The 228,791-nt window shown below is 38.6% G+C and overlaps 2 protein-coding genes across 3 annotated transcripts; both read left to right on the top strand.

The window, feature by feature from the left end:
• The first annotated feature begins 52,852 nt into the window (after positions 1–52,852).
• On the top strand, positions 52,853–157,754 carry CCDC172 (coiled-coil domain containing 172). Its single transcript, XM_027960411.3, has 11 exons — positions 52,853–52,914; positions 53,361–53,505; positions 53,677–53,762; positions 84,482–84,598; positions 85,838–86,003; positions 89,230–89,331; positions 90,044–90,146; positions 106,926–107,013; positions 107,834–115,151; positions 115,249–115,390; positions 156,694–157,754. The coding sequence occupies exons 2-9, from the start codon at positions 53,427–53,429 to the stop codon at positions 107,873–107,875; spliced, it is 783 nt and encodes a 260-aa protein (XP_027816212.2). The 5' UTR covers positions 52,853–52,914; positions 53,361–53,426; the 3' UTR covers positions 107,876–115,151; positions 115,249–115,390; positions 156,694–157,754.
• An 11,358-nt stretch (positions 157,755–169,112) lies between these two features.
• Positions 169,113–210,444, top strand: PNLIPRP3 (pancreatic lipase related protein 3). 2 transcript variants are annotated; one of them, XM_012102992.4, is made up of 12 exons: positions 169,113–169,339; positions 181,470–181,630; positions 186,655–186,774; positions 187,427–187,558; positions 189,351–189,459; positions 194,584–194,703; positions 194,787–194,909; positions 198,268–198,386; positions 201,381–201,513; positions 205,523–205,634; positions 209,054–209,221; positions 209,507–210,444. In XM_012102992.4, the coding sequence occupies exons 1-12, from the start codon at positions 169,267–169,269 to the stop codon at positions 209,568–209,570; spliced, it is 1,434 nt and encodes a 477-aa protein (XP_011958382.1). In that variant the 5' UTR covers positions 169,113–169,266; the 3' UTR covers positions 209,571–210,444. The 2 variants fall into 2 exon arrangements, with proteins under 2 accessions (XP_011958382.1, XP_042094457.1); XM_042238523.2 differs by lacking the exons at positions 209,054–209,221; positions 209,507–210,444 and adding an exon at positions 208,877–209,043.
• The last annotated feature ends 18,347 nt before the right edge of the window (positions 210,445–228,791 follow it).

Raw genomic sequence — 228,791 nt, forward strand, 5'->3', positions numbered from 1 at the left:
ATGGGCTGTAGCCGGCCAGGCTCTCTGTCCAGGGAATTCTCCAGGCAAGAATAGTAGAGTGGGTAGCCATTCCCTTCTCCAGGGAATCTTCCTGACCCAAAGATCGAACCCGGTCTCCCGCATTGCAGGTAGATTTTTTACTATTCAGTAGCACTAACTATATTTCAGGTACCCAATATCCCTCTGTGGCTAGTGGCCACATTGTCGGACAGCATAGACGTGGAACATGTCCATCGTCACAGAAAGTTCTGTTGAACAGTCCTACTCTATAATGTTGGTATGAAATTATTTAACGTGGTGTGTATATAAAGTTCTCAGAACGTAGAACAAAGCAGGCCTAAAGTGGGTGTTTCACAAGCCTCAACAGTAGTCACCATTATTGTAATGATGATGATGATGTTAATCGTTTGAAGGAAGTTGGAGAATCCATGAGAACATAGCCCACTGTTGATTCTCAGAAGGAGATCAACAGGGAAAGAAACTAAGGAAAGGGAAGTGATCTCCCCAGGATAGCTGTGTGCAGAAAGATGTGGCCCTTACACCACCCGAAAACTTATTTAAGCTCAAAAAAACTTCTGCTTTACAACTATATCCACTACTTTCTAAAAGCCAGAAAAATACATGGCTGAAAAGCCCTTGGAATATAAAAGATAGAAATGCAGTGTGAATTACTGTATTAGTATTATCTCTGTTCCTTTGGAGCTTATCTGTTCCCATGTGTACAGGACTGATCTCAGGATGAAAGGTGACATTGAAATATCAAATATTATTAATAATTATAAAGGTTCATGCCATCCTCTGTGACATGTTTTCTCAGTGGGAAATTGGTTTAATGCTACAAAATTAGGTTCAATCCACCCATAAGCACGTGAAGTGAGCAATTTTCTTGCATTTCTTGAGGTAAGTGTATTTTCATAAGTTAAAATGAGTTTTAAGGTGAGTCATGGTGAGTATGACAGTTTTATTTCATGTAGTATTTTGTCTCCTACTTTTACTGCCTTGGTCCTATAGAGTACAATGCAAAATACATTCATTTTGTCAAATTATACTGCTCACAAATCACTCAAGGGTTGTTTTTTTGTTTTTTTTTAACTCAGACTAGTCTATCAAAGTATTTGACATTAGGCAGTTTGACAGGCTTACCTCTGTAACTACTCGAAACCACTCATTATTACCTAAATGTGCCATGTTTTGTGTTTTTTTTTTTCCTGCTACAAGCTTGCCCATGCTGTTCTATCTTCATCATATGCACTTTTCATCCTGCTATGTGAAGATGCAGCTAAGCTTTAACAGGTCATTAAGGATAGTGAGGACTTCGGTTAGGAAGAATCGTTGTTTATAATGTGTACTCTCATGGACCAGTTGGAGTCTTTATCACAACTACCGTGACACTGCATTGTAGTTGGTTGCTATATCTGCAGGTTCAACTGGAATGTGAGCTCCTTGAAGGCAGGAACACTTTCTGTTCATTTTATTTTTGCATCCCCACCATCTAGAGTGATAATGGACAAACCATCACCTCCAAGAAATGTACTGATGGCATGCATAATAAGTGATGCTGTTTCTCATTTTCCTCTGACACAATAATTCTACTGAAAGATTTACATAAAATCCCTTTACTATAGGAAAAATACTAACTATAAGTACCTCATGGAATTGCTGGTATTGCTGTTTCAATAATAGTATCACATATGTATTATTCCTTTGGGGATTTGACATTTACTTTATTTATTTTAAAAACCCATTATTGTAATAGAATGCTGTTTTTCTGGTTCACTTTAATAGTAACATATGACATATTTCATTTCTGGGAAATGATAGTTTGCCTTAGGTCATATTTTAAGGCATAAAGCCAGAGGCAGAGTAACAGTCCCACCTGAAGTTCTCTAATCATCTAGAAATGTGTCTCTGGGAGACAAGAATTTAGAAGAGCCAGATTACAGTTAACCTGGAGGCTTCATCCTCGAAAGCAAATTTTTAGAAGCCAAATTAATCCAGAAGTGTTAGCAGTTCTTTAATAAACATGCAAGACCTCGTGTGGTCTTTCAGGAAAATGAGAAACTAGAAATCATCCAAATCTAGGAGGCTGGCATAGGGTCAATATGGCAGCACCAATTTCACCCTTTAGGGCTGTACATCAACATTTGCCCTTCGAGGGTACAGGAAGAGCCCGTTGCTCTCAGATTTCAGAGCCCTTTTCCTGCCTGACTATATTAAGGTATGTCTTTTGAACATCATTTGCAAATGGAAGCTTCTTATTGGCTGTCAAGGTGCCTGACCCTTAGGAGCCTCTGGTAGGAAACCTCACTTCCTCCTTAGTTTTCAAGCACTTTTCATTGCTTAGTAGTAATAAGCCAATGCAAGGGTTTTAATGCATTTGTGAAAGAATATTGCATTTTGTGAGAGTTGGAAGTCATTTGTACTTTGGCCTTATGCCACAAAATGCATTCAAGGTGTACAGCTCTGATGCAATAAAGTGCCTGTCATGTCTTATCGCTTGGCTAGATGGCAAGAGATACCCCATCTGCGGGGGACTTGCGAGGTTTTCTTAGCGATTGCCAAAGGTGGTAGATGAAACGCCCTGTACATTTCATTCCTGTTTATCCAGAAAGCATGGGGAAGGGCTGCACTGAGGAAGCACCTTTTCTCTCCACCGCTCTCCTAATAAGCCCTAAACCCTGTTCCAGAGGGACTGTTCCATCATGAGGGCAAGAGGGAAGCTTAATCCCCAGCTTTGTCCAGTAATTAGCCTCTCACTCTCCCGAGGCAGCAAACACAGATGCCGATCCGGATGAGCTTTGGGACGTGGAATGAAAACAAGCCTGAAAACACTGACTCATTTCTTCAGAAGCCTTTTAGCAGCCTTGAAGGCAGTAAAAACTTCTGACTTCTTTTGCTACTCATTAGGTCTAAAGTGGTAGGATGGGGCCTCTCCCAGCAGTGATGAAACAGAGAAGCAGGAAAGACGATCAAAAACTTGGGAGTGAGTGGTTCGGAGGCCCTGCCTGCAACAATGAAAAGCTCTGTAGCAAAGCACACCCTTGTCCTGCCACTTACCCAGGCGTCCTTCAATGAATGCCATGGAAATGCACTGTTTACCAAAACCAAAACCTCTGGCAGCGCTGCAGTAGGAGCCCACTAACACAATTAGCCGGCAGTTAATGATGTGGCCCCCACCAGAACTAATTAAGCCAACAGTGCTTGCAGCACAAAGGATTTGGGCCTGTTTTAAAGCATCGATTGTGACATCATTTAAAAGTCATTTCAAACTCATCCAAAACTGTTGCTCAGAAAACAAATGCAGTGTAATGTTCTTCGCGTTGTTGGTTTTATTTTCCCCTGTCAAAAATCTGACAAAAGTCAGTTGAAACTGTCAAGAAAGAAAACATCACACGGTATGAGGTTTTCCCCAGACTTGAAATGTATCGAAGGAATGACAAATCTGTTATATAGATTATTCTAGCACAAAAGTAAATTAGGATAGTCTAGGAGATACACTAGTGCAATGAAAATATGAGACTGCCCTTGACGCAGTTCATAAATTTGAGGCCGTGACAAAGAATTAACACTAGATCAATTTGGTTTTGATCTGAATTATCTGTTAAGCTTAAAATACAGAAGAATCAATAGGATGGATATTTGTGTGAGTGTTTTATCTGCACAATACCCATAATAAGAGACAAAAATAATTCTTCTTTTCCCATCCCTAGAGGATCTCTTGGTGGAAAGGCCCCTCTAGCCTTCAATACTCTGTCTCAAGCGTCAGTGGAGATTCACCTTTATTCTCTCTAAGATTTCATTGATTGCCCAATTGATTCATGGTCTGATTACTTTGGTTGACTTATTTATTTTCTTGTATGTATCCAGTACTGTGGATAGTACTGTGATGTACACTAGAAAGGATGCAGGTACTTGATCTTGCCTAAGGTCAGACCCAAATACTTCCTTCCCAATAGAGACTCCTAACTACCCACTAGGATTCTTCTCTCATCCTTTCAGAGTAGTACCTTTCAAATTGCAGGCCATGCTCCATTCATTGGTCACAAAGAACATTTATGAAATATAAAAATGCATTATCCAGAGAAGGGGTAAAAATAGTTTCAAAAAACTTTTAATTTCTGAATGTGTTGATGCCTGTATTGGATTGTCATGTAGAATGTGTTTCTTATGGTGAATCATGGTTAAAAACCTTGAAAATCACTGCTCGAAATTAATTAATGCTCTGATTTTTATTTGGACATCTGGCCCCCACAGAATAAAGACTATACTTCTGAGCCTTCATTACAGCCAGTTGTGGTCCTGCGGCCTGGATCTGATGAATCAGAGGTAACAGAGAGGATGTGAAGAATCTCTGAGGGCCATCCTTACTCTACATTTTTCTGTTGTTCTCCATCCTGCTGCTCGGTTCGTTACATTTGACCAGGCGGGTGAGAAGAGCATCTAGAGAAACAGAGCGGCAATCAGAAGGGACTTGAGTCCCCAGGATGACCTCCTGAAACAGAGTTGCCTGCCTACCCTGGGCCTTCCATCTCCATAGCATTATGTGAGAGACAAATAAATGTGTCCTATTAAGCCACTGCTATATTGGGTCTCCAATGCCGTGCTGTGTTATGTCATTGCAGTCATGTCCAACTCTTTGTGACCTTATGGACTATAGCCCACCAGTCTCCTCTGTCCATGGGATTCTCCAGGCAAGAATACTGGAGGGGATTGCCCTGCCCTCCTCCAGGGGATCTTCCTGGCTGAGGGATCAAACCTGTGTCTCCTCCAGCTCCTGCATTGTAGGTGGATTCTTTACCACTGAGCCACCGGAGAAGCCCTTGGGTCTCCAATACAAGCAGCCAATCTGGTTGGAACTAGTACATCCAATTTCTAATAAAAGAAAAGAAAGAAAGAAAAAGAAATCCAGCAATTATTTCCTGAGACTCTATCGTGGACCAGCCCCCTGCTTGACTGCTTTGGGAAATAACAGAAGAACGTCATCGCTGAAGGAAAATGTAATCTCATTGATGAGCTGTGTGCCTGGAATAATCAATATGGTAAAGGAGTGTAGGGTGAATTGTCAACATGAAAGGAAATAAAAAATAAAGCACTTCAGAGTCACAGGAGATAGGTAGAAAGATAGAAAATGAGTGGATCCATGGAATTGAGAAAAGGGGGAAAGAGAGGGTCATGGAGTAGAGGAATATTCTTGAGAGCTTTTCAGCTACTCTGAAGGACTAGAATGAAACTAAAGACCCCCAAAGAGAAGTGTTATGCCCTGTATCCGAGGTCTCCCTAAACTATTCCTCTAGAGCCTTCAGTCAAGACTATCAGCAGGGCTCCATGCTACAGCAAAGTGGCCAATCCTCAGACTTGTTCCTTATCTAGGCACAGACTCACTCTCATTTATCAAAGCCCTTGATGCCATCATGATGGGCGGAAAGCTATTTTGTTTATACCTCATGCAGGGCTTCCCTGATAGCTCAATTGGTAAAGAAACTGCCTACAATGCCGGAGACTCCAGTTCAATCCCTAGGTCGGGAAGATCCTCTAGCAAAGGGATAGGCTACCCACTCCAGTATTCTTGGGCTTCCCTTGTGGCTCAGCTCAGCTGGTAAATAATCTGCCTGCAATGTGGGAGACCCGGGTTCGATCTCTGGGTTGGGAAGATCCCCTGGAGAAGGGAAAGACTACCCACTCCAATATTCTGGTCTAGAGAATTCCACGGACTGTATAGTCTATGGGGTCGCAAAGAGTTGGACACGACTAAGCAACTTTCACTTTCACATGCAAGGATAGGCTGCTATCTCTGTGGGGAGTTCTTCCGGCATTGGTGGGGATGACTTCCTTAGGGGGTCACAACCATCCCATACCTGCACTTTAGGATGCACTGGGGTCTGCCTTTGTTGTTGTTGCTGTTCAGCCGCTCAGTTGTGTCTGACTCTGCAACACCATGGACTGCAGCAGCCAAGCTTCCCTGTCCTTCACCATCTCCCAGAGTTTGCTCAAATTCATGTCCATTGAGTCAGTGATGCTCTCTAACCATCTCATTCTCTACTGCCCTCTTCTCCTTTTGCCTTCCATCTTTTCAATAAGGTGTCTGCCTTATTCTTTAAATTTTCAATGAGGTTTCTAATATTTCTCTAGGTAATTCGAGCTAGGAGTTCTGGAATTCTGTTTTCTGCATACCGACTCAAGACCATTTAACATTCTGGCTTCCCAACTTGGAAGATGCATGAGTCAGAGACGCCTTACTGGCAAGGCTGGGCCATGTGAAGAGGCAAAGTCTTATTTCAGCAGACTCACCGCAGAGGTATGTGTTAATTAAGTTAATTGCACTATCATTGATGCAAAGGATGGCAGTAACTGCTCCCCATAATGGGGCTGGGTTATTGCCATCATTTATTAAATGTGTTGGTTTTCTTAAATGCAATCACTTTCTCCTGTTCTTTAAGTGCATATGCACACACGCACACACACCCATATACACAAGCATATACAATTTATAGTTTACCAACCACTTCTAGATGAATTCAACCACACTATTTGATCCTGATACCTACTTGATCATGGAGAGAAGATATTTTTTTGATTGAGCAGATGAGGAAACTGGAGCTCAGGACTGTTTAATGACTTACCAAAGAGTGACTAGCCCAAGGCCACCCAGCTTCTTAGTCAAGGAGCCAAGTTCCAAGTCCTGTGTCCTTCCCCTTATGCTGCAGTATTTATCCAAGATTCATGATGTTCTGAAGGGCAAAACCCATGTTTTTATATTCTACACTCCCTAGTGCACTGAATTGATAGGTGTGGAATACAAACATGTCTTTGACAATGATTGGTGAATTGTCTAATCTCTCCTTTCATGAAATGCTAAAGAATGATCAAGACCAAACACATGTGGACAAATAGAAATATGGATAATTTGAATTATTACCCTAGATCCCTTCACCTATATGCCTCTGCAAAATATTAGGAGACAGTTGGCTTAACCTGAGTCATTCTCACTGTAATCACTGTGAAGACTAAGAAATGAAGAATAAGAAATAAGAAATGGTGAAGAACATCAAGTCAGTGCAGCCTTTCAGTGAACTAACTGAGGCTGCTGTTGAACGCTTCCAATTTTGAGTGCGTAGAAGGTTCACCAGAGGGTTCAGGACAGCTTCCTATCCTACCGAAATCAGTCCCGGCTTTGTCGGCTGAGGATCCATCTTTAAGGCTTTGCTATACTTAGTGCCCCCTGTCAAACACCGACATCCTTGGGAGAATTAGCTTGAAAGTGTTTTCAGCCAATTTTATTTTCATGTAACTGAGTTTGTGATCACTTGGTTGGAAGGAGAAAGGGCTGCAGATTACACCGTTTTCTGGAGCAGAGAAGAATGTCCTAGAGCAGATGAGCATCAAGCTCACCAAAAAGAGACTTATTTCTGGAAACTTGTGGTCAGCTTGGAGTTGATTTGTAATAGCACCCAAATGCTTGAGGGTAATACTTCTAAAAAAGGTATGATGAACTCCCACTTTTACCTCACGGCCAAGTGAGTTGTAGGAACAGAGACAGAAAGGTTGCTTTGCCAGATAGCTGAGACTCACTCTGTCATCTTTTGCAGGCTCTTTAGAGGCGTCATCTTAATTACTAAATAGAAAAAATCTGAATTCATTGATAAGTATATCAGCCCAGCATGAGTTGGAAAGAGTGTTCCGAGAAGCTGAGTAATGTCTGAATTCACTATTCCGTGTTAGCATAAACACTTATTAGCAAAACCTAATGAATTGTGGAAAACATGTCTTTGGAACTGTGCAGGAAAAAAAGGCAACACAGCAGACCTTAAAGTGCTATCCTGGGAATGCCCTGTTTTAAAGGTTGGCCCTTAACTGGCATCAGGGAACTTAGATTTCAGGAGGGTTCCCAGCATTTCCTGACAAGAATGACTCACTGTGCCTAAATGGTTTGTGGAAACAATATGCTTTATCCTAAATACTCCCTTTTTTTCTGGGAGTCTAGAATTTTGGTTCATGCTGGAAAGAGTGTGACTATATGGTCAACCCCAATAGAAACCTTGGCCACCAAGTCTCTAGTGAACTTCCCCATTACTCAGTAGTTCACATGTTGTCACAATGCCTTGTTGGGAGAATTAAATGGATCTTGTGTGACTCGTCTGGGAGAAAACTGAAATTTTTGCCTCATTTCTTCAGACTTTGTCCTGTATACCTTTTCCCTTTCTGATCTTGCATCGTCTTCTTTCACTGTAATAAACCACAGCCACGAGTATAACAGGACTTCCCACGTGGCTCTTTGGTAAAGAATCCACCTGCCAGTGCAGGAGACCCAGGAGATGTGGGATTGATCCCTAGGTCAGGAAAATCTCCTAGAGAAGGAAATGGCAACCCCCTCCAATATTCTTTCCTGGAAAATCCCATGGACAGAGGAGCCTCGTGGGCTACCGACCATAAGGTTGCAAGGAGTCGGACACAGCTTAGCAACCAAGCATGTGAGTACAACTAGAGGCTGAAATTTTATGCATCTTTTTTAGAAAATCATTGAACCTGGGGTTAGTTTGGGGGACTTCCAACACTGAAATATTCTACATGTAATACAAGAAATGAATAGACAAGCAGTGTAAGAACTAAAGGATTAGGTTAGACTCATTGAACAAGAAGTGGTTTCATGAGCATGAGATGGGATCCGTGTTTACAAGGATCCTGAGCTTGGCTTAATGCTCTGCTGTTGCTATTTTGAAATTCTTAATAATTCATGAACAAGGAATCCTGCATTTTCATTTTGCATTGGGCCCCACAAATTACAAAACTGGACCTTGATCAAGTGATAGTGAAGAAATAAAAGAATGGAATATCTTACCACCCCCAAATGCTTACCCTCTCACCCCTGGCAGTTTTTCACTGAGTCTTCCACAGAGCCTCAACCTCTAGCCGTCAGAGATGCACTTTGAGGAGGAGAACATTCAGGAATATTAAATGGCTATTAGTTATTCATAACATAGGGAGAACTTGTTTGCTCATACGCTCACTGCATATTTGCCTTCCCTTGTGTGTGTGCATGCTAAGTCCCTTCTCTTGTGTCTTACTCTTTGTGACCCTATGGACCATAACCTTCTAGGCTCCTCTGTCCATCAGATTTTCCAGGCAAGAATACTGGAGGGGGTTGCATTTCCTTTTCCAGGGGATCTTCCTGACCCAGGGATTGAACCTGTGTCTCTTATGTCTCCTGCATTGGCAGGTGGGTTCTTTACCACTAGCGCCACCTGGGAGGCCCACGTTTGGGGTAGCAGGGACATCATTCAATGCCTAACAAACTGTCATCATTTCCCAACATGTTTAACTATTTGAAGGCCTAACTCCCATGAACACCCCTTGGAAACAATATTTCCCAGCATAGACTGAGAGATGAAGAGGAGAAGACGTGTGTGACTGCCTGGCTACAGTGCAGAGTGCCCAGAGGTGAAGGGGAGGGCGTGGGCGAGGGCAAACGGCGGGAGGCCTGGGGGCTGAAACTTCTCTGGATTCTGCCCCCCCGGGTAAAGCAAATGTATCAGAGATGCATCTAGAACTTCTCAGGAATTTCTCACCAGGGAAGTGACAGCATTAAAGATGGCAGTGGAGACTGGAAAGGGAAGAGGCTGGAGACAAGGAGACTGAATAACACAGCCTGGGGTGCATGGCGGAAAAGTGAAGTGAACAAAGGCAGCAGCAGTGGTGAGGGAGACGGACTCCACTTAAAAGGTAGTAAAATATAAAAGATATACTTCCATTCATATATATGTGTATAGATTAAAATATATGAATATATTTGAATATATATTCATGCCTATTACATATATTATGCATATACATTTATTACATATGTATGAATATATTATTTTATATATAGGATCTTTAGAAAAAGATTTCAGAGGAAGTGTCTTTGCCCTTGGAGCCTTTGCTTAGCCTGGCTGGTGGCCCTCAGGTGAAAGCTCACGGAAGGCTGGTCTGGGAGGTCTGTCAGGCTGGGAGGATCCTGCTTTGTCCCTATGAGTTTGCATGAATTCTGAGAGGCATATGGAGTGACAGGGTCTTCCATGATCAGCCCAGCTTCACCTTGCACCCTTCCCTCTCCCATTCCTAAGCTCCAGCTGTATTGACCTTCTTTCTGTTCCACCTCAGAGCTTTACAACTTGTTGCTCCCTTAGCCTGGCTGTTGACTTGACCCCTCTATTGTTTGGCTGAAGATCTTGTCTTCTAAGACCCTTCCTCTGGGAAGCCTTGTCTGCTGCTATCCCTTGGCAATGTCTCATCAGACTTAGAATCCCTTGTTCAGCATCTTTTTCCTCTAGACTCTAAGCTCCATGAGGGCAGACACATCAACCATACTCTGTTTGGGTCTCCAACATCCAGCAAGGGCCTGGCTCAAGTCCACACTCTAAATATAAGTTGGCTGAATGAATGACTTACTATACACAAAGAATTTGAAACAATGTAATGGAAATAATAAAAACAGTGAAGGGACTAGATGGTGTGATAGATTAGAAGTGAGTGTAGAACCCACCCTTACAAAATGACTTTTAAATTTGAAGCCAAAGCAAGTCTTAAAGAGTTTCTATTAATTTACTCTTATCCAAAGAAACTTCTTCTTTCTTAGAAAAATTAAAAGTACCCAGATTTATTTTCAAAGCTTCATAGACATCAGATTATTTTCACAAAGGAAAAAAAAAAAGAACCCTTTAGATAAATGTGTGTGACTAGAAATAGCCAGAAACATGTGGATTGCATTTCCCTTAAACTCTCTTGGGTTTGCAAATGAGAAAGAGTGGTTTGGAAGAAAATGTATTTTCTATTTTCCTGAAGTCAGTATATTTGGGAAACAGAGATGTTTGAGATGTTCAGGAAACTGAAAATATATGTGGGTACTTGTTTAAGTACTGTTATTTCCAGTAGTAACTAAAGTGGCTGATAAGAAAGAGGAAGTGGGCATTTTGCATCTGAAAAGAACCAATTCAAAAAAAAAATTTTTTTTTCTGTGAGGCTTTCACACAAGAGAAATTTCCCTCTGCCTCCCCCCTTGACCACAATCAATATTTTTAGGGGATGAAGGCAGAAAGAGGAAAGAGTTTATTCAGGCTTTTGTATGTGACTGAGCTGTGGAAACCGGATGAAGATTTTGCTAAATCTGTCCATTAAGTGCCTCTAAGTGCTTTTAAAACATGTCCTAGAGCAAAATGGAGGGCACAAGAAAGAGAAACTGGGAATTAAGGCTAAATTATAACATTTATGTGTCTCGATAGTAGAAATGTCAGAAAAAATAGCAGGAGTGACAAGCAGATAAAACTTCAGATGCTCCACTTAAATCTTTTGTTGAGCACCCCTAAAAGCTGAAGAGTTGTTTTGGTTCTAAAACGGTCAAATTGTCTAAATTTTGTGGAGTGAGAGTTTCTTTTTCTTGATTTTTATCAGTATCATTCTATAGATTTCCCCCAGATGTGCTAGGCAAGAATTGAATTAAAACATACCAACCTAAATGCTTAAATAGGATTATCAGACATTTTAATAATTTACCACATCAATAGAAATTTACTTTCTAGTTTAGATTTTTAGATGAATACTTTCAGCATAAAATCAAGAAGCTCAATTACACATAGACCAAAAAAAAAAAAAAAAAAAAACAAATTAATGGAAAGGAGAAAAAAGTAAAAAAAAAAAAAAGGAAAGAATTTTTGACGTATTCCTACTGACAATTTTGTATATGGATTAAATAAAATTTAGATAAGATTAATCTATTGATATTTAGAGATGATGATTAAGAATCATCCATTTTTAGACCTGAAACTGTTAGAGCAAATCCATTTGAGTCTGAAAGGTGGACTGCTAGAGCCCCCTAGCTGCTGGAAATAATTCTGTCCTTCTGGGTGTAGATAAATAACCTAACTGCAAAGGCAGTAAATAGTTCACCAAGGAACCTATTGGAAAACAATGAAATAAAAGCATCCGGCATGATCCCTCACTATCATTTTGCCATTCAGGTTGGTAGTGATGGTCCACACTGCAGTAAGCGTCCATGAACATGCATCTTGGCCTGCCATAGCCCTGACCTTCCTAACAGGTCAGTATAAAGACAATGCCCACACCCTTTCCCCTATTGTTCTGATTGCTTTGAACTAGATGGTCTCCAATACCCAGAAGTACAGTGAGCCCTAACAAGATGGGTGCTTCCAGTTCTGTTTTCATACAAGGAGGGTCTGTCCTGCAGACCTACGGTGTTCTGGGCCTTGGGATGAATCTGGGGATACAAACTCATGGCCCATGAACAAAAGTGTTTTATTTGGTTTACACAGAACTTTCAAAAACTCTAAATAACCAGGTGTCTTTTATAAACTGTGAAAGTTCAGGAGGAAATTCATGTTACCAGCTTTTCTTAAAAAAAATAAAAGATCTGCTGGGTCTGGACTTGAGTACTCTTATAGCACCAACAGACAAAAGCTAGGTAGTGGTAACCTCTTTAGATGAACTATAGACAGTCTGACTTCCACAGTACCCACCACTTTCTACTGGATATTATAAACCCAGCATGCTGAAAGCAATTTCATTACCTACTTGGAGGCTATAGGAATCTAAGCCTGTAACTCATGGTCTAAACCTTGAATAGTTATACTCCTCCCCCTTCTAGTTATAATAAAAACAGTAATTGAGCTCTTACTATGAGTCAGGCACAATGGGAAGTCCTTTATGTGTAGTATCTCAAATTTTCTTATCAATCCCTTAAGATAATTATTATATTTATTTTCAAATAAAGTATATGAAGCTCATGTTCAGACAAAGCAATTCAATCAATATACGAGTGCCACTCTGAGCCAGGTACTGTACTAAATACTGGAAATGCAATGCTGAACAAGACATCGATAGTCCCTGCCCATGTGGAGCATACGGTCAAATTACAGGCATGATGACTAGAGTGTAAATTGCTGTGGGAGGTATAAAGCAGGGGCTATTTAATGTGGTTTGTATCTGTGTTCTGACATTTTTATATCAGCATCACCTGGAAGACTTGCAGGTTCCTGCTGCATTCCTGTTCCTTCCATTCAATTTTCTGATTTAATAAGCCAGAGAGGAAGCCAGGAATATACCCTTTCTTTTAAATTGTGGTGAAGGATAGATAGCAAAATATTTACCATTTTATTAGTATTTAACATATTTAAGGCTACAGTTTAATAGCATTAATACATTCACATTGTTGTGCAACCATTTGTACTATCTTCAGAACTTTTTTCATCTTCTTACTCTGAAATTCCATCTAATAACTCTCCATTCTGCTCTCCCTCCAGCAATAAAATGTCCTTATGTTTCTTCCTTGTGATAGCATGTATTAGAATTTCCTTCTTTTTCAAGGATGTATAATATTTTATTGTGTGTGTATACACAGATAATATTTTGTTTATCTATTCATCTGTTGATAGACACTTGCATTTCGTCTACCTTTTGGCTATTGTGCATAATGCTGATATGAACATGATTGCATCAGTATCTGATACTGATAAGAATCTGTACTTTGATTAAAAACCCAGGCGGATCTGATACAGGTGGGTCATGAGGCAGACTAGTCCATGTGGTCGCAAAGAGTCAGACTGCTACAGCAGCAGCAGTCTAGGACTTGGAGAAGGCAATGGCAACCCACTCCAATACTCTTGCCTGGAAAATCCCATGGGCGGAAGAGCCTGGTAGGCTGCAGTCCATGGGATCCCTAAGAGTCAGACACAACTGAGCGACTTCACTTTCACTTTTCACTTTCCTGCATTGGAGAAGGAAATGGCAACCCACTCCAATGTTCTTGCCTGGAGAATCCCAGGGACGGGGGAGCCTGGTGGGCTGCCGTCTATGGGGTTGCACAGAGTTGGACACTACTGAAGCAATTTAGTAGCAGCAGCAGCAGCAGTCTAGGAGTTAGGGTAGCCTCCCAGAGAAACTGACATTCAAACCAGGTCTCAGAGCATGAGTAAGAGTTGATCAAGTCAAAGGGAGGTAATAACATTGACCCTGGATGCTTGGAAGTGAGCAAGCATCCTTTACCTTTGACCTTTACCCGAAATACTGAGATTTTGGAATCAATACAGAACATTCATCAGTCCTGAGGACTGTAAATCACTGTCAAAACTTAGTTTTTAGTACCTAGAAAAAGAGTATGAGTCAATCCTTCTTTTAACAAATATGTGTTAAGTGCCCTCCGTGTGGCAGGCACCTTGCTAGGTATAAGAAATAACACGTGCTCCTTCATCCATTCACTTAGAACAAGCCAGGCACCATGCTATATGCTGGAAAATTATAGGAAATTGTTGCTGTATATAATTTTGATAATTGTTTCACAAAATCCACAAAAATCACTTAACATTATTAATAATTTCCCTCCATGCTGATTGCAGGAAATGTCAAAGGATGATTTAGTACTTAAATACCTATCTGTAGAAACCCAAGCTGATGACATTAAATTTTTTTTTCCTTAGGCATGAGAGAATTATCACTGATGATAATATCTGTGTTTTGGGGGCATTCTTTATTTCAATCACTAGTCCATCCCTTTGTTACTGATCAAATATTGGCATTGATTTCTTGGTTTCCTCCTTTGGGAGTGGCTCTCACACATTTACCAGGGTTCACCAACACTATATGAGATTATCAGGACACAAAAAGTTGACTGGAAAGCTTTTGTTCTTGGAGAGAGAAAATAGAGGAAGTCTTTCATGGCTAAGTTACTTTGAAAAGATCTGATATTATGAAAAAAGATGCCTGGTGGGACATGGTTTTTTAAATGTCTGACTCAAGAAATAAAAGTTTAGGCTGAGGGAGACTTGAAATTCAGGAGAATGCTTTTCTGAATACTTAATCCATTTAGAAGTGAAGTCACTCAGTCATGTCCAACTCTTTGTGACCCCTTGAACTGTAGCCTGCCAGGCTCCTCTGTCCATGGGATTTTCCAGGCAAGAATTCTGGAGTGGGTTGCCATTTCCTTCTCCAGGGGATCTTTCCAACCCAGGGATTGAACCCAGGTCTCTTTCATTGCAGGCAGACTCCTTACCAGCTGAGCTACAAGGGAAGTCCTTAATCCATTTAACTTGGATGATGTTTATTATGATAAACCTTGTATTATAGGTCACGGTGTATAGTTCTTATTTTACTTTACTAGGTTGCAAGTTTCTCTGCTAGGGTTCAGCCCCAGTGGATCCAGGGAATTTGAAGCGGGGACGGCGTTGGCGAGGAAAGACTTATTTAATTAGAAATATAAAAGAAATTAAGAAGAAATAGTGTAGTAGGAAAATTAAGTGGAGAAAAGATGCTGAATAACTTGGTTTATGTGGAAAGCCAATAAAGTTCCAGACAAGGAGCTTGCACCATCTACGTTAGGCCACCGGTGTCCTCTTGAATAGCGGGGGGTGTCCCACCTTGGGCTCCCCCTCTCGTGGATCTTAGAAGCCGGGGCAAGTAAGTAGACATGGCGAGCCTCCACGCCCCACATGAGAATTCAGCCAGAAAAGGAGTAAAAAGGAGACACGGGGGAACCAGTCTTTCCCAGGACTTGCCCGGCCTCTATTGTCTAGGAAGGCCTTTTATATCTTTTTGATTGTACATAGAGATCAATGGGTAATACAAAATTATGCAGCATCAGCAGCCCTGATTCTTATCAAAACCAGGCTTTTCTCTCTGCATACCTAGTTGTATACACAAGCCTTAGGTGGTTTACATCATCTTCCGGCCAAAAGGGCCAATTAACATTTTACAGCCTTTTTTCTGATAAGGGTTTGTCAACCAGAAGACTTATATGTGTTGATCTTCCCAAAGTCTGGTGCCACTCTCAGCACTAAATAAAGTTACATTCTTACATAGCAAGGACACAAGAGGAGTGCAGTGATATATAACAAATAAAAGTAATTAACTCAGAAGTTGCTAGTGTTGCTAACATCAAAACTACTATATACCTTTTTCTACATCCTGATTACATTCATTAACATCCTCCCAGGTGCCTAAAAGATAAAGAATATGGAGGTCTGGCAGCAATCATTGAGTCAACAGTGAAACCCATCACCAATATGATTTTTAGCTCTTTAGAAAGAGACTCTGTATCTTTAAGATGCTTTAAGCTTAGTGCCTCTCGTGGTTGGGGGGCTGTAAGCAATTCACAAGCTGTAAGAGGTCTAGGGGAACCTGTTAGGCAAGCTAGAGAGTTATCAGAGGGGGTTTGAGCTGAAACACTCCTTTCAAATGCAGAAGATGGAAGCCCTGAGTTAACTTTTTCCAGAGAATGTCAGAAGAGTGGAAAAGCAGGCAGATTCTGGTTTTTGGGGTACATGCTCAGGAAATACTAGGGGGAAAACCTGAGGCTTGACTCGCCTTGCCCATCAGGCCTCTGCCACATGACCTTGTCACGGGTGGGATTCCTCACGCTGCCTCCCGGCATTTCTTGAAGGTAGGAATGATTTCTTAATCATCTTTGAATACCTCTCAACAGCAGTACTGAGTAACAGCACTGAAATATCTCACAGTGTATTGTGATGGATACTTTTTTTTATAAAAAGAGATCAAATAAAAATTCAGTGAATGAAAAAAGAAATGAACATGATTCGCAGAATGTGTTATTGTTCGGTCACTAAGTTATGTCCGACTCTTTACAACTCCGTGAACTGTAGCAGGCCAGGCTTCCCTGTCCTTCACCATCTCCTGGAGTTTGCTCAAATTCATGTCCATTGAGTTGGTGATGCTATCTAACAATCTCTGCTTCCTCTGAAGGAAGCAATTTGGAAAGCGGCAAAAATGGGTTACCATTTGCTTAAAATTAATCTATTTATTATATGTTAGAGAAGGAAGGCAGCAAAACAATTATGAAAAAAAATGTTGCAAATCAAACTTTTTTTTAAAGAAAAGCAGTACCTTAAGAAGCTTGTGACTTAGCCATCAAAAAATGCCCTTCACAGAAGTGGGAAGGAATACTCCTGTCTGAAGGATAAATTGGACCAAATGCCAGGCTAGGAGAAGTTCAGGAACCCGTACTACCTGGAATAAAGAGGTTGTTCCAAAGTCAGTTATAGAACATGAGAGAACAGACAGACATATTCTGTAGTCTGTACATTGAGGCTTCAGGGGCTCAGACTGACACGTGATCAGTGCTTTAGTCAGGGACAGAGTAAGCAGAGAAAAATGGATGGAAGACAAGACATGCAGAGGGAAAGGAAAGAGGAAGTTTTAACTTGAAGTTTGAAAGATTCTTTCCCCTCTCTTCCAGGGAGAGAGAAAGAATTAAATAAAGCATTCATACAATAGAATATTATTCAGCCTTTAAAAAAAAAAAGAGAGAAATCCTGCAATTTGCAATCAGGTGGATGGACCTGGAAGACATTATGTTAAGTGAAATAAGCTGAGTGCAGAAGGACCAATGTGTACTACACGATTTCACTTATCTATGGATTCTAAAAAAAGTCAAATTCACAGAAGCAGAGAGTGAAATGGTGGTTACTGGGGGCTGGAGGGTGGGGGATATGGAGAGACATTGGTCAGGTGGAATAGTTTTAGTTATGCAGGATGAATAAGTTCTTGAAATCTAATATATAACTTGGTGACTATAGTTAATAACACTGTATTGTATACTTGAAATTTGCTAAAAGCAGATCTTAAATGTTTTTACACACAAAGAAGAATTATAGCTAATAAATAATAAATAAGTCAGCAAAACAAAGATGGAGCCTCACAAGATTGTTTTAAGTACTTTGATACATTTTCTTCAGAAAGAATTGTTTCTAAAAACTATTTGCATATTTGGTCATTTTCAGGGGCGAAATCGCAATTGAAGTTGTTTATGCTGAAGTTCACGTAGGCCTGCTTATCTACCATCCTCTATTTCTGAGAGTTAATCATGTCATATCCCAGTTACTGCTTCACTGGTTTTAATGGGAGTTCGAGAAAAATCTTGAATCTGTTTATTTCTATAGATTCTCGGTAACAGACTTCCTAAGCATTTTATAAGACTTCCAGTGATTCCCAGAACCTTTTTTTACCCCTATTTAATAAGAACACTTTTAGATAAACTTCATTTGAGGCCAAATTCTATGTGAACTAGGGGAGGCTGAATGAGCACACTATAGGAAGAATCTAAGTCAGTTGAGAAGACTTGGAAAGACAGAGGGAAGAGTTTGCAAATCCCTCCAGTTCACTCCAAATACAAAAACACAAAGGTCAAGCTGGCTGACATGCTGTAACCCAAACCACATTGTTTCCAGAGAGTATAATGCTTATACATTTTTAAATCCTGTCTTCTCACGGGGATAACTTAGGGAGTCTAGACACAAGGGGTTCACAGTGTATGTCAGCAAATCAAAATCACGTGTGTAGGCTTCCTTTCAGCTTGTTCTGGGCTGTATCTTACAGAACTGGGAATAAAGCCGGAAACACCCCCATCCGACACCATCTCATATATCATTTCTGATAACTGCACTGGCTCTGCTAAAAGAGTGATTTTTTGAAAAAAAAAAAAAAGAAAGAAAAACTTGGGAATTATAAACATAGGAAAATGACCATGAGGAGTGTTCACTTACAGTAATATGTACCGTCTAAAAGGACACAATCTGAAGTACAACCTCAGTCTCCAGAACTCTGAGCACTGGAGAAAATCTACACTAGGCAGCTAGTCTTTTCAGTCATCTCCCAAAACCCGACCCACTGGGAAAGCTTCACAATGTTTGTGGAAGGCAGTGGAATGTATGCAATGATACTCTATAGATAATTGTACAGCATGTAATTAGGAAGAGCTTGCTAAATCAAAAACCAAGCAGTTGTCCATGGGAAGTGATTATGCACTATAGCAATCGTCAATTACTCAGCCCTTTGGATTAACTCAGTCTTGCCAACAATAGACTGTTTTTATTAGGGTGAACCATATGAAATTGCCAACATCTGACCATTTTTTGATCCCCCCAAGTGACATTTTAATAGAATTTCATCTAGTCTAATTAATATAGTATAGTTTTAGTAGGTGGTTGAACCATGTGAGATTGCTATATTTGCAGATCAAACACTGTTGGCTACCAAGAACTTCAATCAGTCCAACCATAGTGATAAATATGTAATCATTTGTTATTAGTGGAATAGCAATAACAGCTCCTATCACCTACTGAGTATTCACCATGTCTGCACATTTTGCTAAGTAGTTTATACAGACATTATTTCATTTAATTGTATGAGATAGGTTCTAATAATATTCCTCAAATTATGCAAATACTCCAGGAAATAGTAAGACACTAAGCTTTTAGTCATTTTCATTCCTGAGACAGGCTTATCATTGGCTCTAGTGGCATGTTTTCAGAGACATAAGAATTGAAAGCTGAAGGGACTTCCCTGGTGGTCATGTGGTTAAGACTCTGTGCTTCTAATGCAGGGGTCACTGGTTCCATCCCTGGTTGGGAAACTAAGATCACTCATACTGTGAAGTCCAAAAAATAAAAAGAAAGCCAAAGCCACAAACTTACAAGGAAACAACTTCAGTGAGGCAGGGGCTTGGGCCAGTTTTCAATTCTAGGCGGTGTTTTGTGGGACAAACTCGAATTTCATACATGGTTCCCAATTGGTCTTGAGGTCACAGCTATGCCCTGGGAAGGGCAGCGTGTCCCCTAGTGACAGAAAAGACACACACACACACGCACACACTCACACACAGAGGAGCTCTACAGATCATGCAGTGAAAGCTGCTAGGGGGAGCTGTATATCTCACTGGGCCCAGGGAGTGTACTGATATATGTCTGCTGTTCCTGCATAATTATTAAAAGTCCCATAAATCATCCTTAACAGCAGACTTAGAAGTAAGGGAATGAGGTGAGTAAGACATTTGCTAGGGTGCAAAATTTAAGTGATGCCAAACCCTCAGCAATCAAGATATATCATGTGTGTGCTCAGTCACTCAGTCATGTCCAAGTCTTTGTGGCCTCATGGACTGTATTCCTCCAGGCTCCTCTGTCCATAGAATTCTCCAGGCAAGAATACTGAATGGGTTGCCATGCCCTACTCTGAAGGATCTTTCCCACCTAGGGATAGGATCAAACCCACATCTCTAGCATCTCATACCTTGGCAGACAGATTCTTTACCCCTAGCGCCACCTGGGAAGCCTAGATACATCATACTTTACAGCAATTAAAAAAGAAACTTAAAAATGCAAAAAAAAAATCCATGACTAACAAAATACCAAAAATTTAAATAAAAGAAAGATCAGTATTGCTGATTTTTCCTTTTGCCTCAGGCTCCCATATGGCTCCGCCTGGCACTGCTCAAAAGCCTACCAGTTTGAACAATAAATTATACGCTTTCCTAATTTAGAGTACTTCATAAAATAACAGCTAATGCTTACACAGCAATTCCACAACTCCAAGTACTATTCTAAGTGTTCTACATATATTAAGTATGAGGCAAATACTGTTATTACCCCATTTACAGCTGAGGACACTGAGGCTTGGAAAGATTAAGTAGTCTGTGTAGAGTCATACAACCAGGAAGGAGAGAGGTGAACTTTAAAATCCAGGCAATTTTGTCTCCATAGTCCATAGCCATGACCCTTTACATGGTTCCAAGAAAGAACTTAGTGAATGTTGCAAATCTGAATATTATTATAAGTGATAGAGGAGGAGAGAATCACTGGGGAAAGGGAGGTAGGAAGACAAGGAAACAAGTTTTACCTACTTCTCAATCTGGATTCAGTACAGCTCAGAATACAGCTGTTTGCCGACTGTAACTTGGCCTTTCTGAGCCTCTGCTTCCTGTCAAATGAAAAGATTGGACCAACTGAGCTCTAAGGCCTCTTTCATCTCCAAATGATAGCCTTTTCTTCTACGAATCCTCATTATTATAGAGCATTTCTCTGGCACTCTTTGGTCTTCCAAAGTACTTTTCCCCCATCCATTTTCAGTTTCCTCTCTGCTCATCCCCATCCTCCCTCCATATGGTTTCCCCTTGGTGATCTAATCCATTCTCGCAGTGTCCACTCTCACCTCTCTGTGGCTGACTCCCAAATCCTTATCTTAGCGGCATCCTCTCTCCCAACCACATTTCCAGCTGTCAGCTGGACTCTTCTCCTAAGTCTCCCATCGGAAACTTTAAGTCAACATGTCCAGGATCAAATTCATCACCTCCCACCATCCTCTCCTTACCTAGACTCAGCCATCCACTGGTTTCTTGCACCCCCCACTCATGCAGCTGCTGGAACCTGACTGTTTGACTTCTGCCAAATCTCCTGATTGCTCCCCTTCTTTTCATTCCAGCTGGTGTCACCCCCATCAGCCTCTCACTGCCTTCCTCCTGGTTGTCTCCCTCCAGATGCCCCAATTTTCACGAAAAAGAAGAATAGGATGAGTTTTCCTAGATTCTGATAGGATCCTGGCTCTCCTACCCAAGAACATTTAGTGGCCTCCCAGTGTCTGCAGAGGAAAGTCCAAACACTGCTTTTGTTATTTAAGGCCTGCCTTGCCACATTCTGGCTCCAGTCTGCTTTTCTAGTCTTCTCTTTCCCTTCTCTACTTTCTGTATTTTATATGCCATGTATATTGGATAATGTTTCCTGAACTATTCTATATAATATGTATACTGTGGAGATCAAACCATGGAGATCAATCCTAAAGGAAATCAACCCTGGGTGTTCATTGGAAGGACTGATGCTAAAGCTGAAGCTCCGATACTTTGGCCACCTGATGAGAAGAGCTGACTCATTGGAAAAGACTCTGATGCTGAGAAGATTGAGGGCAGGAGAAGAAGGGGGCAACAGAGGATGAGATGGTTGGGTGGCATCACTGACCCAGTGGACATGAATTTGAGCAAACTCCAGGAGATAGTGAAGGACAGGGAGCCTGAGGTACTGCAGGGTATGGGGTCACAAAGAATCAGACACAATTTAGCAACTAAAGGACAACAACAACAAAAATACATATATAGTATATCAATATAGCATATATTGATATACACACATATATTGCCCTTCGTCATGGGTTCCCTTTGTTTCATATTCTTCTGTCTCTTCTTACCCACCCTTCAAGATTCAACTCAAATGCCCCCTCCTTTATGAAGTCTTCTCAATTTCCTCAGGGCAGAAACAGTCTTTTCCCCTTGTAAATATTTATGGCACTTTATCTATACATCTCTGCAGGCACTTATCTCCTTCTGCATTGTCTTAGAGTTCTATACATTTGCTTTTTATTCCACCACATTAGAGGCCTCTCAGCTGCAAGGTCAAGGCTTTAATGTCCCCCACCACATTCCCTCCGTGGTGCCTATCACATCATCGCACAGGAGGTGCTTAATAAATATGCAAGCACTAAATCGCTTGATGTAATTTTTTAAATTACGAGTCTGTAAAATAAAGTAACTGACCTATTCTTCTGAGTGAAAGGACAGAATCCAGATTATCACTCTCTCCCAGAGGGAAGTTATCCTGTCTCAAGAGTGTTCCTGTCTTGCTGGCAACATTCCTTCGGTGCCTGCCCAGCAGCCTACAACTCATAATCTTTTCAACAGCTCGAGAGCATCTCATACCTAGTGAGGAGTCTGAAATTTTCTTCTTTGTGAAGATACTCCCAGGATTCTTGAGCAGTAGCTCTCTGATTTTTCTCCCCTGGTGTGCTGAACTCAAATGTTCCTTGGGTGATGACTCAGCAACTTCCAAATCCTAATCTACCCCTGTGTGTTTGTGTGGGTGCTGGTACATTCAGAGAAGGCAAAGAAAGATTTTGAGATAGGCTGCTCTTATGATTAACTGAAAACACTGGGGACACTTAGAAATGGCTAAAGATAACATTTCCACACTGCATTTATATTTGGGCTTAAGAACAAACACAAGAAATATGTAAATAAGAGCTAATGATTGCAAAAGGTTGTTTGTTCTTAACCTAACAGTTAAAAGACAACATTTAAAAAAATGCATTTCCTGTTCAAGTGTGTCCTTGGAGTAACAACCGATCATGAAATTTTAATTTAATATTACAACATATGTTGTCTTTCTGAATTTAAAAATCCATGACTTGACTCCAAAATGTTTTCAAGTTCTCCAGAAGAACATTCTCACCAAAATAAGGTCATCAGCAGTAGTATTTATAATAAATTTACAATTTCTGAAAAAATGGAATCAATATACACAATTAATATTGCAAATAAATGTCAAAATGATATACTTTTCACTGTATAAATGAACCTTGTTTCACACATAAATGTGCTCTGTGGCAATGGTTCAAAATCCTTTTTCTTCAACAGTAAGCAGATTGAATGAAATAAAAAAATGATGTGCCAGAACTTAAAGGTACAAATGGTACAAATTTCAAATTATTGATTGCTGACTGCGCTTACAGACATCAAACAATACTTTTTCAGGCAGCTATAATTGTCTACTTCAATGGAAACATGATATATTACAGGAAAATTGAAAATGTGAGGACTATTTGACTGGTATGGTCATTTTAAATTATTAAGGTTTGGAATTTTGTTTTATTTCTAGGTTATAGAAAAAACAATGCAAATTAAGAGGAATCTCATTAACCTCAAGCTTTTCTTACCAAGCACATTTATAAAAATTTCCAAGATATTCAGTTAGACTATAAACTCACTTTGTGTTCGTATAAATGCACAATTGCAGAATCCAAAGACAGTGACATCTTTAATGGAGGCCCTAGCAGGCCAAAGCAATCACTCTTGAAGAGCCAGAATGTATTTATATAGGCAAGAAATTTTATCAGAAGATAAATTCTGATGGATCAGTAAGACAAGTGTTCTAATAAAGTCTGAATCTGAACTCTCTCAACCTGCTCACTCCTTTAAGTTCACTCTTAGGTAACATCTTCCCAAAAGTAACAGCCAAGTATAGCTCCAAGTATAGCATCCTTTGGGCAGCAAGATCAAACCAGTCAATCCTAAAGGAAATCAACCCTGAATAGTCATTCGAAGGACTGACACCAAAGCTCCAGGACTTTGGCTACCTGATGTGAAGAGCTGATGTATTGGAAAAGACCCTGATGCTGGGAAAGATTAAAGGCAGGAGGAGCAGGGGGCAACGGAGGATGAGATGGTTGGATGGCATCATCGACTCAATGGACATGAATTTGAGCAAACTCTGGGGGAGATAGTGAAGGACAAGGAAGCCTGCTGTGCTGCCGTCCATGGGGTCCCAAAGAGCTGGACATGACTGAGCGACTGAACAACCCAGCATCAAAAATAAGTCAATGGCCCTGCATCATTGCACTTGGAATATCCTTCCCATAACCTGGAAAAGGGAAGTAGATTTATGTATTAGAAAAATATATTGGTCAGATCACTTTCAGTTGCAAGTGACAGAAACCAAACTCCCGCTAGCTTCAGCCAAAAGATAATTTATTGCCACATGTTATTGGAGAGTGGAAGTAAGGCTGGATTCAGGGGTTCATATGATGTCATCAAAAGTATGTTTTTTTCCCTCCGTCTCCCAACTGTGATTCCTCTGTAATGGCCTCATCCCGAGACTGGCTGCAAACATGTGAAAGACCCCTGCAGAAAGCTGCCGTGGCCAGGAGGACATTTTTTTTTTTCCTATGCTCCACCAAGGGCTAAATTCTTTTAAAGTCCTCACATTTGTTTTGTATTGATCGGCACTTGAGGCCCAGAGCGCTCTTCTGGATCTCATACCCTGTAATGTGTACTCTTTTCCCCACCCAACACACATACTCCCAACTCTTTTCTCTCTCATGGGTCCACTCAAGGGCTTCTGTGATTTCACAAGGTAAGAGTCTCTATCTGTCTTGCTCTGTACTTGTTTCTCATTTCTGTTCCTCCTCTCCACATCCCTCCCAATCCATATCAGATTTTGAAACAGGACACTAATTGGTCCTGCTAAGATAACCAACTCCCCCAAACCTGACCAATCACTGTGCCCAGTGGGATGGAGTATTCTGGTGGGCCTAAGGTATCCCATCTCCATGGGAAATTGAACCATATCTTAATGGACAGCCCCACCAAATAATATGTGCAGCTGGGGTAAGGGAAGGAGTCCTTAGAAGTAAGTGTTCTACCAAACATAAGTAAGAAACCACTGAAACCCCTGTGAACAATCAAGATTTGCTGTTTTGTGTGATTTTCTCTGATCTATAAAGCCAATTGAAATAATTCCAATATGGAGGTCTGTCACTGGGAGGTAAATGAGGAAAGGAAGGTTTGTTTCTATTCTACCTCCTCCTGGACCCACCCTGACCAAAAATGTGTTGCTCAAAACTTGTGCACATGTACCCAGGCTTCCAAATGTGAACAAGGGACCAGGCCATGGAGTAAGCTGGTGTTTCTTGCAAGAAATGTGAGGAAGCACTGACAATGGGAAGTTTCTCTTCCCTTGGAATTTGACTAGGGAGGCTATTTCTGGTACAAATCTGGTTAAATAAAGATGGTCTGCATACCTTTTACATATCAAACATTATGTGGACTTATTGGTGAATTTTTTTTTTAATTCCCTGCCTTCAGAAAATGCACAGCTTTTAGGGAAGCACAGCAAAGTGTGAGAATGGCATAACTAAGTGTTATAGGAACAAAGAGGAAGAGGTGGTGCATTTTGCTGAAGATGGAAGGAACAAACAGGAGTCAAGGAAGTGGGGAGAGAGGAATGTCAGTAGAGGTTTCCCAGGAGAGATGACATCTGACCTGCAGAACAAGAGGGAGTGTGATAACTTAGAAGGAGAGCAGCATTTTAGGCAGAGGAAACAGTAACAAGAGGGAGGGAAAATCAATCAGCATCTCTCTAATAGTCACTGGCCAAGTGTCTACAGCCAGCACAAGGGGGAGGATTGAAGCAATTATTGAGAAAACTGTCTCAACCTTTCCTTTCCTCCTGGCTGTGGAAATTTGGCCATTGCTGCATTTTTGTTAAGAGCACAGAGTCTTGGTTCCAGAGACCACACAATGTTAAATGATGGAAAAATTATTTTTTAGACAGAACAGAGAAAAACAAGAACACCTGATTTCAATTGGGGAAAACTAGACTTTATGAAACAAGGAAACAAAAGCCTTTCTTCTCTCACTCTCCACTTTTTCCTCCACCTTTTTTTTCCACCCCCCTGGAAGTGGGAGTGAGGAGGAAGGTTTCACCTCAGAAAGCAATGTGTCTACATGCAGTGAGTGTCTTGTGAAAGCTTCATAAATAGTTGTAGTAGGATGACGGTAATTATTCAAATAATTTTTCAAGAATTTACTAACATCAAAACCAAGTTAAAGGTGAACTCCAGGAATTGACTTCCAGGCCTTCTTCTGTATTATCCCATCTCCCCAAATGTCTGGGTGGCTTGTCAGCATTCAACATATCCTTTGAAGATTAAATAGCATTAAACTTTTGCCTTGCAAGGAAAGAGATTATGAATTTATGTGAAAAACAAGTCTTTGGTAGAAATGCATGCAGGAATCTGAAGAGGGAAGAAATGCTGACTTAAAGTCTACGAAATGCATCACAAAGGAACAGAAACTAAATGGACGTCAGTTTGAGTTTTAGCACCATCATAAAGGGGACAACCGAGGATTCGATGGCTGGATGGCATCACGGACTCGATGGACGCGAGTCTGAGTGAACTCCGGGAGTTGGTGATGGACAGGAAGGCCTGGTGTGCTGCGATTCATGGGGTTGCAAAGAGTCAGACACGACTGAGCGACTGAACTGAACTGAACTGAATTAACTGTGTCACTTGGGACAAGTTTTTTAACTTCTCGAGACCTTGGTTTTAAAATAGAAATCTAGAGTATTGAGTTATTTTGGGTATTACAAGGAACAATCCATGAAAAGATGTTTTACAGCATGCCTGGCACACAGTATTATCTTGAAATTAATAGAGCAATGAAATTATGGAAAATTGCCCTAAAATTGGTACTAACTGGACTTCCCTGGTGGCTCAGATGGTAAAGAATCCATCTGTAATGCAAGAGACCATAGTTTGATCCCTGGGTTGGGCAGATCCCCTGGAGATCGCAATGGTCACCCACTCCAATATTCTTGCCTAGAGAATCCCATGGACAGAGGAGCCTGGTTCACAGGGTTGCAAAGAGTCAGACATGACTGAGTGACTAATTTTTGTTTGTTTGTTTGTTTGGTACTAACCACAGAAGCAGACAGGCTTCCCTGGTGATACTAGTGGTAAAGAACCCACCTGACGATGCAGGAGACATAAGACATGTGGGTTCGATCCCTGAGTGGGAAAGATCACCTAGAGGACAGCATGGCAACCCAGTCCAGTATTCTTGCCTAGAGAATCCCATGGACAGAAGAGTCTGGTGGGCTACAGTCCATAGGGTTGCAAAGAGTCGGACACAACTGAAGCAATTTAGCAGGCATGCACAGAAGCAGACTTTACATCAAGATTTTAATCTGGTACCATCAATCTCATCTGTTGGTCCCTTCATTAAGGTGTTACAGTAACAAGATTAGGGAACTGTCACTATGACATTGATCCATGTTGAATATCATCAGGAGGCCAAGCAATGACCTTTAGTGCTCTTTACCCTTCTGTTATTTGCAAAGAGGAAAGACAAGGACATTGGGCTCCTTTTGCTGGAAACCTTGGCCATTTGGCAACACAAGAGCTTGGTTGAAGAGAGAGAAGGAGGGGGTGCCAGTGTGATGTTAATACTGGCCCCAAAAGGCCATAACACAAAGCTTTTTACATCCTCAAAGCAGAAATTCTTCTTGTTGTCTGAATACACACTTCCAAAACATGTCAAGCCTCAGAATTTACTTATGTTTAATCTTTGGCTTGAGCTGTACATTCTCTTCATAAGACAGAAGGAAGCATAACCTTCTAAGTGAAGTGTAGTGTGGGTTAACAGTGGAGTTGTCTATGATTCAAAAATGATGATGAATTTTGTGTTTATGTTACCCATAAAAAGTAGGTATATAATTCAGGGCTGAATGTCTTTAAAATGTATTTGCTTGTTGGGCTCTTGACTTGGAATAGATTGCTTAGAAAGGAGCTGAAATATGAATTTGTGTGAAAACAGAAGTCATGGCAAACTTTTCAGTGGGTTGTATTGTAAATAGATCTTTGTGTAACTGCTTCTAAACATTATAATTCATCTCATTTAACATAAAAGGAATAACATATGACCGACTGCAGATATCAAATTGAGAAGAAGCTCCTGGAAGAGAATACTTAGGGCTGCACAGTTTTGGGCAGAATTCCCCATGACTTTATTCACATAGCTGCCATTTAAATTCACTTTTAGCTGGATATGTACACCAAAGGGAAATGTCGACTGTTTGTGATTTATTGAAATAGCTGAACAGTTGTAAGACATGGCTCCTTGTGGTCATCCATCATTGTGAATGATGATTAAGTACAAAAGGAGATACAATTTAGAAAAAGTATAACATGTATTTGGAATAACAGGAGTGGGCCACACCATGGTTTGTATTCATAATGAAATTTAAGAAAAATAATTAATGGAAAAATCATAATAGATATGTTAGATTTTTCAAAATTAAATGAACATAACTTTGCAGGATGGGTAATTAACATAATTCCTATTCATAATTAAATGCTAGTTTCTTACGTCAATTTCTCAAGAGACACTGTGATGGTCTTCAGCTGTGTCTACACTGATTTCTGGCGTTTCTTTAAAAGAGTGTGAAGTTAAGAAAAAAAGTTTTAATTGGACAGAGAATCTATAGACTTTAAGGCTTCTCAGTTTAGAAAAACTAAGCAAAAGTGGTGGCTTTTGTGTCTAGAAACAACTCTTATCGCTTGCACATTTGAACGAATCAGAACCTTCAGTATCTTGATCTATAAAACAGAGACCATGATCATAATTGTTCTGCTTCCTCACAGAATTGTGAGCATCAAATGGGATAACAGATGTGAGCTACCATTATTAATAGCTGAAAACCAATCAATTAAGAGAATTGCAGTTATTATTTCCTCTTAGATAGCTTAGATGTAGCCTTGTGTGGAGGCAGGGTGATGATACACTATTTTCAAAGTTAGCAATTGTCTTAAAACTGAGATATCATTGTGCTATTTATTTTGCAATCTCATTTTTATTCCCAGCCTGAGGGGACATAAGGAAATATTGGTCATACTTACATATCATGAGAAATAATGTATATGGAGAAGTCCTCCTATTCATTTGCAAAATTGATGCTGGGAGGGATTGGGGGGTGGAGGAGAAGGGGACAACAGAGGATGAGATGGCTGGATGGCATCACCGACTCGATGGATGTGAGTTTGAGTGAACTCCGGGAGTTGGTGACAGACAGGGAGGCCTGGCATGCTGCGATTCATGGGGTCGCAAAGAGTCGGACACGACTGAGCGACTGAACTGAACTGAACTGATGTGTATGCGTGTGTGTGTACACATGTGTGATCACCAGGAATTCTGGAACCAGATGGCTCAAATCTGAATCCTACTTACTTGTTGGTAATCCCAGCTCTCAATCTTGCTGTGTCTGTTTCCCTATCTGGAAAAGAAAAAAGTCAGGTATGTTAATGTGGGTTTAAAGAATTTATAGCCAAAGTAGTGAGGATGGCATTTCTATATGCTACAAGTGCTGAATAAACATTCATTATTTTTAAAAAATATTTATTTTTGGCCACACTGGGTCTTCATAGCTGCATGCAGGCTTTCTCTATTTTTGCAGAGAGCTGGGGCTATTCTCTAGTTGCAGTGTGCAGGCTTCTCCGTGCAGAGGCTTCTTTTGTGGAGCACAGGCTCTGTGGCGCAGGCTTCAGTAATTGAGGCTCATGGGCTTCAGAGCACAGGCTCAGCAGTAGTTGTGGTGCACAGGCTTAATTGCCCCTTGGCATGTGAGATCTTCCTGAACCAGGGATCTAACCCATGTCCTCTGCATTGGCAGGCAGATTCTTAACCACTGGACCACCGGAAAGCCCAAATGTTCATTATTTTTGTCATCAAGAAAACATGTTTTAGCAGCAAAATTATCAGCTGTGATTTGCTCTGTTCAAAATATACAGTCATGTCTTGTTCCCCTGGTGAAGACCAGTCTACTGGAATGCAAGTCTATATCAGGAATATAACTTTCAGAATGCCTGACCGGAAAGAAGCTGAGTAGCCTATAACCAAGGCCTTGGTAGCTGCCTAGGACAGAACTCCGTACCAGGCTTGGAACCATATTATAGATTGCAAGACATCCTCGGCCCTAATACAGTTAAGTAAGTTACAGGAAACAAGGGTCATGGCCAGATTTGTTTGGGATCATTTCTTTAAACTCTACAAATTAGGTTTTTTTTTTTAATTTCAGGATGTCTCAGAAACTTAATAAACTAATGTGCATTGTGAGTCTCCAGGGGACTGTAGAATGCCGTTACCGAACTTTTTTCATATAGAATAATTGCTCTTATTTTCTAGTGGGTCCAGCATTCTCCTATAGATGGAGGTTCAACAGGTTGTTGTGATTTCAGTGCTCTCACAGGAGGAAATGAGCACTTCTACTCCACCATCTCGAACCAATATCTGTTATTTTTTAAAGAAAGCCTATGAATACCTTGAGAAATATTGCACGCTAAGTAGCTGTAGTCATGTCCGATTTTTGGTAACCCAATGGACTGTAGCCCACCAAGCTCCTTTGTCAGTGGGATTCTCCAGGCAAGAATACTGGAGTGAGTTGCCATGCCCTCCTTCAGGGGATCTTCCCGACCCGTGGATGGAACCCGCATCTCCTACACTGGCAGGTGGATTCTTTATCACGAGCGCCACCTAGGAAGCACAAGGGTTCCTTAAGGCGCAGCTTGGAAAATACTTTTGTATGTTTTCTTAAGCTCAGATATTTTAGGCTGGTAGGTTTTGAATAGCAGGAGAAAGAACCAAAAGCATCCAAATCAAAAATGCTCTTTTGGGTGGGGTGGTTTCAGGGAGTCCTCTGCTGAAGGTCTTAGGGTTGTCTTTGTAGGTAATGAATTAACTGTGGCTTTTCAGTCATTTTAAAGGGAACCTAGAAATTGCTGTAGAACATAGAACCATAGACACCAGGAAAACTAGACTTTAGGGTGATCACTTGCCCAATTTAAAGGTGAGGAGGATTTCTTTTTTTACAGATTAAAACAAAATTGTTAAGTGCAGAGCACAAGTTGGGTCAGACAGATATATTGCTCCTGAGAATGTGCTGCTGATGAGTTGTATTTTATGATATGTGAAGAATTTGAGCTGCTTGTTAATGAGACCAAAGCACCATTACATTTATTATGGGCATCCCTAGAAGCTGCAGATCTATTTTGAAATATCTTTATGCTACATTTGTTCAAAGCATTGTCTTTCTGTTAAAAGAATTCACCTGCACATTGAATGCTCTCTATAATACACTACTGATAGTTTAGAGATTTATTTCTGTGTATCTCTGTCTGAATCTGGAAGCTGTGTATTTTCTCTGAGTTCCATTTCTTCTGAAAACTAGTTGTTGACAAATACAACTGTCACAGTGATTGTAAGACTGAATCACCCTGTTGATTTCCTAATTCGTTGCCTGAATTGTAATGACTCAAAAGAAGAGCAGTGTTTCTAAAATATTTTGTCATCTTACACGGTTTAAAAGATAAATGGTCTTAAACAGAATAGTTGCCGAAATTCTTTGTTAGAATTGAAGTTTTAACATCAAGGTCTATATCAGAGAGAATGTAGGTGGCAGGAGTGTTCTTTTGGGGGTTGGTTTTTCTACTCCAAGCAGGGGAATTCTGTAGGGTCAAGTTTAACTTAAAAAGGAGAAGATGAAGCAGATGGATTTCTAAATCAAAAAGAGAGTTAGAATGGGTATTAAAAAGAGTACAGGGTTCAGGTCTAGATCTGTCATGAAACCTTAGATAAATCAGACAGTTGTCTAGATGTCAATTTCCAAATTTACGAAATGAAGGGAATAGACATCAGTAACCTTGAAGATATATTTTTTATTAGAAAGATGATATGGAAGAGGGGGCGGAAAGAGGGAAAATATGGAGGCTTTCAACTGATTCTAGGTTTGTTTGTTTTTTTTCCATGTGCTAAATGTGGCAAAGAAAGTCATACCATTAGGACTCCTAATTCTGTATCCTTTGGTTACCATTTCACATGTGGATTAGCAATGGCTATTGCTTTGAGGGTTTCAGCATTTCCAAACTTGATTCATTTTTCCTGCCTAGGATTTTGTATGTTTTTTTATGCCTAGAATGTTTTTTTTTTTTTTTTCCCCACTTCTCATTTGAAAGGCTTTCACTTACTATGCCTATAAGCTATGATATTAAGGCTCACTGCCAGTAAAGTTTCAGGGGAAAGAGTGAGAAAATTATTTAAAAGGACTACTTTTTGATAATGGCAGTGTTTTGACAGTTTTTGACAGGCAATTTGGAATAATGCAACCTCCTGGATTACAGCCAACCTCTGAAATGGGCTGTAATTTAGAACGATGGCAGCTCCTATGACCTCTATATTGGAGAGTCACTGGAATTAAAAAAAAAAAAATTCTCCAAACAGTTTAAGTTTATATTTGAAAATCTGGCTTAAATGTCTAACATGGAGCCATTTTACTTCATGAAAGGATTTTCTTGTCCTAGCCACAGCTCCAAATACTTATCCTAAAGCTGGAGAAGATTTTCTGCCTTTTTTTGTGTGTGGTAGAATTCTTCTCCTCAGATTCCACTCCTAACCAGATTGGGAACATTCTAATGAGCTGGGTGTGGGCATGTTTGCTCTCTTTGTTTCACTAGATGAAATCCGACCCACTCTAGTTTGTAACTATATCTCCTTCCTATCCTGCAAGGAAGGGAAGTCTAAAGTTGTTACAGTTTCCAACTTTCTCTTTTTACACACAGGTCTTGTCTCAGGTTCTGAGGTTGATCCTCAAGGCTCCCCTTTTGAAAAATAGATTCTATTACTCCCTTAATTGTGAGAGTTAAATGCCTTTTAAAGAGTTGTGTAAGTTAAATATGAGCTGGGTATGCAGTGTAGGGTATTTTTTTTTTAACCAAAGTGCAATTCTCCAAACATATCAATACATTCCAAAATTGCTAGTTGCAGGCCATAAAATATTTACATTACAGAGTTAATAATGTATGTTTAGTAAGAAATGATGAAATATTTACAGTTTTTCTAAAGATACTATACAGGTTTTTTCCTCTACCACAGCCGTTCTTCTTGAAGCAGGCAAAATAGGCAACTTTAAGAGCTCTGAGAACAGCATGGAACCATCTTTGAAGGAAGGGAATATTCTTGGGCAGTAGATGGAGATGTTTCTATAAAGGAAAGAAACAACAGCTGATCCCAGATATCAGGATATATATTTCACATGGTAAAGGTCTAGGGATGCATTAGCACACAGTTTTGGTATTTTTACCATTAAATGGAAGAGTCACTGGGTCCAGGTCATGTCATGCAGTCATTTGCCAAAGCCAATCAGTTGGAGTCGTGAACTCAGAAGACAGTCTGGCCATCTAAGCTTCCAAACACATACCTTTTTAAAACCTCTCCCACATGTCATGAAATCTCCATTGTGTGTGTTTAGAAAAGACCCTGAAGAAGCTCTAACGAATTTCCCACAAAATCAACAGAGTCTTTCAAAGACCTTTTCAGGCCCCACCCAACCTAAGAAATTCTGGTAGGATCACTCTAGCATAGGGTCTAAACATCTCTGTCACTTTTTATTGAGTATAGATTTACAATGCTGTGTTAATTACAGCTATACATACAGTTTACATACACACACACACACACACACACACACACGTATATATATATATATATAAAAGCAGTCTTCCCTGATGGCTCAGTGGTAAAGAATCCATCTGCAATACAGGAGTCGCAGGAAACATGAGTTCGATCCCTGGGTCAGGAAGATCCCCTTGAGGAGGGTATGGCAACCCACTCCAGCATTCTTGCCTGGAGAATCCCATGGACAGAGGAGCCTGGCAGGCTGCAGTCCATGGGGTCACAAAGAGTCAGATACTGCTGAAATGACTGAGCACATGCACACACATTCACATATACATTCTTTTTCTAAATATTATTTTCTGTTGTTTTATCCTAAGATATTGAATATTATTCTCTGTACTATAATGTAAATTCTTATTGCTTATTCGTTCTGTATGTAAAAGCTTATATCTGCTAACCCCAAACTCCCAGTCCATCCCTCTCTTAACCTCTTCCTCTTTGCAACCATCAGTCTGTTCTCTATGTCTATGATTCCTTTTCTGTTTCACACATAGTTTCCCTGGTGTCATATTTTAGATTCCACATATAAGTGATATCCCATGGTTTTTGCCTTTCTCTTTCTGACTGACTTTCTTTCAGTCAGTTCAGTCACTCAGCCGTGTCCAACTCTTTGTGACCCCATGGACTGCAGCACGCCAGGCTTCCCTGTCCATCACCAACTCCTGGATCTTGCTTGAACTCATGTCCATCAGGTCGGTGATGCCATCCAGACATCTCATCCTCTGTCGTCCCCTTCTCTTCCTGCCTTCAATCTTTCCCAGCATCAGGGTCTTTCCTAATGAATCAATTCTTCACATCAGGTGGCCAAAATAGTGGAGTTTCAGCTTCATCATCAGTCCTTCCAATGAATATTCAGGACTGACTTCCTTTAGGATGGACTGGTTTGATCTTGCAGCCCAAGGGACTCTCAATAAGTCTTCTTCAACATCACAATTCTAAAGCATCAATTCTTTGATGCTCAGCTTTCTTTATGGTCCAACTCTCACATCCATACATGACTACTGGAAAAATCATAGTTTACTTTACTTAGTATGATAATCTTTAGTTGCATCAAGAATCTCTATATTTGAAAAGTTTCCCAGATAATTCTGATGACCATCTGGGTTTGAAAAATGTGGTAGACTGAATAATGGACCCAAAGATATCCATATTCTACTCCTTGGAACCTGCAAGTTTTACCTTAAGTAGTAAAGGGGAGGTTACAGGTGTGATTAACCTAAGATTTTTGAAAAGGGGAGATTAGCCTGGATTACATGGATGAGCTGTGAACATAATCAAGAGGGAGACAGTGAGCTTTGACTATAGAAGGAGGCAAAATGATGATAGAAGCAAGATGCCAAGCCTCTGGCTTTGAAGATGGAGAAAGAGGCCAAGAGCCAATGCATGTAGGGGAAACTAGAAGTGGGAGAGAGCAAGGAAAGAGATTCTCTCCTACAGCCCCCAGAAGGAGCAAGCCTTGCTGGCATCTTGACTTTAACCCAGTGAAACGGATTTTGAACTTTTGACCTTAAGAACTGTAAAATAAATCTGTGTCGCTTAAAGTCACTGTGTGTGGTAATTTGGTACAGTGCAATAGGAAATGAATACAGGAAATTACTGCCCTAAACTGTATCAATTTTAGTAGTCCCTGTTGCTAAACACAATTCCTTGAGCCAGGGCTTTCAACGCCCTAGGATTTAACCTGTTTCCAAGGATTGCTACTGCTAACTCACTTCAGTCGTGTCCGACTCTGTGCGACCCCATAGATGGCAGCCCACCAGAAGGACCCAAAAGCAGCCTTGTCTCTAGAAAATATTGCTGTCCCCTCCCCGCTACCACCACACACACACCTGTGTTGAATACTTTGCTCACAGTCACATTCCCCTGAGGAAGTCACCAGTGCCCAAGAGAAAAGGCAGCCGTGTGGGACCCTGGCCAATAAGTGCCTCCTTCAAGCTTAGACATCATACCCCTCCTGTGTGCTCAGCATTCTGCTGGCCGCTGTGGGGAATGCAGAGAATTACGAGAGGTTACTCCCCATTCTCTTGCTGAGCACAGACATTGCAGAATGATTCCGAACAGTTTAGGCTGCATTTTCCAGAAATGTCAAAGCTGAGCTCCCCTAGTTACAAAGGATATTGTCTGATTTGGGGTTAGGGCAAATGCATCACATTTAGAGGAAAGAAGATGATGTCAAAGCATGGGCTTCCCAGTCGTACTCTGATTAGAAGACCTGGAAATTAAGTCATTTCTCCATAGTTTCAGGTTCTCAATCCACTGAGGGATGTATTAATGAATTATCGGTGCAACATTTGAAATGTAGTTTTATTTTCTGAGGTAGGTGAGCATAGCGGGGGAGGGGGGTCTCTATATTTTATCAGTTCTTGCTCCTATCAGAACTCCTCACAGAGAAAGGGTGGGTGGGGGGTGGGGGAGAAGATGGCAGCTGCGTAGAGCTGGGATAGCATCTCGTTTCTATGACAACAGTGCCTGCTCTGCTCCCCAGTTCCATCTGGTATTTTCAGGCCTAACAGCCAGGTAGCATCTAAATGCCTAGTGTGGAAAAAAAAAAGGTTTCAATAGAGATTGTTCAGATCAGGCACAAATGAACATAGCAACACCATGTCCTTCCTGAGAAACACAGTGAATTACTTCACCAGCAACAGGGCGTTATAAAAGCAGGCCACTTAGTACATAGGGCATGCTCAACTCTAGCTCATAAGCTAAGCAAGCACAACACAACCGTAAAATTAAAGTAGGCTGTGGGGGCTGATGTGGGCTTTTTCCTAAAGGCAATCTAACAAAACTCACACAGGCTGATTCTATGTTTTCCTCTTGCCCTTTCTAGGTCCTGCTTGGTCCTGCTTAGTGGAGCTGTGTTTGCTTTAGGTAATATGGAGGCACCAGTTCTTACCTGCCTCACTGACCTTCCCTCCAGATTTTATCCTTGTTGATTACTGTTCCCCGGTAGCACTGCAGAATTTATGAGAAGCTGAGTTTCAGTCCCCCCTCCATGGGCACTGGCTCACAGTGAAGCATACTTTTAAAACAGCACAATGCAACACAGCCAGTTTCCACCGTCTACTCCCATTTGTGAACACAGTCTACTGACGGCACTTCCTTTTCTTCCTGCCTAATACCATCATTAAGGCAGTAACATCTTCACAAAGTTACAATTTGTCTAAAATATGATACAATATGGCTTTATAGCTAGATTACCATACAATATTTGGAAAACACTTATATGAAAAATTATTCATCATCTATCTGATGTTCACATTTAACTGGGCACCTTGTATTTTTATTTGATAAATCTGGCAACTGTATTTATAGACAGGAGTATAGGGCTCTCATTCATTTGATCATTTAGGTTCTGATATGATGCATCAAAATGCAGTACATTGAATTGAGTATTGGTTTCTAGCATTTTCCTGTTCTTGAAAGGAACATTTACATGTTCATTGCCTATACAAAAAGACTTTGTTCATACCAAATATTTTCATATATTTATTTTTCTTCCTTTCATTTAACACAGTTACTGGGCCCCTGCTCTTTGCCTGGCACCAGATCTGGGAATTGGTGGTGACAAAACTAACAAGCACTTTCTCGTGGAGGTGACTGTTGCGGCTCCTGGATTTTATTTCAGGACACTTGTTTTCCCTCCATATGAGGCATTTTTTTTTTCCTTTCTTTCTTCACTGGGTCTCAGTTGAGGCATGCAGGATCTTTTGTTGCAGTGGAAGGGCCTCTCTCTGGTTGTGACATGTGCTCACTAGTTGCAGTGTGCAGGCTTAATTGCCCTGTGGCATGTGAGAATCTTAGTTCCTCAGCTAGGGATCAAACCCACATCCCCGACATCAGAAGGTGGATTCTTAACCACTGGACCACCAGGGAAGTCCCCAAGGCATTCTGATGTACAAAGACCCACCAGATATGGCCCAGCCCTCTAAAATTAGCTGTGTCTTACCCATCTTTAAATTTCCCCAAACCTCATCAAACCAATCCCATGTAGTTCCAGGGACATTAGGTCACAGAGGAAATTCAAATTGCCATTTTTCACTTCCTTTGTGCCTTAGTATACCAGATTGAGAGACAACTGATCCTGGAAGAGCTGGACACTATCTGGTGAATCCCACCATCAGTTTCTGGGGTCTCCTCTAGCCTTTCTGGGATCCATTCACTTGAAGGTCTTTGCTCTTCCCCTTCTCAGTACTTACAGGAGATTTGGACACACAAGTGATATTTCTATTCTTTCTCTCTCTTCCTTACTCCATCTTTTTATATTTCTCCCAACTTTTTTTCGCTTTTAACTGTTTCATCTATTTGATACTGAGAACTACTAAATCAGATGGGAAATTAAAAGTCTGTAGTATTTAAAATAGTTCCTGAGATGTGGACCTATATTAAGTTTTTACTGTATGACAGATTCTTTCATGTGTCAGCTTTTGACTATGACAATCAGATTTATTTTATGCAAATTTTAAAGTAACTTATTATATACATTAAAAGATGATATTTAAATATATAACCACTGTGAAATCAGAATAATGTCCCCCAAAGATATCTGCCTCTAATCCCTCTATGTCAGTTTATGTAGCAAAAGGGACTCTCAAAATGTGATTGAAGTTAAAGATCTTGAGACAGTGAGGTCACGACTTACCCAGGCAGTCTCAAGGGAGCCACAGGGTCCTTTAAAAGAACATCAGGAAGGTTAGACAAGGAGAGAGATTTGAGGATGCTATGTTGCTGGCTTAAAGATGGAGAAAGGGGCCAGGAGCCAAAGGATGCAAGCAGCTTCTGTAGGCTGGAAAAGGCAAGGCAACAAATTTTCTTCTGAGCCTCCAGAATGATGACTTTTTAAAAAAAATTTAAGGTTTTTTTTTGTTTGTTTGTTTTACTGTAGGACCATTTTTAAGTCTTTTTTGAATTTGTTACAATATTGTTTCTGTTTTACATTTTGGTTGTAAGGCATGTAGGATCCTAGCTCCCTAACCAGGGATCAAACCATTTCACACCAGTCAGAATGGCAGCGATCCAAAAGTCTACAAGCAATAAATGCTGGAGAGGGTGTGGAGAAAAGGGAACCCTCTTATACTGTTGGTGGGAATGCAAACTAGTACAGCCACTATGGAGAACAGTGTGGAGATTCCTTAAAAAATTGCAAATAGAACTGCCTTATGACCCAGCAATCCCACTGCTGGGCATACACACTGAGGAAACCAGAACTGAAAGACACATGTACCCCAATGTTCATTGCAGCACTGTTTATAATAGCCAGGACAGGGAAGCAACCTAGATGTCCATCAGCAGATGAATGGATAAGAAAGCTGTGGTACATATACACAATGGAGTATTACTCAGCCATTAAAAAGAATACATTTGAATCAGTTCTAATGAGGTGGATGAAACTGGAGCCTATTATACAGAGTGAAGTAAGCCAGAAAGAAAAACACCAATACAGTATACTAACACATATATATGGAATTTAGAAAGATGGTAATGATAACCCTCTATGCGAGGCAGCAAAAGAGACACAAATGTATAGAATGGACTTTTAAACTCTGTGGGAGAGGGAGAGGGTGGGATGATTTGGGAGAATGGCTTTGAAACATGTATACTATCAGGTAAGAAATGAATCGCCAGTCTATGTTCGAATCAGGATACAGGATCCTTGGGGCTGGTGCACGGGGATGATCCAGAGAGATGATATGGGGTGAGAGGTGGGAGAGGGGTCAGGATTGGGAACTCATATACACCCGTGGCTGATTCACGTCAATGTATGGCAAAACCAATACCGTATTGTAAAGCAAAATAAAGTAAAAATAAAAATTAAAAAAAAAATTTAGTCTATTAAGACTGGCTTTGGGCCTCTGATCTCCAGAACTGCAAGATAACAAATATTTTACACCCTTGAGTTTGTGGCAATTTGTTATAACAACAATAAGACAATATTCGATAGGTCTCAGTAGCTATCAGAACTGACCCTGATCAGGTTCCTTGAGACACTTTACTAGGCCAAGCCAAGTATCAACCCTTAGTTGCCAGATAGTGGAGACCTGCATTGTCACGGAGCTGGGCAGTCTGGCAGTGGGAGTTGGCACTAGAGGGCTAGGGGCATGGTTATTTACCAGCCAGCATGAGAGTATTTCAATATTTTTGCAGTCAGAATGTGTGTGTTAGGGAATTTTGCTGTGCATACACTTATGAACAACTAAATCTAAAGGATATAGAGTAGATTCTAGCATCATTCTTGAATTTTTCTTCCTTAGGACCCTGATATAAACTTTAACCAAAGGAACAAAGGCAATGACTCTTAACAATTCTTAGCTTCTTTTCTATATATCCTGTGCTATGGTGTTGCTTGTCATGTCCAGCTCATTCCCCTGTTCATGGGATTCTCTAGGCAAAAATCTGAAGTGAGTTGCCATGTCCTCCTCCAGGGAATCTTCCCTGCCCTTGGATCAAATCCAGGTCTCTTTCTGTCTCCAGCATTGGCACGCAGGTTCTTTACCACTAGTGCCACCTGGGAAGCCCTCTATGTATCCTACGTTTGGCTTTTCCAGAATGGGGACTGAGATGACTCCTTCTTGCTTAAAGGCTTTTATTAGTATTATTGACACTAAATTCTTGGTTGTTTGCTTTTTCAGTTTACCATCTGAAATTTCCATCTGCCAACTATTGAGATTACCATTATCATCTCTTTTGTTTCCTTCCCTCTTATACTCTTCCTCTCTATCCCCATTTGAAAACAAATGAAATAAGGAGGATAGAGAGTCAGTGACATGTTCAAGGTCACATAACCAGTGATCAGCCAAATTAAGCTCTGGACCCAGGTCAACACTCTGCGTTTCCATCCAGTGATGTTTAGTCACTCCTCCTCCAAGGGAACAGCGCTTAGTGGTCACCGTTTTTTCTCAAAATGCAATCATTCCCTGACAGAGTCCTTTCATGACCATCCACTGCATTTTGAACTCCTTCCACTGCCTTCAAGACTCAGCATGATTGTGCCCTGACCATTTCACCAACCCCGTGTGCTTTGATCCTACTAGCTTTCTCTCTGTTCTCCAGACATGAGCTCTGTCCAGCCTGAGAGACTTGATGAGACATAATGTACCAGCCACAGCCTGCAGTGGGTCTCTGCCTCAGGCGAATAGGTTTTTACCCTATCACTTACTCAGTGTGTATTGAGCTGATGAACGTGTGTCTGTTATTTCCTGTGGCCCCTGTGGGCTCCATGCGGGCATCGAGCTTATTCATCCTGCGTATTATTGAGCCTGGTACACAGCCTGGTACACACATGATGTTTGTGGTCATTCCTCCTGGCCTCACCCTAAATTCCTGCCACCACTCTATTCCTAGTCCACCTCATATACCACCAAGATGGGCTGCCAATCAGAAGCTGGGACTGAATAAGGGGAAGACAAGATGCCTGGTCAGTTATAGAAAATATCATATTAAATAGATGGTACCAAAAGAAAATGGAAAGTAGCTTTCTGACCTCTCTGGTAATCAGCTTACACAGTGAAGCAGGAGATTTGGATCCCCTTATCTAGTTGTTGATGAGAATATTATGTTTCATTCACAGCTACAGCCTTCTGGACTGACATATCATATTTGATGAGTAATAGCATCTTTAAATAAGATAAAGACATCAAAAAAGAAAATGAAAACATTTAAAATACAACAGTTGCTGGAATAAAATCATCTTTAGGACATGCTTCTGACAAGTTCTCTTAGGCTTTATTAATTTCTTTTGAGACTATCATCATGAATCATTTTTATGAGTGTTTGGGTCTTGTGGTCACAACCCTTGTGTTTTTTCACTTGAATAAACAGAGTGCAGGATCTCGGCTGTTTTCTGCTTTTCTCTGTTTTCTCACCTTAGAAAAGGAAATGGTAAAGGTACATTATCAACCGGTTTAGGAGACCTGTGCATGTACACATTTTATAAGCAGAATAATGAGATATAACAAGTGCAGAATTACAAGACTGTCAAATTTCAAATGATGATGTATACACAGCTGCAGTAAGTCTAATATATTGCAATATTTCTTCATTTATTTTCACATATTTAAATTCCTTTTACTCTCTTTATTCATTCCCTTCAATTCTATCCCAGAACTGCTTCGTATTACCTGTTAAATAATCAGTTTATTCTCTGTTTAAACTGTTTCTTAGGGAGCTCTTTTATTTAAATGCTAATTAATTGTTTCCTTTAACCATCTTATAGAGTTTCCATATCCTATTATCAACACATCTGCAATGTCAAATGAAAGGTAAGGTTTATGAGCCATGTAAACTACGATAGAACATTTTGAGCTATCTATGGCATCATGAAGAAAAAATAATGGCAGTGTTTAACTTTTATAGTGTAATACTATTGTACTAAGGCCACTAAATTCATTTTAAATATTGGAAACAGAAAGTAATTTTACCCGGATAAATGAGCAATTTTTCAAATTATTTTAAGAATATATAGGATTTATGGTTCACTTTATCTACACATGTATATATGTACATTTTCCTTCAAACTTTCTAAAGAGTCACTGTGACTAATTCATAGAAAGTAACAAAAATATCGAAATTTACCTCACCTTTCCAAATAGTCACCATGATTAATTCACTGAATTAGATAGAAATTTTCATAAAAATTGCAAAAAGAGATTAGAGTATAATGTATTGATTGTTGGTTTAAATTTAGACTTAATAACTAAGGAGTCAATTATTTACTAAATCGTCATGAACTTATTAGGTAGGCAAAGAATACATTAATGACTAAAATAAATAACTGGTAAGAAAACAAACAAGTAGCATATTCCATGCTCCTGGGTAGGAAGGATCAATAATGTGAAAATGACTATACTGCCAAATTCAATCTACAGAATCAATGTTATCCCTACCAAATTACCAATGGCATTTTTCACAGAACTAGAATAAAAAATGTCACAATTCATATGGAAACATGAAAGACCCTGAATAGCTGAAGCAGTCTTGAGAAAGAATAGAGCTGGAGGAATGAACCTTCTTGACTTCAGACTATACTACAAAGCTGCAGTAATCAAGACAGTAGGGTACCAGTACAGAAACAGAAATATAGGCCACTGGAACCAGATAGAGAGCCTGGAGATAAACCCATGCACTTATGGGCATCTTATTTTTGACAAAGGAGGCAAGAATATACAATGGGGCAATGTTATCCTCTTTAATAAGTGGTGCTGAGAAAACTGGACAGCTACATATAAAAGAATGAAGTTAGAACACTTCTGAAATACACTTCCTAAACACAATACACTTCCTAAAAATACACTTCTTAAACACAAAGATAAATTCAAAATGGATTAAAGACCTAAATGTAAGACCAGAAACTATAAAACTCTTAGAGGAAAACATAGGTAGAATACTCTATGATATAAATCAAAGCAAGACTCCCTGTGACCCACCTTATAGAGTAATGGAAATAAAAACAAAAATAAACAAATGAGACCTGATTAAACTTAAAGGCTTTTGCATAGTAAAGCAAACTATAAACAAGGTGAAAAGACAACCCTCAGAATGGGGGGAAATAAAAGCAAAGGAAACAATTGACAAAGAACTGATTTCCAAAATATACAAACAGCTCATACAACTCAATACCAGAAAAACAAATGATCCAATCAAAAAGTGGGGAAAAGACCTAAACAGTCATTTCTCCAAAGAAGACTTACAGATGGCTAACAAACACTTGAAAAGATCCTCAACATCGCTCATTATTAGAGAAATGCAAATCAAAACTACAATGAGATAGTCAGTCAGAATGGCCATCATCAAAAAGTCTACAAACAGTAAATGCCAGAGAGGGTGTAGAGAAATGGGAACCCTCCTGCATTGCTGGTGGGAATGTAAATTGATACAGCCACTATGGAAGATGGTACGCTGCTGCTGCTGCTAAGTTGCCTCAGTCGTGTCCAACTCTGTGCGACCCAAGAGATGGCAGCCCACCAGGCTCCGCTGTCCCTGGGATTCTCCAGGCAAGAACACTGGAGTGGGCTGCCATTTCCTTCTCCAGTGCATGAAAGTGAAAAGTGAAAGTGAAGTTGCTCAGTCGTGTCCAACTCTTAGCGATCCCATGGACTGCAGCCCACCAGGCTCCTCCATCCATGGGATTTTCCAGGCAAGAGTACTGGAGTGGGTTGCCATTGCCTTCTCCAGAAGATGGTGTGAGGGCTCCTGAAAAACTAGGAATAAAACCACCATATGACCCAGCAATCCCACTCCTAGGCATATACCTTGAGGAAACCAAAAGTGAAAAGGACACATGTACCCCAATGTTCATTGCAGCACTATTTACAATAGCTAGAGCACCCCACTCCAATACTCTTGCCTGGAAAATCCCTTGGACAGAGGAGCCTGGTGGGCTGCAGTCCATGGGGTTGCTGAGAGTTGGACACGACTCAGTGACTTCACTTTCACTTTTCACTTTCATACATTGGAGAAGGAAATGGCAACCCACTCCAGTGTTCTTCCCTGGAGAATCCCAGGGATGGCGGAGCCTGGTGGGCTGTCGTCTATGGGGTCGCACAGAGTCGGACACAACTGAAGCGACTTAGCAGCAGCAGCAGCAGCAGCAGCACAGCATGAAAGCAACCTAGGTGTCCATTGACAGATAAATGGATAAAGAAGCTGTGGTACATACATACGATGGAATATTACCCAGCCATGAAAAGGAACACATTTGAGTCAGATCTAATGAGGTGGACAAACCTAGAGCTTATTATACAGAGTGAAGTAACTCAGAAAGACAATTATAAATATTGTATACTAACGTGTATGTATGGAATTTAGAAAGATGATACTGATGAACTTATTTGCAGGGCATCAGTGGAGAAACAGACATAGAGAACAGACTTATGGACATGGGGAGAGGGGAGGAAAGGGTGAGATGTATGGAGAGAGTAACATGGAAAATTACAATACCATATGTAAAATAGATAGCCAATGGGAATTTGCTGTATGACTCAGCGAACTCAAACAGGGGCTCTGTAATAATCTAGAAGGGTGGAATGAGGAGGGAGATAGGAGGGGAGGGAGGGTTCATGGGTGTACCAGTGGCTGATTCATGTTGATGCTTGACAGAAAGCAACAAAATTCTTTAGAGCAATTATCCTTCAGTTAAAAGTCTTTTATTTGTCTTTTACTTCTTCCTGTGTAATCCCCAACCACTTAAATTTATTGTCATGGAAACTATAACTTCATATAACAGATTTCAATTTCCTTGTTTATTCTTCTTTGTAATCCCAGATTATTATTTGCCTTACATATAGAATATACATAGTAAATATTTACGAAGTAAAAGAATTTTACAAGGTGGATAACAGTGGTTTCAAAGTTCTGTTTTATTTTTGTTTCCTGGGCCTAATAGTCTAATCTCATGTGGAGTAGCCTTCCTGGATCCTGTGCTGGGTACTGGGATCTGACAGTGTAAAAATCAAGTTCAATAGTTTTTTTCTTTCAAAAACCTTGGTATTTAATGACTCCTATATGCAGAGTATATCATGAGAAATGCTGGGCTGGAAGAAGCACAAGCTGGAATCAAGATTGCTGGGAGAAATATCAATAACCTCAGATATGCAGATGACACCACCCTTATGGCAGAAAGTGAAGAGGAACTAAAAAGCTTCTTGATGAAAGTGAAAGAGAAGAGTGAAAAAGTTGGCTTAAAGCTCAGCCTTCAGAAAATGAAGATCATGGCATCTGGTCCCATCACTTCATGGGAAATAGATGGGGAAACAGTGTCAGACTTTATCTTTTTGTGCTCCAAGATCACTGCAGATGGTGATTGCAGCCGTGAAATTAAAAGATGCTTACTCTTTGGTAGGAAAATTATGACCAACCTAGACAGCATATTAAAAAGCAGAGATATTACTTTGCCAACAAAGTTCTGTCTAGTCAAGGCTATGGTTTTTCCAATGGTCATGTATGGATGTGAGAGTTGGACTATAAAGAAAGCTGAGCACCAAAGAATTGATGTTTTTGAACTGTGGTGTTGGAGAAGACTCTTGAGAGTCCCTTAGACTGCAAGGAGATCCAACCAGTCCATTCTAAAGGAGATCAGTCCTGGGTGTTCACTGGAAGGACTGGTACTGAAGCTGAAACTCCAGTACTTTGGCCACCTCTTGCGAAGAGTTGACTCATTGGAAAAGACCCTGATGCTGGGAGGGATTGGGGGCAGGAGAAGGGGACGACAGAGGATGAGATGGCTGGATGGCATCACCGACTCGATGGATATGAGTCTGAGTGAACTCCGTGAGTTGGTGATGGACAGGGAGGCCTGGCGTGCTGTGATTCATGGGGTCGCAAAGAGTCGGACATGACTGAGTGACTGAACTGAAGTGAATGTGTTAATTGGGCTTCCCGGGTGGCGCCAGTGGTAAAGAACTCATCTGCCAGTGCAGGAGATGGGAGAGACTCAGATTCGATCCCTGGGTCAGGAAGATCCTCTGGAGAAGGGCATGGCAACCCACTCCAGTATACTTGCTTGGAGAATTCCATGGACAGAGGAGTCTGGCGGACCAAGGTCCATGGGATCACAGAGTCGGACACAACTAAAGCAACTGAGCACACACACAGATGTTAATGGAATTTCTTCATGCAATATATTTGACAACCAAAAAAAAAACCAGTTTGTTTTTCTTAATCAGTAATCCCAAAGAAAGGCAATGCCAAAGAATGCTCAAACTACCGCACAATCGCACTCATCTCACATGCTAGTAAAGTAATGTTCAAAATTCTCCAAGCCAGGCTTCAGCAATACATGAACCGTGAACTTCCAGATATTCAAGCTGGTTTTAGAAAAGGCAGAGGAACCAGAGATCAAATTGCCAACATCCACTGGATCATCGAAAAAGCAAGAGAGTTCCAGAAAAACCCATTTCTCCTTTATTGACTATGCCAAAGCCTTTGACTGTGTGGATCACAAGAAACTGTGGAAAATTCTGAAAGAGATGGGCATACCAGACCACCTGACCTGCCTCTTGAGAAACCTGTATGCAGGCCAGGAAGCAAGAGTTAGAACTGGACATGGAACAACAGATTGGTTCCAAATAGGAAAAGGAGTACATCAAGGCTGTATGTTGTCACCCTGCTTATTTAACTTATATGCAGAGTACATCATGAGAAATGCTGGGCTGAAAGAAGCACAAGCTGGAATCAAGATTGCTGGGAGAAATCTCAATAACCTCAGATATGTAGATGACACCACCCTTATGGCAGAAAGTGAAGAGGAACTCAAAAGCCTCTTGATGAAAGTGAAAGAGAAGAGTGAAAAAGTTGGCTTAAAGCTCAACATTCAGAAAACAAAGATCATGGCATCTGGTCCCATCATTTCATGGGAAATAGATGGGGAAACAGTGGAAACAGTGTCAGACTTTATTTTTCTCGGCTCCAAAATCACTGTAGATGGTGATTGCAGCCATGAAATTAAAAGACGCTTACTCCTTGGAAGAAAAGTTATGACCAACCTAGATAGCATATTCAAAAGCAGAGACATTACTTTGCCAACAAAGGTCCGTTTAGTCAAGGCTATGGTTTTTCCAGTGGTCATGTATGGATGTGAGAGTTGGACTGTGAAGAAAGCTGAGTGCCGAAGAATTGATGCTTTTGAACTGTGGTGTTGGAGAAGACTCTTGAGAGTCCCTTGGACTGCAAGGAGATCCAACCAGTCCATCCTAAAGGAGATCAGCCCTGGGTGTTTTTTGGAAGGACTGATGCTAAAGCTGAAACTCCAGTACTTTGGCTACCTCATGTGAAGAGTGGACTCATTGGAAAAGACTCTGATGCTGGGAGGGATTGGGGGCAGGAGGAGAAGGGGGCGACAGAGGATGAGATGGCTGGATGGCATCACCGACTTGATGGACGTGAGTTTGAGTGAACTCTAGGAGATGGTGATGGACAGGGAGGCCTGACGTGCTGTGATTCATGGGGTTGCAAAGAGTTGTACAAGACTTAGCGACCGAACTGAATTGAACTGAACTGAACTAAGAATTGACAGTTTACTTTCATTTCTACTTTCTGACTAAAAATAAAATGAAACCCTTAAAGCATTTATATTATATATATGATTTCATCATGTTTATGTGAGTGTATATATATATGTTTGTATATACTCACATATATATTCATATGTTTGTATATACTCATATATATTCATATATTCATATATATTCATTTGTTTGCATATACTCACATATGTATGTATGTATCTGTGTTTTCTCTACGTCTGTCTACCTGTCTCTGTGTGTGTCTCTCTCTGTCTCTCTTTTCATATATCTATCTACCTGATTTCCTTAAGGAGGATGGACTCCTGCAGTAGATAATTGCCCGAGGCCTGCTCTGTACCCTACTTGTGATACCCTTTCTTCAAACTCTTACTAGAAAGTTCAATATAGGAAAAAGATAAAAGAAGATTTGCTTTAACTGAAGTAGTTGAAAGCCACTGGTGAACAAAAAAGATCTTTTATTGGAGCAGAAGGAATTAGGAGGGAGTTCTAGACGTAGCTCTGACATTAATTGCCTGTGCAATGTTGGGAAAATCCATCATCCTCCAGGCTTCAGTGTTAACATCTAAAAAAATAAGAGGATTGTGCAAGATCTTTACTAAAGTCAATTAAACCACTAAAAAATGCTTTGCTTGTAATAGAAATAAATCTTAAAAATTAAAAGAATCATAACTCTTTCCCACAACTGAACTTTTAAAGTTTGTTATGGTTTTACTTGCAGTCCCCAATAAGAAACGTGAAGTCCTAACCCCCAATAACTCAGAATGTGACCTTATTTGGAAATAGGGTTGTTACAGATGGAATTAGCTAAGATAAGGTCATACTGAAGTAGGGTAGGCTCTTTATCAAATATGACTGGTGTCCTTATAAGGAGAGAAGAACAGATAAAGAGGCAGAGACTCACAGGGAGACCGCCAAGGAACAATAGAGGCAGCGATAGAAGTGATGTATCTGCCAAAGAATTTGGAAGGCCAGAGATTACCAGTGAGGACAGTAAGCTAACAAGAAGCACAGAAAAGATGCTCCCTCAGAGGGCCTAAAGGAACCAACTCTGTTGACACTTCGATTTCAGACTTCTAGTCTCCAGGACCGTGACAAGATAAATTTCTGTGTTTTTTTAAACCACCCAGTTGTGTCACTCTGTTATAGCAGCTGTAGTAATCTAATAAAAATATTAAGAAACTAATATAGTAATTAGTATATTAGTATTTTTTTAGACCACCCAGCTGTGGTACTCTGTTATAGCAGCTGTAGGAATCTAATAAAAATATTAAGAAACTAATATACTAATATGTGCTATGTTATGCTCAGTCTCTTCAGTCATGTCTGACTCTGTGACTCCATGGACTGTAGCGTGCCAGGCTCCTCTGTCCATGGGATTCTCCAGACAAGAATACTAGAGTGGGCTGCCATGCACCACCCTCCACAAGGGGATCTTCCCCATTCAGGGACTGAAACTACATCTGCATCTCTTGCATTGCAGGTAGATTCTTCACCAATAGTTTGTATACTAATTTCATTTCTTAGTTTTACATATTAATATGTAGCTGGTTAAATAAACATTTATAACAAATATGATACATCTTCAATTATTTTGCTTTATATCACATTTAATTTTAACTTGTTATAGATGCATTGTGTTACTAATCCAAATTCTAGAAATCTGCAAGGTGTCTTAAAAATATGACATTAATTGGTTGATGGTAAGTATTTTTTAGAAAATGTATCTGTCTTGAAATATTAACAGAGCTGCTGAAATTGTCTCATTTTCTCCAGCCTTTTATTTTTGGAGGCAGTAGATGAAGTGATTAAGTATTTGCCTTAAGAGATTATCAGGGTTCAAATCCTGACTCTGTTACTTCTTAGCTAGTATTATGTGTGACCTTGGACAAGATACTTGTGCTCTCTCTGCCTTGCTTCTCTGATTGTTAACTCGGAAATAATAAAAGCATTGATCTCATCTGACTGTTGGATTGATTATACTAATGAAAGCATGACAAGGTCTCAAACAGTGGTTGGAACATAGTTATTAATACATGTTAGCTGTTAGCCTTTCCTTTCTAGTGCTTCTAACCCATTGCCAGATTGACTGTGTAAAGCAATTCTGATGTGCCACTCACCAGCTAGCGAACATTATGAGAATCTCCATCACATACATAAAAATGTTAAACACTGTCCAAAAATTGGCATCATCTAAGTTTCTGCTTTTTTTCTCCCTTTCATGCTATCTACTGAAGTCTCATCCTCCTTTAAAATCCAGCTCATATTTTATTTCCTTCTGAAAAGTCTTCCCAGATCACCTACATCAGACATTCTTTTCCTCCCTGCCATATTTCCATCACATCAGCGTGAAGCTCTCATACACAGTCTACCAGGAATCATGCCTGTTATGTCCCATTTGATAGATTATGACCTCCAGGAGGGCAGGGCCTGTATCTTATAATTTTGTGTCTCCCATAGTACCTACCAGAGATTTTACGCTTAGTAGATACTCAATAAATGGTTGTTAAACTTGGTTGAACCTACATTTTTTTTTTTTCTTTTTGGCAGATGCCCTAAGAAAATCATAAAACAAATGAATTACTTTTCTTCTTTTCGTTGCAATATATATGCCCTGGGCTAGTGGATATTTGCAAGCCTGGTTTAGAACTTAGGGAAGTCATCAATCTAAGAAAGGAAAGGAAATGCATTTTAAATCACAAGAGCAATATAGCCTTATATAAGGCCTTCTAGCAAAGCAATTATCGATGGCTCAATAACCCAGGTGCTAGTGTTATTATGAACAAAAATATGAGGTTGAGAGACAGTGAGTGATCTCAACTTTTATATTCCATAGGTACGCAATTCAGTGAAACATGTACAGATGGAAAGTTTAGATCTGAGAATCATATGTGGGTATCATAACACAAATAATTGGCTTTCTTTCTAAAGAACATCTGTTTAAACATCTGAAAGCAGTTGTTTATATTGCTGCCAAGATGCTGAAAAATATAATAATTCTCCAATGAGGTTAGAATATCTGGGGGAAGAAAAATACTTTTTATGTAGTTCTATTTTTATGAAATCCTGTTGTTTCTCTAATATGGCACATAGGATATGCTCAGTAATATTTGTTGAATGAATAGCAGAGACTCATTAAACAGTTGTTGAATGAATCATCTTTCTTTTTAGGCTTATAATATATATGTTTTCAGAAAATAGAATGCCCTAGTTTTGCCATGTCATATATAATTTTTATTTGGCATAAATTTAAGTAATGCTACTCTTGCTCTAAACATTATAGAATGTACTCAGCATGTATATCTATAAGAAAAAATATGTTAACACTATGGAAAATGTTTGAATAAAGCTTGATACAGGACAGCAATATCTTAATATGTTACTTTTACTCATTATTATGAAACACTTTTAAGAATTGTGACCTTGCATAATTGTGTTTGTGCCTATAAATAAAATTAAAAATCCTGCTAAAGCCTATAGGTGTGATACCTCTAAGAAAACCCAAACTCGGGATTTAAAAGCACAAAAATATTCTGAGAGGTGAAGACTACAAAGGATGAAAAAGCCATATTTCCCATGCCCCTTCCCCAGAATTTCCAGCGGTGTTCTCTTCCATACTTCTGTGTGACTGAAGCGACACTCCCTAAAGTCTGCCCAAATTTTTCTCTGCCAAGTTTTAGCACAGAAAGAGCATGTTAAATAATAAATGTGAGTTTGAGTGTAACTAATAAAATTAGAATGTTAAAGAGCAGCATGCTTTCGAAAACCAGCCTCCTTGTGAGGATGTTCCCACTGCAAGTCCACAGGAAATCATTCTGAAGGGAGTGATATTAATTAGTAATATAATTTATCTTATGGAAGCCCTTTCTTTTGATGGCTGCTGTGGCACAGTTCATAAGCCTCCAAACGAGTACTCAAAGAAAAATGGTTCACACCACAATTTCAGCTTTGTTTTCCATCGCTGAACAGATAAAAGTCAAATTTATTTCAATATATGTAAATTTTACATATGCATCCATATGATGGAGGATTATGAAGTTCTAAAAAATGTATTAATAAAAAGAGTTTTCAATGAAATGGTAAAATGCTTGTGCTGTAATAAGAAGGAAAAAGAGCAGAATCCAAAATTAAATTCATGGCTTCTGATCTCAGATCTTGCTCTCCTACGTACTAGATGTGCAGTCTTGGCGAAATACTTAACTTCTGTGCCTCAGTTTCCTCAACTATGCTCTGAAGGTAATAGTAAAAGTTAGCTCAAAAGGGCTTATAGTGTTCAGAATAGTACCTGGCAAGTATCAACAGATAATAACTATTATTGTTACTTATTCACCACGCATTTGTAAAGAAAAAATGCAAATGCACGGTGAGGGGAATTACCTGAAGGGCAATAACCAAAACGTTATTAACATTTGCTTCTGAATGATATATTTATGGGAAATTATTTTCTACTTCATTATACTTTTTAATATGTATTTTTTATAATAAAGTTTAAAAATTAAGTTTTTGCATACAAGTCTTGAAAAAAGGTTAACATTTATAACCGATTATGCTATAGCATTATTGAAATTTTAATTAAGTTTATTATACAAATGATGTGACAGAACTTACATTTACCATTTTTTTACTTAATATTAAATACATTTCTTTAAAGTTTAGCCGCTTTGAATTTAACATTTAGACAGAAAGTCAAATGTTTATTATAATCTTAATATTCTGACCTACTGAAACTAAAAATATTTTATTTTTTAATATAAAAATCCCATACCAAAGTCCCAAAGGTGCCTTTCATGTTTAAGCTTTAATTAGCAACCACTTTGGTCTCTGACACATATTACGCAGATATTGAAGTGTTAATATTACCGCAGCTTGATTACAAAAGGCAGTGATTAATTTAAAAGCAGACAAAAAAGATATGCCCTGATTACAAAGGAATGATTAAGGCGAATGTCAGACACTGCACATTTATAGCAGTCTTTCCCATCGTCAAATGATAAGACTTTGCAAAAGTTTATATTTAGAATCACAGGTACTTTGTACTTTATTATAAGACTGGGTTTGTGCCTTGGAGACAGATCACTGCAACTCCCAGGACGACCTAAAGACTGTTGGGGGCCACGTTGCCAGAACGGAACCAAGCAAAACAACTGAATGACGCATAGTGGGCCCAAAGAGACACCGTAGGCTCAGTTCCCAGAGAACCCCGCGAGGTGAGGCCTGCCAGGTCTCCAGCCCACCGTATTGTTGCAAGTACGTATTTTGCTGAGAGATTGCTTTGAGGACTTTTATTTGAGACTGGGCTTTGGGGGGCGGGGGAATGAGAGGAAAAGCCCGAGCCCAGAAAGGGCTGCTGTTCCAACTGCTCCAAAGCTCAGGCCTCGGTGACTCCATTTTTTTTCCCCTCACCCCCCACAAGAACGGAAAAGAACCTCGCACAGGGGCCAAGGCCTTGTCTGAGGGGAGCTGCGCTCAGCCAGGGGAACAAGGCAGTTTGAGACAGGTCACAGGAAAAACGAAGGCGCACAGAAGGGAAAAAAAGCAAGTCTGTCCAACTTAACGGAGGCCCGGAGTGTGGTTGAGGCCCCGGAGCCTTGGGCCTCACCTCATCCCGTAGGGGCCCCGTTCTTGCGGGGGTACAGGCCTCTGGAGGCCGAACCAGAAATGACCCTGGAATCAGGCTTCTTTCTGCTTTCCAGGATCCTCAGACTCGGTTATAAAATATTTTAAGGACGAAGACGGGAGCGGCAGGAGCGCGGCCTGAAATGAGTCTGGAGTCTTTGTTCCAGCACATCGTATTCTCCGAGCACCAGGCAGAGGAGAGTCGCCGCTTGATGCGGGAAGGTCAGGGACTCTGCTGTTTGAGTTGGGGGCTTGGAGCCGGAGGGAAGGCCCGGGGCAGTGGGCAGAGGAGTGAGGGGTAGGGGAAAGACAGCCGAAAGATGTCTTATCACAGGCCCCAGAAGAGGGACTCCGGAGAGATGGACGTGTTTAAGCATTTAATTTTTATTACAGTAAGGTCGGAAATAAACAGATGTCGTGAGAAAATTAAGAAAGCAGCAGAGCAGCTGAATGAAGAGAAAATCCAGTTGGAATCTAAGGTATTGACATGCAGAGCTTGCTCATTATCACTTGAAAAGGTGTTTTTTTATTTGACTTTTTGAGGATTTGATACTATTTAACTAGTTGTCCTTCCATGTGGTGGTTATGATAATGAATCCTCCTGCCAGTGCAGGAGACCCATGAGATGCAGGTTGGATCCCTTGGTGGGGAAGATCCCTTCCAGGAGGAAATGGCAACCTATTCCAGTATTCTTGCCTGGAGAATCCCATGGACAGAGGAGCCTGGCAGTCTACAGTCCATGGGATCACAAAGAGTCAGACATGTATGAGCATGCACAAAGACACACAGACTCACACACACGCACCCACCCACCATCATGAAGCATGCTACTATGTTAGTGAGTGTTGTTCCATGCTGTCTGGTAATATTTAAAGTTCTGAATTGGGAGACACCTTCCACCCTAACATGAATTTGTCCTATAGAAACCAATTTAAGTCATGAAGAATTCATTGTCCGTGTTGTGGAATGGTTAACGTTTCAAAAGAGCATAATGACATTGGAAAAAGAATGATTCAATTAAGTAGTTGGTGTGGGAAATAAGTTCAGAAGAATAAATAATTTAAGAAGTGTGCTGTGTTGATGAAACAATTGAATGTAACTTTCAAAGGAGTCTCTACCATTTTTTATTATGACTTTCTTTTTTTCACATTTTATTTTAATTGGAAGATAATTGCTTTACAATATTGTATTGGCCTCTGCCATACATTAACATGATTCAGCGACGGGTACAAATATGTCCCCTCCCTCTGGAACCCTCCTTGCATCTTACTGTTTATTTTTCAGTTTTCTGCTAGATTTTGGACATGTCTTTCATCCAGAGGAATCATTTTTTTTCCCCACTAGCATTTCAGTCTTTTCTGCAGCATTTGTAAAGTTCTGTTGTTTTACACAGAAACAGAGGAATCTGATGATATCTTGAAGGTGGATTTTGAAATGTGGATAGAATTTTGGAGAGACAGAGTGAAATATAATAGTAAGAGAAAAGTATTTGGAGCAGGGGGAGAATATGAACAAAAGGGAGGCATAAGCAAGGCATTTGTGGAGAGAAATCTCTCAAAGCAGGGGTTGATGCCTGGGAATAGGAAGAAACCATTGTAGGATTTTGATTAGGGAATGGTGTGATAAGAGTGGGTTTTGGAAGATCTCTCTGAGCTCTGGGAGGAGGGGAACTAAGCACAGCATCCAAATAGGTCACCCATAGCCTTGTTATGAGTGGAGGGTAGACAGCCATACAAAAATATTTATCCAGCTCCTAAAGATAAATTATGTGAGCAGTGTGCAATGGGAAATCTGTTTGAGGAAGTCTGTTTGCTAAAATAAGTCAAATAGGCTTAACACTGTGAGAAATTTCCAGTTCTCTTTTTGGATAAAATAATCATAGATTCTTTCTCTACCTCTCAAGCTTCTTCAGTTATTCCTTTCAATTCTTGTTCAAACACCATCTGAGAGCCCTCCCTTGTACATCTTGGAAAGATTTTTTTTATCATAGCATTTCGGATATCACCTTACCATTAAACAACAGAGCATACTTGTGTTTGTATCCCTCATTCTTTTGTGGACAATGTATTGGATTTTTTTTCTTAACCACCTTTTATTCCCACAGCCTGTATTCCATAACACACAGTATACTTTAGTGTTTTGAATGAATGAGTACTAAAAGGGAGATAATAGGGAGAGTTCAGTTCAGTCGCCCAGTCATGTCTGACTCTTTGCAACCCCATAGACTGCAGCACGCCAGGTTTCCCCATCCATCACCAACTCTCGGAGCTTGCTCAAACTCATGTCCATCGAGTTGGCGGTGCCATCCAACCATCTCATACTCTGTCATCCCTTTCTCCTCCTGCCTTCGATCTTTCCCAGCATCAGGGTCTTTTCCAGTGAGTCAGTTCTTCGTATCAAATGGCCGAAGTATTGAAGTTTCAGCTTCAGCATCAGTCCTTCTAATGAATATTCAGGATGTACTGTCTTTTAAAATTGAATTTGGAAATATGGTTCAGTGAGACCTTAGGTCCTATTTTGCCTGTGAATAGTAGATAAACTAACTGCTAAAAATAATTCTAAAAGCTGATGCACGGGCAAAGTTTTAAGAATGTCATGATGTAGCTTAATTTCCTCTTTAAAAAGAATTAAGATACTTTCAGAATTGTTAACTAGAAGCTAATACAGGTAATAGGCAAAATATATGCAATTAAGTAATGCATAGCTAACACTTATTGTGCACTTACTGTATGTTGGGCACTGTTCTAGATGCTTCCCTTGTATTAACTCTTTTAATCCTGCCGGGAATCCTGTGATGAGGCACCATCATTAATTCCCTTTCTGGGGGGAGGAAAAAGAGAGGTTAAATGACTTGTTCATGGTATATAATTTAAAAACAAATGACAACAATGAAAGTAGTAATTGAGTAATGACAGTGTATTTTATTAAAACATTTTTTAAAGCTCATCTTAGACTTTTTTCATCATGAAATTCACATATAATAGTGTCTGAAGCTTTTGCATCTAGTCTAAGGCAGTATTTTAAAAAGTATAGTAGTGTAAGTTTTTGTGCAAATGTATATTTCCTGGGTTGGTGAAAATATTGACCTGGCAGATAACAAATGTTGAGGAAAAAAGGGTTTATTCTTGAATATCTTTAGAAAATAGTAGATTTACTCTTTGTAATATTTTCTCAGTTAAAAGCCTAGTTTGCTGAAAATGGAAATGTAGTTTGTTGATATATATGCATACATAAAAAGCTGATTCAAATTGTTTTATTTGAGAGAAGAAAGAGCAAATCCCTAGCATTGCTTGGAAACATTTGCTGAAATTACTAATTAATATACACTCATGAATGCACATTGCTTTTTAATCAGCTCATATATGTGGGGAGTAATACAATTGCTTTTACTAATACAATTAACATATGTGGTTCACAGTTCATACAGTACTAATTTATAACTGAAATAATTTGATTTATTATATAGTCAACATGGGGGGGGTGTGTGTATAAAGATCTTTAAAGTAGAACCACAATTACAATGTAAATGACTAATGAGAAGAACTGAAGAAGTAATCATAAATTGATTTCTTGTTTCTTTTATTCTCAGAGTTAATTATATGTCTGCCAATAACAATGAAAATATATTTACTTGCATATTTGACTTGGCATTTATTGACCAATTCATCAAGTAGAAGCAGCATAAGGAGAAACTAGAACATAATTTGAATAGGCCAGTGCTTGAGCTATTTGCACAGTGATACATTCAGAAAGTATTTTGGGCATTTATTTTGGAAGTTGCTTGTGGTCAAAAAATGAATTCAGGAAGTATAGTATTTATATTTTTCTGTTCTGTAAAACCCAAGTAGCATGTAATTAGAACTTGAATGATAGCATTTGCCTTTCAGGGCTCAATGAATACTTTAAAATATATGGTTGCAAAAGTCTCAGATTATGTAGTATGAGTACTTTGTGAATTGGAGAACTGTGATATGCCCGGTTAGGTTTGGTAATGTGAAAACAGAAAGACAAGAACATGCTGTTGATTTGTGTTAATGCTTACCAGTACCTATAGCTTCTGATCATCAAGGAAAGGTTTTATAATATTGATGACAGGAAAAATCAAAATTAGGGACTTGCAGGACATTTGTTGTTTTTTTTAAAGCATCTGAGTTTTTTTTTTTCTTTTAAAAATAGTAATATATGGTTAAAATTGGGACATTTTAATGTTTAGAAACATATTACAAAAAACCTAACATAAATCTATCCTCCTTCAAGAAGAAGTAAATGGAGGAAAATCTGAGGCAGTTTTACTTTTTGCTTCTTCCAGTTTTAACCTATTACGTAAACATAACACTGATGAAATAATATTTCATGAATTTTTAAAGGAAAGTGGTATTGAAATAAACAAGTAGCTTAAGGTGGCTTCATTTACTTCTTTACTTCAGAATATATGCTTTCATTTTTTTCAATTGATAAAAATTATGAACCTTCCTAGAACAGCAGGCAGAGTCTTAATGTGTTAGGACTGATGCTGAAGCTGAAACTTCAATACTTTGGCCACCTGATGTGAAGAACTGACTCATTGGAAAAAACCCTGATGCTGGGAAAGATTGAAGGCAGAAGAAGAAGGGGATGACAGAGGATGAGATGGTTGGATGGCATCACTGACTCGATGGACATGAGTTTGAGCAAGCTCTGGGAGTTGGTGATAGACAAGGAAGCCTGGCATGCTGCAGTCCATGGGATCACAAAAAGTCCAACACAACTGAGTGACTGAACTGAACTCTATTACCTAATTAGGGAAAGAACACATCACAAATTATTATTATTTATAATATTGAAGCTGTGTAATTAAGATTTTTCCCCTTTTAAGAAGTTTAATCAAAGAAAAATTTGTCTACTACTTATGTTTCATTTCATTGTTGACGAAAAGTTGCTTAAAACATAGGTAAAAGAAAGGCATTTCTTCTTTTCCAATTAACATTTGTTAAATAACAATACATGTGAATTATTTAATCTTAATTTTGAAAAATAAAGTTCAAATTCTCCTTATCATAATTTAATATATACCTGTAGCTCTGTTAGTTGTGACCAAGACGCTTTTGAGGGTTCAGTTGAGTTGAGTCACTCAGTAGTGTATGACTCTGCGACCTCAGCATGCCAGGCCTCCCTGTCTGTCACCAACTCCCGGAGTTTACCCAAACCCATGTCCATCGAGTTGGTGATGCCATCCAGCCATCTCATCCTCTATTGTCCCCTTCTCCTCCTGCCCTCAATCTTTCCCAGCATCAGGGTCTTTCCCGATGAGTCAACTCCTCGCATGAGGTGGCCAAAGTATTGGAGCTTCAGCTTCAGCATCAGTCCTTCCAATGAACACCCAGGACTGATCTCCTTTAGGATGGACTGATTGGATCTCCTTGCAGTCCAAGGGACTCTCAAGAGTCTTCTCCAACACCACAGTTCAAAAGCATCAATTCTTCAGTGCTTTTGAGGGTAGTTATACTTAATTGTTTTTAATCTCTGACCTTTCCACGTGGAATTATGAAGTTATCTTGTCTTAAACATGTATAGCTGATTTTTTAAAGTTGTCATAGAAGTTTAGGTGTATTTCCCCTTTTTTATTCGCCTTAGTCAGTTGTACAAGTCCATGTCCTCCTTGGAGGAGGGTATGGCAACTCACTCCAGTATTCTTGCCTGGAGAATCCCATGGACAGAGGAGCCTGGTGGGCTACAGTCCATGGGGGTCACTGAATCTGGAGTCTCTTGTATGAAAAATAGTTTTTCTTTCACATCCAAGGTACCTCATAATTGATGGTTTGATCGATGTCCTCTTCACTCCCCAGTGCTGCTTCTAGGACATGATTTCTCTACTTGCTTATGGTGGTTTATCCTGTATTCTAGACTCCGCCAACTTTCCTCCCTGCTCTTTTCTGTCATTTTACTCACTCACTGGGTAATCTCCCTTGTTCTTTAGAATTTGGCACCTGGCTCTCAGGCTTCCACTCTATCTCAACTCTTGCTAGCATCTTGTATGATGTCATTGTCTATATGTACTATTCAGCTACCTTCCTGACCTGTTGGTTCTTTGGTCTCCACATGTTCAGTGCCCTTATTCTCCATTCTACCTCAGCTACCTATTTCCAGAATTACATTCTGGGTGAGTCAATTATTTACTACTATGCCAACACTCAGGAAATTCCAGGAGAGATTTGATCCAATATATATATACATGGATGTTGGCTTTAGTCTCAGCTGAGACTGCCACACTGCCTGGAAAACTGCTGCATTTCTCTTTCTCACTCTATGCAGTGACTGTTGTAAACCTTTTACTCTCATGTATTTTGTCCTTCTTCTGAACTACTTAACTGTCATGATAACTTTGCTTTGTGATAAAAAAAAAAGCAACCTATAAAACTTACATAAGCATAATACCATTTAAAAACACACAGAACAAATAACGCATCTTGTAGGGGGTTTATATGTGTATAGTGAAATTATAATGGCATACATAGGAATGAAAATAACACATCAACTTAGTGATTATCTCTGATGAGAGTGGAAGATAAATGTAATCAGAGAAGGATATACAGGGTATTTCAGCTGTATCTGTAATGTTTTATTTCTTAAACTGGGGCACATAGCTATGAGATTACTTTAAAAAATAAAGATATATCTTAAAAGTTACAGAGCTGTGGCTTTTAGTCCATTCAAAAGGTTTTGCAACCATCATTATCTGAGCCCAGAATATTTTCATCACTTCAAAAAGAAACTCTACCCACATTAGTCACTCCTTCCCATATTAGTCACTCCTCCATCTCCCTCAAACTGCATGAGTTCTCGGTCACCACTAGTCTACTTTCTGTGTCTGGACATTTCATGTAAGTGTAATCATAGAATAATGGCCTTTTATGGCTGTCTTCTTTCACTTAGTATGTTTTCAGGATGCATCCATGTTATAGCACGTGTCTGTACTTGATTCCTTTTCATGGCTGAATAATATTCCGTTGTATGGATACACTTTGTTTATCCATTCATCGGTTGATGGACATTGGGTTATTTCCACATTTTAGCTATTGTGTATAATGGTGCTGTGAACATTTGGGTACAAGTTTTTGTATGAACATTGTATTTCAGTTCTCTTGGGTATTCCACCTAGGAGTAGAATTTCTTGGTCATATGGTTAATTATAGGTTTAACTTATGGAGGAAATACCAAGTTTTCTGTAGTGGCAATTTTACATTGCCACCAGGAATATATGAAGGTTCTAGTTTTTCTATATACCAACCATAACTTGCTTTCTTGGGATTTTTGGTTTGTTTGATAGCCATCTTAGGGGTTGGGAGATGGTGGTTCATTGTGGTTTGTATTTCCAGTTTCTTAATGAGATTAATATTGAACATTTTTTTGGGTGCTTATTGGCCATTTTGCAAATCTATTTTCCAGATGGCCTACTTAATTAATGGTCATATAATTGGTTGCAGTTCTTTTATGGGAGGGTCTTGTCTCTGAGAAGTAGTAATCTTTCTGTATATTAATACAACTGAAATGATTTTATTTCTAAATGAAGTAAAATATTATTGCATATAACATTTGTTGGACTCCTTTTTCTCAGCTTTGTTTTCATGATCTTAAGAAAATCTGAGTAATATTTCATGGTAATAGCAGTATAGAGCAAACCATATAACAGTATGCCAGATAGCCTTTCTATTTGCAAATGCGTATAAATCACAAAGGTTGCACATTTCCTGGCTTGGATCCATGAAATGGAGAATCTGCTGCATTGTTTCTAATTGTTAAATCTACTAGTGTGCTTCTGTTCCTTTTTTAAAAAGAGCTGCTGCTGCTGCCGCCGCTGGTAAGGTCACTTCAGTCACGTCCAACTCTGTGTGACCCCATAGACGGCAGCCCACCAGGCTCCCCCGTCCCTGGGATTCTCCAGGCAAGAACACTGGAGTGGGTTGCCATCTCCTTCTCCAATGCATGAAAGTGAAAAGGGAAAGGGAAGTCGCCCAGTCGTGTCCAACTCTTGGCGACCCCATGGACTGAAGCCTACCAAGCTCCTCCGTCCATGGAATTTTTCCAGGCAAGAGTACTGGAGTTGGGTGCCATCACCTTCTCCCATTAAAAAGAGCTACTCTAAATAAATTGTTTACCCTGAAATGTTAGAAGTGTTTTAAACAGGAAAGAAAAGAAGTACTTCCTTTCCAGGAACTGAGACAATGATCTTCTAATTAAAGACAGTAAGTTTGTGGCTCAGTATGTAGAAAGCATGAGATTAACAAGTTTGCTAGCCTCCTAGGAATATACAGCACAAAAGAATACCTTTTAAAAAGTTTACCTTTTGATTTGTGATTTCCTGGAAAATCAATTAGCTATGCTCTTCACTTCTGTTATTCATTCACTCAACAGACATTCATTGAACAACTCTTAAATGATACCAAGAGTAATTGGCAAATAAATTATGTAACAAGCTTCTACCTTAATTAGAGGGTTGACATTAAACAACTTCAACTATAGAAACCTAACTGTAAATTCAAAATTCTTGATGTTCTCACTTTTTAAAAATTCTGTAATTACTTTAAATTTTCTCTAATTCTCTAAAGAAAGCCTTATAATGTTTGTCATGAATTCTTTTCTAAAATGGGGAGCTACAATAGTTCACCAGATATTTTAATGTAGCACTGGCATTTTCTAGTAGCTCACCACTAGGGATAATCTGATTTTCTAGGGTGTGTACCTTTGCTGTGGGTTTTTAAATTCTTGACTAAAAGAATATTCTTGAATGTACCAGCCATTCTTTGACCTCAGGGCCTTTGCACTTGGTGTCTTCTCTGCTTGAAATGCTTCTCTCAGCTATTGGTGTTTTATACACACTTCTTTTAGCTCTCTCTCGGTAGGGAGGCCAACCATTCTATGAGAATGTGAGACTTTCAGTTCTCACGTTGGAACAGCCACATATAAATCTTGATGATTGGTTACCTTACCTCTCAGCCTAGTTGGCACTTTAGAGCCGTGGGTCTCAAAGTGTGATCTATGATCCATTGTTGTTCTGTCGCTCAGTTGTGTCCAGCTCTTTGTGACCCCATGGACTATAGTACAGTACTCCAGGCTTCCCTGTCTTTCACTATCTCTTGATGTTTGCTCAGACTAATGTCCATTGAGTTAGTGGTGCCATCCAATCATCTCATCCTCTGTTGCCCCCTTCTCCTCCTGCCCTCTATCTTTCTTAGCAGCAGAGTCTTTTCCAGTGAGTCGGCTCTTCGAATCAGGTGGCCAGAATATTGGAGCTTCAGCTTCAGCATCAGTCCTTCGAAAGAGTATTCAGGGTTGATTTCCTTTAGGATTGACTAGTTTGATCTCTTTGCTGTCCAAGGGACTCTATGCCATACCACAGTTTGAAAGCATCAATTCTGTGATCTATAGGAAGAGTTTTGTGATGTCAAACTATTTTCCTAATAATATAAAGCTATTATTTGTCATTTGCACTGTTCTGATATGTACATTGATAGTGCAAAGGCAAATATTGGCACCTCAGAACAAATTAAGGCAGTGGCAACAAACTTTTAGTAGTCATTATATTATTCACTGCCACACGCTTACAGTGAGAAAGCAGACCCCACCAATTTCACTGTATGCCCTTGATTAAAGTGTAAAAAATATTGTTTTGAAACTAACCATTTTGTGTATGTGTTTTTAATATTGTGTGTGATGAAATGGGAAGTTTACATAAAGTACTTCTATATTCTGAAGTACAGTGATTGTCTCACAGGATAGTATTTATATGATTGAGTTTCAGTATGAACTAGCTATTCTTTTTCTGGAGCATCCTTTTAACTTGAATAATTGACAGATAAGTGTAGTTATTTAAACTTGAGTATTTGGCAAAATTTTCTCAAAAATGAGTGAAATGACCCTGACATGTCAAGGCAGATATTATTTTTGCCAATGATAATGTTCAGCCTTTCACACAAAGATTACAATGTTGAAAGACTCAGATCTGTCACTGTATGTGCAGTTCATGTGTCACTCTGTGTGCACTGTATGTGTCACTATTTGTCACTATATGTGCAGTTTCCCAGTACATATTTTTCTGAGTTTGTAGGTGGTATTAATAAATGTTAGTTTTTAATATTGCATTATGGAGTGTATCAACATTTGGAGGACCTGAATGATTCAGTGAAGGAATATTTTTGAAATGACCAGCACATAGTTTTAATTTTACATGGATAGAAGATCCACTCAAAGCACAAAATAGACCAATGGTTTTTATTGTAACAGGATGAAAAATTTATTGAAATGGTTTCAGATCCTACATTGCAACTAACCTTTAAGGAACTACTACTCATTAAGTTCCTGAAGAATATGGCATAATTATTCAGTTAGGGTAGTAAAATACTCCTCTCATTTCCAGCTCTACATCTGTGTGAGGCTAGATTTTCTTCATATACTTCAACCAAGAAACATAGTGTAAGAGATTGGATACAGAAGCAGATATAAGAATTCAGCTGTCTTCTGTTAAGCCAGACTTAGAAGAGATTTGCAAAAATGTAAATGCAATGCTTCTTACTTCATTTTGCTTTGGAAAATGTTATTTTTATAAAAATATATTTAATATACAACAAATTTATTGTCATTATTTCTAAGTGAATTAAATAGTTTCAAAGTTTCTCAGTTTTACTCTTTGATACTGAAAATATTTATAGATACAGCTCACAAATAATTAAATAAAAATCCTCAATAATTTTTTAAGGCTATAAAATCTTAAAGACCAGAAATCATAAGATCAAGAAGTTTGACCCTCCCCCAAGTCCATATATAAAATTACATATAAAATAACATATAAACCATATGGAAACCTCATGCTGTCTCTCTCTCTTTCCTGGCTTCTGCTTTATTTTTCTTTGTAGCTCTTAATTTCTCTTGATATATTTTTATATTGGTCTGTTTATCGTTTATCTTTCCTTGTGCTGCATGTGTGCTAAGTCGCTTCAGTCCTGTCCACCTCTGTGTGACCTTATGAACTGTAGCCTGCCAGGATCCTCCGTCCATGGGATTCTCCAAGCAAAAATATTGGAGTGTGTTGCCGTGCCCTCATCCAGGGGATCATCCTGACCCAGGAATCAAACCTTGCGATTGTTATGTCTCCTGCTTTGGCAGGTGGGTTCTTTACAACTAGCACCACTTGCAAAGCCCTTGTTAATGTAATGTGAAGCCCTTGTGGATGTAAACTCCATACGGAATACATATTCATTTGTTTTGTTTACTACTGTTATTCTTTCTTACTATCTAGAACAGTGCCTGAATTACAGTAAGTGTTACATATTATTGAGTGAATAAATTAATTTTTTTTCTCTTAGAATTCACTCTCTTTCCTCTTCTATGAATTCTGCTTGTGACATCTGTTGACCTTTTCACATGGTGGTACGTTTTTTTATGAGCCTTAAAATTTTTTATTGTGAACCTATCTTTAGCAGAACTTTCCTTTCTTGGGAGTCCTATCTAGTCTTGGTAAAAAAGAGTTCCTAAGGAGCAGTTTCAACCCTGCTGCCAGAACCGTGCAGAGTTCATTTGTTCAGGATGAATTTTCATGTAAATTTTTGGGCTCAGTGTTTCTGCCCTGTCTGGCTAAGAGACATTTGAATCTCACATCCATGAACTATTCAAGTGTGGCTTTGGTGGTTCTAGGGTATGATTCCTTTTCTATTCATGGATCAACAGAGGCAGCTCACTTCTCTGCTGCATCTCTAAACCAGTGGTAGAGTTTTCTTACTCCACGTGCATAGCCAGCATAGGCACTTTTTTTTTTTTTTTTTTTTTGGCAAAGAACAAAAGCAGCATTTTAGTTGAAAAGTCTGATAGTGTTGAAGTTGTTATACTTGTTCCCTTGCCTTATTTCCAGACTGAGAGGTAGTCTCTGTCAGCAGTTTCCTGTAGGTATTTTTAAAAATTGACATATGGTTAATTTATGATGTTTTGTTAGTTTCAAGTGTATAGCAAAGTGATTCTATTACATATATATAATACATATATGTATATAACACATTATCCATGTATGTATCAGTTTGGTTCAGTTGTTCAGTTGTGTCTGACTCTTTGCTACCCCATGAACTGCAGCACACCAGGCCTCCCCTGTCCATCACCAACTCCTGGAATTTGCTCAGACTCATGTCCATCGAGTTGGTAATGCCATCCAGGCATCTCATCCTCTGTCATTGTCCCCTTCTCCTCCTGCATTCAGTTTTTCCCAGCATCAGGGTCTTTTCCACTGAGTCAGTTCTTCACATCAGGTGGCCAAAGTAGTGGAGCTTCAGCATCAGCCCTTCCAATAAATATTCAGGACTAATCTCCTTTAGGATGGACTGGTTGGACCTCCTTGCAGTTCAAGGGACCCTCAAAAGTCTTCTCCAACACCACAGTTCAAAAACATCAATTCTTCCATGCACAGCTTTCTTTATGGTACAATTCTCACATCCAATGACTACTGGAAAATCCATAGCTTTTACTAGATAGACTTTTGTTGATAAAGTAATCTCTCTGCTTTTTAATATGCTGTCTAGGTTGGTCTAGGGCTTCCCTTATAGTTCCGTCAGTAAAGAATCTGCCTGCAATGCAGGAGACCCGGGTTCACTTCCTGGGTCGGGAAGATCCTGTGGAGAAGGAAATGGCAACCCACTCCAGTATTCTTGCTTGGAGAATCCCTATGGACATAGGAGCCTGGCAGGCTGCAGTTCTTGGGGTTGCAAAAGTTGGACATGACTTAAAGACTAAAGAGAGAGAGGATGGTCATAGCTTTTCTTTGAAGGAGCAAGTGTCTTTTAATTTCATGGTTACAGTCACCATCTGCAGTGATTTTGGAGCCCCAAAAGATAAAGTCTGTCACTGTTTCTGTTGTTTCTCCATCTGTTTGCCTTGAAGTGACGGGACCAGATGCCATGATCTTAGTTTTCTGAATGTTGAGCTTTAAACCAGGTTTTTCATTCTTCTCTTCCACTTTCATCAAGAGGCTCTTTAGTTCCTCTTTGCTTTCTGCCATAAGGGTAGTGTCATCTGCATATCTGAGGTTATTGATATTTCTCCCGGCAATCTTGATTCCAGCTTGTGCTTCATTCAGCCTGGCATTTCGCATGATGTACTCTGCATATAAGTTCAATAAGCAGGGTGACCTTATACAGCCTTGACATACTCCTTTCCCAATTTGGAACCAGTCCATTGTTCCATGTCTGGTTCTAACTGTTGCTTCTTGATTGCATATAGATTTCTCAGGAGGCAGGTCAGGTGGTCTGGTATTCCCATCTCTTTCAGAATTTTCCACAGCTTTTGTTGTGATCCACACAGTCGAAGGCTTTGGCATAGTCAATAAAGCAGAAGTAGATGTTTTTCTGGAACTCCTTTGCTTTTTCTGTGATCCAACGGATTTTGGCAATTTGATCTCTGGTTCCTCTGTCTTTTCTAAATCCATCTTGAACATCTAGAAGTTCTCGGTTTACATACTGTTGAAGCCTGGCTTGGAGACTTTTGAACATTACTTTGCTAGTGTGAGATGAGTACAACTGTGTGGTAGTTTGAACATTCTTTGGCATTGCCCTTCTTTGGGATTGGAATGAAAACTGATCTTTTCCAGTCCTATGGTCACTGTTGGGTTTTCAAAATTTGCTGGCATATTCAGTGCAGCACTTTAACAGCGTCATCTTTTAGACTTAAAATAGCTCAGCTGGAATTCCATCACCTCTACCTGCTTTGTTTTTAGTGATGCTTCCTAAGGCACACTTGACTTCGCACTCTAGGATGTCTGGCTCTAGGTGAGTGATCACACCATTGTGTTTATCTGGGTCATTAAGATCTTTTCTGTATAATTCTTCTGTGTATTCTTGCCACCTCTTCTTAATATCCGAGAAGGCAATGGCAACCCACTCCAGTACTCTTGCCTGGAACATCCCATGGACGGAGGAGCCTGGTAGGCTGCAGTCCATGGGGTCGTGAAGAGTTGGACACGACTGAGCAACTTCACTTTCATGCATTGGAGAAGGAAATGGCAACCCACTCCAGTGTTCTTGCCTGGAGAATCCCAGGGATGGGGAAGCTTGGTGGGCTGCCGTCTATGGGGTCTCACAGAGTCAGACATGACTGAAGCGACTTAGCAGCAGCAGCAACAGCAGCTTCTTAATATCTTCTGCTTCTGCTAGGTCCATACCATTTCTGTCCTTTACTGAGCCCATCTTTGCATGAAATGTTCCCGCGGTATCTCTAGTTTTCTTGAAGAGATCTCTAGTCTTTCCTGTTCTATTGTTTTCCTCTATTTCTTTTCATTGATCACTGAGGAAGGCTTTCTTTTCTCTCCTTGCTATTCTTTGGAACTCTGCATTCAGATGTGTATATCTTTCCTTTTCTCCTTTGCCTTTAGCTTCTCTCCTTTTCTCAGCTATAACATATATGTGTGTGTGTGTGTGTGTGTGTGTGTATTCTATTTCAGATTCTTTTCCATTACTGGTTCTTATAAGATGATGATATTCTCTGTGCTAGACAGTAGGTCATTGTTATATCTGTTGTATTTATAGTAGTATATATATGGTAATCCCAAACTCCTAATTTATCTCTCTGCTCTGTCCTACTCTCCTCTTTAGTAACCATGTTTTTTTTGTCTGTGCATCTGTTTCATAAATAAGTTCATTTGCATCACAGATTCCACAGATAAGTGTTATCGTATGATATTTTTCTCATCTGACATACGTCGCTTAATATGATAATCTCTAGGTCTATACATGTTTCTGTAGATGATATTATTTAATTCTTTTTTATGGCTGAGTATTATTCCTATGTATTATATATGTATACCACATCTTCTTTATCCATTCATCTATCATTCTTGACGTGCTTCCATGTCTTGGCTATTGCAGATAGTGCTGCTATGAAGATTGAGGTGCATGTATCTTTTCAAATTATAGTTTTCTCCAGGGATATGCCCAGGAATGGGATTGTAGGATCATATGGTAATTCTATTTTTAGTTTTTTAAGGCATCTCCAAACTGTTTTTCATAGTGGCTGTACCAATCTTCCTTCTCACCATCAGTGTAGGAGAGTTCCTTTTTCTCCACAGCCTCTCCAGTATTTATTATTTGTAGACTTTTTAATGAAGGCCACTTTGACTGGTGTGAAGTGATACCTCATTGTAGTTTTAATTTGCATTTCTCAAGTTGGACTATGAAGAAGGCTGAGTGCCGAAGAATTGATGCTTTTGAACTGCGGTGTTGGAGAAGACTCTTGAGAGTCCCTTGGACTGCAAGGAGATTCAACCAGTCCATTCTGAAGGAGATCAACCCTGGGATTTCTTTGGAAGGAATGATGCTAAAGCTGAAACTCCAGTACTTTGGCCACCTCATGGGAAGAGTTGACTCATTGGAAAAGACTTTGATACTGGGAGGGATTGGGGGCAGGAGGAGAAGGGGACGATAGAAGATGAGATGGCTGGATGGCATCACGGACTCGATGGACATGAGTCTGAGTGAACTCCGGGAGTTGGTGATGGACAGGGAGGCCTGGCGTGCTGCGATTCATGGGGTCACAAAGAGTTGGGCAAGACTGATCGACTGAACTGAACTGAATAATTAATGATATTGAGCATCTTTTCATATGCCTCTTCGGCATCTGTATGTCTTCTTTGGAGAAATGTCTGTTTAGGTCTTCTGCCCAATTTTTTATTGTGTTCTCTTCTGATATTAAGCTGTATGAGCTCTTTGTGTGTTTTAAAAATTAATCCCTTGTTGGTAGCATCATTTGCAAGTATTTTCACTCAGTCCATTGGTTGTTTTTTGTTTTGTTTATGGTTTCTTTTGCTGTGTAAAAGCTTATAACAACCTATTTGTTTGTTTTATTCCAGACTTTATCCAGTTTCATCTCCCTTTGGCTTTGACTTTGAGTCGTATTTGAGCATTTTAAAAATCTTAGCCCCTGTTGCCTGTATCCAGTCTCAAAGATACCCTTTGGACTTGAATTCTAGCATGATGACTTCTGGCATGATATTTCTCTCTTGTTTTTTGACTTCCCTATGTTAATGATATTTTAAATTATTTATATTTTATCCAGCATTTCCCTGTCTTTGAATAGAAAATGAGTCGTTTCTCGCTCTTATGTTTTTGTGGACATATTTTTGTTTGTACTTCGTGAGGACATCAAGTAGTTGATTAGCAAAAAAATTTGTACTTTATAGTAAAATTATTATAGATATATACAGTATTTTCTCTCTGTAATTCTTCAGGCAGTTCTTTTATTCTCTTCTGTTATGGTATTTTTATAGGGTTTACATTGTTATTCTGTGAGAACTGTTCAGACTTATGTTTTGCCAACAGTTAGCACATATAAATTGTTCTTTACTGCATTCTTGTTTTCTTGAGTTCTTGAAGAATGAACTGTCTTCTTGGAACTAAAGCTGCTGTTTGACAAGTTGATGTGAATATCTCCAACCTGTTTCTAGCATTATTGTGGAATACTTGACTGAGGTCTGATCTTCTCTTGCTTGTGTGCCAAGTTTTCTTATTATGAACAGGAAAATGTATGTTTTAAAGAAGCTGTGACATTTTATAGATTGTCCGTTAAAAGCAGTACATGAAAATTCACTACCCTCAGCATTCCATTGTTTTATATCCTGACAGAACAGGAAGATGTAGTGATAGGTAAGGTAAGGTTCTGCTTCCTAAGTTGTCAAATTGCACAGAAGTCACCTTATTTCAAAGTAGCTCCCCAGGGAGAGTCTTTCAGATTAAGAAGTATCATTACAGACTGTTCCTGGCCTACCACTATTTGTATTTTACTATTCTTTCCCTAGTCAGATTAATGCCTAGCTGAATCAGCAATTCTCTGGAAATGGGAGTTTTATTTGAGGAAAAGGAGAAGAATAATTTTGAAGATGGAGGGTTATTTTGAGACGGTTGTCTATGGACTTTGGAACCCCAGATGGGTTCAGAAAAGGTGAATGAAAATGGTCAAAGGTAAACTGGCTATGCATAGCTGTGCCTGTCATCTCAGTGCTGGTGGGAAGAATTTCTTATAGCCTTTGGTGCTTGTGTGTTCTTATGAATTGTTATAGCCTGAATTAATATTTCAAGATTAGTTGAAAGACTGCCTACCTCAGCTTCTTTGGTTCAAGCTAGTGCCATGGTTATAAATATAGTCCAGTTTTTCTTGGTTAAAATTCTAATCAATTCTTCCCAAGAGAAGACAGAAAAGTGGAAGGAATGGGAGGTATGTGACCACCACAATAGAAAAATAGATCAGGCTATTACTCTAAAATGATCAACTCCTGCTCCTCTCAGTCTTTTTTTTTTCTTGATATATATATATTTTATTGAAGTATAGTACACAGCAAGGTGATTCAGTTATACATATATACACATATTATTTTTGAGATTATTTTCCATTATTGGTTATTACAAGACACTAACTAGAGTTCCTGTGCCATACAGTAAACCTTTGTTGCTTATTGCAAATGTGTCTTTTAAAATTAGAAATCTAGTATTCTATCCTTATAAGTCAAACAAGTGAAATCAAAATGTCATAAATTTTTTAGCTAGGCAAAAATTCTTAAGTTTTCTAAAATACATGTACATACTATTTATGTACATATATACAAAAGCTTTTCTGCTACACTTGATAAAGGCTTGAGAAAGAACACAAAAAAGGAGATGGGAAAATTGGAAAACATAAACTAAATGAAATGGGAGCACTGAACATGAAATATAAAAAATGAAACAACCTAGATAAAGTAAAAGATCCTCATATAGTCCAATTGCTTTTAATCATGGCTACTCATTAGAAACATATCTGGAGCTTTGGAGAAAAAAAGCAATACCAGGGCATTTGTATTTTTCAAAAAACATCAAGATAATTCTGATATGCATCTGGATTTTTAAAACGTGATTATAGGTTTTTCTATTAAATTATATAGATTTGGTGATATAGAATTCTATTATTTTTCTGTTGACCAATCATGATACAATGGCATTAAGTGAGCAATAGTTACATAATCACAGTAGTAAAATATGTTTATCAGTTTTCACAATCAATAGCCAGAGAAAAAATAAAATAATTACAGTTGTAAGCCATAATGGGAACATTAACCTAACAGTATAAAATAATTACATACAATTTGTGGGGTCAAGCAAAGTGATGTGGTAAGTGGAAATGCATACATGCACATGTTTTCATCCACCCAGCCAGTCTATGTCTTTTGGTTAGTGCATTTTAATCCATCTACATTTAAGGTAATTGTCAATATGTATGATCCTATTGCCATTGTCTTAATTGTTTTGGGTTTATTTTTTTGTAGGTCTTCCCCTTCTATAGTGTTTCCTGAGTAGAGATGTTTCTTTAGCATTTGTTGTAAAGCTGGTTTGCGTGCGTGCTAAGAGTCGTGTCCAACTCTTTGCTATCCTATGGACCGAAGCCACCAGGTTCCTCTCTCTGTCCATGGGATTCTCCAGTCAGGAATACTGGAGTGGGTTGCCATGCCCTCCTCCAGGGGATCTTCCCAACCCAGGGATTGAACTCACATCTCTTAGGTCTCCTGCATTGGTGGGTGGGGTTTGTTTGTTTTTTTTTTTTTTTAGCCACTAGCACAACCTAGGAAGGCCAAACCTGGTTTGGTGCTGCTGAATTCTCTTGACTTTTGCTTGTCTGGAAAGCCTTTGATTTTTCCATCAAATATGAATGAGAGTCTTGCTGGGTAGAGTATTCTTGGTTGTATGTTCTTTCCTTTCATCACTTTAAATATATCATGCTGTTCCCTTTCGGCTTCCCTTTTAGTTTCTGTTGAAAACCAGCTGATAACCTGACTGGAGTTCCCTTGTGTGTTATTTGTTGCTTTTCCCTTGCTGATTTAAATATTTTATCTTTGTCTTTAGTTTTTGAAAAAGCAAGAGTTCCAGAAAAACATCTATTTCTCCTTTATTGACTATGCCAAAGCCTTTGACTGTGTGGATCACAAGAAACTGTGGAAAATTCTGAAAAAGACGGGCATACCAGACCACCTGACCTGCCTCTTGAGAAGCCTGTATGCAGGTCAGGAAGCAACAGTGAGAACTGGACATGGAACAACAGAGTGGTTCCAAATAGGAAAAGGAGTACGTCAAGGCTGTATATTGTCATCCTGCTTATTTAACTTATCTGCAGAGTAAATCATGAGAAATGCTGAGCTGGAGGAAGCACAAGCTGGAATCAAGATTGCTGGGAAAAATATCAATAACCTCAGATATGTAAATGACACCATCCTTATGGCAGAAAGTGAAGAAAAAATAAAGAGCCTCTTGATGAAAGTGAAAGAGGAGAGTGAAAAAGTTGGCTTAAAGCTCAACATTTGGAAAACAAAGATCATGGCATCTGGTCCCATCACTTCATGGCAAATAGATGGAGAAACAGTGGCTGACTTTATTTTTCTAGGCTCCAAAATCACTGTAGATGGTGATTGCAGTTATGAAATTAAAAGATCCTTACTCCTTGGAAGGAAATTTATGACCAACCTAGATAGCATATTAAAAAGCAGAGACATTTACTTTGTCAACAAAGGTCCACCTAGTCAACACTACGGTTTTTCCAGTAGTCATGTATGGATATGAGAGTTGGACTATAAAGAAAGCTGAGCGCCGAAGAATTGATGCTTTTCAACTGTGGTGGAGAAGACTCTTGAGAGTCCGTTGGACAGCAAGGGTATCCAACCAGTCCATCCTAAAGGAGATCAGTCCTGGGTGTTCATTGGAAAGACTGATGTTGAGGCTGAAACTCCAGTACTTTCGCCACCTGATGTGAAGAGCTGAGTCGTTTGAAAAGACTCTGATGCTGGGAAAGATTGAGGGGGAGGAGGAGAAGGGAACAACAGAGGATGAGATGGTTGGATGGCATCACTGACTCTATGGACATGGGTTTGGCAGGACTCCAGGAGTTGGTGATGGACAGGGAGGCCTGGCTTGCTGCGGTTCATGGGGTCACAAAGAGTCACGACTGAACGACTGAACTGAACCCAACTTAGTTTTTGTCAGTTTGCTACTATGTGTCTTGGGGTTTTCCTCCCTGAGTTTATCCTGCCTGGGACTCTCTCTGCTTCCCAAACTTGGCTGACTATTTCCTTTCCCACGTTTGGGAAGTTTTCAGCTATTATAGCTTCAGATATTTTCTCAGGTCCTTTCTCTCTCTGTCCTCTCCTTCTGGGACCCCTATAAAGCAGATGTTCGTACATTTAATATTGTCCCAGAGGTCTTTTAGGCTGTCTTCAGTTTTTTGTTTTTGTTTTCCATTCTTTTTTCTATATTCTGGTCTGGGGCAGTGATTTCCACCATTCTGCCCTCCAGGTCACTTGTCTGTTCTTCTGCCTCAGTTACTCTGTTATTGATTCCTTCTGGTGTATTTTTCATCTCTGTTTGTTTGTGTTCTTTAGTTCTTCAAGGGTCTTTGGTAAACATTTCTTGCATCTTCTCCATTCTGTTTCCAAGATCCTGGGTTATCTTCACTATTACTATTCTGAATTCTTTTTCTGAAAGATTGCTATCTCCAGATCATTTAGTTGTTTTTCTAGGGTTTTATATTGTCCCTTCATCTGGGACATAACTCTCTGCGTTTTCATCCTGATTAGCTTTCTGTAATGTGGTTTTTGTTTTAGCTGCTGTGGAATTGTGGTTCTTCGTGGTTCTTCTGTCTCCCTCTGGTGGATGAGGCTAAGAGGCTTCTGTAAGCTTTTTGATGGGAGGGACAGGGTGGAAAAAACTAGGTCTTGATCTAGTGGGCAGCATGTTGCTCAGTAAAGCTTTGATCTAATTATCTGCTAATGAGTGGGGTTTTGCTCCCTCCATGTTAGTTGTCTGGCCTGAGGTGACCCAGCCTTGGGGTCTGTGGCCTCTCTGGTAGGGTTAATGCTGACCTCCAAGAGGGTTTATGCCAAGGGGGACCTTCTAGGACTGCTGCTGCCAGTACCCCTGTCCTGTGTTGAGCTGCTGCCAACCCACACTTCCGCAGGAGACCCTCCAACGCTAGCAGGTAGTTTTGGTTCAGTCTCCTGTGCGGTCACTGCTCCCTTCCTGTGGTGTGGGTGTGTGTAGGATTTTTTTGTGCGCTGCAAGACTGGAGTCTCTGTTTCCCCCAGTCTAGTGGAAGTCCTATAATCAAATCCCACTGGCCTTCAAGGTCAGATTCCTTGGGATTTCCCAGTCCCTGTCAGATCCCCAGGCTGGGAAACCTAACATGGGGCTCAGAACCTTCACAACAGTGGGAAAACTTCTTTGGTATTATTGTTCTCCAGTTTGTGGAACACCCACCTGGCAATTTGATTTTATCATGATTGTTCACGTCTTACCGTCTCACTGAGGTTTGTTCTTTGTCTTTAGACATGGGACATCTCTTTTTGGTGTGCTCCAAACCAGGTGGTCTGATATTCCCATCTTTTTAAGAATTTTTCACAGTTTGTTGTGATCCATACAAAGGCTTTAGCATAGTCAATGAAGCAGATGTTTCTTTCTTTTTCTGTGACTCAATGAATGTTGGCAATTTGATCTCTGGTTCCTCTGCCTTTACTAAATCCAGTTTATACATCTGGAAGTTCTCAATTCAGGTACTATTGAAGCCTAGGTTGAAGAATTTTGAGCATTACCTTGATAGCATGTGAAATGAGCACAGTTGTGTGCTGGTTTGAACATTCTTTGGCATTGCCTTTCTTTGGAATTGGAATGAAAACTGACCTTTCCTAGTCCTGTGGCCACTGCTGAGTTTTCCAAATTTGCTGGCATATTGAGTGCAGCACTTAAACAGCATCATCTTTTCAGATTTGAAATAGGTCAGTTGGAATTCCATCACCTCCTCTAGCTTTGTTCGTAACAATGCTTCCTAAGGCCCACTTGATTGTGGACTCCAGGATGTCTGGCTCTAGGTGAGTGATCACACCATCATGGTTTTCTGGGTCATAAAGATCTTTTTTGTATAATTCTTCTGTGTATTCTTGCCACCTCTTCTTAATCTCTTCTGCTTATGTTAGGTCCTTATCATTTCTGTCCTTTATTGTGCCCATCTTTCCATGAAGTATTCCCTTGGTATCTCTTATTTTCTTGAAGAGCTTGCTAGTCTTTCTCATTCTGTTGTTTTCCTCTTTTTTTTTTGCATTTTCCACTTAAGATGGCTTTCTTATCTCTCCTTGCTATTCTCTGAAACTCTGCATGCAATTGGGTATATCATTCCCTTTATTCTTTGCCTTTTTCTCCATTTACTATACTTTGGATATATCAGTAAATGTATATCTAAGTAAACAATTTTTAATGGTAGCATAGTTTCCCATTAAATGGCTATGATATATTTTATGTAACGGATTTTCTATTTATAATATTATTAATATCACTGTGATGATACTTTTATACATACATCCTTGTGCACTTGCGTTTTTTTGGGTAAAGTCCTAGAAATCAAATTGGTAGATACAGTTGATCCTTGAACAACATAGGTTTGAACTGCATGGGTACGCTTACGTGAAGATTTCTTTTAAACAAATCCTGCAGTACTGCATGATCTGATTGATTGAATGTGAGGATTAGAACTGTGGTTATGGAGATCTAACTATGAATTATATGGTAGATTTTTTACCATACCAAGGATCAGTCCCCCAACCCTTGTGTTGTCCAAGGGAGGGTCAACTGTATTCATAAGGCTTTTGATAATTTCCAAATTGTCCTCAGAAAAGTTCCAGATTGTATTTCCACAATTTCACTATTTGTACAATAGAAATGATTGATTTTCTTTACAAATGTGTCAACAGTGATGGCTTTTATGGTTTTAATTTGAACATTTTAGGTTACTTATATTTTCATTTGTTAGGATTGTTCATAGTTACTTTGTGTATTGCTTAATAATATCCTTTTTTTTTGTCTTTTTCTCACTGAATTCTGGCTTTTTATATGCAATAGATATGAACTCTTTCTTTGTCATTTGTTGCAAATTTTATTATTTGTAACTTTTTAAAATCAAAATTTAGAATCTTGTGTTACTAGAAATTTTAAGCCTTTTGTTTGTTTCTGAAGTTCATTGTTTAAGCAATGTCTTTTTCCAGTACTTTTACAAGTCTTTTTCTTACTCATAAATAAAAATGATTGTCTATTTTTCTTCTGGGTAAATGTCACATGTTTCTCATTGACTGGAAACATCTTTATGATGTAGTTATATATAAAACACCAGCTTGTGTTTTTGTGTGAAACTGTGTATTTGTGTCTGTTCTAATATATGCTGTATAATTCTGTTAATCTATTTGTTTGTCACCAGTATCACATTCACTTAAATTAGCTTTATAATACCTTTGATGCTCTGGAAGAACAATTTCTTTTTTAGAATTTTCCTGATTCTCTTTGTTTGTTTGTTTGTTTTACAAAATGAATTTGAGATCGTTTTATCAAGATCCAACAAATGTATTGCAGTTTTAATTAAGATTATACTCAGTTTATATGGGGAGAACTGATATGTTTACAACTATGAATTTTCACATTCACGAATACAGTGTATCTTTCTATTTATTTATACTTTCTTTTATATTCCTCAGTATAGGCTTTTTCATATAGGTCTCAGATGCTTCTTGTTAAGTTTACGTGTAGTTTTATTTATTTTGTTTTTCTGTTATAAATGGGATCTTTTCCTTTTTTTTTTTCTACTTGTTGGTAAATAGAAAAAATACTATTACTAGCCTTTTTACTGAACTCTTCATTATTTCTAACAGTGTCTTGGATTTACTAAGTATACAATAATCATATTTACTCAAAGAAATGAAAAAGAGAGAGAACTCTGTGCCAGGCTTTTGAATCATCATATCTCTTGCAGAACAAACCTACATAGCAGTGGTCTTATCAGGCATCCTTATAATCTCTAGTGAAAAGAGAAGAGATGAGCCAAGACTTGATTGAAATGAAGGAATGAACCATGAGGAATCTGGAGAAAGGGATTTCTAGGCAGAGAATAGCCAGTTCAAAGGCCTTGAGGAGAGAGTGTGGCTGGATGTATCGGGAATAACAAGGAGACCAGTGTGGCTAGAGAGGAGTGATTGAAGAAGAGACTGGTAGAAGATAAGATTATAGAGGGAATCAGCTCAGTTCAGTCGCTCAGTCGTGTCTGACTCTTTGCAACCCCATGAACTGCAGCATGCCAGGCCTCCCTGTCCATTACGAACTCCTGGAGTTCACCCAAACTCAAGTCCATTGAGTCAGTGATGCCATCCAGCCATCTCATCCTCTGTCATCCCCTTCTCCTCCTGCCCCCAATCCCTCCCAGCATCAGAGTCTTTTCCAATGAGTCAACTCTTCACATGAGGTGGCCAAAGTATTGGAGTTTCAGCTTTAGCGTCAGTCCTTCCAAAGAATACCTAGGACTGATCTCCTTTAGAATGGCCTGGTTGGATCTCCGTGCAGTCCAAGGTCAAAAGCATCAATTCTTTGGCACTCAGCTTTCTTCACAGTCCAACTTTCACATCCATACATGACCACTGGAAAAACCATAGCCTTGACTAGATGGACCTTTGTTGGCAAAATAATGTCTCTGCTTTTGAATATGCTATCTAGGTTGGTCATAACTTTTCTTCCAAGGAGTAAGCGTCTTTTAATTTCATAACTGCAATCACCATCTGCAGTGATTTTGGAGCCCCCCAAAATAAAGTCTGACACTGTATCCACTGTTTCCCCATCTATTTGCCATGAAGTGATGGGACCAGATGCCATGATCTTCATTTTCTGAATGTTGAGATTTAAGCCAACTTTTTCACTCTCCTCTTTCACTTTCATCAAAGGCTCTTTAGTTCCTCTTCACTTTCTGCCATAAGGGTGGTGTCATCAGCATATCTGAGGTTATTGATATTTCTCCTGGCACTCTTGATTCCAGCTTGTGCTTCATCCAGCCCAACGTTTCTCATGATGTACTCTGCATGTAAGTTAAATAAGCAGGGTGACAATATACTTGACATACTCCTTTTCCTGTTTCCAAAATCAGATTGATTATATTCTTTGCAGCCAAAGATGGAGAAGCTCTATACAGTCAGCAAAAACAAGACCGGGAGCTGACTGTGGCTCAGATCATGAACTCCTTATTGCCAAATTCAGACTTAAATTGAAGAAAGTAGGGAAAACCACTAGACCATTCAGGTATAACCTAAATCAAATCCCTTATGATTATACAGTGGAAGTGAGAAATAGATTTAAGGGATTAGATCTGATAGATAGAGTGCCTGATGAACTATGGACAGAGGTTCGTGACATTGTACAGGAGATGGGGATCAAGACCATCCCCATGGAAAAGAAATGCAAAAAAGCAAAATGGCTGTCTAGGGAGGCCTTACAAATAGCTGTGAAAAGAAGAGAGGCGAAAAGCAAAGGAGGAAAGGAAAGATATAAGCATCGGAATGCAGAGTTCCAAAGAATAGCAAGAAGAGATAAGAAACTCTTCCTCAGCGATCAATGCAAAGAAATAGAGGAAAACAACAGAATGGGAAAGACTAGAGATCTCTTCAAGAAAATTAGAGATACAAAGGGAACATTTCATGCAAAGATGGGCTTGATAAAGGACAGAAATGGTATGGACCTAACAGAAGCAGAAGATAATAAGAAGAGGTGGCCAGAATACAGAGAAGAACTGTACAAAAAAGATCTTCATGACCAAGATAATCACGATGGTGTGATCACTCACCTAGAGCTAGACATCCTGGAATGTGAAGTCAGATGGGCCTTAGAAAGCATCACTGTGAACAAAGCTAGTGGAGGTGATGGCATTCCAGTTGAGCTATTTCAAATAGATGCAATAAGGGAGTGTATCATGTAAAGCCTTATGAGCAATTGTAAGGACTAATATTTACTAACACTGAATCTTCTTTGCTTACCTATATTAGGATTACTGTGTCATAGTGAGTTATTCTTTAATCATTCCATCTGTGGTTAAGAATTGTATTTATTAAAAAAATGTGCTGTGTACTCAGTCGCTTCAGTTGTGTCTAACTCTGCAACCCTATGGACTGTAGCCTACCAGGTTCCTTTGTCCATGGAATTCTGTAGATAAAAATACTGGAATTGGTTGCCGTTTCCTTCTCCTATTAAAAAAACAATAGATCTACTTTTTAAGTTAATATCTGCAACTGATAGAGTATTCATTGATGTACTCTAGTGGGTAAATAGTTAAGTAACTTTTTTCATAGTCAGTACAAACACATTCTTACCCCAGGTACCATCATTATGAATATGGAAGCTTCTACCTAACTTTCATGATGTTTTCTTATGTAATGTCTATTTTACTATTGGGCAGAGCATTTAATCAGCAAAATATCAGATCCTAAAAGTTGAAATTATTTTAAGCAACAGCATCCACAGCAAAGTGTAGATTATACTTTGTGCTTTGTTTCAGTTCAGTTCAGTTCAGTCACTCAGTTGTGTCCAACTCTTTGCGACTCCAGGGATGGCAGCACGCCAGGCCTCCCTGTCCATCACCAACTTCCAGAGTTTTCTCAAACTCATGTCCATTGAGTCAGTGATGCCATCCAACCATCTCATCCTCTGTCGTCCTCTTCTCCTCCTACCCTCAATCTTTCCCAGCATCAGTGTCTTTTCAAATGACTCAGCTCTTTGCATCAGGTGGCCAAAGTACTGGAGTTTCAGCCTCAACATCAGTCCTTCCAATGAATACCCAGGACTGATCTCCTTTAGGATGGACTGGTTGGATACCCTTGCTGTCCAACGGACTCTCAAGAGTCTTCTCCAACACCACAGTTCAAAAGCATCAATTCTTTGGTGCTCAGCGTTTCTTTTCAGAGTCCAACTCTCACATCCATACATGACTACTGGAAAAACCATAGCCTTGACTAGATGGACCTTTGTTGGCAAAGTGATGTCTCTGCTTTTGAATGTGCTATCTAGGTTGGTCATAATTTTTCTTCCAATGAGTAAGTGTCTTTTAATTTCATGGCTGCAGTCACCATCTGTAGTGATTCTGGAGCCCAAAAAAATAGTCTCTCATTGTTTCCTCATCTATTTGCCATGAAATGATGGGACCAGATGCCATGATCTTTGTTTTCTGAATGTTGAGCTTTAAGCCAACTTTTTCACCCTCCTCTTTCACTTTCATCAAGAGGCTCTTTAGTTCTTCTTCACTTTCTGCCGTAAGGGTGGTGTTATCTGCATATATGAGGTTATTGATATTTTTCCCGGCAGTCTTGATTCTAGCTTGTGCTTCCTCCAGCTCAGCGTTTCTCATGATGTACTCTACATATAAGTTAAATAAGCAGGGTGACAATATACAGCCTTGACATACTCCTTTTCCTATTTGGAACCAGTCTGTTGTTCCATGTCCAGTTCTCACTGTTGCTTTGTGACCTACATACAGATTTCTCAAGAGACACGTCAGGTGGTCTGGTATTCCCATCTCTTGAAGAATTTTCCAGTTTGTTGTGATCCACACAGTTGAAGGCTTTGGCATAGTCAATAAAGCAGAAGTAGATGTTTTTCTGGAACTCTCTTGCTTTTCCCATGATCCCATGGATGTTGGCAATTTGATCTCTGGTTCCTCTGCCTTTTCTGAGACCAGCTTGAACATCTGAAAGTTCGTGGTTCACGTATTGTTGAAGCCTGACTTGGAGAATTTTGAGCATTACTCAAAATTCTTTATTTACTGGAACCCAAACAGTAATTTCACATCCTTGGTCATTCTCAATTTTCAAGTTATTTTGGTGGAAAAATACCTAAGGGTGTCCAAGTGGCAAGAGTAGTGAAGAGTCCCAAATAATGCCTATGCTGAAAACTGACCTAGCTGACCAGATAAGTCAACTCATTGGGAAAGCTACAAGCTCTATTGACAGCTCAAATATCCCAGGAGAAATAAGACAGGGGAAGAAATAAGCAAAATCTTTATTGCTGAAAAAGAGTGTTGGCATTGTTAGAAATTAAAATTTTTCAAAACAGTAATATTTTCTGACAAAGCTTGGCTGTTTGATTCTAGAATATAATTTTACAGCTACACACAGATATTTTCATTTCATTTGTAGTCAGAGAAAGGAACAAGATGAGAAAGAGAAATTTGAACCTTCCACCCCTTTGTTTTTATTGTTTGTAGCCCCTTGAGATCCCTGGGTAATGTAGCAGATATAGCCAGTAGTTTCTTTTTGTAAGTAACTCTTTGTTTGTTTGTTTCTTTGCTTTTATCATGGATGTCCAGGCTACTGTGAGTATAAGATAGTGCCTCAATTCAAACCTGACCCAGAGATAAGTTCAGAATATCTTTTTAAATTACAGTTTTGCATCTCTTTTAGTATCTTTCCAATTCTGATTTCTACCCATACTTTTGGAACAAAAGATAGATGAGAGAAATCTCTAATGATGATTTATTCTGTGAAATGACCTCATCTTGTGACCCTATCAGTATCTTCAGGGTTATATTTGGAATATTATATAGAGGTAGATATGGTTTTAAAAAGTCAGAATGTGAAAAATAATTTAAGAAATGAGTTTTGATAACAGGAAGAACAAAGGGAACAGTGAGAAACAATGCCACAAATAGGTGGTCTTGAAAAGCTTTTTTAGTAGTAAAATTAATAACTTATACTTGGTAGATGGAACTGGATGGATCCTAAAGCATTTGACCCCTTAGTTACGATAAAATATAAGGCCTGATAACATTAGACCCCATATAGTTCCCACAGCCATAACTTATTGCCGCCCTCAGCTTGTGAGTCAGCATATCATAGGCATCTGTTCTTTCTTAACCTTCCTAACTTGAGCTTCTCCAAAGTCCTGCTTCTTTCTTCTATTGCTCTCTTTTCCCTACTTGCCAATTCTATTATGCATTAAATGTTTTCATCACAGATCCTAAGTAAATTTAAAAATTAATGTTACTATAATCTTTCTGTAGTAATTGATTCTCTGGGACTTTTTAGGTCTTGATTAAAAGAGGAAAATGTATGAGAAGATAGAGTGTAAAACAGAAAGTAAGAATGAAGAGTACACCAATAATGAGTTAAAGCAAAGAAGTAAAAAGACCTCAGAGTGGATAATTTACATAGAATTTTAGGGAAGAGAAAATTTTCAGCTGTACCTTTCTTACAGATCTTTTAAATAGTTGTCTAATTTTCATTTGGTATATTTAGATTTCATTTTTTTCAGGTTATGGTAAAACATTCCAATTAAATGACAGTATGTCTAATATCTTTCTTTAATTATTATTTTCCCTGTTAAGAAAGAAGATGAGTTCAGTGATAATTTTAGGTCTTAGTGATAGCTGTAATAGCACACCTTAATTTCTGAGCCCTTAACATAAGGCTTTTCTGAATCTGAGTAATAAATTTGTTTGTCTTACTGTAAACTTCCTTAGTTTAATTAGTAATATTTTCTCCATTTTTGGTTTTCATTGCAGATTTGACTACAGATAGTGGTAGAAGCAGAATCAGAATTTAGGAATTTTGATTCTGAAAGGCATATTACGTAAAATACCTAATTGGATTAACCCAAGATTAATCCAGCCTGATGTTTGGTCTCAAAGCATTTTTGTTAGCATTGATGGTTCTTGTTCATAATTGCAACTCTGAGAGTTAAGAGTATACTGCAAGCAACCTTTTCTCAATGAGTTCTGATAGACCTAGTATTTAGTAATTTTTCTGTCTCTTATCCTGTATACTTTCAACTTATACTGTTGTCAGAGATTGAAGTCCTGTTTTAGTTCCAAAAGTATCTTTATGTTACTGTGAAATAGTTCTAGTATTTCCATAATAGGACAATGGTTTAGAAGCAGTAAAGTCAGAAGAACTGAATTTTAGTCCTGGGTTTCCCCCTAATTAATTATATAACTTTTATTAAGGTATTAACGTCTTTGGAACTCATTTTACTCTCATTTATATAATATATATTAAATAGCTTAGAAGTATTTTCTTATTTGAAATAAATGTCATAGAATTCATGATCATAGCTTTGCTCACCATTGTTACCAGTTTGTAAATGATTTTATAGATCAAGACATATGTTTTCTAATTTCTGTCTTCTCAGACAGTAAAATTCTGTCCCATTCACCCCTCCCCCAATTTTGAAAGTATTTTCTGAATCGCTTTGGTCATGTAAGTTGCACCTTTCTAATCTTTCTTTATTGATGATAGAGTTGATGAAATCAGCACTAAGTGCTGAAGGTATGGGCAGATGTGCTATGATATTATATAAATGTAAGATCATATTTTCTGTTTTATTTCAGCTGCTTTTTTTAATGCCAGTATTTGTAGGGCTTTTTAGCCATATCATTTCAAAATGTCTTTTAGGCCAGCCCTTTGGGTCTGGACCAGACTATTCCTAAGCTCTTTACTATTCAATATCTTCTGGGACAGAGATTTCACAACCTGTCTCTCACCTTGAAGAAGCTCTTATAGCTAACATAAATCTTGCTTTTTGCAATTTAAGTTCAGATTTATTTCCTTTTTCTTTTCTCTTTGCAAATGGGAACAGACCAAACTTGAAGCGATGCTTTCTTATGAGGGCCAGTACTGAATGTAGTGGAAGGATTGTTTCCAGTCTGGCATCATTTTTAGCTTTTACATATTAAAGCTTCCTGACTTTCATTTCAATATTCGTGGTCTCAAGAGATGCTAGTCTTTATAGCCCAAATGAAATAACAGTTACATATCTAATATTAATGTTTATTATATCTTTTGCTAGTTAGACCCAAATGAGGTACTAAAATAAAAAATGAGTTCTCAAAACCCATTTGAGAACTTTAACAGATTTGTGTTTTATTGGGTATAACTATAGTCATGGGAGTGGATTTTTGCCTGTGGTTTGTAGATTTGATCTCATTATTTTATTAGTCATATTGTATACATGATTTCTCCATCATATTTTCTAGTAATAAGACTAAAAACTTGTTCTTTAAAACAAGCTGTCTTGAAGCACATTTCAGTGTGTGTCATCAAAAAGCTTTAGTACCTAAGCTACCAAATGTACTAGATCTCAGGAAAAAGCAAATGCATTCTCTGCCCTTCATGTGCCTATAGTTTTATTAGAGGAAGATATTATAAAAATTGTAAAGCACTTATAAAATAATTTAAAATAGAGCATGTAAAGTAAGATGTTAAATGTGAATTTTATTTTTCATTTTAAAGGTTGATATAAAAATTTTTATACTATATAGATCTATTCTATTAACTAAGATACCCTGAAATGTCTAATTGTTTCATTCTGATTCTTTTTTTTTTTTTTTCGCTTTAAAGGTTCAGCAGTTTTCTGAAAAAGCCTTCCTCTTACAGCTTTTGAAAACGCATGAAAATGCCTTAGAAAGACAGTGCAATGAAATTACAAGCCAAAGGAATATGCTTCTCCAAACCTTTGTACGTCTCCAGCAACTTGGAAAAGTTTATTTTACTAATTGTATCAAAAATTTGTGTAAAAATATGCTTTAGATATATGTTTAGAAAAATCCTCCATACACATATTGACAGGTAGTCCTCTTGAGATATGGAAAATTATTAAGTGCTATTTTAAACCAATTGGTAGAGTAATACAGTTTGAAAGAATTAAATTGTCAGGATGCACTATAGAAATTATTTGCTATTGTAATAAGCATAAAAGAAACATTGAAACTGAGTTGAATTGCTCAGGCTTCAAGATCTTGGTTTTAATGCTTTTGAAAGGCACAGAGATTTAGACTTCCGGCAAATTAATGGATGTGGGTGCAAAGATAAATTTTGTTTATTTTTAAAATCATAAATCATAGCAAACAGACTCAGTATCTTTAAATGACAAGAACAGCTTAGGAATATAATCTATAACTAATTGACTTTTTGAAAAAATACATTTTAAACTGTTAAAAATATATATCCAGAGTCAGAATCAACCACCAAATGGTTACGAATGGCATGGCAAGTTTCCAGCTGTAGCTCTTAATTAGTTATGTTTCTTGGGAAAAAATTGGAAAACACAGTAATGTTTAGGTTCTACCATTGTCAAAAAGTTTAGGTTCTAGCATTGTTTAAAGTTTCTGGAAATTCTTATTTCTTTCTACTTCATATTGACATTTTATGAAATTTAAACTGTTATTTAGAACTGTATTTGAAATGACCATGTAATTTTACCTTGTCTACATTTTAAAAGATTTTCTTGGAATTTACACTCAAAGGACAGTAATTCCTTTGAGTGTAGATCTGCATTTTCAACTTTGGTCATTTAATTCTTTTACCATCCAGTTGCAATGTAATTCCTTTGAGTATAGATTTTCAACTTTGATCATTTAGTTATTTTACCACCAATTTTGCAATGACAAAATGGCGTATATGCCTGTAAGTTTAATACACAAACAGACACATACATAATGATGAGTGGTAAAATTTCTACCTCAATAATTCTCCTAAAATATTAAGGATAAATCTTTCACATGAAAATAGTTGGTTGTTATCATGTAATAACCTCAGTTTTTAAATTAATATTGCTGGAGGAATATAACATTTTAGTACCAGGAATATAATTTTCTGTGTTATTCTCAGTATTTCCAAATGATTAAATTTTAATCATTAAAGAAGAATATTGTTGCAATTAACACCTATATTTGGTCCTTTGTTTCCATTTTTCAGGAGGCTACAAAAAGAAGAGCTACAGAGGAGGAAGAAAAATTTATTAAGGAAATTACAGACTTCAATAATGAATATGAATTAACAAAGAAACGAGAGCTTTCGATAAAAGAAAATGTCGAGATTCAAATATCTGACTTAGAAAACCAGGCAAACATTCTTAAAATGGGTATGAAAACATAGTGCCACCTCATTTATCTGGCATTAATGAAGATAACTTATTTTGACTTAATGAATTTTCCAGAAACTTTACATTTTTATAAGTAAATTGGGTTATTGCATTGCTATTCTTTTACTTTTATCTTAATTGTATGTCTCTTTTACTGTGAGCTGTCTCAAGCTCTTTAGAAGTAGGTGTGATACGATCATTGGTCTTTTATTTAATAACCAAATTCTGTTTACTGTCTGTTATATATTAGGCACCCTTCTAGGTCCTGGAGGTATAAAACTAAAATGTAAGGGGATGAAATATATAGGCAGATATTTATAGTACATTGTGATAGAAACTATATAGGTGATATTGTTGCTGTGATCTTTGTTCTACCATCAATACAGTTTAGGAAACACTGTTAAACAATGAGGTAGGGAGAATTCCATTTCAGAAACATTAGTATGCAGGTAATAGCAGTCTGTAATAAGATCCTGAACTAAAGAAATCATCGAAGAGAGGCTAGTGGTGAAGAATCCATCTGTCAATGCAAGAGACAGGGGTTTGATCGCTGGCCAGGGAAAATCCCATATGCAGTAGAGCAGCTAAGCCCTTGTTCTGCAGCTGTTGAGCCCAACAACTACTGAACTACCTCAACTACTGAAGCCCACATGACCTAGAGCTTGTACTGTGCAGAAAGAGAAGCCACCACAATGAGAAACCTGCCCACAGCCACTAAGAGTAGCACCCACTCACTGTAACTAGAGAAAACTCAGTATAGCCATAAATAAATAAAATTATTAAAAAAATAGTTACCAAAGAGAGGAGAAGACAAAGAGATTTTTAGGAAGAATGACAGATATTTCACTGACTAAACAGATATAAAGAAAGTCAAGCATGAACCACAGTTTTCACACTTCAGAGATTGGGTAGAATGTGGTACCAAGAGGAAGAGCAGAGATGGAGGTGAACTATAGCCTTTTCTGGACAAAAAATTAAGTTTTGTTTCAATGTTTTTAGTTAGAGGTGTCTATGGGATAAACAGGTAGAAGTGCCCAAGTAGCAGGTTGAAATTGGTTGTGAAACTGATACAAAAGATCAAGCTAGAACATTAGGTGTGGGATTTCGGAGAAGTTGCTAACATAATTCAAAGGGAACATGTAGAGGGAACATAGAGGGGTAGCAAAGACCAAAGGCAGAAAATGGAAAAGCATAGCATTTAAGGAAAGGAAGAGAATAATGAGACAGAGATGTCGAAGAGGGCAAGAGAACCAGCAGAGAGTAATATGTGATTTGGGACAAGATGTTTAAGTTTTATTTGCTTCAGTTTCTTCATCTATGAAGATGGAGGATAATGATAATGACCTTAACAAGATTGTTGTAAGTACTCATGAAATAATATTTAATTACATAGAATGCTACCTGGATAATAATTAAACCCTTAAAATATAAGGATTATACTTTTTAATTAGCTTAATTTCATAGATGAAGGAAATGAGGCTCTCAGAGATAAGTTGCTTTGGGTAGAGAGTGTAGGACAGAGGTTCTTCAGGCATACATATAAGCATACATCTTATAGGCAAACATCTGGGACGTTCATATATATATATATTCATATATATATATATAAATGATCAGGAAGGAGCACAATACAAAAACTAGAACTAGAATAAATGTATTAAAAACTGTTTTTAGATATTAAGGACAAGAAACTGTCCAAGGCTATGATTCCTAAGAGAAGGAAAACACATGAGGCATGATTACCTAAGCTTATACCTGGTTACAGTTTTTTGACAACAGGAGTGAGAGAGGGAACTTAAACAAAACACAGTGGCATGAATGAGTCGAGGATACAAAGACTGGAGTTCAGGGAGGCTGAGTTAGTTGAAATTTTCAGGACAACGTACTGAGAGGAAAGAACTGCACAGACAAAACCTCCAGAAATCTTCATAGAGGTTGCTTTGAGTCTTTGGCTATATATTATTCTTTGCATACATAGGGGAAAGTCCTCTAGACTGAATAAAGAAAAACTGCTGGGGAATCATAAGGTCAACAATTCTGTGAGCTCACACAAGACTGAGAGACATTCATGTTCCATCCTTTAAGAATAGAAAGAGCTCATTAAACAGAAGAATCCTGCCTTAATAGTAGGATTCAATTAGCCTTCGACCTAAGGCTACTCTGGATACACTCTAAATCTTAAAAGCACGGTTTGAACCTAATTATGTTACCTAACTGCATGCTAAATAAGCAGGTATCAACATGCTTGAGGGGAAGAGAGCAAAATTCAAACATCAACAAAATAGTAAACAAAATGTCTGGTATCCAACCAAAAATCACTGTATCTGTGAAAAAGAAATTGTATCTCATACCAAAAAGGAAATTAGGTCAATAGAAACATCTCCAGAAATCACAGAGATAATGAAATTCACAGAGAAAGACTTTTAAAATTGATATTATAAAAATATTCAGGACCATGAGTATAATAGAGATAAATAAAAGATATAAAATAGTAAAAAATTCAGAAAATCATTTGGCAAGATCCAACACCCTTTCATGATAAACACAGTCAATAACGTAGACATAAAAGGGACCATTCTCAACCTGATGAAGAGTATCTTTGAAAAACCATGGTGAATCTTATTTATGATGAAGGAATGAGAATTTCTCATCTAAAATCGGGAAAAGATGAAGATATTCATCCACTCCTAGTATTTGTATCCAGCATTTTACTAGAGATTTTAGCCTGGGCAATCAGGCAAGAAAAAGAAATACGAGACATCTAGATTGAAAATGAAGTAGTAAAACTATCTCTATTTGAACATAGCATGATCTTGTGTATGGAAATCCTAAGGAATCCATAGGAGAACTATTTGAGCTAATAAACAAGTTCAGGGAAGGTGGCAGGTTATTAGATCAATATATACAAGCCAAATGGACAATTTGAAAATTAACATTCAGTTTGCAATCAAAAAAGAGTAAAACACATTTAACAAAAGTTTAAGACTTGTATACAAAAACCACAAAAAACATTGTTGAAAGAAGTTAAAGGAGACCTAAATAAATGGAAAGTCATCTCAAGCTGATGGATTGAAATATCGAATATTGTTAAGCAGTACTCCCAAAAGTATATTGACCCTACATTGCTTACATTTTTACTACACAAGAAAGAGTTAATCATTCTTGACAGACATAAGGCAAAGCCAAAAATAGTTAAAATGTGTTTTTTTTGCATATTTATTTCTAGAAATGAAGTCAATGGAACATGATAGTGACCTGTTAAATGAACTTCAGAGACAAAAGAGTGAATTAATACAAGAATTATTTACTTTGCAGAGAAAGCTTAAAGGTATTACATATATGAGTCTTTGCTGATGAATATAGTTATATATCTATCATTTGTTGTTCAGTTGCTAAGTTGTTGTGTCCGACTCTTTGTGACTCCATGGACTGTGGCACACTAGGCCCTCCTACCCTTCACCATCTCCTGGAGTCCGCTCAATTCATGTTCTTTGAGCCAGTGATGCTATCTATCTATCTCATCCTCTGCTGCCCCCTTCTGCTTTTGCCTTCAGTCTTTCCTAGCATCAAGGTCTTTTCCAGTGAGTCAGTTCATATCAGGTGGCCAAAGTATTAAAGTTTCATCTTCAGCATCAGTCATTCCAGTGAATATTCAGGGTTGATTTCATTTAGGATTGACTGGTTTGATCTTGCAGTCCAAGGGGCTCACAAGAGTCTTCTCTATTATAGGTTAATATTATTCTTTCAAAATGTATTTACTCATTGAGATATAGGTGATGTAAAAAGGGGATTTTTTTTGATGTGAAAAAGGAATAGGTAAAGCACTAAATTGATGTGTTGAATCTGGTATTTTTAATTTCATAAATTTTAAGATCTTTTTTTGTGCCTTTAAATGCTACATTAAAGTAGAAAAATAAAAATCATTAGTACATGTATTTTACACAAAACACCGAAATTTAGAGCATTGTTCTTATGAATGAAGAAAGATAACCTTTATATTTAATTTTTTAAAGAGTATAAGAATTGTCTTAATTGTTTAGGTTTTGAAGATAAAAAAAATGGAGCCATTTGTACTACTAAATATCTAGAGGCAGAAAAAATAAAAATCAATGAAAAACCTCAAAATGATGCTGAATGCTTAAGGTAAGAATTGCCTATTATACTTTGATATAAATCTGGTAATTTTTAAAGTTGTCAAGTAGATTTCAACATAAAGCCAAATGCATAATTATTTCAAGATCATTCTGAAATATGTTAATAAGCAAATGCGTTACTGGTTAAAAACACATAAGTTTTAAATTGTATCAGGTTGATAATACTGAAATCAGTCTTATCGTTTCCTATTCCTCAAGAACTCTTGAGTTATTCACATCCTAAAAGATAAAATGTAGAATCATTTCCACAACTCTTTTTTCTATTATCCCTAAGTTTTTGGAGTGAAATGACTGAAATTATCTTTTTTGGTCCTTCTAGATTTCAGGGGGAAAAAAATTACAGTCTACTTTACTTAAAATCTGTGCTTCTGGTTTTGTACCTAAAGATTTGAAAATATATTTTCTTTATGGAATATTTAGATGTTTTCTGTGTATTTAGATAATGAAAGAATGGCTGAGGTCTGAAATGACATAGTTATATACCAAAGGAGTACATCTCCCCCAGTTTATTAATTTCATTGTTATTTCTTAATAATTCAGTGTTAACATTTGCTGGCTTAATTTTAAAGAGCTTCCTATACTTTCTAGGTTTCATGTAAGAAACAGAAACCTCATTACTGAATCTATGAAGAGGCAAATGAAGCCTTCTTTCACATAAATCATATAGGAAATATGTCCACTAGAGCTGAACAAATGCTTCATATTAGCAGTGTATTGCCTTAGGCCATAATTTTAGTAGATTGTGAGAAAATATTTGCAATTTAATTTTATGTTAAGTTTTATAAGCATGAAATATCAATCTCTTGGGTGATATGTTTGATATAGAATGAGTTTCTGTAATGACAGTCTGCTCATTGATTTTTTTTACACTTTTAAAAATGGTCATGCCCACTGGTATCATCATAGTTCATAGTGAAAGGCTTCCAGTATGAACTCCAGTTTTGTGGGTTTATCCGTCAGTCATAAAAGTTTTCCCTGGTTTAAAATTAAACACTCAAAGTCTATTAAGAGGGCCTTCTCCTTCAGAGATGGTGACAGGAAATTTGGGTAGAAAGAAACACCAGTTAATATGCCTAGTCCATTCTTTGCATTTTAGCAGTTACTGAATGAAATGCCAGTATTTATCAGTTCCCACTTTAAATTCTTTAAAATGTGTAGCTTAGTTTCCCTTCTGGTATGTTCCATAAAAATGATTTCAAGTATGAAGAGCAGAGTCAAAGTACTAAGTATAGAGATTTTGAAAAAGAGCGCCATCAGTCTTATAAATAGCAAAATAACAAGGAGCTAATACTGGTAGCAAGAAATGATATGACATTTATTGAACATCATTAAGACTAATATTAAGTAGATTTTACCCCTAAATTTTAGAATAGAATCTTTTTCATTTCTGTGTTCAAATGTATACTGAATTCTATAGTAATGACCTTTATCTTAAATTTTCTGATTTAACTGCTATCGGTATAGATACTGTTTTTGTAACAGGGTTTCTCAGACTTGGCACTGTTGAGATTTTGGGCCAGGATGTTCTGTTGTGGGAGAGCTGTCCCATGCAGTGTAAGATGTTTATTAGCATTCCTGGTCTCTACCAACTAGATGCCAGTAGCACTACTCACCCCCAGTTGTTACAAACCAAAAATGTCTCCAGATATTACCGAATGTCCCCTGGGCAGAGACAGGTGGGCGCAATTGTCCCCAGTTCAGAATCAGTCTTCTTTTTAAGGTTTTTATCATTGTACTTCTAATTTTATTAAACTTTAGGCAGTAAGAAAGCAATTGCAAAAAATTAATACTTCATTTCTATGAGCTTATTGTTTCTGCTTTTTAGAATTAGAAAAATTTTGATACCTATTTTATTGTCTACATTATTGAAATTCTTTTATAATGATTATAAAGTTTAAGTTTTTTAAAGTTAATCTGCCACGTTCAGGTTGTTTATTGGACTTAATGCCATTCATTAATGAAGAGAACCAGAACTTTATATTCATAATATTTTAATGATCTCTGCTTTAGTTAATCTTTCACTATTTATAAATTGTATTCGTTTATTTAAAAGATTCTGTTGTGAAGAGTATGGGATCATTAATTAACACGTTAACGCAACTAACTTACAGAATATTGCTATGCTTAACACCTAAACTAGAGGTTGGGTTAATTTCTAAGAAGCATTCCTGAGAACTTTATAACTGATCAAGCTAGTGTTTTTCACATAGTCTGGGGAGGACAGAAGTGATAAACCTCAGGGTCTCAAGAGGCAGTAGCATAGAGATTAAGGTTACAAACCCTTTGAATCCCAGCTTTGCTATTTACTAGGTTGGTGACCCCAGACAAGCAATTTGACATGTCTGTGACTCATTCTCTACATCTATCAAATGAAGTTAATAATGGTAACCACCTCACAAGATTATAATAAAAATTAAATGACTTAATATGTGTGTGTGTATATATATATATATATATATATAAAGCCCTTAAAGCAGTGCTTAGTACACAGTAAATACTCTAAATTATTATACATAATTATAATTGTATAATTACTTATGATTTCATTTGTACTTATTATCCATATGGATTTCATGCCTTTCAAGCTTCTTTCTCATTTTTTTTCTGTCCTTTTAATGAAGAGACTTCCTGAAAGCTAGTTATTGATTAGATTTTTATTTTGTACTCTGCATGGCTTGTCCCATCTGGTCTAAAGTTTTAGTTATCATCTATAGATAATTTTTAAATCCCTGTCACTAATCCCTCCTTCCTAAGATCCAGCTGAATTCTCAACAATTTAATTATTGTTATTTTGTTCAGTTGCCAAGTCATGTCTGACTCTTTGCAAACCCATGGACTGTAGCAAGCCAGGCTCCTCTGTCCTCCACTGTCTCCCAGAGTTTGCTCAAATTCATTTCCATTAAGTCGGTGATGCCTTCCAACCATCTCATCCTGTGTTACCCTCTTCTCCTCCTGCCCTCCATCTTTCCCATCATCAGGGTCTTTTACACTGAGTCGACTCTTCACATCAAGTGGCCGAAGTATGGGAGCTTCCGCTTTAACAACAGTTCTTCCAATCAATATTCAGGGTTGATTTCCTGTAGGATTGACTGGCTTGATCTCCTTGCAGTCCAAGAGACTCTCAAGAGTCTTCTCCAATACCACAATTCAAAAGCAACAATTCTTTGGTGCTCAGCCTTCTTAATGGACCAACTTTCACATCCGTGCATGACTACTAGAAAAACCATAGCTTTGACTGTATGGACCTTTGTCAGCAAAGTGATGTCTCTGCTTCTTAATCCTGTGTCTAGGTTTGTCATAGCTTTCCTTCCAAGGAATAAGTGTCTTTTAATTTCATGGCTGCAGTTACTGTCCACAGTAATTTTGGAGCCCAAGAAAATAAAGTCTGTCACTGCTTCTACTTTTTTCCCTTCTATTTGCCACGACATGATGGAATTGGATTCCATGATCTTAGATTTTTGATGGAGTTTTAAGCCAGCTTTTTCACTCTTCTCTTTGACCTCTTTCAATAATGTAATATAATCAAAGAAAAACAAAAGTATAACTTATGTTATCTCCCTGCATTTCTGTCACATACTCTATTCTACTAGCTCGTCAGAATACTATTTGTGCATTTCCAAATATGCCAGAGGACTTCACACCTCTGTATCTTTCTTTTTCTTTTCCATTAGCTAAAATCTGATTTAGTCCTCAAGGCATAGCTCACATGGCATTTTTCCTGGGAATGGCTCAAACCCAAAATGTGAAACCAAGAAGGACCCTGTGGGGCACCTGGGCACAGAAGTCTTTTTGTCTCCCTCTTGTTATAGGCTTCCCTGGTATCTCAGATGGTAAAGCATCTGCCTGCAATGCGGGAGACCCGGGTTCGATTCGTGGGTCGGGAAGTTCCCCTGGAGAAGGAAATGGCAATCCACTCCAGCACTCTTGCCTGGAAAATCCCATGGACGGAGGAGCCTGATAGGCGACAGTCCATGGGGTTGCAAAGAGTCAGACACGACTGAGTGACTTCATTTTCACTTTCCTTTCACTTTCTTATAGGCAAGGCTCCAACCTCCATGGCCTTCCCTGAGTTCCAAATGACAGGTTTGAACAGTTGCTAATCAAGAGAGGAGTAGCCAAGAAACCACCTGAGGCAAGATTAAAGGGACTAGAGAAGCTCCTCAAGATTAGGAGATTCTAAATGAGTAAAAGAGTGCAAGCCCTGCATATACCCTAATTTTGTCAGCAAGCCTACCCTTGAACTCCTGCCATAAAACTCCTCATCAAACCCCCCCAGACTGGGATACATAGTTTTCAAGAGCAGGAGTCTGCTGCGTCCCCCTTTACTTGGCAAAACAATAAATTTATTCTTTTCTACTTTACCCCAAACTCTTGTCTTCATGATTCGATTTGGCACTGGTGCAGAGAGGCTGAGCTTTTGGCATGAAATGTAGCAGGTGTGTTTGATGTGTTCACAAATCATTTCCACCCTATCCCAGCCCATCACCAAGTTTTGTTGCTTTTGCCTCCAAAACATTTCTTGAATCCTTCCACTTCTCTCTCCACGGCTAACATCCGATTTCTAGCCACTTGTCTCTCTTCCCTGGATCCCAGTAACAATCTCTCTTCTGCTTTTCCCTCATCCACTCTTGCTACCATTGCATTGTAAATTGAGTTGCATAATTTCCCTTATTAAAATCATTTGTGCTTTCATAATGAACATAATACAACCTAAAGCTCATGCCTTGTCACCATATGGTATATGACCACCTCCCAGATGTTTTTCCCAACTACGGTTACCAACAGAGGTCCATCTAGTCAAAGCTATGGTTTTTTCAGTAGTCATGTGTGGATGTGAGAGCTGGACTATAAAGAAAGCTGAGCGCTAGAGAATTGATGCTTTTGAACTGTGGTGTTGAAGAAGACTCTTGAGAGTCCCTTGGACTGCAAGAAGATCCAACCAGTCAATCCTAAAGGAAATCCTAAAGTCCTGAATGTTCATTGGAAGGACTGGTGGTGAAGCTGAAACTCCAATACTTTGGCCACCTGATGCAAAGAACCGACTCATTGGAAAAGATTAAAGGCAGGAGAAGAAGGGGATGACAGAGGATGAGATGGTTGGATGGCATCACCAATGCGCTGAACATGAGTTTGAGTAGGCTTAGGGAGTTGGTGATGGACAGGGAAGCCTGGCATGCTGCAGTCCATGGGGTCACAAAGAGTTGGACATGACTGAGTGACTGAACTGACTGACTGATGGTTCCCTGCTCACTCTGCTCCCTCAAGCAATCCAGGCTTTCTTCCACCTAAGACCTTTATCTATGCCTTTCTTTCTCCTCAGGTTATCAGATTGCCCCTTGCTTTATGTCTCCTACCTGATGGGACATACCTTATCCTTTAGAGCTCCATTGAACTATTTCCTCAGGGAAGGTTCCCTGTGATCATATTATAACCTGTTATTTTTCCTAATAACACACTGTATTTTTTTCCTTTCTAACACAGAATCCATTTTGTAATTACACATTTATGTGCTTTACTTTATTCATGTTTGTCTCATCACTCACCATATGCTCAATAAGGGGAAAGATCTTACCTACTTTGTTTACTATTGTATGCTGAGTTTAGCCAGTCAGTTGTGTCCGACTCTTTGCGACCCCATGGACTGTAGCCGACCAGGCTCCTCTGTCCATGGGATTCTCCAGGCAAGAATACTGGAGGGCATTGCCATTTCCTTCTCCAGGGGAATACCTACTCTAGGCCAAGCTCTGTACAAAGTATCAGTCTCTCCCACTGAACTGGGAACTCCCTCTACTTCTTGTTAATTTTTCTGTCAGTGTCTGCATCTAACATAGTCAAGGGCACATAGTGTTTAATAAATATTTGTTCCAGTGAGTACATCTACATTTTTAAAAACTTTTACTACAAAGAAGATAGAAGTTCCTCATGTATTTTCAATATTCTTTGCAAACACATGGTATATATTAACCACTGGGATAGCCACATGGAATTCTTCTTCCCGCTCCTGATTGTTTTCTTCTATGTAGAAAAAACTTTGCTGGTTTAGCTCTCCTAGCCATTCCCCCAAAACTCCTTCTTTCTTATTCTAAGGTAGAGAGGAGTGATTCAGTCTGATTGTTGAGTTTGGAAGGATAAACTGAAGACCAGCTCCTTTCTTTGCCTTATCTCTTTAGAGTCTGGCCTGCCTCACAGTGTGTGTTCTACTCTGCTCCTCTATCCCTTGAGTTTCACAGTGGTAGGACTTCATGGGAGAGAGCTTTTGGCATCTGCCTTTAATGGTGTGAGTTAGGTTAGTCTAATTCTGGATTCAGTATTAGTAGTAAACCCTTTGCGTGTAGATACAAGCCACATTCTTTAGTGTCTGCTGTATTAGTAGCAAACATGACATCTTGGCATCCCTTCTGCTTTCCTCATTTCTCAGATGCACAGAATTCAGGTAGCAAAGAATAGACCCCTTCAAACTTCCAACACCTATTATTTGTTATTGTTAATCAACACCAGGATAACCAAAATACAATTCATCATCATGAGCTTTTATTTACTCCAAATAGTAACATACCAGACGACTTGAAACATTTCTGGCTTTTTCGTACCCACAATACTTAGAATGGTTTTACATTTTTATAATCAGTGTTTGTACTGGTTTAATGCAACAGGAAGTTTGTTTCAGAAGTGAAGCTGTAGAGTCAGCAGCCTGGATTTTCTTTCATAGCATTTGAAGATAGTGTGGTTTTGTGAAGAGCATATTTGCAATGGAAACTGCACAAAAGTTAATATATACCTGCTACTGAGATACTCTAAATGCATTTGTATGAAGTAATAAATCAGTGCTGTTGCCTCTTCAATGAAAAAGTCATCCAGTTAAGTTAGTCATAGAGGTCACATTGATGGTCCTTAGATTTATAGGAAAGTATAAGCACATGATGATGTTAGAATACTTCTAACCTCTCTGAAAGATACACAGATAAATATGTATATTTACATATGTATATATTTTTTATTTTACCAAATATGAATAGATAGTTTTAAATTATGAGAGTAGACTATGTTGATTAAATAAAACAGTTTAGACATTACAAAAATGTAAAACATCAGTCTCCTCTCTCATGTCTTGTGAAAAGTTTGACACGCATCCTGTCAGAGGTTATAGTCTGTGTGTGTGTGTGTGTATGTGTGTGTGCACACATGTGCATTTAACATTGGTCTGTAGTTTGCTTTATTACTTAGAAAACATATTTCTCATTAATACATACTGATCAATTTGATTCTTTTTAATGCTGATGTAAAAGATGCCATATTTTGTAAGCTTCCTCCCATTGATGGATGGGAGGAAGTTCTTAAATATTCATAATTAGAAGCATTTTTATAAATGTATCCTTAAATACTTGTGGAAGTGTTTCTGTAACATCATTTAGCAGAGTAATAAGAATTGTTGTCTATATTGAGGAAATAATACACATTTACATTGCAGTACTCTTGATTATCAACAGTAATAAACTCCAAGTAGACAGGTGTAACAAAATCTCAGTTCTAAAGTTTCTAGAAAATACGAGTCAAAAATTAGATATCTGTAGCCAACCCCTATCATCTCTTTAGTTTTTAATATTTATAAAATATGAAAGTCCTCATTTAATTCCAGGATCATTCTTAGCTATGTATTTTGTTGAATATTTCTGTTGACTCTGCATTTTTCTGGTAAAACTTCATCATTTATTCACTAAGAGAAGTGCCTTTACAGCATTGATTATGTAGCCTTCAAGCTAATAGAAATCCCCTGTTTCGTGAATTCCTGGCACACACTGTAGTTATTAAAACTTCGAGTAAATACAAAGGAAATTTTTATGGTAGAAGTCAGTTGATTATTTTAAATGTTATATTCTGATATAAATGTGCCTGTTTGTAAATGTCCTAAACTTTGAAATAATTTTTCTTGTTATATGAGCCATATATAATATCATTTCCAAAGTTCATTTGTCCCTTTGATATCATAGTACACTTTGTTTTTTTCACTTTCACATGTTTGCCTTTAGAAACAACCCCTTTTGGTTGTGGGATGGGGAAGGTGATAGAAAATACCTGGTGAAAAGGAGATGCCTAATCCACCTAAACCAGGATTTGAAGTAATGGAGATGCTGGTAGCACTCCTCTCTCTTTTACTTCCTTCTCAGTAGATCTTATCAGTTCAGCCTTACCCATCTGTGAAGGTTCCTATCTGTCTGCTGATGGCCTGGACTGAAGGAATGCATAATTAGAAAACTGAAATTCTACTTTCCTAGAATGAACTTTGAAACCCATGCTCATAAATAAATTGTGTATGAAAGAGCATGACATATATATCTTTAAAATGGAGTATTTTGTGTTTAAATGGCACTTAAATAATTTTTGTATGAATTACTATAGAGAAATGATATTAAGAATGTCACACCGTAAAAAACTAGTGGAAAGTAGTAAGGATTGCTTATTAAACCTCTAGTGTGATTAAGTTAACCAAAAAGGATAAGATTCATAGACTTAACATGTTAGGTCTAAAATTCCATGTGTCAGAAATGGCATCAACATGGAATGATAATCTGGGAGAAATTTGTAGTACTTATGATGAACAAAGGGTAATAGTTTATAAAAAATTAACAGATAAAAAGTCAGCAAGAAAACACTAAAAATCAGTAGTTTTTAATTTATGTATTTATCCAACAAGCATGTATTAAACACTTGCTTTTACCATACACTTTGCAAGCTATAGGGATACCAAAGTGAATAAGACAAGGTAATTCAGTTATGCATCTTATTATTTAAGTGCAGATTAAAACTACTGAATATCAATTTTTAAATCAAATTTTGAAAGATATACTTAGATGACCATACTGAAAATTGGCCACAGTGTGGTACAGAGATAATTTACTCATTGCTGTGGCAGTATACATTGGTCGTATTTGGAATGCAATTTGATGTATATTGCTTGTATTTGGAATGCAGTTTGATGTATACAAGTTATTGTAAGCATCTTTAAAATGTTTATGCCATTTAAAGCAGTAATTTCACTTAGCTGTATCCCAAGGGAAATAATCCAAAGCACAGAGGAAGCTTTATGAACAAAGGTGTTCATAGAAATTTTTTTATGGTAGAAAAAAATAAGAACTTAAATGCTGTACTATAAATGAATGATTAAGTTAACTGTGTTATAGCCACTTAAACTACTATATATTTATCTTAAATGGTATTAATTGGCAAATGTAATTAACGGGGAAATATATATGATAGTATAAGGCAAAAGAAAGAACTAGAAGGCAAGATTACATAATCAATATCATACAGAAGCAAAAGACCTGAGATGAAACATACCTACATTTTAATCTCATTGAATCTGTGTACTAGGACTTTGGGTGAAAATTGTCCTTCTTTCTAATTAAATAGTACTTGTTTATATTTCTGTAACTAAAAAGAGTGTTCTTTTAGTTAAGGCTTCTCCATGGCACTTAGAGGTAACTGATAAAAAATGGAATGGTGCAAGAAATTATAAAAATACATAGACCATACATTTTGCTAAACTAGCAATGTTGGCCCATCCTCATCAATATCTGATGATTTAGAGAAAGAAGACAGTAACCAATGCAAACTACCCTTAGTTGCTGTGCAGTAGGGAAAGGAAGCTCTTCTTGACTCCTATAGGCAATCAGTCTATGCACTGAAGCATGAGATCTGCTTACCATTATACAGCTCCAGCCTAGCTGCAAATACATAAATATTCATACCGTTAGCATCCAGTCTCCTTTAAAGCTAGCAACAGTAATCTTTCCTTTAAGTGAGATCTAAATTCTACAACTTGGTTATATGCTGAATTGTGAAATGCTTCCTATAATTCATCTTAAATGCCATCCTTAATTTCAGTAGTCTCTCCTCCTTCTTGTTAGCTAACTAAAATGGAAACCAATCACCACCCAATTCTGATGGGCATGAGAGCTCTTATCAAACCATTTGAACTGAAAGGTGAGAACGGGCAGGTATTGATGGCACAGTGGGAAGAACAATCCCTACCATTGTATGTATTTATAAAGATATATATATTAAAATGAACATTGTATAGCAGCATATCTGGTATATTGTTCCTCTCCATTTAATTTTACACTTACTTTTAAAAAATATTTACTGCAAGGGATTTTATGCTTGTGTAGACATCTAATGCTCCAAATCATTAACTTTTTCTCTCTTTCCAACTTGAGCATTCCTTCAGAATTTTTATTCACTATTAAATTCCTACAAGTTCAGAACACAGTGAACTTCATATATATTAGGTATTGTTTCTCAATCCGTTCTTATAACTATTATGTTTTTTTCCCTAGCTAGGTGTTAGTTCTCAAGTACAATAATACAGTGAGGACCTGTGAACTAGGCTAAAACATTACCAGTATCTTGCTATGGGGTCCTCCGTTAACCCACACTCCCTTCTTTACCTCAGATGTAATTGCTGTCCTAGAGTGTTTCATTTGTGTGTGTGTGTGTGTGTGTGTGTGTGTGTGTGGTATGACTTATTAATTCATTCCTTGCTTATATATAATTTTCTTTGTTACTTTACGATTTACTAACTTTATGTCATGTATTCATATATGTAATCAACCTGTCATTTATATGCCTGCCAAAACAAAATATTGGTTATTTTTGCTTATTTTTGAGTTATGTAAAAAGGGTATCATTCTGTCCGGGACTTGCTTTTTATCCACTTGTTTCTAAAATTCATCCACGTTGTTGAGTATAGATATGTGAATATGCTTTTTCTCTTTTTAATGCACATTTGAGTTTTCAGTTTTTGTTGTTGCAAACAGTGCTGTTTTGATCATCCTGGTGCACACTGCAAGAGTTTCTGTAGGATATATGCCTGATGGAATTGCTGAGTATAAGGCATGTAAATGTTGAACTTCACAAGGTAGCAACAAGCTTTCTATCAAAGTGATTAAACCAGTTTATACTTCCATTGGCACATTACCAAATTCCCCAGTGATCTATATTCTCTTAAATGCTCTATTTTCAGACTTCTTATGCATTAAAAATCTCTTTCCCAGCTTATGAAGTTTCTCGTTTGTTTTTGGTGTTCTTCACACTGTTGTGCTTGGGTACATTTCTTACTTTTACGGTGGCTGAAGTTATCAGTCATTTCTTTTTGTGGCTGTCATTTTTGTGTCTTGTTTAAGAACTCTTTCCCTACCTTAGATCAGAAGGTTATTCTCCAGTATTTTCTTTAATAATTTTTAAGGTTTGTGTTTCACATTTAGGTCTTTAGTTTATTTGGAACTAATTTTTGCTTACATTCCACAGTAAGATATAGCTTCATTTTTCTCCACATGATAACCAGTTGTCTGAGCAGCATTTATTGAGTAGTTTCTCCTTTCTCTAGTGATCTGCAAAACCATGTCTTTTATTTAAAAATAATAATCAGAATAACATTTGTGAATCTATTTTAAGATTATGTTTTCTATTCTGCTAAATTGGTCAACATTCATTTCTTTCACAACTGTCTTAATTATTGTTAAATGCAGGCTATTAACTTTTAACTACTTAATTACTGTTACTTTATAATGAATCTTAATCTAATGCAGAACACTTCCCTTTATCCTTCTTTGTCTTTATCAAGAATATCTTGGCTGTGCTTGACCCTTTGCTTTTTTATGTACATTTCCAAATCAGCTTAAATCCATGAAAATCTTTTGATTCCACTCATCCTACAGTCTCTTTTGAGAGATTTTAATCTTTATTAAGCTGAGATTTCTCGTCTGGAAACAGAATATACTGATTTTTTGGTCTTAATTTTTTAAATAAAAATCTTTTGTGAGTTTTATTTTTAGATACCTTGTAGTTTTAAATGTAAATTTTTAAATGACATCAGTATTCTCTTTATTGCTGGTGCATGGCAATATAACAGATTTTTGTATGTTGATTTTTTGGCCACTATCTTTGTTAAACTCTATTTTTTTAAGTTTTATTATAGAAGACTTAGAGCACAAACAAAAGTAAAAAAGTAAGATATAGTGAATCCTAGGTACTTACCACTTAACTTTCAGTTCAGTTCAGTTGCTCATTCATGTCTGAATTTTTGTGACCCCATGAACTGCAGCACGCCAGGCCTCCCTGTCCAACACCAACTCCAGAGTATACTCAAACTCATGTCCATTGAGTTGGTGATGCCATCCAACCATCTCATCCTCTGTAGTTGTCCCTTTCTCCTCCTGCCTTCAGTCTTTCCCAGCATCAGAGTCTTTTCAAATGAATCAGTTCTTTGCATCAGGTGGCCAAACTATTGGATTTTCAGCTTTAACATCAATCCTTCCAATGAACATCAAGGACTGATCTCCTTTGGGATGGACTGGTTGGATTTCCTTGCGTCCAAGGGACTCTCAAAAGTCTTCTGCAACACCACACTTCAAAAGCATCAATTCTTCAGCGCTCAGCTTTCTTCATGGTCCAGCTCTCTCATCCATACATGACTACTGGAAAAATCGTAGCCTTGACGGACCTTTGTTGGCAAAGTAATGTCTCTGCTTTTTAATATGCTGGCTAGGTTGGTCATAGCTTTTCTTCGAAGGAGCAAGATTTTTTTAATTTCATGGCTGCAGTCACCATCTGCAGTGATTTTGGAGCCCCCAAAGATAAAGTCTGTCACTGTTTCCCCATCTACTTGCCATGAAGTGATGGGACTGGATGCCATGATCTTAGTTTTCTGAATGTTGAGCTTTAAGCCAACTTTTCACTCTCCTCTTTCACTTTCATCAAGAGGCTCTTTAGTTGTTCACTTTCTGCCATGAGGGTGGTATCATCTGCATATCTGAGGTTATTGATATTTCTCCCAGCAATCTTGATTCCAGCTTATGCTTCATCCATCCCAGCATTTCTCATGATGTACTCATGTAAGTTAAACAAGCAGGGTGACAATATACAGGCTTGACATACTCGTTTCCCGATTTGGAACCAGTCAGTTGTTCCATGTCCAGTTCTAACTGTTGCTTTTTGACCTGGATACATATTTCTCAGGAGACAGGTCAGGAGGTCTTAACAGGTGGTCACTTTAAGAGTTATCAATTTATGGCCAGTATTGTTTAATCTATGTCTCTTCTCGTTTTTCTCTTGTATTACTTGAAACATATCATACATATTATTATCTTATTATGTCTCTGTAAAAAAGTACTTTAAAAATATAACTAAAATCCATTATTACACATAAGGTAATTGACAACAAATAGCGATTCATCAAATATTGTCAATGTTCAAATTTCCAATTATTTATAAATGTCATTATTTTATTTGTGTGAATTAAGTTCCAGATAAGGTCCACACATGACAAGCAGCTGATATTTTAAATCTCTTTTAATCTAAAAGCTTCCTCTACTTAAAAAAATTTTTTTGACATATAATTGATTAGTGATATTGTGCATCACTAATGCACAACATTAGCCATTCATATGTCTTCTTTGGAAAAAAAAAGTCTGTTCAAATCCTCTGCCCATTTTTTAATCAAGTTGTTTAAGAGTATAAGCCACTGTAGAATGTCTCTCAAATTAGACTCATTTGTTCCTTAGAGATTAGATTCAGGTTAAGTAATTTGGGACAAGAATAATATATAAGTAAGATTGTATCCTCAGAACATTGCGTCAGAAGGCATATAATGCCAGTTTTGTTTCATTTTCAGTTATGTTAGGTTTGATCGCTTAGGTAAGATTGTGTCTGCCAGGTTACTCCAATGAGAAAATAGTCTTTTCCATGGATATTTACTAAATGATATAGGGGATGACTCAGACCCTGTGCATAGTCTTTTTCCCAGTAACTTTTCATGCAGTCATTTTAGCGTCCACTAATGATGCTTCCCGGAGTCAGTTATTACATAGGTGGTTAGAAAGTGGCAACTTTCTAATACTGGAATTCCTGTTCATTTGTTAGTTAGTAAAATTCTGGGGGAAAAAAGAAGTTCCTCTTCCTGTTACCCCATTCTTTTAATTTCTCCTTTTTAAGATTTTCTGTGGACTCATGAATTTCTTTTTATGTCATGTTATAAATACATGATTGTCATTGTTTTTGATGCTCAGATTGTCCCAGATTTGTATATAGGCAGCCCCTTGAACTAAATTTCTGTGTCTTTTGACATGTTTCCATTAGTTTTTGGTCGATTTCCTTCCTTCTTGTGCAACAAACTATCCTAGGCTCACCTTGAATATTACCTACCTCAGCCCTGGGATAAATTATTTCAAGGAGTCCTGGTATCTTTTGTTGGTACTGATTTTAAAAACTAAGATTAGCATGCTAGAAATGCTCATTACTACTGGGTGTTGCTTCCGAGTACTTTAAATGGACAGAAATAAAAATACCATTTTTTTTAAATCATAAATTTTTATACTGATTTCTTCCATTCAAATCCAAAATGACAGTTTTTTTTCCTCCATCCATTTTCTATGTACATCTTCCTTTTCCTAGTGAAAACTCTTGTTTGTAACAATATCAATGTAATTATCCATTTCTTATAACTGTCTAAAATCATTTTAGAATAACTAGCTGTGTACCCTCACTAACAACAAAAGTAGTAAAATTTAAGATTCCTTTGTAATTCTTACTGCCTTACAACATATCTCACTGAAGGTATATAGACTACTACTTTTGAAAATTACTTGAGTTCTTTTTAATTTTTATCTGTGATTATTAGTTTGAAAAACAGATTTATTTTGTTCTGTTTGTGTTTAATTCAGCTGTCATTTTGTGTTATGGTTCTTTTTCTCAATTTTATTTAATTTTATTTGTCAAGTATATAAATAATCATCATGGTTCAAAAATATATAAAAAAAGATACATGCAGATGAGTTTCATTTTATTCCTTATTTATTCCACCCCATTTTCACTCACTGTTATAGGTGATCAACTTTGTTAGTTTCTGGTTCATCTTTCTGTGTTTCTTTTTATCTTCATTTTTTATACTATATAATACTCCATTATATGGATGTGCCATAGTTTATTCAACCCATCTCTTAAGAATGGACACAGGTTGTTTACAATATTTGGTGATTACAAATAATAATGCAGTAATAACTTTGTGCATATATTGTTTTGTACTTTACAGGGTGTATTACTGGTGGGGAATGGTGAAGTCAAAGGAAAAATTTAAATGTAGTTTTGTTAGATACTACCAAATTCTCCTTTGAAATTTAACCATTTTAAATTACCCTATCAATGTTTGAGGACACCTGTTTACCCAAAGCTCATGAAAAAAATGTGTCATCAAGTTTTTGGAGTTTTACCAATCTGATAGATGAGACATGATATTCCTGTGTAGTAAATTTTCAAGTATTTATTGTGAGTAATACTGAGCACTTTTCATATGTTTAGGGATGATTTTTATACTTTTTCTGTGAACTCACTTTTTATGACTTCCCCATTTTTTAATCAGCCTTTTGGTCTTTTTTCCCCTTGATTATAAATTCCTTTACATATTAGAGAGATTAGACTTTTATTAGTGATACATGTGGCAAGTATTTTCTTGAAGATTGTCATTCATCTTTCTACTCTACTCATGTGTTTTGCTGTGCAGTTTTTAAAATTAAATTGAATACTCTTATATTTCATTTATATTTTGAACCACAGTGAGAAAGTTCTTGAACACTATCAACTTATAAAGGAATTTCCCTATTCTTTCAGTTTCACTTTGTCCTTACATAGTTTTATTATTTTTGCACTTAAATTTTTGATCCAGTTAGAGTGTATTTTGATATGTGCTGTGAGATAAAGAGGCGGTTTTAGCTTTGACAGTCCATTTATTGTCATATAGCAGATAGCTCTCTAGTTATTCTAACACAGCTTATAAAAAAGTCCATCTTCTTTTCTTTTTACAGTGATTTTAGGTGGCTCTTTTAGCATATCCTAGCATGTCCATTTGTTTCTTAAGCTGTTTCTATCTTCTCTGTCCCACTGCTCTATTTATATGTCAGTACTGTACTTTTTTAATTATGAAGGATTAATGGTATGATCTAGTATCTCATAGAGCTAGTTATCCTTCTTTGTTTTCTCTTTTTTTTTGAACTTTATTGAAAAAAAAATTCAAGACTTTTTCTAGACTGTTCTCTTCTCTTAATATGTGAACTTTAGAATCAATGCACCCAGCACCAGGGGAAAAAGTATTAGTATTTTTTCTTAGGATCAAGTAAAATTTTATTTAACTGGGGATAGTAACCATTTTTCTGATATCCTACTCATGAAAAACCCTGAAGGAGAAAATGGCAACCCACTCCAGGATTCTTATCTGAAAAAAATCCCATGGACAGAGGGGCCTGGTAGGCTACAGTCCAAAGGGTTACAAAGTCAGATGCAACTGAGCAACTAAGCAACTAAACAAGCCATCCATAAGAAATTCAAGTTAGTTATTTGACAAGTTAGTTGGTGACAGTGAAGGCTACTTATTTTTGTTTGCTAATTTTATATCTTGTCACCCTACTGAGTTGTTTTATTATTTGAGTTGGTTTTATCACTGATTCTTGAGTTTTCAAAGTATGTTTTTAAATCACCTGAAAATTAGGTAGCTTTATTTCTTCTTTCATCTTTCAAATTCTTATTCCTTTAATTAATTTTGCTAGACTAATTTTAATGGCTAGAATTATAGAAAATTAAAATCTCTTTCCAAATTCTTTAATCTTAACTTTAAATTGTGATGATAGAAGCTACATATCTGCCACTATTCATTTAATAAAGAATTATTATAAAATGTATTGCTGAACAATAATTACTTAAGTGAATTTTTCCTTTAAAACAGACTTAAAAAAGAATTAGAACTTTATAAGGAAGATGACATGCAGAGTGTTTATGATGCTCTCCAAGCAGAAATAGAATTTTTGGAGTTGGTAAGCCATCACTGATTGTTTGACTTTTGTTTAGCATTTTTTTAACCTACTGATAAGAATGTTTTTACTGGAATAAATTTCATTAAATTAATATTCTGCCCTTCACATGGCTTTGCACTAGATACAAAAAACAAAACAGCAGCAAGCAAAACTAAAGTAAAAATATGAACCTGTGAAATGTTTTCAGTCTTGGAGAATTGATGCTGCATAAGGCAAGTTATATTTAAAGAGACTATAAATTAAAAAAAATTTAAACCTGACCTCACAACATCCCCTTGACTGAAACTGTTATTAGAGGATTAATGCACTAAAGAAGTTTAACTATCATAATGCTTAAAAGCTTTTTGTTTTTGTTAAGAATAAATTATATTTCTATTATATTTGACCCTAAAACTTTCTTATTACAGATTTTTATGATTTCAAGAATTTTGGATTAAATTATTGGAAACCTATTTTCAGATTGTGTGGGAATGCTTCGAATTGCTTTTAACCTCTTTGGTTGTTTATAAAATGAACAAGTATTTGTCATGCTCTGTTTTAATAGAGGACATATATAGCTAGCTTTAAAGCATGTTAAAATATAGTTTTAATTTAGTACACTTTGTTTTCTTTCATATTTATTTTCCAAAAACATTTTCTTGTTCAAAATTTTCCAATAGATTGTGTTAGGAGTTATATTTTATAGGATTTATATCTTTATTAAAACTCACAGTAGTAAAATTTAGAAATGCCCAGTTGTGCTAAATTTATATGAATTTTACATAATTCTTTTGTTGAGAATTTTATTTGTCTCATGAAAAATTGTATGTTTTTGTTTCAGACATTGGCACAGAAAGATCATAAGGAAACAAATAACTTGTAAAGAATTGATCAACTACCTAAGATTTGGTCAAAGCATCTTAGTATTAGATCTTTGTGGTAGATACATGAATGATACCCATTACAACAGATTCTTGTGGAAAACTTGAGGTTAAAAATATTTAGAGTTGTTTGATATCTAGAATTGTATATTAGAACTCTAAAATATAAGTTTGGGTCTTGTTACCTACTGAAACTTAAGGGTTTTTATGTGGTTTGATTGTGTTTCTAAAAGAATTAAAAAGGAGAAACAGATACTGTGTTCTCAGATTTTTTATTCACCCTGACCTTTAAGCTCATTTGTGCTTTCTGATGTTATTCATCCTTTGTTTGCAGCTTACCTTGGATCAAATCAAACACGTATAGGTGGAAAAACTCAGATTATAGACCCAGTTTTTGTCAGTACCATTTGCACCAGCGAAGATGTTTACTTTGATTTTAATCCTTTGTAATCACAAGGTGATGTCTTTCGACAGAGGCCTTCTGAGGCCTTTCATCTTGAGTAGCCAGCTTTCTCCACTTTTCTCTAAATATATCTGTAGATTCGAGTCTGGGGCACCTGCAGCCACTTTCCAGCACTTTGTCCTGCCAGTTTTATTCCTAGTGCCAGTGTTGGTTAGAATGAAATAAATCGTCTACTTGGGGAGGTACATAGTCTTCTTTTGGCCGTCAGGATTCACTTTTGCTGGTGTCCTAAAATATTGAAACTGAAAACAGGGTACTTATGTTTGGATCAACCTTGGTACTGTCACTAAATTTATAACATCAGATATCTTTCTGCTGTTGGAAGTCCTAACTAGGAAGAAAGGTATGTTTTCATCAGTTTCTTTAAAATTTTTAAATTATTTAAAAAAAAAAAACACTTTGGCGTATAGTTGATTTACAACATTGTGTTAGTTTCAGGTGCACAATAAAGTGACTCAGTTAAACATATACACATTTTCATTATATCGGATTCTTTGCTTGTATAGGCTGTCGCAGAATACTGAGTAGCATTCCATGTGCTATACAGTAGGTCCTTGATGGTTATCTCTTTTATATATAGCAGTGTGTGTTTGTTAATCCCAAGCTCCTGATTTATCCCTTCCCTCCATGTTTCCCATTATGTAACCATAGTTTGTTTTTGATATTTGTATGTATTTTCATGTATAACTCAAGACTATATATTTGTGGTGGGAAGAAAGAAGGAAGCAAGAATAAACAAAGAGGAAGAAATAAAAGGGTATTTATTACATTCTCTGTATTTACCTAGTTGGAACTATCAGAATTAGAAGTCATATGTCATAAGTACAAATTACAAATATTATGTAGGCTTCTACAGTTCTGCCTGTGGTTATCATTCACTGTATCGATCTACATACAGGAATGTAATCATGGCACAAAAAAGAAAGTATATTGAAACTGTTCAACAAGGCCCTAAATTGTGGTCGGTGGCGAGGGGGACAAAATCTATTTAAAGATATATCTCAAAGTACTGAATGCAAATGTTTTGTGATTGTAGTTGAATTAGTTTGATATCAAATATGAGATGTTTACAAATGTCTTAGATATATTGATATTAAGGTAGTCTTGTTTCAAATCACGCTTATTTGGGCATAACTTTTTGTATAGGTTACTTTATATCCTTATTTTTTTTAAGTAGCAAAGTTAAAACTCTCCTCTGAGATGTGTAGCAGTTGCCATCTGTTTAAGTAATTTGCATATTAGAAGTTATTTTTATTTTGATTCTTTAAATATTTAATAGTAAATTACTTTTACTTAAGAAGAAAAAAAAGTAATGGTACCAGGGAATTGAAGTCTATTTTATATGCAAATATAGAGTGGGAAGTGGTTACTGGGATAAGTCATAATTTCAGTTCTGTCTTATTTTAGTCCATTTATCTAACCACATTCTAAGTTCTGAGTCTTGTGAATATTTATTATTAAATGTGTATCATATCATTAATATGCAGGGTAAGTTTACATGTAAAGCCTTTTTTGCAGTGATTTTTGTTCATTATTGATTTTGTAGCTAAAATATTAATGTGAAGTAGAGATCTGCATATTATTTATATAGCTTACACAGAATGTCATATATGCAGAATAAACTTACTGATGTAAAAATCTTTTCATGAATGTGTATATAGACTACCTAGATTGAATATTCAGTAATGGAGTCAGAATTCACATGAACTGAATTTGAGAAAAATGGAAGGCTCAGAACATATTTTCATTATTTCAGAATGTTTAAAATGAATATTTTAAGACTTAAACTAATTTTCAAGCAGTCAAATAATTGTTTTAAGATTGCATGGTAGACTACACTGCTCAATACCAACCAGAATAACTGGGACTGTTAGAATCAGGTAGTCAAAGGAAGAAGTTCACTGAAAAAAGGAAATACAACAATCAGTAGAAATTGCAGTGTACAAAACTACAATATGTTAGATGGCTGTTCTTAATTTTTTTTTTAAGAATTAGTAATTCATTAAACTCTTAAGTAGGAAAAAGTAACTGAAATTACCTAAGTAAAAATATGTCTCAGACTGACTTTAATTACTCTAGAAGATGACATTGGCTATTCAAAAAGGCAGTTTTCAAATGAATGCTCATTCATTAAATGAATTCACTAAATTTTCCCTATACTTAGTTATAACTAAAGCCTAACTAACCCAGAGTAACTGCTACAGCGCTAAGGTTCCTGACTTGCTACCATAGTTCTTTCCTATAACGGAAGTTATTTTAGAAGCAACTTACTAATTCTCAGCCCTCCACTTGCTATAATACTAGGATGTATAGATAGTTTCGGAGAAGGCAATGGCACCCCACTCTAATACTCTGGCCTGGAAAATCCCATGGACGGAGGAGCCTGGTAGGCTGCAGTCCATGGGGTCGCTAAGAGTCGGACACAACTGAGCAACTTCACTTTCACTTTTCACTTTCAAGCACTGGAGAAGGAAATGGCAACCCACTCCAGTGTTCTTGCCTGGAGAATCCCAGGGACGGGGGAGCCTGGTGAGCTGACGTCTGTGGGGTCACACAGGGTCGGACACGACTGAAGCGACTTAGCAGCAGCAGCAGGATAGATAGTTTGCTGCATGTTTTTCCTGCTGATTAATGGAGCTATTTGGCTAGGGGAAAAACAGCAACAAAATTACAGGATGTAGAGCATAACCACTGGACTAAAAATTCCTCTCTATTCCCTGGCCTAATTATTGAAATGGGAGGAAAAAGCAAAGAAAGGGAAAAGCTTTAAGGCCTGTACAGTCAGAAAGATTTCTAAACTACTCATCGTTTTATCAATAGTTTTCTTCTGTAAAATAAAAATTGAGGATTGTCTGCCTATCCTTTTTCTCTTAAAACTTGATAAATCATGATGAGATTCTTAAAAGTCCAAGATAAGGGTGAAGTCACTGTATCATAGTGAATTGGAATCTAGAAATGACTCTAAAACAGAGTCAATTGAGATTTGATAATTTATTATAGAGTAGATATTATGCTGAGAAAAGTCTGTTGAGTCTTTTACCAGAAGGGCAGTCAGTAATTCAGCTGGCTAACTGCAGCTGGACAGACAGCATGCACTGGACAGGCCCTATTCTAATCTCTGATGAGGACAAAGTCCCTTTCTATTTTGTACCAATCAATCATACATAACTGTGTCACATTATTATGAATAAGTCATTTATTTGAAGTCCAGAAAACAGTAGCAGTTCAGTGACATGATTAGAAATAAATTTGATATGCTTTTAAATCCTGGCTGTAGAAGGCTAAGGTGTTCTGTCATTCAAATATTTATTTATAGTATAAAATTTGCTACTTAAAGTTGTTGAGTATACTGAAAAATATTTTAATGTATCTGAAGCAGATATATTTTAATTCAACTTTTATGTTTCTTCCTGACTTCTCTCCTTTGTCATCCTGAAAAACTTAGATGAAGCAAATATACTTGCCTTTCAGAGTCTTGTTCAGAGCATTTTCTGTCAAGGGAATTTTTTCCAAGACATGAACTAAAAATGAAAAATATTTTCTGTCATTAGCCTAAAGCAGGGATTAGGTCTCAGAGTTTTGTGGCCCTTTTATCTTAAGACACCAGACTTTTTTTTTGTTTTGTTTTTAATGAAAGAACGGGAAGAATGAAGTTATCTTTGAAAACGTTTGAGGTAGGAATGCTTTCTAAAGTTGCATTTATGCATAAAGTTGCATTTATGCAATTATGCTTTCTAAAGGGCTTCCCTTGTGGCTTAGCTGGTAAAGAATCTGCCTACCGTGTGGGAGACCTGGGTTTGATCCCTGGGTTGGGAAGATCCCCTGGAGAAGGGAAAGGCTACCCACTCCAGGATTCTGGCCTGGAGAATTCCATGAACTATACAGTCCATGGGGTCCCAAAGAGTCGGACACAACTGAGCGACTTTCAGTTTCACATGCTTTCTAAACATTGTGTTTCAAATTTAACTAAACTTTTGCTTGGTCTGGTAATGATTAAATCATCCTACCAGAGAAGAACCTTTATTTTTGTCACACAAGTGTATGTTCCTCGGTTCTTTGTCTGGTCACAACAAAGATTTGGAGTGATGGACATTAAAGCCCCCTCGCGTGTCACAGCTCTCGGGTCTTGGACAGACCGTGTTGTAGCTCTCAGGTCTCAAATGAACCATGTTATAGCTCTTAGACAAATCAGTGTAACAGCTCAGTGTTACAGCTCTATTTTATTTAGAATATAGCAGGAAAACCCATCTTCGAGGTGTGAGGGCACGAGGATCTAAAGACGCCAGGAGGAGAGCGCCCTAGCACGGTGGGGGGAGAGAGAGAGAGAGAGAGCTAGCTTTGGCTCCTCTTTTTATATGTTTATCTCTCCCTGGGCCTGTCCTGTGTAAATTGGGCCAGCCAGGAGTGTTGTTTGTTTTACCTGAGGTCCTCATTCTGGTCTTCGGGACCTTCTTTTGTTCTATTTTCATGGGCTTTTCCCTTCTTTGTCTTTTAGCCACCACCATTTTGGACTCCTTTTCCCTATTCTACCTACCTAACATTTTCTTACTAACTTTACTGACATTTGACAAAGGAATGATACTGAGACAGCATCAACTAATATATGAATGAAATAATACAATAACTCTGTATCTGAGGGAAAATTCGGATATCATTGGTTCGTTGTTAGAATGAACTAAGGGTCACATTCATTAAACATCAGGAAAATTTTGCAGGGTAATGCTGGTTGTAAAAGCATATTTACTTTGATTGGGAAGAAAGAAAGTATAATGAGGAAAGCCATGACTGATGGTAAAACACTGTCCTAGCTGCTTCTATGGAAAGTATCAAGAGCAAAGCTGACAGTACCGAATGCTTATTTAAACAGCTGCTTTTGATACATAGCAAATTCATCTTAAAAAGACCTGTGTGAAATTGACAGCAGCAGAATTCAAATGTCTGGGAAAATAAAGAGTAAGTAAAAATGTGAAATTAATAACAGTGACTAATATTAGTAGTTGTGGGAAATGAGGCCCATAGAGTGAGAGAAAAATGATTTTCTTTTTTTCTTGCAACCAGAAAAGCTGTACTGTTCTGTTAATTCTAAGTTAATTGTTGTCATACTGGTAATAAATTGTCATTCTAATTAGTTGGTAAATAAAATCTTGTTAAAATAAAATCCTCTTAATCTACATTTAATAGATGCAAATACAATTACTAATGAATATTTCTGGGTAGGGCTTTGTGATTGCTGAAAGTGTTTGTAAATTCAAACCACCAAAGTACATGATGTTGATGGCTTTTGTAGCATTTAGACAAAGAAACTCCTGGTTGGAAATGGGTGACATGAATGCAATCATAGCAATCAGTGTAATGTCAGCTCTAAAATATGGTGCCAATTAAAATCTATAAAATAAAGGTTATATTTATAAAAATATTTTTATCCAGTAAAAGCAAAGCTTTTTATTGAGATTCTAGTTGGAGGTCTAACATATATTGCAGTTTTTGCAGGAAAAGCTGAGATTTTGATTGATGTCTGATTCATGTGAGATTGGAGAAGGCAATGGGTCTCTTTATTTACTGTTTAATTTCTTAGACTTCAACAGTCTTAAAAATACATTGTTTTTGAAAATGTGCTTATAATAAAGTCTTAACACAACAGGTAAATATTAGAAGATAACAGAAATTTGAGGATCATTTAAACCACCCTTTTGCTTCCAGAAAGCATTGACTAATCAGAATCAGTTAATGTGAATCTTTAATAACCAAGAATATCCTTTAGACTCCGTGAGAAGTACAAAACAGACTCAAATCAAGTATTATTGAAAATTCACCTTATGGGTATCTCTTGAAATTAATACCTATTCATCCCACTTTTTTACATTTTCTGCAGATTTTTTTCAGTGCTACCCTGTAGTTACTGATAATTTAAGGTGATAACCTGAGGGATGGCATCTTCTTAAACTCATACATAACGAGTTGTATTCCTTTCTTCAGTACCCGCTAAGGCAAGAATATGGACTAATGGAGAACTTCCAGAAAGATCAGCATGTAAAAGAATCTCTGCTTAACCTGAAATTAGTGCTCTTCATATTTCTTTCTTTTTCCCTTTCTGTTGTTCTTCTGTCCATTCTTTCATCCATTCGTCCTGGCTCCTAGCTACCTCTTAGAACTCAGGTCATACCCTCTCCTCCTTGCACATTCCTCTCCAGCCACACTGCCTGTTCTTTCTGTTCTTTCTGCTCCCCAAAGAGGCCTGACTCACTCTGGCCTTGGGTTCATTTCGAAGCTGTGTTCCCTCTGCCTGGGATGCTCCTCCTCCTGGTCTTTGTATGGCCATCTGTTCTGTAGTCCAGATGTCAGCTGAAATGTCACCTCCTGGGAGAAACCTTCCTTTAAATAGTCAGTCTAAAGTAGTCATATGATCACATCACACCGTCTAGTTTAATTCTCTTCATACTATTGAGATTTCTGAAATCGTTCTTGTCTGTTTTTGCTTATAAAACCACAAGTTCCATGAGCAGGGGTATTATGTGTCTTATGCACCACTCTTTTCTCAGAGCCTAGAGCAGTGTCAGCATATAGGAAGTGTTCAATAAAGGTGTGTTGAAGTATGGCTTGAATAAACTTGTTCATTAAACCCATATTTATTAATTGAGGATTTCTTGGTTATCCAGTTCTTAAACTGGATTCATTTATTGTTTATTTTCTTTCTTAGTTGAATTACCATATCCAAAATGGCAACCCACTCCAGTACTCTTGCCCAGAAAATTCCATGGATGGAGGAGCCTGGTGAGCTACAGTCCGTGGGGTCGCAAAGAGTTGGACACGACTGGGTGACTTCACTTTCTTTCTTTCTTTCTAATTTTCTTACTGTTTCTGAGCCTCTGTTTACTTAGTTGAAATGGTAGTAATAATGTTTCCTAATTTCAGAACCCATCTATATAGAACAACCAATAAAAGCATGGAAGAGAAAGTGGAAGAAAGTAATGATCCCATATGCCATCATGAGAAATGTTTGTGAGTCTCTCCGTGGTCACTTACAGCCTTCTATTATCAAGCTGTTGATTGGCAGGTAATGATTATGAATGCTTACTTTCTATCAGCTGCTAGAATAGGAAGTGAAAATTGTAAGTTGCTTGCAAGCTACGAATGTGCGTTAAAGCAGCTTAAAAGCATAATTTCTCCACAGTAATAGAAAATTTTCAAATGTGTTTGCTTCCAGCTATGATTTATTTGGTCTTTCTGGCCTGAAATACAAAATTTAAACAATTCTGTTTTTAATTCAGCATCCCATTTAGAAAAATGTATGAGTGCCACCTGCTGGATTTCTCTGGTACAGCCTTGGATAAGATCATGTCATGATACTGGAGGAAGTTTGGGAATAGCAAATGCTTGCAAAAGAGTGATGCTTCTTCCTTCCCTCCCTTCTTTCCTTGTCTTCTTTCTTCCTTCCTTCTGTCTCCGTTTATATAGATATAAATTTAAAATTTCTCTCTATATACATTTTCCAGTTGTTCCATATATACTTTTCAATACTATGTATTTGATACTTATTTTCAAATTAGTTTCACATGTTCCTTTGAGAAACTATAAAGTTTAAGAAACATAAAAGTGAAATTTCAGTAGCATTACCGTACTGTTTTTACTTTTGCTAAACTGAAAAGAGCCTTATTGGTTTAATCAGTACATTTTATTTTTGAATTTAAAAATATAAGTAAAAGCCTTTCACCCTGAGACCACATGAAAAGTTGATGTTAAGTTGTTGATTATTGAAATAACTTCCCTGTGTGTTTAATCTTGATTATATAGTATTTTTCTTTAGTCTTCAAAGATTCATCATGAATTATTGGTCCATCAAATAAAGTGAAGGCATTCTATTTAGGATCTTTGGTAATTGACTTGTCAATCAGCTTTATCACCAGAGATGTGTTTCCTTTAAAGCCTTACTTTCAAATTCCTATCTCCTTGTCATTTAACATATAGGGAATTCATGATATCAGAATTTTTGTTGTTTCATGAGTTAAGAGATTGAGTATCTCCTAGTGCGGTGTTGTTGATGAAGGAAATTGGTCGAAATGTCTATTGACTCCAACAATATCTCAATAGTTGAATATTTGACAATACTTCATGTGTCAAATCCATCAGTAAATTCTGTTTGTACCTTCAAAACAGAGACAGAGTCTGGAACTTCTCCTCCCCATACCAGGACCACTGCTGTGGTGCAGGCTCCTTGGTACTTGCTGTCTTTTCTGCTTTGTCTCTTAACACTTATCTGATATATTTTACTTTTTTATGAACTCTGTCATATTCACTGCCTGTCATTTAGACTAGTATGTAGGCGATTTTTGTTTCTTGTTTGCTGCTGTCTCCCCAGTGCATTAAGCAGTACCTGACACATAGTATGTACTCATATACCTTATTTTGTATACAAATGGATTTGCTTTATTTTCTTCTTTCTCAAAGTATTTTTAAAAAGCATATCAGTAAGGACATATTCTTGGTGCTTTTTTCAATTAAGATGTCCAAATAAGTATAACCTCCTTATTATTCACATACACTCAGTACAACCAATTCCCATCTGTCATTCACGGTAGCACCTTGATAGTGTTTAAAGGGAAATAGGGAATAGTCCCTGGTAGGGGAGCATTTTTAAAGGAATGGAGGAAGCATCTTGAAAGAACATCTGATGACAGACTGATGTAGTTAAAAATCTAAAGTGTACATACAGACCAGTGGGAGTTCTTCTCAGGAAAGGATGTTTTGGTTAACTCCATCCTGCATTGGAGAAGGCAATGGTAACCCACTCCAGTGTTCTTGCCTGGAGAATCCCAGGGATGGAGGGGCCTGGTAGGCTGCCATCTATGGGGTCGCACAGAGTCGGACGCGACTGAAGTGACTTAGCAGCAGCAGCAGCATCCTGCAAGTGTGGAAAGAAGCAGACTTGGCCGAACTGAATGAGTATTATGCAGTGACGATGTTGTGTTAAACAGGCTACATGTACTTGTTTAATTCAGTTCCATTTTCTGTTTTAATAAAACTTCATTGCTGCTGCTGCTGCTAAGTCGCTTCAGTCGTGTCTGACTCTGTGACCCCATAGATGGCAGCCCACCAGGCTCCCCCATCCCTGGGATTCTCCAGGCAAGAACACTGGAGTGGGTTGCCATGAAAAGGGTTGTCAGGGCTGCGCTTTGGCAGGAAGCTCAGCTGATCAGCAGACTTAATTCTTTTTGCAACCTGAGTTCCTCTTTGCCCGGTAACTGAACATATTCATAGGTTTTGGAGATTAGGGTGTGGACATCTTTGGAGGGGGCATTAATGTACAGACCAATAAAATATTTGTCTTTTCCAGATGGGTTAAGCTGTCTTCTAAATTGGGCAACACATTTTGTATTAGTTTTCCTAACAAGTCCTTTTAAATGGAGTGAACAACTCAGTATTTTAGTTAATGACATTTTACTTTGTATGACTGTATGACATATCTCTTGGCCTGACATAACATAAAATGTAGCTGAGTAATTTTTTTCCCCTTCCCAGGAAACAGAATCCTGTGGTCTTGTAACAAAGACATTTATTTCATGGGCAGTTGTAAGCACATTTTTTTCCTTTCCATCTCCTCCTCCTCCTCCTAATTGTTAACATCTCTGCATTTCCTTTTAGAGCTTCTCCCAAACAAGCTTAAAAAATATTTTTTTCTTTTATTTTTCACCTCTCCTCCTGTTGCCCACACTCTTTTATCTGTCTACCGGATTGCTTCCGCTCTAGGGTAGTAAGTGAAGCTGTGTTCCTTTATTTTTTAGATTTTAAAACTTGATTACTCTCTAGCTGAATCTCCCTTTTCTGATTAAATTCTTCATTTAGAAGTCTCCCTAGAGAACATAAAACTTCAGAATGACCTATATAAACTAAAGCAAGAATACCCACCCTGAGAATATCCTTTGGGAAAACCACCTTGTTGGTTCAAATGCTTAGACTCTGTTTTTGTTTAAAAAACAAAAACAAAAACAAAACAAAACAGAAGATAGTGCAAAGTAATGTTAACAAGCTCTGTGTCTCTCTGAAGGCTTTTCTGTCCTGTTGAGTCTTTTGGCAGAAATCCATCTCATAACATACCATTTATATTTATAATAATCATAAATGAACTGGTTCTTATATATTACTTATAGAGCTATTAAATTATGTCTTTAATTTAATGATATTTTGCTCTGTTGGGTGCTGTATGGGTCCCACACCTACACAAAATAAGATGTGGTCCAAATCTGTAAAAACTTGAATTCAAATGTGCTGTGTTACATTACAAAATCAGCTTGGTTTATTACAAAAACAAAATTTATTTTATGTTCAAAATAAATGTTTTTATTTGCTTTTAACTCATGTTGTATCAAAATGGTTATGTTGGGGCTTTAGAATAAGATAAGCCTACAGTTCTATTCTGCTCTGCCCTTCCTGTATAGCCTTCAACTGGTTTCTTACCTCTTCTAGATATCAGTTTCCTAATTGGTATTAAAAGATTAAAATACATAATGCCCATCTTAGCAGACTGTGTAAATGAGACAGAGTACATAATGGAACCACCATAATTCTGACATTGGATATTTGTTCAGTGAATTATAATTTTAATTGTTGTTGGGCAGAAGATAGTATGAAAAAGATAAAAATATCTTAGCATGGCATTAATGATTTTATTGTTGCTCTTTATATGCAAAGATAAACTATCTTGTTCACATCCTTTGGTTTCTTGCTTTGAGTCACCAGTATTTCATATATGTAGCTTATATTACAGACCTGTGGCACACTGGCTTTGGGAGAGTTGCAGTCTAAAGCTGTGAAACAGATTTTTCCCTATATAAACATAGTTGATTTCTTCTGCCAAGTCTGAAATGAATAAAACTGACCAGCCTAGTGTAACTTTTGAGGATGGTTCAATTTGCTTTGAGTACGTCCTGTTTGTTTTATATTCTGAGATACAATCAGAGTCTGGGAACATGGTTCCCATGTTCACTCTTCTAAATTCCAAATGAAGTTAGCAGACTGAACACAAACCTTTACCTCTGTTTCTCTCCCAAACTCCACTGATAAGATAGTAAAATGATTTTCTTTCAAAGTCCTAATGGATAAAGAGAAGATGATGTAGAGAGTTGATAGCAATATGATTTTGGAAGTTGGGAAATAGATGGATGAATGGGAAATGACTCATAAAATTTGATCAAGAAGAGCCCAAAGTGGCAAAAAGATGAAAACCACCTTGACTTGCCCCAAAAGAATCCTCAGAACACTTGAAAACTGGCAGTGCTATGTACTTCTGGAAATGTAAGTGAAAGTGGGATTAAAAACAAAGGGATTGATTGAATATATGCTTAAGAGACACTGAGAAGCTCAGTCCTATTTCCCATTCCAGTTAGGGAACATCCCTTACTCTGACAGAATATTTAAGCCTTATTTTCTGGAGACCATTAAACAGAGGGTCTCTGGACAGAGCGCTGTAGGCGCTGTTGAGGACAGTATAGTTATTGGAAACAGAGGGATTTTTAAACCTTACATTCTGAAGATTGTAATCCCAATACTTTAACTGAGGTCTTGTTTTGGGCAATCCAGGCCAGCCAGTGTTCTCAAAGTATGTTCCTAGGACCTGCAGCATTAGTATTATCTAGGAACTTGTTAGAAATGCAAATTCTAGGTCCCTATCCCAGACCTATGAATCAGAATCTCTATAGGCAGGGCCCAGTGTTTTAACAAATCCTCACAGCTGATTCTGGGCTTCCTAGGTGGCACAGTGGTAAAGGATGTGCTATTCTGTGCTTAGTTGGTCAGTTGTGTCCGACTCTTTGTGACCACATGGACTGCAACCCTCCAGGCTCCTCTGTCCATGCGGATTCTCCAGGCAAGAATATTGGAGTGGGTTGCCATTTCCTCCTCCAGGAGATCTTCCCATCCCAGGGATCAAACCTGCATCTCCTGAGTCTCCTGCATTGGCAGGTAGATTCTTAACCATTGGGTTTCCCTGGTGGCTCAGATGATAAAGAATCCACTTGCAAAAATAATAAAAAAAGAATCCACCTGCATTGCAGGAGATCCGGGTTCGATCCCTGGGTTGGGAAGATCCCCTGGTGGAAGGCATGGCAACCCACTCCAGTATTGGATAATGGATAATCCCCGGACAGAGGAGCCTGGCGGGCTGTGGTCCCTGGGATCACAAAGAGTTGGATGTGACTGAGCACACACAAGCACTAGCTGATTCTGATGCACACTCACATTAGAACCGTACTGCTCTAAGCAAAAGATTGAAATATTTTAATCTGAGGAATTTTACGAGCTCAAAAGGAAAGACTTAAGGAAAGAAATTTTTCAATGAAGCAGTTCAGCCAGATAATCCCAGAGTTAAACTCATAGTTGACAAGTACCACCTGTGCATCTAGAGCTTCAATTAACCTTTTACAGTTTCATTCTTGAATAGAGACAGTCCATATTCACACAACATGCCTTTCACATAAAGAGGACCTGTCCAAACAATTAGAGAAGAAAGTAAATTGCATTGATATTCTCAGAGAGATGAGAAAATATCTGCCATTACAGGATACAAATAAATGAAATTTAAAATGTGTTAGCAGATGTTTTCAAAAAGTAATGAAAGAGTTAAAAGACCTATAGAAAGTTTAGGAAATCTTTCAGAAAGTACTGCAAAAAGACAAGAAAAAATGGAAACTATTAGAGAAGCTCATTTTGCTCAACATCTGAATAACAGAAGTTTAGAAGGGGCGGAAAAAAAACAGAAGAGAACATTTTCAAGAATTAAAGGATAAGAGTTTTTAGATTGAAAGACTCTTAAAGGCCCAGTGGAATCAATGCAAAACCTGCTCCAAGTGACATCATTACAAAATTTCAGAATATAAAGTGAAAAATGAGTCATCTCTTAGGGATCAAGAGTCAGAATGCTTTGGACTTCTCAACAGCAATACTTAAGGAACAGTCCAACAATTGATTTAACAATTCACACGGGAGGTGATGAGAATCTCACAGATAGGGAAGGTAAATTCCAGAATCATAACTGTGTACCACCCTGGGGCAGTCAATCCAGATGACAGCAGCCTCCAGAGACATGTTTCCCAGAAGAGTAAATTGCTGAAATATCTGATATGTTGGCACTATTGAGAGAAATTTTAGATAATTGGGATAGAATTTTTGGTATAAATCAGTGATAAGTACGTAGAAAACAAGGCAAATTAAAAAGGCATAGAAATACCAGTAGCTCCAGAGAAAACAAAAAGTTGTGCGAGGAAGGAAAAATAATACTAATCTTAACACTAGACAGCTCAGCTGTGAATATTTTCATAACCATATTAGTGTAAACACTGAATATTGATCTAATTAAAAGTGTAACACAATGTTGGAAGGATAGGAGTGGTGTGAAATGTGGTTTTGATGGTGGCAGGTGTTCTGTGGGAAAGAAGACTGAATTCATATCTTCCATAGTGGGAAACAGTCAATAATGTCAAAACCGAAAAAATAAGTAGCAGCATGAGCATGTCATGAGTGACATGAAGGCACATCCAAAATTCAACAGACAAAAGATCTGAATTCATTGTTTGCAAGAAGTGGTAATAGGATTAAAAGGGGAGCGGGGAAGGAGATATTGATAGTCTCCATTAATACAAATAATCTGTGTAGAACTATATCTTGGAAAGTTTATTGACCACAACTCTAGACATGACGTGTGATGCAGATCTTTATTTTAATATAAATAAATCATAAATCCAGTTGTGTGCTGATAAACTAGCCCTTGGGTGGGAGCTGGTTTGGGGAGATCTGACTTCTAATGTGTTGTAAAGACTTCTGCCATGGGTGATTTTGAGCTAACAATAGTTTTAACAGCTGGCTTGCAAAGTTCTTAAAATTTTAGCAGTCAGCTCTTGCAAGGCAGTATAAATCAACTTACAAAGACTTCAATAAATGTACATGTGTTTTCTGAGTAAGAAAATCCTCTCTGACATGCATAAAAAGCTGTGTTGCCATGCAAAACATCATTCTATATTTTTCTTTGCTTTTTTTTTCTTTAAATTTTAGTCAATTTTTGAAATGTAAAAGTAAAGTAAAGTAAGTGAAGTCGCTCAGTTGTGTCCAACTCTTAGCAACCCCATGGACTGTAGCCCACCAGGCTCCTCAGTCCATGGAATTTTCTAGGCAAGAGTACTGGAGTGGGTTACCATTTCCTTCTCCAGGGGATCTTCCCAACCCAGGGATTGAACCAGGGTCTCTGGCATTGCAGGCAGACGATTTACCATCTGAGCCACCAGGGAATCAACCTGAAATGTAATTCACATGCAATAAAATGCACAGATTTTAAGTGGACAGTTTGATGAGTTTTGACTCATCAAAGGTGGTTACCCTGTGTAACCACCACCAAAACTGAGGGATAAAACAATTTCATCACTCCTGAGAGTTTCCTATGTCTCCTTGCAGTCAATTCTTATTCCCACCCCTCAGGTAACCACTGTTTTTTGTGTTTTTTAAAATATTTATTTATTTGGCTGCACTGGGTCTTAGTTGTGGCATATAGATCTAGTTCCCTAACCAGGGATTGAGCCCAGGCCTCCTGCATTGGGAGTGTGGAGTCGTAGCCACTGGACCACCAAGAAGTCCCCGTAACCACTGTTTCGATTACTATTATTATTATTTTTTTTTACTATAGATTAGTTTTTCCTGTACTTGAACTTATATATAATGAATTATACAGTGTGATGGCAACCCACTCCAGTACTCTTGCCTGGAAAATCCCATGGACGGAGGAGCCTGGTAGGCAGTAACCCATGGGGTCGCTAAGTCAGACACGACTGAGTGACTTCACTTTCACTTTTAGCTTTCATGTATTGGAGAAGGAAATGGCAGCCCACTCCAGTGTTCTTGCCTGGAGAGTCCCAGGGATGGAGGAGCCTGGTGGGCTGCCATATGTGGGGTCACACAGAGTCGGACACGACTGAAGCGACTTAGCAGCAGTAGCATGCACTTAAATCTAGCTTCATACGGTGTCTATTAGATTCACCTGTGTTGTTGCATAAACCAACATTTCAATCATTCAGTTTACCAAGTATTTCATTATATGTATACACCTCAGTGTTTATGATTTTGTGCTGGATACTGTGGGTGATAAACCCTGTAATGAATTTTGATGATGACATCCTCCTTTAAAGAGTGTTTCATTTTTATCCCAGCATTTATTAGATTGCCTGGAAAATCTTTGGATCCTGTTAGTCTTGTTTTTAGTGTTTGGGCAGCTCTGTTTTCATTATGAACTTAGTTTTAGGGTGGGGCCCTTGCTCTAGGGTGTGCCCTCTATACTGTGTGCCTTTCCTGAAGTCTTAACCCCACCCCTACTTCTTACCCTACACCCCCTACTCAGGCCTCTTTACTCCCACTTTGTTGGGTAACAGCCTCCTTTTTAGTAGCCTGCCCCCCAAATTAGAGGCTGCTTCAGCTGCCTGGAACTTGGGTGGGTCTGTGCCTTCTCACTCAGGAGAGTGAGTGCCTGTCTCACCTGTCTTGCTAGGCTTACCTTTCTGTGCAACAGAAGCAAAATTGCCCCAGGTTTACCACTACTTGTCATTCCTATCCCAAAGGCTGTGATTCTGATCTCCCTGTTCTCAGTGCCTGAAAAAGTTGTCTCATATATTTTGTCCCATTTTCTCCTTGTTTTCAGTGGGATTGCAAGTCCAGGGAGAGTCCCTTGGACTGCAAAGAGATCAAACCAGTCAGTCCTAAAGGAAATCAACACTGAATATTCATTGGAAGGACTGTTGCTGAAGCTCCAATAGTTTGGCCACATGATGCAAAGAGCCAACTCACTAGAAAATACCCTGATGCTGGGAAAGATTGAAGGCAAAAGGAGAAGGGGACGCCAGAGGATGAGATGGTTAGATAGCATCACTGACTCAATGGACATAAATTTGAGCAAACTCTGGGAGACAGTGAAGGACAGAGGAGACTGGCATGCTGCAGTCCATAGGGTTCCAAAGAGCTGAACATGAGTTAATGACTGACAGTAACAATAATTCTGTCATGACTAGAAGCAAAGATGTATAGAGGAATTTGACTTAAGTTATAACTTGGATAAAACTAAAAACTGAGCAAACCAACTGACTTTTCATTCCCTCTTTTGAGAAGAATCTTCTAGAGCTTCTGAACTCCTAGTGAGAGAGATGGTCCCTTATCCATTGTTTCCACTGTTCATATTCCAAGGTGGAGCACTGAACCCAGCACTGTCAACTGTCAGTGCCAATTACATAAGTGAATAATGTACAAATCACTCAGGGACTAAATATGCAGCTATGCTAAAAACCTTGAGAAATACTAAAGCACAATATATTTGTCCTTTGATCTCCTCTCCCCCACTCCATAGGATAAATGAAGATAAGGGGGTGGTTAGTATAGCTGGAGGCTAGGTGTAACTCATGATAGGTGATGAGAGAGCTAGTTTAAGGATCATTTACTTGTTAGAACAGGAATGAAGATGGAAGGTTTTTCTTTTTCTTTAAGTTTTTGTTCAGCAGTTGCCAGCTGAAATTCTTATTTGTATTTGGCCTCTGTAGCAACACCTCAAAATTTGTCTCTTATCAAAGAATGGTGAGTATGTCAAATGAATCTTCTTGGAGGAGGATGCCACCAGTGTAATTTCATACCTGTGCTCCTGGAGGAAGGTGGATGTGGTTAAGACCTTGTGCTGTGGCAAAACTACAGAGGTACCCCACAGGTAGCCTGGAAAAGTCACGGTGTCCCTTTGGAGGTAAAGGCAAACCACAGCTGAGACTCTGTAGAAGTAGGCACTGAATAGAACATGTTAGCCACATTTATAAAAGCAAAATACGTATAGCTGTTGACCAAAGTCAGTAAGTTTAATAATATTGAGTATTGATATGGGGCCATAATGGATAGGACACCATTGTTAAATATTAACACTGGTTAAATAATTTAACACTGATTAAATATTAACTAACACCACCTCTGGTGGTAGTGGTAAAGAACCAACCTGCCAATGCAGGAGACAAGAGGCACAGGTTCGATCCTTGGGTTGAGACAATCCCCTGGAGGAGGGCATGGCAGTGCACCCCAGTATTCTTGCCTGGAGAATTCCACAGACAGAGGAGACTGGCAGGCTATAGTTCATAGGGTTGCAAAGAGTCAGACACGACTAAAGTGACTTAACCTGCACATGCACGTCGAGTGTTATAGTAATCCACCTTGCACTGCCCTTTACTTTTTCAAGGTTTAATACCAAGTGAATTTGGTCTATTAAATGTAGAAGTCGTGAGAATGGTCACCCCTTTGTTAGTTAGATTATATGTAATACATTTTTATCCTTGAAGGCTTTGTTTTAATTTGCATTGGGCCTTATTAACTATTTTAACTAGAAGTCCATAAGGTCTCACTTATCAAGCTACTTTATAAGTGAAAACTTCAGTTTTCATTTGTTATTCACTGTGTTGGAGCATTTATATCCAATATGGGATATTTTAGGGCAGTGGGTACTATGACTATGGAAAATTTAGGCAAGGCTACGGTTGAAGTGAGACATACCTATTTTTAAAATTTTACATTTAGATACCTTTTACAAGCATATTGTTTAAATTTAGTGTGATCTTCAGGTATAACTAAAATTTGAGCACTGGTATTGATTAAGTCTGTGAACCTCTGTCAGTGCATTTTAGCAACTGCTAAAGTTAATAATTTATAAGTTTGAGCAAGCTCCGGGAGTTGGTGATGGACAGGGAAGCCTGGTGTACTGCAGTCCATGGGGTCACAAAGAGTTGGACACTACTGAGAAACTGAACTGAAAGTTAATTTAGAATCAGGGTTTAAGAGTTAAAAAAGCCAATTGATGCCCCTTTTCACATATTTGTTATATAAATTCTTTAGTATATAAATTTTGGATTTCTAATTTTAAAAAAGAGATGGGTGTGCTATAAATAAGATTGTCAAAGATAGACTGTGTTTGAATTATGTTAAGAAAGAGAAATGAAGGTTTTGTGTGTATGGAAAAGTTGCAACATCGAAATTACACAGGATGAGCTCAGAAGATATAATTTCAATACATGTGTAATTTGATAATGCAGAAGAAATAGTGAAATCATGCCCTCATGAATTGGCAGTGCTCTAATTATAATGCATGTTGTTTGAATATGACACAAGTTATGCAAATCTTTTGGTTATAAATTAAGAATAGGAATTGTTCCCTGGTGCTTGTCAAGAAGAAGTGACATCATAATGGTTGGTGTAAGGGTTGATTCTAATAGCTTAATATAGATATAATGAATAAGTTCTGTAACCTTGCCTTGAATCTTTCTGTTCAGAGCATGAACAAAATGCATAGCCTTCTTTGAACAAACCCGAACAAATCATTTTTTTGTAGTATACCATGATTCTTATGTATGACAGTTGGAGGGATGAAGAAGGAACCTTAAGACAGGTGCTTTAAGAGACATCAAAAATCTTGCATCTGTGGGGTGCTGAGAACAGAAATGTAAGATGTCCAAAACTTAACTTCCTTTTTTGCTTATGCTGTCTATTTCTTTGACCTACAGTCTTGTCTCAAGTTTTCTGCCCAATAACCTGGTATACTTTTTAATAAGTATTTATTGAGCACTGAATAAGCTGGGACACTTTGCTTACAAAAGACCAGATATTCTACTCAAACTAGCTTAAAAAAAACAAAACAGGAATGTGTTATCTGAGGAGATGGATAAAATGGCCTGGGGAGAGTGAGCAGACTTAGAAGGCCTATGATAGTCTCTGGAAGAACTACCAAAATTTAAGAGTCAGAGAGAGGAGGAGGAGTCAGCAAAGAACAATAGGAACTGCCCTAAGAGATAGGAGCGAAAAACAGGGGAGTTTGAGGGGCAAACATTGAGGAAGACTTTCAAGACTAGAGCTTTCAAGAAGAAAGAAAGGGGCAACTATTTCAACTTCTGTCAAGAAAAGTAAGAATTAGAACTTGTCCATACCATCCATCACCTAAATTTATCATTCTTTCATTCATCTGTCAAATATTTATTAAACATCAACAGTTGTGTCAGGCTCAGTGCTAGGTACGAAAAAAACAAGATTAGTAAAAACTTGTTGTTGTTCAGTCACTCAGTTGTGTCCGATTCTGTGATCCCATGGACTGTAACACACCAAGCTTCCCTGTCCTTCACTATCTCCTGGAGTTTGCTCAAACTCCTATCCATTGAGTCGATGTTGCTATCTGACCATCTCATCCTCTGCCACTCCCTTTTCCTCTTGCCCTCAATCTTTCCCAGCATTAGGGTTTTCTCCAGTGAGTCAGCTCTTCCCATCAGGTGGCCAAAGGATTGGAGCTTCAGCTTCAGCATCAGTCCTTCCAATGAATATTCAGGGTTGATTTCCTTTAGGATTGGTAAAAACTTTTAGGAAGTGGCTATAGATACTTGTTGAATAAATGAATAATTGAGCTGTTTTTCTTAAAAATTCAGATAAGGCTGCTTGAAGATAGGATAAAACCTGTAAAGATACACATCATTTTATGACTAATATTCACCCAACTTTCTGCCTCTTCCAGTGGCTGAACAGTTTCAGTGACAGAAATCCGTTTTGGGCTTAATTAATCTGGGCCAAAGAAAGGTGTCATTGGTAGACAGAAGACTTATTGGGAGGGTATACAGGAGCAGTTAGTGTCTCTCTCTTAAAAGATCTGTTTGCAGGTGTAGTCAACTGTCAGATCTCACACTCTCTTAATTCCTCATGGGAGCTCTACCACTTTTTCATCTAGGTTCACATAGAACCTGTGATTCGTTCTAAAAAATTTTCCTATCTTATCTAATAGCACCTGCAGAATGCTTTGTATCATTGCATCAAACCAAGTAAGATAGTTAACCAGCTTCTTTTCCTGTGGCAGAAGGTGCACAACAAATACAGTGAATACCATCAAGAGTCTTCATTTCTAGACAGCCTTCTGAATGGGAGAAAATAATAGCAAATGAAGCAACTGACAAACAACTAATCTCAAAAATATACAAGCAACTTATGCAGCTCAACTCCAGAAAATAAACGACCCAATCAAAAAATGGGCCAAAGAACTAAATAGACATTTCTCCAAAGAAGACATACGGATGGCTAACAAACACATGAAAAGATGCTCAACATCACTCATTATTAGAGAAATGCAAATCAAAACCACAATGAGGTACCACTTCACACCAGTCAGAATGGCTGCGATCCAAAAATCTGCAAGCAATAAATGCTGGAGAGGGTGTGGAGAAAAGGGAACCCTCCTACACTGTTGGTGGGAATGCAAACTAGTACAGCCACTATGGAGAACAGTGTGGAGATTCCTTAAAAAATTGCAAATAGAACTACTGTATGACCCAGCAATCCCACTGCTGGGCATACACACCGAGGAAACCAGAATTGAAAGAGACACATGTACCCCAATGTTCATTGCAGCACTGTTTATAATAGCCAGGACATGGAAACAACCTAGATGTCCATCAGCAGATGAATGGATAAGAAAGCTGTGGTACATATACACAATGGAGTATTACTCAGCCGTTAAAAAGAATTCATTTGAATCAGTTCTGATGAGATGGATGAAACTGGAGCCGATTATACAGAGTGAAGTAAGCCAGAAAGAAAAACACCAATACAGTATACTAACACATATATATGGAATTTAGGAAGATGGCAATGACGACCCTGTATGCAAGACAGGGAAAGAGACACAGATGTGTATAACGGACTTTTGGACTCAGAGGGAGAGGGAGAGGGTGGGATGATTTGGGAGAATGACATTCTAACATGTATACTATCATGTGAATTGAATCGCCAGTCTATGTCTGACGCAGGATGCAGCATGCTTGGGGATGGTGCATGGGGATGACCCAGAAAGATGTTATGGGGAGGGAGGTGGGAGGGGGGTTCATGTTTGGGAATGCATGTAAGAATTAAAGATTTTAAAATTTAAAAAATAAAAAACTAAAAAAAAAACAAAAAAAAAAGAGAGTCTTCATTTCTTGTCTGCTGCTGCTGCTGCTAAGTCACTTCAGTCGTGTCCGACTCTGTGCGACCCCATAGATGGCAGCCCACCAGGCTCCCCTGTCCCTGGGATTCTCCGGGCAAGAACACTGGAGTGGGTTGCCATTTCCTGCTCCAATGCATGAAAGTGAAAAGTCAAAGTGAAGTCACTCAGTTGTGTCCCACTCTTACCAACCCCATGGACTGCAGTCCACCAGGCTCCTCCGTCCATGGGATTTTCCAGGCAAGATTACTGGAGTGGGGTGCCATTGCCTTCTCCGCATTTCTTCTCTGGGCTACGTTATTGTCTGGGCTACATTATTTCTCATCCCAGGAACATGAGACAGCGACTGCAAGGCCAACCAACATACATTACACCTGTGTTCCATTGTTTAAGGACATTTTGTTCTCAAGGATGAGTCATAAGAATTTAAATTATTTTCTGATGCTTGTCATGAAAGATGGTATAAATGTCTTAGTGTGAGTTGGATTAAATTAATTAAAATTCAGTTTCCTGGAGATTTAAATTTAGCTGAATTTGTTATTGAGTTTAAATTTAGCTGGTTTGTTAACAGAATGTGGCTATAAGAAAGCAGTATTCTCCATGATTGGTGGGGGAGAGGAGTCTCATCGAAATTAGAAGTGTATAGAAAATGAAGCATTGGCTTTCTAAAGGACTTTAAAGTAGTACAGACTCATTGTGTTAGCCATTGCCAGGATAGAATTAATAATAACAGTTTCATACATTGAATGCTTATTATACACTGGATATTATGCCAGAATCTTTATAAACATTTATCTAACTCTAATAGTTCAAAGTATCAATAATAGAGAAAGAAATGACTGCAAGGAGATATGATAAACCTCCTGAAGTGATGGAATTATTTTATTCCTTGGTTTGGGTGACGGTTACATGGGTGTTTACCTTTGTAAGAAGTCATCAAACTACTCCCTTAAAATCTGTGCATTTTGTTATATGTGAATTATATCTCAAATAATGACTTAACAAAAAACATCCAACACACAAACACATATGCACACCCAAAACTTGGAAAACATATTTGCAACAAGTGATAAGTGAAGGGTTAACATGAATAATATAGAGGGAACTTCAAAAAGTTCTAAAAATGTAGCATTAGAAAAATGGGCAAGGGATATCAGTAATAGAAAAAGATGCAAAGGTTAATATTTATATGAACATATGCTCATTAATAAAAGCAAATAAAAACAAAATGCAATATTTCCTGTAAACTAGAAAAAATTAAACAAAAAGATTATGCCAGTATTGGTGAAATTAGAGGAAGAGGGCATGAATATTTTTGAAAAATCTTTATCATCCTTTTAATTTTATAATTTATGATTTAGCAGGTACTACAGGGGACCAATATGGGTTGTGTGAATGTTTGTGAACAAGAATAAAGCATTATTTGTAGTTTAAAAAAATTTGGAACTGGCCTAAATATGGGATCAAAGGAATACTAAGCAACTTTAAAAATTGAGGCATATCTGTATTATCTATTTTGGGAGCTATCCATGATATATTGCTAAGTAAAAAAAAAAGCAATTTAGAAGATACAGTACAATAACATTTTAAAACCTGTAATGAGGAACTTACATGTCTGTTGATACTATAAATAAGAAAAAATAAAAAAATTCGAAAGTTGATCCTTTGAAAGATTAATAAAATTGATATACCTCAACAAGCCTGATCAAGAAAGAGAGGAAACACAAGTTACTAATGTCTGGAATGACATTGGTTCAATGAACTATTTTGTACCCTAAGTGAATGTGCTGCTGTTACATTCCACAATACAGATGAGTTTCATAGGCATTGTATGAAGCCAGATTCAAATGAATACATACTGTATAACTGATTTATATAAAGTTCAAGTCCAGGTGAAACTAATCCACAGTAAAAAAAAAAAAAAAAAAAACAACAACAACAACAATGGTAACCTGAGGCATAGGCAGGAGTGGGAGTAAGAAACATAACAAAAAACTCAGCAACATGGAAGCAAACAACCCGATTAAAAATGAGCCAAAAATGAACTTAACAGACACCTCCAAAGAAGATACTCAGATAGCAAGTGAACATAAGAATGATGCTCCACTTTGTAGGGGAGTTAATGTTTAGTGGGTACAGTTTCAGTCTGGGTTCTGAAGTTGGAGATGGATGGTAGTCATGGCTGCACCACAATGTGAGTGTACTTAATGCCATTGAACTGTACTTTAAAATAGATGTCCATCAGCAGATGAATGGATAAGAAAGCTGTAGTGCATATACACAATGGAGTATTACTCAGCCATTAAAAAGAATACATTTGAATCAGTTCTAATGAGGTGGATGAAACTGGAGCCTATTATACAGAGTGAAGCAAGCCAGAAAGAAAAAGACCAATACAGTATACTAACACATATATATGGAATTTAGAAAGATGGTAACGATGACCCTGTATGTGAGACAGCAGAAGAGACACAGATGTATAGAACAGGCTTTTGGACTCTGTGGGAGAGGGAGAGGATGGGACGATTTGGGGGAATGACACTGAAACTTGTATAATATCATATAAGAAACGAATCGCCAGTCCAGGTTCGATACAGGATGCTTGGGGCTGGTGCACTGGGATGACCCAGAGGGATGGTACGGGGAGGGAGGTGGGAGGGGAATTCAGGATGGGGAACACGTGTATGCCTGTGGTGGATTCATGTTGATGTGTGGCAGAACCAATACAATATTATAAAGTAATTAGCCTCTAATTAAAATAAATTTAAATTTAAAAAATAATAAAATGGTTAAAGTGATAGATTTATGTTACCTATAATTCATCACAGTTTTGTAAAAAACTCATTGAAATGAACACTTAAGTATATATATTTTATGGGATACTAACTATACCTCAATTTAAAATATTTTTAAAAAGGAGAAAATACTGAATAAATAAAGCAAATGAAAACCAATGCCAAGGCTTTAATGCTCCCTGAGTAACTCAGCTACACTGAATATTCAGTTAAGTCTGAGAAATGCTTTAATGATTCTGGTATTGTTTGGTTCTCTGGGGGAAATGTATTCCAGTGGGCCATTTCAGAGTTGGATTCCTCAGCACCTATGGCAGGAGACAACCCTGGTAATTCTGCAGTTTTTTTGCAAAGATCTTCTTGTTAAGAAAAAAGCAAAAAAGGTGGAGCAGCCTTAATGATTACCTGTGAATTCTCAGTTTGTTTAGAGACACCTGACACTGAGCAAGACACCATCTTCGTGTCTTCATTGGACAGACTTTGATTTTTAATATAGGACAAGTGATATTGGAGTGATGAGAAACCCAGTGAGTCTTAATGGTAATTTTCTTCAAAATGATAATCCTTGTTATCTCCATCATCCAATCAGCTTGACTAAATTGCTAGTGGCAGATATGCTGCTGCTGTTAAGTCGCTTCAGTCGTGTCTGACTCTGTGCAACGCCATAGACGGCAGCCCAGCAGGCTCCCCTGTTCTGGGATTCTCCAGGCAAGAACATTGGAGTGGGTTGCCATTTCCTTCTCCAATGCACGAAAGTGAAAAGTGAAAGTGAAGTCTCTCAGTCGTGTCCGACTCTTAGTGACGCCATGGACTGCAGCCTGCCAGGCTCCTCCATCCAGTGGCAAACATGAGGACAGTTCAAATAATCCCTTAGTTCACAGACTTCCCACTATCAGCATAGATAGACTGATTCACTTCATTCTGACTCTGAATCAGAAACCGTCTGACCTAGTGATCTGTCAGTTGCAAGTAGCAATACAACTATGATTGTGTCACAAAAGTCTATTTTGTTGTTGGTGGCTAAGAGCCAAAGATAATTACCTTGTTTTTGCTACCTTTGAGTTGCACTCCTATGAAGGGTATTGTAGAAATTGGGGAAGAGTGGATTATACTGATTTATCTATGTATCTCTGTCTCTCAGTTGTTTTTGTGTTGTTGTGGTTCCCCCGCCCCCCCCCACCCCCTTTGCCCATAAGTCTGCAATGCTTGGTTCTCTTACTTCTTCCTGGCCTCCTTTCTGTTTGGAGAATAAAATCACTGGACACTATCCTGGCTATTAGGGGACTTATTCCCAAACCTGGACCTCATCTCTGCCCAGACTCTGACACCCGACTGCATGTGAGTAAGACTGGCATTCGCCTTGCTCTTCCTGTCAGAAAGTTCAGGTCCAGTTTATCCAACTACCCATTTCCTACTCCCACTTGGCTTAACTGTTTACACTAAGACCCTTAGAATGGCTTCTCTCTGTCCACTAGTTCAAAACATATGCTGCATCCTTGTAGCTCAGAAAGCAACTTGTGATCAACATAAATTATATAGACATAATTAGACATAATTCTAGAACTTCTTAGCTCTGAAGTCAGATCAAGGGCTTCCTTTATTTGGTTCCATTTTGAAGATGACATTGTCCTTTAAGAAGAATATTTGCTCCCTCAGCACCGTCTGATTTCCTAATGTGAAGCAGAGTGATTGCAGCTTGTGTTTGTAATGTTCTGGCACAAATTCAAGACTTAGCACCTGCTTGATATTCCAGAAAGCATCTCTGTGCTGGTGAATTTAATATCATGGAACAACATTTTTCTAGTGGGCTATAAAACAATTCAGCAGTAGTTCACATTTATTGAACAAAAATAGAGTAAAAAACTGAGTAGCTTGAAAGCACTAAATATAGGTGCTTAAGTTCTTATTTGATGGATCACTGGTGGTCTGTCAACATGTTCCTGTAGTTCTGTGTTTGGGACCTTTCTGAAGGACTTGGTGTAGTCTACTGGTGGGATCCCACTAGTCTGAGGCCCTCTTTTTTCATTAACTTAAGTGATGTTCAGCTTTTACGCCTTTAGAACAAGAGATACATATTTTAGTTTTCAAATAAACTGGTGTAATATCTGAATCCAGATGGATTATACAGTTTTCTTTTTATAAGCTCCCAGTTCCCTGGATTATGTTTTAGGAATTTGTGAATCCCTTCTTTGCCAGACACTTTAGTAAGCTGTCCCCCTGCCCGAGTTGCTGTTGCCCTTCTTTGTACTCTTTTTAGCTCCACCAAACACTGCGCTTATCTGTGCAACAGACCATGTGGAGAAGTTGTCACTGTTGATTGACTTCCAAGACCTGCAGTCGACATTGCCAAGTCATGGCGATTTCAAGGGCGATTACTAATGTTTCCCTGCCTTGAGGTCTATGCCCTAGTGTAGAGGCCCTGAGTAAAAGCCTTTTACAGTTGAGATTATATGAATATTCATATCCAGTCATGAAATTTATTATACTATTGCTAAAGTCTTCATGCTAATGGCAGGTTCACTGAAAGTGGCACTTCCTGAGAAAACATACATACTGTATCCTTGAATTTATAAGTTAAGTTTTAGATACCACAGAGCCAAAAGCCATACTGGGCTTGTCTCCTGGTATTCTGATGCATGCGCTTCATGTGTTCTGCTGACTCTGTGGTCAGCAGCTTTCTCCTTATGTAATACGGACAGCATTAGTATTAAGATATGTTTCTTTAGTGTTTGTGATGCTTGGTTATATGGTCTCACCGGTTGGGGAGTTCAGTCAGAAAGTATTTGGAGTGGATTTTATTGTTAACTTCATGTTAGATTTTTGTCCTTTGTTAGATATCTAAGAAATGCAAAAAAAAAAAAAAAAAAAAAACACCTGAAATGTTGAAAAAGATGTATGGATCTGTAACCTAAGCAACTTAGTTCTTGGTTCCATCTGTAAAGGGGTAACCCTGGTGTCTCAGACAGTAAAGAATCTGCTTGCAATGCAAGAGACCCGGGTTTGATCCCTGGGTCGAGACGATCCCATGGAGAAGGAAATGGCAGTCCACTCCAGTATTCTTGCCTGGGAAATTCCATGGACAGAGAAGCCGGGTGGGCTGCAGTCCACAGGGTCACAGAATCAGACTCAACTGAGTAACTAACAGAACAGCTTTTGAGAAATGCCTGATGTTAGGCTGAAGCAGTAGTGATGGGAAACCTTATCAAAATATGTGGGCAGATCCCATAAACTGCTCAGAGACATCTGGGGGGTTTTTTGTGTGCAAAGGATAACCATCAAAGAAATCCTGGGACATACACTGATCAACATCAAACTCATCGGTGTGTCCCAATGTGCTCATTTTAAAACAAAGGATCTACTTGAATACCAGGTTGGAGATCAGAAATGATGAGAATTGAGTTGATTATACCTGTCTATGTCCAGTTTTCTTTTCAACAGTTTTCTTCTATGTCTCCATAAAAAAGATAAACCAGTTCTTCCAAGTAACTTTTTATTGGGTAGAAAGCACTTCTAATCTTATTAGCATTGTTCTAAAATACTGCCATATGCAACACAGGAATTCAAAAGGAACAAAAATTCTAACAGTTGATCAATGGTCCTTGACATACAAAATGTTTGTTTAGTTTCTAATCCAGTGATATTTCTTTCATCCATAGCCTGTAGTCAATCAGAAACCAATCCAAACTTTTAGATCTCAAGAGATGAATGCAAATTTTTGAGTGATTTTCACTAGTTATTTTCAATATTTAAAATCAATAAGAGTGATTACTGTAATTCTTTGGGGTTTGCCCTAAAGTCCTAGTTAATGAGATGTTGTCATTTATCTTCTAAAATGAATTATGGCCATGACTACAAATAGAATCTCAACTATTGGTCTTTCACCTATTTATTAATTCCTTCAACATTCATACTAAACTTTTGCCAATTCTCTTCCACTGTGCTAGGTGTTAAAGGCAAAATGATGAATAAAACAGGGCCCTGCCCTTGAATAACTGAATGTAATGTGGTAGTTAGACTTGTGCACAATTTAGTTCCTGCCAATTAGGAGGTTACAACTGAGAGGTGGCAAGAATACATTATCTTTTCTCTTTTTTTGAAAATTGACTGGACATGCTTTAATTTCCTGCATTCCCCTATTGCCTTCTACCCACACCATGCCCTGAATTAAAAAAAAAAAAAGTGAGAGTGAACTCTTCTTTGGTAAAACTTCCTCATAGTCAGCTATGGAGAATGATACTACATTCTAGAGTAATAGAGTAGGAGAAAAATATTCCCCTTTAGGTCCACACTTGAATTTGTAGAGCCAGGGAGAGAGAACCAGTGAGAGCTATTAATATTATTTAGAATTAAAGTAATCAAGTGTTTTCATCCTGTGTGTCTTAAATGATGGAATCACCTTTGCTTAGCATTAAGTATTTCATACTGGTGTATTTCATGTGTGTGCCAAGTCACTTCCGTCATGTCTGACTCTGTGCAACCCCAGGGACTGTAGCCTACCAGGCCCCTCTGTCCATGGGATTCTCCAGGCAAGAATACCAAGTGGGTTGCCATGCCCTCCTCCAGGGGATCTTCCCGACCCAGGAATCGCACCCGCGTCTCTTGTCTCCTACATTGGCAGGTGGATTCTTTACCACTAGCGCCACCTGGCAAGCGTGCGTATTTTATAAACAGACATAAATGTGAAAACAGACAGATTAACTGGATGACATGGTCTATAAATCCAAACTTTTTGTTTGTGAGAATTTACAGTTTGAAACATAATGCAAATATTTAAAACAAATTATAACCAGTTTTATGTGTGATTCTTTATTTAAAACAAAGATATATCTCTGTAGACTTTTAGTTTTATGTAGATATAATAGCAGATGTCAAGACAGAAAAAGAAGAGCCCATAGGTGGTATGACACGTAATTTTTTTTCAAAAAAGAAAAAGAAAAAATCTTAGCAACAGTAGCTAAGCAACACATTTAAGATGATTTTGAGGAAAAGAGACCTGTTCATTGTTGTATGAAAGACTAAAAAATTCTATAATACTATTGCTAAAGATTTCTGTGTTATGTATTGGTAATTGTATTATTCATTCTTCACTTACTTTAACTTAAAATATGTTTATCCTCCAGATTAATGAAAAAGAAAAAGGTTTCATTAGAATTAGAAAAATATAGTATGAAAATTGTCCCAGTCATAGTTGGTTTTTTTTCTGAGAAATCCTTTGAACTAGTTTGTTTTTAAGATGAGAAATTTCATTGAAATGACTACTTTTTAAAAAATTATACTTGATCTAATCAGACTGGATCACATTCTTTGTACATATTGATCATTGTGAACATGGCTCAATTTTTTATTAGTAATGTATTAAATTTTTGGATGAATTTTAAAAGCTTATGTATATTCCACTATATATATATATATATGAATGAATATATTCTATATATTCAGTAATTCATGTGAAGCTTTAAAGAGAACATACGAGGTTGGTTCAACAAGTGATTCTCTCCATTTTATGTGTGAATACAATGAGCATTTAAATGTGTTTCCTGAGACCAAGGACCTACTGAGAATGTCACTATTGAAACTGGGAAGGCTGGTCATCTCTTATGGGGTAGATCCCTGTGTTCATCTAAATACCTTGACTGATTTTGATATGAAAGTTTGAGGATGAAGTTGTAAAGAGAAAAAATTAATCTGCCTAACAGAAGGAGAAAAACTTGGAGGTTCCTGGGCCTAATCAGGAGCAATTGTTGTAAAGACATTAAAGAGAAACAAAGAAGAGTCTAGAGAACTAGGTAGAAACGTGGCCTTCCTAAATTTCCTTAAGTCTTTGATAGTTTTACTGATTTTCTAAAATACTTGATATGACTGTATGATTTGGAAAACTAAACTTTCTACAATGTTGATTTTCCTTGAGCATTCACTTATCCTTTCAATAATTAGTGATAAACTGCTATTGGCAAGCCCTGCTTCTGGTGTTATGGACACACTGAAAATCAGACTCACTGCTCACCCTTGTGAAAATCGTCATCTGCTTCCAAGTCAGCAATGTATAGCCTGCAGGCCAAATGTGGTTTACATACTAAAAATGATTCTTAAGTGGTTGAAAAAGAATCAAAAGAAGAAGAATATTTTATGGCACGTGAAAATTATGTGAAATTCAAATTCCAGTGCCATTATTGTAACATGGTCACACTCATTGCTTATGTATTGTCTATGACTGATTTCATACTAAAGTGCAGAAATGAATTAGTTGTGACAGCCCATCTGGCCCCAAATGTCTAAAATGTTTACTATGTGGCCCTTTACAGAAACGTTTTCCAAATCTGGGCTTCCCTCATAGCTCAGTTGGTAAAGAGTGTGCCTGTGATGCAGGAGACTCTGGTTTGATTCCCTAGGTCAGGAAGATCCCCTGGAGAAGAGAAAGGCTACCCACTCCAGTATTCTTGGGCTTGCCTGGTGGCTCAGCTGGTAAAGAATCCACTTGTAGTGCTGGAGAGCTGGGTTGGATCTCTGGGTTGGGAAGATCCCCCGGAGAAGGGAAAGGCTACCCTCTCCAGTATTCTGGCCTGGAGAATTCCCTGGGGTTGCAAAGAGTCGGACACAACTGAGCGACTTTCACTTTCACTTTTCCAAATCTAACATATAGTAGATGCTAAATAAAAGATTATGATTATGCATAGTAAATTACATTAAGAGAATTCAGGGTTATATGGCTCATATAGCTTGTCAAACAACTTAGACATAATTGGTAATATGAGTTATCTGTACTAGTCAGAAAAAAAGTCAAGACTCTGTCATAGAAACCCATCCTAAACCAGCCTAAGCCACAAAGAGAATAGATTGGCTTATGTAACCAGAAAGACCAGGGAAAATCCTGGCTTTACAAATGGCTGGACTCAGCAATTCAAATGATATTATCCAATTTGTCTCTTTTCTTCCAGTATTTTTTTTTCTTGGCTTTGATATCTTCCTCCATGTTGGCATGACTTGAAGTAGACTCTTTGAACAAGGTGACAAAAATGACCACAACAATTCTAGACTTCATTGTACTTTCAGGTAGTGAGCCCTGAGGAAAGAGAGTATCTCAATTGTCTAAACAAAAACCTGAGATGCATTATGACTGGGCTGGCTTGGATCACATCAGTTCAGTTCAGTCACTCAATTGTGTCTGACTCTTTGCGACCCCATGGACTGCAGCACGCCAGACTTCCCTGTCCATTACCAACTCCTGGAGCACGCTCAAACTCATGTCCATCAAGTCAGTGATGCCATCCAGCCATCTCATCCTCTGTCATCCCCTTCTCCTCTGCCTTCAATCTTTCCCAGCATCAGGGTCTTTTCCAATGAGTCAGTTCTTCGAATCAGGTGGCCAGAGTATTGGAGTTTCAGTTTCAGCATCAATCCTTCTAATGAATATTCAGGACTGATTTCCTTTGGGGTTGACTGGTTGGATCTCCTTGCAGTCCAACAGACTCTCAAGAGTCTTCTCCAACACCATAGTTCAAAAGCATCAATTCTTTGGCGCTCAGCTTTCTTTATATATACTTCAACTCTCACATCCATACATGACTACTAGAAAAACCATAGCTTTGACTAGATAGACCTTTGTTGGTGAAGTTAATGTCTCTGTTTTTTAGTATGCTGTCTAGGTTGGTCATAGCTTTCCTTACAAGTAGCAAGTGTCTTTTAATTTCATGGCTGCAGCCACCATCTGCAGTGATTTTGGAGGCCCCCAAATTAAGTCTGTCATTGTTTCCTTTGTTTCTCCATCTATTTGCCGTGAAGTGATGGGATCAGATGCTATGATCTTCATTTTTTGAATGTTGAGTTTTAAGCCAACTTTTCACTCTCCTCTTTCACTTTCATCAAGAGGCTTTTTAGTTCTTTGCTTTCTGCCATAAGGGTGGTATCCTCTGCATATCTGAGGTTATTGATATTTCTCCCAGCAATCTTGATTCCAGCTTGTGCTTCAGCCAGCCCAGCATTTCACATGATGTATTCTGCATATAAGTTAAATAAGCAGGGTGACAGTATACAGCCTTGACATACTCCCTTCCCGATTTGGAACCAGTCTGTTGGTCCAAGTTCAGTTCTAACTATTGCTTCTTGACCTGCATACAGATTTCTAAGGAGGCAGGTCAGGTGGTCTGGTATTCCATCTCTTTCAGAATTTTCCACTGTTTCTTGTGATCCACACAGTCAAAGGCTTTGGCATAGTCAATAAAGTAGAAGTAGATGTTTTTCTGGTACTCTGTTGCTTTTTCGATGATACAACAGATGTTGGCGATTTGATGTCTGGTTCCTCTGCCTTTTCTAAATCCAGCTTGAACATCTGGAAGTTCACGGTTCACATACTGTTGAAGCCTGGCTTAGAGAATTTTGAGCATTACTTTGCTAGCATGTGAGATGAGTGCAATTGTGCAGTAGTTTGAATATTTTGGGTGGTGGTAGTTTAGTTGCTAAGTCGTGTCCAGCTCTTGTGACCTCATGGACTGTAGTCTGCCAGGCTCCTCTGTCTATGGGATTCTCCAGGCAAGAATACTGGAGTGGGTTGCCATTTTCTTCTCCAGGGGATCTTCACAACCCAGGGGTCGAACCTGGGTCTCCTGTGTTGCAGGCAGATTCTTCACCAACTGAGCTACACCGGTCATTCTTTGGCATTGCCTTTCTTTGAGATTGGAATGAAAACTGACCATTTCCAGTCCTGTGGCCACTGCTGAGTTTTCCAAATTTGCTGGCATATTGAGTGCAACACTTTCACAGAATCACCTTTTAGGATTTGAAATAGCTCCACTGGAATTCCATCACCTCCACTAACTTTGTTTGTAGTGATGTTTCCTAAGGCCCTCTTGACTTCCCATTCCAGGATGTCTGGCTCTAGGTGAGTGATCATGCCATTGTGTTTTTCTGGGTCATGAAGATCTTTTTTGTACAGTTCTTCTGTGTATTCTTGCCACATGGGTCACATGCCCATCCATAAATCTCAGAACTGTGGCTGGCCTGCAGCACGTAATATCTCTATGATGGTAGATGCAGTATATCCACCTCATAGGGACATTCCCACCAGTAGAATTGAGATAACAAAAATAAAAGATTCACACTATAAACTCATATCTATAAAATTTTTTGCAAATGTTTGAAATGTTGGAGAATATATAGCCCTCCAATCATGGTAGTCAATGTAGTCTCAAAAAAGTAAAAATTTATGAAAATATCTAACAGTTTAATACAGAGGTTGCATACTGGACTGTTTTGGCTACTGAACTATTTTGTCCAGCCTGTTGACTTGGAGTGCTTTGTTGTTGTTTTTGTTGTTGTTTAATTGAGCCAGTCATTTTCAGGTTCTCTTTTCACAAGTTGGTTTTGGCAATACTAGATTTGGATTTCTGCATCAAAATTATCAGCCACGTCTTTTTATATAGAGCAGCAACATTTATTCCCTTAGATGGAACATTTGCTCTTTCCTTAACCACAATCACTGTGATTCCTTATTGTATCTCTAACACTGGAGCTGATTTTAGTTTCCACTTGCACTTGTTTCTCCTGTGAAAGAAAAGAGTTTCTCTATACCCTATTTCCCGGGAAACAGTGAAGGACAGAGGAGCCTGGCATGCTACAGTCCATGGGGTTGCAAAGAGTCTGACATGACTCAGCAACTGAACAATCACAACAATACCCTATCTCCACTGAAAGTAGGATAAGGATGCTTGATTCAGGCACAATGGAAGATAAGATCTTTTTCTGATGAAGTGGACAATTTTATAAAATAATATATATTATGTGTTCTACATGGAGGCAAGCATTTGTAAATTTAAGTCTTACTGGAAATACTATTAACCAACAAACTGAAGTCATGTCTTAGCACTTCTAGAAAAGTTTTTTTGAAATATATTAAATTGGCTGTAGCATATTCTATTCCATAAAAATAGAATGGGTGATGAGAGCACAGATATAAATGACATCACATAGTCAGCTATATTAAGTTGGTGATATTGACAAAAATTTTTTGTGCCAGAAGATAAGGAGGCTCTGACTAGAATTTAGCAAATGACTTCTCTTTATCTGTAAAAAAATTCAAAAAATGTAATATAATTGCTCAAGATGAGTAAATGTGATTCAACTTCTGAAATGGACATGGTTACTGTGAAAACTTAAACTTGAGAAGGTAACATTTTCCAAAAGACATAGAATTTAAGTCTCCTGATGATATCATTTTCCAGGAATGGCTTTGTGCTAAAAAATTTTAAATGCAATATACCTGAATGTACAAGTAATTTAACAGTGTAAACTGGATAAAATCCCACAGCATGAAATCCAGGTACTCTAGGCCTTCTGTTTATGAATCAGATGTATGCTGTGATGGCTTGTTGTAGCACATGGATTTATGTGACTGAGTATTGAAAGATATTTTTAGACACTGTTATGTTATTGAAGAGAAAAATCCTTACTCAATATTTAACAGTAAAAATTGGACTTCAGTCTTGGCCTTTGAGTTGTTGTTAGAACCTATCAACTTTGAATTGTTCTCTGCAAAGTCTTTCACAAACACTACACAAATGTACAATTCAGTTATCTCTCTTGAAATGAAATTATACCTTTAAGAAACTAATTTGGCAGGGAATAACCTCACCTATTACCCTACACTGAAATCATTTTCCTGAAATGAAAGTCGTGTCTTAAGCCACATTACAAAAGCTATAGACTTGAAACTCCAAAAAGAATCTGATTTTAAAGTTTATGAAAATAAACTAACATTGAAACATTAGAAAGTCTACCTTTATAATTTTTTATTGATATGAAAAGAGAACTACAAATTGAAGTTGTTCACTTGCAAAACAATAAGTGACTGAAAATTAAGTACTGATGTTAGAATGGCATCACACTAGACCAAAAGTAACCTTCATATAGAGTCTGTACATAGTAGCACTGATGTCTGTAAATTCCACTTTGCATATGAAATTGAGTAAATTACACTACTGCACCCAGTTGAAGGATTTGTGGTTTAGGTTTACGTTGTCTGATGGTGACATACTAGGTTCAGCAACAATTGAAGAAACAATAAATTGTGCAAAAAGATGTAAGTAATGAAATACTTTTATTTTTTCAATTTTATTTTAAAATATTATATGTTTCTAAAAATCCCATACATAACCCATTTATACTGAATTCAGGCAGTATAAAGGAAATTTGGTTGTTTTTCTGACACTTGACTTTTCTCACCTCTCATCTGCTTCACTTATTTCTATAACTGACTGGCCCTTGTAGGCATTTGAATGACTAAGCCCTGCCTTGACCTAAGCCTCTATATGGTGTGTAATCATCCTTTGATGAAAGACTATATTTGAAAAAATGACCTGTATGATGTCTATAAACAGAGATTCAGAAAGCAAGAATTTGTCAGAGTGTCTCCAGCACTGTCTAGGGGAAAAATATACATGACCAGTGGCCTCAAGGATATTGTTACTGTGGAGATAGATGCACCAGTCTTTTCCTAGGTGGATAACAGTGGCCATAAATATCATCCAACTAGCTATCCTTGATCAGATGCTATGCTCATCAAGCAACAGGAGCATTATTGATGTGGCCTAAGGGAGAGACCATAATTATCAGACACCAGGATATCTTTTCTCCTTAAAAGTAATTTTTTCTCTTCCACATTAATAAATTTTCTTTTTAGTTTACATAGTAGCCTCTTGGCAGTTTGGGTGGTTAAATCAGTTTCTAGAGCCTTAATACCCTTATGAACAATGGACCTGCTACTTATTTATAACCGAGTGTTCTAAAAATGGTTAGACCATGCCCACAACCATTCAACTGAATTTATAATATGTATGACTAGTTAGGAACAACAGTGAAGGCTCCCCTACCACAATAATTTAGAAATAAAAGTAATCTTCAAAAACCCATGTAAAATAGATGAGCTTAGGCATTGGTGAAAACTTTTGGAGAAATTTGGGAACTGATTAAAATGCTAATCAAAGTTGCTAGTGAGAAGTTCCAGGAAAAGATACTTACATTAATGCCTTTTTTTTTTTTGCTTTATTTTAATCTAATCCAGTGACTTTACATTTTGAAAAATGTACCTATGGATTTACTGTTACACTGAAGTCACATTAAAGAAGATTGTAGGCTGAGCCTGCAGGGCTTCCAACCACAGCCTGCAGCTGCCAGAACTTCACTAAATAAGGCACAGGCCACGTGGGTAATGGCCCTGGTAGGCTTTTCCTCAATAAATTAATTAATATGGGTTTACGTTCTTCTCAGAGAGAATCAGCATTCTCTGACATGCACCCATTAATTAATATGAGACAAAGTATTTTAATTATATAATCACACCACATAAGATTTTATAACTTGTACCAAGACTGTCAATACTGGAGTCAGTCAAAGTTGAGTGACTGTGAAATAAGATTCTGAACAATTAATCTTAAAGCTAAAATAGTATGAAGAGTGAATGGAAATTATAGATGTATGTAAGTGTATTATATTAGTCTCATTTCTCTGGTTTGTATTATATAAAATAATTAAGTTTTCTGTTAAAAAATCCATCATGATTATATTGGAAAGTATGTTGGTACCTGCCTTTTTAGAAATAGTTTTAAATATGCTCTATCGATTTTTTAAAACTGATTGAATTCTCAGACGTGTTTTAAGTAAATTAGTTAAGAACATTTGTTTTAAGAGCTTGTGTTGGAAAAATTATTTCTTACATTTATGCAAGAAGAAAATATCTAACTAGCTGTGAGTGAGACAGAAAATCAGACAATCCTGTTTTTTTTTTTAAATTCCTTATTGTAGTGATAGTTTTAATAAAACCACAAAGCATTTGTTGGAAAGGACCTTGAAGGTCATGTAGTTAACTTCCTACCAGATGTATAAATCTCTCTTACGTCACCCCCAAATAGTCAGGCAGCCTCTCCTTGAACAGTGCCACCACCACTGGATTTATTACCTTTCTGCTCTGTTCATAAATTTTACCTTCTGTTTGGTTTTAGAGTTCTTTATGTATATGTTGTATGACTTCAACCAGACTGTACTCCCTTCGAGGGCAGATTCAATATTTAAATCCCTAACATTCAGAAAACGAAGATCATGGCATCTGGTCCCATCACTTCATGGGAAATAGATGGGAAACAGTAGAAACAGTGTCAGACTTTATCTTTTTGGGCTCCAAAATCACTGCAGATAGTGACTGCAGCCATGAAATTAAAAGACGCTTACTCCTTGGAAGAAAAGTTATGACCAACCTAGATAGCATATTGAAAAGCAGAGACGTTACTTTGCCAACAAAGGTCTGTCTAGTCAAGGCTATGGTTTTTCCAGTGGTTATGTATGGATGTGAGAGTTGGACTGTGAAGAAAGCTGAGCGCCGAAGAATTGATGCTTTTGAACTGTGGTGCTGAAGACTCTTGAGAGTCCCTTGGACGGCAAGGAGATCCAACCAGTCCATTCTGAAGGAGATCAACCCTGGGATTTCTTTGGAGGGAATGATGCTAAAGCTGAAACTCCAGTACTTTGGCCACCTCATGCAAAGAGTCGACTCATTGGAAAAGACTGATGCTGGGAGGGATTGGGGGCAGGAGGAGAAGGGGACAACAGAGGATGAGATGGCTGGATGGCATCACTGACTTGATGGACGTGAGTTTGAGTGAACTCCGGGAGTTGGTGATGGGACAGGGAGGCCTGGCGTGCTGCGATTCATGGGGTCACAACAAGTCAGACACGACTGAGCAACTGAACTGAACAGACACGACTGAGCAACTGAACTGAACTTAATATCCTGTTTCCAGTAAGAGTTTTCCTTATAACAATGTTCTCAAATGTGTTATTGAAGTAATTAATAGATTCCAATTTGAGGACATGAAGATGGTGACTGCAGCCATGAAATTGAAAGACCCTTGCTCCTTGGAAGAAAAGCTATGACCAACTTAGACAACATATTAAAAAAACAGAGACATTACTTTGCCAACAAATGTCTGTCTAGTCAAAGCTGTGGTTTTTCCAGTAGTCATGTACGGATGTGAGAGTTGGACGATAAAGAAAGCTGAGAACTGAAAAATTGATGCTTTTGAACTGTGGTGCTGGAGAAGACTCTTGAGAGTCCCTCGGACAGTGAGGCAATCCAACCTGCTGCTACTACTGCTGCTAAGTTGCTTCAGTCATGTCAGACTCTGTGCAACCCCAGATATGGCAGCCTACCAGGCTCTTCTGTCCCTGGGATTCTCCAGGCAAGAACACCGGAGTGGGTTGCCATTTCCTTCTCCAGTGCATGAGAGTGAAAAGTGAAAGTGAAGTTGTTCAGTCGTGTCCGACTTCGTGATCCCATGGACTGCAGCCCACCAGGCTCCTCCATCCATGGGATTTTCCAAGCAAGAATACTGGAGTGGGGTGCCATTGCCTTCTCTGGGCAATCCAACCAGTCCATCCTAAAAGAAATCAGTCCTGAATATTCATTGGAAGGACTGATGCTGAAGCTGAAACTCCAATGCTTCGGCCACCTGTTGCAAAGAACTGACTCATTGGAAAAGACCTTGATGCTGGGAAGGATTGGAGACAGGAAGAGAAGGGGACAGCAGAGGTTGGATGGCATTAGTGATTCAATGAACATGAGTTTGAGCAAGCTTCAGGAGTTGTTGATATACAGGGAGGCCTGGCATGCTGTGGTCCATGGGGTCTCAAAGAGTAGGACATGACTGAGCAACTGAACTGAACTGAACTTATTAGGAAATTACTCCTTAAGTTGAACTGTTCAACTTCTGTCAACTGGTCCTATCCTTTCTGAAGAGCCTCCTAGCCCAAGGTTGGGGCTTCATCTTTAATGCAAAGCAGCTCCTTATCATTGCTTCCTTGTTACTCCCTTCCACAGTGGGGGAAAGAAGCTGGTCCCAGTTTATGGGTTTCTTTAAAATAAAAGTGATACTCATTTTCCTCGAGGTCTCACTGCAAGGTCTCAGATTTTTGTTGTTGTTCAGTTGTTCATTTATGTCCGACTCTTTGCAACCCCATGCACTGCAGTACTCCAGGCTCCTGTGTCCTCCACTGTCTCCTGGAGTTTGCTCAAGTTCATGTCTGTTGAGTCGATGATGCCTTCTTCCCATCTCGTTCTCTGTTCCTCCCTTCTCTTCCTGCCTTCAATGTTTCCCAGCATCAGGGTCTTTTCCAATGAGTTGGCTCTTTGCATCAGGTGGTACTGGAGTTTCAGCTTCATCATTGGTCCTTCCAATGAATATTGAGGGTTGATTTCCTTTAGTACTGATTGGTTTGATCTTTTTTTTTTCATTTTATGTATTTATTAAAAAATTTTATTTTTACTTTATTTTACTTTACAATACTGTATTGGTTTTGCCATACATTGACATGAATCCACCACGGGTGTACATGTGTTCCCAAACATGAACCCCCCCCCACCTCCCTCCCCATAACATCTCTCTGGGTCATCACCGTGCACCAGCCCCAAGCATGCTGTATCCTGCGTCGGACATAGACTGGTAATTCGATTCTTACATGATAGTATACATGTTACAATGCCATTCTCCCAAATCATCCCACCCTCTCCCTCTCCCTCTGAGTCCAAAAGTCCGTTATACACATCTGTGTCTTTTTTGCTGTCTTGCATACAGGGTCGTCATTGCCATCTTTCTAAATTCCATATATATGTGTTAGTATACTGTATTGGTGTTTTTCTTTCTGGCTTACTTTACTCTGTATAATCGGCTCCAGTTTCATCCATCTCATCAAAACTGATTCAAATGTATTCTTTTTAATGGCTGAGTAATACTCCATTGTGTATATGTACCACAGCTTTCTTATCCATTCATCTGCTGATGAACATCTAGGTTGTTTCCATGTCCTGGCTATTATAAACAGTGCTGCGATGAACATCGGGGTACATGTGTCTCTTTCAATTCTGGTTTCCTCGGTGTGTATGCCCAGCAGTGGGATTGCTGGGTCATAAGGTAGTTCTATTTGCAATTTTTAAAGGAATCTCCACACTGTTCTCCAAAGTGGCTGTACTAGTTTGCATTCCCACCAACAGTGTAGGAGGGTTCCCTTTCTCCACACCCTCTCCAGCATTTATTGCTTGCAGATTTTTGGATCACAGACATTCTGACTGGTGTGAAGTGGTACCTCATTGTGGTTTTGATTTGCATTTCTCTAATAATGAGTGATGTTGAGCATCTTTTCATGTGTTTGTTAGCCATCCATATGTCTTCTTTGGAGAAATGTCTATTTAGTTCTTTGGCCTATTTTTTGATTGGGTCGTTTATTTTTCTGGAGTTGAGCTGCATAAGTTGCTTGTATATTTTTGAGATTAGTTGTTTGTCAGTTGCTTCATTTGCTATTATTTTCTCCCATTCTGAAGGCTGTTTTTTCACCTTGCTTATAGTTTCCTTTGTTGTGCAGAAGCTTTTAATTTTAATTAGATCCCATTTGTTTATTTTTGCTTTTATTTCCAATATTCTGGGAGGTGGGTCATAGAGGATCCTGCTGTGATTTATGTCGGAGAGTGTTTTGCCTATATTCTCCTCTAGGCGTTTTATAGTTTCTGGTCTTACATTTAGATCTTGAATCAATTTTGAGTTTATTTTTGTGTGCAGTGTTAGAAGGTGATCTAGTTTCATTCTTTTACAAGTGGTTGACCAGTTTTCCCAGCACCACTTGTTAAAGAGATTGTCTTTATTCCATTGTATATTCTTGCCTCCTTTGTCAAAGATAAGGTGACCATATGTGTGTGGATTTATCTCTGGGCTTTCTATTTTGTTCCTTTGATCTATATGTCTGTCTTTGTGCCAGTACCATTCTGTCTTGATGACTGTGGCTTTGTAGTAGAGCCTGAAGTCAGGCAAGTTGATTCCTCCAGTTCCATTCTTCTTTCTCAAGATTGCTTTGGCTATTGGCTATTCGAGGTTTTTTGTATTTCCATACAAATCTTGAAATTATTTGTTCTAGTTCTGTGAAAAATATGGCTGGTAGCTTAATAGGGATTGCATTGAATTTGTAAATTGCTTTGGGTAGTATACTCATTTTCACTATATTGATTCTTCCGATCCATGAACATGGTATATTTCTCCATCTATTAGTGTCCTCTTTGATTTCTTTCATCAGTGTTTTGTAGTTTTCTATATATAGGTCTTTAGTTTCTTTAGGTAGATATATTCCTAAGTATTTTATTCTTTTCGTTGCAATGGTGAATGGAATTGTTTCCTTAATTTCTTTTTCTACTTTCTCATTATTCGTGTATAGGAATGCAAGGGATTTCTGTGTGTTGATTTTATATCCTGAAACTTTACTATATTCATTGATTAGCTCTAGTAATTTTCTGGTGGAGTCTTGAGGGTTTTCTATGTAGAGGATCACGTCATCTGCAAACAGTGAAAGTTTTACTTCTTCTTTTCCAATTTGGATTCCTTTTATTTCTTTTTCTGCTCTGATTGCTGTGGCCAAAACTTCCAAAACTATGTTGAATAGTAGCGGTGAAAGTGGGCACCCTTGTCCTGTTCCTGACTTTAGGGGAAATGCTTTCAATTTTTCACCATTGAGGATAATGTTTGCTGTGGGTTTGTCATATATAGCTTTTATTATGTTGAGGTATGTTCCTTCTATTCCTGCTTTCTGGAGAGTTTTTATCATAATTGGGTGTTGAATTTTGTCAAAGGCCTTCTCTGCATCTATTGAGATAGTCATATGGTTTTTATTTTTCAATTTGTTAATGTGGTGAATTACATTGATTGATTTGCGGATATTGAAGAATCCTTGCATCCCTGGGATAAAGCCCACTTGGTCATGGTGTATGATCTTTTTAATGTGTTGTTGGATTCTGATTGCTAGAATTTTGTTGAGGATTTTTGCATCTATGTTCATCAGTGATATTGGCCTGTAGTTTTCTTTTTTTGTAGTATCTTTGTCAGGTTTTGGTATTAGGGTGATGGTGGCCTCATAGAATGAGTTTGGAAGTTTCCCTTCCTCTGCAATTTTCTGGAAGAGTTTGAGTAGGATAGGTGTTAGCTCTTCTCGAAATTTTTGGTAGAATTCAGCTGTGAAGCTGTCTGGACCTGGGCTTTTGTTTGCTGGAAGATTTCTGATTACAGTTTTAATTTCCGTGCTTGTGATGGGTCTGTTAAGATTTTCTATTTCTTCCTGGTTCAGTTTTGGAAAATTGTACTTTTCTAAGAATTTGTCCATTTCTTCCACGTTGTCCATTTTATTGGCATACAACTGCTGATAGTAGTCTCTTATGATCCTTTGTATTTCTGTGTTGTCTGTTGTGATCTCTCCATTTTCATTTATAATTTTATTGATTTGATTTTTCTCTCTTTGCTTCTTGATGAATCTGGCTAATGGTTTGTCAATTTTATTTATCCTTTCAAAGAACCAGCTTTTGGCTTTGTTGATTTTTGCTATGGTCTCTTTTGTTTCTTTTGCATTTATTTCTGCCCTAATTTTTAAGATTTCTTTCCTTCTACTAACTCTGGGGTTCTCCAATTCTTCCTTTTCTAGTTGCTTTAGGCCTAGAGTTAGGTTATTTATTTGACTTTTTTCTTGTTTCTTGAGGTATGCCTGTATTGCTATGAACTTTCCTCTTAGCACTGCTTTTATAGTGTCCCACAGGTTTTGGGTTGTTGTGTTTTCATTTTCATTAGTTTCTATGCATATTTTGATTTCTTTTTTGATTTCTTCTGTGATTTGTTGGTTATTCAGAAGTGTGTTGTTCAATCTCCATATGTTGGAATTTTTAATAGTTTTTCTCCTGTAATTGAGATCTAATCTTAATGCATTATGGTCAGAAAAGATGCTTGGAATGATTTCGATTTTTTTGAATTTATCAAGTTTAGATTTATGGCCCAGGATGTGATCTATCCTGGAAAATGTTCCATGAGCACTTGAGAAAAAGGTGAAATTCATTGTTTTGGGGTGAAATGTCCTATAGATATCAATTAGGTCTAACTGGTCTATTGTATCATTTAAAGTTTGCATTTCTTTGTTGATTTTCTGTTTAGTTGATCTGTTCATAGGTGTGAGTGAGGTATTAAAGTCTTCCACTATTATTGTGTTATTGTTGATTTCCCCTTTCATACTTGTTAGCATTTGTCTTACATATTGCGGTGCTCCTATATTGGGTGCATATATATTTATAATTGTTATATCTTCTTCTTGGATTGATCCTTTGATCATTATGTAGTGGCCTTCTTTGTCTCTTTTCACAGCCTTTGTTTTAAAGTCTATTTTATCGGATATGAGTATTGCCACTCCTGCTTTCTTTTGGTCTCTATTTGCATGGTATATCTTTTTCCAGCCCTTCACTTTCAGTCTGTATGTGTCCCTTGTTTTGAGGTGGGTCTCTTGTAAGCAGCATATAGAGGGGTCTTGTTTTTGTATCCATTCAGCCAGTCTTTATCTTTTGGTTGAGGCGTTCAACCCATTTACGTTTAAGGTAATTATTGATAAGTATGATCCTGTTACCATTTACTTTATTGTTTTGGGTTCGGGTTTATACACTCTTTTTGTGTTTCCTGTCTAGAGAATATCCTTTAGAATTTGTTGGAGAGCTGGTTTGGTGGTGCTGAATTCTCTCAGCTTTTCCTTGTCTGTAAAGCTTTTGATTTCTCCTTCGTATTTGAATGAGATCCTTGCTGGGTACAGTAATCTGGGCTGTAGGTTATTGTCTTTCATCACTTTAAGTATGTCTTGCCATTCCCTCCTGGCCTGAAGAGTTTCTATTGAAAGATCAGCTGTTATCCTTATGGGAATCCCCTTGTGTGTTATTTGTTGTTTTTCCCTTGCTGCTTTTAATATTTGTTCTTTGTGTTTGATCTTTGTTAATTTGATTAATATGTGTCTTGGGGTGTTTCGCCTTGGGTTTATCCTATTTGGAACTCTCTGTGTTTCTTGGACTTGGGTGATTATTTCCTTCCCCATTTTAGGGAAGTTTTCAACTATTATCTCCTCAAGGATTTTCTCAAGGTCTTTCTTTTTGTCTTCTTCTTCTGGGACTCCTATAATTCGAATGTTGGAGCATTTCATATTGTCCTGGAGGTCTCTGAGATTGTCCTCATTTCTTTTAATTCATTTTTCTTGTTTCCTCTCTGATTCATTTATTTCTACCATTCTATCTTCTATTTCACTAATCCTATCTTCTGCCTCCGTTATTCTGCTGTTTGTTGCCTCCAGAGTGTTTCTGATCTCATTTATTGCGTTATTCATTATATATTGACTCTTTTTTATTTCTTCTAGGTCCTTGTTAAACCTTTCTTGCATCTTCTCAATCCTTGTCTCTAGGCTATTTATCTGTGATTCCATTTTGATTTCAAGATTTTGGATCATTTTCACTATCAATATTCGGAATTCTTTCTCAGGTAGATTCCCTACCTCTTCCTCTTTTGTTTGGTTTGGTGGGCAGCTCTCCTGTTCCTTTACCTGCTGAGTATTCCTCTGTCTCTTCATCTTGATTATATTGCTGCATTTGGGGTGGCCTTTTTATATTCTGGTAATTTGTGGAGTTCTTTTTATTATGGAGCTTCCTCACTGTGGGTGGGGTTGTATCAGTGGCTTGTCTAGGTTTCCTGGTTAGGGAGGCTTGTGTTGGAGTTCTGGTGGGTGGAGCTGGGTTTCTTCTCTCTGGAGTGCAGTGGAGTGACCAGTAATGGGTTATGAGATGTCAAAGGTTTTGGAGTAACTTTGAGCTGCCTGTATATTGAAGCTCAGGGGTGTGTTCCTGTGTTGCTGGAGAATTTGCGTGGTATGTCTTGTTCTGGAATTTGTTGGTCCTTGGGTGGAGCTTGGTTTCAGTGTAGGTATGGAGGCATTTGATGAGCTCCTATTGCTTAATGTTCCCTGAATTCAGAAATTCTCTGATGTTTTCAGGCTTCGGACTTAAGCCTCCTGCTTCTGGTTTTCAGTTTTATTTTTACAGTAGCCTCTAGACTTCTCTATCTATACAGCACCGATGATAAAACATCTAGGTTAAAAATGAAAAGTTTCTCCACATTGAGGGACACTCAGAGAGGTTCACTGAGTTACAAGGAGAAGAGAAGAGGGAGGGGGTAGTTAGAGGTGACTGGAATGAGATGCGGTGAGATCAAAAGAGGAGAGAGCAAGCTAGCCAGTAGTCACTTCCTTATGTGCGTTCCATAGTGTGGACCACTCAGAGGTATTTACGGAGTTATACAGGGAAGAGGAGAGGGAGGAAGTAGACAGAGGTGGCCAGGAGGATAAGAGAGAGGAATGAGAAGGAGAGAGACAAATCCTGCCAGTAACCAGTTCCTTAGGTGTTCTCCGCCATCTGGAACACACAGAGATTCACAGTTGGATAGAGAAGAGATGGGGGAGAAAAGTGACAGAGGCCACCTGGTGGAGAAAAAGGAGAGTCCAAAGGAGGAGGGAGTGGTCAAGCCAGTAATCTTGCTCTCAGGTAAAATTGGGTAGTGAAGTTTAGGTTTTTAAATGTACAAAATTGACAACAAAACCCAAAGAGCAAAGATTAAAAATCTAGAGTAGAGATTGGATTTTCAAAATACAATATTAAAGAAAAGAAGCAGAAGGAAAAAGGAAAAAGAAAAAAAAAGAAAAGAAAGAAAAAAAAGCCACAAGAATTATTATTTAAAAAAAAAACAAACACCAATAACCACCCAAAGACTATATATGGTATTTGCCTTAAAAAAAAAAAAGTCTTTTTTTTTGAATAGTAATAATAGGTTATAGAAATAAAAATTAGAGGAGAAATAGAAGACTTAACTATTAAAAAAAAGTTAGAAAAAAAAAAGGAATGATTTTAAAAATAGTAAAAATAAAGCTAGCCCTTCTCTGATGTTGTGGGCAGTGTGGGGTCACTTCCAAGGCGGTTCCCTCTGTTTAACTTCTTCTTTATGCTGGTTTTTTAGGCTCACTAGTTCAGTCGCTCTGTGGGGAGGGGGGATGCTGCAAACAAATAGCGCTGTCATGTGCACACAGTGTCTCAGCCCCGCTGGACCTGTCCCTTCTCGCTGCGTACAAACCACTCCGGCTCTACCATGCTCAGCCGGGAACTGTCTGAGGCCGGCTCTAGGCTGCGTGCACTTCCCTGGTCTAACTGCTCAGGTTCAACGCTCAGGTAGCCTTCAGAGGCACAGATTCGGTTGGGACTGCGTTTTGTGCCCTTCCTGGGTCCGAGTAGCTCAGGAGTTTGGCGAGCTCGCGATCTCTGCAACTTGTCGCCTTTTCTGCCTCTGCTGCTCAGTTTTCTGGGTGGACCGCTGGCGCCCCTTGTGAGGCAGATGGTGACTGCCCAGTACCCCCAGAAGTCTTAGCAAAGAAGCCTGCTTGCAGTTTGGTAAGTGAAGTCTCTCCGGGTCTGCAATTGCCCCTTTCCAGCCCTTATGGCTCTGGCTGCCTGTCCCCGGCGGGGGATGGTCTGCAGCCGGCTTTTTCCGTTCCGTCCTTTGTTCTGTGCTCGGTCCTGACGGTCTCTTATGTTCGAGCTTTTTGCATGGTAGCTATCCCACAGTCTGGTTTGCTAGCCCAAGTTAGATCATTCTGGTTGCGTGTGGGGCGTTCCTGTCCGATTCTTACAAAGCACTGCAGCCCGCGCCTCCCGCGCTTCCCTGCCCTGCCCCCACTTCCTAGTGGCAGATGCAGGCGTCTGTGCTGCTTTTCCGCTGGGGGAGTTACTGTTGGGCTTGTAACCTCTTGGTTTTAATTATTTATTCATTTTTCCCTTCCTGTTATGTTGCCCTCTGTGTTTCCAAGGCTCGCCGCAGACTCGGCAGGGAGAGTGTTTCCTGATGTTTGGAAACCTCTCTTCTTAAAATTCCCTTCCCGGGATGGGCTTCCCTTCCTGGGACGGAGCTCCCTCCCCACCTCCTTTGTCTCCTTTTTTGTCTTTTGTATTTTTTCCTACCTGTTTTTGAAGACAATGGTCTGCTTTTCTGGTTGCCTGATGTCCTCTGCCAGCCTACAGAAGTTGTTTTGTGGAGTTTGCTCAGCGTTGAAATGTTCTTTTGAGGAATTTGTGAGGGAGAAAGTGGTCTTCCCGTCCTATTCCTCCGCCATCTTAGGACCGCCTGGTTTGATCTTCTTGCTGTCCAAGGGACTCTCGAGAGTCTTCTCCAGCACCACAATTCGAAAGCATCAATTCTTCGGCATGCAACCTTCCTTATGGTTCAGCTCTCACATCTATACATGACTACTGGAATACCATAGCTTTGACTATATGGACCGTTGTTGGCAAAATGATGTCTTTTCTTTTTGATATGCTTTCTAGATTTGCCATAGCTTTCCTTTCAAAGAGCAAGCATCCTTTAATATCATGGCTGCAGTCCCCATTTTGCAGTGATTTTTGGAGCCCAAGAAAACAAAATCTGTCTCTCTTTCCACTTTTCCCCCTTCTGTTTGCCGCAGTTTGACTTGGATTTGACTGAACCTAAATCAACCCCTTTACTCACCAAAGAACACTGGTTCTTTGGGTTTCTTTCTTTTTTTTTTTTTTCAATTGCAATCCTAGTTGTTTTCTATTCTTAAAATTACTTCATTGCCGGGAGCCAGCATGGAAGGTCCCACCCATGGCAAAGGTCATGAGGACGAGACCTGATGGGCAAAGGCGGATCAGGACTCGAGGGACTCCCCGACCCCACCCATGACAAGGTCATGTGGAAGAGGCCTGACAGACAAGGCAGATCAGGACTCAAGGGGTCCCCTGGATCTGCTCGAGCATTGACCCCCAAAACCAAAATCTGTCTGTTATACTACACTCCTCTGACATTAACAGGGGCTATCCTTGACCATCTTTCTCTGGAAAATTAACTTAGAGCTCCAGTTAATAGTCTCCTGCATATTAAAGGAGTGTCTCAGGTCAAACCTCTCTGCTGGCAGACTAGCTTGTGGTCAGGTTTATCCACACTCTTGCTATTATGCACATGATTGTTCACAACCTCTCAACCATAAATAGCACAGAGAGTTCAGAGTAGTTTGAAAGTCTTAGTTAGCATAGGGCTTTTCTAAAGATAAAAATCATGTTGGTGAAGGGTTTCATTGCTGAATTAATGATAGCCACCAGACCTCCATACCCTTAGGCACCTGGGAGTATGTTAATCAATGTAATTGGAATGTAGAAAAAGAAAATATAGTAGTTTTGATGTTAGCAGTACTAGACTTTTGAGTTAATGAATTTTCTCTTTGTTATAAATCACTGCACTCCTCCTTTTTGTTATAAATCGTTGTATCCTTGCTATGTAAGAATGTAACTTTATCACTATCTTAAGACTAAGCAGATCTTAAGGGAAAACAAGTTTTCTGATTGACTAACCTTAATCAATAGAAAGAAAGACGGGGCCATAAAATGTTAATCGGTCTTCAGACCAGAAGATATTGTAAACAAACGTAAGACCCTTGTAAGAACAAAGGTATGCAAAGAACACTCTGTCTTTAGATAAGGGTCAGAGCAGCTGACCCTGCGTGACTCTGCTTCTTACATTTATCTCTATGTACAACTTAAAGTATAAAAGCTTCCTTGAAAAATAAAGAGACAGACCAGGACCAATTCCACCAAAAGCCTGGTTCCCCTGTGTCAATTCTTTCTTTCTCTCTTATTCTCTTTTTCAGGCTGATCTCTTGGAGCACAGGGGCCCGCTGTGTTCACTTATCTGCCTGGACTTCTAAGACCTGAACGGGAAGGCGCTTTGCGTCTTCACTCCCTCGGGAGACCGGGAGGGCACCTGCGGCCTACGTGAACGGTGCAAGTCCCTTGTCTTGGGGCTTTATTGACTTTCTGTGTCAACAAAGGAATATCAATCTCTTTCTTTCCTCTATTTTTCTTCACTACTAATTCCTTCCTTATCTCTCTCTATATCTATATATTTTTCTCGCCTTGCCGTCCACGCTTCGGATACCCTGGATCCAACCGGGGCTGGACCCTGGTACTTGATGATATCCTGTCCCAGGAGAAGAGCTCCTTTCTGGGTGGTGCCAAGAGTCACCACCTGGCTATGGTAAACACTGAGTCAGTATAGATGGCAAGAAATAATGATACTTCAGATGGTTTTATGGTTATAGCACCAGAATTATTATGAGAGAGTTCCTCTTTCCCCTCAGGAGAAGAGCCTGTTCAAATATCTATGAATATGACCCTTAAAATTCAAAGTATAGACTGTTTTAGAACCACAAAGGGCATTGTATGGCAGAGTTCAACTTCCTCATTTTATAGACTAGGGGGTCACACTCAGAATGTATTTTCCTTGGTTAGCTAGTATTGGTGGTATGAGAAGCAGAGACCAGAACCCTTTATTTATGTTATTTCTGTGTCCAGAGTGCTTTCTTATACAACTTTCTTTAGTTGTCAAATTTGGTGTTTTCTGTATCGTGTATTGTCACATAAAATTTAAATATAAAATCTGCCAGAGGGAAATAAGTTCTTTGATTAAAATATGTTTTGTGATTTATTAATTAAGGAGCTTAAGGATATGTATTCAATAAACCTCAAATAGTAGTATGTCATTCTGTCTATAGCAGCCCAAATAGTGGCTTTTTTGTGATAAAAGAAAACCCAATTGTCTTCAAATTACCCCTAAGTCATCTTTTTCTCAGAAAACTTTAATTCATTAAGGTAGCAACTAGAGATTTTGGAAATATGGAAGCACAAATTAATAAAATTGAACTTCAGTTCAGTTCAGTTCAGTCACTCAGTCATGTCCGACTCTTTGCAACCCCATGAATCATAGCACGCCAGGCCTCCCTGTCCATGACCAACTCCCGGAGTTCCCTCAGAGTCACATCCATCGAGTCAGTGATGCCATCCAACCATCTCATCCTTGGTCGTCCCCTTCTCCTCCTGCCCTCAATCCCTCCCAGCATCAAAGTCTTCTCCAGTGAGTCAACTCTTCGCATGAGGTGGCCAAAGTACTGGAATTTCAGCTTTAGCATCATTCCTTCCAAAGAAATCCCCGGGTTGATCTCCTTTAGAATGGGCTGGTTGGATCTCCTTGCAGTCCAAGGGACTCTCAAGAGTCTTCTCCAACACCACAGTTCAAAAGCATCAATTCTTCGGTGCTCAGCCTTCTTCACAGTCCAACTCTCACATCCATACATGACTACTGGAAAACCATAGCCTTGACTAGATGGACCTTAGTCGGCAAAGTAACGTCTCTGCTTTTGAATATGCTGTCTAGGTTGGTCATAACTTTCCTTCCAAGGAGTAAGCGTCTTTTAATTTCATGGCTGCAATCACCATCTGCAGAGATTTTGGAGCCCAAAAAAATAAAGTCTGACACTGTTTCCACTGTTTTCACATATATTTGCCATGAAGTGATGGGACCAGATGCCATGATCTTCGTTTTCTGAATGTTGAGCTTTAAGCCAACTTTTTCACTCTTCTCTTTCACTTTCATCAAGAGGCTCTTTAGTTCCTCTTCACTTTCTGCCATAAGGGTGGTGTCCTCTGCATATCTGAGGTTATTGATATTTCTCCTGGCAATCTTGATTTCAGCTTGTGTTTCTTCCAGTCCAGTGTTTCTCATGATGTACTCTGCATATAAGTTAAATAAGCAGGGTGACTAGTTAATGGATAATCCAATATTTACCCTAATTAGAAATAAGTGTTCATCAATAACAAAGTTGAATTCATGGTATTATTTGTTGTAGGAACACGCAAATTTATTATATTAGGATACATATATCACTTATTATCTCAGTGAGAACAATACATAATAGTGATCCTTGGATTTCAGAGATTAGTAACCAGACCTGAAGTTGATTTTTTTAAGTGCCTACCTATACTAGAATATGTGAAGAATGAATGAATAAGCTTGTAGGATTGGTTCCTTCTCTATAAGTTGTTGAAAATTACAATTATAAGAATATGGACCATAGACAAGAATTTTACTTTTTGATATATTTAAACCAAGTCAATCTGAGTTCATTTAATGTTTATTTAGATAGTTTCCTTTCTTTGTTCAGTTTTTCATTTGCTCATTTATTTATAAAAGGTCTGTTAAGAAGTACTGGATGTCCACCAAATGACAAGCCCCTTACCTGATACCAGGCAACACAAAAATGGCTATGAGACATTGATTTCCTTAACCTCAAGATGGCAATCAGTTGGCACAGTCCAATGTGTGACTGACTATAATGTAATAATAGCATCAGAGTTGGAGATATCTCTGGATAAGTGTGGAGGATCCTAGAAGGAGTGATAATTTCCAATTTTGGGGTTAGGGGTGATTTCACATAGTAGATAATACTCAAGGTGAATCTGGATGAAGAATTAAAGGTTTACTCAGTAGAGGTGTGGGAGAGAAAATGGTATAGAAATAGCAAAGATGAAGGCACAGAGACATAGACATAGATAGTGTGTTTGCAGGGCTCTAAGTGATTCCACTTGATGTGTACTTAGAGTGAGGAACAGTGGGAGAAGCACAGGGGAGAAGTTTCAGGAAGGCCATACATTACATGTGGATGAGTTTGAACTTTGTCTCATAGACAAAGCAGGAGAATGGAATGATCAGATATGTGTGCTAGGGAACAAAAAAACAAACCTGTACTAGTCAGGTATCACAACAAGCATACAATTCCATAGTCTTGGCTTTCAAGTTTACAGTTTATTAATGGAGATGAAAAAAGTAACATGAATTTTTTTACAGTTATGGGAAAGATAAAATGTAATTATATGCATTATTTACAATAGCAAAGATACAGAAACAACCTGTGTCCATTGATGGATGAATGGATAAAGACATTGTTATATAAAGAAACCTTGCCATTTGCAACAACATAGACGGACCTCAAAGGCATCATGCTGAGTGAAATAAGTCAGACAGAGAAAGATGAATACCATAAGATTTCTCTTTTATGTGGAATCTAAAACAAGACAAACTAAAACAAACCAAACTCATGGATACAAAGAACAGATTGCTGGTTGCCAGAGGAAGGGGGCAGGAGGTGGGAGAAAAGGTTGAAGGGGGTCAAAGATAAAAAGGGGAAAAAAAAAAAACAAGAAAATTCTTTGGAAATTATCCAGTATTAAAAATGAAATGATAAAAAAAATGTAATAAGTAGGGTAGAAATAATACAAGGTGCAGTGGATATCCATAAACTGCAGAGATCATATATGACTAATAGGAATCAGAAAAAATATTCATGAAAGGTATTGTCATACTTGAACTGGTTCTCAAATTATGAGAATGATTTTGCACATTGAGAAGGGTGAGGAAGAACTGGCAAGGTTGAAGAACCAGCATGAGCAAAACCTCAGCAAATGCAGTGGGTGTGAAGGGGTGTGGACTTGCAGGCGCAGAAGCTAGACTGAGGAGAGGACAGGAGGTCCTTTATGCAAGTCAAATAGTTTGTTTCATTCATTAAAAACTTTTGAGGAAAATATGATTAGAGATGTGATTCAAGATGGATGATCTGTAAATAATGTCTAGAATATGTGATTGAAGAGACCGAAGCCTGGGACAGCAGCAGCATTTCAGGCAAGAGATGAAACCCCGAGCAGGGATTCTGCAGTGTGTTTCATAGTAGGAAGCGAATGAGGGAGACACCAAAGGGGAAGCATGAACAGTCAACAGGACTGTCTGGAAGCCAGGGACCTTGGGGGTATCAAAGACCATGTGCACATTTCCTGCCAATGACTCAGCGAGTAGAGGTTCCTACAACAGGAAGGGGAAGGCTGTGAGAAGAACCTCGTTGGACAGAAAGTTTCTCAGAACTTGAATATGGTAACTTTATGATTCAAATAAGACACCCAGTTAGAAAGGCCCAGTAGACAATTGGTATTGCTGGGCGAGAAGCTTTGGAAAAAAGAGGGAAAATTCTTAGACAAAAGGTCAGTCATAGGAGGGGGTTCTCTTGCCACACGTGGAAATATCTACACATCTACAAAATATGGAGAAAAGAGATGACTCTTGGGGAATAATTGTGTGTGAAAATAAGAAAAGAAAAGTGAAAAAGCCATCAGCCATGGAACAGGAGAAGCTGTAGAAGTAGGTGGGAAAACATGATTTCAGGAACCTTGAAGATAAAGATGTGTGTTCAGTGCCAGGGACAGTAAGTGCTGCCAAAAGACTGGGGAGAATCAACAATCTGAAAGGCTGTTGAGGGACATTGTAGTGTTTAGGGTTTGTACTGGGTACACATCAGCTTTTGTAATTATCTTGGGGTTATTTCTTTAACATATGTAACTTCCTTATCTGAATAAAAAGTGAAACATATCAGGGTAATTGTGAGAACAATATGGACTAATGTAAATGTAACATATAATACAGAACCTGATTAGTAAAGGTTTATTACTCACATCATGAGTCTTTCTGGGAAGAGCAGGGTAGGCTCCCATGCTGGTCTAAAAATGGCTGGAGAGGGGAGAGAAAGGATAATGACTTGAGACTTTTTGGTGGTGAGGAGGTGAGGCTGGGACAAGGGTTTCCATTCCTACATGCAGGGGCTTCCGTGGTTTGGACTTCCTATTCATGCCAGAAGAGGCTTTCTTAGCCTATTCAGGCTTTCTTAACTTGCCTAGTTGTGGGGCAGAAAGAACAAAAGTAATGGTGACTCTTAAAAGCTGCCAGCAGTCAAACATCAAAAAGTGGAGTCAGACTCTTACAAAGAAAGAAAGTGTTAATTGCTCAGTCATGTCCAACTCTTTGTGACCCCATAGACTGTAGCCAACCAGGCTCCTCTGTCGATGGGATTTCCCAAACAAGAATACTGGAGTGGGTTGCTGTTTCTTTCTCCAGAGTATCTTCCAAATGCAGGGATTGAACCTGGGTCTCCTGTATTGCAGGCATATTCTTTACCACCTACGCCACCAGGGAAGCCTTTCTTTCTTACAAAGTGTTTCCCAAGATCTCCCTTAGCTGGACCCCAGAAATACTCACTGCCACTATAGCACCCCCCTAAAAAGGGGAAGTATGATGGAAGGAAAGCCAGAGTGGAAAGAGGCTTAAAAGTCTTAAACGATTGCAGTGAAAGTATCTTAGTAAGGAAAACATTGCCAAGGCTTGTTCCAGGGCCTTGAAAGCACCGATACTAAAGAAGAGCCTTGAAATCCTTTTTTGGACAAGCATTTGAATTATTTTAAAATGTGTTTGGCTGGATTTTCTTTACTCTACTTGTGCTCTTGTTGTCCTTTCGATGGGTGGAAGAATGTGACAGAACTACTAGCGAAGGGTAGAAATGCTGTTGGTCATGGAACAAGAAGTGTGTGGGACAGAAGTTTAATCCACACTGAAACAAATCATCACCCTCTCATTTCTTACCTATAAGTCACCTTCTTGTCCTTGGACCTACTTTTCTTGTTCTTCTTCCTGAAATCCTTGCCCATCAACTAACCCTTTGCTCACCTATATCTACCTACCTCATCATACTTCCTCCTGAGCCAGCCTTCTGTGACTCTTCCTGTGGGTCCACATTCCCTCATAATTGCATAAGCCATTTACATCCAAACTTCTCTATTGTTATTTCACTTTCTCAAAACACCTACCCATTGATGGCCTGTCTTTGTCCTAGGTTTGTTTGGACAAGTACCTAGCCTTTCTCAATGACATTCACTGAATATCTCCACACATTAACAGGAGCCTGGATTGGACCTAAAAATAATTATTATAGCTCCTAATTATAGACTGTTTACTGTTTGCCTTGTGCTAAGCTAAGCCCTATATGTGCATAATGTCATTTTATCTTGATAGTAATACTCTATGGTATATAACTCCATATCACTCAGTCATGGTGATCATTTCATGATTTATAAGTATATCAAATCATCACACTGTATACTTTATATAATTTTACTTTTCATTTATACTGAATATAGCTAAAGGAAAAAGAAAAATGAATAGTTGGATTAAGGATAAAAGGCAAACAGTAATATTCAAAATAAAATTAGTGCAGGCAAGATATTGAGACATATACTTACAACTTAACATACAGAGGGAATCTGAGGCTCAGAAAAATTAACCAAGTTGTCAAAGATAGTGCTGCTAAAGAAGTCCTGCCTGGCTTGAACCCAGATCCAATTCTAAAGTCCAGGCTCCACATCACCATTTCTTCCAGAAGAACCTGCTTCTAGAAGTGAAGCCTTTTCAAACTATATTGAAATCCCACACATGATTTGCCAATTCTTAATGCAGGTATAAATCCTCCCAACCTCTCCTTTCTTTACAATTGCTTCTTCGATGGTGACATTTTTCTCTATTATATTATTCTGACTTTGCTGAATGTGAAAGAATTTAACTTTCCAAAGTGTAATTTTAATATGCCACATTCTAGTATGGCAAATTACTATTATGAAAAGTGTGCTCCTTGGAAACTTCAAGTAGCCTTCTAGAGTAACTTGTAATTATAATGAATTGTGTTGATGTTATGTGCATTTTTATTGTATATAATTTAACAACTATGTGATGACTATCTAATTATAGTCTATAGTTCACAAAGCAATAGTTTACAATATTTCCTCAATAGAAGTTATACTTCCACATGAGGTTCTTGTTTTATGTCTGCATACAAGTGGTGTGTTACTACAAAATGTGCATACAAATAAAGCCTTACTAACAAAAAGAAAAAGCTTTAGAAACGTAATCTGTTTTAGAAACATATTTTCCAAAATTTGCAGGAAAAAAATACATCCCTTAAACCAATCAAAGTAAACAATTCATTAAAATATTTTTGTCCCATCAAGCATTGTAAGAAATATCCTAGCAATAATTATGAGAGAAAAATACATTATTCAAGAATAAATCAGAAAAAAAGTAAGTTTTTCTACCTCTGCAAGATGCACTGGTTATGCGCCACGATCATTTCATCTCTTTAAGCACTAAATCAAAGAACAGAGACAACAACAAAGGAAATCTTGTTGACTCTATCTTCAGACTACATCCTGAGCCCATCCACTTCTCACCACCTCCACTAGTACCTTCCTGTCCAAACCACCATCATCTTCACCTGGATCACTGCAGTAGCTTCCCAACTGCTCATCTTCCTTCCCTCTCCTACTGTCTGTTGCCAACAGAGCAGCCAGAAAGACCTTGTTATAACCAAATTCAAATCAGACTCCTTCTCTATTTAGAGGCCACAACTGGCTTTCTTTTCTCTGAGAGGAAAACCTGAAGTTGTTACCATGGCCAGCAAGGTCTTACCCACTCTGGCCTCCAGGCACCTCTCTGACCTTGTCCTCTATTATCCCCCGCTTTTCCTTCTGCCCCTGACATACTGGCCTTTCTGCTTTTCCTTACAAATATGGAGCAGATTCCTGCCTTTAGACCTGGGCTTACCTCTCCTTTTTCCGGAAGTGTTACTTATCACTCTCTTTTGCTCACCTTTTCAATGAAGCCACCAAAATTAATAGCAATCTGCTCTGCCAATCAGTTCGCAAAGGCCCCAGTCTCCGTTACTCTGCTTTATTTATTTCTCCATAGTTTAAGCCACCTTTTCACATACTCTAGAATTTACTGGTTTACTGTGTTTATTGGCTGCCCCTGGTAGCTAAGTTGGTAAATCCTCCTGCAGTGTGGGAAACCTGGGTTCAATTCCTGGGTTAGGAATTGAACCGTAGGAGGGAATGGCAACCCACTGTAGTATTCTTGCCTGGAGAATTCCATGGACAGAGGAGCCTGGCAGGCTACAGTCCATGCAGTCGCAAAGAGTTGGACTACTGAGTGGCTTGCACTTTCACTTTCCTCACTATAATATTCAAAAGGGCAGGGTCTTTGTTCATTGGTGTGTCACTAGAAACCAGAAGAGTAGCTGGCACATAGCAACCACTCAGATATTTGGTGAATGAATGAATGAATGCTAAGATTACTCAGGCACATGTCTTTGTATTTCACTCTTTCCTTCCTTCCCCAAAATAGCCATGATACCAGCCTCCCTGAAATCTTGGATAATTCAAAGAGCTGTGCGTTAATAGTCTAAAAAGTTATTTAAGAAATTATAGCCATGTTATTCAGGGTTCTGACATTAATATTGAAATATTCATCATGACACATTGAAAGGTTCTCTGCCTTACTAAATTTTAAAAATAATTTATCATGCCAGGGACAGAATTAATTGAATTATTTTCTAGTCTTGAATCAAGAATTCAACTGATTCGCTGTTTTTCCTCGATTTTGGTGTGCTTTCATATATAAGCACACATCTGATTTTGTGATCATCTTTTAAAAGCTATTGTTAATCCCTCTACGTGACATTTTTTCAGGCAGAACTGCCACAATTCCAGTGAGCAAATAGGATTCACCAGTATCTGAACCTCGATAAACATAATTGTTAAAGTATAATGAGTCTTTAACTCTCAGCATGATAATCTCTCTAGAGGAAGAATTTTCTTGAATGATATGAGATCAATGAAATCTAAGACTACACTTTTTTCTCAACAAAGATTGACCATATGTCTACTATGATAGAATTATTGCTAGATGCTGGAGCCCAAAGATGAACAAAAACCAGCCCTTCTCCCAGAATGATTTAGTCTGGGGAAGGAGACAAATAGGTAATTGCCTAATTAGTCTGTGATATGCTAAGTGCTATAGCAGTTTCATTGAAAAGTTCTGTGAAAACATCGAAGAGAGAATTTTTTTTTTTCATTTAAACATGTTTATTAACTACCTTCAGCACTGTGGTGCTGGAGAAGACTCTTGAGAGTCCCTTGGACAGCAAGGAGATCAAACTAGTCAATCCTAAAGGAAATCAACCCTGAATGTTCATTGGAAGGACTAATGCTAAAGGTGAAGCTCGAATACTTTCTTGGCCACTGAATATGAAGAGCTGACACATTGGAAAAGCCCCTGATGCTGGGAAAGATTGAGCGCAGGAAGAGAAGGAGCTGATTGATCGAGGATGAGATGGTTGGATGGCATCACTGACTCAACGGACATGAGTTTGAGCAAACTTGGGGAGATAGTGAAGGCCAGGGAAGCCTGATGTGCTGCAGTCCACGGGGTCACAAAGAGTTGGACACAACTTAGTGGCTGAACAACAATATTGATCACATGTTCATGTAGACATGAATAAGATGCAGTCTTCTGAGAGGTATTGATTATGTTATTCATGCTGATCCCACATGTGTGACTGAAAACGTTGAATCTTGAAATGCCACTTGGGAAAAATGTCCAGTTATAATTGGTGAAACTTTTAGAGCATACCTGTTTTGTAGTGTAGTTACTGGACTCAGCATGCCAGGCACTGAGCTTGGTGCTGCTGCATGGTTTAGGCTCTAATCACTGCATGTCTGCGTGCCAGGGTGGACTGGCTACTGTGAGTTCCGGGAAATACTGTGACCAAAAACACACCCAAGATTTGTAACTCGTCTTATTCAAAACCTCTCCTTTGTCTGATTCTTGCACAGTGTTACAAGTTTTTTTTTTTAAAAAAAGGCTGAATGCTTCATAAATCATTAAAAATTTTAATGCTATTAGGGTGAGAGTAAAACATTAAGAAACACTAAGAAATACTTTCAGCCATCTTCCATGAGCACTTAAAAATTGAGAAACTGATAAGGGATATCTGTGAGTTGAATTGCTCATCACTTAATGAAGTAGCCAAAAAGACAAATTTGTATTACATTCAACTGTATGAATCCTGTGTACAATGATGTATACTAAGTGTACAAGGGTATACTTAGCTATATATGAACATAAACTTCCTCTTATAACTAGTAACATACTTGAAAATGCCAATAATAATATTTACACAATATAGTACTTACTATATACTAGGTGCTATTCAAATAGTAAGTAATTCAGTCATCTAAATAACTGTATTAGGAACCAGGATTATCTCTGGTTTTTTACAGGCAGAGGAAAGCACAGTGAGCTTACTAGCCCAAGGTCATTGCTAATAAGTGGCATGGCCAGAATTTGAACCCAGGTGATCAGGCTCCAATCACCAGGTGAATTCTATGCTATATTGCCACACAGGTAAGACAGCCAAATAAGCCATGTTCATTGTTTAATTCATAGCATATTCTAGTAGGGCCTATTTGTATTAAGTGGATGTTTGCACTCAGAAATGTGTTAGGTAATATTCCATTGTTCCCTTTCTTTATCTATTTATCCATCAGTGGACATTTAAGCTGCTTCCATGTCCTGGCTTTTGTAAATAGTGCTGCAGTGAACACTGGAGTGCATGTATCTTTTCAAATTATGTTTTTCTCTGGCATAAAAGAGAATGAAATAGTGCCATTTACAGCAACATGAATGGACCTAGAGATTGTCATCCTGAGTAAGTCACACAAAGAAAGACAAAAATTATGTGAAATTGCTTATCAGTTCAGTTCAGTCGCTCAGTCATGTCCGATTCTTTGTGACCCCATGAACTGCAGCATGCCAGGCCTCCCTGTACATCACCAACCCCTGGGGTCTACCCAAACCCATGTCCATCAAGTCGGTGATGCCATCCTCTGTCGTCACGTTGTCATCCTCCCCTCAATCTTTCCTAGCAACAGGGTCTTTTCAAATGAGTCAGCTCTTTGCATCAGGTGGCCAAAGTACTGGAGTTTCAGCTTCAGCATCAGTCCTTCCAATGAACACCCAGGACTGATCTCCTTTATAATGGACTGGTTGGATCTCCTTGCAGTCCAAGGGATTCTCAAGAGTCTCCTCCAACACCATAGTTCAAAAGCATCAATTCTCTGGTGCTCAGCTTTCTTTATAGTCCAACTCTCACATCCATACATGACTACTGGAGGAACCATAGCCTTGACTAGATGGACCTTTGTTGACAAAGTAATGTCTCTGCTTTTTAATATGCTGTCTAGGTTGGTCATAACTTTCCTTCCAAGGAGTAAGCACCTTTTAATTTCATGGCAATCACCATCTGCAGTGATTTTGGAGCCCAGAAAAATAAAGTCAGCCACTGTTTCCACTGTTTCTCCATCTATTTGCCATGAGGTGATGGGACCAGATACCGTGATCTTCGTTTTCTGAATGTTGAGCTTTAAGCCAACTTTTTCACTCTTCTCTTTCACTTTCATCAAGAGGCTCTTTAGTTCTTCACTTTCTGCCATAAGGGTGGTGTCATCTGCATATCTGAGGTTATTGTGGAATCTAAACAAATGGGAACAAATTAACTTATTTATTAAGCAAAAATAGAGTCATAGATGTAGAAAACAAATTTATGGTTGCCAAGGAGGAAAATAGGGGGTGAGGGATAAATTGAAAGATTGAGACTAACATAAACACAGTACTACATATAAAATATATAGCTAATGAGAACCTACTGTATTACATAGGGACCACTTGTCTATATACTCTGTAATGACCTATATGGGAAAAGAATCTAAAGAAGAGTGAATGTAAGTGTTTGTATAACCAATTCACCTTGCTGTACAGCAGAAACTAACACAACATTGTAAATTAACAATTAAAATTTAATTTTTTTTATTTTTTTATTTTTTAAATTTTAAAATCTTTAATTCTTACATGCGTTCCCAAACATGAACCCCCTCCCACCTCCCTCCCCACAACATCTCTCTGGGTCATCCCCATGCACCAGCCTCAAGCATGCTGCACCCTGCATCAGACATAGACTGGCGATTCAGTTCTTACATGATAGTATACAGGTTAGTATGCCATTCTCCCAAATCATCCCACCCTCTCCCTCTCCCTCTGAGTCCAAAAGTCCGTTATACACATCTGTGTCTTTTTTCCTGTCTTGCATACAGGGTCGTCATTGCCATCTTCCTAAATTCCATATATATGTGTTAGTATACTGTATTGGTGTTTTTCTTTCTGGCTTACTTCACTCTGTATAATTGGCTCCAGAAAATTTAAACAAAAATTGAAATAAAGAAATGTGTTAGGGAAAAATACACATAATATATAATCCTACTTTGGAAAATTTTTGCTTGTTTTAATGTTTCTTAGCTATAAGACCATCCCAAAGTACTAAAATAACTCTCAAGAGTGACTCAGTTTATGCCTAACCAAAATATTGCTAATGATGAAACAGCAACACCTCAGAAGTTTTAATTACCCATCACATAACACAAGGCACACCCTGCTAATTATATCTCTTAAAGTGAAGTTAGAAGTCCAGACTATGACACATTTACTTTGCAAGGCAGAAGAATTAAAGGTAGTGTGAGTCCCATGCTCTTCTGGACCTAGAATTTAAATACTAATTGATACCATTGGAAAACTGCGTGATATTTTTATAGTGCAGTGACTTTGCAAGCAAAAATTTTCAAGATTTTATATGATTTTTAAAAAATCAACTCAGATGTTTGGAATTTGGATTGCTGCACTTTTATTCTTTGGCAAATCACCAGGTAAGACTCATAATTTATAATTTCTTTGAAACACAGTATACTGACATCTTAAATGTAATTGACATGGACTTTGAAATCTTGGCTCTGTTTATATTTTATTCTTCATAAAATTATCTAAAGGAAAATGCACCAGTTTCATAATAATGAATCTGATGAGCATATGAAAAGCAACTATTTCCAATAAAATAAAAGTCACTGGACAGTCCTGTACTAGGCCTCCAGCTTCATCATTTAGTAGCTTTATGGCCTTGGGCAAATAATTTATCCATGGAAGTCTCAGTTTCTTCACTTCTAAGATGAGTATGTAGCATACATATTTCCATTTTCAGTACCTGATTCACAGTAGATGCTCAATAAATGTTTGAATGACTGAATGAATGATTAATGCTGATTGGAAACTCCACAATGATTTTTTCCCTTTGTGTCATGATCTTACACATTAGCTCAATATTAATTGACTTCTGAACTTTATATTGTAGACTCCTTATGTATTAACATTACCTATGTAGTAGTTATTGGTTTCTTTTGTTCTTACCACCCTGCTTCAACATTGTATGTGTAAGCACAATAAAAGTTAGCTGATGCATTTTAGCCAAAATAGAATCAAAGGAGTTCAGTGTGTTTTAGTCCCTGCTCTCCAGCTCTCCTTATGGAATAAAAAATAAAGGGATGGAACCCTTTTTAGTTTTAGTATATGCCAGGAACTATGCTCTATTTTCCATGATTTTCTACCCCAGGACAGTTCCAGTTGAATGCTGAAAGCAGATTAATGAGTTCTAGAGCAGAATTAAGAAGTGAGTCAAGTATGCCCTGGTCCATTTTCTTGTATTGTCACATCTCTTCTCAGTGGTATCTCCTCCGTCTAGAGTTCAGAGGCCTTCTTGCTATCTTTACTCCCAGCCCATCCCTCAAAATCCTCTCTGAACGAGGATCTGAATACATTTTTCTTTTAAATCAACAAATACAATTGCCTACTATGTGCCAGGTACTGTGTTAAGCTCTGGAGACCCAGTTGTGATTGGTAAGTTCCCTATCCATCAGAAATATGTGTTTTTCAAATATTTGCTTTTCAATAGGGAGTGACTTCTGTTTAGAAGCTCACTGAATTTAGCACAATGTATAAAATGGCAAGTACCAGAAGGCTGAATACAAATAGACTCTTAAAAATTGAATAGATGTGATATAGTTTACAAAACAAATGTGATATGGACTCAGTTTTTAAATTATGGCAGCTAAGATGTGTATGTATACTAGAAATATATATAACAAATTTTATATAACTATTTTTTAAAAAACATCTTATCTGGCAGCTAACTCTCTCTTCAGTCCCCTCCTTACCCAGTTTAAATGCTATCAGTCATGCTCATTCCTTGGTGTGCACACTGGACTTCTCTGCTGCTCTTGATTCACTTGGTTCAGCCATGACCCTGATTAAATCTGACACTTTGCAATGTTGTGACTGCACTTGTACAGCTGAATGTGCCTGGAGAAAAACACATACCCTGCTGACTGTCTCACTGTGAAATCATGGTTATTAAACTGAAGTGGAGCATGAATCTGCCAAGCCATCATATTCGGCTTCCCTGGTTGTTTCATTTTCCCAGGCTCCTGGGTCACTTCATTCTTCTCCTTTCTTCTCCCCTCTACTCAAACCTCCAGTTTGAGCCTCCAGTGGGCCTTCCTGCCCACTAATACTCTTGGCCGATAGGCTTGTTTCCTATTTCAAAAAGAAAATAGAAATAAAAAGAAGAGTCCCTCCATAATTTTCCAGTACCACACTTAACCCAGTTACCTGCATGTATTTCTATAGTAAAATCTGTGTATTCACATTAAGTAGAATAAAGAATATATATATATATATATGTGTGTGTGTATATATATATATATATGGCTTTAGACCCATTTTTTTTTCTGCCAAATGAGTTTGCTGAAAACTAAAAAACAAAGGAAAAAATAAAACCCCACTTTTTTCCTCAAAGACTTTTAGATTTTGAACTTGCAGACTAAGGTGTTGTGGACCTGCCTCTCCCCACACCCCCACCCTGGTTCTGCAGTTCCGTTCAGGGCAGCCCCCTCGTAATTCTTCATCACACCAGGTGTGCTTGTACTGCTTCCCTCTGCCTGGAATGCCTCCCAGGAAATCCACAAAGTTTGTGCCTCACCCCCTCCAGGTATGGATTCAAGTGCCACTTTTCTTAGCTAGGTCTTCCCTGGCCACTCTATTCGAATTGTAACCCCTCCTGACATAAACACACATGTACCTTCACCCCTGTCATGTTTTGTGTTTGTCCCAGCACTTGCCACACTTAAACATATACCATATTTTATTTATTCTTATTTATTGCCTGTCTTCTACCCCACTCCCCCACCCCCAACTAGATTATATACTCCATGGGTGCCTGAACTACTTTTTCCATTGCTGAATCCTAAGTGCTGAGAACCACCCCTGGCACATAATAGGCACTCAGATAAATACTTCTTGAATAAATTAACGAGCCTATTTTCCAGCTTTTTTATGTCATTGAAAAAAGCTCTACACGATACCATAAAGAAAAGACTCATTTAGAAATTGAAAATTAGGGAATCTGGTCTCATCTCTTCATGGCAAATAGATGCGGAAACAATGAAAACAGTGACAGACTTTATTTTCTTGGGCTCCAAAATCACTGCAGATGGTGACTGCAGCCATGAAATTAAAAGACGCTTGCTCCTTGGAATGAAAGCTATGACCAACCTAGACAGCATATTAAAAAGCATATAGATTGCTTTGCTGACAAAGGTCTGTCTAGTCAAAGTTATGGTTTTTCCAGTAGTCATGTATGGATGTGAGAGTTGGACCATAAAGAAAGCTGAACTAAGGTGGTGGAAAAGACTCGTGAGAGTCCCTTGGACGGCAAGGAGATCAAACCAGCCAATCCTAAACGAAATCAGTTCTGAATATTCATTGGAAGGACTGATGCTGAAGCTGAAATTCCAATACTTTGGCCACCTCATGCGCAGACCTGACTCATTGGAAAAGACCCTGATGCTAGGGAAGATTGAAGGCAGGAGGAGAAGAGGCTGACAGAGGATGAGATGGTTGGATGGCATCACCAATTCCATGGACATGAGTTTGAGCAAGCTCCAGGAGTTGGTGATGGACAGGGAAGCCTGGCGTAGTGCAGTCCATGGGGTCACAAAGAGTCGGGTCCTAATGAGCAACAGAACTGACTGAACTGAGGCGGCTCAGCAGGTAAAGAATCTGCCTATAATGCAGGAGACAAAGGATATGGGAGTTCCATCCCTTGGGTGGGGAAGATCCCCTGGAGGAGGAAATGGCAACCCACTCCAGTATTCTTACCTCAGAAATCCCATGGACAGAAGAGCCTGGTGGACTACAGTCCGTGGGGTTGCAAAGAGTCAGACATGACTTAGCAGCTGAGCATGCATGTCAATTTATGATTTCTTAACCAGTTAAAACTAGTTTCATATAATGTGCTATATTTCAGGTGCTCCTTAAAAGAACTTTTAGGTCAAAGAGGAAAGAAAACATTTCAATTGAAAAATATAGCAAAATATGACTTGAGAATAGAAGAAACTATAAAAGAACAATTAACTTTGAAATAAAAATTTAATAAAAATAGAGGTTAATGCATTAGAAAAACAGGAAGAAAACAATATAATTGATAAATTTATGTGGTGATTGCTTCATAAAAGTGAGAAAAAAATAGGAAGCCATGGCATAGGAAGCATGGCAGTTTTAAATAAACAAAGGGAAATAACCATGATGTGAAAGACATTTAAATGACTACATTTGTATAAATTTATGCTAAGAGAACTGAAACTCTATATTTTATATCAAAGTAAATCCCAGATAAATGAACATTTAAAAGTAAAAGAGTGAAACAAAAAAATTGTGAAAACAGTGAAATCATTAATGATCTTAGAGTGAGGATGGTTTTTCTAAACAAGAAAAAACTCCAAAGCCATAAAGGAAAAGATTGATTATGTGGTTGAATAAAATGCAAACTTCTATATGACAAAAAGTAAAATCTATTAAACAAAAATATATAACAACTAGAATGCCTTTGCTAAATATCTGAGAAAGGGTGTAAATATTTTTAACTGTTCAAAGAGTTTTTAAACATAAATAAGGAAAAATAACCTTTTAGAAAAATGTGCATAGAACATGAAAATCTCACCCATTAGACAATCTGCAAATGCCAGAAATACACAAACAAGATGTTCAAGTGTATAGGTAGTTAAAGAAATGCAAACTAAAATGGCAAAAGTTGGTGCATATGGCAATTTAAATGTGCACACCCTTCCGCGGTAGATTTTAGTTCCCCCTTATTTATTCCTCCCCCACCCCGAAGGGTTCCACAGAGCCACCTTTGTCCACAGGACATCGAACGGCAGAGAATAGTGCCAAATCTGAAGACCTGCTGGAAATCTGCCTGGTTCGGCTGTTACATCCATTTCCTCGCCCCAAGAGTGCCGAACAGGGTCTGTTCCTTAAGCTTGGATGCTGTAAAAAAGGAGACTGATAGCTCAGAGCCACATCCAACCTAAAACCATTGCAGCCAGAATACAACATGAACAAGGAATGAACTTAATTTTTATAAGCCAATGAGATTTGGAAATCATTTGTTACCACAGTGTGACCTAGAAAAAGCTAACTGGCGACATACCTCCCAGTTCTGTCTAGTGATAGATTGACCTGCATTATGGTTCATTTTTGCTCATGAAACATTGAATAAGGTGATCACCTTTTCTAAGTCTTCCTTTCATCACACATGGCACATAGGGATTAATCTGTTTTTGCTGTTTTAATTATTATTAATATAAGACAGAGAAACCAATGTGGACATAATTTGGTGGAAAAGTACTCTTCTTTTTACTTTTGTGACTTTTTTCTTATTACAAAGGTAATTTGTATTCATTATTGAAAATTTGAGATCATAAATGAATAATATGTTGGGACAAAACAAAAACCATGCTAACACCATTGTTAATATTTTGGTGGAGTTCTGTTGAATTTTATCTTTTCCCTCATACATTTTAAATGAAACTATATTCCAAGTAGTTCACTTCTCTGTCTTTTCCCACCAACATTATATCATTCTCACTTTCTTTAAAAAGTTTCATTTCAAATTCTTTGTAAACATTTAAATAGCTAGATAATTCTATAATTTTAGAACTATATCCTTTGTTATTTAGGCTATTTAAATTACTGGCCCAATTTCAAGTTATTAATTTTATACCAAATGTATATTTTCAATAGCTATTAGTCTTTCCATTTTTCTCCTAAATAGTTTTAATAGCTTATGATGTTGATAAGTTATTGTGTGTTAGTCGCTGTCATATCTGACTCCTTGCGACCCCATGGACTGTAGCCCGCCAGGCTCCTCTGTCCATGAAATTCTCCAGGCGAGAATACTGGAGTGGTTGCCAGTTAAATCACATATAATTTCTTAACCACATCTAATTTCTTCAACTTTTATGCACTTTCTGTTGCCCTATGGGAAAAGGGCTTGATGACCAGTACCCCTGGTAAGTTACAAACATAGAAAACAAGGAATATTTACAATCTTCATTTTTAAACCCAAACTCTCTTTCCTTTACTGAATAACGTAGTTGAGAACTCAGAGTGTTGCAGTGGTAGACACGTGTGGGGGCGTGGGGCATGAAATGCAAAAACTAAGGCAGCTGGACTTTCTAGGAATAGATGGTTGTATTAGAAAGCTATTATCCAATATGAAATCATTGGTTCAAATTGGAAGGGAATGTATACGTGCTTTAAGAGGAAAAACAGAATGGATTCCAGGCAGGAGAAATATTGATTGAGACACAGCACTGTTCTAGGGATATATTGAAGAAGGCACATGTTCACACTTCTGACAAGAGGAAATAAAGTCAGCAAGAGAATCCTGGAAAACAGAAATGGCACACAAAAGGCATAATCTGAATATGGAGCCAGATAAAGTGACACTGACCTGGAGTAATTCGTGTATTGTGAGAAGTAAGAGTTCATTTGAATATTCTCCTTTGAAGGGAATGAGTATGTGAAGAGTGGAAGTGCAGAGAAGGAAATAGCATGCTAGCTGGCTCTGAAGGGAAGAAATATTTATCTAGTCATAGTAATATAAATTTGGTTTATTGATTTTCAATTTTTTAGAGTCACTGTACAGATAAGGCAGGGGTGATTTAATTATCATCATATAACAAGGACTGAATATTATCAGTCTTGACAGTAATGAATGTAAAATTGCAGTGGACAGATATCAGAGATGGAAGAGAGGCAGCAATGCAGAGGCAGTATCTCTTCAAACTTTGTCTTGCAAAGGTATGGAGTCAAGTTATAAGGAATATGAGGTCTGCATCAAGACCTAGAAGATGACTATCTAAGCTTACCGTGGAAGTTAAGAAATGGGCTGAAAACAGTGTTAGTGACTATACTGGAGGAAGAGTGGAGACAAAGTGGAGAGCAGGCTACTGAGCTGTTGTTCCTCAGCTGCAAGTCACCCTTGCTTTGCCAACACTGAGAAATGGCAAACACAGTTCACTGCTTGAGTCCCTTCCAGAGAGGCACTGTCAACAGGGACTCTCAGTTCAGTTCAGTTCAGTAGCTCAGTCGTGTCCGACTCTCCCCGACCCCATGAATCACAGCACTCCAGGCCTCCCTGTCCATCACCAACCCCTGGAGTTCACTCAAACTCATGTCCATTGAGTCGGTGATGCCATCCAGCCATCTCATCCTCTGTCGTCCTCTTCTCCCCCTGCCCCCAATCCGTCCCAGCATCAGGGTCTTTTCCAACCCGTCAACTCTTCACATGAGGTGGCCAAAGTATTGGAGTTTCAGTTTCAGCATCAGTCCGTCCAATGAACACCCAGGACTAATCTCCTTTAGAATGGACTTGTTGGATCTCCTTGAAGTCCAAGGGACTCTCAAGAGTCTTCTCCAACATCACAGTTCAAAAGCATTGATTCTTCGGCACTCAGCTTTCTTCACAGTCCAACTCTCACATCCATACATGACTACTGGAAAAACCATAGCCTTGACTAGATGGACCTTTGTTGGCAAAATATTATCTCTGCTTTTCAATATGCTATCTAGGTTGGTCATAATTTCCTTCCAAGGAGTAAGCATCTTTTAATTTCATGGCTGCAATCACCATCTCCAGTGATTTTGGAGCCCAGAAAAACAAAGTTTGACACTGTTTCCACTGTTTCTCCATCTATCTGCCATGAAGAGATGGGACCAGATGCCATGATCTTCGTTTTGCGAATGTTGAGCTTTAAGCCAACTTTTTCACTCTCCTCTTTCACTTTCATCAAGAGGCTTTTTAGTTCCTGTTCACTTTCTGCCATAAGGGTGGTGTCATCTGCATATCTGAGGTTATTGATATTTCTCCCAGCAATCTTGATTCCAGCTTGTGCTTCTTCTAGCCTAGTGTTTCTCATGATGTACTCTGCATATAAGTTAAATAAGCAGGGTGACAATATACAGCCTTGACGTACTCCTTTTCCTATTTGGAACCAGTCTGTTGTTCCATGTCCAGTTCTAACTGTTGCTTCCTGACCTGCATATAGGTTTCTCAAGAGACAGGTCAGGTGGAATGGTATTCCCATCTCTCTCAGAATTTTCCAGAGTTTATTGTGATCCACACAGTCAAAGGCTTTGGCGCAGTCAATAAAGCAGGAGTAGATGTTTTTCTGGAACTCTCTTGCTTTTTTCATGATCCAGCAGATGTTGGCAATTTGATCTCTGGTTCCTCTGCCTTTTCTAAAACCAGCTTGAACATCTGGAAGTTCACGGTTCACATACTACTGAAAGGGGAACTCCCTGGGTCGGTAGGTGCCCAATATGCTACTGGAGATCAGTGGAGAAATAAGTCCAGAAAGAATGAAGGGATGGAGCCAAAGCAAAAACAATACACAGTTGTGGATGTGACTAGTGATAGAAGCAAGGTCCGATGCTGTGAAGAGCAGTATTGCGTAGGAACCTGGAATGTCAGCTCCATGAATCAAGGCAGATTGGAAGTGGTCAAACAGGAAATGGCAAGAGTGAATGTTGACATTCTAGGAATCAACGAACTAAAATGGACTGGAATGGGTGAATTTAACTCAGATGACCATTATATCTACTACTGTGGGCAAGAATCCCTTAGAAGAAATGGAGTAGCCATCATGGTCAACAAAAGAGTCCGAAATAGGGACTCTAGGGTGACTCTAAGTCTCCAGGAGACAGGGGGGCTCCTTCCTGTTTGCTTCTCGTTCTGGTCTGTCTGCCCAGCGTCAGCTTTTCACTCCACACAAACAACCATCCATGAGTAGCAGTAGTTTGAAGACTTTCCTTGTGGCTCAGCTGGTAAAGAATCCACCTGCAATGCAGGAGACCTGGGTTCGATCCCAGGGTTGGGGAGATCCCCTGGAGAAGGCAAAGGGCTACCCACTCCAGTATTTTGGCCTGGAGAATCCCATGGACTGTACAGTTCATGGGTCTCAAAGAGCTGGACACGGCTCTCGGACATTCAGTCTGCACAAGCAACCATCCAGGACAGGGCAGTAGTTTACATTTTCCTAATACTCCCAGAGCCAGATACAGGCTGCCTGCTCAAAGACGCCAGCCTCAGCCAGCTAGCACCCCCGCCTCAGAGGCCTGCATACTAGTGCCAACCCCGCCACCTCTTCTGTTTCTCTTACCAGCCCTTCTGCTAGGAGTCACTCCCTGTAGCTCCTCCTTCCCTCTTCAGGCCTCCGAAACCTGATTAGTAACAACATGTTGTGTTAACTCTTACAGTTAAAGTAACTAGAGTGGTTTCTGCTTCTTGCCCTGGATCATCCAGGAAATAGGTAGATTAATTAAATCCTCATTTAGATCATGTGTGATTGATGTTGATAAATCAAAACCCAGTAGTGTAAGCACATTATTTAGAGACATGGAGGTAACCATAAGAACTGCAGACATGTTTAAGTTGTTGCCTCTGGGGAGAGGGTTGGGTGTATGCGTGGGCAGGTGAAAGATCAGCACATATTTTTAGTGTACACACACTTCTTCAAATAAAATATGTTTTAATTTCCTCTATCTATATTTATATTTATATATAAATATATATAAATATATATATTAAATATAAATATAAATAAATTAATAAACACAATATATTTAATAATATATAATAAAACATATTAATTAATAAATATATCTCATCTATATTTACTATGGAATCTTATTCTTCGGGAATGAAGCAAAACAACATTTCCTAAAACTATCAAGTTAAAAAATAGTGGACTTGAAAATCGAGATTTATTTAGTATATTTTAGGTGAAGTCGCTCAGTCGTATCCGACTGTTTGCGACCCCGTGGACTGTAACCTACTAGGCTTCTCTGTCCATGGAATTCTCCAGGCAAGAATACTGGAGTGGATTGCCATTTCCTTCTCCAGGGGATCTTCCCAACCCAGGGATCGAACCTGGGTCTCCTGCATTGGAGGCAGACGCTTTAACCTCTGATGGTAAGGGATAAAAGAAAATCCTCAAATTCAAGTTGTCAAATAGCTCTAACCAATATTAATAAATAATCATAAACTGAATAAATTATCAATTTTGTGAATTGAATAATAGTAATTGAATAAATCATAATTATAAATTAAGATAATAATTGAATAAGTTAAACAGTATGAAATAAAGTTTTTAAAGCATTTATTTATATGAAACAGAAAAAACAGTTGACCCGTTTATTCCAGGCCCACAGCCCCCTGCCTCTGGCAACCCCCAGTCTGTTCTCTGTATCTATGAGCTTGATATATCATCATTATCTGATTTGTTTCATTTAGCACAATACCCTCAAGGTCCATTCATGTTGTTGCAAATTCCAAGATTTCGTTTTTTAATGGCTGAATAATGTTCAAATGTATAAATGTATATTCTACAATTTCTGTTCATCAGCTGATGGAAACTTAGATGGCTTCTCTCCTGTTGCTGTTATAAATAATACTAAAATGAACATGGGTGTGCACGTGTCTTCTGAGATTCGTGTTCTTATTTTCTTCAGATAAATACCAAGAAGTGGGCTTGCTGGATCATATGGTAGTTTTATTTATTTACTTATTTGAGGAGTCTCCATACTACTTTCCATAATGGCTGTGGTGGTGATTTAGTTGCTTTGTTGTGTCTGACTCTTGTGACTGTACGGACTGTAGCCCACCAGACTCTGTCCATGAGATTTCCCAGGCAAGAATATTGGAGTGGGTTACCATTTCCTTCTCCAGGCGATCTTCCCAACCCAGGGATCAAACCTGTGTCTCCTGAATTGCAGGCAGATTCTTTACCGCTGAGCCACCAGGGAAACCTGGTGAATGTATATATGTAGTATAATGGCTATACTCATTTATATTCCCACCAACAGTGCGTGAAGGTTGCCTTTTCTCCATATGATGCCAACACTGGTTTTTTTTTTTTTTTTATAACAGCCATTCTAACAGTCTGAAGTGATATTTCATTGAGGTTTTGATTTGTATTTTCCTGATGATTAAGCTGTGGGCCTGCCATATATGGCCTTTATTGTGTTGAGGTATGGGCTTTCCAGGTGACACCAGTGGTAAAGAACCCACCTGCCAAAGCAGGAGATGTAAGAGACGCAGGACATGTATGATCTTTTTCATGTAGTATTGAATTCTGTTTGCTAAAATTTTGTTGAGAATTTTTGCATTGATGTCAATCAGAAATAATAGCCCCTAAGTTTCTTTTCTTGTGGCATTCTTGTCTGATTTTGGTATTCAGGGTATTACTGGCCTTGTAAAATGGATTGGAAGAGTCCTCTTCTCTGCTATTTTTTGGATGAGTTTGAGAAGGACTGGTGTTACTTCTTCTTGGAATGTGTGATAGAATTCAGCAGTGGAGTCCTCTTGTCCTTTTGTTTCCTGGGAACTTTTTGACCACTGATTCAATCTCCTTAGTAACTGATCTGTTCAGATATTCTACTTTATCATGATTCAGTCTTTGTAGGTTGTGTGTTCCTAGAAATGTATCCATTTCTTCTAGGTTGTCCAATTTGTTAGCATGTAATTGTTCATAGTAGTTTCTTATGATCCTCTGTATTTCAACAGTGTCAGTACTGGGTTTTCTTTCAGTTCTGATTTATGTTTTTGAGTCCTCTCTTTCTTTCTTGGTGAGTCTAGCTGAAGGCTGGTCAATTTTATCTTTTCAAAGAACCAGCTTTTAGTTTTTGTGTTCATCTATAAATGAAAGTATAAGGTCATAGTGAAAAATGAATTAGAGTCAATGAATGAAAGAAATGATCAAGACCTAGTTTCCCCCAAACCTCTCATTTTAAAGATGAGTAAAGTGAGCTCCAGAAAGAAGAAACAGTTAAAACTGAATGAAACTTTGCTCTCACTTATACTCTCTACAGGGATTCCTAAGTGGTGCTAGTGGTAAGTAATCCACCTGCCAATGCAGATAAGAGCCACAGGTTTGATTCCTGGGTGGGGAAGATCCCCTGGAGGAGGGCATGGCATCCCACTCCAGTATTCTTGCCTGGAGAATCCCATGGACAGAGGAGCCTGACTAACTACAGTCTATATGGTCTCAAACAGTCAGACACAACTGAAGCAACTTAGCACATAGGCATATACTCTGAAACATTTTTCAGACTCCTGCTGTGTGCCAGGCATGGTACTAGGCTCTGGAGACACAAAGATACCTTTCATCAGGAGTTATAAGTCTTATAAGAAAAAGAAGACCCTCAGGGAAGACGCAATATCCAATCTTGCGCCTCTGGCCCCTTTTAATGAGGACTATCCTGTGCAATAGTTCATTTAGTCTTCATAACCAGGCTGTAAGGTAAGTGGAATTATCTCCCTTTTACAAAGAAGGAAACTGAGACTCAAAAAAAGGTAAAATAATTATCCAAAGTCAGGGATGTAAAATGTCAAATCTGCACTCTGATCTGCGGTACTGAAGTCCACATGGTTATGGCTGTGATATGGAGAAGGGATAGGAGAGGAAGGGGAACGGAGAGCATTTTTTTGAAAAGACTCTCCCTGAGTCACACTTGTTTAAAGATTAATTTCAATAAATCCTCTTAGTGTGAAACACAGCCATTCTCTGGGCCTGGTTCCTGTAATACTAACACTCTATCTTTTAGCTGCAGGGGAAGAAGTTTGCTATGAAAGGGTGGGATGCTTTAAAGATGGTCTGCCATGGACTGGGACCTTCTCAAGACAGTTTGCAGGGTTACCATGGTCTCCAGAAAAGATAAACACTCGCTTTCTGCTCTACACTAGACAGAATCCCAAAGTCCATCAGGTAAGTTAACTCGCTGCCTTCACACACATATTATTCTAAAATAGAAGATGTCTCTGCAAGTACAGAAGCCATAGATAACCTATTCTGATAGAAACTCTTGAGTTAAAGGAAAACATTTCTTTTTAGTGTTGTGAGCCAGATATTTCTCTCATTATTTGCCCTGGTATTTAAAAACAAAGATTGCTCTGATTACATGTTTCATATGGGGTAAATTTGATATTTCATTCAAAGTATTAATTGAGAGCCTTCCACATTGTAAGACTGAAGAAGCAGCAATACCTATTATGTACTAAATTGAATAAACAAGACAGTGTCTTAAGTTTATTGTACTAGTAGAAATGAGATATGTAACCAAATAACTTTATTGCAGCACGATTTTGGTCTGTGATGTAAGATAACACATGAAAGACTTTGGGAACAGGGAGAGGAAGGGATTACCTTCCCCTTTGGAGTGGGGAAGGGAGCCAGGAAAGACTTTGAGGAGGGTTTGAGGTGTGTCCTGAAGGAAGGGCAGTGTTTTCAAAAGCAAAGACAGGGAAATGGTGTGAACACACAGATACAGAGGAGAATAGGGGGTGTTTGATAAATGACACCCACTGTTGGATTAGACAAGGCAGAGGGGAAGTCTTCAAATGCAGAGTGAGTTAGAAACACAGTTTTAGAAACAATTTGTATAATTCCTGCCTGGGGAGATGGGCTATTACCCTGGGAGCCATGAGTTCCCATTGTGAGTTTTTAGGAGGCTTTAGGAAGTTTATTCCAGCTGCAGTGTACTTTCTGGCCTGGAGCTGGGAGAGCAGGGGTTGGGGGTGGGGAGCGGGAGGCATTGCCAGAGCGTTTAGTTCTGTGCTGTCTAGTCACTAGCCACGTGCGGCTCCTGAAATAAAGTTAAAAATTCAGTTCTTCAGCTGCGCCAACCACATTTCAAGTGCTCAAGAGCCACACATGACCAGTGGCTACTGTGTTGGATGGCACAAATATAGGACATTTCCATCATCACCGAGAGTTCTATTTGACGGCACTGAATATAAGCTATAGTGCAATTTGGATCAGACACAGAACTAACCTGAGCCAGAGTAATGAGAGTGAGTACGTTAACAGAAAAATGACATGCTAAACATCGTCAGCTGTCCTGAGATTTCACATATGCATGATAGGAAGAAAAATGACCCTCTTGTCTGAAAAATTTAGGGCAAAACAAAAAGTTCAATTTTTGACAAGTGAAGTTGGTATAGACTATTGGAGATGTTAGCTGTACAACTTGGCAGGCGGTCTGGAGCTACAGAAATACATTCAAAATCTTTTACCCAGAGGTGAACGTTGAAACTCAGCATGCATGAGATCTCAGGGGAGAGAGCAAAGTATGGTACGAGACCCAGGTGGAGCATCTATATGACGGGCAGGTGGGAAACGGGCCAGGGAAGGAGCAAAACTCGTCTCCAGTCTTTACCTGCATCTATAACCTTGAGGCTTGCTTTCCACCAGACCCGTCACATGCAGGGCAGGTCTCACCGGCCAAGACAGCCTCCTTGTAGGCCTTCACACCCTGCAAGCATAGCTGTCTACTTACCAGACTCACACATACATATGTACACATAGCTCTTTACTGAAATATACCATCTGCTGTATAGATTACGGCTCTAGGGAGAACAAAGAAGAAGAGAAGACCTTACTTTGAGTACAGAGAAACTTATAAAGAAAATGTCTTCAAAAGTTTGATTTATATAACTGTCAAAAAGCAAAAAGCATTACCCAGCTGTAGAAAGGAAATGAAATTCTAATAGATCATACAATATCTTGCAAATGTTTTGCTAAACTGAATATGCCAGACACAAAAGGACAAATATTATATGATTCCAGTTCTATAACATACCAAGAATAGTCAAATTCATAGAGATGGAGAGTAGAATAATATCAATAGTTACTGGGGTCGGAGGAGAGGGTGATGGGAGTTATTGTTTAATGAGTACAGAGTTTTAGTCTGAGATGATGAAAAAATTCTGTAAAGGTGGTGTTGCTTGCACAACAATGTGAGTGATAGTGCAAGTGAATTTTACTCTTAATGACGGATGAAACAGTGATTTTGTTATGTGTATGTTACCACACATTTTAAAAACGTAATACAAATGTTTTGGGGCACCTCTATCCATTTAGGACATTCAGGGTGAATTTCTCTGCTCAGGACTGACTGTGTCCCCTGATGTTGACCCTCAGCCCTCATAGGACTTGCTGATCCTTTATGCTTCTGGACAGAGACACGCACTAGAACTTTGTAGAGCACAGGCAGTAAGACAGAAGGTGACGAAGACCAGTCTTCAGGCAAGGCTGAGCCCAAAGGGCAGTGAAGGGAACATCAGAAAACCGAATACTTTCCCAAGAAAGGGGCCATAAAAACAGTGCTTCCCACATCTTTCCCACTCCCTCGCATTTGGAAAGAATCATGTGTGACAACACAGATCTGTACCCGAATGTTGCAACAGACCCCTGAGGGTTTGCTGTTAATGTGGCTTTTAATAACAGCCAGGTTGGAGACTGAGTCACGGTGTGGAACTAAAAGCAAGGATCATCACGGGTTTGACCCATGTGCTATACCGTTTAAATTTGATTACCTTTGTTTATGAGGAAGAAGGAAATCAGGCAGTAGCTTAGCAATTGAGGCTTAGCAATTGGGGAGTTACCAAATAAGGAATTAGTACTCAAGGCTTAAGCAATTGGTGAATTGTCAAGGATCAATTTGTTGATGTAACTGGTCTTCTGAGGCGTAGGTCTCAGCTACTTTCCTGGAAGAATAAAACCAACTTCTTTTTCCCATGAATCTGTGGCTTCTTTTTCTTTCTTTCTTTCTTTTTTATTTTTTAAATTATGAAAGCATAGTATCCGTGACTTCTTAACCTTAAGTGACTCATTGCCATTGGCAGTTGTGATGCATAGTTGCGTAATTACAGTGGTTCCTGTGCCTGCAGCTTTTGTCAAGGCTAGAACATGCCTAACCGGTGACTATTTTTGCCTCACTTATAGGATGGGTCGATTCCATGTCGGTTAGGCTCCATGACTGCTCACAGATAAGAATGATAAGAGAAAACACCCCAGCACCCAGCTAAACATCAATACTCTACTCTCATCTCTAGATAACCTGTTCTGTCCTGACATCCTTTTTAGTTTCTGTCCTTGTGCCATCCAAGTTGTCTTCTTTTGATTCCATGATGCTGTTTGGGAGTTTCCCATTTTCTAAGTTAGTGTGTCATTTTAGAGCGGTGTGCTAGATTGAATACACAGTGAACAAAGTTGTTTTGTTGCCTTTTCCTACATTAATAAATCCTTAATGGCTTTTGTGACAACAGAAAATGCTTGGATCCCATAATGCTTGTCAGATCCCCATTCTGAGGCTTGTTCGAGGTTCCACTTTTTCAAACTATTCTCATGACAGTGGAAAACTATACGCACTTTTTCTACTAAATGACCTTCCCTAAGTAGAGTTTTTTGTTTTTGTTTTTTTTTTTTTGGTGTAGAAATAGGAATACAGTATGTATTTAAGGGGCTCCAGCCAGAGTTGAAATGGGCATTGAGTTCTTTTAAATACATAGATAAACATCTTTGCACTTGGATTTGATTATTTAGCAGAGAAGTGCTTCCTAAAAAGCCCCAATACAATAGATTTTATTATCTACATCACAAATCCTTCAGCTGGTATGCATCCCATCAGGAGAAAGCGCTATGATCAGATCACAACTTGAAAGCCCAGTGGTGAAGTGCACGGCTTTAGAGAGAGACCGTGTGGGTTTGAATCTTGCTCCAGGATTCATCAGCTGCAGTACTTTTGGACAAGTACAAATTACACCCCTTCCTAACCTTTGAAGTTCGTACCTACCTCACAGCATCGAGAGGGCCAAATGAGCTATTCTACTGGGTACATACAGGGCTTCCCTGGTGGCTCAGAGGGTAAAAAATCTGCCTGTAATGCAAGAGACCTGGGTTTGATCCCTGGGTCAGGAAGATCCCCTGAAGAAGGGAATGGCTCTTTACTCCAGTATTCTTGCCTGGAGGATCCCATGGACAGAGGAGCCTGGTGAGCTTCAGAAGTCCATGGGGTTGCATAGTGGGAAACAACTGAGTGACTAACACTTTCACTTTTTCACAGAGAACCTATAATCTAGATAGATGCAAGTTTTATCTGTATCATAATTACTGCCATTTGTAAGCCAGCTTGGGATTCTCTTAATTTGTTTCCTCACAGTCTTGGAGAAACTTTAGTAAGTCGTATGATTAATTGTATATACTGTTAAACACAGGTAGCTAGTAATCAGTCATTCATTTCAGTTTCATGAGTATCTAAATTTGCTGCTTTTCAGTTTAAGATTACCATTGTCAAACTTGCTATTTGCTGATTTGATCTTTTATTTTTTCTCTACTTAATTGCTTATACTTTTGGCTTCTAATTTTTCTCTAATAACAAAATCGCTTAAATTAATGGTATTCTAAAGTCTTCAAGAATATTGTTATAAAAACCATCTAACAAAGTACAAGAAATACAAAACAATATTTAACACCATCACATAAAATATCTTAAATATGCTGTTGTATTTCATGTGACAAGAATCTAACCTCTACTCCTCATTCATAAAGTGTGGTGGACAGTCTATCTTGCCACCTTTGGAATATGCATCTAAGCCTCGAATAAGGTAGTTCTCATGAGTTACATTGACAACTGAAAAATACTGTACAAAAGTAAGGCTTACTGACATTGTAATTAAAACTGAGCCAACATTGTCTTACAAACATTACCTTAAAACCAAACATTTTGATTTCTTTTCCTTATGATTAAATTTGTATGTTGCATTCTGTAATGCATTAATAATTCCTTGGTACTTCTGCAATGTGTAGCATAACTATTTCTTTGATAAAAATGTATTAAAGATGGTTGTTAAAGTCAAACTTAGAGGAAAATTGAGTGAATTTAGAATAATTCTACTAAATGTTAAATAATTTTCAATTATTTTACCTTAATTTCTTTTCACCTGAAACAGGAAGTCAGTGCAGTTAATTATTTAACTATCCAAGCCTCACACTTCGCAACAGACAAGATCACACGTATCAACATACCTGGATGGAAATCAGATGGCAAATGGCAGCAAGTCATGTGCAATGTATGATGTGAATAATCTCTTCTTTATACTAGTATTAAAGTTTTATATTTAATGTGAAAGTACTTTGCAAGGTACTAATATGTATTCATGGAAATTCTCCATTCAGTTATTCACATTGGCCATATTCCAAGACCGCAGATGAATTACTCATTTCCCATTTATTTTCACTTATTATGAACTGTACAGATTATGATAGAAGATTTTTATAATTATTCTTAGTAAATTCTCATTTTTGACAAAAGATTGAATGGTATGATAAATTTCTCATTTAATTTAAGGAAAACATTTCCAAGTTCACTCCAGGAAATTAATTTGCCTCTCTTCTACTCAAGATTAATAGACTGCTAACGTAGTAAGCAATTAATTATTTACAAGCCATATAGTGTGGTAGAGTCAGGCTGTCTGGAATATTATGGTTCTATTGACTAGCTCTGTGGTCATGGGCAAGTTAATTAACCTGTCTTTGCCTAGATTGGCTTATCTTTAAGTGAATATTAAATAAGTTAATATATGGACAAGTGTTAGGACAGGGCCAAGCACATGGTAGGTCCTCAATACTTGCAGATGTTATTTCTTGTGGTAGAATCAGTTGTTTGGGCACTCTGGTTTCCTTTAATTCTTATTTTTTAATACTTACAATAAATCTTTTTAGGTACTGCTAAAAGTAGAAGATGTGAACTGCATTAATTTAGACTGGATTAACGGTTCACTGCAATATATCCCCGCGGTAAACAATCTCCGCGTTGTTGGTGCTGAGGTGGCTTATTTTATTGATGTTCTCGTGGTAAGAACAGTTGATTTCTTTAAAATTACATTGAACCAGCTTTGTATCATAACACTAAGACTTTGGGGGCAATTCTGTGTACTTTTTTTTATTAGTTTACACAAGTACCGAACATGTGAAATAATAAGTGTTGGTGTATGGTAGCCAAAAAGGGAAAGCAGACAATGGCACCCCTTGGACGGAGGAGCCTGGTAGGCTGCAGTCCATGGGGTCGCTAGGAGTCGGACACGACTGAGCGACTTCACTTTCACTTTTCACTTTCATGCACTGGAGAAGGAAATGGCAACCCACTCCAGTGTTCTTGCCTGGAGAATCCCAGGGACAGGGGAGCCTGGTGGGCTGCCGTCTCTGGGGTCGCACAGAGTTGGACACGACTGAAGCGACTTAGCCGCAGCAGCAGCAGGTTCCTTCTTGGTGAAAGAAGTGCCTGTAGTTCTACAATTCGCCACTTGGTGGCAGTGTGTCTTCACCGGCTCCTCACCAAATCTATCCCCGCCCCTCCACCGCCCCTCCAGGTCGCTGCCTTGGTCAGCCTGGAGGACCATCTCGGTTCCTTTTCAGCACAATGTAAACCTATCCTGAACGATAAAGAAAGCGTTTCTGTGTTATGGGCGCTATCTGTGCAGAATGTGAAGTGCTTTTCCCCCACAGAAACTGGGTTCTATGGCAGTGAATTAGGTCCCTAGTCCAGGTACAACTCTTGAACCTACACATTTTCAAAGAGAATAAAATATGCTTTGCTATTTATGAGGGCTATACTCTGAGACATTTATAAATCTCCAAATGCTCCACCATAATAGGAAGTAGTTTCCCATCATGCACTGCAGTGAAGTAAAAAATCTAAAGATTTATGACCCTTTCAGATTCTTAAGATTTCACTCCTTACAGTCAACAAATAGTTCACTCCACACTTGCTGTGGGCCGGGCTCCATTCTAGGCACTGGAGGTACACGGTGAGCGAGACAGCGTTTCTGCTCTGACGGAGTGTGGGGACAGGACTGTGGAAAAATACAAGGCAACGGGAAGGGGACTGGCAGGCGCTGCAGCTCACTTTGAGGGTCAGTCAGGAAAGCGGGCCCAACACTGAGCCCAGTTAGGACACAGGCTGGAGAAGAGTCAGGGAGCCAAATACTCACCGCTGCCCTCCCTCTTCCCTCTTCCTGCTCATCAGGGGAGGCTAGACTACAAGGAGGAACTTTGAGTGTGTCTTTGTCCACAGAGGATGGAAACGGATTATCTCCTCCTCAGAGAAAAACCAGGTCTAACTAAGCTTTCGTGAATTTCTTCCCTGATCCTGGAGCCTGAACTGTGGGCTCCTAAAGGCTCAGGAAATGAGCAGGAGGAGATTTTGCTGAACTGAAGGGAAAAGTGTTGGCTGATTTAAATGTTCAGTGAATTCTTTGCTCCCCTGGGCATAAGCTGCCTTTAGCCCGTGTGGGAGTGTGCAGGATGGTTTGGGACTCAGGAAGGATGAACATGGATTGGAAGCCACAAAAGAGTCACTGGGCTGATCTCCTTCCTGTTCCCAAGAACTGCAAGGCCTTTTAGCACTGGGAGAAAGCTCTGACAGAAGGCATTCCTCCAGCCCAGCTGATGCTCTCTCCCTCAGCTGGATAAGGATGTAGGTGGACATGGGGTTGCTTTGTCATTTTACCAGTCTCCCCATCCTGGGTGGGAGAGGGAGAAACACGTCAGCTCCTTTTTCATTTTAAGCCAGTTTCAGCCATTCTACCTGCCTTTTTTTTTTGTTTTTTAATGCTTGTTCTGTTTTCCTTTTAAAATATCCTCTCAGAAAAAATTTGGATATTCTGCTTCTAAAGTACACTTGATTGGCCACAGCTTGGGAGCTCATCTGGCTGGTGAAGCTGGGTCAAGAACGCCAGGCCTCGGAAGGATCACTGGTAAGCCTGCCCTGCAGATGGGCCTTGGAGTTGTTCCTATTTGTTTGTGTACAAAGTATCAAATATCTGAAGACAAGGAAGTCACAGAAGCAAATGGAAGACAAGGGAAAATGTGACCCTCCCTAAACTAAAGCATGAAATGCTTCCAAAGGGTGAGTGTGGAATCCGTTTTCAAGAGTGTTCACCATAGCATTATCTGTGATGACAGAGGAGTGGGCCCTGTGGTCATCCGCCTGTTGGGGACGGCCGACTGAATGAGGACACATTCCATGCTTTGCGATTGCATAATGGCTTCTACACAGACTTGAGACGGAAGCTCCACGCTGGTCCTGCTCACCCAGTGTAGCTGGATTGCTGAACTGTTTTGTTTAAGCCCATGCTATTCCAGTTGCTAAAATTTTGGCTATTGTCCCTGAGTGTACCTGCTTCAGCAGCACATAGCCTGAAGTTGAATATTGTCCCTGAGTATAATGTTAAGCCTGAAAACAAGTTGCAAAGTAAGTCCTATGAACAAGGTGTTGGGAATGAGATTTAATTGCATCCCTTCCGTGTACTCTTGACTTCCAAATTACTTGAGTCCGTTGACTAGAAATCAAAATATCAGCTCCATTATTGGTAATGGGCTGGGCCCGCCCTTCTCTGTATCCCCCACCAACAGTCAGTCATCAAGCTGCTCGTCTCCTCCATCCTTCAGTCTTCTCCTGCATCTGCTTTGCGCCTCTTCATGGCCCATTCACTGTCCCAGCTCAGGCCCTCTCCATCTCCTGGGTTTTTGCCATTCATGGCTGGTACCCTGCCTGGTTCTGCCTTCCAATGAAACATACGCAATGTGGGTTCGATTCCTCGTTCAGGAGAATCTTCTGGAGTAGGAAATAGCAACCCACTCCAGTATTCCTCCTGGGAGAATCCCATGGACAGAGGAGCCTGGTGGATTACAGTCCATGGGGTTGCAAAGAGCTGGACACCACTCAGAACAAGCTGGCACTCCAGTCTTACACAGCTATTGCCAGTGTCCTTATCTTTCCAAACACAGGCTGTGCCACTCCACTGCTTGAAACTTTCCATGGTCTAAAGCATCTGAACTTGTTGCATGAATGTTTCATGTTTCATCACATATTTTCATGATTCTGTGCCTTTGCAAGTCCTGTTCCCCCTCATCCTAAACACCCGCTGGTCCTCCTTTGAGAATTTTCTCAGATATTTCTTCCTCAAGACAGAGTTAATTTTCTGCTTCACACACTCTTTGAAATATGCCTTTATTATATATGAAGATACAACTGTTGTATCACAAAGTCGAAGTGATTATTCACATGCCTGTTATTTCAGTAGACTCTGAGCTACTTAGAAAGACTTCCCAGGCCTGGCACATAGTAGGTACACACTTTGTGTTCATCAAAAGAATACATTGCAGCTCTGGTGTACATACACACACACACACACACACACACATGCTTCAATTTCAGATATAAATTTAAAACATTTTTTTCAAATTCTAAATTGGGTTTAAAGTATTAATATATTGCCTCTGCAGTCTCTTGGTATAATGGGCTTTTCCTGCTGAAAGTTTCCTCTTTTCCCCAGATCTCTGATTCCAACTCCAACCCTAGCCCACCACCGCCATTTCTACATAGAATATTAAAATTTGTATATTTACTCTGAAGTTGTTGTTCTTTATTTGGTCACTAAGTTGTGTCTGACTGGTTGTGACCCCATGGACTGCAACACACCAGGCTTCCCTGTCCTTCACCATCTCCCAGAGTTTCCTCAGACTCATGTCCATTGAGTCGGAGATGCCATCCAACCATCTCATCTTCTGCCACCCTTTTCCTCCTCCTGCCCTCATAATAATAATATTTCCCAGCATCAGGGTCTTTCCCAATGAGTCAGCTCTGAAGTTATTGTGTAGCAAAAATCTTCTTTGCTAGAGTATGGAAGAAATGGGCCCAACTTGTACACATGGAATCTCATGGGCCCCAACAGCCTAGGAGGGCATTTCAGCTGTAAATTAAAAGGAAGAACATTGCCATAAATGTGTCAGAAATTCACACTAGGTTGCAATAAGTTTATGGAAATTTTGTTTTCCTGAATTCTTATTTCACAACTCAGATAATTTTTAACTCCAGTGTTTCCTGCCAAGTGAATTATCCTATTGAATAAATAGAAAATAATGTTTGTAAAGGCTCTCTAAACATCTGAAGAATCTACATAATTTGGATGTTGCGATCTATATTCCTTCTAAGTGCTTAGACTTTGAATAATCATGTTCCTTGGATAACAAAAGAACCGAGATCTCAAAAAAAAAAAAAGTTGGCTTTATAATATAAACAAGTTAAAAACAAAATATGGTAGATTTTAGGACATGCATAAGTTTCACCGACTTGATGGACATGAGTTTGAGTGAACTCCGGGAGATGTTGATAAACAGGGAGGCCTGGCATGCTGCGATTCATGGGGTCGCAAAGAGTCGGACACGACTGAGCGACTGAACTGAAGTTTCTGTGTCTCTGGTAATTCTCTATAACTGGTAGGCAGTTATCATAAATGGCTATAGCATGGGGGTTACTCAGTCAAGGTTTTGTTTCCTTTTATGTATAAACGGCGTCAGTGCTTTCCTATCGGAGAAGAGGTTATTCTCTATGCTGATACACTTGTGCATCCAAATACATACATACTAACCAACTCAGCTCCCAAAGGCTGCAGCTCTCATCCATGCACTAAGGGTCAGGCCTCCGCAACTCAGGTCAATTAAGAGGCTGAACCTTCTAGTTCTCCCTCCAGTTGATCTTCCTCCTGAGATCTCTTAGAACCACAAATCCAAGGTTCTCCCTTCCCTGCCTCTTGAAAATACTAGTTGTATTTTTTTAAAAAAACATATCTGGTTGCCTTGTCCTCACATCAACGTCATTGAGGTGTACCTGCTATATTTGGATCCATCTCCACTGAACTCCTGACATTATCAGAAGATTGTATCTAATTAGCAATTGTACATTAGCATAAACAATTCTCCCTGGAGTTGAAGATTAATTGTGAGACAAATACCTGTGCATCTTTCTTTTAAGCTTGGATATTTTGCACAGATGCCTGTTGGTTTACTTCATTGACCCCTCTGTCTAATTTTATCTTTTCGCCTGTGCTCTGAGTCCCTGGCCAGCTTTGGGGACCTCACTGTCGTTTGTCTGCTTTCCTCCCATCTTGTCAAGCTCTTTTCCCCAACCCTATTAGAACTGACGTGTCCTGGTTCCTGCTTAGACCACAGCCTCTTCTCACCAATACCCTAGCTTGCCTCACTCAGATTCCAACTCCTCTAAAAGGAAGTGGCCATGTGTCCTTGAGGGCTGTGCTCTCCTCAGCCCATTGCAGTCTGGTTTCTTCCCCAGTCCTGCTAGCAAAACCACTAAGACCACCCAGGGCTTCTTAGTGGGACTCTTCCAGGCCTTTCCCATCTTTACTTTCCTTGACCCCCCTGCAGAATTTGTCTCGCTAACCCCTCCTTGCTGCTGGAACACCCTCTCGTTGTTCCTGTGGTTCCCCATCTTCTTGCATTGGTTGTCCTTGGTTGTCTTTGTTCTTGTCTCTTTCCAGGCTTCCTGTCAGGTTCCTTTTCTTTCACCTTTCCTTACGTATTGGTGTTCTTCAAGGTTCTATCTAGGCCCCCTCTTCTCTCCTCTCCTTGCCTCCTCTCATTCTATCATTTCTTTCTCCATGATTATATGACTAAGAAAAATAAAAACAAAAATGGAATCCTATAACAGTCCATCATGCCGAGGTAATACACACCCCACAGCTGTGGCACATTCATTGCTCACTCCTGCTGCATTTTCCCAGGGGTCAGATACAGCTCAGCTCTGAGTCCCCTCTGCTCTGAGACCCAGTCTCCACTTCACAGCAAACAGACTTTGCTAAAATACAAATCTGACTGTAAACCTCCCCTTTGGCAAACTTGTAAGAGCTGCCCATCAACAACCAGGTCATGTCCAAACTCATCGTAGCTCAGGTGATTACATCTGGCTCCTGCCTGCAATGGTGTCTTCATCTTGCACAAAATTCTAAACCCTATGCACTGGCGCTGGCCCTTGAAAGCTAACTGCAGTTTCCCAAATGTGGTTAACTCTGGCCTGATGGCCACGTATACTCTCTGTACTCTTCCCAGGATGCTGCCTACCTTATCTTCACCCTGGCTGACTCTCTTACTCCCTCAGATCCCTGCTTGCATTTCTCATCTCTAGCAGAAGCACGTCCCAGTTTCCCAAGACTGGGTTGCCTGTTTCTTCTCTGTACTTGCGTAACACCTGCGCTCACCTGTCTCAGCACTGAGCACATTGAATTGCAGTGCCTTCCCCTCCAAGGGAACAGACTAGACCTTATTCCTTGGATCCGGCTCAAAACCCTGTTCCTGGCACATAATAAGTGTTTGATAAATAATTGTCAGATATGTAAATGAGGAGTCATGTGAATGATTGTAATATTTTAGAGAACTTAGATATCTTAACCTTTGTTTTAGTAGATGTTTGAATGGGAGACAATGGACTGAAGTCTGACCACCATTTTGCATCTAATATGTAACTGTCCGTTTTGCATCTAACATATGATGACCTTGTCAAGTCCCTTCACCTTCCTGGGCTTCAGGCTTTTGTTTGTAATACAATGAATGGAACCAAGTGAGCCTTAAATGAGGGCTATGATTCTGTTATTTTAACTGTGTTGCTTTGTGATTCATCTTTACATTTTAAAGAGTTCTTAGCTTTTATTTATTTCTTTTACATATAAATGTTGCCTTTAAGGTGGTCTGCAATCCATAACCTTAGTTGTCTGTATGGTATTTCATGTACAGTCCCTAGAGAAGCTGCTCTGACTTTTCTGATTTTGTTAGCTGGTTTGGTATTGTCCAGACACAGCCTTGCTTGTGTGTAGGAATCTGACATCGCAGTATGTACAGATCCTGCATTTATAAATATAAACACATCCTACAGTTTATGTATCTCTCCTTCAGGCTGAGTGGTGTTTGACCTACATAAATCATATAAGAAAGAATACTTTGCCTTCACCATCTATCCTTCCAAAATAGCCACACTGTCAGTGTACTTTTATATGTCTTAGTTTAATACACATTATGCTTTTTCCTAGGGTTGGACCCAGCAGGGCCGTATTTCCATGACACTCCAAATGAAGTCAGGCTGGATCCCTCAGACGCCAACTTTGTTGATGTTATCCATACAAATGCAGTTCGCCTCTTCTTTGAGCTTGGTAAGTTTTTAACACAAATCAAAAGTGCACTGAAAGATGGAGGAGAATTTCAGAAGCATGTATCTTGCTTTTTTAAATTTCAGGTGCTGGAACTATTAATGCTTGTGGTCACCTTGACTTTTACCCAAATGGAGGGAAGCACATGCCAGGATGTGAAGATTTAATTACACCTTTATTTAAATTTGATCTCAATATTTACAAGGAAGGTAAATGCTTTCTAAACTGCAGTTATAAACTCAATGAGCACCCTTCTTGGATAGAATATGCTTTTGAATATAATATAACGTAAAAATATATTTTAGCCCAAAACACAGTAGCATGTATGAAGTTCCCAGCAGCCATGAGGTCTGTGAGGCCAGGATCCATGTTTTAGTTAAGTCTATAACCCCAGGGTCTAATAGAATGTCTCACTAGTATGAACAAGGAGGATGTAGTCATCCAATAGATATGTGTTGAGTGCTTACTATGTGCCAGGCATTATTCTAGGAATAGCAGATGTAGGAATGCATACAAAAGACAAAAATTAGTAGGAGCTAATACCCTACTTTCAGAGAAGGCAATGGTACCCCACTCCAGTACTCTGGCCAGGAAAATCCGATGGACGGAGGAGGCTGGAAGGCTGCAGTCCATGGGGTCGCTGAGGGTCAGACACGACTGAGCGACTTCACTTTCACTTTTCACTTTCATGCATTGGAGAAGGAAATGGCAACCCACTCCAGTGTTCTTGCCTGGAGAATCCCAGGGACGGGGAAGCCTGGTGGGCTGCGTCTATGAGGTCGCACAGAGTCAGACACGACTGAAGCAACTTAGCAGCAGCAGCAGCAGCAGCAGCAGCAATACCCTACTTTGCTAGAAAAACAGTAATAGAATAAGTGCTAAGGAGACCAAACAAAGAATGTAATGGGAATCTGATGTGTTGGTGACAGTGCAGGTGACCTAGGGGAAGGAGATTTTTGGTAGGGTGGACAGGAAGTCCTTACTGAAAAGATGACCTGAAGGAGTTAGCCATGCAGGTACCTGGGCAAAAAGCATTCCAGGCTGAGGGGTGGGAATGGCAAGCACAAAGGGCCTGGGGCAGGAGCCCTTGAGGGTCATGGCAGCGAGGAGCCTATTGTGGCCAGAGTGAAACAGAGAGGAGAGTAGTAGGGCCTGAGCTTAGAGGAGGAACAGGGCAGAGGGAGACAATGTAGGGTCTTAAAGACTGTAGCAACGACTTCAGCTTTTACTTGAGGGGGATGGGAGCCATGGGAGGATTTTGAGCAGAAGAAGTACATGGTTTGATTTGCTTTTTAACAGAATCACCGTGGATCACAAGTTAATTTAATCACAAATTAAACAAATAGTATTTAGCCCTTTGTAGAAGTTTCCAATAGTAATAATAAGGCACTTTATAAGACACCAGAAGGTTATTATTTGGGAGTTCCATTCCTCCCTATCTCTATATCATTATCATGTAAATAATGATATGTATCATCCATAATATATGATAAAGCACAGTAATATAATGTATGATGACATGATAGTAAATTTTTGGATGATTCTAAATATCCCACTGGCTGATCCCATGTGGTCAGAATGTCTAGATGATGTAATTATTCTATCTTCCATCTGGCAGTTATAGAGAAAAGAAACACAGATCATGGCATTGAGAGTAGCTTGAATTTCCTCTTCACTAGCACTAAGTTACAAAGTTTTACTACCTGTTTTGAAAGTAAATGTAATTAGAAATATCCATTTGCAGTGACTACTTAAAACTGGTAAAACTATAAATGCTCAAACTCAGAATTAAAGCCAGTTCTATCTAGTGTTGGTAAGCAAAATTCTTTCAAAAAAGACCTATTATAAAACTTCTTTCTCATTATTTGTTATATTATGATTTGAAATCATTTCTATTAGGATAAAGACTAATTTACATAACTATATTAATTGTTATATACTGAGTACATGAAATTATGTCAAATTATAATTAAAATAAGCCTACATTTATCATAAGGTATCATTTTGAGATACTATAATTCCTACAACTTTATTAGATTACAAGCATATTTATCATTCATGTCTTCAGATGACTTTTTAGCTTCAAAATATTTTATTTTACATTATATTTGTTACTAAGAAATCATTTACTTTTAAAATTCATAGTTCCCTATGTTCTAAAGAACCATCTTGTCTAAACCACAATTAGTTATGAATACAAATTTGTATGTAAAGAAACCTGATATAAGGGAAGTCCTCCTCAAAAAAAGATGTCAGTTCTTTATCACTGCTATGTTGCATTTCTGAAATGATCTCAGTTATCTATTGTATAACAAACCATAGTGGCTTAAGAGAACAATAGTTTATTGCCCATGATTATGAGGCTCAAGATTCAGGCAGAGCTCTGCTTTGCTATGAGTCCATTGGGTGAATGCATGTGATTGCATCCAACTGGGAGCTGGGCTGGGCTGGGCTGGGCCAAGCTGGGTAGGAAGATCCAAGATAGCCTTCCATGTGTAGTGTTTTGGTACTAGCTCTCCTCTCTAAGTAGTCTGTTATCCTTCAGAGCCTCTCTCCCCAGCCAGTTCACCTGAATTTCTTAACATGGAGACTGGGTTCCAATAGAGCAAGAATAGATGATGGAAGGTCGCTGAAGACCAAGGTCATGATACTTGCCCAGTGTCAGTTCCTCTATATTCTCTTAGTCAAAGAAATCACAAGACTAGCCTATAACCCAGAAAGGTTTTTAAAAACCTTTATCTAGAATCATCCAAAAATTTACTGTCATGTCATCATCAGTTCCACCTCTTGACTGAAAGAGTAGTAAAATATTGCAAAGGGGTGAGGACCTAGGAAGGAGTGACTCTTTGGAGTCCACATTTATAGATAAGTGACTTGCCACATCTAGTGACTCAAAGGGGAGCCAAGTCATGTAGGTCATGAGAAGAATAGCCCATGCCATGTAGTAAAAATGTTGTTATGTAAGGAAGAGAGAGCATAAATGACTGGAATGTATTTCAGAATACACAAATGTGCTTAGAACTTTTATGAATTATCGCAGTAATCCTAACTACTAGTGGCAGTAATGCTGTGCCTGACAATGACAGAACCAATTTGTCTATAGCATTCTTTCCAATACATTCCACCTGTCACATCTTGAAACTCAGCTGAAGGTGTGCACTGGTTAACCTTGCTGGCTGTTTTATGATTGAATAGGAGGGAGTTCAGTCATTCTCGCAGGAACAGGGAGACAAGAGAATTAATTGGTCTAAGGCAGAGATACTGTGTACACAGCGATACTTAAAACTCTAAGTGCTCATGTCAGATATCTGGGAAGTGTTGGGGATAGTAGTATCAGAACACGGTCATCTACATTAAATGTCCCATTAGACTCACACAAAGAATTATTTGGTACAAGAAGATGATATGTAATAATAATAAATGTACAATATCTTAAACTACACACAAGGTCTGGTGACCCAGATCCAAGTCAAGAAACTATCATTTAACATTACTTTTTCTAGGGAATGTTTCATACTATCAGTTATCAGTTCATTGCTACCTGTTAATCGAAAATTGTTTTCACAGAAGTGTTTTCCTTCTTTGATTGCAACCATGCCCGAAGTCATCGCTTTTATGCTGAAAGCATTCTCAATCCTGATGCATTTATTGCTTATCCCTGTACATCCTACGAATCTTTTAAAGCAGTAAGTAAAGCATTTTGCCATGTAATTTAATTAGCAAGTCATTTTTTGAAGCATGATCAGTCAACTGAAAATTAGAACATTAAGTATGTAGCAAAAGAAATGTATCTGCCATTTGGGTAAATAATAGATTCTTTCTGTGCTGAGTGCTGAACAGTAGCTGGGGTTGCTGAAGGGCTTAAATAACTAAACCAACTATTTGTATTCTGGTTGTTTCAGTTCATTCGAATTATATCCAATTTTGCTTTTTTGGTCATTTGTTATGCAGTTATTAGATTTTGTGTACCAGGCATAAGTCCAGCACAAAAATTTTTGTGTGTATATATTTTAAATGTTATCCTCTAAGATGCCCTGAGAAGACTGAACCAATTAATAGCTACAGTCAAACATATTACTGTTTACCTAGAACATGAAAATTATTTTATTAAAATTTGACTATTCATACAGAGCAGAACTGAAGCATAGATAGCTCACAGGAATTCCATGCAAATCAATATACATTACAAATTACCAAATCTGATTTCGCTTGAATCATGAAGCACTTGGTGCCAGATATGAGCTGACTATATTTTTCATTTGCTTATCACTATGAAAAGGTAAAAAGAAAATCTATTTTGTAGCGTAAAGTAGAAAGATTTTCCTGCTTCTGCTTTAGAGACCTATCCCCTGTTTTATCAGGGTAGGAAAATGTGGGGTTTCAAACCAAAGTGTGTTATAAGCAATAGCATTTTGTGAATAAGAACAGTGTTGGGACAGGAGTAAGTATTTCCCTCCTGTTACAGATCAAGGTGAGTGAGCCCTCGGGTTGTCTTCTCAGGTCCTGAGCACGTCTTCCTTGTTCATAATGTGGCTGGTGAACTGTTATTCTCAGAAACCTTGCCAGATAAGCACTGACATTTCCCCTAAACCTCCTTCTCCCCTAACTCATCCTTCCTCAAGCCCCAGATGCTGCTCTTAATGGCTAAAGGGATCCTGACGTTCACTACATCAAAGGCAGGTGAAAGCAGGTTCTCAGAGTCACAGTATATTCAGAGTTAGCGGGGTTTAATCAGCTAAAAACGGGAGAACTCTAGGCTCCTATGCCACATAGATGCTAATTATGGCAACAAACTAGAGAACATTAAGTCAATTTCCTTGACTTATTTTATTGTACTTTTATCCAACAGTCATAAAAAATGAGATGGAATTTTAAAAAATAAAAAAATAAGAGGGATTTTAGTGCCAGGCCATCTGATTCACATTCTTATGCCTTCACTTAATAGACAGACAAACTCAGACAATTTGCTTACTTCTCTGGGCTTTAGTTTCCTCATCTGCTAAGTAAGGAGACTAAAAACATAATAATAATATTTTGTGAGGATTAATTGACCTAAATGCACATAAAGTGCATCAAACAGTGCCTTGCACATGGTAAGCACTCACTCAGTCAATATGAGGCCTTATTATTTTGTTAGTATTTTTGTTCATTAAAAATGGTGTTTTAAATGGGGTGTTTTACTATAATCCTAGACTTCCCCAGTGGCTCAGCGGTAAAGAATCTGCCTGCAGTGCAGGAGAGGCAGATTTGATTCCTGGGTTGGGGAGATTCTCTGGAGGAGGAAATGGCAACCCACTCCAATATTCTTGGTTGGAGAATCCCATGGACAGAGGAGCCTGGAGGGCTGTGGTCCATTGGATCCCAAAGAGTCAGACATGACTGTAGCGACTAAGCATGCACGCATGCTCTATAGTCCTTGCTTAAATATCCGTAGTTTGTAAGTCCGAAACTTCAAAAACCTAAAATAGCAAATACTCCAACATTGCTATCCAGGTGTTTTAAAGTTAATATTGTTAGTTTTGCTTTAGATTTTAAAATACACAGATAAAATTTAAGTACCTTATATTCCATTCATGCCCTTCCCTAAGGCAAACTTTGAGGGAAATTTATATATGTAGTATCTTACTATACGTGTCTTTCTGAATTTGTTTTTAAATTAAATTTTATAAGATCTACATTGACATATATAGACCTATTGTATTTAGTAGGAATTCTGTAGGAATCAGCCACATTTTATTTATTCATTCCCCTGCTGCTGCTGCTGCTGCTGCTGCTGCTAAGTCATTTCAGTCGTGTCTGCCTCTGTGCAATCCCATAGACAGCAGCCCACAAGGCTCCTCCGTCCCTGGGATTCTCCAGGCAAGAACACTGGAGTGGGTTGCCATTTCCTTCTCCAATGCATGAAAGTGAAAAGTGAAAGGGAAGTCGCTCAGTCGTGACCCTATGGACTGCAGCCCATGAGGCTCCTCTGTCCATGGGATTTTCCAGGCAAGATTGCTGGAGTGGGGTGCCACTGCCTTCTCTGATTCATTCCCCTACTAACGTGCATTTTCGTTGTTTGCAGTTTTCGTTATTAAAAGCAATTCTGCAATAAACACCTTTGCGTATCTCCTTATGTACTTGTGTAGAAGTTTCTTTATGACATATAATAGAAGTGAAATTTTCAAAGCATATGTGCATTTCCATCTTTATTAGACATTACCAAATGTCTGTCTGCAACGCCTATTAGTTTATATTCCCATAAGAAGCAAATGAGAATTCCCCACTCCATATCTTACCAATACTTGGTGTTTCCAATTGCCTTAATTTTTGCAAATCTGCTGAGTATGAAATTGTATGTTGTTTTAATTTGTACTCCTGGCAGCTAGTAAGATTGAGCATCTTTTTACATAGCTATTGACTATTGACTTTCCTCTTCTATGGGCTGTCTGTCTATTCATGTTATTTACTCATTTTTCTAACAGCCAGCCCTTTTTCCTTATCCCTCAGTTGTTTTTGTTTTATTATGTTTTGTTTTTGAAAACAGGCAGGATAGTCTATTAGGCAACTTAGTCATTCTTAAATGCATATACTTTATTTAGATATGAAAGATTTATTATAGTTTAATAATACATTCTGAGTTTATTGAAGGTCAGCATGTCTAATTACATTTCTAATTACCTCTTATTTTCTGTCACCAGGGAAATTGCTTTCATTGTCCCAAGGGAGGTTGCCCAACAATGGGTCATTTTGCTGATAGATTTCACCTCAAAGAAATGAAGCCTAATAGATTATATTATTTTTTAAACACAGGGACTCTTTCGCCATTTGCCCGTAAGTATCATAGCTGATTTTTATTGTAATGTCTTAAGGCACTTACCTTTAAATATTCAACAGTTTTTACTGAGTGTCTACTAAATCACTGGGCATTGGGCCAGACTCTGAGGATGCAGTGAAGAACAACACAGTGAGTTTAGGCTGGGGGAAGGAAAAGGAAATTCTCAGTTTCAACCCTGAGTAATAAACTTTCTGCTGGGAGATGCAAGGAAGGAATTTTTGCGCTCAGATCAGGGAGGCTTCCAAGGAAAGATGCCTTCAATGCTGATTCTTGAAAAGTGCATAACAGAGGGAAGGAAATAGAGTGTTCCAAGCAAAAGGAGAAGGCAATGGCACCCCACTCCAGTACTCTTGCCTGGAAAATCCCATGGATGGAGGAGCCTGGTAGGCTGCAGTCCATGGGGTCGCTAAGAGTTGGGCACGACTGAGCGACTTCACTTTAACTTTTCACTTTCATGCACTGGAGAAGGAAATGGCAACCCACTCCAGTGTTCTTGCTTGGAGAATCCCAGGGGCAGAGGAGCCTAATGAGCTGCTGTCTGTGGGGTCGCACAGAGTCAGACACGACTGAAGTGACTTAGCAGCAACAGCAGCAGCAAGCAAAAGGAACTGCATATGAAAATGCCTGGAGAAAACGGAGAGCTGGAATCTAAAAAAGATCCCCCTACTGAAATTGTAGAGGCCAGGAGGAAGGCAACATGAAGCGGGTAAGATAAGAGAGGCAAATCGGGTCAAATAATGAAATTATGCTCCATATGGGAAGTCTGGGTTTTATCTTTGGCCAGGTAGAAGCAAAAAGGACCTGGGTGAGGGGTTTCCCTGATGGGCCAGTGGCTAAGACTCCATGCTCCCAATACATGGAATGTGGGTTCAATCCCTGGTCAGGGAACTAGAGCCCACATGCTGTAACTAAAGATGGAAGATCCTGAGTGCTGCCACTAAGACCTGCTGCTGCTGCTGCTAAGTCGCTTCAGTCGTGTCTGACTCTGTGCGACCCCATAGACGGCAGCCCACCAGGTTCCCCCTGTCTCCGGGATTCTCCAGGCAAGAACACTGGAGTGGGTTGCCATTTCCTTCTCCACTAAGACCTGGCATAGCCAAATAAATAAAAACAAATAAAAAGAGTTTTAATTTAAAAACAAAAGGAACTGGGTGAATGGGTATGTCAGTTCAGTCACTCAGTTGTGTCCGACTCTTTGCGACCCCATGGACTGTAGCATGCCAGGCTTCCCTGTCCATCACCAACTCCTGGAGCTTACTCAAATTCATGTCCATCAAGTCAGTGATGCCATCCAACCATCTCATCCTCTGTGATCCCCTTCTCTTCCCGCCTTCAATCTTTCCCAGCATCAGTGTCTTTTCCAATGGAGTCAGTTCTTCACATCAGGTGGCCAAAGTATTGGAGTTTCAGCTTCAGCATCAGTCCTTCCAATGAATATTCAGGAAAGATTTCCTTTAGGATTGACTGGTTGGATCTTCTTGCAGTCCAAGGGACTCTCAAGAGTCTTCTCCAACACCACACTTCAAAATCATCAATTCTTCGGTGCTCAGCTTTCTTTATAGTCCAACTCTCACATCCATACATGACTACTGGAAAAACCATACCTTTGACTAGACGGTTCATCTAGTTTTTCCAGTAGTCTTGTATGGATGTGAGAGTCAGCCTTGTCTAACTCTGTAAATGGGTTTGAGGGATGCAGAAAGTGGAGAAGTCAAGGATGATTCCACCTGGGCGGATGACATACCATATGCTGAACTTGGTAACCAGGCAGAGAGGCTGGTTTGAAGTAAGTGGATGGGCTCACTTTGTAACATATTAGGTCTGAGATGCTGTTAGGATTTGGGCGTGTGCGGTTAGATTGGGTCTCAGCCTCTGGAGATCGCTGTGGTCCACAGTCAAAGATTCAAATATTTAGACAGTAACCTAAACTATGAAGTGGATGACATAATTACCCAAGAAGAATGTATCAGATGAGAAGAAAGAGAGCAGAGAAAGTGGTCCCTGTGAAGGACACTGAGGAATGAATAAAGAGAGAAAAGATAAAACCATGTGGGAGTCAAGAAAAGAAAGATGATGGAAAAGGGAGAATGCATTCACTGCCCCCAAAGATAGGTCCAATGAGACAGGGCCCAAAGGGGTTTGTGGGCTAAGTCCCATCACTGGTGAGTTTAGCTTTCAGTGGAGAGGTGACAGTGGCAGCAATTCAGTGGAACGGGCAAGGAGGAAAATGGAGCTTTCTGATGATGATAAATTTGTGAACTGAAAATTCTCTCTGGTAAATTTTTTCCCCTTTCAGAGGCTTTTCAAACGACGCTATGAACAACTGCATGTTTTCTGTGTTATTAAGCATACAACAATTTTAGAATTCAGAATGAAAGATCTGTCTAGTTCTAGAGTTCTTTAAAAGTTACACTTGGCTGTTTGCAAGGGATTTATCCTGTTAGGAGGCTTTGTGTTGACTCAGACCTGTACTGACTGGGAACTCCTAGCACAAAGCCTGGTGGGAGAGGAAGGGACAATTCATTCTGCCTCTGAGTCATTAAAAAAACACAGACTTTCTTGCTCAATAGGTTTTCTAGATATTTTTCTGGATTAATTGTCAAACTATAGCAAATTAGAATTTAGCTATGGAAAGCAAGGAGTCCCTTGGACTGCAAGGAGATCCAACCAGTCCATTGTAAAGGAGATCACTCTTGGATGTTCATCGGTAGGACTGATGTTGAAGCTGAAACTACAATACTTTGGCCACCTGATGCGAAGCGCTGACTCATTTGAAAAGACCCTGATGCTGGGAAAGATTGAGGGCAGGAGGAGAAGGGGACGACAGAGGATGAGATGGTCGGATTGGATCACTGACTCAATGGACATGGGTTTGGGTGGACTCTGTGAATTAGTGATGGACAGGGAGGCCTGGCATGCTGTGGTTCATGGGTTCGCAAAGAGTCAGACACAACTAAGGGACTGGACTGAACTGAACTGATGGATTATAGCCTGCCAGGCTCCTTTGTCCATGGGATTCTCCATGCAAGAATACTGGAGTGGGTTGCCATGCCCTCCTCCAGGGGATCTTCCTGACCCAGGAATCAAACCTATGTCTCTTGTGTCTCCTACATTGGTAGATGGGTTATTTACCCTAGCTCCATCTGGGAAGCCTAGTGAGTTGCCTTACTTGCTATTAATTCTAGGTAAATCAAGAGAATGACCAAGAAAATTAACTAAGAGAATTACTTTTGCTTTTTATACTCAAGTTTCTGCCATAAAATAATGTAGAAAGACAGAACAGATAAATCTTTGGTTTATTTTTACAGGCTGTATCCACATATCCAGACTGGGAGAAGATAGATCAAGAGTACCTAACAAATTCCTAGCTAGCAGATTAGGAACACTCTCTTTTATTTTCAAAGGGTGTGAAATCACCCTTTGTCTGCTCTAAGTCTTTCCAAAACATATGCTGAAACTCCAGTACTTTAGCCAAAGTACTGGAGTTTCAGCGACTGAACTGAACTGAACTGAACTGACGGAAAGCATACACACCACAGAATACAAATGTAATGGATGGAAGAAGACACACACGTTTTTCTAAGTCCAAAAAATATATGGAAAATTAAAGAATTTTCTTTAAAAATATTATTAACTATTTACTTTGCAAAATCAACATGTGATAGTTTATATGTCTTTAAAAATATAACCTCACCAAATTCACTCAAGCTATATAAAGTTGTATTAATATTTTCTCATGAACATGAAAAGCTCTCTTCCACTTTAATCCTAAAAGCTACATTTACATTAAAGTAACCAGGAGATAGTGAAGGACAGGGAAACCTGCTGTGCTACAGTCCATGGAGTCTCAAAGGGTCCAACACAACTTAGCAACTGACCAACAGTAACAAAGATGTCATGCTTTCCACATGTTTAAAACCCTTCTCTCTCTCTCTCTCTCTCTCTCTCTCTCTCTCTCTCTCTCTCTCTCTCTCTCTCTCTCTTTCCCATTTTCTCTGTTTCCAGGTTGGAGGCATAAACTGTCTGTCAAACTTGATGGGAACAGCGTCACTCAAGGAAGTGTATTTCTCCGTGTAGGTGGAATGACTGGGAAGACAGGCGAGTTTGAGTTTGTCAGGTAGGCAAGGGTGATAACCTGGCCAGTAACAGTGCAGGTAACAGTGCTGTACTCAGTTCATCATGCTCAGTAAGGCTCAGGCTTTTCTTTTCCTACAGTACCACCAGCTATCATCTGATAGTAACTTTTCTTTTTTCCCAATGTAAAATAGAAATCATAGTATCTATTTCACCCACAGTTTCAGCTACAGACAGAAAATTTTAGGAAATGTTAAGATGAAAATACAGACCTAGATTAAGCAAGTGGGGAAAAAAACTGACAGGAAACAAGATATGCTCTTAATTCAGTCTGTTATTGTTATACAAATTTTGGGCATATCGCTTTATTTTCAGGGATTCCCTAATAGCTCAGTTCGGAGAAGGCAATGGCACCCCACTCCAGTACTCTTGCCTGGAAAATCCCATGGATGGAGGAGCCCGGTGGGCTGCGGTCCATGGGGTCGCTAAGAGTCGGACACGACTGAGTGACTTCACTTTCACTTTTCACTTTCATGCACTGGAGAAGGAAATGGCAACCCACTCCAGTGTTCTTGCCTGGAGAATCCCAGGGACGGGGGAGCCTGGTGGGCTGCCGTCTATGGGGTTGCACAGAGTCGGACACGACTGAAGTGACTTAACAGTAATAGCTCAATTGGTAAAGAATCCGCTTACAATGCAGGAGACCCTGGTTTGATTCCTGGGTCAGGAAGATCCACTGGAGAAGGGATAGGCTACCCACTCCAGTATTCTTGGGCTTGCCTGGTGGCTCAGCTGGTAAAGAATCCATCTGCAATGCAGGAGACCTGGGTTCTATCCCTCAGTTGGCAACATCCCCTGGAGAAGGGAAAGGCTACCTAATCCAGTATTCTGGCCTGCAGAATTCCATGGACTGTACTGTCTATGGGTTGCAAAAACAATATATGCCATTATTGTTATACAAATTTGGGCATATCACTTTATTTTTATAGATTCCATATGAAATAAAGTATTTATATGAATGGCTGAATTTCTAATAAGCTCCCTAAGTAGTACTCACAGGTATAGGATATGTGTTAAGATAGTCAAAGTTAGGAATAATTCAGGAGAGACATTGACCATGCACTCTCATAAAAGGCTACAGTCTCCTTTTATCTTGAGTTTTCCTTAATTTTTTCTTTGATCAGCCTTAGCATTTTTGAATTATGTCTTCCACTTCCATCACTTAATTCTGCAACTCATTTCAGAATTAACATTGTACACACTAATTAGATGTTACCATTTTGTGAACTGATGAATTAATTAGATGTTTTGGCTCTGTGATTTACATCATCTTCAAATACAAGGCAGAGGCACAAAAAGCAGAGGTTTTGTGGTTATCGGTCGAGGGATATGTCGGATTAATCACTCTGGCAGCCTTTGTGCTCATCATTTTGCCTTGGTGCAGCTGCCTGTAAAGGTGAGTTCAGTCAGTGATTGTCTGGATCCCGGTTCACACACAGGCTCCAACCCACGATTTCTAGCCGTGCCTCCCACTGTTTGGCTTTGTTCATCTTCAGCTTAGCCACATTACCCTGATTACACTACCCAGCATTAAAATAGATCTCACCCTTTCCTCCCTTCCTGACTTTTATCCATGCTGTTCCATGTTCCAAATACCCTTCTCTGTCTTAGCAGATCTCATGTCCACTTGTTCTTCACATCTCCATTAAGCTCTTCCTCTGAGGATAGTTCAACACGATCTTGTGTCTGTGGCTCTAAGGCCCGCAGTGCACTCATTGCCTGAGACTGTAGAATTTGTGTCCTGTACAAAGGCAGCTGACCTGGGTCAGGTGGGGAGAAATGCATGGTTCTCACCCCTTCTAAAACTTGTGAGAATGTTTTGTCATCTCTCTACTTTTGCTAATGTCTAAAGAAGCTACTTGTCATATCCTTGAATAATTATCCAGTCCTCTTTTTTAAGAATAATTAAGCATTTCAGGTCCACGGTAAATGTTTCACCTTGGAATGAAGTCTGCTGAATGAATTTGTGTGCTAGTCTAGTCCCACTTTTCAGCCAAGCTTTAAGAGTCTGGCTTCACTACAGACTGCATGCTTGCATGCTAATGCGCTCAGTCGTGTCTGGCTATTTTCGAACCCATAGACTGTAGCCCGCCAGGCTCCTCTGTCCATGGGATTTCCCAGGCAAACATACTGGAGTGGGTTGCCATTTCATTCTCCAGGGGATCTTCCCAACCCAGGGATCAAACCCACATCTCCTGCATTGACAGGCAGATTATTTACCACGGAGGCACCAGGGAAGCCCTCACTGTACATTATATTTTAGTCATTTGGGTTTCCAGTGACACGATCATGAGGAGCTGTGCTGAGTGTGCACTGAGTGAAGGCAGTTCATGGAGCAACAGGGAAATGACCCTTTGAAGTGAAGTGAAGTTGCTCAGTTGTGTCCGACTCTTTGCGACCCCATGGACTGTAGCCCACCAGGCTCCTCCATCCATGGGATTTTCCAGGCAAGAGTACTGGATTGGGGTGCCTCTTCCTTCCCCAGGGGATTTTCCTGACCCAGGTATCGAACCCCGGTCTCCCCCATTGCAGGCAGACACTTTACCGTCTGAACCACCTGGGAAGCCCAATATAACCTGAAAAAAGTTGTTCTCTGGTAATTAAATCAATTAATTCTACATGTAACGGAACAAGACAGGCCCTAGGAATAGCAGCATCCATTCTTGCATTCAGCAAACATTTAAATGCCTATTGTATACCAAGAATTGTTGTAACTGCTGGGGAAGCAGACACGGGTCCTACTCTCATGGAACTCTTCCTCCAGTTAGAGGAGACAAACCATACATTAACAAAGCAGTAGGGAAGTAGCAGGACTAAAGAAACCTCATCTAGAATAATTTTGGCTTGCATAAAACACGTCTTATGTCTCAAGTCTCTTATGATTTATTCTCTCTGTTTCCGCACTCACCAAAACACCTTTCTTTATCATTAGTTTGGTTACCCGATTCTTTTTGTACAGATGAAGAAGGTACCAGGGGAAGGCTAGGAGTACATTTTAGTTAGTGAAAAGGAAGCATTGTACCGCTGTGAGCTGATAAACAGGCTTCTAGTTTTTCTTTAATTTTTGTGTGAATTTAGTCTATCATTGATAGTCTGATGATTTTGGGGGTGTCAATAAACTCTAGTTTCTGATACCACAAAGCCAAGACCAGAGCTTTCACTGTGGAGAACTAGCCCCTAAAAATCAACTAGTCAGGCTTCTCATTTACCTCCCTCTTTTTTCAGGCTTTAGAATTGTGCTGTTCTGAGATGCTGACCAAGATGAACGGCAAGAATAAATCTGCTATAATCAAATGCAGGGAAATGAAACTTTCTCTTCCATGATACACACAGGTGTTGCCTTCCACGTCAATATTATGAATACCCAGCACAAGCTGATGAGTTTTATTTTTCTGTTGACAGTGGAACACTGAAGCCAGGCATGACTTATACAGATTTAATTGATGCAGACATTAACGTTGGAAACATTACAAGCATTGAGTTCATTTGGAAGGAGTATTCATTTGAACATTCTCAGAGTAAGCTGGGAGCAGAAATGGTGATAGATATATCTGGAAAATATGGATATAAGTAAGTCTTACTTTTTCCTTTGCATTTTCAAACACAGTTTAAACTTTGTAAATGACATTTAAAATCTATATATAATTTGAAATTTGCAAATAGTATAAAAATGTGTGCCCCTCAAAAGTTTGCAGTTAAAGAGAAGAAAAATTATTTAGAAGAAATCAATACTGTATTTGTGAGTGTTTATAAAATAGTAACTACTCATTAAATTAGAAGACCTACCTACATTTTCTACCTCACCTACCCTGGAATCATATTAACATTGTCTTTTTTCCCCTTAAAATTTTTCAGATCTGCTTTCTGTAGCCAAAACATCGTAGGACCTAATATTGCCCAGATCCTGAAACCATGCTAATCTCAGATATATCAGATATAATCTTGATGGATTTGCTTAATGGGAGCAGTGGGAAAATTAATCTCCTTCTAGCTGGCATCCAGACCAAACTTGGCCCTTGTAAATCAGATAGAAAGGTATAGTTGCTTTTTTTCTATATAGGATATTTTTCTTATTGAAAAGCTTTTATCTGAACCTTAAAACCAGACTGAGCCCTGGGACGAATACAGTACTGTGACCTATAGGATTCTGGCTTTCAGTGACCAAATAGAGCTGTGTTGCAATTTCTTTGAATTAAGAAGAGGTGCTCCAGGAATGGTGCTATAGACCTGTCAGTGAAAATGAGCCTCTGTCTGATTGAGTGTTTGAAGTACATTCAGAGCATTTCCAGGTGGAATAGCCATTATTCAAAATGGTTTGAAGAATATTTGCTATGTTGTTAAATTTTGCTAAGACAAACTATGTCTATAGCTCATGATGTATAGTAGATGGTAACCCCTTGGGTTGGTACATCTATTGATTAATAATGAAAACTAATGAGAGCATATTAGTATTTTCAAATTGTTCCTTGGTCTTCAGAGTGAGTGAGAGGTAGAAGAGATTTTGGAGCTTATCTGTGATGTTTGCATCAGTAAGTAACAGGTCCTGAGGATCTTCAGCATCTTCTTCTAGAAGCCTCCTATCACAGAATTACTTATCCCTCTGGGCCTTGAAGGTCCCGTTACAAATTTGTATTTATTCTAAGGCAGCATTTCATTTCCAAAGCACTTGATGAATGCTTTGCATTTATAATAACAATATTGTAATTTCCAAATGTATTGTGTTTTCTCTTTTGTTTCAATTTCATCTGATTCAGTTGTCCTCACCCAGTGAAAATAAAAGACTAGCATTTTTATTTGTTCTGTTTTCTGTCACTGTTTTCAGTGTTTAGCACTGCGCTATAAATACTATTGGAAAGAAATAATGACAGATACTCTGCAGGGTATTTCTTGATTCTCCTTGGTGCCTGGCTGCCAACTGAATCTTAAGAAGAGACCCATGGCTGTACATGAGCTTGAGTTGTGGTAGAAAGCAAAGAACAGAGTGGGTTTACTTTCCCATTGAACAAGGAGGAGATAGAAGGTTGAGTGGAGAGCAAGGCGTAGTGGAAGGAGGAAAGATGAGGATGTCCTTAGCACGATCGGGCTGAGCATCCTGCCTCCCAAGTGCCGTATCAGCCCGAGGCCCACGCCAGCCCAGGAACAGGGTGGCCAGGAGCCGCCCCAGCAGGAGGGCCTGACCCCTACTAACTGTGTCACAGCCCCACTACTCCTGAGCAAATTGTCAGTGGAGTCAGCTGCATGGCTCCAGGGGCCAGAAACTTCCCGTGAGAGAGCTGCCCTAAGCCTGCGCTACTCTCTGCTCAGCCTTTCTTCCTTTCAGGAGGGTCTCGCCAGCTGGAAGGAAGAATTATGAGCCAGAATACTGCATTAAACTTTGTGAGTCCTGGTCTGCTTCCTTGTTCAAGGGATCTCTGGGCTGGCTCTTTCTTAGCTTGAAAAGACAAATTGGAGTCAATTAATTTCTGGGATCCCTACTTTAATTAACTATAGAATTTCTGTCCTATTGTTCTTATATCTGTCCCCTTTTCTGCATTATAAGAATGTTGTGAGTATGAAAAGTAGCGCAGGAGCTGGCCAGGCAGATCTGAGAGTTCAGGGTGACAACACTGAAGTGCATTTAGAGCATTTCCAGGTAGAATAGCCATTGTTCAAAATGATTTGAAGAATATTTACTATGTTGTTAAATCTTGCTAAGACAAATTATGTCTATAGCTCATGATGTATAGTAGATGGTAACCCTTTGGGTTGGTCCATCTAATGATTAATAATGAAAACTAATGAGAGCACATTAGTATTTTCAAAGAGTTTCTTGGTCTTCAGAATGAGAGGTAGAAGAGATTTTGTAGCTTTTCTCTGTATATTGCCACCTAGGAAAGCTCTTTTTAAAAAAATTCTTTTTCCCTCTGAGTGCTCTGTGTTACTGTAGAAGGGTATTTGTGGTGAAGACCGTTAGGAAATTCTTCTGCTTCTTGAGCGAACTGCCCTAAGTGCTGAAAAGTGACTTCCCACCCCATTAGTCATCACTTCCTTCACTGCCCATCGCCATCGATCCACACTCCAAACTTGTCATCACATCACCCACAAACACCGCCTCTAACTTTTCTTGGACCACATCTGCTTCCTCTTTAGGCCAATGGAGTGAAGTTCAGATCTTACATGTAATACCATCTCTCCCGCCTACACATCAGTATGAATCTGTAAACAATAAATTTGTTGAACATAACTATAATATCTATTTTATAAAAACTGACAGTAATTTTTAAATGGATTTAAGATTAATTAAAAGAATTAACAATAATTCCTTAATATTATCTTACATTCCAGTTGTTTTTACATTTCCCAGATTGTCTGAAAAAGGTCTTTTGGGCCATTGATTGGTTTAAATTTATATCCATACAAGATCCAAAAATTGCATATGATTAGTATGTCCCTGTCTCTAGTGGTTTTCCCCTCCCCCTTCTTCCACACCAGTTTTTAAATAAACCAAATTACTTGTCCTGTAAAATTTCTCACATTCAACTGATGGGATCCCCTTGATATCTTTTAGTACATTCCTCTCTCCTGTGTATTTCCTATAAACTAGTTACTTAGGTCTGGATACTTGTTGGGATTCAGGGGGGCATTGACCCCTTCCATGCTCATCTGCAGGATAGACACTTTCTGCACCTTACTTACAGCTTTCAAGTTAACTGGTGATCTTTCTTTTTTAAAAAAAAAGTCTTTGTTGAATTTGTTACAGTATTCTTCTGTTTTATGTTTTAGTTTTTTGGCTGCAAGGCATGTGGGATCTTAACTCCCCCACCAGAGATTAAACACCCACCACCTGCATTGAAAGGCGAGGTCTCAACTATTGGACCACCAGGGAAGTCCCTGCTAGTTATCTTTTATTCATTCAAAGGATTATGCCTGTACTAGCACTTCATAGATTTGAAAGGGCTATACCAGTTAGAGTTGTAGGTAAAATAAAACATTGAATGTCTTTGAATTTAGTTGCTAAATGGCAAGGTAAGAGGAGAAAGGTGACTTGAAGGTTTACAAGGGTTTGTGCTCTGGGAGGACTGGAAGAAAGGGGCAAATTGTGTAAAGATCCAGTTACGGAAGAGGCATTGATCTCTGCACTGTGCCTAGGGCTGGAGGAGGTGCATCATAAATGTTTCTGCAGAAGTTAAGGAAAATTCACATAGCTGCTTAAGTTGTGTGTCTGTTTCCCCAGGCTCCTCAGAACAACGTGAATAATAGAAATCACCCTGTGTAAAAGAGCCCTCAAGTTTTGTTGACTCTGCAAGTCTTCAGAACAAGCAGAGCGTTTCAGGAACAGAAGTATAATTTATGCCAAGTTACTGTTTGCCAGCCTTTTAAAATCTAAGCTCATGTTAGATAAACATAAAAATCTCATGTCCCTTCTGGGATCTTTACTCTTCTACTTGGGAAAATCAATTTTTTTTCATATACCCTCTGGCTAAAAAGATTTGGTAAATCTTTGCTTTCTTCAGATTGTGTAATAAAAATAATAGGTGTGTTTGTGTCATGTTGTGTGATTTTTTCCCCCAAATACAAACTTATATTATAATACCAGATGGGCTTCTTGATTTTACACGTGGTTCTCTAGAGTCCTGCTCTAAGTGATTTATACTCAAGAGAGTGGAATGTTTCTACTAGATTTCACTCCAGTATGAGGGAATGTCTGAATGCCTATGTAGACTGGAGCAAAGATTTTTGGTAAATGTTTTCTCACTTGTACAGTCTATTTTTAAAATTTATTTTTATTTATTTTTGGCTATTGCTGGGTCTTCATCGCTGCATGTGGTCTTTCTTTAGTTGCGATGAGTGGGAGCTATTCTCTAGTTGTGCTGAGCACGCTTCTCATCGTGATGGCTTCTCTTATTGTGGAACATGGGTTCTAGGACTGTGGGCTTCAGGAGTTGTGGTGCACGGGCTTAGTTGCTCAGAGGCATGTGGAATCTCTCCAGACCAGGGATCAAACCCCTGTCCCCTTGCATTGGCAGGCAGATTCTTAACCAGTGGACCACCAAGGGAATCCCAGTCTATTTTCAAAGTTTGAGTTTTGCAAACATTTCACCTTTATATAGTCATATATCTTTCTTTTATTCTCATAGGCTTTTTAAAATTCATTCATTTAAAAAACATTTACTGAGTTTCCTTTTATGCACCAAGCATTTTGGCTAAATCGTGAGGTTATTTGAAATATACAAGAGAGCATTGCAAAAGACATAGGAAAATAAATCTTTGATCATAATACATCATGATAAGAACTGTGACTGAAGCAGACACAGAGGTGATAGTGGCCTAGAAAAAAACCAGCTTATTCGACTAATCTCACACCTTCACCCTTCACTCACTGATCTCGTATAAAAGCAATAATGATAAAGACAGAGCAGTAGGTTTTCTTTTCTGAATTCTGTGGTTATCATATCTATTTTTTATAAGTGATTCTATTTTGGAATTTACTGTACTTTATTTTTGCAGTGTCTTTGGTCCTGGAGAAACAGAACTGATATTTCACTCAAACACTTACACATGAATCTATCCATCACAGATCCACTGACTGTCAGCTGTGGCCAGAAGAGCAATAATTTCCTTGAAGGTCCCAGGAAGAGAGAGCAAAGGTCATGCACAGCAGGTTTAGGATGATGCCAACCAGAGCATGACTAGTCTTCTCATCTCAGGCTCCTCTAAGACACCATCCAGTAGTCTTAGTGGAATCAACTGCAGAACAATGCCCATGAGACATGAACACAGATACAGTTATCAAACTTTAATCCATCATTTAGGAATAACCACAGTGAACCTAGGCTTCTCAGATGGCGCTAATGGTAAAGAACCTGCTTGCCAGTGCAGGAGACATGAGAGATGCAGTTTTGATCCCTGGGTCGGGAAGATCCCCTAGAGTAAGAAATGACAACCCACTCCATTATTCTTGCCTGAAGACTCCATGGACAGAGGAGCCTGGCGGGCTAAGGTCCATAGAGATACAGGAGGCAGACATGACTGAAGCGACTTCACATGCACAGCAAGTCTAACATTTAAAATAACTGAAGGCTAGAGATGTATGAATGTATAGAGATGGGTGTTTATGTTAGTTGCTCAGTCATGTCCAACTCTTTGCAACCCCTTAGACTGTGTAGCCTGCCAGGCTCCTCTGTCCATGGAATTCTTCAGGCAAGAATACTGGAGTAGGTAGCCATTCCCTTCTTCAGGGGATCTTCCTGACCCAGGGATTGAACCCAGGTCTCCTGCATTGAAGGCAGATTCTTTACCATCTGAGCCACCAGAGAGACGCGAATGCTACTTTAAAGTAAAGGAAACACCATTTTTTCTGGACTTTTACCTCAAAGAGCATGTGGGCAACAGGTAATGCCTTTGAACCTTGTTCATTTATAAGATGAGACAAGACCCTCAAGCTCTTTGTTTAAATAAGAATTCTATTCCAATCATAACACAACATGCAGGAGTGAGAAAAAAGGAAGTGTTAGTGATTCCCTTCTGGCTTAAAATGAAAAGATATGCACACTTAGAGCTTCTGGAAAGCAGAACAGCATTAAAATTTTATCTCCACAGCCAAATGTTTTTAAGTCAACCAGTCAGATTTAGACCTTTTTCAGGGCAAGGGTTATTTTCACAGGATATAACATCACCATCTAAATTCCAGGTGTTTTACTAACATTTTTATTATACACAAAGCAATTTGCTTTTTCTCTGAAGCTGCAGGAGACAGTACAACATTTTTCCTGTATTATTTGCAAAGGTTTCTTATACCAGCACTTCCAAAGGCTCGTGGGTTTTCAAGGGTAAAAATTGTAGTTCTGTTGGTTATTACAAAAAGAGAGACCGGCCCAAGGAGTTCAAAACACACAATTTGGAGAAAGAAAACTACAGAAAACAAATGGAATACAGGACACATACTGTTTGTACCAACAATGTGGATGATGTTTTCTGAAATCTCAGAAACAGAAGACTATTTTTTTTGAACTTCCAAAATATCTTAAGATTTAATATAGTGAATACAGAGCATGGAATTGTGAATTGGAGGTCTGGTCCTGATTCCAGAATCAATTAACGAAAGAGAACTCAGGCAAACAATTTCATTTTGAGCCCCCATGTGTGTCCACCTTTAAAATGAAGAATATTTATGACTTCTGGGATTACTTTTTCATTCTGAAATCCTTTGGCTAATTAGGTGAGGCTTTACATACACAAAGGCTTCCCTGTGGTTCAGATGGTAAAGAATCTCCCTGCCATGCAGGACACCCACGTTCAATCCCTGGGTTGGGAAGGTCCCCTGCAGAAGGGAATGGCAACTCACTCCAGTATTCTTGCCTGGAGAATTCCATGGATAGAGGAGCCTGGTTGGCTATAGTCCATCAGGTTGCAAAGAGTTGGACATGACTGAGTGACTAACACACACATGTATTTATGAATGAGTGGACAGGTGGGTGAATCAATCATTTAAAAATAAAATTTAGATTTTCTTCAGTATGTCCTCATTATGTTTCTATATGCTTTCATAATGTACACTAATTGTCCCTAATAGATTCATGTTTTCTTAAAGTTTGATTTACTTTTCTATTTACAGAAAGCCTTGCTTACTTAATATATTATTTATTAAGCTGCCCACTAGTGGAAGAATGAGCATTTGGTGTTGTCCAGTGATAGCTTAATGTCAACAAACCACTGAACAACACAATGCATTTTTAATGAATCAAACCTCTGTGCTATATGCAGTGAAATTTTTAGTTCTCAAGATCTCAATATGGATTAAAGACCTAAATATTAGACCAGACACTATAATACTCTGAGAGGAAAACATAGGCAGAACACTTTTTCACATAAATTGCAGCAAGATCTTTTTTGACCCATCTTCTAGAGTAATGAAAATAGAAACCAAAGCAAATGAATGGGACCTAATTAAATTTAAAAGCTTTTGCACAGCAGAAACAATAAATAAGATGAATAGACAGCCCTCAGAATGGCAGAAAATATTTGCAACTGACAAGGGATTGATCTCCAAAATAATACAAACAGTTCATGCAGCTCAATATCAAAGAAGCAGCCCAATCAAACAATGGGTGGAAGGCCTAAATAGACATTTCTCCAAAGAAGACATAAGATGGCCAATAAACACATGAAAAGATGTGTTTTATTATTAGAGAAATGCAAATCCAAACTATAATGAAGTATCACTTCACACCAGTCAGAATGGCCATCATCAAAAAATAATATGCAAAAAATAAATTCTGGAGAGGGTATGGAGAAAAGGGAACACTCTTACATTGTTGGTGGGAATGTTAATTGATACAGCCACTATGGAGAACAGTATGGAGGTTCCTTAAAAACTAAAAATAGAATTAGCATATGCCTCAATAATCCCACTCCTGGGCATATGCCCAGAGAAAACCATAATTCAAAAAGATATTCACCCCAGTGTTCATTGCAGCACTGTTTACAATAGCCAGGACATGGAAGCCACCTAAATGTCCATCAATAGCAGAATGGATAAAGAAGCTGTGGTATATATATATACAGTGGAATATTACTCAGCTATAAAAAGGAATGGAGCTGTGCCATTTGCAGAGACATCAATGGACCTGGAATACAGAGTAAAGTAATCAGAAAGAGAAAAGCAAATATCGTATAATATTGCTTATATGTGGAATCCAGAAAAATGATGCAGATAACCTTATTTGCAAAGCAGAAATAGAGACATAGACATAGAGCATGGACATCCAGATACTGGCTGGGGTGTGGGCGGATGAACTGGAGGTTGTGATTGACATATATAGAGTGCTATGTATACAATAGATAACTAGTGAGACCTCCTGTATAGCATAGAGAGCTCTACTCAGTGCTCTGTGGTGACCTAAATAGGAAGAAAATCCCAAAGCGGGATATGTGTATACATACAGCTGATTCGCTTTGCTATAGCAGAAACTAACACAACATTGTAAAGCACTATACTCTAATAAAAATTAAATATATATATATATATATATATATCTCACTCTGGTTAAGTTCACTCCAAATTTTATTTTGAACCAATCCTGAAATTTAAGAGTAACAACATATATTAAAGGTAGAATATAATTTTTAGCCCCCACCCTGATCATTGAATTGTTGCTCTTGGAGGAACAATGTGCGCTGGATTATATAAAACATGGAGGACATTTTGTTTACCAAATGCATGAATTATGTCAGTAAAGAAGGAGAGGCTTGTGGTCCTAGACTCTTTGCTGGTTTGTTGTTTGTTTTCCCAGCACACATATCAGGTAAGACAAGGAGTGTGCCCGTGGAACTGAGAAGCTGAGCACTGACTATAATAGTGATGGTCCAGCCTGGTGGCTCAGAAGGTAAAGAATCTGCGAGATTCTTTGGGTTCGAGAGACCTGGGTTCATCCCTGGGTCAGGAAGCCCCTGGAGAAGGGAATGGGAACCCAACCCACTCCAGTATTCTTGCCTAGAGAATCCCATGGACAGAGGAGCCTGGTGGGTTACAGTCCACAGGGTTGCAAATAGTCGGACATCACTGAGCAACTAACACTTTCATTTTCACTTTCAGCTTCATAGAATGTCTAGCGTACTGGAGGAGAAACAGCACACCTTGGGGTGTTCAGGTATCTGTCCTCAGGTCATATAAGAACTTAGAGGTCATAGTCACTAGCCTCTGTTTCAGTGTAATTGTTGTTGGTGTAGTAATCAATAAAGATATTTCTCTCCAGAGACTGAACTTTCCCCTTGGTTGAACAGCACCCAACAGTGTGTAAACACAACATTTAAACTCTGACCACAAGCCAATTTCGTACAATTAACCAGTCAGTTTTATTTATAAAAACTAACAAAATCATTTTAGTCAAGCAGCAAGTTAATTTTTTAAACAGAATTTCACCAGCTGTTGATTTAATTTTGTTAATAATATATCAATTCACTAGAGAAAATAGAAAGCTGTAAAGAGATATGGTAACTTGAATGTCACGGGGTTACATAGCCACCTTGGATAGTATTTCACAGGGTGACATTTGACATCTTAAGTTTATGTAACAACTCTTCATATTAAATTTAGATTATTCCTCACAGCAAAAAGACAGAAAATAAGTAGCTCTATGACAACTGATTTTACAGTAAGATACATTTCTATTTTAGGGAAACATTTTTTGATTAATGAATCTTTGAGGCTCTGATTTTTTTTTTTTTTTTTTGCATTGAACAGAGCAAAACCTTGCCATCTCTTTGTAGCTTTTGTCATTAGATTAACTTATGTTTGCAGGGATTCTCTGCATCTTTAATCCTCACCCTTTATATCCTATCCTTCTGTTGTTCACCCTGTTGACTATAGACTGGGCTGAGTGGGTAGCCTCTCTCTTCTCCAGGGGATCTTCCCAACCCAGGGATCGAACCCAGGTCTCCTGCATTGCAGGTGGATTCTTTACCAGCTGAGCTACAAGTGAAGCCCAAGAATATTGGAGTGGGTAGCCTATCCCTTCTCCAACGAATCTTCCCGATCCAGGAATCGAACTGGAGTCTCCTGCATTGAAGGAGCTCTTTACCAATTGAGCTATCAGGGAAGCCCAGTGGGGTGCTAGAAGGAGGAAAAATGGGGCCTTGGTGGGTGAGGAACATGTTGGTAAAGTGAGTATGACCCAGGCCACTATATAACATGGACACCACCAGGAGAGGGACTTGCGTGATTTGTTTCCATTTTCTTCACTTCATTACTTCATTTCATTTCACTTCATTTTTATCGAAGTACAACAAACATACAAGAAAGCACACAAACCATGAATGTGCAGTTCTGTGTATTTTTACAAGGTAAACACACCTTTGTACATTAAAAAACACACACACACACACAAATGACATTACAGAAATCTCCTCTGTGCATATCTCAATCATTAATCACCCAAAGTGATCTAATACCATAGGCTAGTTTTGCTTGATTTTCCTAATTTGACATAAATGCAGTCATAAGCATCTATTCATTCTTAGTGTGGCCTGTTGGTAGACACTTAGATTGTCTCTAATTTGAAGTTATTACAAATAATGCTGCTGTAACTATTTTTGTATTATGAATATTTATATTTTCGGTGCATTATTTTGAGTATAAACCTAGGGAGGGACTTGAACATTCATGAAGTGTGCACACACTCAGCTTTGCTAGGAACTGCCAGGAAGCTCTCCAGGTGAGTGTAGCCATTCATACTCCTATCAGCACTGTTGAGAGGTTTTTTTGTTTGTTTGTTTGTTTTGCCCTCACATCTGCACCACCAGAGCTTTTTTGTTTTGGGGGTTTTTTGCCCTCACATCTTCACCGCCAGTTCTTCTAATTTAGCCATTCTGGTGAGTGTGTAGTGATATCTCATACTACTCTGTGGTTTTCATCAGTTCTAAAAGATTCTCAGCTATTATTTCTTAAAACAAGCAAAGCACCATACCTTCCAGCATGAGGTTTATTAATAGGGGATGAGATCAAGAACCCAAAGACATCTTTTGAGCTCACCTTCCTTGTAATAAAAACAGGCTCAAGTCACAGTATTACAGAAAAGCTTATGAATCCAGGGTCAAGGTCAGAGACAGACATTTTTAAGAGAGCACAGAATGAGCTATTGGTGAAATTCCTTTATCAGATGAAATTGTTGGACTTGCATAGCATTGTAGGGAGGAAAGTGATACCTTTTTCCTCTTCTCTTTGCATTGTTGATTGGGACCCCTGTAATAAAAAACATTAATAAGAGAAAAGCACAGAATATAAGGTTAAAGTGACACAGGAACCTTCCTAAGGAAATGAAGACTTGAACAAACAGTTACACTTGGCACTTTTATGCTGTTTGATGAGGTTTGATTAGAGTGGAAAGTCATGGAAAGATGTGATAAGGCAAAGAGTAGGAGCCAAGTGTAGTAAACTGGGGGAAATTATCAAGGCTTGTTCATTCACATTCCTCTCTGTGTCCCTTCTTCTGAGTATAGAAAGTGACCTCTCACATGAGGGTTTTATGACCTGCTTTGAGGGAAGGGCAGAAAATCCTTCCTGTACTTGCCCTTTCTCAAATTCCTTCAATTTAAAATAGTCAATATGCCAAAGTGTCATATTTTGGGGTAGTATGTTCTAAACCCCATTGGTACCCATAGCACACCACCCATGGAATTGCTATCATTTATGTTGGAGAAGATTCTTGAGAGTCCCTTGGACTGCAAGGAGATCCAACCAGTCCATCCTAAAGGAGATCAGTCCTGGGTGTTCATTGGAAGGACTAATGATGAAGCTGAAACTCCAGTACTTTGGCCACCTGATGTGAAGAACTGACTCATTGGAAAAGACCCTGATGCTGGGAAAGATTGAAGGTGGGAGGAGAAGGGGACGACAGAGGATGAGATGGTTGGATCGCATCACTGACTCAATGGACATGAGTTTGGGTAAATTCTGGGAGTTGGTGATGGACAGGGAGGCCTGGTGTGCTGCAGTCCATGGGGTCGCAAAGAGTCAGACATGACTGAGCGACTGAACTGAACTGATGTGAACTGAACACATACAGCTGCAGAAAACCAGACCTGTAAAGCTGTGTGAGGGAAGATGTCTGATGACTTCTCCTCCTCCCACTTGCTGCTGGGGAACAGTAAACGACTGGTTTGTGAGCCGTAAGATAAACTGGAAAAAATATACTAGGGACAGTATGAATAGCATCAGCTGTGTTGGCAGCAAAAATACTGTGACTACACAACTGAGAGTCACCAGAAGGCCAGCTGATGCGTGGCTGGATTCACAAGGAACAGTTGACAAAACGCCTTCTAATCCTGACTTGGTGTTGAGAAAAGTGGTGACACTTTTAATATGATCATATTATGGCCGTGGAAGCTGTGTTTTGCGTGCTGAGTGCAGAGAACTGTGATTAATACCAAGGGGAAGTGTGTTCACATGAAGGAGACCAAAACACTTTCAACACCTGTTTTCAATACCCCAGTGATACCTGATCCTGGATTTTAAGTGAGGTACCTTGGCATTGTGTTCATTTTCCTGAATAGCCTAAACTTCTCACTTCTTCGATAACTTAACACACAAGTTTTAATGTTGATGATAAAACTTTAGATTTTCTAAAAAGAGCAAACTCGCGGAAAACTGCTTGATCTCCAAGATTTCAATATTTCCCAACACTTGTTAATTTTCACCTCCATCCCCAGAATCCCTATTCCTGTCCGCAAAATAGGCATATTTTTGAGAATAAAGAAGAAACCTCCTAAACATCCTCCTTTAGGATGTCTCGAATGCTGGATTCTCAGATATTCTTCATTCTCTCTGCAATATACACCAACTGGTATCTATAGCACAGTGATTTAGTTATGTGTCTATACTCATGCATGATCTCAAAGATATTTGCCCATTGTAACTTGTTGGTATTGGGACCCAGTTTAATTAAACTTGGTGCCACTGTCCTTTTAAATCGTCACCTCACTTTAACTATAAAAGTACACCCCAGAATCTCATGGGGAGTTTTAAAAATCCCAACATCTGGATCAGTCTCTAGGCCAGTTGATACCAGCATCTCTGGAGGTGAGTCCCAGGCATCAGCATTTTTTTAAAAGATCTTCAGATAATTTCAGTGTGCAGAAACAAAGACTGATCACAAGGCTAATTTAAGTAGGGAACAAAAGAAAAATTTCTGTACAGGTTATTAGCTTGGTTTTATTTCTCCTTTTTGTTTTGCAAATCACAGCTCACAACGACCAGACTATCTTCACTGGTTCTGAGGAGTTCTACCTCTTTCTTTTTGGGATCCCTTTTACTGAATGTGGCATTTGACAAGTCTTCTCATTACCATTTTGGGGGCTCTAGGATGTAACCTAGCTTTATATAATTGCTGATAAAGTTTCAGATAGTGTGAAAGAAGGCCATTTTCCTCCACCTACTCTCTGTCCCCCAAAAGTCCTATATGCAGAGGCCTAGTCTCCTTTTATGTTGTTGTTCCATCACTGTCTGTCTGACTCTGATTCTTTGTGACCCCATGGGCTACAGCAAACCAGGCTTCCCTGTCCTTCAGTATCTCTCAGAGTTTGCTCAACTCATGTCCATTGAGTCGATGATGCCATCTAACCATCTCATCCTCTGTCTCTCCCTTCTCTTGCTGCCTTCAATCTTTCCCAGCATCAGGAAATGAGTCAGTGTTCCAATGAGTCAGCTCTTTGCATCAGGTGGCCAAAGTGTTGGAGCTTTGGTTTCAACATCAGTCCTTTCAATGAGTATTCAGAGTTGATTTCCTTTAGGATTGACTGGTTTGATCTCCTTATTGTCTCCTTAATAACATACTAAATAGACAAAGAATACTTAAAAAAAGGTTGAGAAGAAAAAATATCACAGCGGGGCTGGGCTAGAACACAACACCAAAGGGCAAGATTTCATGCCTAGGAGAGAATTACTGTACAGATACCCACGTAATGCCAGCATAGCTGCATGAAACATTGATGAGGGAGGCTCCCCAGTGTTACCAGGTACAGCGGAGGCAGGAGGCAATGCTTTTGCTTGAGCAGAATGAAGGAGAGAAAAGAGAGGGCAGAGGTGATACAGGTATCAGCCCTGTATCCCCAGGGTCTTTGGGGAATCCCACTCCTCTGCTGAGCCTCATTCTCAGAATCCAGTCTCTGTCCCCTTTCTAGAATCCATGTGGGAAGACACAAGAACAACTGTTGGTTTTTCTGCAAGTCTTTGTTTCTTATACTTTCAAACTCACATTCACTTACTTATTCAACAAATGTTTGCCTCAAGTAAGAACTTGCTTATTGTGTTTGAAGAACAGTACAAGGTTCAGGGTGGTCAGAGCCCAGAGCACAAGGAAGAACGTGAGAGGGCATGACATCAGGGAGCAGAGTGACCAGCCTTACAAGATGTGGTAAGAAATTCGGAATTCATTCCAAGAAAGTTGGGGGACCAGTGGAAGATTTTGTGCTTTCTAAAATTTAACCCCCTAATAAAATAACTTTGACATTAACTTTTGCAGAGCTGTTGACTAAAGATGTGTCCAATTTTTGTGAAGATGTTTCCTATTAACAGACTATATCAGTCTGGGAAATTTGATAATCTTTTGTGCTTTTTTTAATTCTTAACTTCTTATTGGGTGTTTTATTTAATGAATTGATTCTTCTGAAGAATGACTTCCTTGCAACTTCTCTGCAAGTAAACATCTTTTCTTTTTTAAATGCTTTTGTTTCCAAGTCATTCTTTCATCCAACCCACAAGCCTTAGAGACTTCGCTGTGCTCGGAAAGGAGAGCAGATTCATGAGAACTGTGTTCCCTCCTCCAGCAGCTATAATGGGTGTGGACCTGAGCTGGGCAAGGGCGCTTGCTCATGGCTGGGCTATCTCAAGATGTGATGTATGTTTGGAGGACAAGTTTTGGTGGCAAGTCCATGCAGCCCACCTTTGGCATCTTAGTGCTCTCTGTGTTACCGGTCCATTGGGCAATTCAGCCTCACAGAAATGGTGTCTGAAGACCCAGGAAGCATGGGGTAAATCTGCCCTGGGATTTGGGTGTCCCTTGATCTCAGACTGCCTGGGAATCACAGTTCCAACAGGCATGATAAGTAACAACAGTTGTAACAAGTGCCTACAAATCATGGATTTAATTTAGTGACAGCAAATGGAAAGGGACTTTTTTTTCTCATGTGCTTCTTTTAAGATACAAGGGTTATAAGCAAATGTCATTTCTTCAGAAATACTGATAAGTATGGCCCAAACCATTAATGATGTTTGCAGCCCTGTAGGAGGTTTTTTTTTTTTCCCCACTTGAACTTTTAATGGACTTTAGGGGGAAATCATTGGAAAATGAAATACTGAATATTCTAAACTACTTTTCTACTGGGAAATAAATGGCACTCTAGAGGCCTGAATAAATCATTACAGCTAATAAAATTTCCTGATATTGCCTCCAGTAAATTTGCACCAGGAAGATTGAATTCCCACAGATTTATACAACCAAATAAGGTCAGTCTATATAAAAGTCTGCTGTTTATCCAGCATGGGGGCAACATAAATTTAAACTATTCGTTATGTAACCACACTTTCAGTGGGAGCCCTTTGTAGTTTTCCTGAGATTGGAGGCTAGAAGGCTTACATTGCTAGTAGTACTTATTACTGCCAGTAAGAGAGGGCTCTGTAGGATTTGTTCCAGGCGATTTGACTCAAAAGTCTATGTCTTTAGTCATGATGGGCTTTGTTTTTTACCTCATCAAACTGATATCTCATTTTAATTTGCATCTCTCTTGCATACTTCATTTTTACATTTTATATATTTTGTTTTTACATATAATTTTCACTTTTCATTATTATATTTACACGCATTTTTAATTTCTGAATATCCTTTTTATGTGCTTTGCCTGTTTTATCTGAATGGCTTGTCTTTTCCTTATTGGTTTATAAAAACTCTTTGCATAGAAGAGGTTTAATTTTTTGTCTGACCTACATATTGCACTTATTTCCCCCAGGTTGTGATCTGTATTTTGTTTTTATACTGTGGAGATTTTTTTTTATTCTTATGAACTGTCAGGTTTGGTGTAAGAAATGAGGTTAGGATTGACTTTATTTTTTTTCAAATGGTCCATTAATTATCCAAAATTAATGCTGTTCCGCTGGTTTAACGACACCTTTTATTAGATTATACTTTGATAGTTAGTTAGGGCTAATGCTCCTTTCTGTACTCCCTTCTATTCGTTGGTCTATTTTAGTTTCCCTGCCTTGCACTATTGCCATTTGTGGGCCAGATTATTCTTTATTTGGGACCAAATTATTACCAAGGGTAGGAGTGAGGGTTCTGTTAGATTTTTAGCAACATCCCTGAATTTTATATACCAATGCAGTCCCCATCCCTGAGCTGTACAATCAAAAATGCCTGCAGATACTGCCCAATCTTCGAGGGGCAAAGCTGCACCAGTCTGAGAACCCTGGTCTGTTTCCACTCCAGTACCTCATTTCTCTAGTAACTATGGCTTTATAGTACAGGTGGTGCAGCGGTAAAGAATTCGCCTGCCGATGCAGAAGACGCAAGAGACACAGGTTCAATCCCTGGGTTGGGAAGATCCCTTGGAGTAGGAAATGGCAACCTACTCCAGTATTCTTGCCTGGAAAATCCCACGGACAGAGGAGCTTGGTGGACTACAGTCCAGGGGGGTCACAGAGAGTCAGACACAACTGAGTGACTGATAACACAAGGCAAGTTACCTTTTTTCCCCCCAGAATTTCCATATTTAGTTTCCAGAACTTAGAATCATTTGACAAATTAAGAAAAAAATCCTGATATGAATAATCATAAATCAATACAATTTTATATTAAAAAATTCTGTCAGGATTTTATTGGGTTTAAATTAATTCAAATATAATCTGTTGAGAACTGACATCTTTCATGACATTCAGCCATCCTCTTCACAACACGTGTTAGTGTTGGTTGCTCAGTCATGCGCAACTCTAGAACCCCATGGACTATAGCCCACCAGGTTCCTCTGTCCATAGAATTCTCCAGGGAAGAATACTAGAGTTGATAGCCATTCCCTTCTCCAGGGGGTCTTCCTGACCCAGGGATTGAACCCAGGTCTCCTGCATTGCAGGCAGATTCTTTGCTGTCTGAGCCACGAGGGAAGCTCTTCTTTGTAACATATCTTCCCTGAATTGGGTGTTTCTATGATCTATTAGTAGAGTCCTTTGCTTTAGTTTGTAAAAGGTAGAGGGAAAAAAGAAAAAAAAAAACCTATGAAAGAAAAAAAATAACCCAATGAAAATGGTCAAGACTTACTTAGTGATCATGAACTTTGGTTGAAATCTTAACTCTACTGTGTTCTATGGATGACCTTGGCAAGTTATTGAACCCTTCTGCAGCTCAGTTTTTTCAGTTACAAAATGAGTAGTAATAATACATAATCATAGTTTGTTTTGAGGATTAAGTGATAATGTAAAAAATCCCTCACCCTCCATAAGGGCGTTAGTGGCAAAAAACCCGCCTGCCAGTGCAGGAGATGTAAGAGACTCAGGTTCGATCCCTGGGTTGGGAAGATGCCCTGGAGGAGGGCACGGCAACCCACTCCAGTGTTCTTGCCTGGAGAATCCCATGGACAGAGGAGCCTGGAAGGCTACAGTCCATAGGGTCGCAAAGAGTCAGACATGACTGAAGTGACTTAGCACACATTAGTTACTCTTGGAATTCCTACGTATTTATTGTCATTGTTTTGGTGAGCAGAATCTCTTCTTTTGTGATATGAATTATTTCCATAGAAATGAATCTGTTGAATTTTGCATATAACTTTTACAACTGACCATGTTACAGAATTCTCTTATTGTTTTTGGTAGTTTTTTCATAAATATAGTGATAGCTTCTGGAAATAAGAGAACATCACCTCCTCCTTCCCAGCTGGTATATTACTTGTTATTGAAATGTTGCATTATTTGGCACCTTCACAGCAACTTAAATTATGATAAAAAATGAACATCTGGTGTAAATGAAAATTTTTCTAGTCTTTCATCATTAAGCATTTGTTCCTGAGAGGTATTATTGTTATGTTAAGGAAGTAGCTTTCTATTCTTACTCTCTAAATTGTTTTTTAAATGCGATGTTGTTAATCAACAGGTGTAAATTTTCAGTTACTTTTGTTGCTCAGTTGTGTCCAACTCTTTGCGAGCGCATAGACTGCAGCACACCAGGCTTCCCTGTCCTTCACTATCTCCCAGTTTGTTCAAACTCATATCAGTGATGCCATTCAACCACCTCATCCACTGTCACCCCTTTCTGCCCTCAGTCTTTCCCAGCATCAGGGTCTTACCATGTAGGGCCACCCAAGACAGATGAGTCATGGTGAGGAGTTCTGACAAAATGTGGTCCACTGGAGAAGGGAATGGCAAACCACTTCAGCATGCTTGCCTTGAGAACCCCATGAACATGTGAAAAGGCAAAAAGTTTCAGTTATACAAGATGAATAAGTTTGAGAGATCTGTTGTATGATATTGTACCTATATATCTGCACTGTACACTTAAAATATGTTAAGAGGGTAGGTCTCATATAAAGTGTTCTTATCACAATAAAATAAAAATTAAATTAAAATAATAAATGTTGAGTAAAAAAGCAGATAGATCAATGGAACAAAAGATGAAGACCCACAAAAATATGGAAATGGTACAATTTTGAACTGGAATCTGCAGAAAAGTGGGAATAGGTTGGATTTTTTAACAAATAGCACTTGAAAAATTTGTTATACATATGCAGTTGGAACCTCTACCTCATACTGTGTAGTTAAAAAAAAAATCTATTCCAGGTGGATTGACTTACATTTTAAAGGAATAGCTGCAAAACAATTAGATATTATAAATCAACTATCTTTAAAACTTTTTAAGAAGGTTAACTGACAAAGGAAATACATATTTAATTACACTAAAATTAAGAACTTCTGTTCATGAAAAGAAAACATAAAGTAAAAAGTCCATGATCTCACAATCAGAAGATATAGTGACACGTGTAACTGATAAGCTGTTTATATCCAGACTATGTAGAGAGTCCTTACAAATATGAAAGAAAAAAATTACCCAATAAAAATGGTGAAGAGGCACTTTACAGAGGAAGAAACCTAAATAGCCAAAGAAAAGATGCTGAATGTCATTAATAATCAAGGAAGCACTGAAATCATGAGGTGGTTTTGTTGCCAACAGACTGGCTAAACTGTAAAAGTCTGATAACATCAAGTTATTGTAAGGATGTGGAGCAACCAGAATAGATGTGCAGTGCTGATGGAAATGTAGATTGGAACAACCTCTTTAGAAATATCAGCAATTTGACACAACCACTGAAGAGCAAGAACAAAAGAGCCTACAGGCTATCAAGTCCAGTCCTAGATATGTAATCTGAAAACACAGCCACACAGGTAGTGTGTAAGAACGTTCACAGAGAGTTTTTCTAACACCAAAACCAGATACAATCCAAATATCAATAAGCAGGAAAAAATGGATAAATTAGTGGTGGTCACAAAATTTTATTTATTCAGTTTTTGGCAAAAACTGAGCCAAAGCTACTCACAACATGGATGAACTTCAAAAACGTAATGTTAATGGGAAAACTAAATTGCAAAAGAATGCATACATACAGTATGATTGCATTAATAGAAAGTCAA

This window comes from Ovis aries, chromosome 22 (genome assembly GCF_016772045.2).
Source record: "Ovis aries strain OAR_USU_Benz2616 breed Rambouillet chromosome 22, ARS-UI_Ramb_v3.0, whole genome shotgun sequence".
Taxonomy (NCBI): domain Eukaryota; kingdom Metazoa; phylum Chordata; class Mammalia; order Artiodactyla; family Bovidae; genus Ovis; species Ovis aries.

What these genes read in the sequence shown, in the direction of transcription:
- PNLIPRP3 (XM_012102992.4), top strand. Translation starts at nt 169,267, where the DNA reads ATGATTTTTAAAAAATCAACTCAGATGTTTGGAATTTGGATTGCTGCA. An exon ending in ATTCTTTGGCAAATCACCAG is followed by an intron (nt 169,340 to 181,469) that starts GTAAGACTCATA and finishes TCTATCTTTTAG; the next exon opens with CTGCAGGGGAAGAAGTTTGC. An exon ending in AGGCCTCGGAAGGATCACTG is followed by an intron (nt 189,460 to 194,583) that starts GTAAGCCTGCCC and finishes GCTTTTTCCTAG; the next exon opens with GGTTGGACCCAGCAGGGCCG.
- CCDC172 (XM_027960411.3), top strand. Translation starts at nt 53,427, where the DNA reads ATGAGTCTGGAGTCTTTGTTCCAGCACATCGTATTCTCCGAGCACCAG. An exon ending in TTTGCAGAGAAAGCTTAAAG is followed by an intron (nt 89,332 to 90,043) that starts GTATTACATATA and finishes TTAATTGTTTAG; the next exon opens with GTTTTGAAGATAAAAAAAAT. An exon ending in AAATAGAATTTTTGGAGTTG is followed by an intron (nt 107,014 to 107,833) that starts GTAAGCCATCAC and finishes TTTTTGTTTCAG; the next exon opens with ACATTGGCACAGAAAGATCA.